Source organism: Vipera ursinii, assembly GCF_947247035.1.
Source record: "Vipera ursinii genome assembly, chromosome: 3".
In the NCBI taxonomy this organism is placed as follows: domain Eukaryota; kingdom Metazoa; phylum Chordata; class Lepidosauria; order Squamata; family Viperidae; genus Vipera; species Vipera ursinii.
In genome coordinates, this window is record NC_139516.1 from 119,428,558 (window position 1) to 119,713,801 (window position 285,244).

Here is a 285,244-nt window from a genome sequence, read left to right on the forward strand (position 1 = left end):
ACCCAAGTCCTGCAGCCATTCTTCTTATGTTTTTCTTCATATGCTCTCCTTTTTGGGAGCCACTGCAGGGACCCTATTCTGCTGCCTCCTCCTTCGCATTAATTCTTAATCTTGTGCCAATGTAAGTAAGAATGTCACCCTACCACCATCCCCATCCCATACTTATTTGGCACAAAGCGGAGATTTGTAACGCTGGCCGGCTTACGATACTCATGTAACAGTGTAACAAATGCTTATTTGTTTTACTGTTGATATCAAGTTCCGTATTTTATAAGAAAAGCGGATCGAAATGGATGAAAGTCTTTTCTCGGCCCGCCTTTTCCTCCAAACGCGGCCGTCGCCCCTCAAAGGATCGGCCGGCGACCTTCAAGTACGCAAGAGCCACCTGACCGGGAATGCCCCATTTCAGACGTATCTACCGTCACGGAGCGTCAGCGTCCTCCGAGTCGGACGGCAGGGCCACGCCCCCTCTCCTCCTCCTCCGGGAGCTCCGCCCACAGTCTGACAGGGCCGTCACGTCACAACGGACGACGGGAAATGGCCTGTGGGATAGCCTTTCTCCGGTCCAGGCAATCGCGCCGGGCGGAAGTGCGGTGATGGCGGACCTCTATGTCAAGCCCGGTGAGCTACGTGGCGGGGAAAAGGTGGCGTGTTCTTGTTGCGCGAGGGTGGCGGCTGATCGTCGGTTTCTTTTGCAGGGAACCAGCAGCGCGGCTGGAACGATCCCCCGCAGTTCTCCTACGGGCTGCAGCAGCGTCCGGCTCTTTCCAGCGGCTTGACCCGGAGAAGAGTGGCGGCGGCAAGAGAAGGAAAGGAGCCCGAAGCGGCGTCGCAACCCACCATTGCCTCTAGCCCAGGTTGGGAACGGTTTGAAAATTATTTTATTTTATTATTATTTTATTTTATTTTATTATTTTATTTTATTTTATTTTATTTTATTTTATTTTATTTTATTATTTTATTTTATTTTATTTTATTTTATTTTATTTTATTTTATTTTATTTTATTATTTTATTTTATTTTATTATCTCTCTCACTCTCTCTCCCTCCCTCCTTCTCTCTCTCTCTCTCCCTCTCCCTCTCCCTCTCCCTCTCCCTCTCCCTCTCCCTCTCCCTCTCCCTCTCCCTCTCTCTCTCTCTCTCTCTCTCTCTCCCTCTCTCCCTCTCTCTCTCTCTCTCTGTGCCTGGAAAGAGCAGATTGCTTTTTTCCATTCTCCTTATTTTGGTTCTGATTCTTGGTTTCGGACTGCTGGATCACGCTGGAAACTTAAGCCTTTGCAACTCCATGAACATGTTCATAGAGTTTTCTTGGCAGCAGTGCCTCTTCCGAGATTATTTTCTTATTTCCTAATCTAGTCTAACAGCCCTGATGTTTCCATTCCAATGTATTTATAATAATAATAATAAACCTTTATTGTCAAAGTACAACATGTGTACATTGAGATTAGCTGAGCCTCCCCCTGGGCTCTCTCTCCCCCCAACACACAGTGACAACAAACCCTCCATCCCACCACACTATGTGAACCAACTACACCACACACCGGCCTCCCAAGTCAATTCTGCATAAGATTATGTCTCATTTAAAAGCCTAACAGCCCACGGATAAAAGCTGTTCTTCAGCCTGTTGGTACGGCTGGCTATATTCCTATATCTCCTACCGGATGGTAGGAGAGTAAAGAGATACCGTCCAGGGTGTGAGTCATCCCTGAGAATCTTCCTCACTCTTCCAAGGCAACGAGCCCCATTTATGTGCAGTTCGCAAGAATAGCCAAAATTGGGGTAACTGGTTCTAAGGAGTTAGTATTTCCGAAGCAACTATGCTTAATTGATCTGCCAGATTTTTAATTTAAGGCCCAATTTTATCTCTGTGCACTAAAATGGATTAATGCTGTACACATCTTTCTCTTAACATGATCTGTGTCTGTTCCCTCAGTCGGATTGCTTGTCCCACAGTCTGTGAACCTGCCTCCTCCTGGACCACAAACCTCTTTTCAGAGAGAAGATGCCACAACACCATCTGTTGTAAAGGCTGACAAGGAATATGAAATAGAGGATGTGCTTTCTTCCTTGCATGAGGCTCTGAACAACTGTAGGAGCTGTGTGCAGGTGAGAGAGCTACCAGCTTTCCCAGGATTTTACTGTAGAATGAAATCGTGTCTCATCCTCATGTCTGACTTATTGTCTCTGTAACTGTTTTTAAAGCAGAGGTCTTCATGCCACCTCCATTTCATTCCCTGTCATTGGAGAGCTAATCTAAAGATGTCTCTAGTTGTTCTCCTATTCAAATAATGTTTTCCCTCTTCTTGTAACCCAAAGTTTGCAATATCAATGATGATGTTGTGAGTTTCATCTTTAAATGGGATTATTGCAATTCAGGCAAAACCAACATTCATTTATATAACCCTAGAGGAGGTTATATTGGAATATCAGTCTTCCAGAAAATTAGTATTTGCAGCTTGACAGAGAGCCTTTTTTATCTATTGTAACATAAAAAGTAATCTATTTGATTATGGAGTTGTCTATTTGGAGTTTACAGGTTCTGGAATAATATGCTAGCAAGAAACGGGCCATTTTCTATATAGAAGTCTACTACCTTGAGGAAAAGTAAGGTGTCAAGAGATGCTGTGGGAAGAAGTTTTTTGGATGTTTTTTTTGACTTGCTGCATGCATTCTGAGACTTTTACAAAAATCTAAAGAAACCCACATCTCCTCAAAACTTGGGACAGCAGGCTTAAAATATAGCATGCAATATAATTTTTTTTAGATCTTTAAAGGTAAAGGTAAAGGTTCCCCCACACATGCGTGCTAGTCGTTTCCAACTCTAGGGGCCAGTGCTCATCTCCGTTTCAAAGCCGAAGAGCCAGCGCTTGTCCAAGGACGTCTCTGTGGTCATGTGGCCGGCATGACTAGACGCCAAAGGCGCACGGAATGCTGTTACCATCCCACCGTAGTGGTCCCTATTTTTCTACTTGCATTTTTACGTGCTTTCGAACTGCTAGGTTGGCAGAAGCTGGGACGAGTAACAGGCGCTTACTCTGTTACACAGCACTCGGGATTCGACCCGCCAAACTGCCGACCTTCTGATCGACAAGCTCAGTGTCCTAACCCACTGAGCCACCGCGTCCCTATAGATCTTTACAATGTTTTAATTCAATTCTTGTCATAAAGTCTTTATAGATAAGCTTTAAGGACTGATTGTACATCAGGAGGATGCAATGGAATTAGCTGAGAGGATTAAAAAGTATGTAGGCAAATGATTCCAGGGTTTGTTGATTTGGTCTGACCATAGCATTATTGAATGCTTTGCTTTTCCCGCGTCTTAGGAAAGGACCACGAGAATGGCCTTCTGCTGTGGCTAGAATTTGTAAATATGATCCCCAAAAGAGATACCTGATAATAAGAATTGGCTTCTGTTTTCAGAAACAGGTTTGTGATGATATCCATAAACGCTTGGTAATTCTGCAGGAAATGTGGACACAAGGCAAATTGTCTTCCCCTGTAAGAAAAAGGATGGGAATTCTAACAGAAGGTAAGGAATACGTCTATGGCCTGCTGTATCACAGTGGTGGTTTCTTTTTGTAATCTTCATCCTCAGCTGTGTTATGTGCTAGAGGTAGCAGAAATACTGCTTTGATAGAATTGGCAAAATTCCATCTGAGGGAACTCGGATACTTAAACCAAAGCAGTTTTTTTTAGCAGCGTATAACGCTGCTAGAGAGTAGTTGACTAGGATCATTTTTCCTGTTGTATTTTTAGCTACTCTTGGATTATTCTGGAAGCAGAACCTATTTCATGGTTCTGCCTCAGGTTCTCTTTGGGGTTTTAGAGAGAATTTGGGGTTGTCCCTCAAGCTCTTTGACAACTTTTCACTATTTGGAATTGAAGGGCAACAGTACAATTGGCTCAGACTATATATCTCTTGTGGCTTCAGAAGGCCACTGAAGTGAATACAAGTGAAGTTGGGTAAGAGCCTTAGTTAGCCTTTTTGTGGCCAAAAAAGCAGGGAAATGTCACTATTTTTTTCTACTCTTATTCGGTCTCCGAGATAAGAGATCCTGTTTTAGTTGACCCAATCCTTTTGGGGGAGAGTGGCCAGGAAACACCTGCAGGGCAGGTATAAGAACTTGAGGGAATTGGCTGATCTTATCTAGTTATTTTGGAGGCATTTGAGCCAATTGATCTTTATGGTTATATTTTATAAATTGGAAGTAACTGTATAAGATTTGGGATGCTGTCTTATTTTTTTCAGAGCTCAAGAGTCAGCATTGGGATGTAGCTGATGAGATTCATCGCTCCCTAATGGTGGACCATGTTGCTGAAGTAAGCCAGTGGATGGTGGGAGTCAAAAGGCTTATTGCTGAAACAAAGAATTTGCCTGGAGAAGATCCACTGCAGTAGAACATAAGCAAGGAGTCAGCCTGTTTGGATCTGTATGCTTAAAAGATTTGCCTGAGCCCAGGAACTGGCCAATATGAAAATGGACCCTGTCTGCAAGGCAGCCTGGTCCAGGGAGATTTGATTTCCTAACCATCAGAGGAATAATTTTATTTCCTTAACAGCTGTCTAATTAAAGTTGCATTTTCCTACTTGATCATATCATCATGTGAATTTTTCTGATAAATTTAAAAAAACTTTTTGAAGATGACAAATTAAAAATAGCAATTTTGCAGATACTTTTAAATTGTATAGCGAATCCTAAGTGCCATACTGGTGTTAAATTTAAAGAGTTGTTAATATAGCTACTGTAAAGTCTTCCTGTTTATTTTTTCTTGACAAGTGTGTTCCATGTTTGCCTGCAGAATTCACTCCACCTCTGTTCTCTAAAGTGTGCCTGTTGTACAAAAGCTGTTTTCTGTTACTAAAATCAGGATCAGATGTTAAGATAAATTTTAAGAAAATTATTTTATTGCAAGACTTGATTCCTATTTGTTTTAAATGGTTGTAGTAAAACTGTATTTTTCATTTTATTCATTTAACTGGTTGCCTCTGATCTCTTCCTTTTGTAGCTGATAGGAACAGGAATAATTGCTGTTTGCCCTACTATTTTATAAAATATCTGGAAACAGGTTTTTAATGGAGGGATGCTGTTGACAGCTTTTTGCTCTGCCAGCGTTCAACATTTTTGAAGTTGTGATTTTTCCTGGATTTGGCATGTAGTTTTTAATATGTGGATAAAATAGTAGCATGTATCAATGTTTGTTACACTATGAAAGTTTCAGAGAAGTCAGTGTGCTTGGGTGTATGTGTGTATGTCTTGCATTTATGATCAAGATAATTTCTCAGCCTTCCATCCTTCCGAGGTAGGTAAAATGAGGACCCAGATTGTTGGGGGCAATAAGCTGACTTTGTAATAATGCCGCTTGGGGGGTGTATGAAAGCCCTAACAAGCAGGCATATACATAGAATGAAGGCTACTGCTAAGCTTGTAAGCCGCCCTGAGTCTTCGGAGAAGGGCGGGATATAAATGGAAAATAAATAAAATAAATAAATAATTAGGCTGTGTCATTGGAATTTTGAAAAGCTAGTTTGTTTGGGTTGTCATGGTGAATTTGTAATTGATCTGATTCAAAGAAGTTGTAAAGGAGATAGCTTTTATTGGCCTTATTGGCCTTTTATTGGCCTTTTTCGAAACACCCTCCTTCTTGGTTAATTAATTAGTTTTTTAAAAAACTTTTTTGGTGTAACGTAAAGTTGGAAACCAGATTCTTTTTAACCTTCAGATTCTTGTGCAGTTTGTTCCAATGTTTATAAATTTCAGTAATTTCTCTTTTCAGTCATGCGTAGACTGTGTGTCTATAAATGTAATTTTATGCCAATTATTTCAGTAAATGTACGGCTACTGTTGGTTTTTTTTGTTATAGCTGGTAGTATCTTTCATGTTCTTTGTAGCCAAGTGTTAATACTATGTTTTGTAGTTCAAATATATATCTGCGGTTGGAAGGTATGATAAATTTGTAATAATGAAAATGGATTTCTGCCATCCTTAAAGACGATTGATTTCTTGGATTCTTCTTGATTTATAGATACGTTTTTCAGCTATGCTTCTCTAGCAATACTCCAGTCTTGGCCTCCATTGGCTTGTCTCAAGTAATCTGTGCTCAACGACTTTCATGCAGTTATATACTCATGCTTGCCTAGGAGTTATAGTGCCCTTCAGAGTCAGATCATTGTTTATCTAGTCAGTTACTGTGGTCATTATTACTACTTGATCTAATTAACATTAACTGCCACCTGAGACCTCTGCACAATTTAGTTGTTAGGTGAGGGCACTTGGGGATTTTCCTAAACATCTAATAAGCAGTTTTTCCGAGGACATGGTAAGCCCTTGGCAACAGAAAGCGATTCAAACCCCTGACAGAATTGCCTCCATGTGGCTTCTTTGATTCCTGGGTGTCCTTCACTTAATGACATCCCAGGGTACAGAAAGAGCTGCCAATGGAACCTCTGAACAAAACCTTTCAGAGCTCCTGTAGCATGGGGGAACTGCCAGAGGTCTGGAAAAGAGCTGATGTAGTTCCAAGTCTTCAAGAAGGAAGGGGGGGAAAAAGTGGATCCAGGAAACTAGATACAATTTAGCCTGATATCAATACCTGGAAAAAATAATCAAGCAGATTTGTGAGCACCTAGAAATGGACAAAGCAATCACTAGAGCCCAGCATAGGTTTGTTAAAAATTGATCATGCCAGACAAACCAATATGGGGCCCTTATTTTCCAAAGCACCTCAGGGAATGACAAGAGGTAATGGGTGGAAATTCCTTAAAAGGAGATCCAATTTAGAACTAAAGAGAAATTTTCTGACAGCGAGAACAATTAACCGATGGAACAAATTGCTTCCTGGAGTTGTGTGGACACGATTGCTGGAGATTTTTAAGAAAAAAGACTGACAGCCATTTGCCCAGGATGGAATAAAGATACCTGGTTTGACCAGGCAATTGGAGTAGAAGAGGGGTCCCCAACCCCCGGTCTGTGGACAGGTACCGGGCCCTGGCATGCCAGCAACCGGGCCGCACAAACAAAGCCCCATTCGTGGGATGCAGGCAGCACACAAAACCAAGGCCCCTCCAGTCCGTGGAAAAACCTCTCTCCACGTAACCGGTCCCTGGTGTCCAAAAGGTTGGGGACCTCTGGACTAGAACGTCTGCAAGGTCCCTTCCAGCTCTGCGATTCTATAAGAACTATAAGTAGTTACCTGTCTAGATTTAGCTGAAGGGAGCTTATCCGAGGAGACACTGCTTGTAATAAGCATGTGCCTCTGATTTGTGATTGTGTTGAGAGCGGCTTTTCCATCACGGCACTTACAATATGGCACAGCCTATCTCTAAAAAGTAGGCTGGTTTTCTGTAAGATTTTAAAGACTGGGTTTTTGCGGAGGAGTCTTTGGGGCACGATTGCGATGGCCTAGTTTTATTGTTAGCCACAATAATTATTACATTTTAGTATTTTATTCTTCTCTGGATGTTTTTACTGTATTCTGGTGTGCTGTGAGCTGCCACAAGTTAATGAAGATTTGGCAACGTTCATCATCTGATATCACGATAAATGAAGGACTGAACGACAGGCTGACATTGGAGCCAATGCTGCAGCCACTTCTGATTGATAAAAGGCCTGGTATTGGAACCAACAGCGGTACCAGACCTGAAGTTGAGCAATGGCAATTTATGCTCCTCTTTTTGCTTTTTAGAATCTTTTGTTTCATGCTTGGAATTCTCCCTTGTTAGCCGATTCCCACTCCAGGGAAATCATCATGGGGTTGCTGGCAACTGGCAGTGCATTCAGGATCCCACTATGGACATTCAAGGAGAATGCCAGTTAGGGAAGGCAGTTTGTTGCCTCAGTTGGGGTACTTGTGAAATGGTAAGTGTTGCAGAATGGGTGAAGCCAATCTTTAGAGCTAAGGCTTGTCACGTAAGGTAACCTTACTGATGCAACTTACTTTCCATGCTGAACCTTCTGCATCACTGATTCAAACTGTTACATTGTTGTTCTAATATATACGTTAGGTTTTTTTTATCATCTCATTCTACCTTGCTCAATCTATTATTCCCTGGCTCATATTTGAAAGACAGAACTTCTATTGATGCAGGAATTCAAATTAAATTCAGTGACAGATGGCTTTCCAGCTTTTGCTTGAATAGCTGAATTGTACCCCATAATTGACTCCACTGTCAAAAAGAGTTGATTGGCAACAGCTAGCTCTGTACTGTTTCCAGTTATTGTAGAGCTATGAGCTCTCAAATCAGTCTAGATACTGATGTCGGATTGATTAGTCTGAAATTACCTAAGTTCTTTTTCTGGTGACGTTAAGACATTTACTGTCCTCAATCAGCTGGCATGTCACTCATTCACAAATTCTTAGCGTTAGTTCACATACAGAAAAGCCCATGACTTTTTTGAAAAAATGATTTAGTAGTGGCTGTAGCAGCACTACTGTTACTACACCGCAGTGCAGCGCATTGGTTTTCTTCTCCAGGTCTCCAGGATTTACTTTAACCATTTTTTTAATCAGTCCTCTTGTGCCAGCACTTTATCCAATTAACATGGTACGTTATTGGGACAATCCCAATCCCAAACATGCAGGTCCCTGGTTCTTCTATAAGCTGTTACTTGCTTATAAATATTTTTTGTGGTTTCTGATTTTAGTTCAGTTTCAGATTTCCTTCATGATTCACAGGAGTTATATATCTATTTAATTCACATATGACGGATATTCATCCTGAATGCAGATATTGTAGTGTAGTTTTTAGGATCTGATATAGTTCCTAGGTGATGTGAGACACATAGGCAAAAAGTTAGGTTAGAAAATGATTTTTAAAGGATCCAAATTTTAAATTGTTTTAAGCCTTTAAATATCCTTAAGCAGCATCAGCAGTCTGGGTGCACTATTTTCATTGTACATAGGCCATGTTACCATAATTTCACCTGAGGTAATTAGAAAATCAATAATGTTCAGAAACTGTTTTATCATGATACTCCCTTGCAACATATTATCACTTGTATCTCCAAGAAGAATGCTCAAGGGTAGCATATCTAATTCCCAAATCAAGCAATATTACCACCACCAATACTTTTACTCTACAAGAATTAAATTTGTTTGTTTTGCCCATCTAGTCTCTTTACAGCTGTGAGACAGTGATTTATTTCTGTCATGGATGAATGAACCCGTTCAGTATAAGTACTATAAATCCCCATGATTTATGGTTCTGAATGAAGCTGTGAGGTCCAGAATTGGCAGGGCTATACTTTCTCCAAGTACACGTAATTCATTAGGGCAAATCCAAGCACTTTTTATCTCCAAGCTGCTTTTATGGATTAAAAACCTACTGTTTCAGAATTAAAAACTAAGGAAGAGATCCTTATTTATAATTCTGCCCCTTAAGCATAGAAAATTTTCTAATTTTTACTGCAGTACAACAGTCATCAAATGACCTTGGTCTATCTTCTGGCATAAGCACCATTATTTTGAAATTAAAATTCTCAGCAGCTCTAAACAGCATGGCCAAGGGGGAACAATAAAGGACAATAAAGGATCCTAAAGTCAAAGACATGTTGGCCATTCTTATTCTGCAGCTATGAATGCACAGAAGAGTGCAGTTGTCTCCTTCCTGGACTTTGCTACTTATTCCATTTTTTTTGCATATGCATGTGCATGCCTTGACAACCTAGGAAAACCTTCAAGGTGGCTACATGAAATTTCAGAAGGACATAACCCCCATAATAGTTTGTGTGTGGCATTGTCATGATTAAAAAAGATTCTAATCAAAACATTTGCAGTCACACCCCACAGATTTTTTTTTGAACTGAATGGCAATGATCCATAGAAGGTACTGTTGCACAGTTTATACTGCCAGTTCAGATTAAAGTTTAGATTGATTCTGTTTCCCTGTGCAGGATCAGATGCTTTAGTTGTGTTTATCTTTTAAATTGTGTTACAACAATGTTTTTTTATTATCTTATTCTCGAAATCTAACAGTGTGGCTTTTTGCCATGGCAGTCTTGCAGCTACATGGAATTCACTGTAAAGTATAAACACTGTAATGGTCTACATGTAATAAAACTGTTTCAGCTTTTTAAAAAGATGAATATAAGAAATATTTTAAAATGATTATTTTACTTCATTTCAAAGGCACCTTAATCTGAAATTTTTCAATGTTCTCAGCACCTGTTTTATACATGCTCTTGAACAAACAGGAATGTCTGCATATATTTCACTCAGTTCAATTTGATGGCCCCATTTAGCAAGATCCAAGAATTGTAAATAGAATTAACAGTGATGAATTGAGGAAAACTTTTAAGAAATCTGCAGATATTATATTGACTTATCCAGGCAAAAGAGTAAAATGTTTTAATTCTCAGATTCAAATGCAATACCACTGGGCATAAGCATTAAAATTAATATATTATTAAGATTAGTAGACAAAATCTTGTAATGTTCATCTTTTTATTGAATATTCAGGTAAATATTTCACATTAATACAGGCTACATAAAGTAGAGCCACTATACGACATGAAATTTACTCAACATTTTTCCTTTTAAGTATGTAAACAATTATACATGTATTTACCACCCTAAAAGGTTGAAATCATGTAATCATCTAGTTCTCTGTTGCATACAAGGAGCATTCAGTAGTGTTTAGCCAAAAGCACTAGCTTTATCCGATTTGAGTTCAAAATGGCTAAACTAACTGGAGAACAGAATCAGCTGAATAGGTAACTCAATTTGTTCTTATAACAATGGGCTAACAAGTTTCTTGTAACAGCCCACAGTGGAAAAAATAGTTTAGTTAGGCACATTAAAAAAAAATCCCAAGTTCTTCCAAGGTCAGAGACTTCTCCAAACAAAGTTTTAAAAAAAGTAAAAGAAAAGGAAATATAGGCCCTCCTAGATTAGTTGACATATTTGAGGTGCATGTTTCCAATGTGAGGTGCCCAGGTACCAGGCCAAATCTACAATGGGAAAATAACATAAAACAGGGTATTAATTTCATGGAATACTTGGAACAAGACAGTAAAGATCTAAAGAAAATTACATTTAGAAGGTCCAAAACCTAAGCACCTAACTAATTAAGCTTGATTCCAATTCAAAATTCCAAGGAAATGCTATGAATACAGCATAGTTAAAATTTCAGTAAGACAGTTGAAAAAGAACACAGCCTACTTCTTGGCAAGATAGAACAATGTGGGATAGACAATACTACACTAAGATCTGCAGTTGGCTGATCAACTGCACTCAGCATGAGGTTCTCAAAAAAAAACAACAACAACCCAACAACAACCCACATCTGAATGTAGGGAAGCATGCGGTACGGATTCTCAAGGTTCTGTCAGGCCCAGTACTCTTCCCACATTTTCATAAATGATCCAGATGAAGGAACAGAAGGGGAAATTAATCAAGCTGCATATGACCCAAAGCTGGGGGAACTGTTAACACTTTGGAAGATCAACTCAAGATGCAGAAGGATCGTGACAGACTTGCGTATTGGGCCCTATCCAGCAAGATGCAATTCAGTGGCAAGGTAAGTAAGGTCTGAAGGGCACTATGCACAGGTACAGGATAAGGCAGTACCTGGCTCAACAGTAGAGCCTATGAGAGGGATCTATGTGTCCTGATGCAGCACTGCCTAAGTATGAATCAGCAGTGTGCTGCAGCTGTCAAAAAAGCTAACACACTTCTAGGCTGCATCAACAGAGGTCATCAAGAATACGGAAAGCGATAGTACCACTCTGTATCACATCTGAGGCCATATTGGAGTACTGCATCCAGATCTGGTCAGCACACTACAAAAAAGACATTGAGGCTGTAGGAAAAGTGCAGAGAAGTTCAAAAAAAAGACGATAAGGGGTCTGGAGGATAAATCCTATGAGAAATGAGTAAAGGAACTAGGTATTTTTAGCTTAATGAAGACAAGGCTGAGGAGAGCCATGATAACAGCCTTCCGATACTTGAACAGCTCAGCAGGAAAGAGGGTTGATTTATTCTCCACAGCACTTGAGAGTATGACAAGAAGCAATGGGTGAAAGTTTGCCGGGGAAGAACCAATTTGGAAATCTGAAGGAATTTCCTGACAGTAAGAACTATTAAGCAATGGAACAGTTTGCCTCCCGAAGTTGTGAGTGCTCAGTTGCTGGAGGCTTTCAAGAAAAAAATTGGACAACCATTTGTCCCAGATGGTTTGAGAACTCCTACCATGGGCAGGAGGTTGGACTAGAACAGGGATCCCCAACATATAATCCGTGGCCTGGGACCGGGCTGCGGAAATGGCTGGCCAGTGCGCGCATGCGTGGGTGCGCATTCTCCCCCACTTGTAGCACCCGAGGTCCCATTTACGCATGCGCACGGGGCAAACAGGGATGCTAGCGCGGGATAGGTGTCCGCAGCCCGTTCGTGCATGCGTGGCTAGCCCGGGTGGTTTGTGCGGCCTGTTCGCGCATGCACAAATGGTCTGCTAGCCGCCGTGGGGTGTGTGTGGCCGTTCGCACATGCGCATGGCACCAGCAATGCTGCATGTGCGAATGGGGCTACTAGTGCCGCACCAGCGTGCATGGGCCCAGGTTCATGTGCGTGCACACCAATTTTGAAGCTGCTCTCCTTCCCTCCGGTCCTCGAGCCGAAAGGTTGGAGACCTCTGGACTAGAAGACTTCCAAGGTTCCTTCAACCTCTACGATACTATAAAGAGTGACCAGATTTTAGAGACCTAAACATCATAAAAGTAATATTTCATTTTTACACTGAGGGAAAAAATTGATCAGCTGCTGATTTTGTACGTTTGCCCACTGACAAAGAAATGATCAGTCTATAATTGTAATGGTAGGTTTAACAGTGAGAGACAGAATAACAACAAAAAAATCCAGAAAAACGCGTTTCAAAGTTATAAATTGATTTGCATTTTAATAAGTGAAATAAGTATTTGACCCCTTTGCAAAACATGACTTAGTACTTGGTGGCAAACCCCTTGTTGGCAATCACAGAGGTCAGACGTTTCTTGTAGTTGGGCACCAGGTTTGCACACATCTCAGGAGGAATTTTGGCCCACTCCTCTTTGCGGATCCTCTCCAAGTCATTAAGGTTTTGAAGCTGACGTTTGGCAGCTTCAGCTCCTTTCACAATTTTCTATGGCTAGGCCACTCCAGGACCTTAATGTGCTTTTCCTTGAGCCACTCGTTTGTTGCCTTGGCTGTGTGTTTTGGGTCATTGTTATGCTGAAACAGCCATCCACGACCCATCTTCAATGCCGTGGCTGAGGGAAGGAGGTTCTCACCCAAGATTTGATGGTACATGGCCCCATCCATCGTCCCTTTGATGTGGTGAAGTTGTCCTGTCCCCTTAGCAGAAAAACACCCCCAAAGCATGTTTCTACCTCCATGTTTGATGATGGGGATGATGTTCTTGGGGTCATAGGCTGCATTCCTTCTCCTTCCAAACATGGTGAGTTGATGGCAAGGAGCTCAATTTTGGTCTCATCTGACCACAACACTTTCACCCAGTTCTCCTCTGAATCATTCAGATGTTCATTGGCAAACTTCAGACGGGCCTGTACGTGTGCTTTCTTGAGCAGGGGGACCTTGCGGGTACTGCAGGATTTCAGTCCTTCACAGCATAGTGTGTTACCAATTATTTTCTTGGTGACTATGGTCCCAGCTGACTTGAGATCACTGACTAGATCCTCCCGTGTAGTTTTGGGCTGATTCCTCACCATTCTCATGATCATTGAAAGTCCACGAGGTGAAATCTTGCATGGAGCCCCAGACCGAGAGAGACTGACAGTCATTTTGTGTTTCTTTCATTTGCAAATTATCGCACCGTTGTCACCTTCCTACCAAGCTGCTTGGTGAGTCTTGTAGCCCATTCCAGCTTTGTGTAGGTCTACAATCTTGTCTTTGACATCTTTGGTCTTGGCCATGGTGGAGAGTTTGGAATCTGATTGATTGCTTGCTTCTGTGGACAGGTGTCTTTTATACAGGTAACAAGCTGAGATTAGAAGCACTCACTAAGAGAGTACTCCTAATCTCAGCTCGCTACCTGTATAAAAGATACCTGGGAGCCAGAAATCTTGCTGACTGATAGGGGATCAAATACTTATTTCACTCATTGAAATGCAGATCAATTTATAACTTTTTTGAAATGCGTTTTTCTGGATTTTTTGGTTGTTATTCTGTCTCTCACTGTTAAAATAAACCTACCATTACAATTATAGACTGATCATTTCTTTGTCAGTAGGCAAACATACAAAACCAGCAAGGGATCAAATACTTTTTCTCCCCTCACTGTAAGTAGTTCCTACCAGCTGTTATCCTTCAGTGCGACTTCAAGAGGACATGGATTTCAATATATTTATCCAGAAATCTGATCTGAATAATCACACTGGAGGGATCTAAGCTCTCTCTCTCTCTTTCGTCAGGTGTGATTCTTAGTGACTGCCTGGACCAGTCCCTGTAGTTTTCTTGACAAGTTTTCAGAACCGGTTTGGCAATGCCTCCTTCCTTAGTGTGAGAGTGAAGGAGTGGCGCAAGGTCACCCAGCTGGCATTGTGTTTAAAGTAGGACTAGAACTCCCAGTTTCTTATCTGGGAGGCTTAACTCTCATAGGCTTTCTAAGTTCACATTAATTTATACTAATTTGCATGAGCTTGGAAAACAGAAATCATCTCTGCTCTCATGTTCAATGTTTATTATTTCAGACCAAAGTTTGAACTTAAAAGATGATTACTGCACCTGCTGAGCTTCAGTACATTCAGCTGAATTTTGAACAACCTTTATCATGGGATTCCATGCTGGATCTGGAGTATGGAGTCCATTGAAAAGAGGACCACCTGGTCCATCAGCAAGCTGAGGATGAGAGGGTATTATAGTGCCTCCGTACATGGAAATTGGTAGGCCCTGGAACAGGAAAGGGAGTATTAATTCACATTTAACAGGACAGAACCTGGCCTACTATTATTTAGAATAAGTAAAGATACAAAGATGGAAGTCTCTTCAAAGCATTTTCTATTTGTTGCAATACAACTAAATGAGACAATGGAAGAGGTCTATCACATTCTAAAAGGCTAGGAAACATACAAAAAGGCATTGTTAATTCCCAGATTTTCATACAATTTAAAGGTAAAATTTAAACCTATTTCAAATGGAGATGCCCTTTCCATATAGGGCCAGTTTATTTTCATTTATGTGAAAGTGGTAACTCAATAAAGTCCTATTTATTTGGCTTGTCCCCAAATTCCTTCCTCTAAACTAGGGCTCCAAAGCTTTCTTTGCAACTTAAAATTTTATTTCTAATAATAATTTAAAAAGATTCAGGAGAATTGCAGCACCTTTGGGGACAGGACAGCAAATGCTTGGTTATTCCCTGTCAATGCCCACCTATACCCACCTATTTTCCTGAGCATCCTTGCCTACTTTGGATTTGAATATTGCCCTTTCTTATAATTAACTCATATAACATTGACAACACCTAATTGCCCTTTTAAACTGGATTTACTAGCAACTATTCTGAGTGAAACAGGATGAGACTGTATTATCTCTGTAAGTGTAATGACTGGAGAAGAAGTTTAAAATTTATTTAGGTAACTGCAAGGATTTTGAAACTCATGTGTCTGAAATAGAAAAATTCACTGAAAATACTATGACTCACAGAAAGTATGGAAATGAAATGAAACTTATTAACTCTATTGTAGAAATTTTGTAGAAAATGCAGCATGTGAGAAAAGACACACTGAAATACATTGAAAAATACATGAAAATGTACTTTAGAGAAATCCACAAAACTGTTTGGCATAGGCTGCTGGAAAATATTGGAGGGAGCCACTATTCCAGAATCATCTCTCTCCATTGGTTGATGTTGGGAAAAAGTGCCTGGATCAGAGAGTTGCTGATGTACTGCATGATTTCCCATTACAGGCTGGGACCAACTGGACAGGCCTTCTAAAAAGACAAAAAAAAAGCACTTATTAAAAATTGGACAAAATCCTGGAATTCCTTTTGTGGTTTCCTCTGTAATCTTATTATAAAAACAGAAATGCCACTTCTTCCAGTCTCTTTAGTGAAAATGTTTGTAGCAGTAGTCAAGGAAGAAAAAACCCAGTTATCAGCAGACAGATCTTTCTTTATTGTACCTCAAAGAAACAAAAAGTCTTCCTTCTTTTCCTGTCTCTAAAAATTCAAATGTGGTTCTCCTTCCATCTCCCAGTCTTTCTCCTTGCGTCATCTTCTGCTGTGTGCTAATTTCTTAAAACAAGCTTACTTTCTTACACTTACAATTCTTCATCCATCTCATTTTTTCTGAGGAACACTCCTGTATTCTCTTATAGAATATTTTTTACCACCTCTTTATACTTGGAAAGAAATGGTGCAAATGCAATGATTTACTTAACAACCGTGGCAAGAAAGATAATAAAATGGGGGGAGGGGCGGGGGGGGGCAAAACTCACTGATCAAATGTTTCATTTAGCAACATAAATTTTGGCCTCCATTTTGATTGTAAGTCGAGGACTACTTGTGTTAATCTCCAAATTAGTTTTCTCTTCCTCTTAAATATGATCTCACCTGAAACATTGTTAACGCCAAACGACCAGATGCCACTGTGTCCTACAGGAGCCGTGAAATTGCTTCCCAGAGGTGTAGGGGTCACAGAACCTCCTTGCCTAATTCTAGCAAGTCGTTCCGTTCCAATAGGCGGTGGCACCTTTCGATCTTGACTGGTGCTCCCTGATTTTGGCTGCCCCAGATTAGAAGGCGCGGATACAGCTGAAAGAGGAGAAGATGATCCCGAGGAAACTGATGGAATAGGCGATTCACCTGATGGAAAAACAATTCTCTTGCTTTATTAAATACGAAGGCTTGTCTAGAATAGTTAAAAAAAGTTTCTCCTTCTGGGAAAGATATGTATTTTATAACTGTTGCTAGTACTGGAGGCATTTTCAAAGAAATGAAAAATGAAAACCCTTTCCATTCTAATTTAGCAGACATAAGGACAAGCTGTTTAATGGATGGAACGGGTCTCCACAATGCAATGCATTGTTAAAAACAGCTTTTATTAGGCTATTGCTAAGCACATTGATTTGTGCTTAGATTGAAAGCCACCCTGAGTCTTTGGAGAAGGGCGGGATATAAATGGGATTAAATAATAATAATAATAAAGACGTAAGAATTATTTCAGGGGTGGATTGTTTTTTCGTTGGAGCCCATGATTTGATTTAATTTCAGTGCCAGCAGCAGATGGGTCTATAGGCCAAGCTAGCACAGACACCCCTTCTCTTGTCAGCGTTCACATCAATTCTTCGTGATTGTGCCTGGTGACATCAGGTTTTAACTTCTCCTTTTCTTGTCATTGGTCAGTGATTAACAACTGAGCAAAAACGGGAGAATAAGAAGGAGGAGCCTGACAAGGCCGAGATTGCTTCAGATTCACCAATTATTATATCTCTGATTATACAGTTCTTCAGTGACAAGAATATTTGCAGAGTGCTGATACTTGAGGTTCAGTTCACTGTAGTTTGCTTCAGTAGTAAACTTATAAATTTGAAGGAAAAATCCATAGAATTGCACCTCGCTTTTAATTGTTAAAGTTTTAACTATCTTGCAAAAAGGACAATTTAAGTAAACATATCCTTTATTTTTTCAAAGACAATATCTGAATAAAGGACTTATGTTATTCAAATATTGCTTTGAAAGAATAAAGGGTATATTTACTTATTCTTTTTCTTTTTGCAGGATAATTAAAGCTTTTAAAAACTAAAAGTGATGTGCAATTCTATGGATTTTTCCTTCAAATTTATCGTTACTACTGGAGTAACCGGTATGAGAAAACTAATTCACCATCCCTTATTTTACTGCACAGAACGGTTTAGTACTTCAAATTGTACATGGCAGAAAATACTAAGGGGAAAAACTGAAACTATCCTTCATCTTAGTCCTTCATTGTCACGCAGTGTTCAGATTTAAGGATAACAGTTTAATTCTATTTAGTAGACTTCTCTCTTTTAGCTGCCAGTTTCCCGCATCAGTCAAACTAAACCATATAATAAGCAAAGAGGCTATATGAACAGGCTCGTAGGCTGAATTAGACAAACCGTTAAAGCTCCTACATGAATTTGTAGCACTTGTCCAAGGATGGGGAGAAAAATGTTGCCTGTTAAAACTGGGAGTCCCAACAGGTCCTTGAAGATAAACTCGTGCTCCTTGAATGTTTGCAGAAAAACCTGCCATAGGTGTTGAAGAGGAGCCTGAGGAACTGCTGGATGGATCTAGAGAAGGAAAAATCTAAAATTAGTTCAAGTATATCTGAGAAAATAAATCCAGGGAACAAGAATACGTTATCTGTTGTATAACTTACATGAAGTTCAGGAAAAAATATATATCCAGAGAACACAAAACAAATATTGAGAGAATGAGATGGGTGGCATATAAATTTAATCTCTCTCTCACTGAAATTTAATTATTTAAAGAGCTTTTAGAAAGATCATTAAGAAGCATCCTGCTCTGAATCGTTTATTACCAAAATACTATATCCCTCGTAGCTACAATTAAGATAGAAAAGGAAATATATGTATATAACAGAAAACTGTACATGGCAAGTTAAGATACAAAAAAAACCACAAACCCCTGGCATTATCAAGTTTGTAGTAAAAAATCTAAAAAAACCATTGATCTTGAGAAAACACAGATATATGCAACTTACAATTTAAAATTAATCTTCGTAGCGAGACAGCAATATTAGCCAGATCTAACTGCAAATACTTTGATGCAAACATTCACATTCTTCAGTCTATATATTAATAAGTTAACAGAAATAATAATCTTACAGACTGCATATGGAGAAAGATCAACTCAAAATTACATTTCTAGCTGTGGTACAGCAGACATTATCTTAGATTAGAAGCTAGGGGCTGCAACTCAACTTCCAATCTCACAAAGGATCACTAAAAGTAATCTAGTGAGCTTTGACATAATGCAAGGAATGTGTCATTATTGTTTGCCCTTTGGGAAAGGGGGATTAACCTCAAAAAGGACACCTTCTTGTCCCTGAACGGGCTAAATATAATAAATATGTGATTAATATATTTTGCTTGCATATTAAACCAGAAACAATCTCTAAACGGCTAATTTTCAGCACAGTTTGCTATTTGTTCTTTTTAATTTATGACCTGCAAATGAGCACAAGACGAATGTTAGAAAGATTTTGAATTCTGCAATTTTACTTTATATGAGTTACATCAAACTTAGTTGGGGAATGTTATGTACATAAGCCGTCTTTACTTTGATTCATACATGAATATGTTCACTTCATTATGTGAGCATTATAGAAGTACTCACTGTGATTCAAAAAGAAAGGGAATGAAATCATGAGAACTTTCTACAAAGTTTTTGATATGATGTACGCATTAATCCCTGTTTTCTTGTTGTCCTTTCTCAAGGGTTAGTTTGTGCCACTAAAATAACATGAGTTTATATAAGGTTTTTTGGCTGCACATACCAATAGTGAGGAATGTTTTAAGATTCTGGCAGGATATCCTATGGGATAGCAATTATTTCAGTTCTAATACTGATATATAGGGACACGGTGGCTCAGTGGGTTAGGACGCTGAGCTTGTCGACCAGATGGTCGGCAGTTTAGCGGGTCGAATCCCGAGTGCTGCGTAACAGAGCGAGCGCCTGTTACTCGTCCCAGCTTCTGCCAACCTAGCAGTTCGAAAGCACGTAAAAATGCAAGTAGAAAAATAGGGACCACTACGGTGGGAAGGTAACAGCATTCCGTGCGCCTTTGGCATCTAGTTATGCCGGCCACATGACCACGGAGACGTCCTCGGACAAGCGCTGGCTCTTCGGCTTTGAAACACAGATGAGCATCGGCCCCTAGAGTTGGAAACGACTAGCACGCGTGTGCGGGGGAACCTTTACCTTTACCTAATACTGATATGGTGGGATAAAGATAACAAATTGACCACTGCAACAAGGTTTGTGAGAACGCACAGACTGGTTGAAGAACCAGAATTATTGAAAAAATAACTTGCGATTATTTTTCATGATCTCTGAGGATCACAGATCCGAGGATAGCAAGCTTACGTAAGGGAATATATAACAAGATCAAGAACAAAGGTCTTTATGAAAGGAAACAGTAGTTCTTGTACGGACAGCTATAGTATAGTGATAAAGAAAAAAAGTGGAAAAGTCCATAGAGCTGCCTGGCAGATGTATTATGGAGATACACCTTTGGCAAAGGCAGCACGTATAATAGCTGCCCTTGAATGGCCCTTAAGCATAGACAGAAGGAACTAATGCACCAGAAGATAACCTACTGTTTTGTGTCCATAATCAAAGGGGAAAAAATAAGTAGAAATTAGTTTTCTAGTGTGGGAAAAAAACTTGATAAAAATGTTATGACGTGCAAAAAGATTTGATCTGACTAAAAAGGATATGATAAACATTTAAGTGGTAAAGCTTTTGCTGTACGTCATCTATATAATATGAGGATAATTTCTTGGATAGTATGCAAGAGGAATCCAGTTTCTGGAAAGAAAATTCAGTTCTGAGTCTTGATGATAAGAGTGAAAAAGTGGATCGAGCACAGGGTTCACTGATTTAGCAAATTGATTACTATCACCAAAAACACCTCATACCAAACAAACAGTGGTTATCACAGGCTAAAATAACTTAGCAGTCTGTAGAATAAATAAATTGAAAACTCTAAAATGTGTTTCACTTCAGAAATAAGGAATGCAACTTTCATGGTCCAGACATACTGTAACTGTCAAAAAAAACTTTGGAATAACATAGATCCATAGACGATTTTCACGCATCTATAATAATTTTGAAAATGGAGGGCAAGTTTTGTCTGCTTGTAGAGATTCAAGATTTGCCTATTTTTATAATGATCAAGTCATTACTGTCAAGTCATTTTATAATGATCAAGTCATTACTGATTCCCAGATCTTTACATCATTATTTTTTGCCAGAATTTCAAGAATATATAGTAATTGCTTTATATGTCCATTTTAAAGGATTATTGGACTTTTTCCTGACATCAGTGATTGGTTATTCTTCCTTTCTGAAAATTTCCTATTTGCATTTAGTGGTTTTCTTGACATTTCATCAAAATTTCTGAGGGCTTCCTGCAGCCTCGGCTCATCCAGGGCAATCCTAACTCTGTGTTTACTAGAATACATAATATGACTGCATGTAGTATGACATAATCTGGTGACCTCTTTTCCAACTATCAAATCTTATTAATTTAAGCTCATGAAGGCCTTTCAATAAACTTGTCAGTTAGAAAAGGCGCTACCAGACTCTTCCTGGTCACCGTAGACCAGACATGTCAAACACAAGGCCCAGGGGCCGGATCCGGCCCGTGAAGTGGTTTCATGCGGCCTGCGAAGCCATCCTGGAAACAGTGAGGGAACGGCCCCCACTACCTTGGCTCTGGCCCAGAGACCCTCCTCCTGCCAGAGACCCTCAGATCTGTCCCACTCCTGCCCAGGCCCCCATAGGCACCCTTGATGCGAACGATGTAGAGCTGGCCACGCCCACCCAGTAGGCCATACGCACTCTAGCCACGCCCACCCAGTAGGCCATGCCCACCCTGGCCACACCCACCTGGCCCCTTGAGGGCAACCGCAATGCTGATGCGGCCCTCAATGAAATTGAGTTTGACACCCCTGCCGTAGACCAATATGATTCTCCTATGAAAGTACTTAGAAAACTAATTTTATTTTCTTTTTTTGATGACAGTGTGGTAAAATATATGGTAAGTTTCTTCAAGATTTAAAACATCCAATTCCCACTTTAAAGCAAACCTGCACACTCATTAAAAAAGTAGCAATCTATTGGACCATACCTTCAGTGATATATCACTACCACTCTGTAGTCACTGAAGGATAAAAAACAAACAGACATTTGGACTCACTGTGAAATTCTATTTTCTGAGTCTCACAAAGGGCATTTCCCATTTTGGGCATCTTCTCCTGGAAGGAGTAGGCGTGGTCCACAACTGCCTCTTCAGTGGGAGGAACCATCCTGCCTCCCCATAATCAGACTGGAAAAGCATGACAATCCCTCAACTCCACTGTCAAATGTTCTAAAAATGATATCTCAAAATATGACTACATAGGGAGTTTGAAGATAGCTGGCTAAAGTTAAAAAAGAGTAGATGGGCTCATAGAAAAAAAAATCCAGGACAACTCCCAAATGTCCTATCTGTAGATGTATGACCATGGCAGAAACTCTCCACAAGTTTCTTGAAGCTGATCTTGGAAGAATACCGCCTGTGAAACTCAACACCACATTTTGGAACCAAGAAAGGACTCCCTAAATGTCTTAAAAAGGAAAATCACCTTGGAAGGCAGCTATAGTTGCCATTTCCCTAAATATAAAAGCAGTATTAACCACTGGTGGCTATTTGTCAATAAGACAGGACTACTAGGCATAATTAATTGCCTAGAAAAAAAACAGATGTGGGAATCTTAGTGTTTCCTGACTTTCTTGAAAAACTTATACACATTGCTTCAGATTTGCCAAACTCTGGTGGTGTCCTATCTAGAGTCTTCGGAGAAGGGCGGGATATAAATGTAATAAAAATAAAATAAATAAATAAATAAAATAAAATTCAATATATACAGTGAGGGAGAAAATTACTTGATCCCCTGCTGATTTTGTACATTTGCCCACTGACAAAGAAAGGATCAGTTTATAATTGTAATGGTAGCTTTATTTTAACAGTGAGAGACAGAAAAAACACACACCAGAAAAACGCATTTTAAAAAGCTATAAATTGATTTGCATTTGAATGAGTGAAATAAATATTTGACCCCTTTGCGAAACATTACTTAGTACGGTGTAGCGTGTTACCAATTGTTTCCTTGGTGGCTATGGTTCCAGCTGCCTTGAGATCACTGACAAGATCCTCCTGTGTAGTTCTGGACTGATTCCTCAAAGTTCTATGATCACTGAAACTCCAAGAGGTGAGATCTTGCATGGAGCCCCAGATTGAGGGAGATTGACAGTTATTTTGTGTTTCTTCCATTTGCAAATAATCGCACCAACTGTTGGCACCTTCTCACCAAGCTGCTTGGCGATAGATAGTCTTATAGCCCACTCCAGCCTTGTGTAGGTCTACAATCTTGTCCCTGACATCTTTGGACAACTCTTCACTACATTGTGAAAGACTGAAATCCTGCAGCACCCACAAGATCCCCCAGAGGGAGTTGAAGGTTTGAGCTGCCAAACGTCAGCCTCAAAACCTACTTGGAGAGGATCTGCAAAGAGGAGTGGGACAAAATCCCTCCTGAGATGTGTGCGAACCTGGTGGCCAAATACAAGAAATGTCTGACCTCTGTGATTGACAACAAGGATATTGCCACCAAGTAGTAAGTCATGTTTTGCGAAGGGGTAAAATACTTATTTCACTCATTAAAATGCAAATCAATTTATAACCTTTTTGAAATGCATGTCTGGATTTTTGTTGTTGTTATTATTCTGTCTCTCACTGTTAAAATAAACATACCGTTACAATTATAGCCTGATCATTTCTTTGTCAGTGGGCAAACGTACAAAATCAGCAGAGGATCAAATAATTTTTTTCCTCGCTTTAAGAAGAATACGGGAGATTATCACATATAGTACGCAACCAGTACTTGCCAGAATTTCTGGCAGCTCCTTTTGTTGCTGTAGGTCTCTTGGAAACCTCTTGAACCATTTTTATTCTTGTGTTTTCATCAGTTTTGGAGGGTCATCCAATTCTTGGTAATGTGCTATATCTTCTCTACTTGTTGATCGCTGTTTTTCCCCCCACTCTGTTCCATACTATATCCGATACTTGGAAATTATTTACACCTTTCTCCTGACTGATATCTTCCAACAATGAGGTCCCTTTGAATGTTTTGTAAGCTCTTTGCACACCACAATTTTTGCTGCAAGAAGCAACTGAGTAAATATCAGAAAAATCCTACTAGAACAGCTGAACTTTATATGGGCTTGATCAGTCACTTTAAATGATAGCAGGTATACACTGACTACTATTTAACATCAGTTTGAATGTGATTAGTCAATTTTGAACATAGCCACATTCCTACTTATAAGAGGGTGTGCAAATGTATGCAACCATGTTATTGAAAGTTTTTTATTTTTCCCCTTTAAGAATCTCAGATTGTTTTCAATTGAACTGTACAGCTTATAAATTTTATTAAAGGTGGAAAAAACTCTTGATTTATCTTGGTCTGATATTTTAACATCTCAAAACTTGACATTTTAACAGGTGTGTGTGTCCACTTTACGTGCTCCAAGAATCACACAACTATTCCGTGAAATGTTTTTGTAGTCTTGAACTTGATAATAGACAAATCTTTTAAACTGCTATTAAGCGTTTGTTTATTCATTCATTGGTAACTATGTAGGTTAGGTTTGCAAGCAGGTGCAGAATGTACAAATCCAGTGGAACAACCTGCCTCCAGAAGCAGTGAATGCTCCAACAGTGGAAGTTTTTAAGAAGAGACTGGACAGCCATTTGTCCGAAATGGTATAGGGTTTCCTGCCTGAGCAGGGGGTTGGACTAGATGACCACCAAGGTCCCTTACAACTTTTATTATTATTATTATTATTATTATTATTATTATTATTATTATTATTATTATTATTATTATTATTATTATTCCATGGGAAAAAGACCAAAAACAAGTAGAAGCAAACAAAGTCATAAATAGTAGCCAGTACGGGTTTGTTAAAAACAGATCATGTCAAACCAACTTTATTTCATTCTTTGATAAAGTGACTAAACTAATAGATCAGCGAAATGCAGTGGACGTAGTATACTTGATTTCAGTAAGGAATTTGATAAAGTAGACCACAACCTACTCCTTGGTAAGCTAGAAAAAGGTGAAATAGATATCACCACCACCAGATGGATTTGGAGCTGGCTGACTACTCAACAAGTAATCCTCAATGGTACTACATCCACATGGAGAGAAGTAAGCAGTGGGGTACCACAAGGCTCCATCTTAGGCCCAGTACTCTTCAATATCTTCATCAATGACTTAGATCATGAAACTGAAGGGGGGAACTCATTAGATTTGCAGATGACACCAAACTGACAGGAGTAGCCAACACCCCAGAAGACAAACTCAGAATTCAAAAAGATCTTGACAAACTTGAACAATGGGCCCTATCCAACAAAATGAGTTTCAATGTGGGGAAAAGCAGTTTTACATTGAGGCAGGAAACATCAAAGGTACAAGTACAGATTAGGCGAGATCTGGCCTAAAAACAGCAACTGCGAAAGGGACCTTGGAGTCCTAGTGGACAATCACTTTACTATGAGCCAGCAATGTGCAGCAGCAACCAAAAAAGCTAATACAATCCTGGGTTGTATAAACAGAGGCATAGAATCAAGAACATGCAAAGTATTCTTACCGCTTTATAAAACCCCAGTAAGACTACACCTGGAATACTGCAGCCAATTTTGGTCACCATATCACAAAAAAGATGTTGAGAGTTTGGAAAAAGTACAGAGAAGAGCAACGAAGATGATCAAAGGCCTCGAGACTAAAACATACAAAGAGCAGCTACAAAACTTGGGTTTCGCTAGTCTAAAGAAAAGAAGAAATAGGGGAGACGTGATAGTAAAATTCCAGTATGTAAGGGGCTGCCACTAGGAAGAGGTGGTCACATTATTCACCAGAGCACCAGAGGGAAGGACGAGAAATAATGGTTGGAAACTGATCAAAGAGAGGAGCAACCTGGAATTAAGGAGAAACTTCCTGACAGTGAGCAAAATTAATCAGTGGAACAGCTTGCTGCAGAAATCATGGGCGCTCCATCACTGGAGATTTTTAAGACAAGACTAGACAGTCTGAGATGGCATAGGTTCTCCTGCTTGAGCAGGGGGCTGGACAAAAAAAAACATTATACTATACTTTTAGGAAGTGCAGACACTAATTTTCAGAGTCAAAAAGTACTGTGATTGCTAGGGATACAGTTCTAAAGAATACTTCAAGGGCACATGCTTCCATTTCCAGTGCAACTAGCAAGAATGATAATTCTTCTCTGCAAGGGGACTGTTAACAACTGAGAGAACGTGTGTGTAAAATATGAAAAACCAAGCAGAAGAATGTAGTTCAGGTAGAGTATGGCTGAAGGATCGGTGAAGTGAATGAAAGCACTCTGTGTGCAGCAACATTTTCTTCCAGGTCTCAGATGACCATGATGTGTACGTTTTCCAGCAATCGTTCAACAGATTTGTATCCTTCCCCCTTTGTTTTTCCATTCTGAAACTTTTTAAAAAGGAAATCAGCCTCACAGCACCCTTCCCCATGCTAGACAAGCTGGACTGAAATAATTACTGCAACCACTGAGGGCTGTTTCCTAGGAATATACGGATAATTATTCAACAGCTGGACAGCTCTAGTTTGCAGCACTGTTAACAATAACAACATAACATGTAAACAGAAAATGAAAATCGGACTGAAGAGGCAAATAGCAAAGTTAGATACAAATCTAAAAAGTTTTAAGTAATTTCTGAAACAAGTCAAAATTTTCAGCAATTCCTGGGCTGATTTGACTATTAACATTTCAACTTAATTCCCACCCCCTTTTAATTAAATTAAATCACCTTAAATGACATCAACCAAATGGAAATAGCTAAAGATCCAGCATAATGCCTTCCCTATTTCTTTGGCTCAGGATAAGCGATACATTTTCTGCAAATGGTTTCAGTTACACCGCACAGACCCACAAACTCTCCTCTCCTCTTTTTCACAGGGAAACGTAGCAACTTACCTACAACAGGACTTGTTGAAACCCTCTGAGGAGGTGGTCGGAACCCTGGAGCCTTAGAGTTATCGGGATGTACGCTTTCCATGTGCCCCAATACAGAGTTACTCAAGAAAGTAGACTGGACCGTGAAAGATTGATCTGCTGCTCGTGTGGACAGTGGGCAATCTCCCCATCCTTGGTTAGCTGGCATCTGGTTACTCTCAAAAAGACTGCTAAAGTGATTAAAGAGTGTTGCTGGCCCAAAGGTAGGAGGCAAAGGTTTGTTTGATGGATTAATATGCATCTGAGAACCGTTCATAATGTTCATGGGCGACGACAAGTGAACGGTGGTAGATGGACCTTGAGACGGTGCTAAAGGTACGGCGTTTGTCACAAAAACAGACTGGGCTTCTTGATGGAGATTCGCATTTGGTACCATTGAATAAAAAGAACCTCTAGGCTGCATTCGGTGAGAAACTCTTGGTGCCGGTACAGCCAACTGAGGTAAGCTACCATTGTCCTGATTTTCCGAAGCAACCGATCTAGGCGACGATAGAGTTAATGGAGCAGATTCTGAACTCGAAGAAAAAGGCATAGTTATGGGAGGGCTTAATTCAGGCATATTAGCTGGCAGTGTTTCATTCGGGACGTTATCTGGAGGTGCAGGACTGCTGGAGGTGCAGGACTCTAGGACTCCTGGGCTGTTGCAAGAGATGATACTGCTGCTAGTAGCAACCGACGACGACACACACGCGATGCCAACAGATTGTTCTGGCGCTGATGCCTTTTCTTTGGGTACGGAAACAGGAGGAATAGCATCTGTTTTAAGTGCAGATTGCTGTGCCTGTGGAGCATTAGTGAGTAAAAATGTAGCGGGAACGTTCCCAGTATTTTCATGTGCAGGAGAGGTTGAAGGCAGTGTGCTACATGTTGTCGTCACAGTTGAGATTGCCGTCGTCATGGTACTCGTTTTAGGAATGCAAGCGAACAGCTGCTTCCTGACCGACGACGGAGTCCGATTGTTTGTCACACAAAGTGGCTGAGAGGATGGAACTGCTGAAGAGACGCCGCCAGGACTGCTAGAAGCTAAAACCGTAGATTCAGACTGCAAAATACTACCATTCTGGTTACCCATGCGATTTGAACTGTTATGCTTTGGAGAGCTGTTTGTGCTGCCCGGGTTGACTGGTCTCACGGGGAATGGTCCCCAGGTATTTGCAGAGGTGGAAAACGTTCCTCCAAACTGGGCCATCGGCAAACGAGGGTGTCGAATTTGTTGCATAGTTTGAGCAGCCAATAAAGCAAAGTGAGGATGGGAATAAGCTAAAGGTAAAGAGACAGGAAATGAAGAACGCACATTTGCTGGGACATTTTTGCTTAGTTTGTTAGCAGACTGGAAAGTGGATAGTGTGGATGACTGAGACGTGACAAGAGATGAAGCTCCAATAGAAAACGAGTTTTTGTTTGGAGCTGAAGCAGTACTGACGCCAGATGAAAAATTAGTATGGATTGATTTAGTACTGGAAACAGGTGTTCTTATATGAGTCTTAGGAATTAAATCTTCCAGTTCCTTAGCAGGATCTTGAATAAGGGCATTAATAAGTTGTACTGCGTATCTCGTTGATTCTGTTCCACCCCTGAAACAGAGAAAGCCATGTCATTTGTAAAACACAATTCTTGTTTGGTACGACTTAATCCAACTGAAAATCAAAGCAAAATCTTATGAACTCTACCTTATGGTGATCATTCTTTCTCCGTTTTTATCCTTTTGCTTGTCCACATCAATGTGAGCACCGGTAACATCCTGAATTGCTGTGATATTGCACCCACCTCTTCCCATTATTCGAGATACAACTGATGCCGGAACAGACAGCTTCTTTGACCTAAACATTAAAGTTTGCAATTATGTTTGTTGGCAGGCTTTATTATTAACAAATTTAAATAAATTCTGCACTATAGATAAATGCATAATGGGGGAGGGGTGGACAATCTGTTGAACTTTTCAATCTATTAAACTTACAGAACAAAACTCACAAGCACTGCCCTTTTTATTTAATAATTACTATCAAAGGTATTTTGAAACGAATCTTCAGTTAATTTGATCTTTTTTAGTGATTACTACCAAAGTTAACTCGTACTTAAAGTACTGAATTTTAGATGAGTAGCTCATGTCACTTCTCTTCCTTTATTCCCAGCCAGGAATCACTGTAGGTTTAAACCAAATCTAATAGTGATGTGCCATATAATTTGAAAGCCATACAGCTGTGAAATATTTACATACAGTGACTGCTTCTTAATATGATTACATAGGACAAGAACAGTGATCAAGGGACTGGAAGCCAAGAGGCTGCAAAAATACAAATGAAGAGGAATTTTATAGCACTCTTCAAGTAAGAGAATACCACAGCTTGGTCCTTAATGCCTGTAACTTATCATATCAATAAATATTTCAAAACTATAGGAAGGTAAATTTGGAGTGAATGCTAGATAACTCCTTCTAATAATAAGAGTGAATCCAACATGGAACTAGTTATCTAAAGAGAAAATAGGCTCCTTGTTATTGGATGTGTTCAGGATTAATATGGAAGGGGCAGGATAGATTCTCATCTGGGATGGTTTAGTCTATATTATGATACTGATGTTGGTTAGACTTCATAGCCTAAACCTTGTGATTCAAAAATTCTAAGAGACTGTCAAACGCTAATTTTGCCTCTATATTCTAGATCAGGGGTTGGCAACCTTGGCTCTTTTATGACTTGTGGACTTCAATTCCCAGAATTCCTGAGCCAGGAATTCTGGGAGTTGAAGTCCACGACTCATAAAAGAGCCAAGGTTGCCTACCCCTCTTCTAGATCAAGGTTCTTCTTATTCTCTGAAGTTTCTGACAGGTATCAAGGTTTATTACCAAACTGGAAACACACATTTTGAAACTGCAAATTATTTTAGATATACCTCAGAGAATTATTTGCACAATTACAATGCTACAAATAATTTTAATTACTTATTTACCTATTGATCACACTGCCAGCAGCAGGAATTTTTAAATTTCGCTTTCAAAACTAAAAAGCATTCGTATTACTTCCACTCATTTGTCAAAATGATATTTTCCTCTAATTATTTACTCATTTCAATTTTTTTTAAAAAAATGACATTAAAAGCTTCCATCAGTTATAAAAATTAAAATCCCCAATTATTCCTCATATGCATCACAAATTCTTACTCTCCTTAATTTTCATAGAAGGATATGAAAATATGATATCAGTCTCTTCACGTTCCTCACTGCAATAATTGCTAGGGCTCTAAACAGCTCTAAAATGTTCGATCAGAACTTTGCTTTTACTTATTCTTCACTCCAATACACAATTTTAAATTGAGTGTGCTCCAGTATACCTTTTTGCTCCTGAACAGCAGCGTCCTCCCCTTTGCAACTGAAATTGTTCAACTGGAGTTGACTGTAGAGGGTTGCTAGGTGATGTATCTTTCAAAACTCTGCCCACTTGCCTGTCAAGTAATGGGGAAAAAAAATGCAGTTTCACAGGCAACAAAGAAACAAGCTACAGCTTTTAATCAGAAAACCCAGATACAGGCATGACAGCCAGCTGGATGATTTTGGGCCAGTCACTATATGAACCTCGCAGGGTTGTTGATGTGGGGAAAATAAGAGGCAGCAAGCCAGATCCAAAAAAGGGCCCAGTTCCTCCCAAAATTCTTCAAAGCCACAGCATCATCTTCTCAGCAACCTTCATTAGAAAAGTAAGGTTCTTCTTACACAGAATTCACTGCTCCCAGGATGCAACTGAATTGTACCTTTTAGGAATACCTGGCTAGCCAGAAGCAATATAGAAGTGCTTGCATTTACACTTCTAAGCATATATTTTACATTTATCCACAAGCAGGACAAACTTATGAAATATGAAACCAACATGAAACGACATACTCGCATAAGACTTGCACTTCATGAAGCTGAAAACCTACCTTCTTACTACTTCTTTCCATCCTTCTTCTCTCTTTTGGCCTCTTTTTGGACTGGTCAGATTCAGCTTTATATTTGGAGATGTCAGAGGCAAGGATACCGATTTATAATTTGTTGCTAAGCTTGAGTTAGCTTCTCCTTCAACTCTAAACATAAAGATAATGCAGTAATTAACTATTTGTAACTAAAGCCTGGAAAACTTCTGTTGATGTGCCATAGAATTGTTTACTTTTACCTTCCTTCTTCAAATGATCATTTGTGCAGAGAGATTACCTCTCCGGTGAACAGCACCATTGTACAGGTAGTCCTCAACTTACAACAGTTCATTTAGTGACTGTTCGAAGCTGCAACAGCATTGAAAAACGCGACTTAACAGTTTTTTACACAACCGTTGCAGCATCCCCCATGGTCACATGATCAAATTTAAGATACTTGGCAACTGACTCATATTTATGACAGCTGCAGGGTCCCAGGGACGCGTCATCATCTTTTGTGACCTTCCGACAAACAAAATCAATGGGGATGCCAGATTCATGTAACAACTGTGTAACTAACTTAATAACTGCAGTGATTCACTTAACAACCGTGGCAAGAAAGGTCATAAAATGGGGCAAACTGACTTAATTAATGTTTCACTTAGCAACAGAGATTTTTGGGGAAACACGGCAAACGCAATCACCATTATTACGCTTTGTACAATTTACCGATGGGAAATAAGAAAGCAATAGCAAATCTATTCATGAAGATGAAGATGAACATTCAATGTGACTTGCACGAAGGCATTCAGATGCAACATGAACAACTGTTGCACAGCCAAATTTCAAAGATATTTTTTTTAAAAGAATGGTAACTTTTCAAGAATACCAAGACCATCACCTGTCCTAAAGGAAAAGTAAAAATAATCTTCAAACAGAAAAACATATCAGTACACAAATACTGACATACTAAGCAGATTGTAATATAATAAGACTGCTCTCAAAAATGAGACTTTGACAGTACAATTTTAACTAGATTAAGTAGCTATCAATTCAATTTGCTTAAGCATCAACCAGTGACACCCACGGATAGGCCAGATGATTAATACTGAGCAAATCACTAAAGCATTTTTGAATAATATGTCAAAATCATTATCAAATATATGCCATAGGGGAAAACTGTAAGATACCTCTCCTTAATACAATATAAAAATTGTAATATAATAAGACACCTTACGCTGTAGCTTTTACCCCTCTTCAAAATTTTGCAAATGGCCATGCCTGCAAGGTTTTCAGTATAGCTTGTTTTATAGAAATTCAGTGTTGGCTGAAAAATAAGATCTTTGGAGGGATTCTGAAGTATCTAAAAGAAAAAATTCTGCCAAGCAATTTTCCATTAAGAGTTCAATGGTCCCTTTGTGTAGGCGATCTGAAATATTTACATTAAGGGAATATAAAGGATTACTGAGACCGAAAATGCCCACTTGGGTTAATGCATGAGGTAGTCTCGTGAGAATACAAGGTGATGGATTTTCACCTAGTCTTTTCAAACAGGTATCAGGCGGAGCACAAAGAGGCAAGAATCAGATTGCCAAATGCTATTTTACTCCTATATACGGATTATAAAATCCCAGGCTACCATTAGATGGAAAATTTTTTTAAGAGCTTTCTACTTCTCTTTGCTGCCATTCAATGATTGTTTGGATTTCTGCAGCCCAGACACGCACCCCAAATAAGGCCATCAGAACATTGATCTAAGATGAAGAGCGTGAAGGACTCTAAATTTTGTAAAGATACCGGCGGTACTTTCTCCCAGATTCTTTAGCAACACACAGCAGGCTTTTTAAAAGTGGTATTAATATTCTACAGCTCTTAAAACTGTAGAAAATATGACACAATTGTTGAATCTCACAGGAAAATACAAAAAAACCCAGAATCTTAAGTAATCAAGTATTTTTCTAGCAAATACAGTGGTGAGACCTGTGATCAAATTACATTTATGTAATGTTTTAGGCTTTGATTGCAAATATATTTCAGACAGGAATGCAAGAAATCTTTAACCGGAAATGCATTTTTATATCAGGTAAAACCAACCAACCAAAAGGTTATCTGCAGATTTTTTTTTTTTAGTACATCAAAAATTATTAACAATGCAGTTCCTGGAGTTCTGGAGGAAGAAATGATGGATGACTCCATGAAAAGTGGAGCCGGTGCATGGTGAAGAATCTCTCTAGACAAAGAAGGAAGGGATGGGAGATCACCAACAAGGACTAAAGAGAAGTGCTTTTATGAGACCACCACAAGACAAGACGTTTTTTTTGAGCACTGGGAAACGAGGTAATAGCCATCTTGCCCAAACCACAGCCATCAACTTTAAAAGGACACTTAGGTTTGCATACTTCCTTTTCAAATCACATTAGGAAATTGATTTTATCGACTTATTAGAAATCTTTGGATTGACAACTGGGTGATGAAAGAATGAAAGAAAAAACTACAAGCTTAAATATTAGTAAAAAGTTGATTTCAGAAAGTTACAATTGGATTAAGGTTCCAGATAAAATATAGAATAAGATTTAGGAATCAATTATAAAGAATCCTTCCCATAGGAGAATCAACTTGTTTTGAATTTTTTCTAAGACATCAAAAAGATAAAACAATTTTAAAAATTGGGTACTAGAGACAACCGAAGATTTTAATTAAAAGAGAAAAAAGATAAAATTTGATTAACAACTACAGAATGATGCAAAATATTGTTAACACTGGAAATACTGAAGGATACTTTTGAAAAAAAAAAAAAGAATCAGAAATTAATGATAATAGCAAAGTTTGCTTTTATGGACAGAATGTATCCAAAAGATGTTTTGGAAGAAATGTCAGAATTGGAACAAATTTTATCTGAAAAAACAGAATAGTTGACACTGAAAGTGGATCTAAAATGACAAGCTACAAGAATGTAATTGGAAAAGATGTTTCACTGGATATACAAAAGAAATGGGTTGATGCTTTAAACATCAAAAAGAAATTACAAATAACAAACCAAGATAATGACCTGAATAATTCTTTTATACTGGATTTACAAAAGAGGTTTATTAAAGGTTTGATGAATCTTGTGAGAAGGGGTAAAAAATAAGTTCTATGACATTACTTGAATAGACTAAATATATTACAAACCGTCTGATACTTTCTTTCTGGAGACCCTTAGTGGACTTTTACTGACTGAAATGATGGAACACAGGTGTGATGAACGTTGGAAGTCCTTCCTTCCATTTTTCTCTTCCTTTGCACTTTTTCCCCCCTCTTTTCTCTTTCAGATTGCATTAGTTTTTACTATTGTAATTATAATCTTTTAATATTTTTTTTAAAGCACTGTGTTTCCCAAACTGTACTACAGCATCCTAGAAAAGTATACTGAACTCATGGTGGTGCCACAGGATATTTAAAATTTCAAGAGAAATTTCAAGGTAGTCCTCAGCTTATGGTCACAGTTGAGCCCAAAGTTTTTGTTGCCAAGCGAGACAGTTGTTAAGTGAGTTCTGCTCCATTTCATCATCCTTGCTACAGATGTTAAGTGAATCACTGCAGTTAAGTTAGTAACATGGTGGTTAAGTGAATCTGGTTTCCCCATGGACTTTGCTCATCAGGTTGCAAAAGGTAATCACGTGACCTTGGAACACACTAACCATCATTAACCAGTGGTTTGCCAAGTGCCTGAATTTTGATCACATGGCCATGGGGATGTTGCAAAGGTACAATTGTGGAAAATGGTCATAAGTCACTTTTTTGCAGTGCGGTTGTAACTTGAACAGTCACTTAATCAACTGTTGTAAGTCGAGGACTACATCTACTTCGCATTTATTGTACATTACACAAAACTACAAAGTGTGGCGAGACATTAACGGTGCTATGAATGAAGAATGTTTGGGAATCTCAGTATTACCATAATGCAGTAAAAATTATATGTAATGCTTACTAGGCAAATCCAACAAAAGTGTACTGCTGTCTTATATTAGAAGAGACGTAACATATTTTTCTTAATTGGTTCCTCAAGTGAAAAGATTGATTTGAAATGGAACAATACAAAATATAAGAAAAAGAAGCAGACAGCAAAAACCTAAGAATCAAGTAAAACCTTGGCTGAATTATTATCATTATCATCATCATCATCATTATAATATTTTCCTCTTTAAGTCAAAAATAGATATACTTGGCATATCTCGTCTTACTCAACAATAATTTCTGTGTTGTTTATAATCAGAAAAAATTGGCAAAGTGAAACTGCACCACCAACATTTTGGGATCTCTAATGTTTGAACTCTTTCACTTCTGGCACTCAAAATGTTAAGTTGTTGGGGTGCTGGTATGCATTGCAGGTTAGAGAGAAAGAGTCATTTTGCAGCATTAATAAAGTGACGGGAAGATAAGATTCATAACTCACCTGGTTTGAACTTTGGAAACTGCGGGGTTAGTCTTATCTTCCTGAGAAGGGAGCAGTACAGAGGCATATCGCTTATCACCTGAAGAATGTGTGTCCATAGTGAAGTTCAGTTCTTGGCTTTTACCACTGCTGCTTTCACTATTGCAATCCGTGCTGTCTAAGTTGTCAGAATCACTATTCCCACCAGCGCTGCCACCTCTTGGCTCACCATTAATCTTGTTTTTATCTGCTTTTTGCTGCGCTAGACTTATATGCTGATCTGGCAAAATTATCTGCACATTCTGAGGAGTGTCCTTCGTTTTATTCTTCTTATTTTTTCTATTTGTGCTCGGAGTTGTTATCACATTGGCTCTCTTCTTGCCAAAAGCATTTGTAAAAGTAGCCGAAGTTGCAGATATTCCAATAGTAGTTGTAGTAGTTGCGCTTGGAGGCTCTAAAGGAATTTCTGAATCAACTAAAACAAGCACATTACAAAAGTTTAGACATTTGCTAGTTAGAACAGTGATTTTTAGAAATATAATAGAGACTGCGTTGTTTTGTACCACAATGCCCAAAGTGGAATATTTTTCTCTAGCTTAAACCAGATTCTAAAGATCCTGGTACTTGATCCTGAAATAGTTCAACCAGACTGGACTTGGTTAATAACCGGATGGAGATCACCACAAACACTTAGGTGGTAATTTAGGTTGCTAATTTGAAAAAAACAAATACTTCAAAATATGGCAATGGCAAATCACTTCTATATTGTGAAGAAAGCTACATGGATGTATCCACTGAGAATTCAGTGGATTTGGGGGGGGGGGCTCTTCACTTTTTAATATCACCTTAAAAGGAAATGGAAGGCATAAAACTTATTTTTTTAAAAAAAATAACTTGTTACTTAAAAATGTGCTTCTTAGTTTTATATTTATCAAAGACCCAATATAGAGTAACAAACTGAAAACAAGGTGAAAGTTTACAATATGGAAACTAACCATTAAAATGCTATATATTACCTGAAATGAGAAATAAATATTTGAGTCAGAAAATTGAGGGCAAAAGGTACAGCTCATAACAGGGAGAAAAAAGCATTATCTGGATTTATTTTTTTAAACTTAGTCCAAAATGGAAAACAGCTCTGTCCTTAGAATTTCAGAAGAACCTGCAGCAAGGATTCACTGTATTCATACTATAGAAAGATAAGCTAGGGTGGTTTCCAGCCACTATGATCACATGAAAATTTTATCAGGTCACAGGTACCCTGAGAAAGCAGTATCACACAAATAGGGAAACAATTATTTAAGACAGCAAAACATCTCTATCTGAAAGACCTGGATAAACTGTTATGTAAGTAATACGAGAAATATACACCGTACAACTGATGACAATTTAGCAGAAGACTTGATTGGCTATTCTAATGAACTTGCCATTTACATTTTAGGGAGTATAGGTACATTTAAGAACACATAATTTAAACCAAGGGCTAAATGTTTGGTTCCCAAACAATGGAAAAACGCTTGGAAGTGCAGCCCGTCAATATCAGAATGCCATTTGTGATTTTAAAAGAGTATGAATTGAGTCCCTCACCATCATCATCATTTTCCTCTTCCTCTTCATCTTCTTGCAGCTCTAGTGTTTCCTTTGGTTTGTGTTCCTCGTCTTCCTCCTGTTTTCGCTTCTGTTCTTCTTTTTTCTTCTTTCTCTTCTCTTTTCTCTTCTCTCTTTTTGCGGCAAGAGCCTGCTTTCTACTCTCTTCTCTTGACTATAAAAACATTGACAATGTACATGTTGATATTAAGAATTGTTTCTCAAGGTTTTTAATGTAATGCAAACACAAACAGGCAAAGAATGTGGGATTGTTCTCATTTATTCCCCTTTGTTCAACAAATCACACTGCATGTAGTTAGCCTCTCAAGTACTAGTTACAAGTTATGTATTGGCTTAAGTATATTCCTCTCTTTCCCCACAAATTTCCACTGAGGTTTTTGGGTTTAGAGACAGCGATTGACCTAGAAACATTTGGTAAATATTCACGGCTAAGTGAGATTTGTATCTGAGTCTTCCTGACTGTTTCTTATGTCAGGTGTTCTCAGACCTTTTCTGTGACTTCCCCTTCATTAATAAAGACAATTTCATTGGAGTTAAGGCTGGGATATAAACAAATAAATAACTTCCTTTTAATAATTAAATGTTAATCTATATAAAACAAAACAGTGATAGAAACTTGCAATTTTATAACGTGAAACTTTTTCATTGGAAACAATACATCTAGTTTTTCATTACAAAGACAGATTTTCATTGTCCCACGCTGGCCTTGGAAGTCAAAATCCACAGATTTATAGTTGCTGAGTTGAGAGACACTGCTTTAATTCATATTTTCCCTTTAAAGCAGCAACTATGGAAAATTCTGATTTTGTTACTGGCTAGTTCAGGCTGTGCAGGAGAAAATTCTGTTAGCCTCCATACATAAACCTGGAGCCTATAATGGCTAACAAGGCTGTCCGCATTTTGAAGTACTGTATTTTCTGGCGTATAAGACTACTTTTTAACCCATAAAAATCTTCTCAAAAGTCAGGGGTCGTCTTATACGCCGGGTGCTGAAAATAGCCCAAACCCTATAATTTAACAGGAAATGTAGGGGGTCGTCTTATACGCCCAGTCGTCTTATACGCCGGAAAATACGGTAGAATGAACACAAGTACAATCAGAAATTCAAGTTGGTATGTGTGCAAGCCATCAAACTGTGCCCCAGGATTTACTTGGGCTTATTAGTACATGTTTATGATTCGGTTCAGATTTACCTTATTTTAATCAGCTTTTCTAAGACAGTCAAGTTTTGCTTAAACGTTTAAGTTAAATTTTTCAATTATACACTTAATTTTTTTTTGTAATGTAAGAAATTAAAGCTTAATTTTTTATTGCTGGACATTCACAAAAGTCCATCAAGGTACTGATAATATTAAAATTCAAGTTAACAAGTTAAATTTTAAATACAGAAATATTATTTCTTTCAATCCTGAATTTTTAAAAGGCCTTTTGATGTATTACAAATCTTATTAAACCTTAGTTCAGTTTTCTGCATTTCTATAAACGTGATTAGATAAACCTGTATAATTAGCAATTGTATACTTTTAAAAAAATTGTATTTTTAAAAAGTATACAATTATATTTTTACCTCGTTGTAAGGTTGTCAAGCACTTAGAATGTGTTTGTCACTGTGTGTGCGTGCGCGTGTGTGTAATGTTGTATGACGATCAGAAGTGTTTTACAGGCTGTAAAGCACCCTTTTCAAAGCCCTTTGTTAATTCAAATCATTGTTAAGCAAGCAGTCATACCTCAAGGACTATCTGTAAGCAGAATGTCATTTAAGAAAGGTGATGTAATTGTATATCTCACCTTTTCCAAATCTAGCTCTTTCAACAGGATGCTTGCATTCTTGTTTGCTTCAGCTGCTTGTTGGTCCTTAGCCTTCACAATGGTTTCAACACACTGGTGACACTTTTTCAACAGTTCCTTTTCATTTAAAAAAAGGTTTTGCAGTAATTTAAGACAGAGTACTCAAAATACATTCACAGTAGCTTGCACTACAATTTCATCTATGTTAGGAATACATAGCATTTTTGGTCTGAGGGTTCTACTTTTCTTTTGTTGGTATGCTGGCCTCACATTAAAACAACAACAAAACAAACCAAAGCCCAGCACACATTAGTAAAGAAACTAAAGTTCACTGTGAAATAATTAAATTAATTCAAATCAGTTAACAATACTCCACAATTCTCTATTAATTGGGAGCTGCCCAGAGTTTGGTATAAAATGGGTGGAGATATTTATTTTATGGGCAATTTTATTCTGTTGCTATTACATTTAATTACATTAACACGCCATTTTGTGCAGGATCTTGTTGTCCAGCTACCAAACTTAAACAGGGTATGGTCTCATCAGTACCAGTACAGGAGACGTTCTACAGCTGTAGAACAGGGAAATTCTACAGCTGTTGGCCAAGTTAACATCTCAAAAGAAAATAACAACAAATTCTGTATTGTTGTCGAGAAAACAACATGGACAGAACACAACAACAGAGGGAACCTTGGAGGTCTTCTAGACCAATCCCTGCACAAGCAGGAGACGCTTGTGGACAAATGGCTGTCTAATCTCTTCTTAAAAACTCCCAGTGGTAGAGCATCCACAACTTCTGAAAGCAAGTTGTCCCACTGGTTAATTGTTCTCACTGTTACGACATTTCTCTTTAGTTCTAGGTTACATCTCTCTTTGATTAGTTTCCATCCACTGTTTCTTGTCCTGCTTTGGCAAATAGGTTGACCCCGTTTTCTTTGTGGTAGCCCCTCACAGGAGGCAAGCATACTGTGAGAAAAGTAGAAATCTACACTTTGGTAAGGAAAAAAAACAAACAAATGCATAGGCACAGAATAGGGGGTGCCTGGCTCAATAGTAGTTAACTGTAAGAAGGATCTGGCAGTCCTAGTGGACAATCATTTAAATATGAGCCAGCAGCGTATTGTAGCTGCCAAAAAGCTAACACAGTCCTAGGCTGCAATAAAAGAGCTAGAGAATCAAGATCATTTGAAGTGATAAAACTACTTTACTAATTGGTGGCTCAGTGGGTTAGGACGCTGAGCTTGTCGATCAGAAGGTTGGCAGTTTGGCGGGTCAAATCCCGAGTGCCGCGTAACAGAGTGAGCGCCTGTTACTCGTCCCAGCTTCTGCCCACCTAGCAGTTCGAAAGCACGTAAAAAATGCAAGTAGAAAAATAGGGACCACTACGGTGGGAAGGTAACAGCGTTCCGTGCGCCTTTGGTGTCTAGTCATGCCGGCCACATGACCACGGAGACGTCCTCGGACAAGCGCTCGGCTTTGAAACGGATATGAGCACCGGCCCCTAGAGTCAGAAACGACTAGAATGCATGTGCGGGGGAACCTTTACCTTTAATCTAAATACCACCTATCGATAAGACCACACTTGGAATATTGCATCCAGTTTTGGTTGATTGGGGGACTGGAGGCTAAGACTTATGAAGAATGGTTGAAGGAATTGGGTATGTCTTATTTAATGAAAAGAAGGATAAGGGGTAACTTGGTGGAGCAGTGGGCTAATGCCTCCTTAAGTAACACCAGCTGCCTGCAATTAGTGCAGGTTGGAGTCCCACCAGGCTCAAGGTTGACTCAGCCTTCCATCCTTCCGAGGTAGGTAAAATGAGGACCCAGATTGTTGGGGGCAATAAGCTGACTTTGTAATAATGCCGCTTGGGGGGCGGCGAAAGCCCTAATAAGCAGGCATATACATAGAATGAAGGCTATTGCTAAGCACATTGGTTTGTGCTTTAGATTGTAAGCCGCCCTGAGTCTTCGGAGAAGGGCGGGATATAAATGGGATTAAAAACAAAACAAAACATGGCAGCAGTGTTCCAGTATCTAAAGGGCTGCCACAAAGAAGTGGAGGGTCAATCTATTCTCCAAAGCATCTGATGGCAGAACAAGAAGCGATGGATGGAACTAATCAAGGAGAACCAACTTAGAAATAAGGAGGAATCAGTGAGAACAATGAATCAATGGAACGACTTGCCTTCAGAAGTTGTGGGTGCTCCATCACTGGAAAGTTTTTAAGAAGAGATTGGCCAACCACTTGTCTGAAATGGAATAGGGTCTCCTGCTTGAGCAGGGGGTTGGACTGGAAGACTTCCAAGGTCCCTTCCAACTCTGTTCTTCTGTTATTTCATTTGAAAGAGATTTTATTTTTTATCTTAGCTAAAAAAAATAGCAGCAAAGATACATTTTGAGAAATATCACGACAAAAAATATGTATTTTACAGGTGAAGTCTCAAGTTATCCGAGTACAATTACCAGCTCCTTGGCACTCACCTTGTCTGCTATAGTTGCTATGTATCTCATGCATTCAATATCCGAAGGAAACTGGTTAACCTCTTTCACCAAAAATTGAACTACTCTCACGTGACCCTAAAAAAGAATAGTTTAATTACATGAAATTGGAAGCACTTCTTCTGTAACACTTATGTCATACTAGATTGTGCCAATTAGATATATTTCTTTTGAGCATTGTAATTAAATGCTTAGAAAACCTCATAATCCAGGCAATCTTTAACTAATCTAATTTAAATTGTTTTTCCATATGACTAGCTAAATACTAAATACTGTAAAACAGGGAAAACAAATGAAAATAAATGAGAGACAATAGAGGCATGAAAGAAAATGAGTTCAGAGTAATTCTATTTCTGTATGCTAATTTTCCCTCTTTAGAATTCTCTGCACAAAACATTAATTCCAAACTCTCAACAATATTGCAAATGAATGTTCCTGGAACGAATCTGTAAAAATAAAATCCCACTTTTCCTGGTACTTTATTATTAAAGCAGACCCGACTGGTATCAGAGAAGACTTGTTAGAATTTGCCAGCAAAAAAGGAAAAAAAACATTTTTGATTCCTGACTTTTTTCCTGAAAAGTAACGTATCAACTTTATAGAAAACTGAAGACTTTTGTTCTATACATGTGTAGAAATTTGAATAGGTAAAGGATGGGAATTATGCAAAATTATGGGTATTTGCATACATTATATATATATATATACTGGAGAATTGGATTATCAGGACATAACACTATAATGTGTTATAACAGACATTCTGAGTGAAAGACCCAGAGATGCATCAGGATTTTCTCAATAACTGGCACACTGGCACATAATACTTTCCAAAAGACAGCTTGTCTAATACTATTTATTTATTTAAATAAAGCTCCTGGGGTAATGTACAATAAACAAATAAAAGAAAAATAAATGCAGGTAGTCCTCAATTTAAAACCATTTGTTTAGTGACCTTTTGAAGTTACACTGGCACTGGAAAAAGTGACTTATGACAAGTTTTTTCACACTTACAACCACTGCAGAATTCCTGGTTACGTGATCAAAATTTGGACACTTGGCAACTGGCATGTATTTATGACAGTTGCAGTTAGTAACCATGTTACTAACTTAACAACTGCAGTTGATTCACTTAACAACTGTAGCAAGAAAGGTCGTAAAATGGGACAAAATTCACTTAACAACTTTCTTGCTCAGCAATGGAAATTTTGGGTTCAGTTGTAAGTCGAGGACTACCTATAGTACAATTCAAGTTAAACATACACAAACAAATGAAATAAAAATACAAAATAAAAACAATGTGTAAACATTTCAAATGAGAAGTGTTGTGAAATATCTTGAGAGTGAAACAGATCATTTTGATGCACTACAGCGATGATGTTACAGAATCTGTTAATGAAAACAACCAAGCTCAGAGAACCCCAAGGACCCCTAAGCTACAAATGTTCTCTTCGGTTGAGAATGTTTTGAGCTTGAAATGTACTGGAAATCCTGAGTCAGTCTGTTTCACAATTGAGCTACCAATTTTGCACGTGAATTTCAGCGTTTCATTCAAGTTCAAGCTCAAAATGAAATGTTCTGCATACCTTATTATAATAGTAATTTGAATCGAGATTTATCATCATAATCTGTTTAACTGGCAAGACCAAGACCAAGAGAATCAGTCAGTCTCTGAATACATAGAGAAACCTTGCAATACAGGTAGTCTTCAACTTACAAGAGTTCGCTTAGTGACTGTTAGAAGTTACAACAGCACTGGGAAAAAATGACCTATGACTTGTTTTTCATATTTATGACTGTTGCAGCATCCCCACGATCATGTGATCGAATTTCAGATGCTTGGCCACTGGTTCCTATTTATAACAGTCGCTATGTTCCTCTCAAAATGACTGTGGACCTACCTGAAGAGGAATCTTAATTGACTGCAATTCTTGGTAGGAGTAGCAGAGGGGAGGGTCTACACCATTTCCTCTCGGCTTTCTGATTTTTAAGCACGTCTTGGTTTTAACAGCACATTTTGATATTTCTTTTTTTTTTACTTTTTAAAATGTTAATTAGTGTGTGATTTAATGTATTAAGTAATAAATATATTTTTTATTTATATAATAAATATAAATGGTTGAATATGGCCTTAGTAAGACCACACTTGGAATACTGCATCCAGTTTTGATCACCATACTACAAAAAAATAATAATGCTGAGACTTTGGAAGACGCAAAGAAGAACAACTAAGATGATTTAAAGGCCTGGAGACAAAAACATATGAAGAATGGTTGCAAGAATTGGCTATGGGCAGTCTAGAGAACAAAAGGAACTAGGGGTGACACGATAGCACTATTCCAGTATTTGAGAGAAGAGGGGGTCAGTTATTTTCCAAAGCACCCGAGGGCAGGAGAAGAAACAATGGACTGAAACTAATCAAGGAATTAAGGAGAAACTTCCTAACAGTGAGGACAATTAACCAATGGAACTGCTTGCCTTCAGAAGTTGTGGGTGCTTCATCACGGATGAAGAAGAGATTGGACAGCCACTTGTCAGAAATGGTGTAGGGTCTCCTGCTTGACCAGGGGGTTGGATTAGAAGACCTCCAAGGTCTGTTCCAGCTCTTATTCTGAATTTAATTGAATGCTGAATTATTCTAACCCCTTGCGGCGTTTAAAGTAGATTTCCTATGCTTTCTCTTACCGCTTAATAACTGCAAATCATTTTAGTTTTGTCAGCATGGAAGCAATGGTATTTTTCTAGGGATCGGTAATGATTTGTGTTTCTACTGGACTTCCACTACAGGGATTTCGTATTTTATTTATTTCTAAAACTCGGATCTTTATTTAATTTTTGACTTTTCCTTCTATCTTTTTTATTATAGGGAGAACTTTTCAATGCTCTTTGAGATCTTTTGTTATAGTGCCTCCTGTCTCTGAGAATTACTTATGACTGGCTGTAAAAGTTTAGTGCAGTAGAGTCTTGAACTAAAACAAAATGCAAATAATAAATTATCTTAAAGAGAAAACTTTTGGGGAAGTTTTTGAAAACAAAATTCTTTTTAACTTGTAAGACCTATTTGAAATTTCAGTCAAAAAGTTTGGTAACACAACAATAGTTTTAAATCAACTTAAAGATGATAATCAGATGCAAGCAACAACTTTCAAATTAGGCTTATCATTGGATGGATTGGAACTTAATTTGTTGCTGGCACACCCAAAGCAGGAGTCTAGTTTGAAAGCAGGCTGCCTGGAGATAGCTGAAGGGGCTATGGATCTTAAAGACTCAAAGTTGACAGAACTGATAACTGATGAAATGGATTCTTTCAAGAAGACTTGATGGAGACTGGGGAACAGACTTATCATATTTAACTGGAAAACAAATGTTAAGAGACATTGTAATTTCAATTTATAGGAGAGCCTATGACGTTGGAAAGGGGAAAGCAATTTTTGGGAAAGATCCTAATTAAAACTTTCAGGAGATTATTATTATTGTTGTTGTTGTTGTTGTTGTTGTTATTATCTTCAATTCGATTCAGTCTGGGTCTGGTAAAAACCAAGGACCTAAGAGCTGTAAGGTAACATCTGAGTGTGCAGGCAGTTCCGAGTAAGGTGTGTGTGTGTGTGTGTGTGTGTGTGTGTGTGTGCGCGCGTGTGTGTCTACACACACACACACACACACACGGGAAGTCAGAATATTCAGGTCTAGTAAGTTTTAAAGTTTTAAATTTCCATGTATCTAGGCAACCTTTGGCATATTGCTCCAAGGGCTCCTATTATTACTGGTACAACCATTGATTTTTTTCCTCCACAATCACTCAACTTCAATTTGCAAATCATCATATTTCATTATTTTTTTCTACTGTTTCTCTTCTATTTGTGCACCACTGGTATTGCAATGTCAATGAACCAGACTCCTCCTCCTCCTCCTCCTCTTCCCTCCCTCCCAAACAAACATGGACAAAGGACCTAAGAGCTTATTATTACTGCAGTATTGTGATCAAAATGTGGATGCTTGGCAACTGGTTCAGATAAACTGTTTATATTTATGAGGTGTCTTGGGGTCACGTGATCACCTTTTGCGATCTTCTGACAAGCAAAGTCAATGGGGAAGTCAGAGTCACTTAACAACCGTGTTACTAAATTACCCACTGCAGTGATTCATTAACAATTGTGGCAAAAAATAAATAAATCATAAAAATGGGGCAAAACAACTATCTGACTTAGCAAAAGAAATTTTGGGCACAACTGCGGTCGTATGTTAAGGATTACCTGTACATTTAACAACCAATGAGATATGAAACAAAACAACCATTTCACGTGAAATAAAATGCGTGCAATGACTTAAAAAGTGTGCAATTGTAATTAAGATGCAGTAATTCAAATATTTGCAGCTCGCCTCAATTCCAGATATGCCAATCTGAAAACCGCCAAATAAAATTACCTTGCGAAATGCAGACATAAGGGGCGTGATTTTCCGATTATCTGCAGCATCCACATCAGCTCCTGCCTGCACAAGTAGCTGCACTACATCAAGGTGACCACCATTTGCTGCCAACCAGAGTGGTGTGTTTCCTTTCTTATTGCGAACATCAATATGTGCTCCCCTAAAAGGAAATCAGATTTTATTGGAACAAATAAATCAGAAAGCAGCTGAAATTAAATTTCACTTTGCAAAAAAAATAAAAATAAAAATCAATAGCACCTGGTTAAGAATTTCACATTACCTTTAATTATCAAGATATGCATGCCACGAGAGAAAACCAGAAATGAATATTCCATGCATTTGGTCTAATGCAGAGGTAGGCAACCTTGGCTTTTTTATGGCTCGTGGACTTCAACTCCCAGAATTCCTGAGCCAGAGTTGAAGTTCACGAGTCATAAAAGAGCCAAGGTTGCCTACCCCTGGTCTAATGGTTAAGGCACCAGGCTAGAAAGTGGGAGATGGTGAATTCAAATCCTGGCTTTGGGCCAGTCACTCTGTCTCTGCCCAACCCATCTCACAGGGTTGTTGTTGTAGGAAAAATAGGAGGATGACGGTGTGTTGGATATATTTGTTACCTTGAGTTATTTGTAAAAATAATAAAGGCAGAATACAAATAGCAATTCAGATTTGTCTCTAAACCACACTACAGAAAGTACTGGGGTATTAGAAATGTAAATGAAAAGTAAATTACGATCTTAAATTATCCAGATCTCATCGTGGAAGTGAAACTAATAAATGAAGAGTATGATTTAATGAGATTTTAATTTATGAGAATAGCCTCCTTCTCCTACAAGAACCACCCCTCATAATAAAATTCTCAGTATCCCCACTTAGTTATAAAACTTGTGTAGTAAAGGATTCTCTGCCTTACAGATCTCCACAATTGTGGGTATCCTCAATAGAAAATCAGGAATGTGAAACTGTGAATGGGCAATAGCTTATTTTCCCCACTTAGCAGTTCCCAACTTCCTAACTTGAGACCGTTAGTCTGAAGTGCAAAAACTGATTGTCCCTTCTGATACCATCTCTCAGTTTTAAATTAAATTGAGTAAGGGGACTGAGGAGATAAGGCAGGTCAATAAAGATGGAATAAATGAAGGAGGAATAAAGTGCCTAGGATGCATTGTACCTCTGGAAAACAAAAGAGACACAAAACCAATTACATTGAAAACAAAAACCTGGGAAAAGGTTAAATGGGAAGAAGCAACAGTTACAGTACAGAAACAAACCAAAATGTAGGCCAGCGGAGGCAAATTTCCTTAGTCTTATTACAAAGGGTTCATTTCTAAACCTGCCTGTATTTGCCCTACACAAATGGCCTTTTGCCCAATGGTGGCACAGAACATACTTACTGAAATAGGTTTTGCCTTGGCCAAGGTGCAAGGGCGCTCTGACACAGAAATCAAAGGACAAAAAACTAGAAAGGCAACAGCAGTAATTACAAAGATGTGAGGGCAAGGATAGAAAGCATAGAGGAGGACACCCAAAGAAATGCAGATCTGTCACTGAAGTTAAGCAGTAGAAGAGCAGGGCCAGGTCAGACTGGTGGGGGAATGGCAGGTAGTTCAAATTGTGCAATTCTAATAGAATAGAAAATACTATACCGATTAATCAGGAGCTCACAAAACTTGTAATGGCCTTTATCTGCAGCAATAGTTAAAGCAGTGTCTCTTGAAGAAGGCACAGGAGGAGCATTGACATCTGCTCCTTTATCAAGAAGAACTCTTCCAACTTCTGCGTAACCTCCTGATGCAGCTTCCATTAGAGGTGTGAGTCCAGTCTGTTTAAAAGAACTTGGTTGAAATTCAAACCTATATGAATAAATTACCACTAACCCTTTTCCCTTCCAAGTCCAAAGCCACTTGAGTCCAATCAACATTAAAAGAGGGCAGCTAGCGTATCACACACACAAATATTTAATGGGGAAAGAAACCTTGATGACTTTTAATTACTCAGGCATCTGGATCACATTAATTAAAATTCGAAGTTCTGTTTGAAGTCCAGTTTAACTACTTCACACTCCACCCAGATTCCATATTCACCACTCCTGTTAATATAATGATATAACACTGAATTCAGGAATTCTCATGGCATTTAATTCCTTTCTAAAATTCAAGACTGAAAAATTCTACAAATGTGATTTTGAATTCAGAAGAGACCACAGAAACAGATAGAGCCAAAGCATGAATCTATACACTGTATAGATTGTCTGAGATCTCTGCAGCATAATTTTGCACAAATGGATTTTACCATCAAAATTCACTGCTTTCTTTTACAACCAAGCTATGTGTACCTGGACAGTTTAGACTTTTTAAATAATTGATTTGCTGAGCATGCACAATTTTGTTTATAATTTGAGGCTTTTCCTTTTGGTCTCTTTCATAATGTAAAGTACTTTCTACTTGTTACCTGCATTATTTTTGTTTTGGAATATCTACAACACAGAACAGAAAACTCACTCTACCAAACAAAGTCTCTACAAAGCAAATTAAGGAAGAACTCTTTCTTCCTAGAGTTCAGTATATACCCGGACAATACTCCTAGGTGTATTGGAAATGCCAGAACCTTGATAGACCTTCCCAACCAAAAGCAATATTATGTAATTATCAGCCTTTTATTTAATGCTGGACCTTAACCCAGACGTTATCTCCTAGAAGAAAGTCTCATGGGAATTTGAATCAGTGGGTCAATTAAAAACCCTTTGCTTCTCAACCAATGTGGAGCTCTGAGCACTATGTTTGATTATGTACTCTAGCATTTCCAAATAATGTTTGCTGCTAAAACTGCATATATAATCTCCTTCCAAAAGTGGGCATGAATGTTGCTAGAGGGCAAAGGATGTACATATGTATTAGATTTGTGTGCCACCCATCTTGTCTAGAGGCGATAGAAGAATGTCTATGAAAAATGTGTATGTTGTGCATTGTCGGGTCTGCTGCAGACCTTGTCGGTCAAGGAATTCCAATTGGTGGGGTTCAGAATAGCCTTTTCTGCTGTGGTTCCTGGCCTTTGGAATATTGTGCGGCGAAATTTGCCCCCAGCCCCTCTGGATGGGCTTTAAACCTGGCTCAACCAATTGGCCTGAGTACTTATGGAGGGGGCATTCCATACTAGAGGTGGTAGGTGGATTAAGAAAAGACTCTACCTTCACCGTGTTATATATTGGTTCCTTTCTTAGCTACTTTTTTTTGGTAGTTTAAATATTAATGTTTATTGCTTTAGTATTTTATATCACGGGTTTTATCTTGTAAACTGCCTATGGGCCTCCCACCCACAGTCCTCTTTTTGTTTAAATCACTCCATGTCCCTGAGGTCGCTCAGGTGAACGTCTCAGGTAAAGTGACTAGCACCTTCCTTTAGACAACCCCAAATTTCAATTTTTCTTACACGATCAGGCTCACCAAGGTTCAACTGAGAAAGAAATCTATGGATTACTTACCTTTGCCCTATGTTCAACATTGGCTTTCCTGTCCAAAAGCAGACTGACTACCTCCGCTCTGCCCTGGAAGCAGGCTAAAGTAAGTGCAGTATTCCGATTGGTTTCAATCTGAGCATTAATATCAGAACCCATGTCAAGCAACAGTTTTACTGCAGGAACATGACCGTTCATAGCTGCCAGCATCAGAGGAGAAATGCCTAATTTACTCCCAGTCCTAAAAAACAGAAAACCGATGAACACAAATATTAGCAATGACACAATCTAGACCAATGGCAGAGGAGAATATTTTTGAGTATAATTATTTTAGGCAAAGCTGATCGTTGTGTAATAAAATACATCCTCATTTCACTGCTGGATAAGCGCACTATATAAAAATCAGCTAGACTTTAAAATATAAAGTAATAGAAAGGAAGAACAGAAAGTACTTAAAGTAGGCTAAGAATACTGGCAACGTACGAGTGCCGGATATGGAATTCTGAAAAATCTTGGCACAGCCCATCTAGAAATCACCAAGGGCTTCTGGGGAAGAAATAGCGACTGAAGTTGGCTCCATGGAAAGTGGAGTCAAGAAGAGCAGTGGAACGAAGAGCCAGTGACTGGCCAGGGGTTCTTCAAAAATACCTCTTTGAACAAGGAGAAAACACCCACAGGTAGTCAGGCACTTGCTTCATGTTGTTTAACCGTAATCCGTGTCTTGGAAAGCACACTGAGTTCAGATACTTTCTGTTTTAATCTCTTTGGAAATTACTTGCTAATTGTTTGGGTCAGCAGGTTTTACAGCAGTGGATGAATTTCCTTCCATTCTTCCTTAAAGAAGTTCTAAATATAAGTCTAAGGGACTCGGTAAAAAAAATTGAGAATAAATAGCAAAAGGGTGATTAAAACTTTGATTTTAGAAGGTTATGAATGGACTGAAGATTCAGATAAATTTGAAATAAGAAACTGCGATTAACTATGAAGAATCCTTTCTGTGGGAAATAATTTTTTTTTGAACTGGTCTTTTTCTAAAAAAAAAAATAGTAACGCTTTAAAAATTAGTCACTAGTGTAACGAATGATTACAAATTAAAGGAGAACATTCTCATTCAACTTGTCAATACAGAATGAAGCAAAACATTTTAATGTTGGACACTTTAAAGAATATTGTTGAACAACGGACTCAGAAATTATTTATAAGAGAGTCTGCGTCTATTGTCTGCATTAAAAGTTATTTATGGAAGAAGTTTTACCTGGCTGAGATTGATTTGAAAGTAGATTTGAAAATGGCAGGCTTCAAGAAAAAGATGTTGCACTGGACATAGAAAAGCAATTGGCTGAGGTCTTAATAATTTAAAAAGGATATACAAATAACAAACCAGGAGAATGATCTGGATAATTTTTCCTACGTTGGCTTTACAAAAGAGGCTTGTTAACACTTCAAAGAATTTTGTGAGATGAGGCAAAAAAAAGAAATGAAAAGAAATCAAGTTCTGGGACTTTATTTGAAGGGACTAAAGATCACTGGGAGCAAAAGAAAGGAACATAAAGTTGGTTTATTTGATAAAGGTTAAAATAAGTATGTTGTTATCTCTGGTAATTCTAATGGACTTTTGCCGACACTAGGATTAAAATGCAGAGGATTCAAGAATTTGCTTATAGATATGAGATGGCATATGGGAAGAAGAGATCATTTGTTGTATTTTCAGAGAAAGCGTTTAAGTTACTAAAATGCCTGTGATGAAGGGAAAACTCATTTCTTCATATATTTTTATTTTTTCTTTACTATATTTTTTTCCTTTTTGCAACTTCTATTTTTCCCCTTTCATATTCTTTTGTTTGTAGTTTGCATTATGTTATTACTATAATTGTAATTTTTTAAAAATAAAATTACTATTTTTAAAAAGCTCATCTACAGATCACTGAGTTTGTTCACTATGTCTGAATGGATAAAAGCAACAAATCTGTGGAATTTCAACCCCACTTTATATTATATTCATCAAAGAGAACTCAAAATCCTTCTAAACCAAATTATTACCTTGAATTAATTTCTGCTCCAGCATTGAGTAGTATCTTAATAATGTTAACATATCCACCAGATGCAGCAAGACTTAGAGGAGTATAATCAGACACATTTCTGTGTTCTTTGTTTGCTCCTCGTGCTAGAAGAAGATCTACCACCTGAAATATACAACATTATTAACACTATCAGAAGTTGACAATAGCAACAATGTGTTCAGGATAAATAAAGAATTTTAAATCTGGCAACAAGAAGCCATGGAGCATAACAAAAGTATGGAAAAGATCATAGAAAAATTATGATGGATATATAACATTAAATAGTAAATTAATGTCCTGCTTTAGCCATGAAAACCAGCTGGGTGACTTTGGGCCAGTCACTATCTCTCAGCCCAATCCTCCTCACAGGGTTGTTGTTGCGGGGGAAATAGGAGGAGGAAGGTGTGCTGGGTTTGTTTCCCGCCTTGAGTTATTTGTAACAATATTAAAGGCAGGATAGAAACAAAGAAAACAGATTAAAGTCAAATCTTCACTTCTCATACTACTGCCTTACTGAATTCCCATTCTATGAATAAAAGTTTTACATTTACATGATTATAGAATGGACTGCAGGACAGTCTGTTTTTTTTAAAATACTGCAAAAATATGTGCAGGAAATCAGTCCTAAAACATCTGAGAAATTACATGGAATGTACAATGCTCCTACATTTCATGTAATTTCAGAATTAAACGAGTTTCCCAATCTTCTTGGATTACTGGGCAGATCTGAAATTTTAAGAACTCGCTGTTGTAGTCTTGCAATAGGGAAGGGAGGCATTGCTAAATCATAAAATGGCTCCACAGAGTTCATTACAAAGCACTGAATAACCAGAATGCCACTTGCTGTTCCTTAGAAGAATCCCCAACCTCTTCAGCTCATTAACTTCCTCCATGAAATTTCAGGTTGTTCACCAATCCCCAAATGTTTATGATGTGAAAATAATTTAATAAACACTATTCACACTAACAGTACTATGAATAATAACATCAACCCCTTGGATAGTCCCCTGGGGCTGCTGCAAACTACTTTAGGGAACCCTAGATTAATCTCCTCCCTCAATCCCCTTCACGTGGAGGGAGGATGCAAGTGGAAACAATTGTAAGTTTAAACGTACAACTGGCATCCAGCATTTTTATATTCAAAGAACGTTTTTTTTGTTTGTAGCATGCCAGACTCCTATTTAAAAAAAAATAAAAATGGTTATAATAAAATTAAAAAAGTGAAATAGAGCAAAGAACTTGGAAGGCATTAAGGAAGCATCTGTAGACATGTTGTGGATACAGGAAACAGTGTTTACACTTGAAGCATCCAGCACATGTGGATATATTTTAAGATGATCATGTCCACCCAATTTGGGGTGGGTTTGGAGAATCAATACATGCTTTCATAATCTATGAAATGCAATAATTATAGTATGTAGTAAAATACTGTACCAAGTGAGGAGACATATCAGGATGCTAGATCCTGTTCTTCCAAACTATGATAATATTAGTTAAACAGAAACATATATAAACTTTTTTTTAAATGTTAACACTTACTTCTTGACGGCCACCAGAGCATGCTAATGAAAGTGGGGTGTCCTTAGTACGCTCAGACTGGGCTTCTATGTCTCCACCTTTATCTAGGAGTATTTCTACAACACCAACATGTCCAGCAGTTGCAGCTAAAATTAGTGGTGTAAACCCTAACAGAAATGATTCTATTATTAGAAGCCATTTGGAAAACAAGAATCAAAGTTAAGTTATGCTGACAGTAAAACCAGTGTGTTTCAAAATCAGTAATTCACAATACAGAGTAGCAATCGATATCACTATGTACAAAACCGAAATAAAAGTTCTGAGTTCACGATAGAACATTTGGGAGAAAAAGAAGCAGTGTGTTTTTGAGACACTAACTCCTCATTTAATTAAGGATAGGAAAAAAAAAAACACCATTTGCTGCCCAAATACTTATCACCAGCTAGGAAAAAACAACAACAACACAAACGCTGGGAGATCATCAGAAAGTTATGAAAAACCAATGGGATGCTTGACTAGATACGCATCATTTCCAAATCAAAGCAATGATAAATAGCGGCACTTCAATAGCTTACCCTTTTTGTCTCTATGTTCTATACTGGCACCTCGTGCTATCAACACAGAGACCAGTTCTTCATGCCCACCAGCACATGCAAGAGTCAGCGCAGTGTCATGATTACTCTCCGTCTTAAGATTGGAAAAAAATGCATTTCAATTTTATTAAATTGTATTGTTATTGCGTCATTTAACCAAAATAGTCTTCAAAAGAGATAGCTCTATCATTAGGGGGTTTTATTATACAGGGATAAATTTAATCTTTTTTAAACTTGGTTTTTAACTTTTGTATTTTTGGTTTTTAATTACCCTGTAAACCGCCCTGAGTCCTCCGGGAAAGGGCGGTATAGAAATGTAATAAAATAAATAAATTAATAAATAAATTAATCGACATTACTCACGTGGGCATCGATATCAACAGAAGGGTAGGTAGGAAGCACAGACTGAGAAGTCATACTGAGCGTTTGTGAACAGGACTCAGGTGTAGCCGAATCCATGACATGTGAGGAAGTGGAGCCGGTAGGCACTCTGCTATTGACAGCTGGGAAGGAAAAACAACATACTCAATATTTCTTGCCCAAAGGACATCTTTCCAAGAGACTGACATACTTTGTTAGTCTATAGATGAATCATGTTAAAAGAAAATATAAAATCATGCTCTTGTTCCTGAAACGTGTAAGAAGGAATCTTAATTTAATACTCTAAATCAAACGTTCAAATAAAAATGTCAGGCAAATCCTAAAAAGCGTGAACGGTATATGAAAAATCTGGACCGTGCCTGTTTATATTTAGTGATTGGGAAACTATCTTGTCCTCATTACAAACAGATAAGGAATGTATCTTATACATACACAACACTTTGGCCATCCACTTATTTTATTTCCCAACTCCTGGCTCACTTACTACAAATAATACAAAATTATTGATAATGCCAGGTGTGTTTCCAGTAAGACCTCTCATCATCACGACTTGATTGTGCATGTGCATTTATACTAAATTTAGTACCGTATTACTAAAACCAGGCTTGGTGAAAGCAATGATATCTCCCTCTTAGAGATCTATCTTTCCAGGTTTCAAATCCTTCATCAGATGCAACTGGGGAAGGGGAATGGAAATAAAAGCATCCTACTTGTAACTAGGGGCTTTATTCCAGAAATAGCAATGTGTGAATGTTTGGTTTACTGAGATCCTCCAGAAAATAACGCAGTAGAAAGACACACCTACAGTACTGCTAAGGGAACATGAATCCAGGAGCATATGGTACAGGCTGAAGTATGTGCTTACTCTGTGGTGGTAAGGAAGGAGAAGCATAACTACTTATCTTCTTTCATTGCACTCATAGGCCAACTACCTTGTTTAGATTGGCTAATTGGCTATTATGGGTTCTCTAATACTTTATGTGCTATAGCTATGCTGATGATACCCAATTATACACTGCTAGCCCAGGCAGTAATAGAGATGCCGTCAAGACCTTGATCCAGTTTCTGGAGTCTATGAAGTTTAAATGGGACCGAAAGAGGCTAAACCCAAGTAAAATGAAATTACTATTTCATTCACCAGTTTTATCTATTAGCAGTGTGACAATGCCCCTGAAGCAGGTTTTTATTTTAATTTTTAATTTTACTTTTAATTTTTAAATTAGAGTTTTCCTGGACTCCCAACTACTGCTAGATAGGCAGGCTAAGTCCTTTGCAGCCTTATATAGAATGAAATGATCTTGTTGGAGTGACTGATGCCCTCACCATCATCCATTTGGACTGCTGTTACATATGCTACATTAGGCTGTTTTTGAAGAACATTCAGAAGATTCAATCAGTCCACAGCGCAGCAGTACAAATGTTGGTAGCACTTGGTACTATGACCATGTGACACCAGTGTGTCAGCTGCATATCAGCTTTCATGTGCAATTCAAAGTTTCGTTTTTGACTGTTCAAGTCCTGCTTGTTGCTGAGTTATCTCCAGGATGGCTTTTCATCCAATCTTGACCTGCCTGGTATGAAGTTCCAAAGAGAATCTTCTAATAACTCCCTACTTTTGTGGAGTAAGCTCTTGAACATAGTTTCTCTGTCATAGCATTGGCACTTCCAATTGCTTTTCCTCCAAGATTCATGCTTTCAGATGTTATTAAAAACTGAAATGTTATAAATCCTGAATGTGCCATTGGGACTTGATGGTTCCAAAATATGTGGAAAGCACCAGATCGAGGAAGTTACACGTAATCCTTGACTCATGACCACAACTGGAACCAGAATATCAATAATGAGTGGTCATTAAGTGAGATGTCCTATGACTGCTCCACTTAACAAATGCAATTATGAACACCTGGTTGCAGGTCTTTAAGTGATCTCACATGTCATTGAGCCGAGTTTCAGATAAGGAGGGTGCAGTGCCTCAGGGGAGGGAGGGAGGCCCAGCAGTGGCCTTGTCAGAACTGCCATCATACGCTGCCAATCTGCCATGAACTATGGGGGGGGAGGGAGGAGCTGGTTGGGAGGGGAAAAGGCTAACTACTCATCATACCTTCCAGAGACAAGCCCTGGGAATGGAATGCAACGGTTCACCAACCAGCCTGCCATTGAAGAGACAGTTCCCCAAACAATTTATTCCAATATAATTGAACAATAAGGGACCAGCAAAGGGGGAAGAACTGGGGAGGAAGTGGCCGGGGAAAGTTAACCAGGGAAGTCTGGTGCACAAACTTCAGTTCTGTGTTTGCGATACTGTAAACCACTTGGCTTTTAGTAAAGTATACAGTTGCAAGAAAAAGTATGTGAACCCTTTGGGATTATGTGGTTTTTTGCATGAATTGGCCATAAAATGCGCTCTAAACGTCATGTAAGTCACAACAATAGAAAAACACAGTCTGCTTAAAATAATACTACACAAACATTAGCTGTTGTCAAGTTTTAATTGAAGATAAGATGGAAACATTTACAATGCAGGGTGGAAAAAGTATGTGAACCTTTGGACTTAATAACTGGTTGACCCTCCTTTGGCAGCAATAACCTCAACCAAACGTTTCCTGTAGTTGCAGATCAGACCTGCACAACGATCTGGAGTAATTTTGGACCACTCCTCTGCACAAAACTGTTTCAGTGTAGCAATATTCTTGGGATGTCTGGTGTGAATCGCTCTCTTAAGGTCATGCCACAGCATTTCAATCAGGTTGAGGTCAGGACTCTTGACTGGGCCACTCCAGAAGGCGTATTCTGTTCTGTTGAAGCCATTGTTTTGTTGAATTACTTGTATGCTTTGGTTCATTGTCCTGTTGCATCACCCATCCTCTGCGGAGCTTCAGTTAGCAGACAGATGGTCGTACGTTTTCCTGCAAAATATCCTGATAAACTCTGGAATTCATTTTCCCATCAATGACAACAATCCGTCCAGGCCCTGAGGCAGCAAAGCAGCCCCAAACCATGTTGCTCCCTCCGCCATGTTTTACAGTGGGGATGAGGTTTTGATGTTGGTGTGCTGTGCCATTTTTTCTCCACACATAGTGTTGTGTGTTTTTCCCAAACAACTCAATTTTGGTTCCATCTGTCCACAGAATATTTTGCCAGTAGTGCTGTGGAACATCCAGGTGCTCTTTTGCAAACTTCAAATGTGGGCAGATGGAACCAAAATTGAGTTGTTTGGGAAAAACACACAACACTATGTGTGGAGAAAAAATGGCACAGCACACCAACATCAAAACCTCATCCCCACTGTAAAACATGGCAGAGGGAGCATCATGGTTTGGGGCTGCTTTGCTGCCTCAGGGCCTGGACGGATTGTTGTCATTGATGGGAAAATGAATTCCAGAGTTTATTAGGACATTTTGCAGGAAAACGTACGACCATCTGTCCGCCAACTGAAGCTCCGCAGAGGATGGGTGATGCAACAGGACAATGAACCAAAGCATACAAGTAATTCAACAAAACAATGGCTTCAACAGAACAGAATACGCCTTCTGCAGTGGCCCAGTCAGAGTCCTGACCTCAACCCGATTGAAATGCTGTGGCATGACCTTAAGAGAGCGATTCACACCAGACATCCCAAGAATATTGCTACACTGAAACAGTTTTGTGCAGAGGAGTGGTCCAAAATTACTCCAGATCGTTGTGCAGGTCTGATCTGCAACTACAGGAAACGTTTGGTTGAGGTTATTGCTGCCAAAGGAGGGTCAACCAGTTATTAAGTCCAAAGGTTCACATACTTTTTCCACCCTGCACTGTGAATGTTTCCATCTTATCTTCAATTAAAACATGACAACAGCTAATGTTTGTGTAGTATTATTTTAAGCAGACTGTGTTTTTCTATTGTGGTGACTTACATGACGTTTAGAGGGCATTTTATGGCCAATTCATGCAAAAAACTACATAATCCCAAAGGGTTCACATACTTTTTCTTGCAACTGTACCTTTCACTACAAATGGAGCTGAACGTTTTACTTGCCTAAAGGATCAAGTCGGGACAGGCGAGTTGCGGGTGCTGCAGTGCGGTGCAAAGCCACAGCCGGCGACGGAAGCCTCACTTTGCCACCTGGCCTGCCAGTTCAAGCTGCTCAGGCTCATGAAGCAAAAGGCCCCACTTACCGTTGCCGTTTCGCTCACTTGCTGACAGGATTTCCAGCCCCAGAGTGGACAGACAGGCAAGCCCCTCTGCTCTTGGGCTGAAAAAGGTCCATGGCAAATTCTAAGCAGGAATTTCAGGAGGAAAGATTTTCAGGAGATTGTTTGGATTTTGACATGGAGCTTTTTCAGTCAGCCCCCAGAAATGAGACAATTGTCTCCTATCTCTGGGGGGGGGGGGTCTGACTTCAAACGGCCTGCAGAGATGGATTTCATGGAGCTTTTTCAGCCAGAGATGAGAGGGAGTCCTCTCGTCTCGGGGGTTGGCTGAAATCACTCCTGCCAGAAGTGCTGCTTGGATTTCAGCATGGAGCTTTTTTAGCCAGTCCCAAGGAATACGAGAAAGTTCTCTCAGCAAGCAGCAGCAGCTTGCAATCTTCCCTCCAACTTCTCCATTGACCTTTTGGGGGAAGCTGGCAGGGTAAACTACAAATGGTGATGACGTGGTCATGGGGCTGCAATCACATGGGTGCAAAGGAGCCATAACAATTATAACTTCGGGCACTAGTATTAAGTCCCTTTGTTCAGGACCACTGTGTAACTTTCAAACAGTTGCTTTAGTTTGTGGGACTGTGTTGTACTGACTGTGGGTGGGTGGCTGCCTTCAGGAAAGTCTGGGGTGGAGTTTTACTGGCTGTTGTAGGGCCATTTGTCTTGGGACAGTAGAGCAATAAAGGACTTTATTGAAGCCTGCATTTGCCTAGGCGACCTGGGTCATAGCAGGAAGAGTCGTAAATCAAAGACTACCTGTATTTAAATTAAAAATTTCTGCTTATATCTAAATGGTTATAAAGCCAGAGCAGATTTCCTCACAAAGTGTTTGCTTCATTTCTTAAATAATGTTCATTTAGGCAGACATTTTTATAGTTCACATTTTTGGATTTGAATTAGATGAAACTATTATCCTGAATTATTTTAACTTAGTATAATAATAATCACAATAAAGCAAAAGTGTTAATTGCTTATCCATTGCTTCCTCTCAAAAGTTATGAAAATATTCTTTCAAAATATGACACAAAATTCTGTATTACTAAAACACAACTGGAGTATGGTGGAATGCATGAGAAAAAAAGCAATAAATGTCACTGCAATTCAACTATAAACTCTCTACTAAAGACTTTTTATAGGTAATCTCTTGTGTCCAAGTCGGTATTAGAAATGTATTAAAATAGAGATCAAGAGCAAATCTTTTTAAGAAGTCAAAGACATTTTTTTCTTCAATCACTGATTAAAAGCATTACATTCTTGAATTAACAGAAGGAAGATCAGTTAGCTAATTAAAAGAGATAATTATTAATAAGTGCTATTAATTCTTATTCTTTATAGGTGGTCCTTGTTTAGCAGCCACAATTTGGACCAGCGATTCAGCGAAGCAGTTACTTCTATATACCACAACTATACTTATGACCTTACTTCAATTTATGACCTGCAAAAGTTGTAAATGTAAGGATTGGTCACAAAATTACCTTTTAATCACCATGATATCTGTGAATGTTCACTAAAAGAGGCAGTTCCTAAGTAAGAACTACCTTTATTATTTTCTGCCTTTTTTATTCGTAACTCAGTGTGGCAACCATACACAATACTCCTACTTTCTATTTTCCCCATAACAACTATGTGAAGTGGGTTTGGCTAAGAGAATTTATGCCTCAAGTCATGCACCTAGTGTGGAAAAATCAGGAGTCTGTTAGCACTTTTTCCAATTAATATTTTTTTATTAAAATTTATTCATTTGTTACTTGGAAAAGATGTTATCAGACTCCTGATTATTATTTTTTTACCACCACTGACAAACCAAGTTTTTCTTGTATAATGTGAAAAAAAATGCAGGTTAATATCTAGGTCCCACATTGTTTTATAACACAGCTTGTTTCGCAATGGCTTACTGAATTAAAGCATAATAGCTTAGTTTACATAAAATGCTAAATGATACACCTTTGTTTACAACACATATGACTGAACTCATTTAGTTTGTAGCAAAATGTTATTTATTAAATTTGCTGTTACAGCACACCTGATTTGTTATAAGAGTGTAACAGGAATGTCTTTTGTTTCTAATGCATATGCAAAGATTCAAATAAAGGTCATAATGTTGGCTGACAACAGTAGTAACAGGACAAACATAAAAGTGTAACTGATAGCTATTTGTGAGTTTTATGCCACTGAACTTAAGAATTCAGTAAGTTGAGTATCACATATTTGATTTCAAAATAAGTAAAAATATCTTAAAATTGAAATCCCTAAATCAAGTTATTTTTGAATACTCGTGTTTCTTAAGAAGACTTAAGAAACTGAGCTATTTTAACAAGGTTTTGAATAAAAATCTATTAAGAGAATTACGATTGTTAATATCTATCCATCCGAAAATTGAGTCACAAAAGACTGCTTGATACTTGCTTACGTACCACTAAAGCCTTCCATACTATTTTCCTTAATCTATTGTCTTATGAATTCTTCCCAACCCATCTTGTTCAAATAATGAGAATGCATATAGGCTATGTTACAACTGTTTTCCTAATAGTATGGTTTCATTGTATCATCTCTTTTATTTTCTTTCACTGCACTTCAGGAAATGGGAAATCTGCAGCCCTTTCCCAAACACTTTGGAGATGCCGGATGGATTTTACTCTTTCTTGTGGAATTATTTCCATATTCTCCATTAAGGAATATAGGTGACTGCATCTTATGTAGGTTGTCCCTCAAACTGAAGTCTGACAAGGGATTTGAACAAAGGGAATGGTAACAAACATATACTTTGGAAAAGTAAGAACCAGGTATAAAGCTGAATTATGTTAGTTAATTTAATATTGGCTTCCCAAATTGACACTAACATGAAAACAGTAAATATTAGGTGTAAAAATAAATTTGCTATTACATATTAAGTTTTGCAAACAAATGGGCTATTTCTGTTCACAAAACTGTTCCTGAACAGCTGTTACTATAAGGCTCTTATAACAATATCCCTGCTGACTCAACTATCTGGCGTATGGAGACAACTTTTTATTTCAATACTCCCAGATTAGGAGTATTGAAAGAAAAAGTAAAGGAGTTACATTTAGCAGCCATACTTTCAGCATTTAGAAAGCCTGAAAACTGCAATGGGGAGAGCAGGGAATGTGGTCACTAAGTGAGGTGATCACGTTAACTGTCACAACTTACAACTCTAATGGCCAGGCTCTGTAATGGTCATAAATTGAGGACTACCAGTAAAACTTTTAATTTTGTCACAGCATAACACCATGCAGCACATAACAGATCTCTAGCAATGTCCTTCCTGTTGTAATAAAGGCCCTGCAAATATCTTACATGCAGAGACCACAAAGGTGGCTATATCCAGTGAGAAATTTTGATACTCACCCCTTTATTGCTTTCTAGTATAATTAAAGAAAAAAAGTAGAAAAGGACTGAATAGCCTTGTGTGAATCACTAATCAGGGCCGATGCGGTGGGAGTCATTTTTCCTATTTCATAGACCAGTGACCCACTTTCATCATATTAAGGGGGCCACACTCCCAAAATGGGTAAACCTCAAAGTTGGCTCAACTATAATAGGCTGGAGATTTTAAATGAGCAAATTGTGTACTTTAAATCTTACAAGACTCATTTTGCCCTCAATATCCCTTTAAACTTTAAAATTGGGTCATTTACCATGTCTTCTCCTAGCATACAATTTGCCTTGCTAAATGAATACTCTAAGCAAAATCTACTATAAAAGTAAGCATGGATCTAAGACCTATTCTGCATATTATCCAGAATCTCGGGTGTTACGTCCCAACAAAGACAAGTTGTGAGACTTACAGAATATTACCGTCTCATGGAAGGAGGGCTTCATTTTGAGGAATTGGGATATGACATTCTGTAAGAAATGTATTTTGGGAAATGAAATTATAACTTTTTCCATCAATGGTATGCTTCCTAATGGGGGAGCTCCTCATTTGGAACATGACTCCACTTTCAGATGAGGAACTGGTGAACCCTGGAACTCCTCTCTTGAGAACTTTGCTTCCTACACAATTTCTCTGTGAAGAGACTGCAAATAGTGATTTCCAGATGTTTGACAACTCTGAAAACTGAGGGAAAATCATTGCCTAAGCTGCAGTTCGGCACCTTTAAAGAGACACTGGGTTCACCCTTCCCACCCTTAACTACTTTAGGAAGCTGCTTATTATGGTTTTTCTAGATGTTCAGAACTTTGGAAGGGCAAGGCTTGTTATACTGGAGAATCTCCTTGCGCCCCTTCTTGGACCGAGATGCCCTATGCACAGTTGCTCATGCCCTCATCACTTCCCGTCTGGATTACTGCAATGCTCTTTACATGGGGCTGCCCTTGGAAAGCACTTGGAAGCTTCAACTGGTACAAAATAAGCAGGCATATACATAGAATGAAGGCTATTGCTAAGCACATTGATTTGTGCTTAGATTGTAAGCCGCCCTGAGTCTTCGGAGAAGGGCGGGATATAAATGGGATTAAAAAAAATAAAAATAAAAATTTTAATTTAATTTAATTTATTGAGGTTTTTATACCGCCCTTCTCCCAAGGGGACTCAGGGCGGTTCACAGGGCATAAATATAAATAACAATACAAACATTAAAAAACAATTAAATCAATGCCCAAGTTAAAACCAATAATAAAACAAGCCTATATAAAAAACCCATGTACCCCCATCAGGCCAGACCCGCTAGTTCAAATAAATGGGTCTTCAACCCGCGACGGAAGGATCGGAGGTCTGGTGCGGCCGCTCGGGTGCTTATGGGAGCATTGGATTCCGGTTGCTCTCCGAGTGCGTTTTAAGGTGCTGGTAATAACCTTTTAAAGCCCTACATGGCTTAGGCCCGGGGTATTTGCGAGACCACCTGCTGCCATTGTCAACCTCCCATCGCCCCGTTCGCTCCCACACAATCGGCCTCCTCAATGCCGGCTGGCGGCTCCCAGGGGGAGAGCCTTCTCTGTGGTTGCACTTACCCTTTGGAACGAACTACCTCTGGAGCTGCGGACGGCCCCTGACCTTTGGTCCTTCCGCCGTGACCTGAAGACTTGGTTGTTTCAACAAGCGGGTCTGGACTGACTATGTATGTTAATTAGGTTTTACTGGGTTTTAAATTGTCATGTTATCATTGTATTTACTAGTTTAATTCTTTTTAAATTTTCATTCTATGTTTGTCCTTTTTTAATTCTTATTGTTGTGAGCCGCCCTGAGTCCTTAGGGAGAAGGGCGGCATATAAATTTAAGTAAATAAATAAATAAATAAATTTTATGTAGGTTTAAGGATTAAAAAAGAAAAAAAAACTTTTGGAAAACAGCAAAAGGGACGTTGATTCTGAGAATTTTGGTTCTGAGGCTAAAGGGACTTGATAGAACATTTCCTGTGGGTGTTTTAACCCTTTATAAAAAGTATCTGAAGATTTTAAAATTAAAACGGTCCTGGTTCCGGTGGGACATGTATATTTGCCTTCATTTTTACATTAATTGTAAGAAATCCTCTTGTGGGAAAACTTTGCTGATTGGAAGATAAACAGTTGGTAAGAGACCATGAAGGTAGACCAGTGGGAATCAGAGAGAGCTAAGAATTACATGAATTCAATGGGGCAATACTGTCTGACGACAGAAGAAATTAAGTCTGTTTGGGAACAATGTACTCAGAAATTACTTACAAGATTGTCTGATACTGTAACAGAGGATATAGAAAAACAACAGATTTTATTTCAATAAAAGAGAGTGAAGCTTATTTGAATGTGGATTTGTATGTTTTAAAAATGCCAGATAAATGGAAAAAGACGCTGTGAATCTGAGAATGGATTTTAAAATACTAGAATATAAGATTGGTGGAAAAAGATGACACAATGGATTTACAAACAAAACTGCTGATATCTTAATTAAATGGAATATAATTAAAGGGGACATATCAATAATAAAACAGAGGAGTGGATATTTTGGATTTACAGAGGGATGTGTTAAACTAATGAAGCTGCTTTGGAGAGGAGACAAAAACAGAAAGATAAAAAAAATCACTGGGGGACACTATTTGATGGGATTAAAAAAGCAAAAAAAATAAGCAAAGAATTTGATTCAATCAATCTTGGTTAATATGTTATATCTTCTCATAACTATTGAATTTCATTTTGACCGGGACTGAATGATGTTCGGTTTTAAAAAATCTGTTTATAAATGGAAAAATATTTCTTTTGCTTTATCTCTTAAATAAAGTGATAAATTGGATTACAAAATGGATTAATTTGATTAGGGTTAAAATATATACATCTCTCAAGTCCTTTTGGTGCTGGGACCTGGGAGCTCTTAGTAGACTTCTGCTGATTAGGACTGAATGATGAGTTTTTATGTCATTATTGACAACGAATGAGACATACTTTTTATTGAAATACTGGAGAAGGTGTTAAGTTGCTGCAGGGAAGAGGGAGTTACATTTTATATATCTGCTCTCACTGTTACTCTCCAGGACAAAGAGAAGAAATCTTTTTCTAACTAATAAATATTTTCAGCCCTTGCCCAAGAGGATGTAGTAATTCTATTTTCTGATGAGAACACTGTTTTAATGGTAAAAACTTGATGCTCCAATCCCTCAGTGTCTCCCAATTTATCAAGAAGAATGAAGAGTATCCTAGACTATGAGAAGCCATGCTGAATTTCATATGGGTAGGCACATATTCCATTTACAATGACAAGATAAAATCTCCTGCCTGCAGTTCATGATATTCGTTGGTCAGCAAACTCTCAAGAGCAATGATTCTGAATTTAATCTTTCATCTTCAACTTTTGACCAGTCAAAGTTGAATTATGTGGGATAAAAAATCTATATACTAATTTTGACTGGAGCACTCGAAGTGATACCTAACGGACTTTCTCGATATCTAGAAATATTGAATTTATCAGACTTGAACACCCTAGTTTTGGTCTCTCTTCAAAGTGACTACTCTGCTTGGAATTGCCTATATTTTTAGATGCCACCTTTATAATTCTTAAGCACTTGGTTAGGAGTTAAATTATTAACTTTCCATCACATTAACCCACACTTAATAATAACAAATAATTTACTGAATATTAAAGGAAGAAAAAGGGGTAAACCTTAAATAACATAGATAAAAAGAGAACTGTTTAAAATTCTTTTTGCTGGAAAGAAATAGAAAAGAAACCATTGCCCAAATCATTATTTTAAGGGAGGAAATCTGAACAGTTCTTGCAAAATTAATGACAACGGATAAGAGTTAGTTTTCTAATCTGTTCAATTAAAATTCATCTGAAATTTAATTGTTTTAGAATTGTTGAACATGTTATAATACTAAAAAGAGACCACTGGAAGTAGTTTAAAGATTTAAAGCTTGCTGAAGAAAAGCCAACATAGGTTTGGTAAATTAAATCTATCAAATTAAAGGTTTTCTAATTATTTGGAGAATTGCGATTTGATCTTTCCTATAGGTTTATGACAAGCAAAGTCAATGTGAAAACTGGCAAGTAGTGGCAAGTCAAGGTCACATGAGATGCTTGCTTAATGACCTATGCATTAAGCAAGAATCTCATGTGATCTTTACTTGTGATCCTCACTTAATGATGGCAATTGGAACTGCCAGAACTGCCATCACTAAGTGATGCAGTCATATGGTTTTTGCCTTACAACCATGCTGCTTAACGACAGAATTTCTGGTCCCAATCAGCATCATTAAGCAAGGACTGTCTGTGCTGGTTAGAAAAATAAAATTAGAACAGAATTCACTGAAAGCATTTTCATGTAAGGAATTATGACAAAAATCATCCATCTGTCAGTATAATACCTGATTTTTTTCCATGTTCCAAGATAATTCATTTATTTAATAAATTTTTAATTTCATTTTTCAGTTACAAAACCTCCCAAAATATGGAATATTGCTTATCATTAAAAAGCACGCCTGCAGAAATACCACTTAACAAATACAATAGTTTAAGAAAACCAATTGGAATAAACCCTATCATTAGGTGAAATCAATCAGACCAAAAATAAAAGCTAATCGAGGCTAAAAGCCAACCCTCCATCGCCCTCCTAATCCATCTCCTGAAACAGCTATTTTCATTTTCTTTAGGTCACAGTTTTCTAGAACGACTAGCCACCCATCAGCAAGAATGGCAGTGCCTCTACCAATGCATGAAAGTAAGCAGCTGGGGGCAGCCTTAATGAGTGAACAACAGACCATCTTCCTACCTCAGACAGCTGATTAAACTACTGCCAACCAAAGAAATAGGAATCAGCTCTTTCTAAAGTCATCCAGTGATAAAAGAATGATCAATTTAGTACAAATAAAATGACATTTCTCTTTGCATAGCACACAATGCACTACCATTCGATAGCATAATATGTAGTAATGACGACAAGTTGTGTCCTTTAAGACAGAGGTCCCCAACCTTTTAGGCACCAGGGATTGGTCCGTGGAGAGAGGTTTTTCCACGGACCAGAAAGTGCATGGTTTTGTGTGCTGCCTGCATCCCACGGATGGGGCTTTGCTTGTTTGTGTGGACCGGTTGCTGGCATGCCATGGCCTGGTACTGGTCCACGGCCCAGGGGTTGAGGACCCCTGCTTTAAGAGGATTAAACAATTTTATAGGGAACAAAACTATCAATTGCTAGCCAGATAAAACAGCTATCAACTATCAGTAATGGAAGCAATAAGTCTTGCAATACCCACTTTTGGATTGGGTTTACTCTTGCTTTGGAGTTTCACATTCATGTTAGTTGGCTACTATGAGAAAACATGCTAATCAAATAGTTATTTTGATTCTATTCAGCACAATTTGTGTGTGTGTGTGTGTGTGTGTGTGTGTGTGTGTGTGTGTGTAAGAAAGAGCATCTGCCTATTTACCTCTAGCAGCTGATCTATCATTTGTTTTCAAATACCCTAATTTGAGGTACTAGCTTGATGGGATAGCTATGATTGGGACAGCATTCAAATAGTGCAAAATGGATAAGTAAGTAAAGCCCAAATTTATTACCAAATATAACCGTTCTCACTCCTTGTTCCAAGTATCTTTGGTCTATATCTTTTAACTAGTGGAGAATACTTTTCAAAACTATTCCATCTTATGACTGATTAGAGGTTTATGACATTCTACAGCTACATAAAAATAAATAAGTCATTAGAGATTGAGTTCTATTGACATATAATTCAACTAAAAATTCCTCTGAATCAATGTCACCTTGAGAACGCTATCTAGAGATCATGAAGAGAGCCCCTACAGTCAGATTCACCAAAATACCATCGTCTCATAAATAAACTAAATATGTATTTGCACAATTCTATAAACTGACATCCTTTCTTGAAAAGATTCCCATAATAGTTATTGTATCAGAAATGAAACCCAAATGGATCAATGCAGTAAAAAAAAATCCAATAAAGCAAAACATTAGTATTTTGCTTTTGATTAAACAATCCAAAATGTTGGATGCAACTGAATGCCAACATTAAAACCAAGAAAAACTGTAAAAACAGTAAGGGAAAACTAGAAAACTTTGTGAAAGACAGTGGGAACAAAAGAAACTAATAGCACACATATTTATTGAAGAAAAGGTACATTTCTTAACCCACCTGCTATCAGGTCATCAAGAGTGTCGGTAAGCGTCTGTGCTGGCGAGGCAACCATTAATCCATCTGGTTCTTGAACTAACAGTCCCTGAACATGTCCAGCAATTGGTTGCTGCTGTCCTATAGTTTGCTGATTACCTAATACTTTCTGAAGTTCAAAAGAATCTGTCCCATTACAACCTATGTTACTTGAAAAATTACACTGTGGTGTTGCAAGAGGCTGAAGAGGGGCAAACTCAGTTTGCTCAGGAGATGAAGGAGAGTGTTGTTGCTCATCTTTACGCAGGACACTGTCAACCTGTGACAACTCTGAAAGGTTATCCCCAGGAAGGCCCTCATTTGCTTCCAGTTCTGGGAGGACACCTGTATGTGGACACTGCTGCTGCTGAGAAAGTGGAGCCTCTGTCTGACCTTTGGTCTCCAAATATTCTTTGGTAAATTGCTGCTGTGTTTTCATCTGCAACTGCCTTTCCACCTTCTGCAGCTCCTTCAGTATTTTCTTTTTCTTTTGTACTTGTTCTTCTCTGTTCTTTTTGAGCTCTTCAATTTTATCTTTATTCAAAGGTTCACCTTGAATTAACTCCAATGATTTAAGTTGTGCTTTTTCAATTGCACTAATTCTCTGTCCAAGTTCATTGAGTTTGCCTTCAGTTTCTTCTACTATACATTCCAAAGGCTGGTATGGGTGAAAAGGTGATAGTAGTTCCTGATCTGCTACCTGAAGGGAAGTTGACTTCTGCTTGGATGTACCTAAGCACACGAAAAACGTTTGAAAAAATGCCATGCTGCAGTGCACCCATATCTCCCACAAACCTTTCCCACCCAAATCTAACCATTTTAAGATAAAGTAGATAAAAGCCGTTACTCAGAAACAGAAAAGACATTAAAACATTGAATGGGAGCTTAAATATGGACCTGATTTAATTTTAACACTCAAAGGAAGATTCTGTCTGAAATGTAGGTTACCAGGAAATAATTTACTACACTTGGAAACTCAAACTGAACTCGCAAAACAGTTGCAACACTCAGATATTCACTCCCACCCACCTTTTTTAAAGAGATGTGCTAAACAAATGCAAGAACAATATACTATTTTTGAAAAGTTATGCAGATTTATAAATGCAATACAACCTAATCCAGGGCTCTTCAAACTTGGCCCTTTTATGACTTGTGGATTCCAGAATTCCTCAGCCAGAGTGCCTGGGCTGAGGAATTCTGGGAGTTGAAGTCCACTAGTCATAAAAGGGCCAAGTTTGAAGACCTCTGACCTAATCTAACAACAAATTACTGCCATTTCAACCTGGATGCAAATACAAGCCATTCTGGGACAGGAGCTTTATTGTGCAAAAGTCCAAATTCAAAAATATTTTTCACAAGTGAATACATTTGGTGTTAATATCCAAAATTTTAAAAAATATATTCATAATTGATCAAATATTTTGTAGGGTAAACAAAGAATTTTAGGAGGACCTTTATACATGTCCAAGAAATTATATTATTATATACAAGGTATTCCAAGACAAACATATGTATTTCATTTGATTTCACTGCTCCAAGGTTATATAAAATTGTATCAATGTCTAGCTACTGAATTCCATGTTTCAAAAAAAAACACAACACAATTCATATTAAAAAATAATACTAATTATACAATGCTAATAGAAACTTTGCCCATAGCCATGTTCTTACATGAGTTTTCCTTTAAGTGTAAATATCATAAACTAAACAATCTTAAAACCCTTATTATATTCAATTAAGACTATTAGGTACTTCTGAGGTTCTTCCTGTTTTTATGTGCTATTTTGTGGGGGAAATTATCTAGTTGTCTTTTATATGAATCTATTCTTTTTTTAATGTAATATTCTTGATTTAAAAAGTCTATTTCCTGATTTGCTGTACCACAATTAGACTGAACAACTGTGTTCTCAAACTATGGAATCTCACTAAATCAGGCTATTTTTATACATGTCGATTATCACTTTTAACTCTTAACTCTTTCTTCCGGCTAAGATCTTGGCAATGTAAAAAGATAAACTGAAATAGATGTTTGCCTAGAATGTAAATTATAGCTGAAGTTTCTGATATTAAAACTGTACTATATATCTTTATGTGCATTTGTTTACAGATTCAAAAGAAGAAAATAGTGACCAGAGCAATCAAAATAGTTTGGATATCCCACCACTCAAGTTCTTTTTAACAAACCCTCTTGCAGTAGTAAGGTGGTGCAGTGGCTCAGTGGTTAAGAGGCAGAGCTTGTCAGCTGTAAAGCCAACAGCCTAGGTTTGAGACCCGAGCATCATGCGACGCGGTGAGTTCCTGTCCTCACCCCAGCTCTTGCCAGCTTAGCAGTTCAAAAGCATGCAAATATGAATAAATAGGGATTACCTTCGGTGGGAAGGTAACAGCACTCTGTGACATCATGCTGGCCACATGTACATAGACATATCTTCGGAGAGCGCTGGCTCAATGGCCTTGAAATGGAGATGAGTACCACCCACTATAGTCAGCAACGACTAGTGGAGTAAACTCCATAGAGAGACCCCTTTACCTTTTTTTTACCTTGCAGTAGTAACAGATTCTAAACATATGCAAAACCATATACTCTGGTTTCTCTTCAGATTGTATAAATCTTTCACCTTTTAACATATCCTGTAGTTAGCTAAAACCCTTTTTATTCTTGCTTTTGGAATTTCTCTCTCTCTTCAGTTGCAGAAATCTTCTAGCTCAGAAATCTGAGCATTCTTAAGTCACCTTGCACATACTGCATGTTTTGGGATTTCCCCACAAACCTTCGATATTTTCAAGTTCCAGGACTGTGAAGATTATTTCAAAACTTTTTATCTTTTTTTCTTGTAAATGCCTCAAGGCTGGTTTCAGATTGTAGTCTTGAAGAAATATGCAGCCGATATACAGTTTAAGCTTTTTACCCACTGACTGTGGGACATTAACTTCTAGCCACCCTTAGCAATATTTCCCAAGCCACTGGTTGTTTCACATCCTCAAACCAAAATAGAGACATCCCCTTGTTTAAGTTATCATCCTTTTTTCTCTCCAAATGTATTGTGTATGCTTATAGCCGAGCAGTTCAATTTTGTTTCATACACTTTATCTGAAAATACTTCAGGAATATCATTGCTTTCTTTTGAAAACATTGGATTATTACTTTTATCACGAGGATAGAGCAAATGTATCCTGAAAATTCTCCCATACACATAAGAGTTGTATAAGAAAAGCCGCTTTGTGGACAGCAACTCCAATATCAACTAACCTTTCAAACACTTTGTTTATAACTGTCTATAGTTCTCTTTTGAAGATCTGAACAATTTTCAGGCAGCTCTAGCAGAGTTTTCTTTCAAATTGCGGTTTTGACTTTGATAATTCCGTATCACTTCTATGTCTTAACAAGGGGGAATTTATCTTCATTTCACACTTGCTTAGAGGAGATTTTGGTTCAGAGAATTTCTTCCTCTAATGGGTGAATTATCTTGTGGGATCTTATTAATAACTTTACAGCAGTTTAAAAGAAGTAGCACTGAATCAACTAAAAGGCTGCCAAAACTTCTGCAAAGTTCGTATTTACTGCTCCTTTACTCTGAATCTGCAAACAACTGCACATAAACCATAAGCATATATTCAAATTTGCAAAATAATCATTTTCTATCATGTAAATATTGTGCCATTTCTGTTCACTTAAGGATCAACCAAAAATACAATTTAACCAGGGCTGCCAAAACTCTTTTAATTCAACTGGATATTTCAAGTCAAAATTATGAACACAAAGTACACATTTTTCACAATCAGTATAATCTTTAGAAAAATCTATTGAAGCAAAACTAACTACTCAAGGGGAATCAAGATCTCTTCTTTGAGTCTACCTGCTAAAAAGGGAAAATCTTTACAATGACTAATGTCACTCACATCTCACCTTTTAAAAAGCTAATTTACAACAACAAAATCTAATAATGCTACCTAGAGAAACAATTCAGTTCCAACCACTTCAAGTTTAATCCTTTGTTTATGAAACTTGAAAATGGGTAAATATTTTTTCCCCTAAAATAGCAGTGGTTCACATGCATTAAATTTTCTTCCCCATGCAGCTTGTGTCTTCTTTCAGAATGCTGAAAAAGTGTCAGTGAGAAGAGTAAGGCGATGAGACTTCTTCTTTCCCTCCCACAACCTGACTTCCAAGAGACTAATTTCCTACTAATGAAATCAGATTGTGTACAGCTTGATTCCTCTCCTTTCCAGAGAACCTCTTGCAGAGGTTTCCTGATGCTCCATATAAAATACTGGGAAACTTAATACAGAAATAGTGGAACTTTAGTAATAATTTATTTAGTAATGCCTTCTCATTCACCAAGGAACTATTTTTTAAAAAAATCTCCAGCAAAGTTTCACAATACAGCATAATGAACTAATCCAAACAAAAAGGAAGGTACTTTTGCTAAAGTTGATTTCACACCTGAAATTATATATACTTCTAAAGAAATACCTCAAAACTCTATTCTTTCAATAATCCAGAAAAGTAATCAATACAGCTGATTATTGAATAAGCATCTAATTCTTCAATACAGATAAGGAGTACATGAGAAATTAACAAACAGAAAGAAGGTTTGCACAACTTGCAGAAAATTCAAATATAGTACTGTAGCAAAACTACAATCAACACCTGGCAGAAATCTAAAATAAAAGGTTACTATAGAAATCTTGCCAGCTATTTGTTGCAGACATTCTTGAATTACTAATCCAGTTATCTGGAATAGCCCAATGACGGTCAACCTTTTCAAAAACCAACCTTTAAAAATGTATTATTTTGTTCCACTGAAAACTTATGGTAAGGGATATTTCCATGTTTTTTGTATATATCTTTCTCTCATCATCATTTCATCTTCTATCCCATTACATTATTATTTATGATTAACATTTTATTTCTTTCAAATTTCTAATAAAATTAAAAAACCCAGGATAAAATTTTGGTTGGAACTGTGGAACATATACAATGTTCTATTATCCGTGGATGTCTTTCTGTTAGAGGTATATTAAATATTTCTATTACATAACTGATCATCATTTTTGAATATACCATAGTTGGCACCAGAAAAATTAATTAAATGTTAAGGGTCCTAGTTATCAATTCCTCTCATGCTTTAATCACTTAACAAAAAATGATTTTGAGTCTATCAACGTATTTTATTAGTTCCTGTTTCCAACAATGGTTATGTTTAAGATTGCATTATAATTAGACATTTTTGTTTTAAGATTCTGCTATCCTGTATTCTAATTCAGAGAGCAAAAACATATAGTCAAACTCCCCATTAGTAGTCTAAGCAAATTATTTCTTGTATTACAAATCTTATTAAGCATTATATCTTTATATTATGAGAATAGAATTAGCACTAATTAAAAAACTGCAAATTTTTTACAATTCATTGCAAAAATTGCATTTTGACTTCTTACTAGGCAACCAGTTAGCAAATACCATATCAGGCTGGTTTTCTGACGAGTTCTGATGGGGAATGCAAATGATTCATCAGACATATGTCTATGCAGTCGACCCATTCATATGGCACTAAATATCACAAAGGTAGCTTCTTCTATGACCTCCACTGCTTTCTCAGTTGTTGTTCAGCAGAATTGGTAATGACTTACAAAGCCCTACATGGCATGGGTCCGGATTACCTACGGCAACACCTGCGGCCAGCGTCAACCTCCCTCCGTCCAGTGCGCTCCCACAGAGAGGGCCTCCTCATGGTGCCTCCGATCAAAGAATGTCGATTGGTGGCCCCTAGGGGGAGGGCGTTCTCTGTGGCTGCGCCAGACCTGTGGAACCGCTTGCCGGTCGAGCTCCAGATGGCCCCCGACCTTCGCTCCTTCCGGCGGAATCTAAAAACTTATTTATTTGAGCAATCCGGCCTGGTTTGATGGGTTAAGGGCTGGGTTTTTAACATGGTTTTAATTACTGTTTATATCAGGCATAATATTTGTTTTTTAACTTTTGTACTTCGTTTTTAATATTTATTGCCCTGTACACCACCCTGAGTCCTTTGGGAGAAGGGTGGTATAAAAATTCAATAAATAAATAAATAAACTCTTCAGAATGGTCAAAAGCTTATGCTCTGCTCTGCATCTTGATCTCAGGATACTCAGCAACTGATATGACATAATTTAGAGGCATTTTAAAGTTTTTAAGAAGAGACTGGACAACCGTATGTCTGAAACCGTATAGGGCAGGGGTAGGCAACCTCGGCTCTTTTATGACTCATGGACTTCAACTCCCAGAATTCCTGAATCAGCTAACTCAGGAATTCTGGGAGTTGAAGTCCATGAGTCATAAAAAAGTCGAGGTTGCCTACCCCTGGTATAGGGTTTCCTGCCTTGAGCAAGGGGCCGGACTAGAAGATCTCCAAGGTCCCTTCTGTTATTGCTATTTTCTTGATGATATGGGCACTATTTTAAAGCAGTGCATACTAAGTTTTCAGTGAGCCATTCTAATTGCATGGAATCACTTTCAGTTTAGTAGGTTTGAGAACAAGGACCATAGACTCTCTTGATCTCTATCCATTTGGATTAATCAAAGTTAGCACAAGGGAATTCTCTGAGTAGATACAGAGAACAATGAATACATCTTTGTGCAACGCAGATACAAGTCTAGCTTTATCCAAGATTAGCCATACTCAATTAGGCAGGGCCACCTGCTGTGAACTTAATACACACACAAATAAGCTTTCTCAATGCTTGCAAGTGAAGATCTATGTTTTTAATAATAATAATAATAATATAAAGTTGGAAGGGACCTTGGAGGTCATCTAGTCCAACCCCCTGCTGAGGCAGGAAACCCTATACCATTTCAGGTAAATGGCTGTCCAGTCTCTTCTTAAAAGCCTCCAGTGTTGGAGCATTCACCACCTCTGGAGGCAGGTTGTTCCACTGGTTAATTGTTCCAACTGTCAGGAAGTTTCTCCTTAGTTCTAGATTGCTTCTCTCCTTGACTAGTTTCCATCCGTTGCTTCTTGTCCTGCTTTCAGGTGCTTTGGAGAATAGCTTGACTCCCTCTTCTTTGTGGTAGCCCCTGAGATATTGGAACACTGCTATCATGTCACCCCTCACCCTTCTCTTCATTAAACTACACATACCCAAATCCAGCAACCGTTCCCTATATGTTTTAGCCTCCAGCCCCCTAATCATCTTGGTTGCTCTTCTCTGTACCCTTTATTTATAGAAGTATCTAATACAATTTCAATAGGCTACTAATGTTAAGTAAGAATGAAATGTTCTCTCTTCAAAACAATAATTTTAACAATTTTAAGCTAAGAACAAAGCACTCAAAACTGGGTATTTAATTTCATGTCTTTTCCAATGTTCTAATATCTGCAACTGGGTTTTGTTTTTTAAACTTCTCCAAGCACTGAAAGTTTAGAAAATAAACTTAATAAAATGATACACAAAGATTTCATCTGTGCAACAATTGACTGCACACTGTAACTAACTGAGGAAATGGAAATGCATGGAGGATGATTAATCATATTCCAGAGATTAGAAACCATTATGGGCATAAGAAAAAAACTAGCAGTAATATGTCATCTTTGAATGTTCTGAGACAGGCTGTTCTTTTCAGGCAGATTTCAAAATAAATGAGCATTGCTCCAGTGCATTGTCCATACAGCTGCTATGCTGTTGAGTTTTCAGACAACCAAATGCAAAAATTATATTGTTTTGCCTGCTGTTTGAACTTTTAGCAGTCTTCCAAATATAAAATTGTGCACTGCCAGATGCATTAGGCAAAAGAATCAAGACAACAGGCAAAGAAGTGGGTTTATTTGCCACTGCTATCCTTGCTTCTTTTCAGGAACACAGATTTGTGGCTGTTCGTGTAAGCAGATGTTGAAAATCTGTGTTTAACTACGATTTATTTATCAAATTCCAATGGCTGTCCATCTCTTAATTGATTCTGGGTGGTATATAGCCAAAAATAGTGGAACAACAAATCCTATTAAAAGCAGACAAATTAAAATGCTAAAAAAATCCATAAAACATGCATTCCATTGCTAGCTAAAGAAATTTTGAATGTTTTTTTAAAATAATTCCCTTGGGCAATTTTTTAGTGGATTGCCTGGTTGCTAGCCTTTACCTTACTAATGAGATGAGGGGGGATATAAAATATATTGACACTGTTATTAACTACAGAAATATAAGAATGTATCTGCTTAAAACCAAATATTTAAAATCAAATTTGAAAGCCTATTATCTCCCCCAAAGAATATATTTATGGGTCATTTACCCATAATAAATCAAACAAAACCCTCTACCCTGTGGAAATCTAAGCCACGTAGAAGTGGATGTTCTTTTTTATTCCTTTTTCCTGTTATTTTTATATTTGTTTGTATATTTTTTGAAGTGTTAAGTGTTTTTTTTAATACTCTCAATGAAAATGGAAACCTTGGCTTAAATTTTATTATCAAACATTAATGCCAGCCAATATACTTATTACATACAGGGTAGGGCCAAGTGGGAAGAATTTTGCTTAAATAAAACATAAATGACCTTCAGATATAGGGACTGCTATCAACTGTAAGAGTATTAATTTCTTTAATCAAACTTTCCCAGCTTGTTGCTCTTCAGATATACTGAATTACAAATGTCATTATCTTTAAAATGGAAAGTATACCAGACTCTGGAAGTCAAACTCAGCCACTTATTTCCTGAATTAGAGACCTTATGCAGCACTTAAGATCTGAAAGGGGGGGGGAGTTGTGCAGCATGTGGTAATATAAATATAACACTTGCCTGGACCTCCTTAAACCAAATGCATGTTTGCCCATAGATGCTTTAAGATGCAGCAGGTAAGTGCTCATGTGACTTTACATGTCATTGCAGTGCTTTATATAGTACTATGTATCAATGCTGCAGGTAATCAATAGTGAATGAACAGTCCTCATTTGTCCAAATTATTAACACAATCTGCTAGAATGATTTTTTTTTAAAAATTCAGCAGCATAGTGATTGAAATAGAAGTCAAGCAGGAAGCTCATTTAATCTTCTTAAACCACTGCTCTTTCAATATTAATCGCTCCTGTAGGCCCAAACTAATCTGCAGATTGGCAACAACATCAGATGGTGTGTGAGTTATAAATTTACATACAGAATAGGGTATGCACTGGTTGCATTATTTCCATTTTAGGAAAGATCATATTTCTTCACTAATTTTCATTAGATTTCTAGAACTCACGTAAAAAAGTAGTATTTAGGATTATGAGTAGTACCTACTCATGTTTCTAAAGCTAAATATTCTTGTTATTAATTTATTACAACTGCCCACTCAGAGTCCATGTGATTGTTATTAATGCAAATACTCAAGTAATTAAGTAATGTCCCCCCTCCCAATTTGTATTCGTATTACAATAGGAAAAAGCATATAAAACTGATTTAATAAATAACTGAAATATGCTGGGTTTGCATAATCCAAATATATTTTTTCTTTGAAAAAATGATTGCAGAATTCAAGCATAGAATACACAGGGGTATGGCTATTTTGGCCAAATATTTAAGAAAAACATTATATGAATTTAAATTATAAAGAGAATTTTTCCATATTTTATTAACAGCTTTTACTTAAAATGCTTAAAATATACTTCCAGATTATTCAACCCTATCTATTCACTATTTGTCCTGTACTCTTAAACCCATATTTGCACATTGCATCACATTTTGTTTATTCATGTTAAACATTCTAGTTTAATTTACTGTTGTAGAAAGTGATTTTATGTATCATACCAGATCGCAGATTTCACTTCACTTTTTTATTAATACACTTCATTTGATGTATACTGGATTATTTTGATCATTATAGAGGGTAGAACAAATTCTTTAAACAAACCCGTAAATCCTCTAAAATCTAAATCTATTCAGTGAAATATAGATTAATTTACCAATGTCCCTAGCTAGTATAAAGTATGGATCCTGCCGTTATGTTTTCAATACATTCTATTATTAATGGTTAAGATATAGTGTAGATTCAAACAGACGTACATTCAACCCTTAAATGCCCAAATCAGAATGCTAACATGCCATAAATTGTAAGAAAGATAATTTACTAACCTTTTGGGAGAGTCAAAAGTGGAGGGGGATTTTCTTGAGGAGCTCTGTCGGGTTCCTGGGGAGGTACAACCATGGCAAGTGCATGCATTGGTACACGTGGAACCTGTAAAATCAACTCAAGAGAAAACCAAGATGTCAATGTTAAATTGTAATCTATACATTATTCCAACATGTTTAGAACAATCTTAATCTGCCTTAAAGTTCTGTGTTTACTTGTATTATTCATGTAACTCTTTAGCTGTTAGACTAAAATCATTCCATCACTTCACTTCTGTCATAAAAGTTGTTCCATTTATGTTTGTATAAGCTATCTCTATATTTTTTCTCATTCATTATTTCTTATAACACAATGCCTAACATACTGTGAGAGAAATAGGGTTTTTAAAAGGAAATTGTGAAGTAGCATTAAAATGCTTTGTATGTTTCTATCAACTGGGGAGGGAGAGTACAAACAATCATTGTTATATAAAATGATAACTTAAATAAAATGAAGATGGCCATCACAATCCTAAATACAAAGTGAAGATTAAGTCAATATATTTTAGATTAAGTCAATATATTTTATTCCTGTTTGATTGCCAAAGCATGGATATGTCCAAATCTTTTATTTTAATATAAGTATATATATATAAAAATTTTGGGGAAAGGAGCATTGAGTATTTGAAAGTTCATTATAGTGAAACTGGATTCTATATATTCATAAAAAGTCTTATGGGTGCATAAAATAGCATATAGATTTTGTCTGTTCAATCCTGTTCAAAACTGAACTGTGCTAAATTGGGATTTATGATTTAATACATATATAATGTATTTTTTTGTATTCCATTTGCATTTTTATATTTACATACCTATTCTACTTTTGCTTCTGTGTTGGCCTATAGTTAAAATACAGATTTTAAAGAAAATATGCAGATGCATATACAGTACCCTGGCTCAAATTCTTTCCAGTCAATAGATATAAGAAATTGCAGGAAATATCCAGGAATTAACCGAGTTCAATTTATTTAATTGATTTTTTTTACTTAAATGTATACTTTTATTAATCTCAATCTGTAAAGGGGAAAAGCTGTTTTCAACTGACAAAGTTAAAAACTGACCTGAGACTGATCCTGAGATGGTGGTGTAAGTTGTGTCATGTCTGTAGTTGGAACCGACAGAACATTATTTGGGTAATCCAATAAGTAGGAAACAACATTTGTGTGACCACCCTTGGCAGCTTCAATGAGCATAGTTGAGCCATCCTAAGATATAAATTTGAGAAGAAAATATAAAATAAGTAGTATTGAAGACTGTAGCATCAGGTTCTCAATATATTATCAAATCAGTGGTATAATTAAAATATTTTAGGATTCTTTACCTAGACAATTAATAATCTTTAATAAATTTAATAATAAACTGAGTTACTTGGAATACCTTAAGACGATGAGTGGGATCGGCACCATGAGCTAGTAGTAGCTCAACAACAGCAAGATGGCCGCCAGCGCATGCCAATGATACCACTGTATGATCGTTATTAGCTGTAGCCCGATTAACATTGGCACCTATGACAGAAGATACAATTAAATGAAAGTTCTAATTAATAATTAGTGCATGTAATCTCTAATTAGCATTCAGATTCAAAACTATTTTGTTTACAGGAAATCATTACTGAAGGAAGGAAGGAAGGAAGGAAGGAAGGAAGGAAGGAAGGAAGGAAGGAAGGAAGGAAGGAATTGATTTTGAAATAACATTTTAGTGGGAAAATTTTTGTTAGTTTTACATATGTCTTCTTTTTTGAATTTTTTTTTAAAATAAATCACTTTCTGATTTTGGCACCTTAGTTGACCTAATTCAGTAAATTCCTCTGACTCTGAAGTGTTTTCAGAGCTGTTTAGGAGAGAGCAAAGTTGTTGTATAATTACCAGATTAGAAATGGCTTCTTTCTAGGTTTAATCTAGGTGGGCATTTTGGAACAATTATTTCCAATTACAAAACTGTTAGATTTTCTCACTTATGGAAACTCCTGTAATAATATGCATTCAGCTAATCTATTGCCTTAGGGAAGTACTTTCTTTCAATTGCATACTACATTTATATACAGTGATTGTAAGACTATGTGTTACTGATTTGTTAAGAGAAATACTAAGGAAGCGCAGTTTAATATAATCAAATAACATTCACGAAATAGCAAATTAAACTTATTTCAAATAAACACCAAAATGAGACAGTAACCTCATCTTTAAATATAATAAATAAAAATTTACAAACTTTAAATATGTTAAGCAATCCCTCAGTTCATATTGCTACTAACCTTTACTAATAAGAAATTGTACAGTGCATAGATGACCAGCTCTTGCAGCCTTCATTAATGGTGTCCTTCCACCTTCAGATTCATGTTCCTGTTTTTTTTTTAAAAAAAATGAAAAAGTATAACCAGACTAACAAACATTATTGCATCCCACTATGTGCTTAAAATATTTACTGTTTTAATCACTTAATTCTGCCATAGAAAGTCTCATTCTAAACAAAAGACTTAATTCAACACAATGGTGTATGTAAACATTGGTTCATGACAGAACTTCTTTTCTAGGGAAAATTCCTAATTTTTCATTTTTCAACAGACAAAAGGAAACTGTCTACTCTATCCAGGAGACATCTTTTAAATAGGACAATAATCTTAAAGCTAGGTTTGTGGAGAAGCAAATTTTAGAAGAAGGAAGAAAAGCTACAATTGGACAAATAATCCTTATTTATCTATTTTATGCCTCGAACCCAGTAAGACCAATAATAATCTGAGTCTTCTTGAAGTACATGTTGCATTCAGATTTCCTCAGCTGTCATCTCAATGTTTCATTTTGTTTCAAGTGTTTTCAAAGAAACTGACCTAGCAAAAACTTATTTCCAAGTATTTGGAAACAGAAGAAAAGATAGCATCAAGAAGCAAAAGGGAAGCCTTCCAATCCCTATATATCTATATATATCTATATCTATCTATCTATCTATCTATCTATCTATCTATCTATCTATCTATCTATCTATATGTGTGTGTGTGTGTGTGTGTGTGTGTGTGTGTGTATTCTTGTCCTGAGCCACTTGATGGTATCAAGTACAGAGAACACTGCTATCTTGATTGAATCTTAACTATTGTTGAATCTACACCGACAAACAAAGTAACATCAAGGGAAAGTGGATTTATCTATACATGGATAAGAGGTGGAACAAGACAGCACTTTAGTCAATAAAAGATGTGCTGTTCATCTTTTTATGCAAAGCATGAGAAAATGAAAAAAACACCCTATAAATAGCACATGACTAAAGCAATACTATTCTGAAAATTGATGCAATGATTACAAAATGATAAAATATTTGGTGGAATATTGTGGGATAAATTAAGCCACCGCAAAATATAGGTTGCTAATCTATGGTTATATTACATTTGCTCTTCTAGATAACAATGTAATTTACACCGCATCTATTCTGCAAAAAAATGTGAGCAACAGCAAGGAATTAAACTAACTGAAAATATTTTAAAGACATGTTAAAATCTTACTAAATCTGCACCAGCTTGAAGTAGAACATCTGCAACATCAGTATGTCCATTTTCACAGGCATAAGTCAAAGCTGTGTCTCCTGTTGCAGTTGTAGCATGGACATTAGCACCTGATGAAAATCAATAAACTGCTATGAGAATGTATTTAGGAACTATAAATAAAAAAATGCTTGGCAATATGTTTTCATCTAGAATGTACTAAAATGATTCAGATACACATAAGAAGTTCCACTTGGAAAAAAAAACCCCATTTGTCAGATTATAAAAACATTTTTAGGCTATCACTAATAGCAGACTGCATATTAAACATTACTAGTGAATGTTCTTGTATTATATATGTATGATTTCTCAATCCCACTAAGTATTATTGTAGAATAAAAATTACCAGAAAAACTTTGGAAACATTAAGCAGATACGAAAACAGAAATACTTTCCAGTGGTGATCTTTATAAATGCTATGATCTAATAAAAATATTTGTTGTTATACTGGAAAACTGTCAAGACCAAAGGAAAAGTTATTCAATATTAGTTTATCTAAGCACCCTTGTAACATTTTGTTCCAATTCATCCATTGTGTATTGCTTTTCTTGGAAAAGTATTCTTCACAAGTATTACTTGGATGAAAAGCTTTTATGGTGCTGTACCAGTTTACCTGGTTGAAAACAACTTGATTATACATAGAGGTAATCCTTGATTTACAATCACAATTTGGACTGGAATTTATTTCAAGTCATTGCAGTCATACAATTGAGTCATCAGTGACCATACACAATTTTACAACAATTTTTACCATGATCGTAAGTTGGGCTGTGAGATTGTAAGTCTAATCATGTGGTCGTAAGTGTGAATCCAGTTTAACCAATGGCATTTTTTTGCCAGAAACTGGCAAGAGTTGCAAATTGTGATCACATGACTGCAGGATGCTACAATGGATTATAAATACTAGCCAGATGCCAAGTGCCCAAATTGTGACCACAGGATCATGGGAATGGGGTGACACTCTTAAGTTCTAATTTAAGGCCATAACTGACTTTTTTGTAGGCCATCGGTAAAGCATTGTTAAGTGAGTGTCCCTTTTGAATTCAAAGAGTCCTTTCCACAGAGCAGATCTTTTATTTGGCATTTTTAAAGGGTAAGATTAAAGAAAAATAAAAACCTTAAGATGAAAATGTCCACAATCACTTAAATTTTCACCACTCCCCATCAATAGATCCTAATCCAATTCTTCAGTAGTTTTACTGTGCAATCCTGAAGTAATTTCAAGCCAAAAAAATTTATATACTGTTGTTGCTGCCACCAGTTGATTTAATCAAGCCCAAATTCTTACTTCCATAATAGGACAGCTACTATTTAATTTTACTGTTTTATCTGATTTGTGTGCTGCCCATCTCATGCCCTGTTATGGATATATGCCAGTAATAGTGCTAACCATAAAACTGAACCAGGCCTTAAAGTCATTGTTCCTTAAGACTTTGAATTGTACCTACAAACATACCTGCTGCTAGTAAGTATTTCACCAGCTCTAAGTGGCCCTCTTGTGCTGCTTCCATCAAAGGTGTAGAACAACCAAGTTCTATGTCAGCTCCTGCCTTAATGAGAAAATCAGCTACTTCTGAAAATCCTCCACAGCATGCCAAAGTTAGAGCTGTTTCCTGTGTCTCTTCTGTCTGTGCATTTATATTAGCACCTATGAAACAACAATAATTATATAATTATTAAAAATAATTAATAAAAACACTTGCATTCCATTTCTTTATTTCTTTAGCAGGGGCTATAAGTATTAATTAGGCTGTGTAGTTTGTCTATGTGTATAATGTTTTAAACAAGGAGGTATACCAGAGAAGTTTTTAATCTTAAAGCAGGAGTCAGAGATATACTGCCAGAGACTGCTACCTCCTCCTGCTCCATTTTTCAGGTAGAAGGAGGGAAAGGGGCATGCAGAGATTATGAAGGGGGAACCTGGGTGGAGGTGGGTTGCTGACTTTTGCTTGGTTCCAACCCCTCAATCGACTTGTGCAATAAGAGTGACCACTGATGCAATTTCCCCTTCCTTCTCCACCTCAGAGCTCACACTCGTTAATCATAGCTAAAGGTCACTTTATAGGGAAATGGGAAACACAATTTTAATTTTAAAAAAACAAACAGATAAAGGACTTGTTGCCCTGTCGATGTTGAGGTGACTGCCCTTCATTTTTTAGGACCACAGTGGGCAAGGTGAATATATTTCTCTTTGGGACTACAACACAGATAACTTCAAATGGCAGGCCACATCCAGCCCACAAGCATCTCTCTATTTTAAATTGTTATCATCAACCTAGGTGCCAATTGCCTTACCATCCTTAAAAACTCAGTTACCAAAGCAAAGAACCCTCTAGAGACTCTTCTCTTTTGCTAACCCATAATTCCTTCAAACAGAACAGTGCATGCAGCACTGATCAGACATCCATTCAGTGTAAGGAAGGCACGAAAAGCAAGAATGGTATACACAATTTAATCAGAAGTGCATAGGTTTCTGGTGCATTTCCATTTCAACTGAATGAGTTCCGATGTTCTTCCTTCTGTATTTACTTTTTCTAGCCCACATTTATATAGAAACTGTTGCCACACAAATGTCTTTGCCCTCATATCTGACTATCTCTTATCTCTGTGCAAAGTTAATTGCCATTTTAATTCAAGCTTTCGGATGGCACTGCGATAAGGTATTAGGCTTCAAACTACAAATAAAAAGTATTTGTAAGGACCCGCCTCAATCAGTACTCCCAAGAAAGCAGAACTCTTGAAACGGCATCATTTCAAAAGGAACTTTTATTGGAAGATGTTGACAGCAGGAATAGAAGGCAGGATCTGAGGGTTTCCCATGCGAATCAGTGTCCATAGTAACCCCACCCCAACTGTCCATCTGGACAGTTCAAACAGGCCAATCCACAGCTGTGAAAGCACCATGGGAACAGAATGATAAGGCGCCGCTTCCAAGGCTGTAGGGTGTCTGCACCATTTCTTCTGCGACTGGAGATAAGGCAGATGGCCAGAGGCACATTCCATTCTCACACCGTTAGAGAAACATCGAAGGGGACAGAGCAGGAAATAAAGCAAAGGAAATACACATCAGCGCCCCAAGCTTTTCCCTCCCTCCCCAGAGTATGGCAGAACCCGAAAAGGATGAGAAAACCCATGCCGATAGATAGGGTTCTGACATACTGCCCCCCTTAAAAAAATGAGAGATCCATAAATCAACAATAGGGAGAGAAAATCACAACTAGATCAGTCAGGTTTGTCGGGGTACTAGCAGTGGAACATTTTTAATAAGCTAGGGGCTCTGACATGTCATTTATGGACCCACTCATTTTGAGAAGAGGGAAGATTCTTTCAGGCTATCAGGTATTGGGTGGACCCATGATGTTTCCTGGAATCTAGGATTTCTCTGATATAAAAATGCTGTTCTCCCTCTACCATAATAGGTGGGGGAGGAAGAACCGCAGCTGGCCTTAGAGGTGAGTTCAACTCACGTTTAAGCAGGCTACAATTGAAGACCGGGTGAACTTCGTCTCAATGTTTTTGGAAGGTCTAATTCTATGGTTACCGGGTTGATGATTTTTTTTATGAGGAACGGTCCTATAAATTTTGGTCCCAGTTTCTTTGATGGCTGCAATGATTTTAAGTATTTTGTGGACAAGTATACTTTCTCTCCCACTTTAAATCGCTTAGGTTCAACCCACTTCTTATCTGCTTGCACTTTTTATGCTTCCCTAATCTCGTCTAATGCTTTTCTCATTAGTGGCCATGTATTTTAAACTTGTGTGATCCACTCTTTAGGGAGGGGATGGTGGGTTCGTTGACTGGACGTTCAGGCATTGGGTTGAAACCTTGTCCTGTTGCTGCTTGGAATGGGGTGTAGCCGGTGCTGGAGTAAACGGCATTGTTGTAAGCCACTTCTGCGAAAGGAAGTAGATCGGTCCAATTTCTTGTTGATAATTAATAAAACATCTTAAGTAGTGTTCCAGTACTGGGTTCAAATGTTCTGTTCCATCATTTGCTTGCAGATGATGACTAGATGACAGGTCCTGGGCAGTCCCCAGGAGGTCCAAAAATGCCCTCCAGAACTCTGAAGTGAATTGCACCTCCCTGTCTGAGATTATGCATTGCGGAACCCCATGTAATCGGTAGATATGTTGTACAAACATCTTGGCTAGAGCACAGAATGAAATGCATCTGATTAGAGAAAAGGTCAGTTAACACCCAAATGACCATGTTCCCTGCACTCCCTGGCAACTCCACTATAAAGTCCATGGAAATTTCCCGCCAAGATGCTGATGGACTTGCTACCACCTGTAATAGTCCCAGTATTCTGCCCTGTCTCCGTTTTGTTACTGCACAGATGGGGCAGCTAGCCTCATAGCTTTCAATGTCTTTCTTTATGAACGGCCACCAAAATTGCCTCTTTACTATATGGAGTGCTTTTACAAACTCAAAATGTCCAGCCATCTTTGAGTTGTGACATAGTTGCATAAACTTCAGTCTCTGGGCTTTGGGCACATATAGTTTTCCCACCTAAGGCAACCCATCATTCATCAAGCAGAAATTTTTGTGACTCAGGAACCATTCATCTGTTTCCACAGCCTGTCTAAACTCCAGGGGTTTTGGTTTCTTTGCTTGCAACCGTGTGGTTACTGGGGCCACTAATTTTTTAGATGGCATGAAGGAATCTACTACTTCTGTTTGGGACTGTTATACTGTGGCAACCTTGACAAAATGTCCACTAAGAAATTCTTTCCCCCAGGTAAGTATTTGATGGTGAAGTTGAATTGGTGGAAATGTTGAGACCACCTCGCTTGTTTTGGTGACAATTTTCTTGGGGTTTTTAAGGCTTCAAGGTTCTTGTGGTCAGTCTATACCTGGAAGGGGATATGAGGAGGGCCCAGCATACTGCATAGGCTTCCACACTGCCCACCTCAGTTCCATCTCTGTGAGTTTTCTGGATGTATATGTACAAGGCTGCAGTTTGTACTCTTGGTATTCCTGATGCAGGACTGCACCTACTGCTACATCGCTCGCATCTGTTTGTATGACAAAAGGCTTCTTTGTATCTGGGTGTTTCAGGACAGGCTCAGCTGCGAAAAGTCTTTTCAGCTTTTCGAATGTGGTTTGACATTCCATGGTCCGTTTTAGTGGTTGGCTAGGTTTTGGTTTTTCCTCCGCTCTCGTTTTTAGCAAATTTGTAATGGGAAGCACGATCTGGGCAAAAAAGGGGATGAATTGACAGTAGAAATTAGCGAACCCCAGGAAACTTTATAATTGTTTCCTCGTGCGTGGCAGTGCCCATTCCAGCACTGCTGATTTTCTCTGGGTCCATTTCTATCCCATTATGAGTTATGCTGTATCCTAAATAGTTAATCTTTTCTTTATGGAATTTTCACTTTGACAGCTTGGCGTAGAGTTGAGCGACCTGCAATTTATTCAGCACCGCCCTGACTAGTTTTATATGCTCCTCGTCTCGGTGAAAATTAAGATGTCATCCAGGTAGACAAGGACCCCCTTGTAGAGATGTTCTTGAAGGACTTCATTAATCAGTTGCATGAAGACTGCTGGTGCTCCCTGTAGTTCAAACAGGAATACTCTAAACTGGAAGCAGCACATGGGGCCGTTAAATGCCGTCTTCCATTCGTCCCCTTTTTTAATCCTAACCCGGTAATACGCCTCCCTTAGGTCTAATTTTGAGAATATTTTCCCCTTTGCCAGATGGGCCAGCATATCCTTCATTAATGGCAGAGGGTAGATATTGTTTTCGCTCACTGGGTTTAAGGACCTGTAATCCACGCAGAGGCAAAGAGACCAGTCTTTCTTCTCCTGGAATAAAAGTGGAGCCGCCATTTTCGGTCTTGCCAGTTGTATGAATTTCTGCAGTTCTAGTGCAGGGGTGTCAAACTTCTGGCCTGTGGGTCAGACGCGTCAGCAGAAAACCATGCCCACCCCATTGCCGTCAATGGAGAAAAAGCTCTGATATGTCGCACGATGTCATGTGAGGTCACGAGTTTGACATGTCTGTTCTAGTTCCTTGGGTGTCATCGAATACATTTTTGGCTTAGGTAATTTGGCCCCTGGTAGGATTTCAATGGCGCAGTCTGTGGGCTGATTGGGGGGAGGTAGTTCGTTGGATTGCTCTTCGCTGAACACCTCAGCTAGATCACAATATTCCTCGGGTACTGCTTCCAACCCCCGATCCTTCACCACTACTACTACCTCTGGGGTCCCTTTTCTCTGTGTCTTTCTACCTCCTCCCTAGGTGGCAGGCTTTTGCTGTGGGAACCTCAACTTTCCAGTCCTCCAGTCCACCCTTGGGTTCCACTTCCTCAACCACGTCATCTGCAAGATTAGGGGCCATTCCATGCCGGGGTCACTATAAAAGTCATAGTCTCTGTGGATTCATCTTCCGAGTCACTGTCAGAGGATTCGGGTGGTTTTCCAGCTGGAGCCGGAGTTCCTTCCCGTGGGATTCCATAGGGTTGGATCTTGACGACCTCAGCACTCTTCATGGCGTCTCTTTGGGTCAATGCGGAGTCTTCCCTCCACTGGCTCGATCAGGTTTTCGCAAGGGAGTTGAGCGGCATTCCGCAGCTCAGTGCCCCTTCATAATGCACTTGAAGCAAGCCGTTTGAGCGTGGCGTTGTGGGGGGTGGCCTCGCTGCACTTCATTTTCCAGAGAGGGAGCGTCTCCAGGTTCTCCTCAGAAATCACGCCTTCGGGCTTGGTAGATCTCAGCTTCTTCAGCTAGGATATACCAGTCATGGAGTCAGTCTAGATCTCCTCTAGGAATACAGGCATGGTATAGGTCGTTCAGCCCATCTTTGAAATGGCCTACTAGGACATTCTCCAGCCAGTTGAGTCGGCTTGCCAGGTCTCTAAACTCCTCCATATACAAGGCTACCGGGCAACGACCTTGCTTCACTGTTTTGATGCGTTCCCTAGCCTTCCAGTCAGCTAAAGGATCCTTGAACCTCCTCCTCAGAGCAGCTATGAAGTGGTTGACGTTCCGCAGCTCAGGAGCGTCGGTGTTGTGTAGGGTCACCATCCACCTAGCGGCTGCTCCCTCCAGGGCCATGGTCACGATCCTCACCCATGCGTTGCCGCTGGGGATATCTCGGCCATATTCCTCCATGTAGTTCAGAAAACAGGCTAGGAAAATCCTCAGCTGTTGAAGCGTCCTGTCGTATTTCACTGCCAAGGGTGGGAATTTTTGGCCAGGATGGTGTGTTCTCCTCTGCCTGGCCCAGTGCCCGTCTCCCCTGGCTGGGATGGCTTGTGCTGGGGTGGCAGCCGCTGCCATGGCTTCCATAGCCTCTGACGTGCTGGTAGAGGGGCCTGGGTTTGCCAACTTGCTCTCCCAGTACTCCTCTTCCACCATCCTCGCGGCTATCAAGCCCTGGCATGGGTCTTCCTCCTCCTCTTTTAGGGACTTAAAAGCTTCCACCATCAGGTTGATGGCTTGCTTCAGGAAGTGGTCAGATCAGGCTGTTCTCTCATCCTCCTCCTCGCTGAGGCTGAGTGACCTCTCCATCTCTCACTTCCACCCCAGCTGGCGACTGCCATACTTAAGGGTTACCTTCCTGGCTTTTGCCTCCCTCTCCAAAAAGGATAAGAAAACCCATGGCCATAGAAAGATAGGGTTGACAGTATTTATAAGTTAATATTATTGGTGGAAGTTTGAACAGCTTAGAAATTAAATCACAGTAACATTGCTGTCAGCTTGAATTTATCAGACTCATTGGTTAAGCTTAACTATAATTAACAAAATGAATCAATCTCAAATAACTGTCCATGCAAATAGCTTATTCAGTTCTACCTGTATTCCAGTACTACTATACTACCTATAGTTGGATTCAGACTATGCATTGTTGTAATTTTACACTCACACACATACTAATGGCATTGGAAAATTTAGGAAGGAATATTATGTTCGCCACCTTAAGTTATTTGTAAATTGATAAAAGAAAATTTTAAAATATCATGCAAATTATATTTCAAGTGGAGCAAGTATCTTCCATACAGTATTAGCAACAAAAATATAGCTATATTTCTTCTTAAAAAACTGAAAATGAGATCCAGAAAAAATATTAACTATACCTGAGGTCATCTTCTCTTACCTTGTGCTAGTAATAGAGCCACCATCTCCTCATGACCTTCCCTTGCAGCTTCCATCAATGGCGTATACCCTTCATCATTAACTTCCTCAAGATTTGCTCCTCTTTCTATCAACAGAGCTGCTAATTCCACATGACCACCACAAGCAGCAAGTGTTAGTGGAGATTCAAATGAATCAGCAGGCATGTTCACTTGAGCACCACTGTCAAGCAATAGACGAGCTACTTCTACATGCCCATCCTATTAAAAAAAATTAAATGACATAAATAACCTTCCAAGGAACTGTTCTATATCATCTGAATGAAAAAAGACTATACTCAATCATAATTGCAAACACAATTTGTGAACTACTTCTCCAGTAAAACAGTAATGTATTTTTGCACGGGTCTTTAATGAAAATTTAAGACTTAGCAACAGAAACAAAACATTTTACTTCTTTTTTCCTATGACATTCTGCAATAACCTCCCTAACCTCCCTGCCTAGATGGCAACCTAGGCATTCACAATGTGCCAGAAACGTATCAGGAACTATTCAAGAAGTAACATTTCTGGAAAACAAATAAAAACAAAACCAACCCTCCACAACAAAGAAATCATATTTAGTTAATAATCATACATTTATTAATTTTTATGAGTAAAGAAAAACACTATTGCATAATTTAAAAATATAGATCAATGTTTTTACGTTAACTATTTTAAAGAGTATTTAGAATTGTTTCATAAGCTAAATTTTCCATTTAAAAAAATCCTCAAATACAGAAATACAATTTCTTCTATTTTTTCCATTCTCTCCCATCCCTGTGCTCCAGAAGCTATGACTGTCCCTAAGGACAATCCCCCCCCCCAAATATAGATTTCTTCTGATGTAGCCAATATCTGGATCCCTTCATGCCACCTCATGGGCTTGGTATCCAGGAGGTCAAAGTTTGAGGAGTGTTTTTCTTAAAGTAAAATTCTCTGATTTGTCCTTTGATGATATTGGACATTCTTCAACCCCATATCCCATCTATTGATTGGAAGGGAGAAAGGAGAACTTAAGTTTCAACTTTCATACAGTAAATGCTGGATTGAAGTTGTTACATTTATGCCGTTTCTTTTCATTCTCTTGGAACAGGAAGATGTGTTCACAGCCTTGCAAGTAAGAACAATCCTATTCACTGTGCCTGAAAATCACTGTTTATTGTGTGACAGCCTGCATAAGCTTTTCATGTATATATCATTCTCAGAAAAATAGGAATAGCTTCATAGTGCTTTACAGCCTTCTCTGAGCAGTTTCAGAGTCAGCATACTGCCACCAACAATCTGGGTCCTCATTTTACCAACCTCGGAAGGATGGAAGGTTGAGTCAAACTCCTGACTGAGAGTTGAATTAGCCTGCAATACTGACTGCTAACCACTGCACCACCATGGCTCCAATACGAAAGATAATACATTTAAATCTAAACATATGTGATAAATGAACAATTCGGAAGAATTATCCTGCATAACATCTTTTCTGATCAGATCTTCTTGGGTGGGGGGCAGAGAGGAAGAGATAGAGAATAGATCAACAAAATAAATTTGTTTCATTGGAGATTTACCATACAAGCCTCCATTAAAGCAGTGTGCATCTCATCTGTTTTGTGCTCTTGGTCAGCTCCTGCTTCAAGCAAAAAACGAACCATATCTAAGTGACCTTCAAAATGGAAAATAAAAAAAACAAATGAATCATTAGCTGTAGGATATAATGTCTTATAAACATTTTGCATGAATTTTGCTATTTTCTAATTTGAACCAAATCCTTGAAGATATTTTCCACAATGAATCCTGAAAAGTGCTTATCAGTAGTAGCATGATAGAGGCATTCTGTGTTATAAAACACGTTACATGAAATGATTTCCTAACTACAGTCTTCTTAATGAATATTAAACTATTATTATTATTATTTATTGAACTTATATACCGCCCTTCTCCCGTAGGACCCAGGGCGGTTCACAAGGCAATTAACATTACAATACAAAAAGTTAATAACAATTAAAATATATTAAATTATCGTTGATTAGAAATCTAAACCCCCTATAACTCTGATTTTAAAAACCCAATTACAATAAGTTAAAATTAAAAATTCTCAGTCCTGGCTGGAAAGCTCAAAGAGCCAGGTCTTCAGGTCCCGGCGGAACGAACGAAAATCAGGGGCAGTCCTGAGCTCTACGGGTAACTGGTTCCAAAGGGCAGGCACGCCCATAGAGAAGGCCCTCCCCCTGGGTGTTGCCCGCCGGCAATCCTTTGCCGGCAGCACCCTGAGAAGGCCCTCCCTGTGGGAGCGCACAGGACGAAGGGAACTTGATGCCGGCAGCAGGTGTTCTCTCAGATATCCCGGACCCAAGCCATTTAGGGCTTTATAGGTCATCACTAGCACATTGAATCTCACCCGGAGGGCAACCGGAAGCCAATGCAGCTCGCGGAGCAGAGGTATTACATGGGAGTATCGGGAAGCCCCCATCACAACTCGTGCAGCTGCATTTTGCACCAGCTAAAGCCTCCGAGTGGTCCTCAAGGGCAGCCCCATGTAGAGAGCGTTGCAGTTGTCTAACCGGGAAGTCACGAGCGCATGAGTGACTGTGCGCAAGGCATCTCGGTCCAGATAGGGCTGCAACTGGAGCACCAGGTGGACCTGGGCAAAAGCCCCCCTGGTCACGGCTCCTACATGATCTTCAAGACTGAGCCGCAAGTCCTGGAGGACACCCAAGTTGCGAGCCCTATCGACGGGGGGTAACACCTCACCCCCCCATCATTAAAGATGGAATAGAATGATTCACTCAAGATGCCAGTACGCACAGCCACTCAGTCTTGGCAGGATTGAGTCGGAGCCTGTTTCTACCCATCCAAACCCGAACCGCCTCCAGGCAACGGGACATCACGTCAAGGGCATCACTGAGTTGGTTTGGGGTGGAAAGAAAAAGTTGGGTATCATCAGCGTACTGATGATACCCCACCCCCAAACCACGAATGATCTCACCCAGCAGCTTCATATACATATTGAACAGGAGGGGAGAGAAGACCGACCCCTGAGGAACTCCACAAACAAGAGACCTCGGGGCGGACCTCTGCCCTCCCGTCAACACCGACTGCGAACGGCCCAAGAGGTAGGAGAACCACGTAAAACAGTGCCCCCACTCCCAACCCCCTGAGACGTCGCAGCAGGATACCATGGTCGATGGTATCAAAAGCCGCCGAGAGATCTAATAGCACTAGGACAGAGGAACAATCCCTGTCCCGAGCCCGCCAGAGATCATTCATCAGCATGACCAATGCCGTCTCTGTGCTGTACCCGGGCCTGAAGCCCGATTGGTACGGGTCAAGATAATCAGTTTCCTCCAGGAACAGAGGTAACTGATGCTATTACTTGTTTGGGTACTTTTCTGATCATAATACTGTCAAGTAGCCCAAACAGGGCTGTATTATTTCTGGAGGTCAACCCTACTGGTCTTCTGGATCCTAAAAGCATGCTTCCGCCATTGGGCCTGGTGATCCTATGGAAAAGTGCAGTCCATTAAGTAGTCGAATTGTGTTTAAGTTCAGAATGCACTCCCCCCTCCTTTTATTATAGTTTTGTTTTTAATTGTATTGTTTCATTTTTGGTCCTTTTAAATGTGTGCACTGCATAGAATCACAAGCATAAGATGGGCAGCTTATTAAACAAACAAGCAAAGTGTTTGTGCTATGACGTATGTTCAGGACTATGTATATCCTATAATAAATTCCATGCCAAAAAAATCCAATCATGCCATCTGAACAAATTCCTGAATCGCTAACCTGGTGCCTGTCATTTGTCATTTTTACTATTATTTTATTTTTATATGAAAAATAATGTCATTCATGATTTTTATTTCTCAAAATGCTTTTGGGATTTCCACATACTTACTGGCATTCCTAGAAAATATAAACAACAATAAGCTGCAGCTCAGAATTCTGTTTGATTATTTAAAAACCTAAATAAATAGCGGTGTAGAAAGTATCCCTAGATGAAACACTGCTAATTTCTTTTTTTGTAAATGATGAGGTGTTTTTTTTTACTGTGCTCATCATCGCAGTTCAATAACAGGCTCTCCAAATTCCTAATGTGCTGTTTCTTTATAAAGGTTGGAAATCTGTTATAGATTCAATTAATGTACATGTCCATATCATTGTAATATATACCGTTCTTCAAAATTTCATACCTTTATAACAAGCAAGTGTAAGGGCACTTTCTTTGAATTCATTAGAGTGAGTGTTGATTCCAGCACCATATTCCAGAAGTACTCTTGCAACCTCAACATGACCTGCACTGGCCGCCTCCATTAAGGGAGTATGTCCATTTTCATTATGATCTTCAATATTTGCTCCTGCTTTCAACAAGACTTTGACAATGTCAACAAATCCCCCAGCACAGGCATAAGTGAGTGCAGTGTTCCCTAAAAGAAAAAGAAAGACCCAAGAGTTATATCTTAACTTTTAATGTATTTTGTATACCTGCAATTTTAAAACATGTATATTTAGCAACATTTGCATTATTTCATTGCCATAAATTATGTTTAGGTTACAATTCTATATCCACTTGTTTGATAGTACTCTCCACATTAATATTAACAAAATATACTCCTGAGTTTATTTACTTCTAATGTTTGGAAACTTTATTTTTTAAATTTTTTAAATTTATATGCTGCCCATCTCGCTGTCCAAAGCAACTCTGGGCAGCTTACGATAAAATCATAAATAGAAAAACATATAAAATTACTAGCAATGTTATAGTGGCATTATGGTAACCAATTTTGGAATAATATTTCCAAAAGTTATGCTCTAAATGGTAGTTTGCAACTACATAGATAAAGTAGATTCAAAAGATGTCAAGCTATTAAATCAAGCTGAAGTTTGAGAATCTTGGACAATTAATTCCATAATAACCAGTCTCCCACCCAGTGCCTACACCTGCACAAGTTTTCTTCCAATGCCAAATATGCTATGACACTAGTTGAGCAATTTTCAAACAGAAAAATTGAGATACAAAGATCAAGCAGACAAGGCCTTTCAATCATAGAACTATGAATGTACAAAGTCTATTTTTTCACAGATCTTCAGAACACGATGTTTCTAGGTTGGTTTCTTTTGGGGGGAGGTGGGGTGAGATGAGGTATCCTGGGGTTTCTTTCCAAATTGGGAGGATGAACTTTCAGAACATACTGAAAGATCACTCAGGACAGCCAGATCAATATGTTCTGGACCAGAAAAAAACCACAATGTTACAGAATTCTTTGAAAGTTTCATTCCCAAAACAGAGGGTCCTGCACATAACCAATATGATGCAAGGCCAAACAACATGAATCTTTAGAGATTAGCATTTCCATAAGTCTGTAAATTGGAGGGAATGAAGAAGAATTCTGGCAACAGATAGAACTGACTGTTATAGGTATTATTGATATTTGAAAGGCAAGTCTTGCAACTGATAACAGGAGACTTATTCAATGATAAAAAACTGTCAAACAAAAATGGCATTTTGATAACTGAAAAAATAATTTAATTCAACTTTTATTAACTTGTAGAAGGAGGCAATGTAGGACGTAATGCCCTCTTGTTTGTGACCTTGGAGTCTAAAGTGTTGTGCTCCAACATTTTGAAAATCCTGCCTTTCATTAAGGAATGTTAGCAAGTTAGAAGGCATAAAGTGGTGAATTCTTTGTTTACACAAATGCAGGTGAGATTGAAAAATATTGTAAATGTTCTTATAGAAAAACGTATAGAAAATTTCCTTATGTAGAAAATGTGACTCTTAGTCAAAGTCAACATTGTACTCAAAGTCAATCACAAATAGGGATATGTATAATGTACAAACTCAAAATATTTTTATACTGTTATTTTTTTCTTTCTGCACATAGATCAAGAGAGAGCAAATAATATATATGCAGAATGAAGGACAGTATATTTGCCTGCTGATTCTTTCTAATACTATCAATAACTTAAATAAATCACCTTCTAGAAGGGTATTAAGTTGCTGGAAGTATTCCAACATTAGTTAGAAACAAAGGGCAATCTTGCTCCAAGTTCTACATGAAAAAAATTATGGAGTCTATTTAAATGTCCCAATAATAAAAAGTAGCTTGCTATGTTCTGAGAAATTATTTTCTATTTTTTCATTGATATACTGTCTTTCATTGAATTGGCAGAAAAATTAAAATGCAGTTAATGCATTTTAATATACATCTATATTCCTCAGTTCCAACCAAACGATGACCATTTCTACACTTAAAAATTCTTTCTTAGATCTGGCAATTATTCAAATGTTTCATAATTGGACCAATTTAAGATTGGATTTAACGAACCTCAATGGATCTATTTATCTTTTTCCAAATTGTGTGATGCTGTTTTTCAAATATTTTAGATCAGACATGTCAAACTTGTGATGTCACGTGACGTATTGGGACTGTTTTGCCATTGTTAGCAATGGGGTGGGCGTGGCTTCCGCATGACGCATCCAGCCCAGAGGCTGGCAGTTTGACACCCGTTTTAGATAATACTATCTCAATTTCTTCTTCAACTTTTATTGGAAGTTATTTTTTAAAACACTGATGACAAGTTATTTCTCATGTTTAGCATTACTTTTTAAAAATATGACTCTATTTGTAGCAGAAATCTGATACAAGCCTGCAAATAGGAAACTGGGACTTGCACCCAAAATTAAGTGTTTTTCATTGATTTTGTAATACTTTACCTGTAGATGACTGGGCATTAACATCAGCACAATGAACAAGGAGCAGTTTTACAATGTCCACATAACCTCCACTGGCTGCTGCCATGAGTGGAGTTATATCTCCTTTATTCCCTCTGTCTTCAACATTTGCATGCATGGCGAGCAGCACCTGTACAAATCAAACATGTTAGCCTTATTTCTTTCCTGCTATTCTTAAAGCTTTAGCTATTTCTAAATGATTCAAAAGAATCAGAAGTTTAACTAAAAAAACCACACACTTCTAAGACATCAGCTCTGTGCTGGTCATATGCAGAATAGTCTTTGTCTGCTCAGATATCAGGTTACCATTTATTTAACTACCTTACTTATAAGCTCATTCAATCCCCAAGGACACTGGACAAAATGAAACAAAACAAAAACAATGTAAAAATAACATCATGATCAAAATCTCCAACTAGATATCCTCAATCAGCAGGGGCTCAAGACTGAATGAAATATTACAGATTTTAACTTATTTTCAGATTGTAAGTACTTCTGGAGGAGGAGTATTCCACCAAGTGGAAGAGCCTATCCTCTCATCCATGCCCCATGTATCTCACAAGGAGGATAGCTCTGAATAAGTTTTCTCTAAATTCAGAGTGGACTGGCAGGCTCAATTCTAGCAGTCATTGTCCAATATATCTAAGAACTGCACTTGTATATAGCTTTAAAAGTAACCACTAGCTCTTTGTATTGGATTCAAAATCCTACTGGCAATCAATGCAGCAATTTTAATATAGATATTATTCTGCACTTCTGTGGCTGTCCCTCCAGCAACCTAGTTACATTTGCATCAAAAACTCTAAAAAAAACATGTTGCAAACTACTCACTTGTGCCAATTCATAATATCCAGCTGAACAAGCCAAGCAAAGTAAACTCTCTCCTTCTTCTGTATGTTCATTTACACTTCTTCCTTCATCAAGCAATTTCCGAACCGCATTTACATCCCCATCTGAACAAGCTTCTGCCAAACTGCGACTAGAAGATATATTTTAAATAAAATTGTAATAAAATTAGCCACTGTTAATCTTAATTTAAGAACAGCCGATACGTTTAAGAAACTGGTTAATGAAACACTTTTTAAAAAGGCTTAGTAACCTAGCAACTATTAGCTCAGACAATGTTTTCCCATCCAAAATAGAATTGTGCCTCATTTCATACTATTCCAGAAAAAAAACCCGAAGTGTTTAAATGGGGAAGAAAAGGAACTTGCCTGTTACTTAGACTATCCAAACAATCATATAGTGGGAGATTTATATTTCTACACAACATAATTCAGAATGTTCTAGTCCAGGGGTGTCAAACTCGCAACTCGCAATGGGGGAAGCGTGGTTTCGGCATGACGCATCCGGCCCGTGGGTTGGCAGTTTGACACCCCTGTTCTAGTCCAAAGTATTTGAACAAGAAGCTTTATTTCTGGCCCATTCTGTTAAGTTCATGAAAGTAATTTACTGTTTTTCCACTCTCCTCCTCTCAGGGGAAGATAACATCTTGCAATGGAAGGATAGTGCAAATGCACATAAGACAATTTAAAAAACAAATGTTACCGGTAAGCAGATTAAATAAAGGGTGTTGTTTATTAAATCCAAATTTTAAATTTACATGGTTTTCTTAAAATATTTTATAAAAACGTATAGAATATAAGAAATATACAGTTCTAAAGTACTTGCTAATTCCATTTTATTATGCTTCCTAAAACGGAGAGAACTTGACAGATTTGCTAACTGATCTCTTTCTAAAAGTGCAAAGTCAATTATGAAGAATTTGAGCTGTGAGAGCTGAAGTAGGTAAGGAAGAAGGGTTTTCTCAACCCACCCCTCCTCGCAGTTGTTGTTGTTGTGGGGAAAATAGAAGAAGATGGGTTGGATATGTTCGCAGATTTAATAAGATTACTTATTGTAATCAATGTTAATGTAATTCCAAAATCAAAGGAAATGATTATTCCATTTTAATCCGATTGGTCAGACCCCATTCCATGCACTTTATTCAATTCTTGCACAATTAAGACAAATTGCAACAGGTTCAGAGGAAGGCAATAAATCAGCGGACTAGAAACCAAGTCCTATGAGGAGAAACAGAAAGCATCTCGAATGTATAACTGTTTAAAAAAGGCTGAGAGAAATATTTTTGTTTGCCTTTTATAATAATCTCAAAATGATGTCATATGTTAATTAACGCCATCACTTCAAGTTGCAAGATATGGTTTAGTGGATTTGAATTATTGAAAGACATATTTCAATTAAATGTTAAAAAAGTTTTCTAACAGTAAGAGAAGGTCAGGAGCATAACCACAATTTCCTAAATGTGCTCAACCAGAAGCTAAATAACCACCTGCTATAACCTCACTTTTAGATAAATCTCTCAAATTACTGAAATTCTCATGTTTGAATGAAAGAAAGTTATAAGATTATAACTGCTTAATATAGTTAAACAAAGTCAGCAGATATTTAATCAGTGTATAGTCAGTAATAGTGAAAAAATATAGTAACTACATTGATTTCTTTTCCTAGGATCTAGGTGGAATTATCTTCAAAATACAAAATAGTGATGACTGTCCTCTTGCATAATTGTACTATCTACTATATAATTTCAAGAGCTTTCTAATAACAAGTGTTCCTGTCACATCGTTGCAAAAAGAAAAATAAAATTAAATGTTGTACGTTTATTTTAAAATTTATGTCAAAAACACATAAGCATTCAAAAAGCCCCAAAACAGTATATAGAAAAAAATAACAACTGAAGAGTTGGGATGAAATAAATTAGGTAAGTAAAAATGACGTCTTTTTTCATAATTGCCACTGTGGCAGTGTGAGAACCTGCAACTGTAATTATGAGATAAGGATAAGAGTTCTGGAATAAATATTCTGCATAGGCTGAAACCATAAACATAACCCAGACTCCTATGTCAGTTTATAATTCTAGTTATTCTTCTGAAATTCAAATCTAGATATCTGCATTCTAAGTTGCTGAACTCAAAACCAAAAGTTACAAGATATTCTAAACTTTGAGCTATTATATACTTTTCCATGCTGAACACATAAACAAACAAACATACTTGTCCACTTGTCCTGCATTGTGATTGTTCTCTGCTCTCATCCGGGTCAGTGCAGCAGCAGCTTCATCCAATGCACAGCTGACAGAAGAAGTCAATCTTCGGAGCACCTCAGGATCTGCGAAGGCTTTACCATCGGCAGTGGACAATTTACCAATCCCTTCAGCGCATGTGTGTTCATCAATCAGATTAGTACGAAAGCCACACAAAAAATGCAGAGACACTATTTTAGACTTCAACCACATGCATTATTAGTTAGCAACAGTAGCAAACATGCCAAAGAACTAAATGTTCAATTGTTTAAATATATTGTTTAAAATAAAAACACACCAAAGCTGGCTAAAACAACCTTCACTGCACATAATTCTAGTTGCTACATTTATAAAAAAACCTAATCCTGAAAAGTAAAATAAAGAAGAAAAAGGGCTCAGTGTCGTGGAATGCAAGACTTCAATTTTTTTTTTAACTACAGATTTCCCAAATTTTCAGATAGTACGAAGACTGGTGTAGATTCAAATTAAGTTGTTTGCACCTACATAAATTAATCAATTTCCTAGAAGTTTAAGATGATAAGAACTATTTTAGATCACTATGAGCTGGATGCAGAATTAGCTATACTTGCAGGGAATGGTAGAAATTAATGTGATTTTATGTAGAAACTAATTATTAATTTGGGATCCAATTTTTTTGCAGGACTACTACATATTAGCTATTTTCCTTTACCCTTTTCCCCTCTTAATTGCTACATTTATTTCATTCATACATGTACCACTGTAAAAAGTTTTCCATTGTAGTGAAATATAGATTGTATACCTTTCTAATGCAAATTTTATTTATTTTATAATTAAAAATAACAGCTTCTTTAAGATTTATTTAAAAATTAAATGTTTTTAATTTTCCCTTGGTCCCAGTAGGTCATCTCAAAATAAAAGGAACTTTTCGAGAAAGATACTACCATAGGAAAAGAATTCACTATGTAATCACTGGACCACTGAGATACCTTAACTAGAATCTATCTCTAACAAAGTCTATGGTAAGGAATGCATGCAAATGACTCATGAAATAAAATGGTTGGAGCCAAAGTTAGTATCCTTTTTATTTCACACCTCATTCAGCCAATTTGCAAGCAATGGCAACCTAAGCTGAATCCACTACCCCATATTTCTTTCTACTCCATATTGCTAGCGTGCTATCAGGTTGGCTATCAAATCTGGAAGTAATTCCAATGTATATACATAACACCAAATTGAGAAGTCTGAATTATTGTTGTCTCTTTTTCTAAGTTTACAGAATGTGCTAATCTTTAAAAATCAATTTTAAATGTCGTCTATAATTGTTAAGAGTACTAGGGAGCTATATATAACCCATGTTGACCATCCCTTCTCTCAGTCCTGGAAATATATCCAACCAAAAGAAAAAAAAGGAAATATTATTGTTGTTGTTAGTTGCGAAGTTGTGTCCGACCCATCGCGACCCCATGGACAACGTTCCTCCAGGCCTTCCTGTCCTCTACCATCTTCTGGAGTCCATTTAGGCTCACGTCTACTGCTTCAGTGACTCCATCCAGCCACCTCATTCTCTGTCGTCCCTTTCTTCTCTTGCCCTCAATCTTTCTCAGCATTAGGCTCTTCTCCAGTGAGTCCTTTCTTCTCATTAGGTGGCCAAAGTATTTGAGTTTCAAAATATTATTAATACACCAGAATTATTGTAATATATCAATAAGGTAGCATGAATCTGACGGAGCTTCCACCCCTTCCTCCTCAAGTTTTTTTTATAATTAACTCAAAATGTTAAACATACCTAATACTCCTTTTTCCTCCTCACAACCCTGTGAGATGGGTTTGGTTGAGAATGTGACTGTCTACAAGTCACCTCCTGTCTTTCCTGCCTAAGGTGAGACTAGAATTCACAATTTCCTGGTTTTTAGCCTGGTGCCTTAACACTAAGCCTCTTACCCAAAAAACCCATCTTTACTAATCCTTACTCGTCAGACTTCCATTGTATTCCTTTTATTTGGGGGTGGCGTTGTCTTAACTAAGAGTGTAACATATGTTACTGTAGTTTTATTTATTAAACCTTTATCTCACATTACTTTATAAGTAACTCAAGGCAGCAAACATATACCTAAACTACTTCCTGTTTTCTCCACGGCGACCCTGTGAGGTGGGTCGGGCTGAGACAGAGTAAGTGACTGGCTCAAGTTCACCCAACCAGCTTTCTTGCTTAAGGCAGATCTACAACTCACATTTTTCTGGTTTCTACACCAGCACCTTAACCAGTACACCAAACTGGCTTTTAATCTTTGTATACTGCTCAGTCAGAGCAATACAGAGCTGTGAGATGGGCAGCTCTATAAAACACATGTTTGTATGTATATAAAATCCTATTCTCTCTCACTGACTTAACACCTGATATATGCCCCCATTATTGGTAGTAGAAAGAAGTATTTTCCCAAAAGAATGCAATTTTTATAAATTATAGCAATATATCTTCTTTTCTCCATCCCTTCAGCCTAGATTGGTACTGGACTAAGGACCTAAGTGGTCAAGCTTTGTTTAAATTAAACTGATACTATATCATTTAATAAACTGTTTGTTAAATTAGTACAACAATGCTTTTCTAAAAATGTATATTTTTCCAAATAACGCTGCCATAATTTGCTATAATTTTAAAGGGAATAGTTATGTTCATCGCTTTTCAGGCATGCAAAAACTAGCATGCAGAGAGAGTTCAGAGACTTCAACCATTTCTTTGAGTACAAAGATAATGTATGCATTTAGGGGGCAAAACTCTATAAATAATTTGAATTTAACATTTTGAAGGTATTTAAACTGTTTGATGTGCTTTTAAACATATATATTATTTCAACAGTTCTTAAAATTTTAAATATTTTTGTTATTTCATTTAGATTTCAGCTTTTCATCTCTAAGCTACTCAAAACAATTAACAGTTAAACATGCATATCTAAAATATTTAAATACAGAAACATGAACTAAACAATCCATTAATTCTTCATCAGAGAAATTTTTGGAATTTGGAATCTTTGAAAAACTACAACAGGTGACATGATTTTCAAGAGGAAGGCTTATCAAAAACACAAGAGCATTTTACAAAGTGGCAAACTGACAAGGATTAAACAGAACATGTAGTACCTAAACAAGGCAATAGTGGAGTTTCAACCCAAATCACAACTCTATTTTTTTTAAATCATCTGAAACCAGCCCCCCCTCCCCATTTATTTCCCCTTCTCTTACAAGCAACTCTCATGAACAAAAAATGAACTATCTTAACCACTTCTCTTTCAGGTTCACATTCCTATTGTTTGCCAAAATCCACCTGTCCCTCGTGCTTATTGTGACTCACATTTACCACCTTATTTCCTTATCAGCCCCCCTCCCAATCCCTCTATGCATTTCCTTACTGCCATCATCCAGGTTGGCTTTTAATAGGCAGAGGCAGTAAAAACTTCCCTACGCACATCAGAACACTTCAAAGGTACTGACCAGATTTCTTAAAACCATTAAGTGTTAAAATGGATCTTAAAGCTTCTCTTTTCCAACTCCTTGCTTTGTGGCTCTAGCATCCTACTAGTACAAGATCTAGTACAATATTTTGGACAAATGTTTACTTAACACCTGTTGGAAGGTTTCTAGGGAAGGGGAACAGACCAGTTAAAAAGGCAGCCTCTAAAAGTTAAACTACCCTTAATCAACTTTCCTGTAGTTTTAACTGCTCTTGATTTGCAGTACCTTCACCATCTCAGCAAAGCTCCTCTTCCTACAAATATTTTAAGGGCCATGTGGGACACAGACTGCAGATTCAAAAAGATTCAAGTATCAGCAGGACATTACAATGGATCAGGATACATAGCTTTAACCACAATAACCCAAAGGTGCCTTTTCACAAGGCAACTGGACTTTCTTGTTTTTTCTTTGAAGGCATTTCGCTTCTCATTCAACAAGTTTCTTCAGCTCTGAGCTGAAGAAGCTTCTTGGATGAGAAGTGAAACATCTTCAAAGAAAAAAACAACAAGAAAGTCCAGTTGCCTCCTGAAAAAGCACCTTTGGGATAACTATGACCCAGAAAACTGAGAATCTCCACAGACATTTAACCACAATACTGCACACAGGCACCCCAAAGCCAATATTCATTATATAATATCTAAAATGCAACCAGGAAGCTCAGTTAATTTAAATTTACTGGTACCAGATTTAGATATTTTGAAAAATATCTTTAACAAGCAGGTATGCATGAGAAGGTTTAACCATTCTTACAGCCCCAAGCCTTTTAGAATCGTAAAAATAAAAACTACCAGTTATTTATTTAGTTATATTTATATAACTAAAATGACACTCCACTTTTTTTTAATCCGATTTATATCCTGCCCTTCTCCGAAGACTCAGGGCGGCTTACAATCTAAAGCACAAATCAATGTGCTTAGCAATAGCCTTCATTCTATGTATATGCCTGCTTATTAGGGCTTTCGCGCCCTGCCCCCCAAGCGGCATTATTACAAAGTCAGCTTATTGCCCCCAACAATCTGGGTCCTCATTTTACCTACCTCGGAAGGATGGAAGGCTGAGTCAACCTTGAGCCTGGTGGGACTCCAACCTGCACTAACTGCAGGCAGCTGGTGTTACTTAAGGAGGCATTAGCCCACTGCTCCACCAAGGCGCTTGCAGATGCTTCTTTAAAAAAGTCACATGTTGCAATAGTTGGTCCATTCAACAAGCAGATTATGGCATTCTAATCAAGTGAAACTTCCAGTGGGTGTGTATGACATTCTTGATATTATTGAACTACAATTCTCACCAGTTCCTATTAGTATGGTTAAATCTGAATAATTTTGGGAGGGGAAGTTCAACAGCATAGTAGAACGACAAGTTCCTCAATTCTTCACTAGTTTCCAGATACTTTTTAAAGGCAACTCATGTAAATAGCACTTCAATAGTACACTTTTGATATAATTAAAACATGACAACCACAAATGAAAATGAATACTCTATACCAGAGGTCCCCAATTCCCAGTCCATGGACTGGCACCAGGCTGCAGCATGCCAGCAACCGGGCCACGCAAACAAGCGAAGGCCCATCCGCGAGATGCAGGCAACATGCGAAACCCCACCCCCTCTGGTCTGCAGAAAAACCTCTCTCCACAGAACTGGTCCCTGGTGCCCAAAAGGTTGGGGGTGCAGCTCTATACGAATAGTAAACATATTAAGAATAGATGTACTGTACAGGTAGTACTCTCTTAATGACAACTGAAGTTGGAATTTCTATCGCTAATGAATGCTGTCATAAATGTGAGGTCATGAGACCCCACCACTTACTGACATTTCTGATGGTTCCCTGTTACCTACATTAAGCAAGGAACTCACATAATCGCAACTTCTGACTTGATGACTATGTTCATATTCTGTTATATTTTCTGAAATAGAATTGTCAGACTTGTCACTAAGTGGTGGCACCACACTTTATGGCAGCATAAATAAAATGGAATAAAGAATAAGAGTTGGAAAGGGATCTTGGAGGTCTTCTGATCCAACCCTTTTCTCAAGCAGGAGAGTCTATACCAGAGGTAGGCAACCTTGGCTCTTTTATGACTCGTGGACTTCAACTCCTAGAATTCCTGAGCCAGCCTACCCCTGCTCTATACCATTTCAGAAAAATGGTTGTCCAATCGTTTCTTTTAAAATCTCCAATGAATAGAATAGAGCTGGAAGGGACCTTGGAGGTCTTCTAGTCTAGCCCCCTGCTCAAGCAGGAGAACCTATATACCATTTCAGACAAGTGACTGTCCAGTCTCTTCTTAAAAACCTCCTGTGAAACCACCCACGATTTCTGGAGGCAAGCTGTTCCACTGGTTAATTGTCCTCATTGTTAGGAATTTTCTCCTTAATTCCAGGTTGCTTCTCTCTTTGGTCAGTTTCCAACCATTGTTCCAACCAATGATGGAGAAGGAACCTTCCAATTCCTCCCTTGCAATAGGAACAAATCCAGTATCCCCATTTTTCATTATATATATCTTTATGGGTGAAGCTGAACAACTGTTTCCTTATGTTATTTCTGTCTTTTAATCCTTCCCCTATTTTCCCACTTGATGTTTCCATACTTCAAACTTCAACAAGTTTGTCCACTTTGCTAACCAATACTAGTATCAAAAATCATCACTTTTTTCCTGCTACAAATCTGAGTCACAGTTTTTGTAGCCAGCACTTCCAAACACAACAAAAACATCAGCAAACAGTAGGATAGTAGCGTTTACTGTGGTTGTATCTGGCAGCCAGGCTGCTAACTTAACAGCTTACAACTAACCTAACGAAATATTATGATTATCTGTCTCTTAATTTTGCTAAGTAGATAAGGTCGTAAAACCTACATTTTAAAGGGTTTGGGAAATATTAACAAATCAATACAATTAGTTCTCGACTTATGACCATAAGGGACCTGCCTATTAAGATGTAAACATTGATTTGTGCTTAGATTGTAAGCCGCCCTGAGTCTTCGGAGAAGGGCGGGATATAAATGGGATTAAAAAAAAACTGTGGTGTTCATTAAGTGAACCATTTCATTCAACAACCCCAAAATCAACTGTGTTTGCTATCTGACTGTATGGATTGTTAAGTGAATGTCCCAGCGCAGGGTGCCTTGGGGAGGAGCGGACAGGGTGCTGCAATGTGGCATGAATGCAGGGAGGCTGGGAAAGAAGTTGCAGTCTGCCCTAGAATGGGAAGCCCCAGCTCAGCCTTACACTGGGATGGGAAGGCAGGAAGCAGGCAGGCCAGAGGGATGGAGAAGCCATTAAAGCTGCCCTGATCCGAGCCTTTCCCCACGCACGGCAACTGAACTGTCCTGCCAGTGGCTTCCTTCCTACTGGTAGGTTTCACTATTGTGGCAGTGCTTGCCCCAGCCTTTACCCATCCCTCCCCCACTGCCGGGTTGGGTTCAGCTCTCCCCCCCCCTACACCATTCAGAGCCCCATCCTATCGGTCAGCAGTTACCAGGGACTTTGGTTAGTGAGGAAGCTCCCTCTCTGCTGGGGAAGGGCTTTAAAGAGAGGGAAGGCTTCCTTCAAGTGTATGTCAACTCTTATTAGGAGGCAGAGTGTTTTCCTTTCTCCTTCTCGCTACGTTGGAGACATGTGCTTGACTCCCTCTTCCCCCTTTTCAAAGCACTGGAAGGAGAAGAGGAAGGCTTCTTTTTGGGGGGACACACAAACACGCCTCAAACACTGCAAGGAGGTGGAGTTCACCTTCCTCCTTCTCACCATACTTGAGACATGTCTGTACATTCCCCAAATGAACCTTTCTTGTCTCTTTCCGCTGCTTTATAGTTTTACGGACTTAAGCGATAGAAAGGTATTTTTCTAATGAAATCTTAGAAAGGTTCCCAGTACTTTTTAGAATTTAATAGGAGAACGGTATAAGGAGAGGTAATGAGCTTCCTTTCACTAGATATTTTCAACCAGATGCCAAACAGCCACCTGTCAATAATGTTTCCTTGCATTGTGAAAAGAATTTTATTGAATTCCCATAAATGTCTCTTCCAACTTTATGGTCTTAGAATTTCCCACTATTTGAATCTGTATCTTAATGGAGATAACCACGTCTTCTTTTTAGGAAAATCTTTTGTAAAAAGTTACGTTTGTTCCTACTTCTTGCATTCCTTAAAAACACTTGCTAAAAAAAAATAGCTTATTTCAATTCAACAGAAATTCAAATTCCGTTCTTAGCTTTAATTTCAAGTTGTTAAAAGTGCCAAGTATTATGATGGTTATTTCCTCAGGTTAAAACAATTAGTTCATCCTAAAAAAATACTGCCATTTTTTTAAAAAAAAATTACCTGCTGCTTCCAATAAAGCTTCTAATCTTGCTTGTGTTTCTGGATCCACTGTCCGTAGGTCTGCTCCTTCAGCAGCACTTGACAAAAATATCTCAGATGTTGTTTTAAGCACTGGGTTATCCAGATCTTCTTGGTCCAAAATAAACGATTCGACCTATTTGAGGAAAAATATAAAAGTTTATTCTAACACACAATAAAACTGGGAGATATGTTACCAGAATATACTATCATCTCTCATAAGTATTTTATTTTTCCAGACCAAATATTACGGAAGCATAGATAGAATACAGGTGATCCTCGACTTATGATCACAACTGAACTCAAAATTTATGTTGCTGAGATAGTTGTTAACTGATTCATTACAGCTATTAAGTTAGTAACATGGTTGTTAAGTGAATCGCTGCAGTTGTTGTGTTAGTAAGATGGTTGTTAAGTGAACCTGGCTGCTCCCTTGACTTTGTGTGTCCGAAGGTTGCAAAAGGTGATCACATAACCCTAGGGCAGGGGTCGGCAACCTCGGCTCTTTTATGACTCGTGGACTTCAACTCCCAGAATTCCTGAGCCAGCATAGCTGGCTCAGGAATTCTGGGAGTTGAAGTCCATGAGTCATAAAAGAGCCGAGGTTGCCTACCCCTGCCCTAGGGTACTGTAACCGTCATAAATATGAGTCATTTGCCAAGTGGCTGAATTTTGATCATGTGACCATGGGGCCATAAAGAGTGAAAAACGGTCATAAGTCACTTTTCCCAGTTTGTTGTAATATTGAACAGTCACTAAATGAACCGGGCTACCTGTAGTACTGCCTTAAGTATTCATGGCACACCACAATTTTTTAAAAAGTACAGATAAATGTAGGATTTCTGTTCTTCCTGAATTAGCCAACTCTGGTTCGCTATAAAACAATGGCAACTTTTTTAGACAGAGTGTGCCTAGAATATTAAAAAGTTAAAATGTTAACAATGGTCAACATATTGTTGCTGCTGAGGGCCAATCAGCCCAGAAAATCCAATAGCACTGCTTTTGTAAGGCAAGACCCACATGAGGACCCAGATTGTTGGGGGCAATTAAGCTGACTTTGTAATAATGCCGCTTGGGGTGTGTGTGAAAGCCCTAATAAGCAGGCATATACATAGAATGAAGGCTACTGCTAAGCTTGTAAGCCGCCCTGAGTCTTCGGAGAAGGGCGGGATATAAATGGAATTTTAAAAAAAAAATTTTTATGTATTTTGCCGATAATGTTCTTCTAATGCATATGAAATGTTTGAATGGCTTGTCTAAAACACATTTTGATGGACCTGATGCATTATTTATTACATAGGAGACCTGACAGAAACAGTATTTACTCCTGATCCTCCAAAATTATGAATAACATCAGCAGTATTACCCTTTGACCTGCTAGGAGGAAAATAATGTATCTAAACTGTACTTGGTCTTCTAAAGTGAAAAATTTGAAAGTGACTTTTAAAGCGAAAAATTGGTACATGGAGAACTAGTCTTTTGTTAGAAAAACTGAAGACTTCAGATAAAATATGCAATTCTACTGCTATTTTTGGACTTAAAAACAATTCCTAAATTCATTAGCATGTCTAAAAGTTTTCTATTTCTATATAAGTCACCTGGGAATATTTTTATTTTACAAATATAAATATAAATCCTTATCCCACCGAACTTCCATGTTGCCTATCAATACACCAACTCTTTAAAGGGAGTTAACGTACGACCACCTGTACATAAAACTACTGGGGCACTTCAGCTCCCTCTACCTGCCCACCTCCCACCCATCCATTTTGGCTTCCTGCCGCCCTTCAGCATCTTCTTGCTCTCGTTGCTGACCAGGGATGCCCAGCCTGACTGCTGGACCAGACTGGGCTGGGCTTTGGCTGAGGAACAAAAAAGCAGTCCCTTTGCACAGAGCTTCTGGCCAGGGCTAAGCTTTGGGTTCAAAAAAAAAAACAAAACCTTGCTCAGCCCACCTTTGCTCTTTGCAAAGGGAATGCTTTCAGCTTTGTTTTGGGAACCTGAAGCTCCTTGCAAAGAAGCTGCTTTTTTTCTCAGTCAAAAGCCAAGCCCAGCCCAGCACACGTGGACAGCAGCAGCAGAAAGAAGACGCCAAAGGTCAACTGAGGATGCCTGGGGGCTTAGAGTGTGCAGAGTTGCAAGGGCAATTGAGGCTGGGTCTGGGTTAGGGCTGCCTGTCAGAACTGCAAGGTAGGGTGCAGGGAACAAAGGAGCAGCCCTGGGGAGAAATGAGTAGGTAAGATGAGTTGGAAAATCTCTTACCATCCTGAGACTCAGGGCTGGAAGGGGCCAAGCCCCAGATGGCTTAGATGGGGTAGCTCTCAATTAATCACAGTAAACTGGGATTGTGGTCACTAAGTGATGCATCCATGTGACATTTCACTTTATGACTGCATCACCTTGTGACAGAAATTCTAGTCCCAATTGTGATAAGAAGTTGAGGATAACTTGTACTACTTAAAACAGCAATACCGCATAAAAATAGAAATGCATAAGCAATATTCAGGTTCCCTTCAGTGCTCTTAAATTATATACTTTAAACACATTTGTTTCCAAGAAGCAATAATGGTACAATTTCAGCTACTCAGAAAAAGTAGAGAAATATTTTTTTTTGAAATGTTAAAACCTTATGACATTTTTCTTTGCCAAAAAAAAAATCAATTCATTCATTTATAAAATCTGTTTAATCCAATCTAACAATTCAACTGAGCAATCTCAAAATACAATGAACCAGATATGATAAAATAAAAAGTAGTTAAGTTTTTAAATTCCTTTTTCACTAGTTATCTGAAACATCAAAGACCCTTTTAAAAAGAAAGGTCAAGAGACAGGGAGGGGTCCAAGTGTATCTCCATTGGCAGCATATGCCATTTTGATGGGGGATCTGTGAAGGCCATAAATGCAGGCATTAGTTACCAAATTACTTTTTCATCAATTTTGTTATTGTGCTGTCTGATTAGGACAAGACCCTTCTCAGCTATCTGATGGAAGGGAAGAAACATTTTCAACAAACTCATCCTTAAAATATCTTGCTGCCTAAGCTTGTAGAGCTTTACAGGTAATGACCAGTACCTTGAATCCAGTAATCACAAAACAGCAATTCTTTTGCAATGGAGGGGTTTGTTGGGACCTTGCCTGTTTCATTTGGTGCCAATTGTAACTTTTTAGTGTCATCAAAGGAATTGCCATGCAGAACAAGCTGCAACAATCCACCTACATACAGCTCTCCAACATCTCTCAGTTCTATAAGGGTCATAACTCCCACATTAGCTGGTTAGCCAAAAAAGAGGTGGTTGTACTGGATAATCAGACTTGTAAGATTCTGTTATAATAATCAATTTCAATAAATGTATTTTCAATGGTAGATTGAATTTGCAATCTGGTCCACTTAGTGGGGTTGACATCATTATATGGTAATTAAATGAATTAGAGCAGCATGAGCCTCTTCTGTATGTTATGTGGTTATTCTGGGCTTAAAAGAGTGCTCTAGCCCTTTGTGCCTAGGCAACAGTTCCTACATATTTCCATCAAGATCATCTTTTGTACTTCGCGCATCTGAGGATGCCTAACAGGGATTACCTCTGTCCTAGTGATTTAATGCATGGGAGTCAGGAAACACAGGCTCCATTGCTTTTCCTCCATTACTACCATCTGATAGTTGGCCACTAAGATAAAAGTGAACCTTCCCCTCAAAAAAAGAAACAGTGCTTCCAACCCCCCCAAACCGGTAGGAATTAATGGCTGATGGCATCAATCACAACTGAATAATATAGTCAGACCATACTCTCTCCATACATTTAGATTACCAATTTCCTCTTACGATTATTTGTAATTGATGTTTTGATTCAACTGTAGATTTTTCCTAGAGTAAGAAATATAGTCTTCCAGACCCTAAGAAGGAGAGGAAGAAAGCTTGAGGGATAAGATGCTATAAGAATTAAACCAGTCATGAGATTGTTACAAAAAAACAGCCGGGTGCAAATTCAAGACTTGTTCCTTGCAGGAACAAAGAAAGGCTGTTTTTTAAAAATAATTTTCTGTGCCCAAATGTAGAGATATCTACTAGCTTTAAATGAGAAATTCTTCATTTAGTGCCTGGAATTTCTGAACCACATCTCTTTCTTTTCAGTAAATATTACTAAAAACAATTCTGCGATAATCATGTTTGAAAGGAATCACTTTCAGTTCAGGGTAGTTGCAAGACTCTGTCAGTTAATTCTCCACCTTCTTAACAATTTACCTCAAAAACAAGGGATTCAAGACCAGGCAGACATCTGGGTAGATCAAGAGATAATCTCATTAAAATGTCTTTCAACACTAACATCAGGGCTTTTTTCCTCATAGAACGCTCAGAACGGAGTTCCGGCACCTTTTTTGGATGGAACCTTGTAGGGTAAGCAAGGCGGGTTGTACGACATGTGTGAGTTCCGGCACCTTTTTCTTTTACAAAAAAAGCACTAACATCAAATCACAGTATCTCAGACAGGCATTAAATACTTCTCATATCCAGCTAACTACACCAACCCTAGCCATAGGTCCAGTGCCTAGATGGCAGAGCTTTTGTAGTATAAGGATCTAATTTATTTATGCTACAAACTCAGAAGAATCCTGAGATTTCAAGATGCCACTCTATAAACTTCTAGTTATCCCCAAGTGATATCTAATCCTGAGCAGATGTAAGTGGTCATATCTGTAAAGTGGATACAAATGAGTATATCTACAAAGAGTCTGGGTCATCTGTAAAGGGCTATAGGGAAGAAATATAGGAGCATGCATACTGTGGAGCACACATATTTTGCTGCTCTTATCACTGTTTAAGCCCAAACTTTGTCATACACCACCACTGGCTGTTGTGAATTTTAATGTTATTACTTGAACAAAGCATGCATCACACAGCATATAGAATAATTTTATCTGGTTATTTACATCATTCGGGGTAATTATATAAAGATAAACTTAAACAAGCTTTTACAATAAAAAATTAAGACAGGTTATGCAAAATCATTCTATGTAAGCTTACACAAAAGACTAATTTGATGAAGCAATGCTTTTTGTCAGATAAGTATGTTTTGAATTTGGAAAAAAACTTATTTTGTGGAAACAAAATAGTTAATGTACAATAAAGTACATTACTTTATTAAAGTACTATTCTATGGGATTTTAAAAATATTTTGGCTTTTGCTATTGAAGAAATAAGGAAAAAATATTAAAGATCAAAATAGAAAACAAGTTTTATGATAAATTGGAATTGGGGAGGAGTCGAGTTAACTCATACAATTATAGGATCAAGATCAACAGCATATTTTAAGAATTAGGTTTATGATAATTCTTCATTAATATATATTCTAAAATAAAAAAAATATCAACCCACATTGACTGAACAAATCTTCATCTTTAAATGGCATTACACCATTCCATTTCTATAAATATATTGGGCTCCCCTTGAAAAGACCCTGGATATAGTGATGAGTCAGCAGCAACTGCATTTTTAAAAAACTATTGCTACAATATGTCTTATACATGAAAGCTCTAGTGTGAATCCTTTGAATTAATATACTATATTAATAAATGTTAAAAGAAAGATGAAGATCTTGTAATAAAACAAAAGAACTCTGTTGCAAAAGACTATTAATTCAGCATTCTGATTTTCATAATAGCTATTTAAAATATTACGGGAAGCTCATAAACTCATACAATGCCTATACTGGAAGAGTTGCACTAGTTGCCATTTGTTTACTTGGCACAAATTAAGGTTTTTTTGTTAACCTGTTAAACCCCAAATTGCTTAAGGCCTGTTTCTCTCAGGATGAACCTGTCTAGTTACTTAAGTCACCAAGAGAAACCTCTTTGAAGATTCCCCACTGCCAGAAATTTATCTACCTGACATATGGGGAAAAAAAACACCTTCTTACATGTAAGACATGAGGAACTGTACTCCCCAAGTATTCAGGAAAATGGTCAAAAGAAACATTTCACCAAACATTTAATTTTGAATTAAATTTATTTTAAGGTTTTTATTTTTTTATACAACCCAGTAATTCCATAAAATAAAATTCTAGCTGATATGAAACATAGCTGGGAAGATATTAGAATAATGTCCTACTTACGTCATTTTTCCAATGCATCTGGTTGGCCAGTATGGGAAAAAATGGCCTTTTGTCCTGTGTAGTACAACTTTTCAAGAATATTCCATCTGTGAATGTTAATCCAATTTTCCTTAGGGGAAAAAACCTATATACACATTCATCTTTCCCATTGATTTATGCCTCTAACAAATGTACAATAAATTATTGTAGAACAAGCCTTTACTCATGTCTGCTATTCCATGAGAATTTAATTGTACTTACTTTACAGGATTCTTCTGATAAGGATAAATATGGATTACCATATATACCATTTTGTGTTCTAGAGAGAACGGTAGGATATAAACCTACAGTAAATATACATACTTTGTGGTGTCCTAACTTCTTCTCTTGAAGTTAAAGTTATAAGAAACGTTCATGCCTTATGGCTGTGGATTATAAAAAAGTAAATTTTAAGTTGGTACTTGAGGGCGCCATGGTTATAAGGGCAAACTTTGTCACCTTATATGACAGCCCAAAGCCAGGTCCCTGTCAAGACAGATTTTAAGTGGGCTGCAAGCTGGGATAAAATTGCTTCATTAGTTCAAAAATCCAGAACACATATTAAGTATGCAAAAACCTTTTTTCATTACCCAACTTTCTAATAACTACAAATGTAAATACAAGTATTTACATTTTTATGAAGTACAGAATTCACTGTGAGTCCAGAAGAACTCTTATGTTCTAACAAGTTTGCTATCTCCCTTTACTTTTTCCTTGTTTTATCAATAAGAAAAAGGAAAATTAGATACTCATTATTTATGAGTTAATTAGTATTTGTTTGTGAATCACTTTAATAAAGAAATATTTGAACTGACATGGGAATAATTCTAGGTATCATTTTGTGCTAATATGGAAGTATTCTTGGTGCCTTTGGAGAACATATTTCATGTCCAAAACATGTATTGTTTTATAAAAGTAGTAATATGTACAATATAAGCATTTATTTCTTAGTTTCAAAGCAATAAATCTTTGTAGCTGCTATCCCATAGAACAGTTATTATATTTAATAAAAACACAAAGATATGATAAAATTAATGGCTTCTGCGTTTTTATTAAATACGTAAAAAGTGTTTTTAGTAGAGCATGTATGAAACAGGAAAAAAGCTGAGCTTACAATAAAACAGCCCTACTGGAACATTCCACTGGAATGTTTCATGTAGGTTGTCTTCACAGAACAAATATCAAAATACTCTGAGTGTTCTATATTCAAATCAAACAATAATTGAAATGGTTCAAGTGTTCCATTGTAGAGAACAATGGATTTCAAGTCAAGCTCTTGATAGAATAGAATAGAATGAACCTTTATTGTCAAAGTACAACCATGTATACATTGAGATTGGCTGAGCCCCATTTTATACAATATGGCCAATAAATTAAATAAATTTGTATGAACTATCAACCTATAAAAAGAGGCCAAGGAAATGAGTTTTATAAGTATTATAAACATTTTTCAAATTCCTATACCAAACAATTAAGTTTTCTAACACTAACAAATAGCACAAGATACAATCTGTGTTTGGTTATGTAGTGCATTCCAAGTCACCATGATGCAGAATTATTTAAAAAATGACTTTGGGATTAAGAACAGTTTATGTTGAAGAGAATTTCTCACTTTGTCCTGAGGTTAGAACATATCTTTGAACAACCTGTTTTGTTCCATGCTAGGAATGCTGAAAGGGCTAATCCAAGCTCAGAAAATTCTGCTAATCTCCATTATAATATTTTAATATTTAGAATCCCAGCATAAGTATTATTCAGGTTTGGATGGGAAGCAACTGTCTCCAACTGAGTCCTACCAAGAGTCAGTGACTGTGCATAGGCCATCCAGACCCGAGGATACATATAGTCCTCATATAATGATTGTTCTGCTTAACAACTGCTTAAATTACAACAGCTGTTACAACTGAAAAACTTTATGACCAGTCCTTGCACTTAATGATTGTCATGTCAGTGTCCCTGCAGTAACATGAGCGAAATTTGTGTGCTTTACCACTAGTGGCATTTACAACCAATGCAATGTTCCAGTTACATGGTTAATCTTTGTGCACTTGTCAGCTTCTGATAAGCAGTGTCAATGGAGAAGTCAGCAGTAAAATTGCAGTCACAGGATGTCTTGCTTAACAATCTCGGGTGATTTGCATAATGACAACCACTGAAGTGAGGTCGTAAGTCTGTTGTGGTCACGTGATGCCTTGTTATCATTTAGATGACCTGTAAAGAACCGGCTTTTCACTCAGGCCTTTGGAGAGGTGGACCCCTTTCATAATGCCTGGGAAGTTTTATTTTTGTCTTTTATTCTTTACTAATTTTTATTTCTTTGTTGGATTGTTGTGAGCCATCCAGATTCAATGTAAGGCAGCATACAAGTTTAATATATTATTACTATACTTCTGCCCTATTTTCCATTTGAACATTTTAGTTAAGTATTAATAAACTTTATACTGATACTGTCAAGCTATTTTAATCATAGTTTAAATTTTCAGCAACTAGCTGGAAAATACGTAATCTCATAGATTCATATATAAGGTGTAGTTTAAGTTTAAGAAAACTGGTTTGTTTTCATATCTGGAGAAAACCTAGAGGAAATTGGCATACCCTCCATAAAGAAAAACCTGCTAGTTACTAAGTGTAATTTTTAGAGCCAATGGAAGAAATTTGTCTAAAGCAATACCTACTCAAAAAAGAATAATGCATTTAATTTTTATACAATTGCATTGATCATACGTTTTGCTGATCTAGCAAAGTACATCCCTAAGCTTCCTGGCAGACTACAACACACCGTGGCATAGGATGATGTAATCCTCCAGAAAAATCTGTTGGCTTGAGAAAAAACTCCCTAGGTACTTGCCACCTAATGTAATTCTAAAGAACTATAAAAATCTAAAGTTTTGTTTTAAAAAATGGAAAAAGGATAGGAAATATATTAAGGATAAGATTACTGAAATACTTGGTGGTTGCCTTCTCAATCTCAACATCTGGGAAGATATATACAAAATACTCTGTAGGAGGTGCTCAGAAAGTGTTTGTTTTTGAACCATGTCAGTATTGTTTTTGAAGTAAAAACATGTCAGCTGCTTTACAGCATTTCCTTACGAATTATGTACATTAAAGAGCTGATTTAGTCCGATATTAATCTATGGTCTATCCTTGTGGTATAATTTCAGTTGAGATTTTGGTTCATTATCAATTCTTCACTAAAATTTATCTTTGCTCCAATATGATTTTTTTATTTTGTAAAAAGACACTGAAAAAGCAGCTTCTAGCTTTATCAGTTTTCCTCTGTATTGTTCTCTTTGCTTTTGCCTGAAAATGTTAAATAGAAATTGGTAATTGGGAACATCTGATTTCCAATCTCTCCTATGCAGAAATGCCTAAGGAGGTATCTCTCCCTAGCTCCTGAGTATTATAGAGCTGAAATCTAGGTGGGTCTTTACACTGGCCCAATTAAATAAATGTTTTTCTTTCAGTACTATTAACAAGCTAGTATAATAGGGTCCCTTTGCTGTACTGTATGTGTCTGCCCTTCTAAGTAAAGGTGGAATTGGCAGCTCATATTCTATTGCCCTGCCTCTTACCTTTAAATATTTATATAGCTGACTGCATCTTTGGTACGAGGCTTGCTAGGAACTTGATTTTGTTACTGATCAGAGCAATCCAAGCACCTCCAACGCTGAAGCTAAGTTTCATAATATCATTTCCTCTGCACACTTATATAAATATAAATTAACATGTTTTGATTAGTTTGGTAGTGAAATCTTTTTAGGATTTTAGAGACAAATCTTGAACAGTACAGATTTATTAAAACTCTTTACATTTTTGTAAGGAATTGTACTACTGGTATGCTCATCTTAAATTGATAAATTTTTATTTTACTGCATCTTAATAATTAAACCACTGGAAAGGAAATCAGAGTAAACATTTTTTTTAGAAATGCTAAGCATTTTATACCAAAAACAGGATAAACTACTTTCCAATCAAATGGAATATAATTACCTGGCTCACACATTAATCTAAATAATTATTTGCTCTACCAACACTAGTGTAAGAATATGTCTAAAGCTACTGAATCCTTAGCAAGTTAGTTATTTTTAATTGATAGTTAATTCATAATTACTTAATGGAAAAGTATATCCATAACTTATTTAATTCATAGTTAAATAACTAAGTTATGAAGATCCCTTTCCATTAAGTAATTAGTATATTTCAAGGAGATGGACTAAACAGTAAGAAATCCGCCACTTGATGCTAAAACTACTAAAGCATGACTGTAAAAATAGTAATCTCACTTTTCAAATCCCTGACTTGTATGTCTTGACTACAAAAAGAGCTAAAAATGATTTGGTAAACTCCAAATCCCAGTCTTATTAAATTACTGCCCAGGAATTCTGCAATTATTCTCATTTATGAACAGACACAACATATTGTGCTTTATTATGGGGGCAGATTTTAGGCTTATGAAACTCCACAATATGGAGTGCTTTCTTCCAGCTCCAATAATGGCCTTTGTTGACAAAGAATAACTTGACCACACTGATCCATTCAAAGCTCCAAGATTGGATCAAGCTATTCCAGAAGTTATAGCTTACACAAAATAAGCAAAGGCTCTCCTCACCAATACCATACCAGTCATGTGTTATACTAGTTCTAAAGGGTTTCCATGGGCTATTAGTTAGCCACTACTGTTATATAAATACAATATTTAGAAACCTTTGACGGGACTACCTGCTCATCACTTAAAAGATTTAATGATGATGCTTTCTTCAAAGAATCACATCTGAAAATCAGTTCACTGTTAGCAATATGAGAAAGATCTCAATAGGCATACCCAACTATGAAATCCCATTCTTATTCAATGTATCTGTTCACCTAAGCTTAATGGAAATTCTGCACTTTTTATTGACACTGTTGCCTTGTTTCAGATACTTAAGGAATGTATGGGTAAAGCATGTTTTAATGTTTTACTGGATTTGTTGAAGTGTAGCTTTTAAAACATTTTCTTTTTAAAAAGTGAACTATATCCTTGCATTGGAATGATTTGTAAGAATAATATAGCATATACATTAACAATAAAATCCATACTCTGAAGCTTGATTTAATAAAATATATAAGAATTCTGAACCAAGGAACTTGTTTTCTGTGATAAAACAGTTTTCTATGCAAAAAAAAAAGCTTCTGCTTATTCTAGTGCACTTTATTTTAATGGAGTGGTGGTGTTTTGTTGTTCATAAAGATGTGAAAGTCAGAAAACATTGCAAGCCACTTCATACTTTCATGCTGTTAAATTCAGGTCTTTGGCTCACCACTGCCTCATAAGTTTAATACTGATCACTTTTCCATCTCTATTGTCATAAAAAAGTAAAGTTCTCCAATTCTCAAGAGACTGCCTTTACAAGTTGCTGCAGTTTTCTTGCCAAGTTTGCCATTTCCTTCTTCCTAGGGCTGAGAGAAAATGACTGGCCAAAGGTTAACTAGCTGGATTCATGTCCAAGGCAGACTAGAACTCATGATCTTCAGGTTTCTAGTCTGGTGCCTTAGCCTGAGCCACCAAAATGGCTCAGGATGCAGCTACTACCAAAGTGCAAATGGAAATATGACTTATAACTAAACTATTATTTAAAAATAGGTACTAAGAAAAAATAAGGAACCAAATAAGTGAATTCAGATAAATGGTTTCTAAGTGCATTGAGAGAACATTTTTGGGGAGCTCAGCAGGATATTTTCCTTGACATAATCACTAAAGGCAGACCAGGGTTTACAAATGCCAGTTGCTAGTTTCATACTTTCAGTTACCAACAAGCAAACCACATTATGGATTAAAGTTACACCTCTGCTCCGCGAGCTGCATTGGCTGCTGGTTGCCCTCCGGGTGAGATTCAAGGTGCTGGTTATGACCTACAAAGCCCTACATGGCATGGGTCCGGATTACCTACGGCAGCACCTGCTGTCGGCATCAACTTCCCTCCGTCCAGTGCGCTCCCACAGAGAGGGCCTCCTCAGGGTGCCTCCGATCAAAGAATGTCGATTGGTGGCCCCCAGGGGGAGGGCGTTCTCTGTGGGCGCGCCAGACCTGTGGAACCGCCTTCCGGTTGAGCTCCGGATGGCCCCCGACCTGCGCTCCTTCCGGCGTGATTTAAAAACTTATCTATTTGAACAATCTGGCCTGGTCTGATGGGTTTGGGGTTGGATTTAAATAAGTTCTTAACACATTTTTAGTATTGTATTCTTGGGCATAATTTATTTAATTCTTTTTAATCTCTTTTTAACTTTTGTATTTACACTTTGATATTTATTGCCCTGTACACTGCCCTGAGTCCTTCGGGAGAAGGGCGGTATAAAAATTTAATAAATAATAATAAATAATAAAAAAGTTTTGTTTGAATCAAATCCTTGCTTTGATGAATAAACTGTTCCTGAAAGCTTTTAAGAATCTTCTATAATACAAATATGATGGCAGCAAACCTAGGATAGTGAAATTTAAACAATTGTGTACAATTACATATTTAGTAGTGGGTCAAATTCATAGCGACATGGTGAGTAAATCTGAGCCTCTCTCACATATGGCTCACTTGCCCAGTTTGTTTTCTAAGCTTTTCTTCCCAGCTGGAATCTAGCTCTGAAATCAGATGGGAGGGGGAAAAAGAGATGGAGAGAGAGAAGGTAGGTAATTGGAAGAAGAAAAGTTGATTTCTCCTTAGTGTTCTCTCTTTTTTAAAAAAAACTCTTATTTTGTGGGTGATATGGCAGATCAGGGAACTACCCCATGAAATGCAAGGTGATTTTAAAAATAAAAAGGGAACGGTAAGAATTCAAGTAACTTTTTCTGCAATTACCTACATCTCCCTCACTCATGTATTTTTTCCTCATCTTAGCACGAACAGCCATGTACTGCAGTTGCCAAAACAACATGCAGTTTTAGGCTGCACCAAGAGGTATAATGACAAAATCATGGGAAATGATAGTATGACTGTATGGTGCGCAGTCCTAGTCACTAGGATGAAGAGGATGCTGAGAAACTGGAGTGTGCAAAGAAAAGTAATAAAGATGGTAAGGGGCTCGGAGGCTAAATCCTACGAAAAATGGTTAAATGAATTTGATATGTTTAGCCTAAAAAAAGAGAAGGCTAATAGGGGATAAGACAACAATCTTCCAATACATGAAGGGATGACACAGGGAAGCGGGTATGGCTTTATTCTTCAGAGAACCCAAGCATACGATAAGAGCTTCTTATGGGTGGATCCAAACCTGAAATGAGGAATTTCTTAATTGTGAGAGCTATTAAGCAATGGAGCAGCCTCATATTGAAACTCTTGAGTGTTCCATCACTGGAGGTTTCAGGAAAAGACTGAATAGCCATTTGTCTGGGATGGTTAGAGTTCTGCACTGGGCAGGGGATTGGACCAGATTCATCTAAGGTCCCTTCCAATCCTAAGATTCTATGATTTCAGTGAGTGTACAATGTACAAGACCAACCCAAACTTTGATTCATTCATGCAACTATAAAGTGGTTACTGTATCATCTAACATAGCAAACTACAATCAGCCAGTTTACTAGTCACTCATTATGTTGACTGGTGAATCAGCCACCTCTGCATGGTGGTTTGTTACCATAGTAATTTAGTTTTGCACTATATTAAATTATGATTTGTAAACCCTGGTGTATCACAATAGCTGGGTTTGTACAAGAACAAGTCAAAACTGAATGTCTTATGGTTTAGCAGAGAGTGAACCAGCTTAAGTACCTGAAACGACGTAAATTAAGTTTATATTAATCTCAGATGTAAAATGTATCATCTAGGCCAGGGGTGTCAAACTGCCAGCCCGCGGCCTGGACACGTCACGAGGAAGCCGCGCCCACCCCATTGCTGGCAATGGCAAAATAGTCTCAATACGACACGCAACAGTACATGACATTGCGAGTTTGACATGTCTGATCTAGCGAGTAAATTTCTACAAAACGTATCTACAACTTGTGATTTTAAATTCTGACTTAGCCATAATTTTAACCAATAACCCATATTTAAATGTCTGACTAGCAAGCCTGAGTAGCTGCTTCCTTTTCCCTCATGTAAGGTAATACCGAAACCCCCAGACCCACCAAAGATCATGGACACTGTAAAACATCATTATTCAATATCCAAACTAATAATCTGAAGCAGTCATGCAGGAGATTATTCAAAGGCAAGCTGACAGAGGAAATAATATTTATAATTATTATAAATATAAATTATTTATAATAATTTAAAATATAAACAGGGCCATGACATAGCTTCTGATCCTAAGAAAACATGAATGCTAAGGGATAAATGTGGAAAAATGAAGGTAAGGGTCTGAAATAATTAATAAATGAAATCTACATTTTTGATATATAAACTAAAGTTGGGTTTCAATGCTTTTTCTGCAGACCGCTTCAAAATCTTACAGCTATAGCAGCTTACTACTTCCATATAAATTGAAGAACATATATTGCCTATATTTTAATAATAATTTCTCTTTAACAGTCATATCAAACTGTATATAATATATACAGACCCTACACCAGGCTACTGAGAAGATACCCTTCAAAAGACAAAGGCTTAAAGAAAATTGTTTGCAGTAGCCTCTTATAAAAATCAGAGAACTTAAATCAAGATCTGGTTAGCTTTAATAATCTGGCCCTGATCAAATTAGCATCTCCATCATATAAAAAAGATTCAACTGGAGAGCCATGTACCAATATTCTTGACAGTTCTATATCTTTTTCCTGTTTCACATGGATGGAATTGAGAATTTTTACTCAATTATACACCATGAGCATTGTGAGTATATGCACTGGAGAAAAATTCCTTGTGTCCAATCACAAGTGAATTTTGTCCCATTTTATGGCCTTTCTTGCCATAGTTAAGCGAATTACTGTACTTGTTAAGCAACTCGTTAAGTGGATTCCTCATTGACTTTGCTTGTCAGAAGGATTGCAAATGTCATAAATGTGAACCAGTTACCAAGCATCCAAATTTTGATCACGTGACCATGGTTGTTAAGTAAAAAACTGTTATAAGTTACTGTTTTCCGTGCCACTGTAAATTTTGAATGGTCACTAAATGAATGGTTGTAAATCAAGGACTACCTGTAATTTTTAAATTTATTAATGCTACCGTATCTAAATCCTTCTGGGAAAACAAATCTGAATTTTGCAACAAATATTTGCAATTAATTTTTAATTCTAATGGCATCCTTTATACTACACATAAATGCCTTCAAAATTCCCATTAAGACCACTATTAGTCTGTGGTCTTTTAAAAGATCTTGTAATATGTTCATATGATGTGAAGATACAAATAACAGGTAAATAATGCAACGAATTACAATAAAGGCATTACCCATTACCATAAACAACATGCCTCCTTAAAAAATGTTATCCTGCTTGTTTCCCCCCCCCCAGACACCTGAAAGCAATTATTCACGATTATGTGCAAACTACTTATAAACGATGCTCCTCCATGTCTAGCTAGGCACATTTAAGTTTGAACGTGAGAAGCCAGATGAATATCCAGATCAAACTATATCACCTATCTGAATTTTCCGGCCTTCTTAAAAATACATGCAGTTTAGACTCTCTTTTTTTTTTTTACCTACGAGATGAAGTTGAAGACTCACACACATTGAGAAGAATCCTCAGTCGAATCTAAAACACGCACCAATCTATCAGGCTAAAAATACAACGCCAGCCAAAGGGAATCTGAATTAAAATTTACACGTTTAAAACTAACAACCCCCCCCCCCCAAAAAAAGGTCCCTCCGCAGATCCTCTCGCCAGCCCCGAAAAAAAAGCAATGAGCCCAACTTTCCAGAGTGGGGGGAAAAAAAAAAAACCCTGGCAGGCGCGGGAAAAGGAAGATTCTGCGGAAAGCGAAGATCGCTTCCGCCATCATCGAGACCTGACCAGGTAAGGCGAGAGAGAGAGAGAGAGAGAGAGAGAGGCGCTAAGGAAAGAGCGTGCAAGGCTCGTCTCTTAAGCTGCTCTCCCTTACACAATGAATCGAGAAAGAAGAGCAGGCCTCGGCCCTCCTCGTATTAAAAACCGGAGAGGCAACCGGGGAGGCCCAATTTGGTTGCCGGGGCGGGTGGCTGGGTCTCCACCCTCCTTTATGCGACCAAGGCGGCCCTGCAGAAAGGATCCCGGAGCTTGACGGGCGGGGCCGGCCCCCGGCTCCGTTCGAGACGGCGACCATCCCCTTGGCGGATAGCCGGGCGGGAGCGAAGGCCTCTCTCACCTCAGACACTTCGTCCTCGTCGCTGCCGGATCCACCGCCGCCCCCACTTCTTAGGACAGCGGCCGCCAGTTTAAAGTCGAGGGCGGCGGCGGCGGCAGCCCCGGCCTCTCCCGAAGTTGTCGCCGTGCCTATCGGCCCACAGGGCCCAGCCTCCCCGAAGAGGCGCACGGCCCGCAACCCCAACGGGTTAGGCCCGGCCGTGGAGGCCTCAACGATGGCGGCCGGGGCAGCACGGGGCGTCACCGAGTCTATTTCCTCATCGCCGGTGGGAGTCGGGGCGGCTGTGCCGTCCGTAAGCATCGCGCGTTGATCCAAGCTTCAGCCGTGGGAGGGGGGGGGGGAACGCCGTCTCCGTCCCCTCACAGCAGCGGCGCCACTAACTTCTCACACCCTATCTAACCCACAGTCACCGCGCTGCCCTCGCCAACCCAGTTCGCTTTGTCCATTGGTCAAGTTAGCCCGATGCTCCTCGCCCCATTGGACACGAGCGTTGTCACTCTAGGAGCCTCGTCACGCGCTCCCTCACCCTCCTACCAGCAAGATACTTTGAGAGTGCACGCTGAGGCGGTTTAGACGGCCCGCCCACCACTTGAGTCCTGCAAAGCTCGCTTCCTGAAACTGCTTCGATGTCATTTGATGGCTGCTGTGTCCATCAATTGCTAGGCTCCCAATTTTGTTGTCTGAATGGCTAGGACAACGGCATTTCGAAATACCTTTGAGCTTGATTGAACAGAATAAACATCAATCACAGCCTACTCTTCTTGGCGGCGCGCGATTGGTGTGTGTTTTCTTTCTTTTCCAACTTCCTCTCTTTCCACTAAAATTTTCGACCGGAGAAATCGAACTCCCCCGCTTAAAATAAAAGCTTCAGGATGGGAAGGGACGTGTATCTGTTAATTGCTGTGTATACAAGTCTTGTCTTTCCGTTCCGCTTCAAACCATTCCTTAGCAAAAGCGATTGGGCAAAAGTGATTTGGAAAAGTAAATCCGAGGTCTGATTTGGTGCCTAATGTCCGAAACGCTGAACTTGTTTTTCTTAACGAGCTATAATTAAGCAGCCATGGTTTAATGTGATATGCCAATTCAATCAGTAACTCTTGTTAGCACAAAATTGTAAAGGATATCGTTTGACCTTTTCAAAGGTATAACCGTGCTCGCTTTAGTATGCTGTCCAACCTGGATTCATAAACCATATTGTGCCAAGGAAAATAACTTCAGATGGAAGAGCACAAGGCAGAGCTATTCCCTGAGCAATGTCTGCTTTTAGCTTTTTTTTTTAATCTCTTGCACGTGTCCAAGTACTTAAATTCTGTAAACAGAGGAGTTTAGTTGAGATTAGGAATTCCAAAAAAGTGAGCACTTCAACTGGATCCTGGGCACCTTGTGGTGTAAAGCAATATGTGAACCCGGTTGTAAAGGTGATGCACAGAACTGTACTGCTGCAAAAGCCAGGGAAAACACAGCTGCTTGTTTCCATTCACAAAGCATGGAGAAAGGAACAAAAAAAATTCTCAGGTGGAGAGGAAGGGCCCCCTGTATCCAAACGAACAAATGTAAATCAAAACAGGTCCTTCACTAGTTTCCCAGACATTTTTTTCCACCTGTATAAATTTATATTTTAATTGGCTATGGTTTTTAGTTTCATTGGTTTGGATTATATTTTAATCTGTTTAGAGAGTTCTTCAGAAACCTATACGAGGCCAAAAGCAGATATTAAAAATAAATAGATCAGTGTGGTAAATCTGGATTCTCTTAAATGCTACTTTTAGCTTTCTTACACTGATTTCTTTATTTCACCCAATACAGCCAGGTGTCACACTTAGTCCCTTAGCATCATTTCTATCTACCTTTACTTTTGTAACTGAAGTTTCAAGGTTGACATGTTCAAACCTGAAATGGTTATCTTTTTAGGTGCTTGCCCTTAACACAGGTTCTCTAATATAAACCATTGTGAGCAGAATTTGCTTTGACTCCTCCTATGTCATAACTTTCTAATGTGTTTCCATTGTGTTGGGCACTGATTGACTGCAAATTCATAATCCAGATATTCAGTAGGAGCAAAGAACAATTTCTTTTTAATTTCAAAGATGTCAATAGCACTGTTTGCAAACTTCCCCATCTTCATCTCTGGTGTCTGGATCCGCTTCCTTGCCAGAAAACTATGGAGTTTGCTGATGGAGTCCTGATTTGCAGATTCTAGCTAGGAAACAATATCCCATATCTCCTCAGGAATTCAGCACATTAAATGTTTCTGGTTGACAATTTTAAGAACAGATTTGCCCTTCCATCAGTCCATATATGCATATATTTTTCATATCCAGTAAAGATAATTCTTGAAGGCTGTTCATGACTATATACTTCTGAACTATATCAAGGATCACTATTCACTGCCTCTTATTTCAAATATGCTGACCATCTTCAGCAAATAGTTCCATGAAATTGCACTTGGCAGGAACCTACAATGTGTTGAAGGAAAAGTCTTCATCAGGGTTCAGTCCAAGGTGGGAATAAACCATGCAACTGCTTTAGAAAGAAATAATATAATATAATATAATATAAATATAAATAAAATAATATAATATAAAATATAATATTGATGAGGAGAGCCAGACAGAAGTATTGCTCTGGAAGAAAAAAGAGAGCACATGTAGGGAGTGGGTTTTTATACCCCCTGGGGCTGTTGAGGTTGTTTCCTGTTCCTGTTTGAGGCTTTGTATTTCCTGTGTCATGCACTTTGACCTGAGTCTGAATGTGACCCTTTGACATCTGTGGGTTAATCCTGTCTTAGAGTTTGGGTGGGCTATGTAGATTTTAGGTGTCTTTGTCTTCCTAATCTCATCAGTTTTTAGCTTCCTGGCTCCAACTTTCCTGAATAGATTATTACATCTGCATTTCTAAAAGCTGGTTTCTGCTGAGTTTTCTGGCTAGGGGGAGGGAGAGATTTCTGCCTTTTTAAAGATCTTCCCTATTATTCCTTTGGAGAAATATATTCTGTCTTTTTAATATTCCCCAAAATATTTCTTTCTCTGCTTGGGGGAGGGAAACTTGGGGCTATTAAGAAAAACTGGCCATGCTTTTCTGCCTCTTTAAGATCCTTTGAGGAAATATAATATTCTGCCCTTTTAATATTTCCTTCTCTGGTGGGGGTGGGGGGTTAGGGTTAGGGGGGGCTGACTTCCCACAGATGTGACCAGAATGAAACAGGGATGAATATTTAACCACCTCTGATAACAGTTGTGGCAAATTGAATGCAGACATGCCTTTTGATTGTGTTAATTGTGGCATGGTCTACTCCTGATTCATGAATGAAATATTTTCTGATATTTGGGATATGTTGTGATATACTGGGATGCTATATTGATCTTTTTAAGAGACCCATTATATTCAGGGTTCTTTGAGCAACTCTGCAAACATAAGCTTTTTGATAAAGTGCTCTCCCCAGTTGGATTATTTGGGTTACCAGATCTCTGCAAGAGGAATACAAATGGATCCCATAAAAGTGCAATCTGCATTCTTGTGGTGGGCATCTAGAAATATGAACAATAACTTGCATACACTGGGGTTTGCAAATTGTTTTACAGATCATTCATCCCTAGTTCTTCACAGTACAAAAGACCACTTTCCCAACTTCCAAAGAAAGGAAGTCTATGAATTTATATACTCCAGAGTAAGTAGCACACCAGAACTTGGAAAGCCTTTTTGTAGCTGCTACTCAGACATTCAGACCTCTCATCAGACTCAACATTAATTGTTTTTCTCTAGGGACTGAAAGTAGTGGGGTGAGGGGTGGAGTAGAGATTAGGAAAGTTCTGGAGTGCTGCTTACTCTTGAGTGGACTACATAAACTTACATGCTGTAAGCATGCGCATTCCATTCAGATAGTTTTGCCCCAGTTGAAATAAACTATGATATTTTCAATGAAGACCTGTTTGTGATAAAAGCAGTGTTTGAAGAAGAAACATTTCTTGGAGGTAACAATCTATCCACTATAGGAAGCTGAATCCTTCATGCCTCATTAGATTAGACTCTCTCAGGCTGGGAACAGAGAGACAACCAGGAAATCTGCTAGACTCAATTAGAATACAATAACATTCATTTGTCAGGTTTGGATGGATGACCTTTAGAGATCCTGCAGATTGTCCTTCAACTTTCTCTATGAATACTTCACAACCGGAATTGATCCTGCAACAGTACCAGGAAGTCTGTAGTTGTTTTGCATGGTGACATGAACAGGACATCTTTGTCTAAAGGACAGAACACTTGTGTCTGAGGGTGGGCAGTAAGGTGTAGAGAAGGCACAGATAACTTTGGAAAGGAATGCAAGAACCATTACAAGAAAAAAAAACAGTAAATGACATCTCAGCTCTGGGAATAATGGGAGAAACCCTCCTTCCCTCCCTAATCCTAACCACATGGTCCCTTTACACTCCTCCCATTATAATCATAGACATTGCCAACAATGCAGTTTATCTCCTTCCACATTTTTTTCCATTTCCTAAGGGTAGCAACAATAATAACTACCATACCACATAGTCCCATGCAAGGTTTTTGTCTGAATCAGATCCACCAGAGTTTTTAATTTTCTTTTTCTTCTTTCCCCTGCTGCCACTGTCCATCACTCATCTCCCTTCTCTAAATCTGTTCTCTTTTCCCATAGTCCATCCAGCAAAACTCAGACCTCTCTAAATTCAGTTTCTTTGAACCCCTTGACCTATTACCTCCTTTCCCCTGCATCCCTGAAATAGGTCCAAAACAAAAATAACTAGTTGCTAGCGGAATTACTAACAACCCTAATTAGGCAACCCTTTCTTTATATAGGTATAAACATATGTACAAGGGACGCTTTGGCGGGTCGAATCCTGAGTGCCGCATAACAGAGTGAGCGCCTGTTACTCGTCCCAGCTTCTGCCAACCTAGCAGTTTGAAAGCACGTAAAAAATGCAAGTAGAAAAATAGGGACCACTATGGTGGGAAGGTAACAGCGTTCCGTGCACCTTTGCCGTCTAGTCATGCCAGCCATATGACCACAGAGACGTCCTTGGACAAGCGCTGGCTCTTCGGCTTTGAAATGGAGATGAGTACCGGCCCCTAGAGTTGGAAACGACTAGCACGCATGTGCAGGGGAACCTTTACCTTACCTTTTATGTTCAGAGGCATACAGCACTTAGAGCCCCAAGGCAAATTTCTCAAAGGACTCATGTGCCACTCTCTACCTTCACATCTAAAAATGTGCAACAAAGTGGGAAGAGTCGATGTATTTGAACTGCAAAAAAAAAAGGAAGCTCCCTGGTTGACAATAGTTTTTTGTATCTTTTTGCCGTCTTCTCCTGGTCACCTGGATTTTTTTCAGGATGGATGATGGACTAGCCTAACAAAGATATCTCTCTGGGGCAATGATCCAGCTTAGTATTATAAAAGAATCCTAAGTTCAAGGAATACCTATCCTGGAAAAGCAAACACTTGAAGTAAATCCTTGCCAAGGATAGAAAAACCATTACTGAGACTATAGATGGCAGAATAGCTTATCAAAGAAAAGATATGTTTGCACAATATGCTGAGTGAAGTTTGATAGTAAGCATGAAGAAGCCATTTGCCCCTTTGGTTCATCACCAGACGATCCCATAAGCACTTTGATCACTATTCAAGAGTTGGAGTCTTTGCGAATCAATTGGAGGAATCCCCCCTTGTGCCAACCTACATGGACTACAATCTACATCTACATCGAAGTGTGGGAAGAATCCAGAGAAAGAAATATTTTGGGGAATATTAAAAAGACAGAATATATTTCTCCAAAGGAACAATGGAGAAGATCTTTAAAAAGGCAGAAACCTCTCCCCCTCCCAGCCAGAAAATAGCAGAAACCAGCTTTTAGAAATGCAGATGTTAATAATCCGTTCAGGAAGGTTGGAGCCAGGAAGCTAGAAGCTGATGAGATTAGGAAGACAAAGACCCCTAAAATCTACATCATCGTCATCATCATCATCATCATCATCATCATCATCATCATAATTTTATTCTCCCGAAGGACTCAGGGCGGTGAACAGGGCAAACATATAAAAGTACAAAGATACAAAAGTTAAAAAAGAATTAAATGAATGCCCAAGCTAAAACAATAGGTAAATATATTTACAACAACAATAAAATCCCAACCCATCCCCCATCAGGCCAGGCCGGCTTGTTCGAACAAATAAGTCTTCAGATCACGCCGGAAGGAGTGAAGGTCAGCCCACCCAAACTCTAAAAGACATGACCTTTGGGGACATAATAGGATTAACCCACCAATACCAAAAGGGCACACTCAGACTCAGGTACATGTGACAAATGCATGTCACAGGAAATACAGAGCCTCAAACAGGAACAGGAAAAAACCTCAAAAGCCCCAGAAGGAGTTGAAGTCCATGAGTCATAAAAGTGCCAAGGTTGCCTATCTCTGGTATAGGGTCTCCTGCTTGACCAGGGAGATGGATTAGAAGATCTCCAAGATCCCTTCCAGCTCTGTTATTCAAGGAGGGGGGATTCAAAGAAGAGAAGGGAGATGATATTGTGGCTGAGGCAGCCTTGCTTTTTGGTTGTCCCAGCTCTCCTTTGCAGCCACGGGTAGGAAATAGAATGAACTATAGATTAGTTTTCCAGGATGGATTTGGAATCTGTGAATAACTATAATTTTCAGTTATGGTTAAGATGCTCCCCTATAGCTACAGTAAATTTAAGCAGTAGCTTATACTGTATGTGTGCTACATATAGCTTTCCACAATATAGATGAATATGCGTTTAATTTTTAAAAATTAATACACCCACCCACATACACATACACACACAACCATATTTAATTACATTATCTAGGAAACTGGAACTGGGCAGTGGACAAATATTAGCAAATTTCCCAAATGTATTTGTAATTGTGATCCACTTTAAGAATGATCCTTTCATATAAATCTTCTGAATATCAAAGTCCTTCCATTGCACTACTTAAATATTGTTTACTTTCATCAACATAAAAGCTATGATGAAATGTAAAAGGCTCAAGGAGCTAAGAGTCCCATTTTTTCCAAATTTTGAACATACTCAGAGGAAATGAATTTTGAATATTTAATATTTTTGTAATATATTCCATCACTAATCAAATTGTTAAATCTTTTGACTTTATCAAACTAAGAATATTGATATGGCTAACTTCTTAATAAGATTTAATACTTGGCATTCCAAAAACCCCTTCACTACTGTTTTTATATATTCTTGCCTTTATGTAAACATTTACTAAGCTTTTCTGCCATTTTTTTTTACAGGTAAGGTGTAATATGTGTATTAGTACACACACACAACCCCTCTATATGAATTGTTTGGAAGTGATGTAAGAAGCAGAGAATTAATGACATTTTTACTGCAGCTATTTTACCATACCACAATAATGTTAATTTATAGTTAATAACTTGTGGCTTAATTGAAATTGTTCTAACAATATTTTTCAATTGTTTCAGGAATATAAACATGTAGATAGATGAAAGATTGTTTTCAGATTTTAGTTCCTGCTCAATTGCTTAATACATTTTCTATTGTCATAGGGATATTTATATTCCGATTTAGAAAAATTAATAATGTGCCAAAAATTTACAAAAGTTGATAATTCTAGGAAATATCCTAAAAGATTACATACAATCAATGCAATGTGATCAGCAAAAAGATTTTATTCAAGTCATAACAAATAAATGGTTTAGAAACTGGAAGCTGGGGGCTGTAAAGATAATAAGCAGAAGAAAAAAAATACAAGACTCATGTCAATTAATATTGGGACTTAAAGAATGAAATAAAATATTATACTTTCAGAAATATTAAAGATCTTTGAGGAATGGAACCAGGTATTCTCTGAAACATCTGTTCCCAGACCTACCTACCTCTCTTTGTCTCTTTCTCTCATCATGTTGCCTTTTCTCTTTTACCCAGTTAGCTGCTTTTTAAAAAATATATATCTAGAGATCAGCTTCATTTTTTTTCACTGACCACAAAACGTTCTCCACATGTAATACCATACAGCTATATAGGCATCTATCTCTTTTCTTTTAGGATTGGCAAAAGGTTTACTAAGTTCTAGATCAGGGGTCTTCAGACTAGGCCCTTTTATGACTTGTGGACTTCAACTCCCAGAATTCCTCAGCTAGGCACGCTGGCTGAGGAATTCTGGGAGTTGAAGTCCACAAGTCATAAAAGGGCCAAGTTTGAAAACCCCTGTTCTAGATCTTGGGCAAACAATGCTTTATACTTTTTGTTTCCCCTAGAGCTATGCTGAAGGGAATTGGCTTTATGTAAGGACTATGAACTCCCCAACCAGGCAGATTAGTGTATGTCAGTAGGTACAGCCTGGCTAGTATCATAATTCACTTTTACTGGGGAATCCTTGGAAGAAGGAGTTTATGAGAGTGATTTTTAATTATCCCTCTTCCAATTTGAAAGAGAAGCTTTCCTTGATTACATCATTCGTATTAGTGTTTTCTATGTATTAATTTCTAAAAGCTCATCCTTGATTTTTTTAGAGTCCATTTTTAATTACACACACCATAAATACAGTGCATATTTTTATTTTTTTATTTTATTTTAATTCCATTTTATATCCCGCCCTCCGAAGACTCAGGGCGGCTTACAAGCTTAGCAGTAGCCTTCATTCTATGTATATGCCTGCTTATTAGGGCTTTCACACACACCCCAAGCGGCATTATTACAAAGTCAGCTTAATTGCTCCCAACAATCTGGGTCCTCATTTTACCTACCTCGGAAGGATGGAAGGCTGAGTCAACCTTGAGCCTGGTGGGATGCGAACCTGCACTAATTGCAGGCAGCTGGTGTTACTTTATTTAAAGCATATTTAAAGAAATGTGAGCAGTTTTGATAGGCTACTGTACTGGTAATTAAAGTTCAAAGGGCAAGGCAGTATTCATCCTAAACAGACAAAGGCCACTGAGATAGGCTTCTGAGAACGCTTCACATCTTGGAAGAGAATATCTAGCACCACGCTGAACTGTGGAAATTTCCAGCTGCCTCCCAAGATTTTTCCTGGATTAGTGTGGAAGCCATAATGAAATCAAGGAAGTGTTTTAATTTCTGCAGTGAGAGAATGTTCTCTGTAATCTACCGTACTGCCTCTAAAATGGCCAAAAAGTTACTTTTTCACTTTAACTGAAAATAATAACCATATTATAGAGAGGAGGTATATATGAAAGATCAAAATTTAACAGGGAGAAGCCGGACTGTTGTACAAGCGTTTTGTGAGTTCTTGATGTACCTTAACTGCATAGCTAAGGAATAAAAGAACATAAAAACAGAATTATACTGCATATAAAATTACAGAAAGAGTTTAATTTTCTTTGGATCATGCTAGCCAATATGAGAAACAATCTATAACTAAACAGAAAAAGGGCTTACAACTGTTTATATAGTAGATATAATGAGCAGTGGGGATGTTATATATTGTTCAGTTTCTTTCTCTAAGTGTAAAAGTTTGTGTATTTAATTTTTCACTCAGAGTGAGGTAAATATAATTGATTTTTTGTTTGTTTTTCCGGACTTAGCTAAACAGATATGTAAATTGATATTTGAAAGATTCTTGGAAAAAGTCCTCAGTATATCTGCCGAACTGCAATGTCTTTTTAAAAATCTGTTAAACCACTTTGTGTGTAAAGATAACTTTGTGTTTTTGTCCTTATCTTTTTCAATGTTTTCTGTTTAACATATGGAAAGGATGAAAATGTATGCATTCCTACTTATTTGTTTTTGAATGGCAACACAGATGAGATTATATTTGTTTGTCATGATTTGGCACAAATGGGCCAGGAGTCACCAGGTTTCTTGGTTGTTTCTTTTCCTTCCCCTATCTATGCATACACCTTATAGTAATAAACCTTTTTGTACAGCAGGAGTGTCAAACTCAATTTTATTGAGGGCCACATCAGCATTGCGGTTGCCCTCAGGGGGCCAGGTGGGTGTGGCCAGGGTGGGTGTGGCCTACTGGGTGGGCGTGGCTGGAGTGCGTGTGGCCTACTGGGTGGGCTTGGCCAGCTCTACATCATTCGCATCAAGGGTACCTATGGGGGCCTGGGCAGGAGTGGGACAAATCTGAAGGTCTTTGGCAGAAGGAGATGGGACTGGGGCAAGTGCCAAGGCATAGTCCACTGGAGGAGCTTCACTGTTCCTCTCAGGCCATACCGGGGGGGGGCTGGATGGTGGCGCAGAGGTCAGATGCCCAGCCCAGCCCTCAAGCACCCACAGCACTAAGCCCAGCCCCACTTCCCCAAGGGGGTGCCCAGCTGCACTTACCTCCTCAAGGCTGCTGCTGCTGTGCTTACTCTCCTTAACCAGGTTGCTCATGATGGGTACGAGGGCAAAGTCAAGAGGGAGGCCCACTCCCTCTCCATGTGATGAGACCTGGCTTTGTATCCAAAGCTTCCTTAGCAATAGGATGGGAGACTCCCCAGGATAGGCCAGGAGGATGGGGCAAGGGGATGGTGAAGGGGAGCAGGGAAGGACCCTCTTGGACCCTCTCTCTCCTTCCTTCCTTCCTTCCTTCCTTCCTTCCTTTCTTCCTTCCTTCGAGTGGTGGGAAAATATTTGAGATGAGGAAGGGAGAAAACAAGCAAGAAACGCAGCTGGGGAACTGTCATCCTTCGTGAGGAATGAAGAAATGCACCATCGTCTGGAAGTGGCCAGCACATGGCCCTCACCTACTTCACATATCTGGCTTGGTGGGCTCTGGGGGAGGGGATGCCATGAGCAGCATGAGAGTCGATGTTACTTGCACAGTGCTGCCCAGCCCCCAGCCTGCCCGGTTTTGGCAGGCAGCGGGATGCTCTCCTCACAGTGCTGAGAGGCTGAGCCAGGTGGCATGAATCTGAAGAGAAGTGCAATGCTGCCCAGCCCTAGCCTGCCCGAAGTAGGGAGGGCCATGTGCTGGCCACTTCCAGGCAATGGTGCATTTCTTCATTCTTCACAAAAGGTGATACCTCCCCAGCGCATGCCCAGTGGGTGGGGCCGACACAGCAGGGGCTGGTCCCTCGCTGTTTCCAGACGGCCTTGTGGAGCTAAGACTGAATGCGTTTCAGCATAGATGGCCACCACGAAATTGTACATTGGCTCCTGGCCAGTCTGGGCCAGGGCCAAGGCAGCGGGGGCCGTTCCCTCACTGTTTCCAGGATGGGTTCGTGGGCCACATGAAACCACTTCGTGGGCTGCATCTGGCCCCCGGGCCTTGTGTTTGACATGTCTGTTGTACAGCATTAAAACTCATAAATTTTCTTGATGGATCATAGCCAACTATTCAAAATGTTTTTGCAGCAGACGCTGCCTGTAATTTTTAAAAGATGACTTCTTTTTTCTTCTGCCTCAAACTGAACTTCAGTTATCTCACTGGGATTTGTTGTTAATCTCCATAATGTTTATTTCAGTATTTATTCATTCCATCTCAAAATGAAAAGGGAGCATTCAACTTCACTCTTAGGAATACAAGGGGGGAAAAACAAGAATAGAGAACATAATCAGATTCATCAGTTGTTTTTGTTTAGAACTAATCAGTTATTTGCTCAAAACACTAATGGACAGAACTTCATCACTGCAAATGATCACTGCTACTGTATATATCATGCAAAATGTTCAGACCAGTGAAGGTCTAAAGGCAATGCATCTAGTACAGACACTGGAGAACACAAAATTTATAGATGTACATTTGGTTTTTACAGGGTTCAAAACTACTTTTTTTCAGGACCTCAACTCAGCCAGATTTCTGAAGTACACACACACACACACACACACACAGACACCCTTATACATTTTTATTTATTTATTTTAATTCCATTTATATCCCGCCCTTCTCCGAAGACTCAGGGCGGCTTACAAGCTTAGCAGTAGCCTTCATTCTATGTATATGCCTGCTTATTAGGGCTTTCACACACACACCCAAGCGGCATTATTACAAAGTCAGCTTAATTGCCCCCAACAATCTGGGTCCTCATTTTACCTACCTGAAGTTACCAGAAATCTTGTGTCAGGATTTCTATTTTGTTCTGTTTTGTATAGTGATGGCCCAGCTGAGACAAAAACTGGAGAAATTATCAGGAGCAAAAGATTCCGAGCGCCTTCGTCTGGGCATCCCTAATAATAAGGGAAGGAGCCTTCACTTATTTATTGACAGGGAACTTTTTCCAAGAAAGTAGATGCTTGCAATGCCACCAATTTCCTAGTAGAAGTTTAAAAGTGAGCCTTTGTGTTAGTTATTAGAGAGCGTAATAACAGTATGCATTTTGAAATAAAACTATCCTTATCCAGGCCATAGCATCCTTAGGACTATCCTATGCCCTTCCTTTATTTCTAGTCTCTTCTTTGATAACATGAAGAGGCATAATGTAAATCCACTTACTGGTCCAAACATATCCTTTATTTTCTTTGCCCTGCCCCATTTTGGGCATGATCCAACTTTTCTGAGTCTTGTCTAGAAGCTTATAATTACTTTGTGCAGCTGTTGTCTTTTCTTTTTTTTCTTTCTTTCTTTCTTTCTTTCTTTCTTTCTTTCTTTCTTTCTTTCTTTCTTTCTTTCTTTCTTTCTTTCTTTCTTTCTTTCTTGCAAGTCTTTCTTGTTAGATGTGTCACTGCCAACTTGCTTAAATCTGAAGCCTGTGGATTTAGCTGATAACATTTATTTCAAATGCTTCTATCAAGCATGTTAGTCACTTGCTTACATCAGTAATATAAATACAATTTCCACACAGTGTACATAAACCAGCATTAATAAACATCACTATTTATTAATTGTTCTAACTGTCAGGAAATTTCTCCTTAGTTCTAGGTTGCTTCTCTCTTTGGTTAGTTTCCATCCATTGCTTCTTGTCCTGCATTCAGGTGCTTTGGAGAATAGCTTTGACTCCCTCTTCTTTGTGGCAGCCCCTGAGATATTGGAAGACTGCTATCATGTCACTCCTTGTCCTTCTCTTCATTAGACTAGACATACCCAATTCCAGCAACTGTTTCTTATATGTTTTAGCCTCCAGTCCCCTGATCATCTTTGTTGCTCTTCTCTGTACTCTTTCTAGATTCTCAACATTTTTTTTACATCGTGGTGATCAAAACTGGATGCAGTATTCCAAGTGTGGCCTTACCAAGGCATTGTAAAGTGGTATTAACACTTCATGTGATCTTGATTCTATCCCTCTGTTAATGAGGCCTAGCACTGTGTTGGGTTTTTTTGGCAGCTGCAGCACACTGCTGGCTCATATTTAAGTGATTGTCCACTAGGACTCCAAGATCCCTCTCACAGTTGCTACTATTGAGCAAGGTTCTACCGTTCTATACTATACCTGTGCATTTGGTTTTTCTTGCCTAAACATAGAACCTTACTTTTTTCACCGTTGAATTTCATTTTGTTAGGTAGCGCCCAATGTTCAAGTCTTGCCAGTTTGAGATCATCCAGGTAAAGAAGGAGGGATAGCCTGGCAGATGTTTTTTGATGTTTGATAACCATGGCCTGAGTTATTCAGTATTGTTGATAGAGGAATCAGTGCAATGACAAACAGTAGTGGTGATAACGAGTCCTTGAAAAATTCCTTTCCTAGATGTTAACCTCTCCCAGTCTGTTATCTTGGATCTGCTACCATGTCTTCCATTGTGCCATTGATCTTTGTTTCAACTGTCTCCTAGCTACATTCAAGTTGATATTCCTTCTTTTGCCGTTTTACAGAATCTTCCTATTAATTAGGAGCTGATCTTTTCTTCTGCTCAGGTGGAAAGGGCTTGTTTGGACTGCATCAGCTATGAAACCAGCAGCAATTTGAAAATCATTGGTAAGCAGGTAATTAAATCTTTAACATAGTAAAAAAACAAGCAACTTAATTTGTTATACCCCTGTATGGGAATTTTATCCATATTGCATTGTTTCAATAATGTTAAAGGCTTTCTGTAAAGTAAAGAATACAGCTAAATTTCTTGAATAAGCAAACCAAGATTTCAAAACCAAAAGCTTTTTTAAAAGTCCATTGCTTAATAGCTATTCTACATTTATAGAAAACAAACTGTAATAAAGTTTTATGTATTGGAAATTAATTTTATTATAATCACTATGGATTATCTCCAGAGAATTTCTTTCAGCATTAATTTTACTTGGATTCAGTTTACACAAAAAGCCAATAATTTAACACATATTCTCCATTCCCAGTAGATCTGCTTAGACTTTAAAAGTATTCAATATTCGAAGTGTAGAATTGACCAAGTTCCAATTAAAGCCATTTAAAAGCATAATAGTTGAACCGTAAATATTTATTTAAATTTTTCATGTCTCTTGATTTATAAACTTTATACAATGCCACTGTAAATTAGATGGATTTTAAAAAATAAATCCATTATTCCTGTCAATTATTAATTTTTTCCTCATGTACATTTTTTTCCCATCAGGATATTTTTTCAGATTCCCTATCTACTCTATTCTTGGATATATATTTTTTGATGGTGGTGAGGCTCTATGTAAAAGTTCACAAGCTTAGCCTTTTCAAAATTAACCAATGTCAATAACCTGGATGCCAAAAGGACAGTTCTCACCTGGGTTTTTACTACGATGCATCCATTAACTTAATCCCCTAGTTGCAAATCCAAATCAAGTTTAGCAAAAAAATAATAATAATCTAATATCTTAGTTCCAAAATACAGCATGCTAACAACATGTTAAAACTACTTAAATGTTTTGCACCTGTCCCATATGCTGCTAAGGTAATGCTCAAGATTTTGCAAACTAGACTTCAGCAGTATGTGGAACAAGAACTGCCAGATGTACAAGCTGGACTCAAAAGAGGCGGGAGCAACTGAGATCCCACTGCTAAGATATCTTGAATGAAGTGAAATATAAGGGGTAATTATACATAATGCAAAAGGCAAAATGCATCTATCTTCACTTTGTTTTTTTATTGAAAAGTTTTACAATACATTTTATCTTTAACAATCCCTCCCCCCTCCCTCCACCCAACCCTTCCTAACCCTCCCTAGCCCTCCCCCCACCCCTTCCCCCCTCCCCCCTCCCCCCTCCCCCCTCCCCGACTTCCCAGAGCTAAATACAAGGTATAAAAGTAAAAACAATCATAAACAACCATATGTTAACAACAATAAACTATTAAGTCTATCGCACTCTAGCTCATATAAAATGACTACAAGCAATACTAATATCACATCAAAACTTATACAAATGCTAAATGAAACTTTTTAGTCCCATATTTGTTCTGGATATAATCAATCCACTTTTTCCACTCCATAATATAACGTTGTTGCGAATGGTCTTTCAAGTAAGCCGAGATCTTTGCCATTTCCGCCAGGTCAGAAACCTTTAGAGTCCATTCTTCTATAGTCGGCAGTTCCTCCTTCTTCCAATATTGACTTACTAAAAGTCTAGCTGCCGTAATTAAGTTCAACATCAACTTAGTTATCTTCACTTTGTTAAAGAGGGCAATATTGAAGGACTGTTTCATAAAGCATCTGAAAAATCAAGAATTATTTAGTCTTCAGAAAGCATCTCTTCTGTATCAGTACAGAGAGTAGAACAAAAAGTAATGGATTTACAGTGGTATCTCGGTACTCATCAATTGGTTCCGGGAGGTGTGATGAGTGCCAAAAACCATGAGCACCAAGCAATTTTCCCCCATAAGGAATAATTATAGTGAGCCGACACCAACGGAGACAAAAAATTTATGACAAAATGCGCTGAGTACCAAAATTTAAATGAGTTTCAAAGCAGTTGAGTACCAAGGTACCACTGTATGTTATAGGAAGGTCAATTCAAATTGCTTATTAAAATAAACAATAAAATCAAAAACACTTCATAACAGCAAGAATTCCTAATTTCACAGTGGGACCAGTTGTAGCAAGGCAAGCTTCCTTTCACAAAGAACATTATGTTTTGTTCTAGTCTCTGGTGTGAGGTGCTTCAGTCCGTGACCTAGAACAGGGGTCCCCAACCCCCGGTCTGTGGACCGGCACCGGTCCGTGGCATACCAGCAACTGGGCCGTGTAAACAAGTGAAGCCCCATCCGCTGGATGCAAGCAGCACACGAAACCACGCCCCCTGCTGGTCTGCGGAAAAAGTTTTCTCCACAGAACCAGTCTTTGGTGCCCAAAGGTTTGGGGGTCTCTGACCTAGAAAGTGGAATCTGAGCAGTTTGCTGTTTTGAGGTTGATTCAATTTGGATTCCTGAACTGATAAATGGAATTCAGACTCAATAACCACTTCCAATCCTATTATTTTCTAAAAGAGTATTTAAGGATTTTACCAGTAGTTGGCTTTTTCCTAATTTTGCTGTTATTATCAATAAAACGATCAGAGGGTCGTTCTATCTTCACACTTTCTTGGATTATTCACAAGGGTTTTTTAGGGTTTTTAGAACATAAATACGGATAGTCTTCGACTTAAAACCATTCATTTGGTGAATGTTTGAAGTTACAGTGGCACTGAAAAAATGACTTATGACTGTTTTTCACACTTATGACTATTGCAGCACACACACACCCCCAGGGTCATGTGACCACCTTTTGGAGCCCTCTGATAAGCAAAGTCAATGGGGAAGCAATATTCACTTAACAACCGTGTCACTAACTTAACAGCTGCAGTGATTCACTTAACAACTTATCTCTCACTTAGCAACAGGAATTTTGGGCTCAGCTGTGGTTGTAAGTTGAGGTCTACCTGTATAATCCTACAATCAGTGGCGTAGCGTGGGGGGTGCAGGGGGGGGCGGCCGCACCGGGCGCAACATCTGGGGGGGCGCGCTCACACTCGCAGCTCTCTGCCCCTGCCTGGCTCACTCACTCTCTCTCACTGCAGTGCTGGCTGTGCGAATCCGATCCGAGCCGCCAGGTCGCCGCCCACTGTGGAGGGGGGTTGCCAGGCGTGCGGTGCGGTGCGGAGAGAGAGCGAGGGACTATCTGGGGGAGGGACAGTGCAGACTTGAGTGCTAAAATCCACGGGTTAGGGGGCACAAATTACTTGCCTTGCCCCGGGTGCTGACAACCCACGCTACGCCACTGCCTACAATTAAGGTCTGTTGCTAAAATAATGATTCTGGCTATCGTTTTTTTGTTGTTTCTTGCAGTATTAACTAGATCCGGGTTTTGAAGAATAAAAGAACTGGGTTCAATGTATTATAATTGTTCATGAGAGATGACTCATTCAAAAAGTCAGTCATGCTGGGAGTGATCAGTGGAAAAAGAAAAAGGGGCTGTCCTAGGACCTGCTGGCTGGATGACACTGGGTGACCATGGAGAATCTGAAGGAGGCGGTGCAAGAGAGAGGGGCATAGAGAGTGCTGATTGCTAGAGTGGCTGAGGGTCAGAGACACGACTGAATAGCTGAGGACGACAACGAATTATCCATTAAAGTAAGCATCATCAACATGGTTTTTGTCAGAAGAACTTTCAAGAGCTTTCCCATTTTAGTTTTGTTTTTGCAAAGTCATTCTTAATATACTGCAAAGTAGAATTCACGCAGGCCTTTCCTACTCCACGCAAGAAACGTGTTGCTTGCATTTATCATCCACAGATGAAAAACGGTTTCTGAGAAATCAAAGCTAACACTTTAACTGGACAAATTTCTGAAGGGACAGAACAAGCATTTCTGATCATCACTGTAAATTTCTCCAACAGGAAAAAAAATAATGAGGAAAACTAGGAAGAACTAGAATTCAAAATATTTATTTATTTATTTATTTATTTATTTATTTATTTATTTATTTATTTACTTACTTACTTACTTACTTACTTACTTATTTATTCAATTTGTATACCGCCCTATTCCCGAAGGACTCAGGGTGGTTTACAGGGCAAAATTTAAAAACAATACAGTATAAAATTAAGTTAAAATAAAATAAAATTAAATATGGCCCCAAGAATTAAAATCCCAATTTAAAATCATTAAAACCCCTCAGTCCAGGCCCGATAGCTCAAAGAGCCAGGTTTTTAGGTCCCGGTGAAACGAACGAAGGTCGGGGCAATCCAGAGTTCCGTTGGCAATTGGTTCCACAGAGAATGCCCTCCCCCTGGGGATCGCCAGCCGACAATCCTTGACTGGCGGTACCCTGAGGAGGCCCTCCCTGTGGGAGCGCACAGGACGATGGGAAATTGACGCTGGCAGCAGGTGCTCCCTCAGATAATCCGGGCCCATGCCATTTAGGGCTTTATAGGTCATCACCAGCACCTTGAATCTTACTATACTAGGAAAACGCTAGGAAATTTTGCAACAATATTTCTTTTGACAAATTTTATTTAGCATAACTTTAGGAAGTTTTAAATAACGCAGGCAACCCCGAAATGACCACTGTGTCATGAATAAATAAAGGGTGATGTCACATATTATGATTTTCTAGCTTCCATGGTATTTAATGGAATTGGAAAGCATATTCAACATGGGTGTATCCATAGCACAGCAAAATACATCTGAGAGACATATATACATATATGTTCATCAGCAGATTAACTCAGGTTCTATAATAAGCCAGCAATAAATAAACAAACCATACTTAACTAACCCATGCTTACCTGACTGTACAAGCAATGTCACAGAATGGCTAAGCAATTTTCAGTTTATGCTTCAATTTCTCAAAACATTTAACTCTGCTTTACATCTTTATGAGACCCATCATACTGTATATCGTATAAATCAAAACATCTGAAAATGCTGCCTCCTTCCATTCTTCCAGCTACCCAGAAGGCAACAGCTTGAGGCTTTGTATGTAATGAAGAAAAGTGATTTGTTTCATTGCACATTCAATATTTGTTGCTTGTATTCTGTATATGACTCCCAAACTGCATATCAAGGACCCCACATTCTGTATTTGTGACACATGCTGTGAAGCAGTTAACAGTGAAAAATATCAAGGAACTAATATGCAATTGGATATGATTTCCTGAAAGTCATTTAATACTAAATGTACAGTGTAAGGGAGGAAATGCACATGCGTGCTGTCATTATTATCCTCTTCCGTAGTTATGAGATGACTTCCAGATCAAAGGTCTTCCAAGCAGCTTATAAAACAGATTAGGTAATACCCACAAGATGAAGGCACCTGTAAGAAGAACCAGCTTTGTGTAAATTTCTTCAACATGTCCCCTTAGTTGTCTCTTGTTGTGCTTGTTTAATTTATCGTTCTGCTCCTATCACAGCAGCTAATACCAGAGAGTGAAAGACATGTTTTCAGCCTACTGAGAAATCTTTATGAGATGCATACATATCCAAGCTTCAAAAAATGATGACCATCAATAGGAATTAGTTAACGATAATTGCTTGTACATGCACATGGAAAAATAAAAATAAAACAGTGATGTTCCTTATTCCTTGGGCCAGCAGTGGAGCTCTTCCAGATCAGAGACACACGGGCTGTATCTGCCTTGGGGTTGTCACTATGGCTAAGTTGCTAAGTGCCGCGGACAGACAAGCTTGGACGTTCTGTCCTCAGTCACAGTGATACAGTATTGCCAATGGCAACAGCATCTTTTTAGGTAAGAGTGAAACTGGCAAAACCTATGCCAGGAAGAGTAAAACGCAGAATGTTTGCTACCCTAATAAAACCAGGGTTTTTGAGGCAGCCAGGGTTTTTTTCCCCCCTCTTCACATGTATTTTCCCCTCACTTCCAATCTCTTACTTCATGCAATAGCAAGAAAGGGAACTCTTAAGGATTACATTCCCTCCACCTGGATACCGTAGTCCCACAGTTGATTGACTATCACACTCATAGTAAACATTTTATTCTCTGTTTAGTCTAAATTTCCCCATAGGCTTGTTTTTTTTAAAAAAATGTTGCTTACGTACCCTCCATGTTCATCTTTGGCTTGTCAACTGATAGATATCTCTTCATCTAGTTCACAGAGATATTGATTTCTGGCCCTTTTTCTTGGTACATAAGTTCAGACTAAAAAATGAGCATAAGTCAAAGAAACAGTTATTAGAAGGAGAGAAGTAATATACCTACTCACTCGTGCTTTTGATATATTTTCCCCCTCCCTCAGAAAATGATTTTATAACCTTTGAAGAGACAAAGATACAATGGAGAAAAAGTCACCTTACAGAGAGATCCTTGCTGCAGAGAGGATCTTTTATCCCTCATTCCATACCACTATCTGAAAATACTTAACCTCCATTCTAGACACTTGCTAGCTTTTCTCTAAGAATGATTTGCAACAGTCCTACTTTGCTGAAAACTACAGTCTGTGGGGGCATTGCTGGAAGAGAGACTGCTTCAGCAGAGGATTGGGTAGAAGACCTCCAAGGTCCACTTATGTTATTCTGTTATCTTGTCAATCGTAAAAAATAAAACAACAACAACATATCTTATGAGTTGCTTGTGGAGCAAACAGTGAAGAGTACCTAGGAGCTGAAGCTAGTTATCAGTGGCTAGTATTATCCAGAAAAAGGGCATGGCTATTACTCAGCTAAGTCAAAACAATATTGGCCCTGAAAGGAATGCTAATAAAAGTCAGGGTGATAAAGATTAAAAAATCACAATCTTGAAGCCAGGCTGATAATCAACTAACCGAGTATATTTTCTGATAGCTAAAACTGAAGCCTGCAGAGGCTAGCTACAAAGGTGCCACTATTTTATCCTCCCAATGGATGTGAGCCCAAGTGGTGAATGAGGGGATTTCTTATTCAGATGTGCATATGCTGCACATTACGTTCTTTTGAGTATTGTAAATGACAGCAAAAATTTAAAAGGAAATCTAGTCCCTGCAGTACCACAACTATATGTGGTTTAATGATTGCCAATATTGATCAACTAATTTTCTCAGACCCCAAAACTTGGATTGAGCTAATGTGCTGATTCCAAGCTAACCTGGATTACAGCTCCCCTTATTCTGAAAATGACTTCTGAAGGATTTGCCTGGTAGCGATAGGAAACAAGTCCATAAACAAGTCACACACATCTCACTTCTTCAGTATTTTACCCTGGGATTTTGAGATGGTGGTACAGAAAGAATTTCTAATTACTACCCAGTTTAGCACTTTCCCAACCTTGTTCATCCACCAAAATGTAACCATGCTCACTTCTTCACTGTCGCTCTCATCCTGATCTTGTATCCTCTTCAGCTTTTCTTCTTCCTCTTTTTTGTCCTTTTCTGGCATAGTATCATCTAACCAACTCAGGTGTTGTAGAGGGAAGATGTATTCCATTGCCTTCCGAATACCCACCAGACCCAGCAGCTAGAAGGTGAGATAACCATCACATAAAATTAGTCTGCTTGTAATTATTAATACTTTAAACAGCGTTATTACTGCGTATACAACATCACAGAAGAAGATAAAAATGTATTAACATGTCCAAGGAATTTACACTTTAAATGTTGAAAAAGAGAAGTGGAACCAAAGCAAAGATAAAGCTAATGAGGGATTAGTATGAGCAAATGTGGGCATTTGTTTTTACATTTTGGCTTGGTTTGGGGTGAGAACTAAAGGGTGATGCCCTTGACAAAAATGTGAGTTTGAAGAGGTGTTTGAATGAAGACAATAACTGCCATAAGGACATTTTGTTAGGGAATTCTAGGCATAGAGACATCCATCCCATGACCCTACATGAATAGGTCCTGGTTATAACGTGCCCTCGCGACTTTGACTTCATCCCATTCCCACAGCACAGCTGAACAACTTGAATGAGATGTATGCAATGAAATCCCTCTTCCCTGGAGTAAGAGTGTGATAGAGTACCATAAATTCTGGATCGTAGTGGGAAGTAATGTATCTGATGATGGCCCGCTTCTTTGGAACAGTTCCCCACCCCTCCGATACTCAGTCTCTGATCTGGATTTTGAAGACCCATAAAAATGCCTATGCAGGAAGTCTTTTAAGATGTGGAAGTTTAGCTTAACTTCATCCTGTTATAGGAAGTTGAACAGAATGATGTGATTTTTTTTTTTGCATCCTGCAGTTAGAATCTATGGGAATTAATAGCGTAGCATATCAGGTGATGATAAATAATAACAGTAGTCGTCCCAGCACTGAGTTTTGGGGCAAGCCCTAGGGAGTTGATGTGATATAGAAGAATATATTTCTATGGGGATGAGTCACAGGTGGCATGATGGACACATTGGGCAAGTTGTTGCAGGTCCCCACTTCTGGCACTTCTGCTCCCCTTTGACCAATAATAGGATGGCTAGGCGTTATTGATTCAGGATGCTTGTGGGGTGACATGATGGGTGTAGTGGTGGGATTCAGCCAGTTCGCACCACTTTGGCAGAACTGGTAGCTAATTTTTTGTTGCCCAGGCCCAGAATTGACTTCTGGAAGTGGCATCCACACAGAGAACCGGTTGTTCACATATTTGAATCCCACCACTGGACAGGTGGGTATATATTCTGTGGTTGGCATCACAGAAAGCTGATTGAGGGAGGCCAAGGATGTTGCCATATCTGAGATCATTCTAATAGACCTGGCTTTTGCCTCAATATGGATTCAAGATGAATTATATTAGTCTTCTGCCATGATCAGATTGCTTTTTAGTTTTATGCACATTGTTAGCATATTTGATATCTGTAGGGGTAGGATTTCTGAGACAATTTGGAGGATTTCCTAGCAATCCTATGAGCAGTTTTACTACATGCCTTAACATGAGGTTGCCTCCAACCATGGATCCGTAGAAGATAAAATGAATAAAGAGAACCTAGAATGGTATAAAATGAAGTCACTTTGACCAAATGCAGTTCCATACCCATATTTAAGAGCATGCTTAGCGTGCTTCATGTTTAGTGAATATGTAGATTCACATCCAGTGACTCTGCTTAAGATGACCTGTTCCTTTAGAAAAAAAGAGAGGTGACAATCCTCTTGCAGTTTGCCGTGACATTTGTGACCCATTTCACAGGTACAATTATTCAGTTTCACTCAGAGTTGGGTACTACTTGGGTGCGGGCCAGGCAACATCTTACTACTGTAGACTATCTAGCATTTATTTATTTGTTTGTTTTTTGAATTGGTGAAGGCCAAGAATGCAGTCAGTCTTTTAATGGCATGAACTCTGCCATCTGTGAGCAAAATGACAACCTGTTTTGGTCATATGGGTAGCCAGACAAGGGCCACGGTTAATCTTTTCTTGAGGGAAAGAATTGGGTTCTCCCTTGCAGAAGATGATCATATGCCCCATTCTGAAATGGCAATTGATCTAAGGGTGGCATGGTGGCTTAGTGGTTAAGATGCTGGGCTGGTTGGCTGGAAACTGACTGGAGACCCGAACGCAACACAACAGGATGCACTCCCATCCTCACCCCAGCGCCTGCCAACCTAGCAGTTCAAAAGCATGCAAATGCCAATAAATAGGTACCACTATGGTGGGAAAATAACAAAGCTCCGTGATGTCATGCTGGCCACATGACCACAGAAATGTCTTTGGATAGCGCTGGTTCAGTGGCTTTGAAAGAGAGATGAGCACCACCCCCTATAGTTGGCAATGACTAGTGGAGTAAAATCTGCAGGGACTCCTTTACTTTTACCTTTACTTCACCATGTCTTGGTCTAGCCCAGGGGTAGGCAACCTTGGCTCTTTTATGAGTCAGGGACTTCAACTCCCTGAATTCCTGAGCCAGCCATGCTGAGGGGAAAGAGAGAGGTTTCCAAGCTAAGCCATGCTGGCTCAGGAATTCTGGGAGTTGCAGTCCACGAGTCATTAAAGAGCCAAGGTTGCCTACCCCTGATCTAGCCCTTCTTGAGAACACCTTGCCTCCTGAGTTACACGATGCCCTTCAGAGTAAAAATATTTGTAAAATACTTTTAGAAAACTATTTAGGATCGTTTTGTTCCATAGGGTAAGTAACAAGACATAGAAAGGCTGCCTTAGGAATGGGGTTTATTCTGATTATTATTTGTATTTCTTGGAGGTTATTGGTTATACTTTTGTATTTTCTTCTTTTGTTATACAGTAAACTGCTTTGCATCCTTTGAAATAGGCAGTATATAAACATGTTTATATGTCTGTCTGTCTGTCTGTCTGTCTCTCTATCTCTATCTCTATCTCTCTATCTATCTCTCTATCATCTATCTATCTATCTATCTATCTATCTATCTATCTATCTATCTATCTATCTATCTATCATCTATGGCAGACATGTCAAACACAAGGCCTGGGGGGCGGATGTGGCCCACGAAGTGGTTTCATGTGGCCCACAAAGCCATCCTGGAAACAGTAAAAGGGAACGGCCCCCACTGTCTTGGCCTCGGCCCTGGCTGGCAAGGAGCCAATGTACAATTTTGTGGTGGTCATCTATGCTGAAATACATTCAGTCTCAGCTCCACAAGGCCATCTGAAAACAGCAAGGGACCAGCCCGTGCCGTGTCGGCACTGCCCGCTCTGCACATGCTGGGGAGGTATCACCCTTTGTGAGGAATGAAGAAATGCACCATTGCCTGGAAGTGGCCAGCACATGGCCCTGCCTACTTCAGTTGTGCTTCTCTTCAGATTCATGCCCCCCGGCTCAGCCTCTCGGCACTGTGAGTAGAGCACCCCGCTACCTGCCAAAACTGGGCAGGCTAGGGGCTGAGCAGCATTGCACAGGTAACATCGACTCTCACGCTGCTCATGGCATCCCCTCCCATAGAACCCACCAAGCCGGATATGTGAAGTAGGCGAGGGCCATGTGCTGGCCATTTCGAGGCAAAGGTGCATTTCTTCATTCGTCACGAAGGATGACACTTCCCCAGCTGTGTTTCTTGCCTGTTTTTCTCCCTCCCTCATCTCAAATATTTTCCCACCACTCTGTCCTTTGGAAGGAAGGAAGGAGAGGGAAGGTCTGAGGGAAGTCCTACCTTAGTCCTGCCCTGCTGCCCTTTCACCATCCCCTTGCCCTCTCCTCCTGGCCTATGCTGGGGAGTCTCCCTATTGCTAAGGAAGCTTTGGATACAAAGCCAGGTCTCCTCACATGGAGAGGGAATGGGCCTCCCTCTTGATTTTGCCCTCGTACCCATCATGAGCAACCTGGCTAAGGAGAGCAAGCACAGCCGCAGCAGCCTTGAGGAGGAGGTAAATGCAGCTGGGCACCCCCTTGGGGAAGTGGGGCTGGGCTTAGTGCTGTGGGTGCTTGAGGGCTGGGCTAGGCATTTGACCTCCGCGCCACTGTCCAGTCCCCCCCCCATGGCCTGAGAGGAACAGTGAGGCTCCTCTGGTGGACCATGCCTTGGCACTTCCCTGGTCCCATCTCCTTCTGCCAGAGACCCTCAGATCTGTCCCACTCCTGCCCAGGCCCCCATAGGCACCCTTGACACAAATGATGTAGAGCTGGCCATTCCCACCCAGTAGGCCATACGCACTGCAGCCACGCCCACCCAGTAGGCCAGGCCCAGCCTGGCCACACCCAGCCGGCCCCCCTGAGGGCAACTGCAATGCTGATGCGGCCCTCAATGAAATTGAGTTTGAGACCCCTGATCTATGGAGATTCTCAGTCATCCAGGTCATAGTTATCCCAAAGGTACTTTTTCACAAGGCAACTGGACTTTCTTGTTTTTTCTTTGAAAACATTTTGCTTCTCATCCAAGAAGCTTTTTCAGCACGCAGATACAAACTGAGCAACATGGTATATGCAGTACAATGCAGTGAGCCATGTGCAGATCTGTACAATGGGGAAACAAAACAACCACTTCATAAACGTATGGCACAGCATAGGAGAACAAATCCATCAGGACAAGATTCAGCAGTCCATCTGCATTTAAAAGACAAAGGCCACAGCCTACTGGGTGGGCGTGGCTGGAGTGCGTGTGGCCTACTGTGTGGGCTTGGCCACCTCTACATCATTTGTGTCAAGGGTGCCTATGGGGGCCTGGGCAGGAGTGGGACAGATCTGAGGGTCTCTGGCAGAAGGAGATAGGACCACCTGTGGTACATTGGCATCTGGCAGGTGGTACACCACCATCCTAGAAAAGTGGTAGCGGGGGAGGGGAATGGCAGCACCACACAAGCCTGAGCAAGAGATGGCTGGAGCTTCAGGGCTGTCAGGGCTCAGTGCAAGTACCAGGATCAGCGCCAGGCTCCAGCTGGAGCTTGGCACTGATCCTGGCGCTTCTGAGTCCAGAAGAAGCGCCAATCAGCTGGAATGTTGCAGCATCTCCAGGGTCTTGTGATTTACATTCAGATGCTTGGCAACTGATTCATATTTATGATGGTCACAGTGTCCCAGGGTCATGTGAAGTGACCAAAACCTGCTGAAAGCTCCCAGCAGGTGGGGGGAATAAAAACCAAACACCCCCCCACCCCACTCCCGCAGCCAATCCTCAAAAGAAATGCTCACAACAATGAAAACCTCGGACAGGAGGAAGAGTGCCGCCGGGCGGACAGGCAGGTGTCTTGCTTGGCTGTGGCTTGGGGGGCACTTTTTTCAGTGCCATTGTAACTTCGAACAGTCACTAAGCGAACTGTTGTAAGTCGAGGACTACCTGTACTTCATCACTTTTTTCCTTTTTTTTTTTGGCCATCAAGTTTTTGACATCTTGCTAGGCGACTGGTGGTACTTGGATATTGCCATATCCTAAAAGTGGTACAATGGGTGAAAAGGTTGAAAAGCCCTGTAATAGGAGGTAGAATGCTATGGATAACAAACAGCTTTTCTGTACATAGGAAAAGATCTTGGGCACTCATTCTCTGCATGATATATGGCTGTAGTACAAGAAATTCATGTCTAAGGCCTCTTACCATTAAAGGGAAGATGATGGCAGCTGCAGTTGACTTAATGAGCCACAGGACAGCAAGGCAGAAGATCTGAATGAAGGTGTAAAGATGCACTTGGCATAGTGGAACGTGGCGTAGATAAATGAAGTCTGGCTGGTGTTTAGCAGGCATCAACAAGAGTTGAAGTCTCTCCATGAACTGGAAGAAATGAAAGCAAGAAATATAGTGGGAGCTCCCCAGCAGAAATCAGTGTCTGCCCGCTTCTATCTCTGATATCAGATTGGCCCTGCCCAAGTTATTTCAGGAGGCTCCTGGGAGGTGAAGGATTCTTTTGAGTTTCTTTTGATGTGAATGCTTCGTCAGTATATGGGATTTTACTTATTACACATTGATTATTACTTATTATGCATTGTTATGTTTTAATGTTATTACCCTTTTGGGTGATCTGTAAGCCACTCAGAGTCAGACATGATTGCAGAGGCATAGGAAAATAAATGATTATTCCATCCCTGCCTGGAATTGGGTGAATTATATTAGCTCTAAGATGTAAAAAGAGAATTCCCAATACATTTCAGGGTTGCTTGGCTAAGTGTGACTTGCTTCCCATTTTACAACTGAAATTACAAATCTGGAATAGTAAATGAATCAAGGGCTGATCTAGCCTCTCTCCTTACACATTAAGAATGCTCTGTGCTCCAGCTTTACTTTTAAAACTACCTCTTGCATGCATTTATCTTCTGCTTTATTAGCACTGCGGACTTCTTTGTAGTGGTTAAGCCAGCAAGCTAGTAACCAGAGACTGTGATTCTAATCCGACCTTGGGCATGAAGCCATCTGTGTGACCTTGGGTTAGTCACTCTCTCTCAGCTGTAGAAAAAAGGCAGTGGCAAACTACTGTTGAAAATTTTGCCCAAAACACTATAGGGACTAATCCAGACAGTGCCCAGGAGTCAAGACTTGATTCAAAGGCACAAAACAAACAAGTAAAACTCCCACAACTTCTTGAAAAGGAGTACACAAACATCCATGAGACCTTAATTATAGACATTATTCAGACCATATGTCTTAGAAAATATTAGATACTCTGCTGATTGAATTAAACTTCATCAAAAGTCACACTACCGCCATCCCCAACCCTGCAGAATGTATTTCTACAACTTTTTTTTGCACTCACCTGAATACTGCTAAGTGCAGATATACCCATATAAAAGAAAATGCCATACAGCACAGGCATTGGGATAAACTTGGGATATGAAAGAAAGAAAATTAATCACATTTAAAGTATAAGTCACAAAAGACTGTCTTTAAGGTCAGTAAAACATTAATTGTCAATGTTTGCTTTACAATGAGTTGATTCAAGTCCTGCACTCTGGGATAATACACAACATTTCTGCCTTCTTTTATGTGACATCTCTTCAGGTATTTTTCCATTTCCTGTGGTCAACTTTCTCTATAAAAATTTGGCTATCAAAACCATCTATTCAGTCTACCTTCCCTTAACCTTTCCAAGTAGAGACGGATACAAAGGTTACATTATGTCATGGATTATGTAAAGGCTTTTACATGATTTCCAACCCACCTCCCCCCAGTGTACATTCTGTGTAGTATTTTCTGTTAATATTTGTAATATTTTGTTTCTAGGGTCCTGCTGATTTATGTTGCCCTTCTCTGTAGCTGTTGCAGTTTGTCTGAGTTTCTTAAATTGTGGCACCCAAAAGCACAATGCTTGAACAGGGTTCTGTTCAATGCAGCATATGTATAGTGGAACCGTTCCTTCAAAGAGAAATCATGTCAGAGCATGCACAGTCTTATTGAGCTGAGGTAACCCAGGAGTAAACAACAGTAAACAGTGGTCTATATTAAATGGTGGCTTATATTACACTATCTACAATATACACTAGGAACAAAATACATACACTTGGTAATACAGCAAACTCCAACATACAGCAGTTACAACAGGAAACGGACGAAAGAGAGAGATACTCCAGCAAAAGCCTTCCCTTTTATACTCAGGCTCTTAAAGGGATACAGACTCCTGCTGAGTCATTCCTGTCATTGCATCATCTACCCTATGTTACATTACATCATTACATAAGCTGTTTAGCTATTAAATTATTACCTTGACAAATCAAACAGTCACAATCACACATCTGTGAGGTCTGTATTTTTCACTCTAGTTCACAAAAATGAGAACAAATCCCATAGCCAGTCCCTTTCTGTTCCAATTCTTTCCAGCAATACGTTAGGCTGAAATTCAGACAACTGAATTCCATTTGCTACCAAAGTATTTTAGACAGCAAAATGAAAACTTCGCATAAACAGTGGGAGATGAAATAACAGATCTATGTATTAAATACTTATATGAATACTTTAAAAACTAAAGTCACCTTGAGCACAGGAGCAAGGAATACAGACAATCCTGTGAGAATAAAGACCACCAATCCTGTTACTCTCTGCTCCCTGTAAGAAGAGTGTTTCTAAGTTAGACCTTCATATTTCAATCATTTATTGATCCTCATAAGTCATAAATCGACCCCAATCTTCCTAAGCCAGTCATCTACCAATCCCACACAAAGCCTTCATTATGTTATCCAGCAAAACGGGGTGGACACCAATCAATTTACTTCCTATTATTTAATACGGTCTTCCCTAATTTGGTGTAATCCAAATGTGTTGTATTAAAACTACAAGTCCCAAAGTGAGCATAGCCTTCAGGAGTATTGTTTGTGAGTGTTGTATATATTTCCATGTTGGAGAAGGCTAGTGTAGATGAAAGAGACTCAGTGACAGATAATAACACCTCCATTTTAAATCCTTAAAAGTGCGGTCTGCTTCTAATACCTGATTCCAAGGAACTTTGGCTGTTCTCCTGGAGCACTAGTTGTGCTTTCTTTCTTAAGGCTGTCCATATGCGCCAGAGATATGACTGTGGCGGACACATACCAGGGCAAGCCCATAAACGATGTAACAATCATCAGTAGGGAAACACAGAGGAAATCCAGATGAAATCCTGCCCCTTTCTGCAAGAGAACATTGGAGATAGTGCTAGGAGAGGTGGGATGGGTTATACATGACAAAAGTTTTCTTTTTTAGACTATGAACCCTTTAATGCAGGGGTGTCAAACTCAATTTCATTGAGGGCCGCATCAGCACTGCGGTTGTCCTCAAGGGACCGGGTGGGTATGGCCAGGGTGGGCGTGGCTAGAGAGCATATGGCCTACTGGGTGGGCATGGCCAGCTCTACATCATTCGCATCAAGGGTGCCTATGGGGGCCTGGGCAGGAGTGGGACAGATCTGAGGGTCTCTGGCAGGAGGAGGGTCTCTGGGCCAGGGCCAAGGCAGTGGGGGCTGTTCCCTCACTGTTTCCAGGATGGCTTCATGGGCCACATGAAACCACTTTGCGGGCCGGATCCGGGCCCCGGGCCTTGTGTTTGACATGTCTGCTTTAATGGAATGGAACAGATAACATTTTCATAAGTTGTGTGGCTTGCATAATTGATTATGCTTCTAGAATTTCACCACCTGGGTTAGAGAATTTTATGTAAGATTTTGTACATCAACCCCATTTCCTTAGGAATATAAAAAAAGAAAATCTTAGGTTTTATGTTGCATATGGTACTAAGAAATTCTATATATTGTCTATTAAATTTGGAGAAATATTTATTTCTATTTCCAGCTTTTGGTAACTAATGCTTTGCCTTTTTCCTTTCTTCTGATATTCGTTTTTACAAATAAGGGAGCAGGGGTTTCTTCACACCAGAAACTGGTGAAAGATAACATAAAGAGAGCAAAATGAACAACCTGCAATATTTTATTTTATTTTTTATTTTAATTCCATTTATATCCCGCCCTTCTCCGAAGACTCAGGGCGGCTTACAAGCTTAGCAGTAGCCTTCATTCTATGTATATGCCTGCTTATTAGGGCTTTCACACACATCCCAAGCGGCATTATTACAAAGTCAGCTTAATTGCCCCCAACAATCTGGGTCCTCATTTTACCTACCTCGGAAGGATGGAAGGCTGAGTCAACCTTGAGCCTGGTGGGATGCGAACCTGCACTAATTGCAGGCAGCTGGTGTTACTTAAGGAGGCATTAGCCCACTGCTCCACCAAGGCTCTTTATGCTAAGTTTATGCCTTCTTTTTTAAATAAATAAGCCTGGAAGGCAGGATGAAGTATGTGCCCCCTTTTTTAAACCATTTCCAATAACTTCCCATCTTTTTTGGGGTAAACTTCAAAATGTTGTTTATGCCCTATAAAACCCTTTAAAGCTTGGGTCCAGATTATATGAAAATATGCCATAGAAGCTTACTTTTGCTTTAAAATCCTGTTTCTATAACATAATTGTCTTTGAAACACAAGCAATTGTTCTGGTGTTCCTCGATTCAGGGTTCAATATCCGTATGTTTAAGAGATATTTTCCAATAAAATAAAGCCTTACTGCATTCACAGCCCAGCCAACTACTGACCTGCAGTTTATATTCCTTGCGATTGAGAATGACAGCTGTTATCTGTTGATCCATGAAGATGAGGATGATAACTAGAATGGCAGGTACTGAAGACGCTAAGTATATCCACCAGGGATTTGCTCCAAATGGAAACACAAGCCAGCCTCGCTTGGGATTTGTAGGCTGCAGAGTGAATAATTGGAAAAGGTTAGCAAGACACAGGATGAGTTGGGAGTAGATAGCAGACATGTAAGCATTGCCTCTTAAAATATTTGGCAAATAATATCTGCACCTTAATTCTTGTCTAATCAAGAAAGAAATTATCAAGGCTGAATGACAGTTCCAGCTGATTAAATGGTAGAGAGATTGTTTCTATTTTATGGATAATTATTATAGTTATCTGATTTTTCAAAAATGGAATTGTTTCATAAATGCATTTTATGTCACCAATAAATAATTTTATATACTTTATAATTAAATGAGCATACTTTGTATATAATAATATGTATACCTAATAAGTGTGTGCATGAGAGTACCTTGTTTATAAAATATAAAGTATATACTTTACATGCAAAATACAATGATGTATCAACCATTTTGGTTCCAGAACTCAATGATTTAAACATTCTTATCAGAATTAGGAAATCTCGCTCTTAATTTTAAGAGGAAAAAGAAGAGTTACTTTTAAGATGTATTATATGCATTTGTATTATTATATTGCCAAAGAAAGTTTGATATTTAAAAAGGTTAAAAATCAGGTAATTACACATATTAAACTATAAAGTTAAAAGCAAGCAAGAGCAACAAGAGTCACAGCAGCATAAATTCAAGCAGAATTAAGGTTGGGTTAACAAATAATTGTTTAGCTGATATCAGTAGCTTATAAGGCTTAGCACAAAATATAATTATATGTAGGGCTACCACACTGGGTTGCTAAAATTCAGATGATCGCTAGATAGCAGCAGAGATTTTTATGAAACTAGTGGCTTTCTGGATTTTGCAGGCCAGATATGGTAGCCCAATTATTGACTTGTGACATTTTTACCATAGATACCTTCTTTCAGACTATGTCATGGCTTCATCTAATAAACATACCTGAGGACTAAATTGTTCAGGTGACTCTGGTCTCAAGACATTTACTTTCATATATACCGTAGTCCTCCAGTCCACATGAATAGCAACACTATCAGGTTAAATACCAGATTGCAAAGGGGAACCAATGGAGTGCCTTGGAAATGAAGGTCTATACCTCAGTTTTCCTTAAGTGTAAGAAGACCGAGGTATAGACCTTCATTTTGACTCTAATGTTAATGCCTTATTTACCCGATTTATGATCTTTCTCTGGAACCCCTTTAAACAGGGCAATCCAGTACTCATTAACTGTGAAAGGATTCCTAGATACAATGAGTTAACAAATGCAACTACTAAGTAATTACTAATCCAAGATGTCTTTAAAAAAGCTTTGAGCTCTAACCACATAGCACTTATAAGCAGCATCCTGAATACCAGGAAGCAAGCTTCCTATAATCTTCTCAGCTGTCCTTACCACTCTCTTTATGGACTTTCTATCTGAGGCACTGCTGCCACCAAACCAGACAGTGATGGAGCTTGTTAAAACACTCTCAGTTGTGCCTCTGTAAAAAGTGGACAGGACAGAAGGAGAAAGATGTGCTGTCCTCATCTGACGCAGGAAATGAAGATGCTGGTTTGCATGCTTCACTGATGACGTGTGGAGAGACCAATTCAGATTGTTAGTTATCTGCACCCTCAGATACTTAATATTGTTGACCACCTCTACAGCTGCATCCTTGATACTGAGTGGAGTATGACTATGCCGGCTCTTTCTAAAATCTACAATGATCTCCTTTGTTTTATCAACATTTAGAACCAGATTACTTTTATTGCACCAGTCCACCAGAGCCTTCACCTCTTCCCTATAAGTATCTTCATTGTCATCCTGGATAAGACCCACCACAGCTGTGTCATCTGCATACTTTACAATATGTTTCATAGCAGATTTGGCACAGCAGTCATGGGTCATCAAGGTGAACAGTAGCAGACTCAGGATTTAGCCCTGTGGAGAACCTGTATTCAGGGAGATGGAAATGGAACCTTTCTTTGCAACTCGCACAACGTGGGGCCTATCATGGATGTGTCAGTGAATGTGCTTGGAGAATATGCCCTAACAAAGTAGTTAGAAAGAGTTGCTTCCATTATTTGTTGAGGCAAACATCACTTATCTATGTTCTGAGAGAATAGAATAGAATAGAATAGAATAGAATAGAATAGAATAGAATAGAATAGAATAGAATAGAATAGGAGTTGGAAGGGTCCTTGGAGGTCTTCTAGTCCAGCCTACTGCTCAAGCAGGAGACTCTACACTATCTCAGACAGGTGAATGTTCAGTCTCCTCTTAAAAATCTCCAGTGATGGAGCCCCCACAATTTCTAGGGGTAAGCTGTTCCACTGATTGATTGTCCCCACTGTCAGAAAGTTTCTCCTTAGTTCCAGGTTGCTTCTCTCTTTGGTTAGTTTACAACCGTTGTTTCTCATCCTTCCCTCTGGTGCTTTGGTGAATAACCTGGCCCCCTCTGCCCTGTGGCAGCCCCTCATATACTGGAATACTGCTGTCATGTCTCCCCTATTTCTTCTTTTCTTTAGACTAGCCCAGGGGTAGGCAACCTCAGCTCTTTTATGACTCATGGACTTCAACTCCAGTCCATGAGTCATAAAAGAGCCGAGGTTGCCTACCCCTGGACTAGCCAAACCCAAGTCCCGTAGCTGTTCTTCAGGCCTTTGATCATTTTTTCCAAACTCTCAACATCTTTTTTGCGATATGGTAACCAAAATTGGCTGCAGTATTCCAGGTGTGGTCTTACTAGGGTTTTATAAAGTGTTACTAACACTTTGCATGATCTTGATTCTATGCCTCTGTTTATACAACCCAGGATTGTATTAGCTTTTTTGGTTGCTGCTGCACACTGCTGGCTCATAGTCAAGTGATCGTCCACTAGGACTCCAAGGTCCCTCTCACAGTTACTGTTTTTGGGCCAGGTCTCACCTAATCTGTATTTCTACCTTTAGTTTTTCCTGCCTAAATGTAAGACTTTGCTTTTCTCCACATTGAAACTCATTTTGTTGGATAGGGCCCATTGTTCAAGTTTGTCAAGTTCTTTTTGGATCCTGAGTTTGTCTCCTGGGGTGTTGGCTACTCCTATCCTTTAACAGAATTATCTGCCTGTTGAAGGTGAAATAACATGGAGAAAGCATGGAGTAAATGCTGAAGCTGGCCTCTGCACTGTGCTGAATGGTTACTTATCCAAAAATATTATCTACCAATAGGTTTAGGCCACCTGTCTTCGTTCCCATTATTCCATTCACTGCTCTGGTGCCTTGCACTACTTTGGAGTGTCGTATTGCAGCAAAAGTTGCCTACTGTTGGTGTTACTACTTCCAAGGATGCCCTTTGGGATTTTTTTTAAGAAACCCAATGTATTATTACTCTCAGTGTATTTGAAAGAGAAATTAGATAGCATCAATTTAACTCCTAATTAAAGAATAGTATAAGCACTGTCCTCATACCTTTTCCCTAACTAATAAACATAATATACTGTGTGTGTGACAGTGACACTCCAAGATTAGAGAGCTAAAATTCAGCAATAAAACCATGGGACATGATTAAGAATATTGGGAAAAATCCATCCTAAAAGGAACAAATGGAGGTCAGAGAAAATGGATCCCAAATTCCACCCTGCATATTATATAATATCCTTCAAGTGAAGACGTGACACCCCCCTCCCCCCTGAAAAGTATCCATTCTTTGCCTCTGGTTGAGCTAGTTTGGTCTAGTGCACAGGTAGACAATCTTGACTCTTTTATGACTCGTGGACTTCAACTCCCAGAATTCCTGAGCCAGCTGGCTCAGGAATTCTGAGAGTTGAGGTCCACGAGTCATAAAAGAGCCAAGGTTGCCTACCCCTGATCTAGTGGTTAAGGAACCAGACTAGAAATCAGGAGACCATGAATTCTAATCCAGCCTTAGCCAGGAAAGCTGGCTGGGTGACTTTGGGCCAGACACACTCTCTTAGCCCAGTTCACCTCACAAGGATGTTGTGGGAAAGATAATAGAAGAAAGGACTATTAGATATGTTCACCATCTTATTTATAAAAGTAATAAAGACAGGATGTGAATTAAAAAAAACAAATTAAAAACTCTATCTCTGCTGCAGAAGATACCTAAGCCTGAATTGAGTTTCTCATATAAGGAAATTGGGAATAACTAATGCAAAGTGGGATACCAAAAGGGGTTATATTAGGAGAGAGGTTTTCAAACATCATCAAGCTATAAAGCCTGTTAGTTAAAAAAGTAAATAAATTCTGGAACCCCCAACTAAGAGGCAAAGCCCTAAGTCAGTGGTTCCCAACCTTTTCTAAACCCCCCACCCCTAGAACTACTACTGCTAAGCTTGTAAGCCGCCCTGAGTCTTCGGAGAAGGGCGGGATATAAATGGAATTAAAATAAAAAATAAATAAATAGAACGCTTCTGATATATTCTTGCACCCCTTACAAAAGTTCAAAATTACGGCAACAAATTATGCATATACACTATAATTTTGAAAACCAAAGTTTTTGCATGCCCTGGAATATCTCTCGCACCCCCAGGGGGTGGGAGCAACCCTGGTTGGGAACCCCTGCCCTAAGTGATAAAAACGGCTGTGTTTAAGTTAACATTTCCCCCACCGCCCATATCAATTTGTCACGAACCTCATCAAGTTCTCAAAGAACCCTAGGGTTCCATACAACACAGTTTGAAAAATGCTGCTCTAGGATATCTTGAGAAACTGCACTCTTAAAAAAAAGTCACCTGGTCCTAACAGCATCCACTCTAGGATTCCTAAAGAATACAAATGTGAAATTGCTGACTTAGCAAGAAATAAGTTGGCACTCAAAGCAGGCTCAGTGCCAGCAATGTCAGTTGTGGAATGTAGTTAATGTGTCATGAATTTTAAAAGGGGGCCCAGGGGAGATATAGGAAATTGGAGACCAATCATTTTACTGTCTGTTCCAGTTAAATAGGTATAATAAAAAATAAAAAAGGCACATAAAGGGAATATTCTTGTTGAATGAAAATCAGCATGTATTCTACAAAGGTAGATCGTGCCTCACCAAGTTTTTTGAGAGCATTAACTGAAATGTAAACAAAGATGGCCCTGACAAAACAAGTACACTTGGATTTTCAAAAATTTTCTGACAAAGTTCTTCCTCAAAGGCTTTTGAGTAAACTTAGCAGTCACGGAATAAGAGGAACTGTCTTTTTATAGAATGCTGTTTTAAAAGATCAAAAAGCAAAGAACTGAAGAGTTTCTCAAGGAGGGAAGTAAATAGTGGAGAACTTCAAGGTTTAGTACTGAGACAAGTACTTTTTAATTTGTTTATAAATCATTTTGACATATGGCTAAGCACTGAGAAATTAGCCTTTCCACAGCTGCTATATAGTCAGTGAAGAGCAGTCAATATCTTCTCTGAGCTTCTCTTTCATGGTTAGTTATTTTAGACTCCAGTAATGGATTTGTTAATAAGGGTGGGTTACTTTACACTTACTTAAATTGAAGTGCCTTTTTTTTTACCAGGTTCCAATAAAATGTTCATACAGAGTTGCTTTGTTGGGATTACACAAGAAACAGCTGCATTGCCAACTGGTCTGTATGGACAACTGAACAAGTATGGAGCATCCAGGCAGATTGTTTACATTTTACAGTATATACTCACTGCAGAATACTATCTGCTTACATTTCTAATATTCCATAGAAACATGTAACCTGGAAGATCACAGAAAATCTCTGAGCTGTAGGTTAAACTGGAACATAAATAAATGCCTGACAAAAGTAGGAAGTATAAACCATTTCTGTAATGTTGCCTAAAAGGTAAAGGTAAAGGTTCCCCCACACATGCGTGCTAGTCGTTTCCAACTCTAGGGGCCGGTGCTGATCTCCATTTCAAAGCCGAAGAGCCAGCGCTTGTCCAAGGATGTCTCCGTGGTCATGTGGCCGGCATGACTAGACGCCAAAGGCGCACGGAGCGCTGTTACCTTCCCACCGTAGTGGTCCCTATTTTTCTACTTGCATTTTTATGTGCTTTCGAACTGCTAGGTGGGCAGAAGCTGAGATGAGTAACAGGCGCTCACTCTGTTACGTGGCACTCGGGATTCGACCCGTCAAACTGCCGATCTTCTGATTGACAAACTCAGCGTCCTAACCCACTGAGCCACTGCGTCCCTTAATGTTGCCTAGAAAGCTGCAATAATTGAAGTGACTATGAGGCCACCAGGAGTTGAGATTAGCTTGAAGGAGGCTATTCTAAGGCTGGGCTAAGAGCTCTTCTGTCTCATATTGACTAATCTTACCTGGAATGTGTTTGGCACAATAAGCTTTGGTGTCTCTAGTTCAAGAGCAGCATCAATTCCACAGAAGATGAGGATAGCCAGAATAATGGAGAAGTCACCCACGAGCTTCCTTACCTAAGAAGTGAAGTAACAGAATAGAATAACAGAGTTGGAAGGGACCTTGGATATCCAACTTTACTATTATGATTATGATTATTATAATCATCTAGTTCAATTCCCTGCCTATACCAATCTGAATAAATAGCTGTCCAATCTCTTAAAAAAGCTCCACTGATGGAGCACCCAACACTTTGGGAGGCAAGTCATTCCACTTATTAATTGTTCTCGCTGACAGGAAATTTCTCCTTAATTCTAGGTTGGATCTCTCCTTGATAAGTTTCCATCTGTTACTTCTTATCCTGCCCCCAGGTGCTTTGGAAAATAGGTTGACTCCCTCTTCTCTGTGACAGCCCCTGAAATATTGGAAGACTGCTATCAAGTCAACCTTAGTCCTTTTTTTTTCCGGTAGACTAGACACACCTAGTTCCCATAACACTTTTTTGTGTGCTCTAGCCTCCAGACCCCTTTATTATCTTTGTTGCTCTTCTCTGCACTCTTTCTAAAGTCTCCACTTCTTTTTTGTATCGTAGTGGCCAAAGCTGGACACAGTATTCCAAGTGGGGCCTTACCAGTGCAGTATAAAGCAATACAGGTTCTTCATGTGAACTTGATACTATCTCTCTGTTGACGAAGTCTAGGACTGCATTGTTGGTGTTTTTCTGGCAGCTGCAGCATGCTGGTGGCTCATACTTCAGTAATTATCCACCAGAACATCTAGATTTTTGCCAGAGTTACTGCTGTTGAGCCAGGTACTACCTATTCTATATCTGTACATTTGGTTTTTCTTGCCTTACTTTTCTCACCACTGAAGTGCATTTTGTTGGATAGGGTCCAGTGTTGAAGTCTGTCAAGATCCTTCTGGATCTTGAGCCTATCTTCTAAGATATCGACTATTTGCAGCAACTTGATGTCATTTGCAAATGTAAAAAAAATTCATTTCAAAAACAAATATAACAATTTAGAGTTCATCTCAAGTAACTACTAGACTTTCAAAAATGATGCAGGATTAAAATATTTTGTACTAAAAAAAGCCCCAATGTGAGACATATTTGGCTTTATGGAGCTAAAACAACAATCCTGAAATTAAGTCTTACTGAAGATAATTTTTTTCCTGATTAAATATATAGGAAGCTGCAATCTAAGGTGAGGGCGTGCAGGTCACACCTGACATCTGAATGCTTAGCCATTGTGATTACTACCAACGTGTTTCCCTGAAATTAAGACCCAACCGGAAAATAAGCCCTAGCATGATTTTTCAAGACACTCATAATATAAGTCCCACCCCCAAAATAAGCTTCAGTTAAGATCATCAGCCAGATGGACACATTTAGTACCGTATTTCCCCGAATATAAGCCCTAACCAAAAAATAAGCCCTAATGGGTCTTTTGGAGCAAAAATTAGTATAAGACCCGGTCTTATTTTCTGGTATTTTGTTTCTCCTATATGCTTTTCAACGACTGAATAGATGCATGACAGAAGAAGATGATGTTAAATTTGGTTTTGAATCTGAGATTCTTATTTGTATGAAAGTTCAAAAACAGAGCTCTGGATCCATTTTAAATCTATCTGCTTCTGGAAATAACAATAACATTAACTAGGATCCAATTGGTACTCCCAAATACTTGCTAGTTCACCATCTGCCCGTTTAGCGAGCTTGCTCCTGGGAATTGTCTGCCTTATGTATCTTCTATAGTCCCGGAGGAAACTCCTGCTTACCCAGTAGGAGGCAATCACAATCACCCACAATAGTCAGTCAAACAGCTCTTAGGGTAGAACATACTTCTGGGCAATCAGACGGGAATTCATCACATACACTTTTCAATTCGTAGGTTAGTACAGAACATACAACATTTTTCTTCACCCTTCTCCACTCTCTTTCTACCCAAAGGGAAAACCAAGATAGGTAAGAATGGAAAATTAAAGTAGAGATGAAAACTGATGAGATGGGATGGGGGCCTTGAGAAATAAAGAGAGAGTGAATGTGAATGAGGAAGAATTAGGGCACACCCATGATCGTTTCCTCTTGGTCCATTCTCTGTCTCGTCCCCATTTCCTGCAGGTTTCTACTTTTTTTACTATGCGGGTAGGCCATCGCTATCCTGGTATTTTCCAATAGGTTCAGCTGTAGCTCCCATCATATTGTAGGATAACTGGGGTAATATTTGAACATGTTGGGGTAGCCATTGACAGGAAGACAGAGTAGGTACATAAGCTTACTCGCAAGAAGGAAACATTTACTTCATAGATTCAATCCACATGTAATGGATAGGATAGGTTAGATAGGTACTTACACCAGTGGGAAAATAGCGACTTGATTTAAATTTTTTCAGGGTCGTAGCACAGAACAACGTTCCCAGAAAAAGAATGAAAGACATGAAAGTGATGTCAGGCACGTAGTTGCAACTGTTGCCCACTAGATGGCCTCCTAGTTGCATACACTGATCCTTGGTCAGGAAGGACCAGTTCCCAGATTCCACATCTGATTGCTGTGGGGAAAAAAAAGGATTGTGCCTCAGAGGAGCATAAAGGTATTGTCAAGGTATACATCACCACTCTTAAGAAAATATTTAGACTCTTTTTCCAGTGGCCTAAACAAGCTGGGAACTCAGGGAACTGTAATCCAACCAGTCTACAAGACTCCAGACTGGGTCAAGTTGTGGCTGAATTTGAGAGAAAATTATATTATTAGCTAAAAGTGGCCATGCACAGGTGCAATCCCCATTTGTTGTGGGTATGTGGTTTGTATTTTGTGTTACATCACAACTGATTTACATTTTTAAGAGATTTGAGTTTTGTATTGGATTATCGCTCTTTCTGTTTTTAAACTAGCCTCATTTTTTAAAAAATGTTCCCCATGTTTGGATTATTTTTTAAGCAAGCAAACAAACAAGCAAAGTGCATATCTGCCTAACCTACATAATATACAATATTATATTACAGTTAGTCCTTGACATATGACCACAAGTGAGGCCCAAATTTCCGGTGCTAAGTAAAACAGTTGTTGAGATTTGCACCACTTTACAACGTTTCTTGCCACAGTTGTTAAGTGAATCTGGCTTCCCGATTGATTTTGCTTGTTGAAAGATTGCAAAAAGGGATCACATGATCCCAGGACACTGCAACCCTCATAAATATGTGCCAGTTGCCAAATTTTGATCATGTGGCCACAGAAGTGCTGCGAAGTTATAAGTGTGAAAAAAAGTTGTAAGTCACTTTTTTCCCAGTGCCGTTGTAACTTCAAATGATTTCTAAATGAATAGTGAATAAATGAATGACTAAATGAACAGTCAAGGACTACCTGCATGGCCGATTTTTAAGGTTGGTTTTTAGGGTTTATCACGTGCTTATGTGTTTCGCACACATGCCACTAGAAACCATTTTCTGAAGCTGCCAGTAGATAAGACTGATATAATCATCAGAAGATGGGCCCAAGGAGGAAATGGGGCAGCAGCCTGCATGTCCTCCCATCCCTATGGCTTTCTTGAAGAGGAATTTAGTGCCTAGTGCAGTCTAACTTTTAGAATCTCCTACTCCTGGGCAAACCGGGTGGAAAGCACGAAAAGAGTCATAGGTCAGAGGAGCCACATGCACTGCACGCTCTGCTTCTTCAGTGCAGGAAGTATAGCTTGCAAAAAAGAGAGCTAAGCGTCTCTAGGCTACAACTGCAGGTTAACCCTGAGTCTATCTCACCTTCTGCATGATGGTCTCAGCATAGGATGAAAATGTACCTTCATTGATCATCTGGAATTTCACTTTTTATCAACCTACTGTTTTTTGTTTTTTAAAAAAAACTTTGTGTGCTCTTTGGCGTCTAACCTTGGTACATAGTCTTCTGATATTTGTGTGGTTGTGACTTTCTCTAATGATACAGAATCAGCAGCAGTGATGGTGGAGAAGTCCTCAGCAGCAAAACAGCAACAACAACAACAACCAAAAACCAAAAGGGCAACACATCCCAGTTATTAAGTGCAGAAAGATTGAAGTTCTCCAAGAGATACAGAATTCTGATCCCATGCTAATCACCGCATGCTACGCCCTACCTATATCTCACTTTCCATTCTTTTCTAGGGTAGTAGCCAAGTCTTGTATATTCCTTTGCTTCTGTTCTGTTCCAGCCTACGACCGGCCCTGTTTGTGTGACAGGGACAAACCCTTTTTCCTTTTGACAAATTAATAGGTTGGAAAAAACCCAACCCAAATTTATTTACAGTTCCAAAATGATAAAGTCTTTCAAACAAAAAAGCAGCAGAATATTTTCTTCAACCATAAGTACATGATTCAAAACATCCAACAAGAGTCAAACAAGAGTCAAACAGATTAGCAAGAACAGACCAGGATTCTCTTTGAATGTCTGTGAACGGTTGCCTCCAGCAACCAGCACTGCCCACACCTTCCCCTTTTATTATCTGTCCCAAGGCGTGGCTTCTCAATGCCTTCTCCTCCTTTCACTGAGTTGCCTCATTGATTTTCTCTGCTCTACTCTGCTGGATTGCCTTCTGCTTCTAGCGTCTCTGAACAGATTCAGCTGTGACTCCTCTGAGTCCAACACCTCCTCCTCACAGAGCTGAGCCTCATGAGGAACACAACTGGAGGGGCCAGGATGAGAGTCCTGCAGTGCATCAGAGCCTCCCTCCGACACTGAAGGCTCTCCAAACCCCTCCTCCTCCTCCTCCTCAGATTCCTCAGACTCAGCTGCTGGGAGCACAGGCTGACACTGAATCACAACAGCTTCCATCTAGCGGTTGCCTGGCCTTTTGCAATATGTATATGGTTTTTTGCCCCATCTTTCATTCCTATGTACAGTATTAAAGGTGAAAGTAAAGGTTTCCCCTGTCCAGTCGTATTAGCTAATGAAAATAATTTTGTTACCTGTTCAGAACTGTTGAGATTAGAAAACAGGGTCTGGTTCAGGACAGAGGAGTTGCCTGCAAGAAACAATCATCCAAAATATCAGCAGTCCATTCTTATTTGTGCAATGCAAGGACTGGAGACGATGAGAAAAGCGAGAACTTGACAGAATTTTTGGATGTCTGTTTGGTGGCATCTTAAATATCTCTTCACACAAACAGGTTGTTAACATAACAGAAATACATATTATTTCTTGTCATCACTCTAAAGGCAGATTTGCAGCATGGCCCCCTGTTAGGTGGACATTGTTATTTAAAGATTTTTTAAAAGGAACAATGCAAGACTAATCAGAAAAGCGGCAATATCAGAGAAACACAGGCTGGCTCAGAGAAGAGGGGAATGGCGCTGCAATGTATCTATATCCGCAAATGGCATCCTCCAGCCTCTACCCAGAATATCAAGGAAAGAAAATGGCTGACGGATGTAAAACAGAGGAACCTTTGCTTACGAAGCCAGGCACTATCTAAATGCAGGAGACTAACCTACTTGGACACAAGTAGATCAAACTATGCAGGTACCTCCTTTTTTGTGTTAATGATTTCAAGTCCAATTAGGCTGCTTAGGCCAATCAGAGCTTTCCTTTGAGGTACGGGAGATCACAAGTCACTATTTTCAGCACCATTTTTAACTTCGAACGGTCACTAAATGAACTGCTGTAAATTGAGGACCACTCGTATATTCTTATAAATATGCTAACAGTTACTTTTCTAGGTATTTGTCAAGAACGGCAAATCTTTCTTGATGACTTGCCATCCCAAGGCCGCTCTCCCGAGCCCATCCTCTCATCACCACATCCCTGGCTGCTCATCTTACCTGTCTCAGTCCCACTGCAGGTACAGCTATACAAGGTGATGTCATTGATTTTATACTCCCAATTGACAGGGTAATGTTCCACCAGGGACAGCATCTTCTTCACCGCATCGTAGATGAAAATGAAGCTGATGAGGGCACAGAAGCCTTCCTCAGTGAAGCGTGTGAAGTACTGCACCAGGTAACTGGCTTCAGTAGCCACCAGGATAAGCCCAAAGAAGGCCACCCATAAGCCGATCCAGAGGCGAAACTCTAAATAATCCAAGCTGTGGTCTCTGAGAGGAGGGAGGAACCACAACAGACATAGGTTCTAAGCAGGTAAGTTTTCTAAAATGAAGCCTGAGCTCAGACAGTTAATCCATTAACTGAGGACCCAGATTGTTGGGGGCAATTAAGCTGACTTTGTAATAATGCCGCTTGGGGTGTGTGTGAAAGCCCTAATAAGCAGGCATATACATAGAATGAAGGCTATTGCTAAGCACATTTGATTTGTGCTTAGATTGTAAGCAGCCCTGAGTCTTCGGAGAAGGGCGGGATATAAATGGAATTAAAATAAATAAATAAATAAATTTCTAGCAGGACTACCCCCAAATCTCAGGTTAAACTGAAGAATTTCCCTTAGAGTGGCTCTCTTTTGCCTGTTAGGAGACTGGCATCCGATCACCAATAATGAATTCCCATTAGTAACTGGCTTTTACTGCCTTGCAGTTTGACTCACCTACTTGAGTAGTTACCAGAAGAGGGTGAGATGAAGTGCCAGTATCAGGTTTTTTTTATAGCAATCATTAAATAATTTCAGGGAATAAATTGAGGGCAGTGGATTCATCCCTTAAAGAAGAACAGGCCCTTTTCTTCAGTGCTGGAGCTCAGGAGTCAGTAACTTCTTAGTTACCCTATCAGAATACATTGAATATACAGAACACGCTGTCAGGGTATACTGAAGATGTTTATACAAAAGCACCTTTTCCTACAAGCTTATCCTTCCAAAGTACTTGAATGCAACTCTCATTACACCCAATTAGCACGTTCTTGGTCTTGCTGGATAGGCAGGATGGGAATTATAGCCTACCACAATGGGCAGATTCTATTTAAGGGAAGAATGAGCTTGAAGGATGAGCTTTGCTGTCGTATTCGGTATCCTCCTTGCACTTGACTAGTTCAGAATTAATTTACACGATCATGTTGGAAAGAGAAATTTGGCTGATTTTCTTCCGCGAGCTGATTGGCTAAATCAGCCTTGTAAATGTTCCACCTAACACTCTTGCAGAACAGCCTGATTTGACATACTTGAATAAGATTTATCAAAGCAAGTTGACCTGGATGTATATCAAATCACTGAAACGTTGTGTCAGATATTAAATCTATTTTGACTTTTATCATACTGCAGTTGTGTTTTGTTCTAAACTACCAACCAGTAGCAGTGTTCAAGTCAGAGGAAGAAAGACAGAACGACAGACCCAAAGAGCAAGCACGAGTATTAGCTATTCAACAGGCACAGGCACTGCAAATCTTATATGGTCCCCAATCATCTTGATAAGGCTCATGGAAGGCTTGCTCCCAACATGCATACCGATAGGAAGCTCTACTTACTTGCTGAAGGAGAACAGAAGGCGCTCAAAGACAAGGACGGGCCCAGTGCTACTCAGGATGGTGAGAGGCTGCCCAGCAAACAGGCAGAAAAATGCACCAGCGAAGGCAGTACCCAGGAAGCTTTCCAGGACACCCTAGATCATATGAGGAAGCACATGGCTTTGCTTGGTTGAACATTAGCATAATAAGGTAAAGGTAAAGGTTCCCCCGTACATGCGTGCTAGTCGTTTCCGACTCTAGGGGCCGGTGCTCATCTCCATTTCAAAGCCGAAGAGCCAGCGTTTGTCCGAGGACGTCTCCATGGTCATGTGGCTGGCATGACTAGACGCCAAAGGCGCACGGAACGCTGTTACCTTCCCACCGTAGTGGTCCCTATTTTTCTACTTGCATTTTTTACGTGCTTTCGAACTGCTAGTTTGGCAGAAGCTGGGACGAGTAACAGGCGCTCCCTCTGTTACACGACACTCGGGATTCGACCCGCCAAACTGCCGACCTTCTGATCGACAAGCTCAGCATCCTAACCTACTGAGCCACCGCGTCCCTATTAGCATAATACCAGCTCTCAAATGATGGATACGAGTCCACCAAACTGCATAACCACACAGCAATACGAAACTCTTTGCCTACTGCCATCGGCAGGAATGTACATAAGACTAAAGAAAGGCAGACTGATGTGAGGAGGAAAAGCAATGGCAGTTACAGAAGGATCGTAGCTTTTTGCACAGACCTGCATGTTATCTGTGGCATCTCCCAGCATTCCTCCAAAGGTGATTGCATTGGTGACTGTAGCCAGGTAGATATAGAGGATGGCTGAGAGGCACTGGAAGCTGAGGCCATCAGAGAAGTCACTGCCATACCAAGAGGCTTTTCGTTGGATATCCTTTAACAACCCTCCAAATAGCCTGCAAGAAAAAGTCTTCTAATTTTAAAAAAATGCTATGCAGTACATGTGTATTTTGGATTGTATTTCTTTCTAAACTTGTACCCTTGGGAAAAAGGTAGAAGAGAATTCAATTTGGCTGTTTTCAGGGCAGTACAATTCTCCCCTGCAGCTGTACAGTGAAGAGAGAGATCTCCAGGGTTTAATTTCCCCAGCCAAGCCTCTGTGAGTTTCACCTTCCAGTCTTCTCCAGCTCTTCACTTATGTACGGGTGCCCGTGCGCCTGTCGGTCATCCACAGCCGATTTGTTTCCATTCGCCTGGGGACTCCAGTCACGGATGCGGATGGAGATCCTGAGGATGAAACATGGATAGTATGCAACATGTCCATTTTGTGTACACAAAAGCCATATTGTAATGACGGTGATTGATTTTGAGCTAAAGGTCATATTCTGGTTCTCACAACCAAACTCCAGCTATTTCCTGTTACTTCCATTGCAACTCAGTATGTAAGCAACACATCAGAACACCATATCCAGAGAAAGAGCCAATGTGGGATGCATATGTATTCTGAAGTGGTACCGTGGGGAGTTTTACTACTGACTTATCACAGTGTATACCATTTCAAAGCAAAACAGCAGAACCGCATGCTTCCTCATATGATCTTGCTTCTAAGAAATAATTAAACTGCATGAGAAAACAGATTTGTCATCTGGTTAAGTTGCAGATCAGTGAGTGACACAAAGATATTCTCTGGGAACGGAATCTGTGACATTTTCACAACTTCAGCCAACTAGGATTGCAGAGGTCATTGTGACAGCTGGAGGAACCGCACCTCTTTCAGCAAACGGTACAGAGCTGGGAAAACGAAGCATCTCAGCAAAACGTCAGTACAGATATTTATGGGAAATATATGGATTTATATCCAGATGAAGCAAGTAATAATACAATAAGGTAAAGGTTCCCCCGCACATGCGTGCTAGTCGTTTCCAACTCTAGGGGCCGGTGCTCATCTCCATTTCAAAGCCGAAGAGCCAGCACTTGTCCGAGGACATCTCCGTGGTCATGTGGCCGGCATGACTAGACACCAAAGGTGCACGGAACGCTGTTACCTTCCCACCGTAGTGGTCCCTATTTTTCTACTTGCATGTTTACGTGCTTTCGAACTGCTAGGTTGGCAGAAGCTGGGACGAGTAACAGGCGCTAACTCACACGGCACTCGGGATTCGACCCGCCAAACTGCCGACCTTGTGATTGACAAGTTCAGCGTCCTAACCCACTGAGTCACCGCGTCCCAATAATAATACAATACTTTCCCCCTAAATTTTAATTACATTTCCTTAGATCTGTCAAATGCGATACATATTTTTCTCCATTTGTATCTCTTTTTCAGTAAGATACCTTTTCTGTGGTGAGGGCAAACTTTTTGGGGGACAAATTCGAATGGTTGGATCCCATTTGCCTGGTGGCAAGACAGTCAGCTCATCCAGAAACTCGTCAGTTCCTGCAATGAGGTCTTCGGCATCTTTTGCTTTCCAAGCAATTTTCTGAAAAAGCTGGAAGGCAATATCATTACTTCTAAGTATTCTTTTTAGCAGGGATAGCAAAGTAACATGAAACAAGCTTTGTGAAGTGGCTTCCTTGAATTAGCAACTCAGCTTACATAACTTGGGAGAAACAGACTTGGACTGCCAACTTTTAATTTACAGAACTTATAAAACAAAGCAAACAAATATGGTAGGACGCCATTTGTTCATTCCTTCGTTCATTTGACTTGATCATTCCTTTTTCCTCTTTCAGCAATGAAAGAAACAAGAGCCCAATTCTGGTGCATTTGTGCGTTCAAATTATCTTTACATATCAGTAGGATCCACAAAAGATCTCATAACATTCAGTGGCAAAGACATGAAAAATTCAGAAAACCCAGAAGGGGTTGAATACTTTTTTTCACAGAACTAGTGAAAATGAATATATTTTGAATACCTGAAATTAAATACAAATTGCTATCTTAAGAAGATGATACACAGTATTACATTTCACTAAAATTCAAATAATAGAAGCAAGACTGATGTATCCCCTATATGTTTTAAGGCAGACATGTCAAACACAAGGCCCAGGGGCCAGATCCGGCCCGCAAAGTGATTTCATGTGGCCCACGAAGCCATCCTGGAAACAGTGAGGGAACGGCCCCCACTGCCTTGGCCCTGGCCCAGAGACCCTCCTTCTGCCAGAGACCCTCAGATCTGTCCCACTCCTGCCCAGGCCCCCATAGGCACCCTTGATGCGAACTATGCAGAGCTAGCCACGCCCACCCAGTAGGCCATACGCACTCTAGCCACGCCCACCCAGTAGGCCACGCCCATCCTGGCTATTCCTACCTGGCCCCTTGAGGGCAACCACAATGCTGATGCGGCCCTCAATGAAATTGAGTTTGACACCCCTGTTTTAAGGTATCTATGACATTTGAAATAATTGGGATTTTAATTGTTGTTAAATTATTTTAATGTTAGAAGAATAGTTATCTACAGGAAACTAACAATAAATTCATCTTTTTTAATCTCAGAAGAAAATCAATATAAACAGTTAAATGTCACTGAGTGTATAATCTATTTTTTCCTAAGTTGCAGTTATGGTAATGGAAACCTTTACTTGCTATTTTCATGCCTTTCACTTTTACCAGTAGATATACATGTTTATTTTAATTTCTTTAACGGAATGCAAGTGCTTAAGTAAAAATAGCACTATGGCTCCCATTATAAAGTTACTAAGTTTCATTTTCATATCATGACACGGGCGATTATATATTTTATTATAGCTCTACTGTATTTTCTGCATTAAAAGCTGCAAGTCATGTCTGGAAGTTATTAAGATGGCTATAAAACTGGGATCCTTCTTCACATGACATTTTTATATTATAGGATAATTTGAGTCTAAAAGTAGCAGGATTTTTTTTTTCTTTTGTGGAAGTAATGGGAAATTAGGGTTTTACATTGCCAATCAAATTTTTAAGCCATTTAAAGTTTTTAAAACTGTATTTATTTGTTTATACCTCACCTTTATTATTTTTACAAATAACTCAAGGCAGTGAAGACACCAACACAACTTCCTCCTCCACAACAGCAACCCTGTGAGGTATGTTGGGCTGAGAGAGAGAGAGAGTGACTGGCCCAAGGTCACCCAGATGGTTTTTATGGCAAAGGCGGGAGTAGAACTCACAGTCTTTGGCTTTCTAGCCTTATGCCCTAACCACTAGACCGAACTTTTGAATAGTTATTGCAAAAAGAATCTGGAGTGTCCAAATTTGCTAAATAGCAGTTGAAAACAGGACAGAGCAGCTGCGAACGATATTGAGTTGGCTAATTGCTTAAGCAACTGGCTTTGCCTGGATTATTGTGGCACATTCTATAATGGGGCTACCTTTGAAGAGCAATTGAAAATGGCAGCTGATACAATGGTTTGCATCATACGCTCGTATGCCCTTGATACTTCAAGAGGTACAAAGGGTTGCAGTTGGGCTTCTGGATACATTTCAAGATGCTGTTAGTTAGTGTTAAAGTCCTCTATAGCTCAGATCCTGAATATCTGCAAGAGCATCTACTCCTGGGAGTAGGTGCCCATCCAAGAAGACTGGGTTCATGCAAGTCTTGTGGGTAGTTATTGCAATGTTGCTCCTTTCTCAGGGATGACTCACACCCTGGACGGTATCTCTTTACTCTCCTACTATTGGGTAGGAGATATAGGAGTATAACCAGCCGTACCAACAGGCTCAAAAACAGCTTTTATCCGTGGGCTGTTAGGCTTTTGAATGGGATATAACCTCTGTGAACTTATGCAGAATTGACTTGGGAGGCCGGTGTGTGCTGTAGTTGGTTCACATGGTGTGGTAGGATGGAGGGTTTGTTGTCACTGTGTGTTGGGGGGAGGGAGCACGGGGAGAGGCTCACCTAATCTCAATGTACACATGTTGTGCTTTGACAATAAAGGTTTATTATTATTATTATTATTATTTGTTATTGGACATGAAGTGATGCTCTTCCTATTTATTTAGGTTGATATATGTTCAGATTTTGATTTTATACTTTTATGTTTATAACCTGATTTATAGATGCTCATAGCCATTAGCTCTTGGAATGACAGATGAAAACAATGGTTTTAATACCATGTGATACTAGACCCATAATTGGAAGACTATTCTATAAAATATATGAATTTAATGCTTTTCCTGCAAATGTTTTTTCCCCCACACAAAGCCTTTTATTTTTGCTATCAAACAACAGAGTGGGAGTTAGAAACTTTCAGATTTCTGAAAGGAGATTTAGATACAGCTTTTAACTCAAATTCATTAGCCTCCTAATAAGGTAAATTAGACAATTTTCTGAATGACTGTTCAAGCCAAATTTTGCATTTGTTACATTCCTCTATTAAAAGGATGTTTGCTATTGCTCTTCACTGCTTCTAGAATTTATTTTTTATTATACCGGTAGTAGAAACAGAATGGAGGCTGACTTGTGATTTACTAAATTATATTATTCTGCTTCCAGTGGAGAAGAAATCAGATTTTCTTCATACCACAGTTTGAATGAAAATCTAGCAATATAAGGAAGTATGAATGGAATATGAAAGAATAAATTAAAGCCAAGCCTTCTATGGCCAGATTTAGTCTACTTCTTGGCAACCCAGTGATGCCCTCTCCGTGATGTCCCGGTGCCTGGAGGCGGTTCAGGTCTGGATGGGGAGAAACAGGCTTCGTCTCAATCCCGCCAAGACTGAGTGGCTGTGCATATCGGCGTCTCGGGTTAACCAAGTTATTCCACCTTTAACGATGGGGGGTGAGGTGTTACCCCCCGTTGATAGGGCTCGCAACTTGGGCGTCCTCCTGGATTCACGGCTCAATTTTGAAGATCACATAGGAGCCGTGACCAGGGGGGCTTTTGCACAGGTTCGCCTGGTGCGCCAGTTGCGTCCCTATCTGGACCGAGACGCCCTACGCACAGTCACTCATGCGCTTGTGACCTCCCGTTTGGACTACTGTAACGCTCTCTACATGGGGCTGCCCTTGAAGACCACTCGGAGGCTTCAACTGGTGCAGAATGCGGCCGCGCGAGTTGTAATGGGGGTCTCCCGATACTCCCATGTAACACCTCTACTCCGCGAGCTGCATTGGCTTCCGGTTGCCCTCCGGGTGAAATTCAAGGTGCTGGTTATCACCTATAAAGCCCTACATGGCCTGGGTCCGGGTTATTTGAGGGAACACCTGCTGCCGGCATCAAACGCCCTTCGCCCAGTGCGCTCTCACAGGGAGGGTCTGCTCAGGGTTCCGCCGGTGAGAGATTGCCGGCGGGTGACACCCAGGGATAGGGCCTTCTCAGTGGGAGCGCCTGCCCTCTGGAACCAGCTGCCGGTAGAGTTGAGGACTGCTCCCGACCTCCGATCATTCCGCCGGGGCCTGAAGACCTGGCTCTTTGAGCTCTCGGGCCCAGGCTGAGGAGAAAATTTTAACTGGGGTTTTAATGTACAGGGTGATTTAATGCTTTTTAATTGGTTTTAACTTTTGTATGTTTTGATTTTTAATTCCCTGTAAACCGCCCTGAGTCCTCAGGGAAAGGGCGGTATACAAATGCAAATATTAACTAGGAGCTTGGTTTTGGACACATTGAACAGTTGCTGTCTTCTCTTCCAGGCATTAATGCCACCTTATTCTATCCTAACTGGACAAAGACAGTTCAGCAGCAACCAAACTTACTTCATCTGTTAAGAGAGTTGCCATCGCTCTCCCAATTTCATGGTAGGCCTTCAATCTGGCTCTGGGACCCAACAGAATAAAGAGGAATCTAAAAACAGGTACACAAAAGTCATAACTGGCACCGCTATATACAGAGCCTTTGGGAATATGCAGTGTACAAGAAAATAAGGAAGTACAAGAAAGTAAGGAAGTCAATTTAAAAAAAAAGCCCATGCTCATTTTCCTTGATCACTGAGACCAGAATCCTATACACAGCTAAACAGCCATGAAAAAGGGAGGCATTGGAAGACATGGAATGGAAAACAAGAGTTTAGATTCCTGCACTGATTAATCCATTCTTAATCTGGAGGAACCTAATCTTGAGAACATAATTTCCCTTCAGCCCAGCTAGAACAGAGAGCCTCAGATACCATAAATACTTGGCCTCTTTCCATAACTGTACGTAGTTGTAGGCTTGTTCCTCAATTTGGTGAGAAATTACGTCTAGTATTGGGCCTTATGGATTCTATCCACTGTAGTTCACAAATAATGGTTTGTTATTTACATTATGTCTGAACTCAGGCTTGTTCAATAAGTCTTGTGTTGTGAGCTCAGCCACTATCTGTTTGGTCTGGGATATGAACAGCAGCTTAGCTTGTGCTTCCATGCATAACATTTCAGAAAGACCAGAAATTGAAAAGGATCCCTTATATTATCAAAATCAAACCAAGTCCAATCCTTTGTACAAGGCAAGAATTCAAATTAAGCGTTCCCCATAGTTTCTTTCTGAACATATCCAACCACTCGGAGAATGCAAGACAAGGAAGCAGAGGTGCATTGATCCAGAGTCATTTTATCTGGCTGATATATTAATTAATTTAGGCAACATCCAACTGCTACAACTGAATATTAAGTGTACTGAGTGAGCAGCTGCAGTCCTGTAGTCAGTGCTTTTTTTGTGAAAGAAAAAGGTGCTGGAACTCACACGTCATACATCCAAAAAAGGTACCGGAACTCCGTTCTGAGCGTTCTATGAGAAAAAAAGCCCTGCCTGTAGTTATATAATCAGAAGACAGCTGGCTCTGTTAATTTCCAAAGATAGCTTGATCTGAGGCGCTTGATGCTAATAGCATACAGTATTGGCCTGAAATGTGCTATTCCACTACCAGTCTTTAACAAAGATCATCTGATCTCTTTTCTATTCTCTCTGATTACCTGCTAGGAAAGGCAACTTCAGTCAAGCTTCCAAGAAGCACTGAGTTTCGCAGGCGCACAAAAGCAATGAAGGGCTTTTCCAGGAAAGAGATTTCTCCTACAAGAATGTTGGCCACTTCGGTTCCAGCTGGAATTTTCTTTTTAAACCGATTGTTTAGCTGCAGTGAAAGAGTAAGAAACCACAAAATCAGTAGGAGACTAATTTTCAAACTAATTATATGAAAGATGCTAGGAGAGATCCTGAGAAATACTGTCACCCCCCACTGCCATTAACACAGCCTGATAATCATTCGTCACACTTCATTTATAACAGGACGCAGGAATGCATGCCTTGGGAACAGCATTTGAAAACATTTCCCTCAGAGAGAATTTTTATAAAATGATATACTGTTAATATACGGGTACTCCTTCACTTAGGACTATTCATTTAACTACAGCTTGAAGCTATGACAGCCTTTGCAAATGTAACCTGCAGCCTGTTCTCGAATTTACAACTACTGTGCCATCCTCACAGTCATGTGGTCATAATTCAGTTGCTTGGCGACTGGCTTGCATTTACGACGGTTGCAATAACTTGCCTTCATGGGATCGCCATTTATAATCTTCCCAGATGGCTTCCAAAAACAAAATCAGTTTTGGGAAGCTGGAACTGCCACTTGAACTGTGAGGTTTATATGGAATGTTTGAAGTATCCCCAATGTTACATTAACAGCACACGTGTCCTTTTCGTGATATGGCTTTCATGGTATGAAAATTATTTTCGTGATATGGTTACCTGATTTCTGTGCAAGCCCCTGTTCAGTTATTCCATTGTACCCATCCCTTCTTGTCTGGATTCTTCTCTTCTCCCAGATAAAGAATCTTACATGCCTGACATTAGAATGCCGATGCTACTCTTATAAAAATAAAATTATATGCTAGTCTGTGATCATAATAAAAATTGATAAAGTTATATTTTATAAAATAAAAGGGTGAGAGGTTTTTGTGGTTTCTTGAATGCCAGACAAAAGAAAGTATAATGCTTCAATTTTCTGAATGTGGTAGGAAGGCCTCAGACCAAATGGAACAGGTTGAGCAAACCGGGAGGAAATAGAAGTTTGGCAAGAGAGTTTGGAAGAGACAGAAGGATAGGAAGACCTCAAACTGATGGCTGCTACTCTGCTGACTGACAGCACAAGTCATCTTGAGAAACTAGAGACTGTTGTACTGGTGAATGATTCTGTCTTTATAGGACCTAAGGCAGATGTGCACAGATACAAAATAGTGCTGCAGAGTGCATGCTGCCTTCCAGGTGCTGATATCCAATACTTGGTAGAAAGTTAGTAAAATTATTCAAAGCCATCAGCTATTAACCTTTCCTAATCTGGGTAGGCAAAATAAAAGTGCAATGCATGTCTTTGTCAATTACAAGTTAAATATGAGACAGATTGTTTGAGTTGCTCAAAAAGAAAATGCTACCTTAAGTTCATTAATAGGACTAGTGAGTTCTGGATCATAGGAAGTAATTTTTCCACTCTGCTTTGCTTAGACCACACTTGGACCACTATGTCTAATTTTGCTGTTTGGGTGTTCTATATAGGAATATCCTTCACTTGAAAGCCCCACTTTTGTATCAACCCCCCCCCCAGCTTTTACATTTAACACTATTGCTTACCTGTTCCATTAATGGTACCTCTGAGACCTCACACTTTGCATCTGAATGTCTGTTAGTCCTATCTGCAACATTTAAAAAAACACAAAACAAGAGATCAATAATGCTTCATACAGTATATAGTGTAGCTTAAATATTATGAGTTACTTCCAATTTTTAATTACCATGAATTATAACCTTCAAGTCTTTTTAATTATTTTAATCCAACCTATAACTATTTTAACAACATACTGAAACCTTTGTACATGCCAATTGTTGCTGACTTCAATTTATACTGCTTTCTGCTTTACCACCTTCACATTTATCTGACTTCAGAATTTTTGCCTAACTTTGCAAAAGGTCCAGGTTGTACATTAGCATTGTAAGAATTATTTATTGCTCTCTCTCTTCTGATTGGAGAGTCCTACCCATTCCATTCTGTCAATGCTCTAGGGACATCTCTGTAATGCATGCTTATTTCCTGCTGTTGTAATTACAGGGACAAGAAAGTGGGAAGGATACTCTTTAGCAGGCTTTTATTAATGAGAGAAGTAAATCCCATTTATGTAGGATAACAGGTTAGGCCTTAGAGAGGCAACTGGGTGCATAGTTTAAAAATGTGCTGATAAAAGCTGGAGCAAATGCTATACTGCCATCATTAACAGGCAAACATCAGCGTTAAACTATGAAGTTTTTTCTGCTGCTTATGTCTGACACGAGACTGGGGTAGCTATATACTAGCATCTAAGCTTCATATTTGAATTGGCAATAAGAAAACAAATGCTAGTTACCTACCAACACAAAGGGACATGCCCATCTCAAACAGCATCTTCAGCTGAGATTTGGCTGCATGATGATGAGGTTTGAGGAGTAAGATATAGGTAAGTTTCTTCAAAGGTTCCGGCTTGAAGGCCTGTTTCTCTATCTGGACCTCAATCACTTTCTCTTGAACATAAAATAAAAACACTTGTTGAAGCTACTAAATCACTTCCTTTTCTGAAATCCTATCTACCTTTTGAAATTTATTGAAGGGCATTTTGTACCAATAACTCTATATTAATTAGCAATGGTTTTAATAAAATAGAAATAAATCCATATACTGATTCAACTGGAGGTAAGGTAATCCAACAATTTCAATAACAGTATTGATTCCCTTACTAAATTAAACCTGCAACCTTTAAGATTTAGTGTAATAGGAAAAATACACCCCAGTGAACACAGTAGGATAAGTCATGGATAGGATGGAGTGTATCTAACTTTCCTACACTGTTTGTTCTTCTGTTGACTCATTGCCTGATTTATAGGTGAAGCTCGAAAAATTAGAATATCGTGCAACAGTTCATTTATTTCAGTAATGCAACTTAAAAGGGGAAACTAATATATGAGATAGTCTCATTACATGCAAACCAAGATAGTTCAAGCCGTGATTTGTCGTAATTGTGATGATTATGGCGTACAGCTCATGAAAACCCCAAATCTACAATCTCAGAAAATTAGAATATTACATGCAATCAATAAAACAAGGAGTGTACACAGAACAATATCGGACCTCTGAAAAGTATAAGTATGCATATGTACTCAGTACTTGGTTTGGGCCCCTTTTGCACCAATTGCTGCCTCAGTGCAGCATGGCATGGAAGCTATCAGCCTGTGGCACTGCTGAGGTGTTATGGAAGACCAGGATGCTTCAATAGCGGCCTTCAGCTCTTCTGCACTGTTTGGTCTCATGTCTCTCATCTTTCTCTTGGCAATGCCCCATAGATTCTCTATGGGGTTCAGGTCAGGCGAGTTTGCTGGCCAATCAAGCACAGTAATCCCACGGTCATTGAACCAGGTTTTGGTGCTTTTGGCAGTGTGGGCAGGTGCCAAGTCCTGCTGGAAAATGAAGTCAGCATCCCCATAAAGCTCGTCTGCGGAAGGAAGCATGAAGTGCTCCAAAATCTCCTGGTAGATGGCTGCGTTGACCCTGGACTTAATAAAGCACAGTGGACCAACACCAGCAGATGACATGGCTCCCCAAATCAACACAGACTGTGGAAACTTCACACTGGACTTCAAGCATCTTGCAGTGTGTGCCTCTCCATTCTTCCTCCAGACTCTGGGTCCTTGGTTTCCACATGAGATGCAAAAGTTGCTCTCATCAGAAAAGAGGACTTTGGACCACTGAGCAACAGACCAGGTCTGTTTTTCTTTAGCCCAGGTAAGACGCTTCTGACATTGTTTGTTGTTCAGGAGCGGCTTGACAAGAGGAATACGACATTTGAAGCCCATGTCCAGGATCCGTCTCTGTGTGGTGGCTCTTGATGCACTGACTCCAGCCTCAGTCCACTCCTTGTGAAAGTCCCCAACACTTTTGAATGGCCTTTACCTGACAATCCTCTCCAGGCTGCGGTCATCCCTGCTGCTTGTGCACCTTTTTCTTCCACACTTTTCCCTTCCACATAACTTTCTATTAATGTGCTTTGATACAGCACTTTGGGAACATCCAACTTCTTTTGCAATTACCTTTTGAGGCTTTCCCTCCTTATGGAGGGTTTCAATGATGGTTTTCTGCACAACTGTCAGGTCAGCAGTCTTCCCCATGATTGAGATTCCTACTGAACCAGACTGAGAGACCATTTAAAGGCTCAGGAACCCTTTGCAGGTGTTATGGCTTAATTAGCTGATTAGAGTGGGACACTTTGAGCCTAGAATATTGCACCTTTTCACTATATTCTAATTTACTGAGATTGTGGATTTGGGGTTTTCATGAGCTGTAAGCCATAATCATCACAATTATGACAAATCACGGCTTGAACTATCTTGCTTTGCATGTAATGAGTCTATCTCATATATTAGTTTCCCCTTTTAAGTTGCATTACTGAAATAAATGAACTTTTCCATGACATTCTAATTTTTTGAGTTTCACCTGTACATTGAGAGAAACCCTTGCAAGCAGTAAAGCTCTATCATAAAGAGCTGGGAAGAGACCCTACTGAGACCCTCTCTCTCCTATTCAAATTTCACATAACTAATCAGAATAAATGACAGCATTCACTTATGGTTCATTGCATATAAACCTATATGAAATTAAGGAAAACATTTGGATTCTTTACTTCAGCAGAACTTCATCAGTGCAGAAGCCCAGAAATAAACCATGTTAAATCAGTATAAACCATGCAATGCCAAAGCTTAAACTGAGCCAAACGCTAATTAAGAAAGTAGTGTTTTCACTGAAGGAGTTGCTTTTGTTCAAGAATAGAAGATGTCTCACGAAGGAGATATAGATATATATATATATTTTACATACCAACTATTAGTTTAAAACTATGAGCTTCCAAGTCTAGAAGAACAGCTCCTTTTCTTATACAGGTCCTAAGTTCAAACAAACTATGAAGGGGCAGAGTTGTGACATGAGGTTTACTCCAACGTTCTCCTCCATCTTCTACTTTTTCTTCAAATTTTATCCACCTGCAATAAAATACCTCAATTAAAGAAGTAATTAAATCGCTTGTTCACAGGACAATTTACATTTCCATTTATGATTCATCAAATCACTAAGAAGTGATGGCACACAAGATCATGGATCATCAGAGCTTTACTTTTCAAATAAACATGCTACATATCATTTCCCCCTCTCTCAAGCTTAAGGAAGAGTAAGATTCTAAATTGAGCATGGGCATTTCTAGGCTCCCTTCTTGTAATTACCAAAACACTTTCGGTTCCAAAGCGATCTGTCAGGAGATTGCTAGTACAATTTTTTTCAGACTGTCCTCCCCACAAATATTTATTTATTTATTTATTTATTTATTTATTTAATTTATATACCGCCCTTCTCTCAAGAGACTCAGGGCGGTTAACAGGGCAATACGTAAAAGACAGATACAAAAGTTAAAATTAATTAAAACATGATTAAACAATGCCCATAGTACAGATTTAAAATTAACGTCATAATAACAAAACCCACCCCGTCCCATCAGGCCAGGCCCGCTTCCTTAAAAAGATGGGTTTTAAGGTCGCGCCGGAAGGAGCGGAGGTCGGGCGCCATCCGGAGCTCTACCGGAAGATGATTCCATAAGTCCGGTGCGCCCACAGAGAACGCTCTCCCCCTGGGGGCCACCAGTCGGCATTCTTTGACCGGCGGCACCCTGAGGAGGCCCTCTCTGTGGGAGCGTACTGGGCGGAGGGAAGTTGACGCCGGCTGCAGGTGCTCCCCAAGGTATTCTGGACCCATGCCATGGAGGGCTTTGTAGGTCATTACCAACACCTTGAACCTCACCCGGAAGACAACTGGCAACCAATGCAGCTCGCGGAGCAAAGGTGTAACACGGGAGTATCGGGAGACCCCCGACACAACTCTCGCGGCTGCATTCTGTGCCAGCTGGAGCCTCCGAGTGGTCTTCAAGGGTAGCCCCATGTAGAGAGCGTTGCAGTAATCAAGACGAGAGGTCACGAGCGCATGAGTGACCGTGTGCAAGGCATCCCGGTCTAGATAGGGCCGCAACTGGCGCACCAGGCGAACCTGGGCGAACGCCCCCCTAGTTACAGCTACAATATGGTCTTCTAAAGAGAGCTGTGAATCTAGGAGGACTCCCAAGTTGCGAGCCCTATCTACAGGAGGTAATGACTCACCCCCCATAATGAGGGGTGGAATATCCTGAATATCCCGGGATGCCGGTACGCACAGCCACTCCGTCTTGTCGGGGTTGAGACGAAGCCTGTTCCTCCCCATCCAGACCCGGACCGCCTCCAGGCACCGGGACATCACGTCGAGGGCATCACTGGGGTGGTTTGGGGTCGAAATGAAAAGTTGGGTATCATCAGCATACTGATGATACCCAACTCCAAAACCACGAATGATCTCACCCAGCGGTTTCATATAGATGTTGAACAGAAGGGGCGAGAGGACCGACCCCTGAGGGACTCCACAAGCGAGAGGCCTCGCGGTCGACCTCTGCCCCCCCGTCAACACCGACTGCGAACGTCCCAGGAGATAGGAGGAGAACCACTGAAGAACCGTGCCTCCCACTCCCAATCCCCTGAGACGCCGCAGCAAGATACCATGGTCGATGGTATTGAAAGCCGCTGAGAGGTCTAATAGGACTAGAACAGAGGAGTATCCTCTGTCCCGAGCCCTCCAGAGATCATTCACCAGCGCGACCAATGCCGTCTCCGTGCTGTACCCAGGCCTGAAGCCCGATTGGTACGGGTCTAGATAATCCGCTTCATCCAGGACCAGAGGGAGCTGATGCGCCACCACACTCTCGACAACCTTCGCAAGGAAGCGAAGGTTGGAGACCGGACGAAAGTTATTCAAAACAGCCGGATCCAAGGTAGGCTTCTTGAGGAGAGGTCTCACCACCGCCTCCTTCAAGGCGGCGGGAAAACTGCCCTCACTCAAAGAAGCAGCTATAACCGCCTGGAACCAGCCTCGTGTCCCCTCCCGGGCTGCATAAACCAGCCAGGAAGGGCACGGGTCCAATAAACATGTGGTGGAGCTCAGCCTCCCCATGATCCTGTCCACTTCCTCCGGAGTCACAGGATCGAACTCCTCCCAGATGACATCGACAAAATCACTCGTGTCCTGATCATCCGATACTGCCCAGTCGGAGTCCAAACCGGTCCGAATCCGAGCGATTTTGTCCGACAGATGTTGACTAAATTCCTCGGCACGCCCCTGCAAGGGATCCCCACTGACCTCCTGGTTGAGGAGGGAGCGGGTCACCCTAAACAGGGCGGCCGGGCGATTATCTGCGGACGCGATGAGGGCAGCGAAATAGTTAGATCTCGCTACCCTCATCGCAGCGAGATAAGACCTAATATGGGTTCTTAGTCGCAATCGGTCGGATTCAGATCGGGTGGACCTCCAGACGCTCTCTAGGCCCCGTCTCCGACGCTTCATCTCCCGGAGCTCCGCGGAAAACCATGGAGCCCATTGAGGCGTCAGGAATCTATTTTACCATTCATAAATCAGTGAAGAGTCAGGGGGGCAAAGATCTGCCCATTCCAAAGACGTGAGCAATAATAATAAGGTCCATCCTGCCCTGGGCAGGATGTGTTCTGGCTCTGGGAAGGATATTATCACTGAGAGTGGGATAGGATCAATAGGCCGTCTAACGTGGCTGAGTGCAAAATCTCTCGACGGACATCAAGTCTGAACCTTTGTCACAGAGCTCAGCTGAGATCACCAGCAGGCAGTTGATCTTCACTGAAACACACCAGTGGGCCATGCTGGTTTCTAAAAATAATGGCTGAGGTGCTGAACTGCCAATGCTTGGCTGAGGGAAGGGGCGTCTTGGAGTGCCTGGCTATGGACTTCGCAGATCAGTTGAAGCTCCTCAAGGGCTACTTGCTATTATGCAATTTATGTGAACCCAGACAATTTGCACCAAAGGCATAAAAAAACAAGCCAAGGCTTATTCTCACCAAAACCACTGAAATGTTTTCCAGTCAAAAACCTTCACTTATGCATTTACCATAGTGCTGTGCAGTTCTAGTTGTGTCCCACCAGTCACATGCTTCTCTACCTGTGCTATTGTTACTCTGGAGTCAAAATGGTCATTAATGTTTTGTTCACAACCTTATCTAAAAGGAAAAGGAAATATTTAATACTAAAAAGAAAGTTGGGTGTATTGCAGCACAACAAAGCTGATGAAGGATCTTCACATCTTGAATGAGTTTTTCACCTGGGTGAATCTATTGTATACAACATTAAAAAAATGCTAATAGAATACCATTTCTTTGTCTACTGTGATGACTTTCACATTAGAAATCCAGCTACACAAAAGATGGAGAAAATGATTTCACAGTACAGATAGTCCTCGACTTACAACAGTTCATTTAGTGACCATTCAAAGTTACAACGGCACTGAAAAATGTGACTTATGAGTCATAAATATGAGTCAGTTGTGACCGTTTTTCATACTTACGATCTTTGCAGCGTCCCCATAATCACATGACCAAAATTCTGGCGCTTGGCAGCTGACTCATATTTATGACAGTGGCAGTGTCCCAGGATCATGTGATCACCTTTTGTGATCTTCTGACAAGCAAAGTCAATGGAGAAGCCAGATTCGCTTAATAATCAGGTTACTAATGTTATGTACTGGGCTCTTGTGATACACCACGTGGGTTGCTGGAGCAACTAATGGCTCTCCAGCAACCCAGACTAACTGTCTCCTGACCTGCAATTGGCTAGCCCCAGACAGCAATGGTTGGTTCAAACCTATTGGCTGCTGCCTAGGGGCTAAACTATATATTGCGGCTGGTTGCAGCCCTTGCTTCAGTACAGTACCAGCAAGAAATAAAAGTATGAGTTATCCTGTACTCAGCCTCACGTCATCATTCTTGCACCTAAGAACCCACTATTTAACAGTGGCAACAAGGATGGGATCCTGCTTCGCTGATTAAGAGCTGAAGTACACAAGGGGGAAGGCAGCACATGCCAGAGGGAAGAGGCATTTCCCCCCCCCTCTCAAGGCTGGCTATCAAGCTACACTAGCGGCCTCGTGCTCAGTGGACGCATTCCCTGACCCTTGAAGCAGGATCTGAAGATTGCAGGAAACAGAGAGAAGAATGCCAAAGGTCAGCAAATTAAGAGAATTAGACGTGAAACACTCGGAGGAATGGCCATCTTATCTTTTGCAAGTAGAAAACTATCTCAGAGCCAATCAGATCATGGAAGAAGAACTGAAGGCCGCAACGCTGCTTTGCGTGTGCGGCCCAGCAACCTTTGATTTGGCCGAGAATCTTTTCGCGCCAACACCAATTGAAGCGGTCTCCTATGCAGATCTAAAAAAGAAGCTAACCAGGCACTTCCAGCCCAAGATGTCTGAGATAGCTTGGCGATTCAAATTCGACCAGAGTGCAGCTACCCGGGGAAACAGCTTCAGAGTTCATTGCAGGCCTAAGACAGGCCGCACACCTATGCAAGTTCTCAAATTTAGAAGAATGACTAAGAGACCGGCTCTTCTGTGGCCTACAGGACAGAACGCTTCAGCAGAGACTACTTGCTAGACCCAATTTAACGTTTTCTGAAGCACAGGATGAGGTGATGGCCGACAAAGCCGCCGGGGGCGCAGTGCAGACACTTCAGCCCATCAAACCTTCAAAAGTTGAAGAATCGGTCCATCTTGAGGTCGCCAAATGCACTGGAGAATCGTCAGAGGAAGAAGAACCTGAAATCAACTGACTCCAAAAGCAACCCAACGTGCAACACCGCAACAGCCACCAGTGAGAGGACGGTTACAAAGCAGTTCTCTTACCGAGATGTAAGGGGTGCGGCGGCAACCATCTTCGTGCCAATTGCAGATTTTGTTCAGACACGTGTAGAGCTTGAGGAAGAACAGGCCACATTGCGTTGGTTTGCAGAGCCCACCAGAGAGACCGGCCACCCAAACACCAGTCGGAAGAACCGACTAGGAGAGGTACTGGGGCCCAGTGTCCATTTAGTGTGGGATTCTTCAGAAGCCGTAGAAGCATATGCCACACCGGGGCTCAATGCCCTCTCAAACCCCAACTTAAGCTCTTGGTAGAGCTACAAGGAGTTCCATGTAAGATGGAATTGGACTCCAGCTCTGCAGTCTCAATCATTTCACAAGACACATTTAACTTCGTGTGTAGGCGCAGTAACAATTGGGCCAAACTAAGACCCTCAGATATCATTTTAATGGATTTTCAAAATGTTCACATTAAAGTTAAGGGAGAAGCCACTTTATTGGTAAAATTTAAAGGGGTTTTGGGGCACCTGGATGTAATAGTAGTAGGGGGCCACAGAACGAGTCTCATTGGACTTGATTGGTTTGTTGCCTTAGGTATTCAGATTACTGGCATAAACCGGACACAAACTGCAGACCTCATGTCAGTGTGCGAAGAATACGCAGATGTTTTTGATTCAACCCTAGGGACATACACAGGCCTGCCTATCTCTTTTAAGTTAGATCCCAACATTGTCCCAATCAGGGTTAAACCTCGCAGGGTCCCCTTTGCTTTAAAACATAAAATTGATTCCAAAATTGATAAGCTTGTAGAACAGGGTGTGTTACAGCCTGTTGATGGGGGGGAGTGGGAAACTCCTATTGTCACCCCACATAAAGCCAATGGGGAAATTTGCATTTGTGCTGACTATAAATGCACATTAAATAAGGACCTCAAGCAACACACTTATCCGGTCCCAGTGGTCAATCATATTTTAGCTTCCTTGCAAGGGGGGACTATTTTTGCTAAACTTGATTTAGCACAGGCCTATCAGCAATTGCCGGTTGATGAGGACACAGCCGCGGCTCAAATGATCGTGAATCACAGAGGGGCATTCAAGGTTAAATGCTTACAGTTTGGAGTCAGAGTTGCACCAGGTATTTTCCAAGGGATTATGGAACATACACTTAAGGGTATTCAGGGCATCTGCTCTTATTTTGATGATGTTCTTATTGCAGGGGAATCCCCTGAAGTATTGGCCAGTAGGCTCAGGGCTGTTTTGCAGAGGCTTTGCGAAGCAGGCCTCAAATTAAAAAAGAACAAGTGTGGTATTGGGGTTTCATCAACAGAATTCTTGGGTTTCCTCATTGATGCTAACGGCATTCACTCCGCAGATTCTAAAGTGAAGGCCATTAAAATGGCTCCTAGACCCAAATCAAAAGGAGAGCTTCAAGCATTTCTGGGTCTCCTAAACTTTTATCACACATTCCTACCTCATAAGGCAGCAATAGCAGAGCCCCTCCACAGGCTACTAGACAAAAAAGCTCCTTGGAAATGGACTAACTTACACGAAAAAAGTTTCCAGGACTTGAAAGCAATACTGTCAGAAAAGTCCACTGTAACTCATTGCATAGTGTCTAAACCTGTATGTCTTGCATGTGATGCATCTCTCTATGGGGTGGGGGCAGTTTTAAGCGACATAGAAAAAATGGGAAACAGGTTCCTATAGCATTTTACTCAAGGACCTTGTCCTCTGCTGAGCGCAACTATGCCCAAATTGACAAAGAGGCTCTGGCAATAGTTGCTGGAATTAAAAAAAATCATGATTATTTATATGGCAGGGATTTCACTGTCTACACTGACCACAAACCTCTGTTGGGACTGTTCACAACAGACAAACAAACCCCCCACATACTATCTCCAAGAATGTTGAGATGGTCTATTTTCCTGTCTGCATACAATTTTAAATTAATTCACAAACCGGGAAAGGAAATGGGCCATGCTGATGGCCTCAGCAGACTACCACTGCCACTAATGGATTTAGATCCAGCTCCTGCTGCTAGAATACTGTCTATACAGGACATACCTGAGTTTCCCCTCCATGCAGGGGACATTGCTGCTGAAACTGCCACAGATAAAATACTTAGTAGAGTGTTGTCATGGGTATACAAGGGCTGGTTGGAAAAAAGTCCAGGCTCTGAATTTCAAAGCTATTTTGTCAGGAGGCATGAGTTGTCTACACATAAAGGGTGCATTTTATGGGGAACAGAGTCATAATTCCCACTTCCCTAAGAGACAGGGTTTTACACTCATTACATGACGGCCATCCAGGTATTGTCAGAATGAAAGCTTTAGCTAGAAGCTACCTTTGGTGGCCTGGCCTTGATAAGGCCATTGAGGGTCAAGTCCATGGTTATTATACATGCCAGCAATCTAGGCCTGAAATGCCACAGGCCCCAGTTCACAGGTGGGAGGAAATGCACACTCCCTGGTTAGGATTCACATAGACTATGCTGGGCCTTCTCAGGGGCAGCTCTTCCTGATAGTAGTGGATAGCCACCCAAAATGGCTGGAAGTAATTCCAGTTCCTAACGTGACTACCGCTAGGAACATCCAGGTGCTGAGAAAACTCTTTGCAACACATGGGTTGCCTGATGTCTTAGTTTCTGACAATGGGGCCCAATTCACTGCTGCTGAATTTCAGGCTTTCCTTAGAGCTAATCTCATCAGACATGCAACGTCTGCACCTTTTCATCCATCTTCTAAAGGTCAAGCCGAACGCATGGTGAGGACAACGAAGGAGGCACTCAAGCGGATTGTCACAGGTGACTGGCATCACAGATTGGCAGATTTCTTACTCTGCCAGCATTCTATGCCCTGCACAGCCACAGGTAAAAGTCCTGCAGAACTAGGTTGGGGGAGGCGTTTGAATACTAAACTGGACAGGTTACATCCAGACAGAGTGGCAGCAGAAGCCTCTTGACCAAAACCCCCAAGGGGGCTGCACATGGGTGATTGGGTTTGGGCCAGGAACTATGGTCAGGGGAATTTGTGGGTTCCTGGTCAAGGCATCTGGACCCCTATCTTATGAAGTGGGATTGGAGGGAGGGCGAGTTGTCAGAAGACACATTGATCAGCTCAGGAAAACTTTTCCAGAATGGCCACTAAGCGAGGACTGCATCGTATGTCCCTCCCAAGGTCCTCAAACTTGCAGCCAAGCTAGCCCTCACATGGACTACCAGGACTTTTTCTTCTCAGTAGAGATGGAACCAGAGGGAGAACTGGGGAGCTCGGGAGTGCAACATGGACCCCCTGACGAAGTGAGCCAACCGAACTTCAGCAACCACTGTGCCTACTCTGCCAAACAGACTGACTCTGGGGTGGGCCAACCTGGTGAGGCCAGCCAGAGTGTTTCGAATCCCCTTGATTCAAGAGCACAAAGGGGACACAAATCTACCCAGCCCACTGGGTAAGCTGGTAGACTACAAAGTGATGGGAACTCCGAGACGTTCCTCTAGGGCACACAAGCCTCCTTCATACCTTACAGATTACACTGTAAAATAAAGAGATATATATTGTTGTAAAACCTGTTGCCACTAAACTATAGAAACTAGTGCTTTGTGTAACTGCCTATTAGTGCAAATGGAAGCCTGATCATTTAGACATTGTTTAATCTCATTGTATTCCACAGTGATTTTATTTATTTTTATTATTATAACTTTATTGTGTATGTGTTGATTAATAAGTCTTGACAACTGTCAAGACTAATTGTTGTTGTCATAGTCCGATCTAAGAGGGGAGGGGTGTTATGTACTGGGCTCTTGTGATACACCACGTGGGTTGCTGGAGCAGCTAACGACTCTCCAGCAACCCAGACTAACTGTCTCCTGTCCTGCAATTGGCTAGCCCCAGGCGGCAATGGTTGGTTCAAACCTACTGGCTGCCGCCTAGGGGCTGGACTATATATTGCAGCTGGTTGCAGCCCTTGCTTCAGTACAGTTCCAGCAAGAAATAAAAGTATGAGTTATCCTGTACTCAGCCTCGCATAGTCATTCCTGCACCTAAGAACTCACTATTTAACAACTAACTTATGAACTGCAGTGATCCAGTTAACAACTGTGGCAAGAAAGGTTGTAAAATGTAGCAAACTGCATTTAACAAATGTTTCACTTAACAACAGAAATTTTGGGCTTAATTTTGGTTGTAAGTCAAGGACTACCTGTACACAGAACACCAGTAAAGGAGGAAAACATATTACAATAACATAGCTTTAGAATAAAGCCCTAAAAGTTGATGGCATTTGTATGTATGCATTGGAATTCCAAAAATTGACACCATTCCCTGCAATTCCCCTTTTTCCATTGCTTTAGTGTCTCACTTCATTTGAATTTGCTTCATGTGAGATTTGGGGGGAATCTAAGTTTAGGGTAAAGTGAGGGAATCCTCATAGCTACTACTATGATTTGTGGATATTCCCTAACTGCCTAGTAGTGTTTCATAGGAAAACAAACAATTAGAGCAGCAGAAAGTATGTTTACATATCATGACATAAAAATCACAATTTACAGGTTAACACTTATTTCTTCAGTCTGGAAATCTTAAATTGTTAACAAGAGAAAGATAAACTCTCATCTCACAATGGTCTAGTTTACTTCAACCCGTTTCAGTGTTTCCAAGTAGGTGATGTAGCATGAAAAGAATTGCAAAAACTAAGGAAGACTTGATAAAATTTAAAAATCTTATAATGTGCAATTTTGAAAATTTATTGGTTTTGATTTATTAAACCATTAATGAAATATGATTCATCACAAGAAGAGATCAAAGATTGCATGATTGTAATTGTATGTAAAAATTGAATATAGTAACAGAAATGAAACAATGGGAATTTTATTGAAAGGGCAAAAAACAACCCAACCCACCCCTCTTCAAATAATACACATAGCGTAAATTGGTACAATATGTTCTATTACTGGTGCATTACTAAAATGAATTTGTTTGGAACTTTTTTATATATATTTGGTGGCAAAGGTGGCAAAACGCAACAATTTGGGAAAATAATTCCTATTAGAATGAAACAAAATTTGAAAGCTGAATTCCGTTTGCATTTTGTAATGTTCTGATTACATTTTATTAAACCAGGCATTCCTTCAAATTATACAGAATTACTTCTATAAATGTTAACCACAGCAATGGTTTTATACGCTACTTATTAATGTCTTCAGCAGAGTTTAAGGCATATCACTGTCCGTGCTCCTCTGTTTATAAAGGCTTCGTGTGGTCCAGAACATGGACACTGACATCCCTTAAACTCTGCTGAAAATGTTACTTAGTCTGGTAATGAAATATTTGGAAACCAACCCTCAAGCTTGGAGAACGAACCTTTCCCCTCAGTTAATGATATGTTGAAAACCATATTAACACCAAAATTTTAGATACATTTATACTTATCGGCTAATTGTGTTCTACTTTTAAATATTTTATAGGCGTTTCATCTTTCACGGTTTATATTCTTTTTAAAGGTGGTTTTAAAAAACGCTTAAGGGGAAGGATGGTTAAGAGGGGGATGGTTCATCTCAGGTTAGTTACAGACCTCAATACAGACCTTGTTAAGATCGGTTTGACACTGCAAGTTCCAAAAGGTGACAGATCCTGACTCAACTGACTTCCTCAGGTTCAGAAGCTAGATAAGTTCAGACCTTGAGAAGTTGATAAAAAACTTCCAGGAGGAAAGCAGTGGCAGGTCAGTTCCATAATCCTACCTCTTACTGGCCGCTTCACTGCTCTAAGGGGATATGTAGTGTTTCCCACCCATACCTTAGCTAGCAAATATCTAGCTCGACCTGTAATTGGGTTCCCCCTTGCCTATCCCTACCCCGCCAGTATTGCCTATGCCAGGGGGTTAGGGTTAGTGCACTCCAAGACAATGGGAGAGGCTGCCTTTGCAAAGACCTGCAATAAGGAGGAAATTATTACTTCAATCCGATATGCTTGAGGATGACTTCAAGGTGTTCCATTCATCGTTGGGATGAAATGAAATCAACTTATTGGCACATGGCAGAGGAGAGCTGCTGCCAGAGCACCTTTGCCCCATATTGAAGTGCAAGTGAGGAAAGGTCACATCTATGCATGAAAAGAGGGGGTGGGGGAAGCAAGGAAAAATGGAGGGAGGCAGCATAACTTTCCACCAGTGAAGGAGATAGGTAATTGTAGGTTCTGGACTAAATGGCCTTACTGGTGACCCTTTTGTGTGTGACTTTAAAGTGCAGTGAGTTAACTCAGTTCCTTAGGAATGGGCTTCTACTGTTCAGCTTCAGAGCCTTGTTCTGACAGTCCCGCTCGTTTTTAGCACCATTTCATTCTTGCTAGCTAAGGGCAACTAGGCAAGTGTCCTAGACTTAGACCCCAGTAAAAGAGGGGCTCCTGCATGTAAAGGATGGGTTTTATCCCTACTTTTGTCTCTGGGGACTCACCTGGCCGTTTGCCTCCATTCCTGTCTTTCAGCTGTACTGAAGAGTTCGGAGAGCTGTATAAATAGTGTGGGGCAGCTTGATTCTTCATTCTCCTCCTGTTTCAGGATCAGGCTAACCCTCTCAGCTGCTGAAGATGTGCTAGAGCTGAAGATACTTCTGCGAACGGCTTGGCAGATGACCACAGAATTTATGTTGGAGGGTGCCCGGTCTGCACTGCTGCAGTTGCTCTTCGTGTCAGACGGAGAAATCAAATCTCCTGTCATTTCCGTGAGACAGTCCTCAGTTGCATCCACTCTCGTTTCAGACATTTGGAGATTAGGGCAGACAGCTCTTCCTTCAGCACGCTTTTTCTGGGCCTCCGACTCCTCTCTTTGGCAAGCCCTTTGGCCCCAGTAGAGCAGAAGTTGAACTGAGCCAATAGGTCATCCTGCCTTTATAAGGGACTGGAGTTTGTTTAGACCAGACCCGCAAAAATAAATCGCAGCACCACCCCAAACAATATTGCAAGGGAGAGAAGTTCAGCCCTGAAGAGACTAGTCTGAACTCACTTAGACAGCTCCATTCTGCCCATTTGATCGGAGCCTGCTTACCTCACATAGAGGAGGCTCAGGCTTGTTTACAACGGTGCACTATTTGAAGCATTGCACGGAGCAAGCTATCCTGGGAAGCGGAGAAATTTGAGACAAGAAAAGTGTTAAGGTGGGCGTAGGAGAAAAGAGTAGAAACCTGACACATCTGATCCTGTAATACAGAGAAAGCCGAAAGGTTTCCAAAAAGGAGAGAAATTGAGGCTCTTTGAATAACAGTGAATTGCCCAGTGAGGAGGAGATGTAGGCAACTGCTTGGGAATGTTTAGCTGGCCTTAACTGTGTACATTTCTGGATGGATGAACTAAAACTAAACACAGATCCATTTCCTCTAAATCCATGTAATAAGGGCAACTGAGGCTCCCTGCTCAAATCAGGACCATGGAATTTAAGTAAATAAGCAATAAAATAGCTGTCCCATTAACACTGTTCATAGAGATCAGGATGATTCGTGCTATTTACAGGATTGTAGGAATTCTCCTAGGGGCAACTGTTTTGGTCATTCAGGTCAACCCTGGCTCCCAAGGACTGCCAGGAACAAACCCATGTTTTCTTGGCTCAACAGTATCTATTTTCTGGAGCAGAGCATGTATATCTGGTCCAAAGTCATCCAGCTGGCTTCTGTGCCTAAGACAGGACTACAACTAAAAATTTACCCGCTTCTAATCCAGCGTCTTTTATCACTACACCCAACAACTCTAGTTGTTACCAAACTTGCAAGAAGAGAAAACATACGTCTTCTGGCATCTGAGAATTATTTATTTAGCAGCTAGGGTAGGATCAAATTAGACTCAACTCATGTTGAATTACTCATTGCATTTGTTTGTTTGTATTTTATATTTTGTAACCTCTCTCCCTCCTTTTTAAGTTAATAAAAAGGGGAAGAATTATTTTAAGTTTTTCCTCTGTGCTATTGTTCTAATGAAGTAACCGACATTAGGCTGAAGTTTGTACTATGTAAGAAATCTCATCCTTCCCCATTTCTGAGTATTGCAGAGGATGGAGAGGATGAATGTTCTGGATTAAGCATGGGGAAGTTTGGAACCTGTGAAATGTTCTTGAAAATTACTATTTGGAGAATCATGATAGAGGACTGCTATATCAAACTCACCCCATCCCCACATCATACAAACAATCTTGACTGTTGCTTTCTTCACAAAACATGGGTACAAACAGTTTAGCTGTCAAGTTTAATAGCTCCACATTGAAGAATTTTGCCCAAATATGCTTATATGAGGAAAAGCACCTTTGAAGTTATTCATGCTGTATATGATATCAAAGAATGTTAAGATTCCATTAACAATATTTACTTGAAAATCATGCTTATATGAATACAAAAAACATAAAATGTAGAAAACACAAAACTGCAGTTGCACTGTGAAAAAATATGCCTATAACAATCTGCATTTTTTTCTTCTTAGTGTTTTTTTTTTTTTGCAAATGGAGGACTGGGTTCTTTTTTAATAAACCAAGTGTTGATCCATTGGTTGGGATAGGAATTAACCAACCTGCTTATCACCTGAGTTTGTCATTGTGGGCTGAGAAAGAGAGTAAATGTTTACTTTATTCTATTTTATTCTTCGTATCAGTTTTTATCTTTTTTTTAAACACACACACACACACACACACACACACACACACATTCACACATACACATACAAATAACTACTCCTACCTTTTCAGTTTATAATCAATCTTGTAAAGTAGAAAAATAATAATGATGAAATTACCTCATTAAAGGGTTGAGTGGCAATATTACGAGTAGAAATAAGTTTATGACCACCATTCTTGCAACTGAAGCAATAGCTCCCAGGTCAAAGCAAAAGGGGAAAATACCATCCTATTATTAACACGTGTTTGCTGAAATATGCTATTGAAGAGAATATATAGCAGTTTCAACACCTTTGTCCTGTAAGTTCAGAAGGAAACAAAAGTATATTAAGCTCTTGATGATGACTTTTATCTGAGTTGAAACATGCAAAGTGCTGCATTGGTGATTACTTCTGTTAAAGCATAGACTTAGACTAATGAGGAGTTTTGGATAATGGTAAACATCCTAATAAAAATCACAGCAGCCTTGGCAGATGCACAGGCAAGGACCAAACTGGAAACCTCCTGCCAGTTGAGCTCATAAAATTGAATTCGGTAGAGCAGACATGTCAAACACAAGGCCCAGGGGTTTCATGTGGCCCGCAAAGCCATCTTGGAAACAGTGAGGGAAGGGCCCCCACTGCCTTGGCCCTGGCCCAGAGACCCTCCTTCTGCCAGAGACCCTCAGATCTGTCCCACTCCTGCCCAGGCCCCCATAGGCACCCTTGATGCGAACGATGTAGAGCTGGCCACGCCCACCCAGTAGGCCATACGCACTCTAGCCACGCCCACCCAGTAGGCCACGCCCACCCAGGCCATACCCACCCGGCCCCCTGAGGGCAACCGCAATGCTGATGCGGCCCTCAGTGAAATTGAGTTTGACACCCCTGCGGTAGAGGAAATGCAAAGAAATTAACGGTAACTTAATCCTTGTGGGACCAGGGCTTTTTTTCTCATAGAACGCTCAGAACGGAGTTCCGGCACCTTTTTTGGATGGAACCTTGCAGAGTAGGCAAGGCGGGTTGTATGACATGTGTGAGTTCCGGCACCTTTTTCTTTTACAAAAAAAGCACCGTGTAGGACTAAATGAAAGCATATTAGACAAACTCTGTCGCTTGTCCAGACTGAGATATTGAGGAACAATATGTTGATTCACATACAGGATACAGTTGCATGAAATTGGTGAGATTAACGGACCCCGCCCCCTTCTCCGAATCACAAAACAGCATCTGCATTTATAATCACTTGTTGTACAGCCCTATGTTCATTTTTTCCTTCAAATCTATGCTAACTCACAGAAATGTACAATTTTCATGATTGTGCTCTGCCATTGGTTCATGCACACAAAAAAAGGAATGACTCAGAACCCAGCAATTGTTGCAAGCAAGACAAGCAGGTGGTGCTGCCCTGAAATCTCTTTTCTGCCTTCCAGTCCTTTATGCCCCAGATCTGGCAGATCTCCTGAACATTCCTTGGTTTGCACATGAATCCTGTCTAGCCTCCTTTGCTGCTTTAAATATGTTGCGGCAGTTTATCAACTGCACCTTTCCACAATCAGCCAGAAAGCTATTGCTATACGAAGTGCTTTTTTTTGTAAAAGAAAAAGGTGCCGGAACTCACACATGTCATACAACCCGCCTTGCCTACCCTACAAGGTTCCATCCAAAAAAGGTGCCGGAACTCCATTCTGAGCGTTCTATGAGAAAAAAAGCCCTGGCTATATGCTGTTGCCACAGATATATTTTATGTATCTTTGCATTTACTGTGCAGCTTTTTCAGAAGAGAAATGCCATCTCAGGATCGTGACATTTGGTGATTATTGGGCATCTAGAGAGCACAGTGGAGATACGTTCTCTTTTCCCCTCCTGCTGTAGTGCTGAGAAAAAATGTCTTCTTTGAGAGGGCAGCTGGAAACATTCCTCTATTTATTCTATCATATTTGCAAACCAGCCAAATCAACTGCAAATCTAGGTGGCAAACAAAAAAAGTAGAAAAAGAAATAATCTATAAAATAAAACAACACCATAGTCACTCAAGTGGAATATTAAGAATCAAACCATTCAAGCTGAAGGTACATTGGAATAATGGTGGCTTTAATGGCCTTGTGAAATGCAAAAAAGGAAAGAGGCGAAATGTGTCTCTGAGAGTGTGCTTGCAGCCTTGTGCATACTCATATACCACTTTTGGGGGAGGGCAATTTCCCCAAAGCACCTTGAGATGTTCAGACAAGATGAGCAGGTTCAAATCTGCCAAGGTGGTGCATGTTATAATCTGGTTCTACCTGATAAACCAGCACTTTGAATTAAGCCTGAGAGCCTCCTAGGATCCAAGACAGCAACCTAAGGATTAATATTATCCTGAAGTGGCAGGGCTGTCCAATCAGCAGTATGGCTGCTACATTCTGTACCAGCTGCAATTCAAGTCATCTCCAAGGGCAACCCTATTGTGAGAATCACTGAAGTAATGCAATATCACTAGCAATAGCACTTAGAACTTATATACCACCCATAGTGCTTTACAGAACTTTCTGGGTGATTTACAATGTCAGCATATTGCCTCCCAACAATCTGGGTCCTCAGTTTACCAACCTCAGAAGGCTGGAAGATTGAGTCAACCCTGAGCTGGTCAGGATCGAACTCCAGGCTGTGCTTAGAGTTAGCTTGCAATGCTACATTCTAACCACTGTGCCACCAGGACTCCAGCCAAGGGATCAGGGCATCAGTCACCATCATGGAGCCCTCAGTCACCATCATTAAGCCATCTGGGCTAGATAGGGTGTCAAGTGGCACACTAGCCAAAATCAGCAATATGAAGTTACAATATATGGTTTGAGTAAGAGGTGTGTGTCTTTTGTGCATAACTATGTAAAGGTCTGTTGATATATCTACAAGAAAGTAGAAGTATTCCTATGCACAGATGGCTCAAATGTTTCTTCCGAAATATTTTCATAAAATGAATTAAGTGATCAGTTGCACTTTGTATCAATGCTCTTCACATCCTGAGCCCTTCATACACATTTAGTTCATTATCTATTTCATTATCTTACAGTAAACAGGTTATGATTTATATTTCTAAAGTATTCGGGAGAGAGAGAGAGTTGTGGGGGGAGAAGAGAGAGATATTTATTTATTTTATTGGCTCTTCCTGATTATTCACATTTTTAAAAGCTTCTCACCTATCTTCAGACAAGCAGTCTGCTATAATATACAAAAAATAGCTACATTTTCTGTGCCAGGTTATACGATCCACTAAAAGATTCTTACAGATTTGCTTATTAAATAGGCTTTCTCTTCTGTAGCTGCATTTCATACATTTTATGTACTGAAAATGATGTTGCTGGTTTGGGACCAAAAATAAAATAACTTACTTCTGTGTGCAATTACAACACACCTACAAAGGCAGACATAACAAACAGCTCTGGGCTAGTGCTAAAGATTGCTACAAAGTGACAGTGTAAACAAACCATCATATGTGTATAGTTCAAATATGTTTGCATGCACCAAAATACGAGGTGTTTTTACTGTAAACAATGCACATCTCATGGAGTGGGGTGGGGTTAAGAATAAAGATGGAAAGTGTCCAACAAGGGCAACAAACATGTTTCACTGAGGGACATAACGGCATTATTACACGTCAAGCATGAGCACTTGAAAAAAAGTAAAATTAATAACCTACTAAGAACATTTCTGTTTGGTGTTGCAGCAGAATTATTAGTTTAGCTGACCATTTCAAAACACTCAAATCTCACAGAGCTAACAAAAACACATTCGAAGATGACCTTAAGCTGCTGATAAGTAATGTGCCATTTACATTGAATTCAGATAGCATGAAAGAAATCCTATTAAAAAACAGCGTGATTCTAATGTGAAGTGAGACAGGGTGGTTTGTAACCATTTGGGTTTGTTTGTTTATACTATAAGATACAAAAATTCGAAAGAAAATGGTAGGAAAGACAGGGGAGGAAAAGGGGAAGAGAAAAGTGTAGGGAAAGGGGAAAGAAAGAAAAGGCATTGACTTCCGATTCGCTTTGGTGCAGTAGAATAAGATAGTAACATCAAACCTCAACTATTTACTTTTACATAATAGTACAAACTAGCCATTTCTATAACAACAAACCTATCTAATCAAAGTTTCACTTTTTTTCCTCCTCGAGCACAAAGTCCAGAAGTGGCTTCCAAGTAGAAACAAAAGGAGTTGTGTTTTTAATCAAAACAGTTTAGCCATCTCTGCTAACTCCATCAACTTCTGCTGCCATTCGTCCATTGTGGGGATCAAAGTGTCCTTCCATTTTTATGCATAAAGTAATAATGCTGCTGTCAATTTATATAACATCAAAGTTCCAATTATTTTCCAAGTCTTTTTTTCCCATTAAACCCAAAATAAAAATTTCTAGTTTTATCTTTATATTCATTTTGAGAATCTTCTGTATTAAGATGTGAATCCTACTCCAATATTTCTTTGCTTTGTCACATGTTCACCATAAGTGATAAAAGGTCCCTTCTTTACATTTTCATTTCCAACATTCATTTTAAGTACCTTTATACATTCTTGACAACTTATCTGGTGTTAAATACCAGTGATACATGATCTTATAAAAACATTCTTTTAAATTATAATTTAAATTTTAAACCTTTCATCCACATATTTTCCCATTGTTCAAGCATGACATTATATCCAAAGTTCCTTGCCCATTGAATCATGCAGTGCTTTACATATTCATTCTCCAAATTCAAATTCAATAAGAGTTTATAAACTTTGGCAATAATATGTTCATAACTGTCACACAGTAGGATTTCCAAATCGTTTTTCCCAAAATCAAACCCATAACCCTTTTTGTCTGATTTAAATCTTTCTTTCAATTGTAAATACATAAATCAATGGCAGACACGTCCTTCTGATTCTAACTCCCCTTTAGACTTAAGATAGGATCACTAAAGTTAAAAAATATTATTTGGCCATAGGTCCACCAGTCTGGCTTCACCACGTTCTTTTCTAAAAAAAAAACATCTTCCTGGAGAGACACCCAAAGAGGCATCTTCATAGAAAACCTTATTTTATATTTATTACAAACTCTTAGAATGGCATGTCTAACAAAGTGATTATTAAAATCAACATTTACTTTAACCATGTTATACCATAAATAACCGTGCCATCCAAATCTTAATTCATGACCTTCTAAATCAAGAAGCCTGTGCTGGACCAGTATACATTCACCTGCTCCATTTTATATCTAGTTTAGGAATTAAGAACTGTGTTAGTGCAGGGCTTTTCAACCAGTGGTACTGGTACCACCTGTGGTACATTGGCACCTGGCATGTGGTACGCGACCATTCTAGAAAAGTGGTAGCGGGAGAGGGGAATGAGCTGAACCGGTGGCAGCACCGCACGAGCCTGAGCAAGAGAGGGCTGGAGCTGCAGGGCTGTCAGGGCTCAGCGGAAGTGCCAGGATCAGGGCTTCTTCAGGGCTTCAGGGCTCAGTGGAAGGGCCAGGATCAGCGCCAGGCTCCAGCTGGAGCTTGGTGCTTGGTGCTGATCCTGGTGCTTTGGCTGAGCCTAGAAGAAGCGCCGATCAGCATCTCCAGAGTCTTATGATTTACATTCAGATGCTTGGCAACTGATTCATATTTATGACGGTCATAGTGTCCCAGGGTCATGTGAAGTGACCAAAACCTGCTGCAACCACCCAGCAGATGGGGGGGATAAAAACCAAACACCCACCCCACCCCACCCCTGCTGTCAATCCTCAACACAAATACTCACAACAATGAAAACCTCGGACAGGAGGAAGAGCGCCGCCAGGCAGGCAGGCGTCTTGCTCGGCTGTGGCTTGGAGGGCACTTTTTTCAGTGCCATTGTAACTTCGAACAGTCACCAAGTGAACTGTTGTAAGTCGAGGACTACCTTTACTTCATCACTTTTTTCCTTTTTTTTTTTTGGTCATCAAATTTTTGACACCTTGCTAGGTGACTGGTGGTACTCGGATGTTGCCATATCCTAAAAGTGGTACAGTGGGTGAAAAAGTTGAAAAGCCCTGTGTTAGTGTATTCAGCGTTTACAGGGTTAAATGTTATTTCCTCAAGAGATGCCTTATGGGAATTATAGTCTGACTGTTTGGTGAATACCATGCTTACCTAGTTAACTGGGTGGAGTTGGAACACGAATTAAAATGCTTTATAATTAATGATCCACTTAGCATAAACTCTGCAGAATGGTGTTAAACAGACTTTTATTGGTCAGGCATCCTAGGCAGACTTATGTTTGCTGATAAGATCCTCCAACATGGCACATCTTTCCATCCCGACAGTGTAAAAGATTGAAGGTAAATTTACCCCATATTGTCTTGGAGAGAAGACGCGTCCTTGCATGAATTCGTCAAGAGAGATGTAGAACAAAGACAAAGCCCAGAAGTCCTCCCATAAAACTTAAAACTCCACCCACTTAACTAGGTAAGCATGGTATTCACCAAACAGTCAGACTACAATTCCCATAAGGCATCTCTTGAGGAAATAACGTTTAACCCTGTAAATGCTGTATACACTTACACAGTTCTTAATTCCTAAACTAGATATAAAATGGAGCAGCTGAATATATACTGGTCCAGCACAAAGCCTCTTATTTTGGAGGTTTACCCACTCTTTTAGGCAGACCAAATAGCAAGCATCAAAATACAATTTCAAATCTGGTAAACCCAAACCTCCTCTTTCCTTAAGAGTTATATTGAGAAATACAAACACAAAACTGTTTCAAAATAAATATGTGCCTCTTTGGAATGATATCAAAAAGGATTTATTAAAATGGGATAAGTTGCATTTATCATTATTGGGTAGAATTTCTGTAATTAAGATGAATATTTTACCAAAGATCTTTTTTTGTTGTTTCAGACGTTGCCAATACTTGCAATCAATTACTCCAGTTAAATAATGGCAGAGGGTTATTTCCAAGTTCATATGGCAAGGAAAAAAACCAAGAATTAGATACAAAGAGGTTTGTAACAATTGTTCAGTCTCTGTCTGGTAGTCTTGTGTCTTGGGCAATTCACAAATTAAACAATGCTCAATCTCCTTGATCTGTCTTTATTTTATTTATTAAATTTTTATCCCGCCTTTAGCTTTTTTTTTTATAAATAATTCACGGCAGCAAACACACATAATGCTCCTTACACCTATTTTCCCCACAACAACAACAAGAACAACAGCACAGTAAGGTGAGGTGAGTTGGACTGAGAGAGGATGACCAGCCCAAGGCTGGCTTTCATGGCTAATGCAGGACTAGGACTGTTTTCTAGCACCCAACCACTACAACTGGCTCTATCAGTCTAAAGATTCCCTCCTTCTGCCAAATGCTTTTGAGATACATTCTTCCTAGCCTTCACTGAGTGCATTTTGAATATATCAGCTACTTCCCATGTACATCACATAGAAGAGTTTTACTTCTTGGGCTTTGACCCATAAGAAGTTTTAAAGTCTTCCCCTGAAAAGTCTTGTACTGTCCTATGGCATTTTGCATATAAATAGGATTAAGTGACTATTTCACAATGTGGGCATATTCACGCCATGCTGAAGGAAAGAAGTCCGAATCAAATCAAACTTGTGCAGTTCTGAAGGCTTTCTTCTATCTGTCTTGAAGAGAGTAGCAAGTAAGTACATGAGTGTGAAAGGAAGGGGAGCATACAGGCACATTTTGGACTCTTATATTCCATTTTCTGGATCAATAGGAATGAAGCTATATCCTGTACTGTATCAGGAATAACGTAATTGGTCGGTACTCAACATATTTGGTTTAGATACAAAACATCTGACTGATATCCAAAAGACTTGGGGGCAGAGAGAGAATCAGAGGTGATACAAGTTCAAAGCCATTATTAATAGCAAGCCATGAACCTGATTAAAACTTCCCCATATTACTCAATTACACAGAGACGCTTTACCTCCATGTCCTCTATTATTTGGTTTACAAATTTGCACTGAGAATAATCAATGCTTATCCAAACCACTTCAGCTAAATTTGCACGACCCAAGTGAATCACATTATGGCTTAGCATATTTACCAACTCTGGGTTCACATATCGTGCAAAACTGTGATATACTTGGGCCTGAAATTAGTATGAAGTTTGATAGGTGAATTCCAAAGGCAAGTCTGGAATCAGCAGCACAGGGGAAGAAACAGTGATAATATAGCAATTAAAAACCACAAACATTTTATATCTACAATCCTGGGCAATAGCACAGATGGATTGTCCATCTTGTATGCATATAACCATTGTGAAGTATACACCCAGCACAACTTGTTTATTTTGCTTGTTGAAAAAAGATCGGAGTCATGAACACTGGAAAAATCGATATCGGCTTTCTAGACTTGATTAGAAGTTGGGCACCAACTTAAAAGACCTCCTATTCTGGCTGTCACCCTTAGCAACAGCTGGCTGATCTGGAGGAGAGATGGAAGTTGCAGTCTATTCATTCTTTTTCTATATCCTGATTAGATTTTACAGTTTCTGGAAACTGCTGTTCATATATGCTCATGGAATACAGCTTTATCTTCTATCTTAGAGAGACCTGCAAGAGATCACCAGAGACTTTCATGCCTGTGTGCCCAGGATAGCCCCCCACTGCTGCCTCTTACCAGTTGCATAGTCTACAATATATAGGCAATATCCCTCGTGCCACACCCTGAACGTCACAGGAACATTTTGTTGCTGTTGTCTTCTTTTGTTATTATACTGGTCATGAAAAGCTGACAGGTTGCTGCAGGTCTTTGGGGAAGAATTATCTTCAATTTTTTTGTTCTGTTAACTAAAGAAGACCAGCCCTTTTAGCAAAGGAAAAATGTGTGCTAAGCTAGGAACCACAAGATGGCAGGACAATGCCACACACTTGTACATCAGTGTTATTCTCCCCCCACCCCCCCCCCCACCCCGCTACCTTTTTACAAGTATTACTATCTTTTCAGAAATGGCTTCTGTCATTTCTAAGAATTTTTCATATTTTCAGCTTAGAGCTATTCCAAGTACATTTCAAACCGGTAGAGTATGAAAATCCAAGTGATATTTTGTGACAAATATATATCTATAGATATTTACTCAACATCCAATTGCCTTTCAGGGTTAGAGGAGTTATGCATTAAGACTTCCCATTATGCAGTGGAGACAGAGTAAGAAATAGTAAGCTAAAGGAGGATATGAAATAAGTTTATGCCAGCAACATTACGCCTCTCCATATCTTTCTGTCTTTGCAGCACATTCTTATCACCACCATCTTCATACATAGTGTTATTTGTTACATATGTATAACAAGTGGTCTTACCTGTCACTTCTCTGACTTTCTCCATCTTCCATTTTCTCTCTCACTTCCTACTGTATTTTTGTTTTGTGAGTCTGTTCTTTCATTGTGACCAAGGTACCTTTTTTACACCTGTCTTTCACTTTTGTTTTCAATCCACATTTCTCATCACCTATTCATTCTTGACGCTGTTGCTTGTTTTGTCAGATGCATTATCTTATTCCCACTGTATTCAAATTATTTTTATATTTCTCTCATTAACTCTCATTCCTCTGTAACCGAGTGGGCAGAAGCATTTATCTTAGCCATTTGTGCTACTTTCAATATCCATTCCTCACAACAAACTACATAGTTCCAACCCCTTTCCTAACATCACTTGTACAGCCTAATATATCATATCAATATTGTCTCACCTGTTTAACTATTGCCAACATATCAAATATTGTCAAGGTAGACAAATCTGTTCACTTTAGCTTTTATGTCTAGATCAGGAGTTTCCAACCTTGGCAACTTTAAGACTTGTGGATTTCAACTCTCAGAATTCCCCAGCATGGAATTCTGGGAGTTGAACTCCACAAGTCTTAAAGTTGCCAAGGTTGGAAACTCCTGCTCTAGATAGAGCTTTCAATCATTCACACCCTTTTCTGTCATTCAACATTTCCCTTTCCCTACAAGAGTTCTGCAAGTCTTTGAATTCATGACTGTTTTCCCAATCTGGATTAGGTTGGTTACTGAGACTGTGGTGAATTCATTGTGTGTTATGTGTTTTCATCTATCCTTTAACACTTTTTCCTACTTTCTCTTCCTGCAATTTGTTCACTCCCATTCCTTTCACATTTTTTCCCCCTGGGTCCATTTCCCTCCAAAATACAGTCTTGATATTACCATTCAGAACCTCTTCTCACTGATTCTGTCAGTCTGTCCTCATAAAACATCACTGACTTATGCTTAGAATAAGGAATATAGAATAATAGGATTGAAAGAGACTATGGAGGTCTTCTAGCCCAGGGCTTTTCAACCTTTTCACCCATTGTACCACTTTTAAGGTAAAGGTAAAGGTTCCCCCGCACATGCGTACTAGTCGTTTCCAACTCTAGGGGCCGGTGCTCATCTCCGTTTCAAAGCCGAAGAGCCAGCGCTCGTCCAAGGACGTCTCCGTGGTCATGTGGCCGGCATGACTAGACGCCAAAGGCACATTGAACGCTGTTACCTTCCCACCGTAGTGGTCCCTATTTTTCTACTTGCATTTTTACATGCTTTCGAAGTGCTAGGTTGGCAGAAGCTGGGACGAGTAACAGGCGCTCACTCTGTTACGCAGCACTCAGGATTCGACCCGCCAAACTGCCAACCATCTGATCGACAAGCTCAGCGTCCTAACCCACTGAGCCACCGTGTCCCACTTTTAGGATTAGGCAATATCTGAGTACTACCAGTCACCCAGCAAGGTGTCAAAAACTTGACAAAAAAAGGAAAAAAATGATAAAGTACAAGTAGTCCTCAACTTACAATTTGCTTAGTGACTGTTTGAAGTTACAATGGCACTGAAAAGTGAATTATGACCATTTTTCACACTTATGACTGTTGCAGCATCCCCAGGGTCCTGTGATTTACATTTGGATGCTTGGCAACTGATTCATACTTATAACATTCAGTGTCCCAGGGTCATGTGATCAATGGCCAGGTCATCACTCAGATTGTGGGGTGCCTGTGGGGGGGATCCATGGGTCTCTGGTGGAGGGAAGTGGGACTGGGATGGGTGACTTCCCTCTCTCCCTTTGTCCCTTCCTTCCTTCTTTCCTTTCCTTCTCTCCCTCTTTGGCCCTTCCTTCCTTCCTTCCTTCCTTCCTTCCTTCCTTCCTTCCTTCCTTCCTTCCTTCCTTCCCTCCCTCCCTCCCTCCCTCCCTCCCATTTTCCTGTGCTACGCCGCCCAGATCCCAGCCTGGTTTTGGCAGGTAGCGGAGCATTCTCATCCACACAGAGCAGCCGGGCAAAGTAAAACCACTGACATCATGGCCCTGCCTGTGCATGCAACAAAGGTAGAGGAGAGCACATGCGCCTCAGCCTCTGCGGGCGCACACAGGCAGGTTGGGGATGTCACTGGTTCACCTCCTGTTTTCAGGCAGTACATTATGAACCGGCTACTTCTCCCAGTCATTTTTCCCCTGCTGGAGCCCAGCATTTGAGCCAGATTCCCCAATCCTCTCCGTGTACATCGTTCTTCCCATAGCTTTCCCCAGCACTGTCAAGAGATACCCATTTCTGGCCGCATTTCTCCTGTTCTTAAGCTACATTTGCACCCGCCCGAAGGAAGAGTGACACTTTTCTCCCTCCTCCAAAGGAAACAAATCCGCATCGCCACCAAGTCACACTTCCTTCAGGCCAAGTAATCTCTGGGCCCAACTTTGAGACTGTTTTAGCCTGAAGCAGAGAGTCGGAGAGCTGCGTCACTCTCACCATTTGGATTCTACTTTTATGCCCCGGGAGCAGCTTGCCTTTCAAACCTCCGATATATAACAGAAGGGGAAACGGTCTGCAAAGGCGCGTCTCGCAGTCTTTCCCAAGCGATGCCTGCACTCCACCACTGCAGAAAAAAAAGTGCTGTGTTTCCCACCAGTGCAGGCAGCCTGGGTCCTGTGAGAGGACGAGTGGGAACGAAGTAGCCCTTGGGTCTGTGCTGCAGAAAAGCCGCAAGCGCCGCTGTCGCCTGGGCTCCTGCCCGGTTCACTTGCTTGTGGAAAAGAGGCTGCTTGCTAAATGAGCTGGGCAGCAGCCCGGGATCAGTGTTTCTGAACGCAATTTCTAAGCGTGACTCAGCTGATCCCAGGCTCCTGCCTGGCTCACTTGTTTGCAGAAAAGACACTGCTTGCTAAATGAGCTGGGCAGCAGCCTGGGATCAGTGTTTCTGAGCGCAATTTCTAAGCGTGACTCAGCTGATCCTGGGCTCCTGCCTGGCTCACTTGGCTGCAAAAAAGAGGCTGCTTGCTAAGTGAGCCCGGGATCAGCTGAGTCACGCTCAGAAATCGCACTCAGAAATGCTGATCGGGGCTCCTGCCTGGCTTACTTGCTTGCGGAAAATAAGCTGCTTCCTAAGTGAGCTGCGCAGCAGCCTGGGAACAGCGTTCTGAGCGTGGCTTCTGAGCGTGACTCTGCTGATCCTGGGCTCACTTAGCAAGCAGACTCTTTTCCGCAAGCAAGTGAGCCAGGCAGGAGCCCAAGATCAGCTGAGTCATGCTTAGAAATCCCATTCAGAAATGCTGATCCCAGGCTGCTGCCTGCTGAGACTCTGGATTTGAGCTGCAGACCAGAGGAGAACACTGCTGAGCAGGTGGGAGGCTGGAAGTCCGGATCCGATGCTGCTGGCCAGCTGGAAGTCCCGGTGGGCGGCCCCGCTGCCACCGAACAGCCGGGAGCATCGGCAACCTTCTCTCATGGCTGCCAGTCACCTGGGAGTGCTGGTGCTTTTGAGCAGGAGCGACTGTCTCCATAACCGGCAGACACACGTGCAGACACTGTGAGTCGATACTGTCTTTTGACCTTGGAAATATCGTGTGTTATCATCTAATTCACCTCATCTGCTGTAATCTACTCTGCATGCAAATAAAGGTATTTCTGGAAGATAAAAGATATTTTCATGAGTTCTGCTATCTGGCAAGAGCTGTTATCAGTGGTAATATCCGCCTATACAGACCAGCAAAGGGATTTTAGCAAGGGGAAAAATCATTATACGACAGCTTGATCCAGAATAGTCAAAAGACAGTTTGAATTCCTTGTCTGCCTGCAATAAAAAAGGAGATGATTTAATTTGCCATTCTCCAGCTGATTCTGCAAGAGACAGAGTCGTGCTTCTAGGATTTGTGCTTCTGTGAACTATTGTCTCTTCCTGTCTTCCTGAGACCAGCCAAAAGACCTGTTAAAATCTTACTGCCTCTTTTGTCATTGAATTTCTAGCCAGCGTCTTAAAGTAATTTGGAGAGACATTGAAATGCAAGTGGGTTTCTGCTCAGATCTACTTTGAATGTTTACAAATGTTCCTTATTGCAAAGAGAGACTGTTTGTTTGCAATCTCCAAGCCTTTGTGAAATCAAAATTTCCCTGTCTGTCTTCTCCAAAGGGAAACTGCCTTTCCCCCAAATTTGACTGGGAAGATCACAGATATCCTGTGTTGCAAACCCAATATGTGTTTAAAGCTAAATTTTACTCAAAAAGGAGAAAAGTTTGTTAGTTTGCAAAACCCTTCCTCTCTGGGTCAGCCATAAAGTAAGCAAAAAAAGATCAATAAAACCATAAATTGTCATGGAAACCAGGCATGTGGTGGAAGGAAGCCACTGCTAGTCTCTACCCCTCCCTTCGGAATTAATGAATGGAATGTGGAGGCACATGCTGAATTCGTTGCCTTTCCTGGTTGGATCCTGACTTCAAGAAGAAAAGTGATTTGAACTTTAATTTAGACTATTTTAGGCCTGTAATGGCAGTTCTTATTATTGCAATATGTATGCATGTTTATTTCTTATATCTCTCAGGTTTTATGTCTTATATATCTCAGGTTTATTTCTTATATCTCTCAGGTTTTTAAGACAACAAGCAAATCACAACCATTTATTTGTATTTGCATACCTACCGGTATCAAGTTTATAGTGGTATTATGAAATACCAGATGGGGAGTGTGCTGCCACCACGTGGTTGTTTGGGGAAATTATAATATGCTATCTTGACCTGGTCAGCCAACTCCTCCTTCCATATGACATATTTCCTCCTTCTCCTGACCATGTGCCTTACACCCCTCCCCTTTCTGGGATGGAGTTCCTCCTTCTTCTCCCTGGGGACTCTCCTTCTCCATAACCAGCAGATACACGTGCCCCTCCATAACCGGCACACACACGTGCAGACACTGTGAGTCGATACTGTCTTTTGACCTTGGAAATATCGTGTGTTATCATCTAATTCACCTCATCTGCTGTAATCTACTCTGCATGCAAATAAAGGTATTTCTGGATGATAAAAGATATTTTCATGAGTTCTGCTATCTGGCAAGAGCTGTTATCAGTGATAATATCCGCCTATACAGACCAGCAAAGGGATCTTAGCAAGGGGAAAAATCATTATACAACAGCTTGATCCAGAATAGTTCAGTTAAGCAAACATTTTAATAAAATGCAACAGTCTTGTGAATGAAGATTGTATAATTCGCCATAGTTTAGAACTTTGAAGAGTGATACTAATTATGCAGAGAGTCATTTAAAATAAATAGTATGTTGGATTTCTGTAGATTTCTCCATGTTTAAAGTTAATTAAATAGGCATTAATATTGACGTGGTTGATACAAAGTAGAATTTTAAATTGTCTTAAATGCTGTAAGAGAATAAAGAAACAAAAATACCAAGTGATTTGTAAACTGTTCCAAGAATTATCATCAAACAACAATCCTATAAGTAAATCACAAATTAAATAAACCAATCCCATGTTTCAGATATAACATTTTGACTATTAAAGCAAAAGAGATATTTTTGTTTGTTTGTTTGTTTATATCCATTATCTTATTGCACAGAAGCCTTATATGAAAGAGATGTATGACTAATTTCCATTTATAGTGGTTTATCCTTGAAATAAGTGCTTTCTGTAAAACAGAGTAGAGAATGAATAAAGGACATATATGGACAATATAGTGGTTCTTTTTTATAATAATAATAATAATAATAATAATAATAATAATAATAATAATAATAATAATAATAATAATAGAAACCTAGACTTTGAAAGAGGTACAATCAGAGATCTAGAGATTTTTAACTAGACATGTAAAAAAATAAAAAAGCATTAGACTGGATAACCAAAGCAGCTACAGATTCAAGTATGCTCAGATAGAAAGGGGGATATTATTGATTACAAGTGTTGTATAAAAGATGTACAAATCATATGAGCTTAATGAGATATCTGTTTAATGCTTCATATGATTAACATTTAATGTGTTGCCTATTAAAAAAAATTAAATTTGAGAGAGAGGCTGCTTGTAGCCCAATTTGCACAGTCTTTACATTTACTGTATAGTTTATTTGTATTTTTAATCACTATTTTATATGAACAATGGCCATTAACTATAAAATATAACTGTGGGGAAAGAAAGTAGCATTGTGACTTTTTGCAATAGGATGGGAAGAAGTTGTTGGATATCCTGTTGTGAATATTTATACATTGAATTTCCTTTATGATTGCTTCTTATCATACCAGTTTCCCTTTAAAACTAAATGTTTTGTATCCTTGACAATTTATCTCTCTTAGCACACTTCTTCTGTGTGCTATTGGTGCATCCTGGGTTACGTTATATATTGGCATGTTTGTTTTTCCATAACCACAGAACATAACCAACACTGAAAAAGAGGGAAAAAATTGTCTTAACCTTTGAATCCTTGTGAGGTAACATTACTCAAACAATAGCAGCAGCAAACATTACGGGTGCAGTTCTGAATGAAATGGTCTGGAGTGAAGAGATTAAACAGAATATTGTGCTTTTCAGAAAGCACAAAATAACACCGAATGATAATGTATGTAAAATGGAAAGAACTATGGAAGAATGGTACTGAGAAATATATCTCCAAAGAATGGGAAACAAATCTAACTACACTCAAATTATAAACCCTCTGCCTGCAGTATATTTAAAGACGTCAGCCTTGGAGAAATTACCATGGGGTGTGGAGAACTGAAAAATCAGTGATCAAATAAGAAGTCTGTTATGTATTGGTGTAAAATACTTGGAAACCGTTATTGTTAGTTAACTACTGTGTCTGTTTAAACTCCAGACTGCTTGTCTCCAGAGTTGTTACTTGTGTTTTGATGGGAAAGACTGCTTTAATTCCATTGGCTGCCGCCTAGCGGTGGTCCATACAAATGGAAGCTTAGCGGCAGTTCCTGCTGCTTCTGTGTTAACTTAATAAATGTGCTGTTGCTTTTCACCACCGCCTCGTCAATGCCTCACGGATCCCAATACATAACAAAGTCCTTATTTCAAAGCTCTGTGACCAATTACAACATCACAGGTTGCCCAACCTTGAAAAAGACAGGGAACCTATAAAAGCATAATGAGACTCTTCCTGCTTTTGGTACACAATACACTAATTGTTTAGGAATGGAGACAGTATATCTGTATGTTTGTGTGTTAGCTGTAAAACTCCTCCACAATTTTATTGTGATTATTTCATAAATTGTTTAAGAAAACTCTCTTCACTCCCAAAAGTGACTATTTATAGGATTTTTTTAAAATAAATAGTTTACTACCTTGTTTGGAAATTTTGTTGACTTCAAGAATTAGCTTCAGGTAAGCTCATTGCAGTGGAATTTCTATTTGCAAAATTCAAGACTCTTCCTGAACAAAAGTTTATTCTTACTGAGGGAAACTATACGTTCTTGGGTGATACTCACTAAAATACCAATTCTCAGAGAACCTGAAAATCTCTAGGGATTTTCTAGTGGGCTGGGTGAAAAGTTAAATTGTGTAGCTATCATATTACTCTAGCTGAAATGATTGTGTGCAGTAAGGGACAGATATTTTACTTATCTGAAAGAAACATATAACACTGATTTCAAAATGGTAGCCCCAAGAAAAGAGTTTAAAAATTTAAAACCAATTTTATAAATCAATTTTAAACAAAAGTTTATTTTTTAAAAAAAAAACTATAATCTGCATAAATCTCAGACAATCCCCCACTTTTAAAGATATTGGCAAAAACAAATTAACAAAAACCCCTTATTTTTCACCAAATAAATACAATATCTTTAAAACTGGTTAATTACAGAGAACAATGATTATCCTATCAAGGTGCAGAATAAAGTGACTTATTTTAAATGAAAATGTGTTGCAGTTGACATTTCAGAACAAACCTCTTTTATGAACACCACCATAAAAGGAACTTCAATTTTCCTGAATACACTAATAATATCAATTTACCCTAAAAACATATTATTTAACATGAGACTATTTTAAATTTGCAGATTTGCAGATGAAACCAAACTGGCAGGAGTAGCCAACACCCCAGAAGACAAACTCAGGATCCAAAAAGATCATGACAAACTTGAACAATGGGTCCTATCCAACAAAATGAATTTCACTGTGGAGAAAAACCTAGGACTGCATTTGGCTTTTTTGGCAGCTGTTGCACACTGCTGGCTCATACTTAAGTGGTTATCCACTACGGCATTTTGATTTGTAAGGTCCTGCCTCAGCTAGTTCTCCGAAGAAAACAGAACTCTTGCAACTGGCATTGTTTCAAAAGGAACCTTTATTGGAAGATAATGAAAGCAGAGTGACAAGGCAAGATCTGAATATTCCTGCATGAAAACATTACATTAAACCCCTCTCTTCAAAACCCTCCCAACTGCCCAGTCCATTTCCAGCCAATCCAAAAGTGCAAAATTGTTGTGGGAACTGGAGGCTGAGAGACCAATAAAGCACTGTTCCAAGGTGTTACATCCTCTTCTCACTGGAGTAGATATAAGGCAGATGGCCCCAGGCACATCTCTCCCCTTTTCACACCCAAGAGATATATCAAAGTGCAGAAGAACAAAGTGAAAGAAACACATCACAGAGAACTCAAAGATTCCCCCCTCCCAACAGAATGACAATGATAAGGATCTGAGGAGCCTGACATACCGCCCCCCTTAAAAGAAGGAGGTATCCACCTGGAGAAACAAAAAATAATAAAGTGGAGGGGAAAAATCCTTTGATAAATCAAGTTTATCTGGGTAACGTGTATGAAATCGTTTGAGCAACTTAGGGCTCTAACATGTTTCTTGTGAACCCATTCATTTTGGGATGCTGGCAGATCTTTCCAAGCCACCAAATACTGAGTGGCTCCATGGTGTTTGTGTGAGTCCAGGATTTCTTTAATTTCAAAGTGTTGTTCCCTTTCTACCATGATGGGTTGTGGTGCTGGGGGTTCTGCTGGCTGTAAAGGCGAAGTTATATCAGGCTTTAGGAGACTGCAGTGGAATGCAGGGTGGATTTGTCTTAAGGTTTTGTAGAGTTCTAATTCCACTGTGACTGTATTTATAATGTGTTTGACTGGGAAGGGTCCCACAAATTTTGGGCCCAGTTTTTTTGAGGGTTGCAAGGATTAAAGGAATCAAGTGGATAGGTATACTCTATCTCCAATGTGGAATGGTTTGGGTTCCATTCTTTTTTTATCTGCCTGGGTCTTGTAGGCTGCTCTGGCCTCATCTAAAGACTTTCTGACAACTGGCTACGTATTCTGCAGCTGATTCATCCATTCCTTAAGGGAAGGGATTGTGGGTTCGTTGGTTGGCAGCTCAGGCACTGGGTTGAATTCTTGTCCTGTGGCCACTTGGAAAGCGGTAAACCCAGTGCTGGAGTGAACAGCATTGTTACAAGCTGCTTCAGTGAATGGCAGGAGGTCAGTCCAGTTGTTTTGCTGGTAGATGATAAAGCATCTTAGGTACTGTTCCAGAACTGAGTTCGTTCATTCTTTCCCACCATTTGTTTGAAGATGGTGACTAGAACTCAGGCCCTGGTCCATTCCCAAGAGGTCCAAAAATGCCCTCCAGACCTTTGAAGTGAATTGGACCCCTCTGTCTGAAATTATGTGATGTGGGGCTCCATGTAGGCGATAGAGATCGTGGAAGAAAAGTTTTGCTAGAGTCTTTGCAGTTGGGATCTTTTGGCAAGGAATGGAATGGACCTGCTTTGAAAACAGGTCTGTCACCACCCAAATAATGGTGTTTCCCACCCTTTCTGGAAGCTCTACAATAAAATCCATAGAAATCACTCTCCAGGGTGCTGAAGAGTCTGCAACTGGCTGCAGAAAGCTAGGGTTTCCCCCGTCTCCATTTTGCTACTGCACGTGGGGCAGTTAGCCACATAGCCCTCAATGTCCTTTTTGATAGATAGCCACCAAAATTGTCTTTTTAACAGGTGTAGGGTTTTTACAAACCCAAAATGTCCCACCAGTTTTGAATCGTGGCAGCTCTGCATAGTTTTTAGCCTTCGGCTGGCCGAGACATATAGCTTCCCTTCTACCCGTGCTAGTCCCTTCCACATGAAACTAAGGTTTTTATGACTGAGAAACCATTCATCTTTTTCCAAGGCTTGTTTAAAAGCTAGGGTAGCAGTGTTGTCTAGTGGTGGGGCACCTTTTCTTTGTGCCCTTGTAATTACTGGAGCTGCAAATTGCTGCACTGGAAGTAAAGGCTTGATTATTTCTGCCTGTAATATTGTGACAGCTTTGATAAAGCATCCGCTAGGAAGTTTTTCCCTCCTGGTAAATAGCAGAGTGTAAAATTGAAACATTGGAAGTGTTGGGCCCACCATGCTTGCTTGGGAGACAGCTTCCTACGGGTTTTCCATGCGTCTAGGTTTTTGTGATCAGTCCAAACTTGGAAAGGAATTTTGCTCCCTTCCAGGAAGTGTCTCCAAGTGAGGAGGGCCCACCTCACTGCATATGCTTTTTTTTCTCACACCGCCCAGCACTGCTCAGTCTCTGTCAATTTTTTTGAAGTGTATGCGCAGGGATGCTGTTGGCCCTTTTCATTTTCCTGAAGCAGTACCGCACTTACGGCCATATTGCTGGCATCAGCCTGAATAACAAATGGTTTTTCTGGATCTAAGTGTCTCAGTACTGACTCATCATAGTTGCTATCAAACATCCCTGGAACTTCCCCTGATGGGATCAAGGTTTCCCCTCCCAGTATTGAGGATGACGTCAGCATTCTTCAGGGCCATGTCTTTGGGGTGTTGCAAAGACTTTGTTGGCTTCCTCCCAATGGCCAATCTCCTTTCTTAGTGGGGGTCTTCGTGCGGCACTCCACAGCCCAGTGGCCTTTCTTCCCACATTTGAAGCTAGCAGTTGAGCGGTGCCAACAAGGGTCTTGCTGCCTCCCTTTTCCTCTCTGGTGGGGTTTGCCTCCACACTCTGCCTGGTTCCGTGCCTGGTCGATTTCCGCTTCTTCAGCCCAGATGCACCAGTTGTGGAGGCAAGCAGGGGCTCCTTGGGCGATGCAGGCATGGCACAGGTCACTGTTAAGCCCATCTTTAAAACAGCTCACCAGGATGTCTTCCAGCCAGTTGAGGTGGCACTCCAGGTCCCAGAACTCTTTGGTGTATTTGACTACCGGGCGGCAGCCTTGCCACACCATTTTAATGCAGTCTCGTGCCTTATGATCGACCAGGGGGGGGTCTTCGAAACACCACCTTAGCACTGTCATGAAGTGGTTGAAGTTTTGGAGCTGCAGCACATCGGTGTTATGCAGAATCAACATCCATCTTTTTTTTTTATTGAAAAGTTTTAACATACAATTTTTCTTTAAAACCCCCCTCCCCCTCCCTTCTCCCTCCCCCCTACCTCTCCCTCCCTCCCCCCTCCCCCCCCGACTTCCCAGAGCTAAATACAAGGTATATATAAAAAAACAATCATAAACAATCATATACTAACAACTATAAACTCTAAAATCCATCACTCTCTAGCTTATATAGGATAAAACAAGCCTTAGTAATTGGTATATAAAAAAAACTAAAAGAAAAAAAGAAAAAAAAAGGAAAGAAGACTTATTCAAATGCTACGTAAAACTTCTTAACCCTATACTTATTCTGGATAAACTCAATCCATTTTCTCCATTCCATAATATAGCGTTCTTGCGAGTGATCTTTCAAATAAGCCGAAATCTTCGCCATCTCTGCCAGGTCGGAAACCTTTAATGTCCACTCTTCTATGGTCGGCAGTTCCTCTTTCTTCCAATACTGACCTATCAAGAGTCTTGCTGCCGTAATTAAATTCAACATCAACTTGGTGTCCACAACTGTAGCATCTGTAATTATTCCCAACAGAAAAAGTTGCGGACAAAACTTTATCCTCTGTTTAAAAATCTTCTGCATGTTCCACCAGACTTTTATCCAAAAAGCCTTGACCTTTTTACATGTCCACCATATGTGAAAATATGTTGCATCTTCATCACCGCACCTCCAACATTTAGGCTGATAATTCGGATACATACTTGCAAGTTTTTTAGGATCTAAATGCCATCTATAAAACATTTTGTAAAAATTTTCTCTTAGATTTTGAGCTTGTGTAAATTTTACGTTCCTCACCCAAATCTTTTCCCACGTGTCCATTGTAATAACTTCCTGGATGTTTTGGGCCCATTTTATCATACAATCCTTAACAAGTTCTGTTTCTGAATCAATCTCTATCAACGCAAGATATATCCGTTTAATATGTGCTGGACCCTGATTTCTAATTTGCTTTATCAAATTTTCATCAGTCATTGTAAAACCATTTTTCTGGTCTTCTTTCCACCTGGCCCGTAACTGAGTATATTGAAACCAGTTTTGAACAACCTTCTCTTCTCGCAAGAGGCTATATGATTTCAAACACCAGACATTTCTTTCCAAACTTAGGATCTCCTTGTACGTAGTCACATCATGTTTGAAACCAGCATGTATATTTTCTATTGCGTGTTTTGGAATTGCCCACAGTGGTATCTTGCAATCTAACTTATGTCTATACTTCTTCCAAACTCTCAGCAATGCCTGTCTTAAAATATGCACTCTAAACACATTGTCTACCTTCTTGTCATATAACAAATATGCATGCCAGCCAAACAACAAGTCGTGGCCCTCAAGATTTAATAATCTCCCTTGTGTCAAATTAATCCAATCACTTATTCCTACTAATGCAGCAGCTTCATAATATAGTTTAAAATTGGGCAATTTAAGACCACCTCTCTCACGAGTATCCTGCATAATCTTAAGTTTAACTCGTGGCTTTTTCCCTGCCCACACAAATTTATTGATACCTCACTGCCATTCCTCCAAATTAGAATCTTTCTTAAGAATCGGTATCATTTGAAATAAAAATAAAAATTTAGGCAGGACATTCATTTTCACTGCTGCAATCCGTCCCAACAAAGACAATTGCAATTTTTCCAAACTCTCCAATTCTTTTTGAATTTTCCCCCATAGTTTTTGATAATTATTTTTATATAACTTTGTATTAGAGGGCGACAAAAGCACCCCCAAATATTTAACCCTTTTAACAATCTCAAATCCAGTTAGTCCCTCTAAGAGAGCCTTTTGCGAAACTGTCATATTTCTGGCCAAAATTTTGGTTTTCTGTGTATTAACTTTAAATCCAGAAACCTTCCCATATTGTGTTATTATCTCCATCAGGTCCACAACAGAGTTCTCTGGCTGGGTCACTGTAACAACCAGATCATCTGCGAATGCTCTCAATCTATAATCCTGATCTCTAATTTGTATCCCCTTAATTTTTTCCGAATTCCGTATTTTAACCAATAATATCTCTAATGTTAACACAAATAACAAGGGCGATAACGGACACCCTTGCCTTGTGCCCTTCTCAATATTACATATTTCTGTCAGGCTATTATTAACTATAATTCAGGCAGTTTGTTTTTGGTATAATGCCCTAATCGGTTGTAAAAAATTTTCCCCAAAATCCATTTTGTCTAAAACTTTCAACAAAAATTGCCAATTCAATTGATCAAAAGCTTTTTCAGCATCTAAAAAAATTAGCACCGCACAGATCTGGTTGTTCCTTTCCAAAAACTCTAACACATCAACTATATGCCTCACATTATTTTTCATTTGCCTACCACTAATAAACCCTGTTTGGTCCCCATGAATCACCTGTTGCAGAACCCTCATCAGTCTATTAGCCAAAACCTTAGCAAATATCTTGTAATCTGTATTTAAAAGCGATATCGGTCTGTAATTTTTAACTTGAGTAGCATCTTGGTCTTCCTTCAGAATCAAGGAAATAAAAGCTGTTCTCCAAGACGGTGGCACCTTTCCCCCCCTCTGGATTGTCTGAAACAGTTCCTTTAACGGTTTTATCATCTCTAATTGTAAATTTTTGTAATAGGCCGCAGTCAAACCATCCGTACCTGGTGCTTTATCCACCTTCAGTTCCTTAATTGCTGTAAAAATTTCTTCTTCTGTAATCAATTGATTAATCCTCTCTTTTTGTACTTGCGTAAGAACCGGGATGCTAGCATTCTCCAAATATATATCAATGTCTTTTTCATTAATTTTCTCCTTAGCATATAATTTAGAATAAAAATCCACAAAAGCGTCTTTAATAAGTTCCTGTTGAAACACAACCCTTCCTTTATACTCAATCTTATCTATATTAGAAGCCCTTTGTTTTTTCCTCAATCTATAAGCTAACCATCTACCTGGTTTATTAGAATTGCAAAAAGTATTATGCCTGGCAAACCGCAGATTGGTTGCCACTTGGTCAGCCATTAATTTATCAAATTGTCCTCTTAACAGTTTAATAGCCTCCTTAGTCTTCACATCCTCTGAGTTCAAAATCAAAGCCTTTTCTTTTTCCTTTATTTCATTCTCCAGTTCTTTCCTTCTAGCTTCCACAGCACGTCTATGTTTATTGTTCATATATATCAACACCCCTCTCATATAGGCCTTGCTAGCATCCCAAACCATATCCGTAGAGGTACCCTTATTCATATTAATTTCAAAAAAATCCTTCATCCGCTGTTTGCATTCTTCCACATTTCTCTGATTTCTAAACAAATTCTCATTTACGCGCCACGAGCGCCTGTCTCTTTTCTCCTTATCAATCTCTAACCAAACTGGACTATGATCAGAGATAGTTCTTGCACAAATCTTCACCTTTTTAGTCCTCAAAAAAAAAAATCATTAGTCAACAAAATAAAATCAATCCTCGAAAAAGATTGATGTCTATCAGAATAAAAAGTGTAATCCTTTTCCTGCAAGTGTCTCTCACGCCAAATATCTCGCAGTTCCAAGTCATCCTTCATTTCAAAAAAAGATTTAGGCAGTCTAGCATGACTTGGAATGCGCTTAAAAGCTCCAGCCTTGTCCATCTGTACATCCAAAACGCCATTCCAATCCCCCATAAAAATAAAAGATTTATAATCCAACTGGGTAAGCTTTGTGTGAAGTAAACTAAAAAAGTCAGCTTGTTGTTGATTAGGTGCATATAATCCAACTAAAACGTCTTTTTACCTTCTAACAGCAGCTCTATCATAACGTATCTTCCATGCTTATCTGCTTCAATTAAGTCTGCTGTTAAGGCACTTTTAACATAAACAACCACTCCATTTTTCTTATTCATTGCAGAGGCAACAAATTGCGTACCCAACCTTGAGTTTGATAAATACTTTTGATCCAGAACTCTAATATGCGTTTCTTGCAAACATATAACATCTATCTTGAATTGTTTTAAATATTGAAAAACTTTCTTCCTCTTCTGTGGTGAATTTAGTCCATTAACGTTCCAAGTTAAAAATTTAGTTGCCATGCATATCCTCCCAAAGCTCTTGGAGCACTGCTTTGATAGGACTATCTTCTTTAGGCTCCTCCCACTGCTTGGCTGTAAGTACGTTGTGGAAGTTCCAAAGACTTTTGCTGGTCTTGTTCTTTTATTTTCTTTGCTCGTTTTAAAGCAGCACGCGTTACCCTTTGCTCTCTAGGATCATCCAAAGAAGTTATAGCTTGATCTCCTCCAGCACCACTCTCCTCTGCTTCATCCTCTTGATGTTCTCCTTCTCCAGATCCCTTTGCAGCTTCCAGAAGTGTTAATGGGGTTGCTTTTAAAACGTTATTGTAGAAATCACGCGCTTGCTTCACAGTAATCAGCCGGTACCTTTTACCTTCATGCATCACCATCAACCCATCTGGAATCTCCCATCTGAACCTTATATCTCGTTGCTTGAGCTCTTGCACAAGAAATGTAAAGTCCTTCCTTCTCCTTAAAATCTTTGGAGGAATTTCTTTTAAAACCAAAACTTCTTGATCAGCAATCACAACTTTAGCATCATAGGCAGCTTGTATAACTTCATCTCTAATTTCTCTTTTTGCAAAGTAAACCACCACATCTCTAGGCAACTTTCTCTGTCTAGCAATCCATGAATTCACACGGAACACTTTATCCATAGCTTGTCTTATTTCAGATGCTGGCTGGTTCAATACCACTTCGAGAGCCTCAGAAACCAGCTGCTTTAAATCTTCCTTAATATTCTCTTTTAAGCCTCTGATTCTAACAGCAAACTGCATCTGGTAATATTGGGCAAGGCTTAATTCTCTTTCCATTTTGTCTCTTAAATCTTCATTCTCCCGTACTTTTGCTTCTAATATGGCATTCTTTTGAGTCAAATCATCCACTTTTTCATCCAAATCTTCCACACATTCCGCCACTTTATGCACTGAAGACAAAATGTCTACCTTCATCACGCTGAACTTCTGTTCCATCCTCTCTTTCATTCTCTCCTCCAGTTTCTCCAATTTCTCCTCCATCTGTGCAAATTTATCACCCATTGATTCCAAAATTACCTGGGCATGTTTTTCAAGAGCATCTCGTAAGTCCTTCGGTGTCAATACATCAGGAGGGTGCAACGCGTGTAATGATGATTGTTGCACCGGAGAAGATCCACCACTCCGAAGAGTTTTAGGGGGAGGTTTAGCCGCCATCTTTTACTTTCAATTGTGACGCACTTTCACTTAAAGTTTAAAAAGTCCATCAAGCTCGAGAGTAAAATAAAATAATCCTCTTCACCTTTTCCTCTTGTACCGCTCTGCCTGCTCCTTTTAATCCATAGTCCTTCCTTCAGGCAGGGGTGGTCGCAGACGCCTGGCTCTGCTCCAAGAAGTCCGGAGCAGAGACGCTGGCCAGCTGGGAGCAACCCAGGCTTCGGGGGAGTTCAATCCTTCAGCCGCCCGAGCTCCAAGCTCAGGCGGCCCCGGAGAACTCGACCCCTACCTGGGACCTCACCCCCTCCTCTTCTCCCGAGGAGGGGGCTTCGAATTCGCCCGAACAGCTGATCGGCGCTGTTTCGGGCGAAAATCACTCAGCTGAGCCGCGGGCAGCCCGGGAAGGCTGTCTCCGGCGCCGCGCAGCCACCGGAAGTCCAAGAATCAACATCCATCTTGCTGTGGCACCTTACAGGACCAGAGTGACGACCCTGACCCCAGATCCTTCACTGGAGATGCCTTGCCCATATTCTTGCATGTATGTGAGGATGTGCGCAAGGAAAAACCCCAGCGGTTGAGGGTCCCCATCAAATTTCAAACCGAGGGGGATGTTTTCTTTTCCAGCTGGGCTGCCCTTCTGCTGGCTCTTTGGGCATTGACCCCAGCTGAGGCGACTCGAGTTGGGGTACCTGATGCAGTTGTCACCTGCTCTGCAGAACCAACAGCACCTGCCGTTGTCTCTGGGGCAGGGGACTTCCATGGCGGCAGTTTCCTCCATCTATTCAGGGGAGAAGAACTCTTGCAACTGGCATTATTTCAACCGGAACTTTTATTGAAAGATATTGAAAGCAGAGAGACAAGGCAAGATCTGAATATTCCCCCACAAAAACATTACATTAAACCCCTCTCTTCAAACCCCTCCCAACTGCCCAGTCCATTTCCAGCCAATCCAAAAGTGCAAAGTTGTTAAGGGAACTGGAGGCCGAGAGGCCAATAAAGCACTGTTCCAAGGCATTACATCCTCTTCTCACCAGAGTAGAGATAACGCAGATGGCCCCAGGCACATCCCTCCCCCCTTTAACACCAAAGAGATATATCAAAGTGCAGAAGAACAAAGTGAAAGAAACACATGACAGAGAACTCAAAGATTCCCCCCTCCCAACAGAACAGCAGTGTCCCAATAAGCATCTGAGGGGCCTGACAAGATCCCTCTCAAAGTTACTGCTGTTGAGGCAAGGACCACCTATTCTATACCTGTGCATTTGTTTTTCTTGTCTATGTGTAGAGCCTTACTTTTCTCATTCCTGAATATCTAGTGAAGATGTCTATCCCACATTCTTTTATCTTACCAAGAAGTAGCCTGTTGTTTATTTTGTCAAATGCCTTACTTAAATCTACGTAGACTCTATTCACACTATATCCACATCATGATCTTGGAGTGGTTATTAAAAGAGGTTTTATAGACTTATTAATAGGAAACTTTCTCTGGCTTTTTGATAGTTGCTTGTTGCAGAACCAGACTCCCAGTGGCAGGGGGATTCAGGTAAAATTTTTTGAAAGTGATCTTAATTCTTTGCTTGCTCAACATTCCTCAAGTTAAGTGAATCTACAGGAAGGAAGGAATTCCAGAAAGCTGGGAAAACCTCCAGCCTGCCCTGCTTGTCCACCTATATCTCTGACACACAATGAAGGGAACGATTGGTGGTAACCCAGGTTAGGAAAGGAAAGGATGGCAAGTAAACCCCAATTGCTACCCTGAAACTAGCCAGTCTTATATTCTGTGAGAGCTGCAGGACTGATCAGCTCAAAGGTAGGGAGCTCTCATATTTTATACCAACATTCTTTTTTAAGGATGGGAGAAAATATTATTGGGTGCTTAGATACCGAGGAGAAATGAGGCAGGTTCTTACAAATAGATTTAACGTTTATGTTCTCTTCCTAATACAATAATTGTTTATTGCCTAATTAGGAACTTCAAAATGTTTACCTCTTGATGTATGTCTCAGTTTTGACTTTTTTTTAAAAAAAGCAAGGAAATCCTTGTTGCAGAAAGAAAGTGGATATCAGAAATTATTAGTGGATCAAGAGACACATTTTGTTTAACTTGGCATTTAAAATGCTCTCTTTTTCTGTGTTATCTGCTGTGGTTAAACATTTCTTCAAAGGCTGTTATGTGGACTTGACTGATCAGAAGGTTTTCATCCAGCTTCTCTAGATTAGAAAGTGTGAGTAAGCCATTGTAGCCTGTACACAGCTCATCCGCATAAAAAGAATTATTTGTATATAAGTGCTATGTTGGTGCCGCCTGCTTTATTCACTGGAGAAAACCTGTGTGAAGGGATTTATGTGTGTGAACAACAAAGCTGATCAGATCAAATTAAATAATTGTGTTATAGCCGTATGGCCATAAAAAGCAATATAAAACCTAAAAAGAAAATGAATATAAATATACATCTATATTCTGCTGGGTTCATTGTTCGTCCAGGCGTGATGACTTATAAACCTGCAAAAATATGAGAATAGGGGAAAGGAAAAGAGTAGGTCTAGTTCCTTTCTGGCGGTAAGGTTGAGATCACCAACAACAGTTTTGAAGATTGTTTTCCAGGATCTGAAGTCTTCTGGATGGTCATTAAACTTTGAGAGTCTATTGGCGGTGAGCTCTCGACGAGTCGCGTGTTTGGCGTACTCAGGAAGGTCTGGTCTCTCACTCTTTGATGCTGAAGAAACTTGTGGGACCTTTTGGGTGTGGGAGTTCTCTGGTGGATAAGGATCAGGTACACCAGGATAGAATGATGTTGCAGGAGCAATTAGCTGTGGTGTAATCTCTAAAATTTGTGCTGGTTGTTGATTCAACTGTTGATCATTGCTTGTGGTTACGTAGTCATTGGCAAGAGGTAATGCAATTTGAGGTGTTGGCGCACCTGTTTCTGGGCGTTGAAGAGGTGCTGGCCTTGGCAGGCTTGGGGCTTCAGTGCTGTCTGTAGGAAGCACGGTTGATGCACCTGTGCTGCTTTGTTGAAGAGGTGTAGGCCCTTGCAGGCGCGGGACTTCTGTGCTCTTTGTGGGAAGCACGGTTGACGCACCTGTGTTGCTTTGAAGAAGAGGTGTAGGCTCTGTCAGGCACAGAGCTTCTGTGCTGTTTGGAGGGAGCATAGCTGATGCACCTGTGTTGTTTGGTTGAAGAGGTGTAGGCTCTTGCAGGCTCAGGACTTCTACGGTGGTTGTGGGAAGCACAGCTGATGCACCTGTGTTGTTTTGGAGGAGAGGTGTAGGCTCTGTCAGGCGCGGAGCTTCTGTGCTGTTTGGAGGAAGCATAGCTGACGCACCTGTGGCGTTTTGAAGAAGAGGTGTAGGTCCTGGCAGGCGCGGAACTTCTGTGCTGTTTGGAGGGAGCACAGCTGCTGCACCTGTGTTGTTTTGGAGGAGAGGCGTAGGCCCTGGTTGTTCTGTGGTCTTTGACTGGTGAGTGGGGAGTGCCGAAGATGCACTTGGGCTGCGGTGTTGAAGGAGTGCAGTCCCTTGCGGTTCTGGGATATCTATGATTTTTGTAGGCAGTGTGGAAGATGGCTCTGCGTCGTAGCAAACATTTTGCTTTAACACATATTGACTGGTGCGTTCCATCGGATCTTCCACTTCTATTGGAATGGAACCCTGTACATCAGTATCTTCCTGTGTCGCTTGTTCGAAGGGCTTCAGCTTTGCTAGGGCAATGGCTTCTTTCCCTTCAATTCGCACAATCTTTATTTTGGCTGCCATCTCTGCTTGATGGGCTTTCTCCTGTGCTTCCATCGCTGCTTGACGGGCTTTCTCCTTTGCTCGACGGGCTTTCTCCTGTGCTTCCATCTCTGCTTGACGGGCTTTCTCCTGTGCTTCCATCTCTGCTTGACGGGCTTTCTCCTGTGCTTCCTCCTTTGCTTGGAGGATTTTTCTTTGGGCTTCCTCCTTTGCTTGGCGGACCTTTCTTTGGACTTCTATTTCAGCTTCCTTTCTGGTTAAGGAAAGAAGCACGTCCTTTTCTTCTACAAGCGCACGAGCCTCTAGTAGCTTGTCATGTATCGTTGAAGCTCTGGAGCGAGAGGATCTAGCAGAGCATGCTGTGCGTCTGCTTGAGGTAGACCTATGAGATCTAGTTTCTTGCAGGTCAGCAATACGCTTTTTTGCCTTATACTTTGCCCCTTGCACCAGGAGATCTCTTTGCTGGTTCAGATCCTCAATTTTAATTAGTTCTGCTGAGGAATCATCTTCATTAGAGTCCTTTAAGAAAAATGTGTATTTTGCAGATAGCCGCTGGTAACGTTCATAAGCTGCAGATAAGTGATCTATAGAGTCTCTTAATACAGCAGGATTACCATCAACACTGAGCAAAATTCTCATGGCGTATGCCGTTCTGTCCCATCGTTCTGACAGATTAGTGGAAAATTCATCTTTCATTGTCTCATAAATTTCTCTGAGTATCTGGGTTAGGTTTATTGTGCACTTGGTTCTTCCAACTTCTTGATGCAATTCAGGGTTGTTTGGCTGAACCGGTTCTTCAAAATCAAAGAGACATTCCGCCATGGCTAAGACAGGTACAGAAACTTTCTAGATATTTTCTGATTAAATTCGGTGAACTTTGCTCTTCGACCACTAGGGGGCGCCTTCTGTGCGGTCAGAGACTTCAGGGAAGTTCACCTGTTGGCCACTAGGGGCACCTTCTGCGTGGTTAGGGACTTCAAGAAAGTTCACCCTTTGACCACTAGGGGCACTCTACACGTGCCTGAGGACAAGCCTTTTAATGCTGAGCCGCCACTGGAATGCTGCTTGTGTAGGTGAGTACTTCAATGAACTTCACCTCTTGACCACTAGGGTCGCTGTTTGGATGCAAGCCTGGTATCTTCCCTAGCTTAAGTTAGGACATTAAGTGAAGCAACTCTTCTTCCCTATGAGCACAAGTTGTGAGCCGGTTTGAAACCCTTGGAGGAACTGTCTCTCCGTGTTGAGAGCTAAACCGTAGGCTGTAACTTGTCACTGACAGAGGTTAATTGCACCCTCGTTCCTTTGTTTAAGCTAGTGGGCTGGGTAGGCTTTGCTTGCTTGCTGAATGATCTCCTTTTTGGAGATTTAGAACACCTATTTTAGGATTTTAGATCATTTTCCTATCATATAAAAATGCTTGCATAGCTTGCTATAAGTGTGAGTCAAAGTCTCTCTCTGTATACAAGCTTTTAGATGCGTTTCAATTTGCAGACAGTTTAAGCGTTTTAGATTGGCCACCAGGAGTCGCTGCTTGTTACTAGGCAACTAATGGCTTAATGACTCTTTTATAGTTGTTTCTCAGCAATCTTTATTGCAAAAGAGAGAGAGAGAAAAATTGCTAGCTGGCAAAAAATTGTAAACTTGATTGAGGTAAACACATGCAGGCAGTAAGGATTAATTGCTGATTTTTTTTTTCACTTAAGCTTTGCTGATAACATGCATACACAATGGATTGCAGGCAGTAAAAATTAATACTTGTCTTTTGACTGAGCAAGGATGCAGAGAGAAGGAATTCAAATTACTTTAAACTTGATTGCAGAAACATTTTCTAACTTTTTGTTTGTTGAGCAACATGCAGACAAGAGGAATTTAAAATCATCTTCTAACTATTCTGGAACGATGATGTTGTGCTTTAATTAATCTCTTGTAAGACTTCTATGGTCTGTGTAAGCAGATATAATTAACTTTAATAGGTCTCTCCAGATAGTTTAAACTCGTAGAAACACCTTTTATATAGAAATACCTTTATTGCAATTCAGATGACGTTGTACAGCATTTCCAAGATATTCCCGAGGTGTCTCCAAGGTTAGAAGATGATAACGCTCCCAGGGTCTGCATATTGGGACCCCATGTTTTCTGCTAATGAAGCATGGCTCACTAGGGAAGAGGGAGGAGGAAGTCCATCCCAGAAAGGGGAGGGGAAAGGAAATACGTCATATGGTAGGAGGGTCTGACTGCCCACATTGTGATTTCTCCACCCAGCCACGTGGTGGCAGCACAATCTATGTCAATTTAGAATGTATAGATCTAAGGTATATAACAAAGAATAAGAATGAAAGAGAACCTTCAACTTCAAGTAAGATGAATAACACTAGAGACACAACACTGGGCAATGTGGGAAGATCTACTTAGGTTCTTATCAGGTAAGAGGAGTAACAAATAGAAGAGGTACTCCAAATTGAAGGATAAATCTGAATATTCTGTTATTTCCATAATGTCTTTTACAAATAATGTGCATGGTATGTGACCAAAACATAGCAAACTTTTCTCTTTAGAGTCCAGTTTTTCCCCCCACAAATAAAAAAGCAGAAAAAACACTTGGGTATTGTCACAGAGACAACTCTGCTTATGGTGGAATAAATACAGCCTAATCAAAATATAACAATGTTTTCAAACCAGTTTCACTAGGAATTATGGCGCTCTCTCTCTCTCTCTCTCTCTCTCTCTCTCTCTCTCTCTCTCTCTCTCTCTCTCTCTCTCTCTCTCTCTCTCTTTGCAGAGGAAATGATGCACTATTTGCCCTAGGGATTTCTCCTGGTCTGAAGATGTGGCTTGTGGTGCTTGCGCTTCTTGCTTCTGTAGCTGAAGCTTGACACCAGATAAGCTTGGTAGAGAGGTAACAGGTATTGGCTTCAGAAATAGACTGAAACTGAGGGAACAGCCAGATAGCCAGAACGAGTACATTTCAGCATAAAATTTTCCACCCCAAAGGCCGAGCCTGACTCTACTCCATTAATGAGGCCAGAGTGAGCTGCTGCAGGGGGAAAAGCACTGGCCGCTTTGCTTAATGTGTGTTGAGTGGGTGTAGGCTGGTGATTTCGAAAGCAGAATTAGCCATCTGTCAAATCCCAGTAACACACCTGTGACTTGTCAGTTGGACTATTTCTGAACATAGGTCTAGTGCTCATTTGAAAGAGAACTAAGCCCCTGTCCAGAAATAGCCAGGCTAACAGTTTGCAGGCATAAAGGAGAAGCATGGAATGAAGTGTGAGGGAAGCAAATGTTCCTGGCTAGCGCTACAAAGCACTGGCAGTGCTGGCATCACAGGGTTGTGGCCAGCAGCAGCACTGGTCTGTAGAGAGGGGAAATGGTGTTGGAGTGAGAAAAATGGGGCCACACCACCCTATGAAAATAATAAAGGCAGGAAAAAGTACCCCCCCCCCAAAAAAAACCTCGTCAAAAACAGCAAAAACCTCTGTAATACACATCTTGGTGACAGAAACAGTGACACACAGCTGGCAGGAGCTATCCGTTTCCCATTTTAGATTGACCTTTTATGCCCCTTAGCCTTGGCACTCTTTCCACAAAGGGATTAAAGTTGTGTGAATAAGGAGCCCAAGAAAAACCTTACTGGGAATTAGGTGGGCAGATGCCTCTCTGCCAAAGCTAGGCATCTAATCTCTCCTGCAGCCCAGGAGAGGGCAGTGCTTCGCAAATAAAGGCAGGAGGGCCTGTTTGCAGCCACCCAGCGTGACCAAAGGGAGCTGGGCAGAGTTCTGGGCCTGTCTCCATCAGCAGCAGCAGCAATGAAACATGTTGGATTACATTCACCTTGTGCAGGAAAAAGAGGGAGAATGCCGTTTTTGGAGCGGCTAAGGTGACTTGAAGCTGCCTCAGATTTGGCATAGGGATGAGATCAAAGCAATGTCATGAGGTAATGTCACATAGAAATCACTGTCCCAATGGTGCTTTTTCATGAGGCAACTGACCTGGATGTCTGAGAATCTAAACAGACATAAAAACACTGGGACTTATCCATTGTGAAGTTAGGAGGATGCAAGGATGAATCCTGAGAGAAGCAAATGTTTTCCGTGAAGGCCAGGATTCTATTGCTGTTTTAAAGAGTGGCTAATTTTGAAAAAAAAAAAGTTTTATTAGTTTATTTTGTAATTAGAGAAACATGATTTAATGCCCAACCCTGATAATTCAATAGGAATACATTGAACAATGTTGTTTTTTATTATATAGCTGCTTGATTGGAGATGCCAAATTTGTAATTTCTAATTTGGTTTATTGCCTGTATTTACATATGGTACTTCACTAAGTTTCAGCATATTGGCAAGATGCTGAAATCAGATCGTTTGTAATAGAAATAAAGCTGGAAGAAGGCCATCAATATATAGCCTGAAATTGTTGCTGAACTGTGGTAGTTACTATATATTCTATTCATCTTTTTCCATAGTGGAAATCTTTTCTATGAAATAGAATAGTTTTTTCCCCCATTTACAGTATCTGCCAGAGCTGATGTTCATTCTTCTTTTGCTCAATGTTTTCGTATCTTTCATTATAACTATCTGATTGAGAAGTTAATAAAATTGATGTTGCTCTTCAAAAAGTTCATTCATTGGTATTCTTCATTTTCACTGTCGCCTATATTATTAGCACTCTCAGGTGTTTTTCTAATTCTTGCAATTCAAGGATTGAGCAATGAATGAGCAATTCGTTATGGAATTTTTCTTGTGTGTGTTCACTATTAAAAATGGATTGTGTTAAGACTATACTTTCTGGTCTCTCCTCCAAGACCTGACTGGCATGGTTGAACCTGTTAGTAGCTAAACTACCACCAGCATAGTTCCTGGTGAGGGGGATTATGATGATTGTATTATCCATGATAATTATGGCTTGGTATTGCTCAGGGCTGTTTTTGAAACCTCAATTCTTTTAAAATGCATAAAGCCACTGCGAGAAATTAAGAAGAATGTGGGCTGAGCTATTAGTAACATGCAGATGATACCTGGCTTTACCTGTTCTTCATTTAATAAAGGAGAGGGAGTCAGCATTTTAAATCAGCATTTTAAATCAGTGCCTGGGCAGTGTAATGGGTTGAATAAGGGACAAGAGATTCAGTCCAGACAAGACAGTCAGATATACTGTTTGTGAGTGGTTCATCTCTCTAGTCAAATGGGGAATAACCCTGGAAAGAACAGCACCTTCTCCAAAAGGTTAAAATGACCACGTAGCCTCTATGGTTTATTATTATTTATTAAATTTGCCAAGCCACCTCAGCCCCTTGCGGAAGGGCAGGAAGGTGGGAGCCAATCTCACCTCAGGAGGCAAGAAGTTTCAAAAGGCCAGGAGCCTCGGCAGAGAAGGCTGTTCTCTTGGACCTGACCAGCCAGAATTCCCTGACCAACAGGGTCTGCAGCATGCTTCCTCTGCCGGAATGGTTGGAGCAGGCCGGATTGATTAGGGTGGGGTGATTTCTCAGGTAACCTGGATCTGTGCCGTGTACGGCTTTAAAGATGATAGCAAACACCTTGAATTGCACCTGGAAGCAAATTGGCAACCAATGCAGCTGACAGAACAGTGGTATAACAGGGGCCACTCTCGGGGAAGGGGGTGTGTGGAACTGCCTGCACTGCCACATTCTGCAGCAGTTGTAGCTTCCAAAGGCTCTTCAAGGGTAATCCCATGTAGAGCGCATTGCAGTAGTCCAGAATGTCTTTTATCAGTTTTGACGAATACTCTGATTGGATATACACAATCTTTCAACCTTTATCTGTTCAATATTTTGGGTGTTTGGGATCTTAGGTTGCTGCAAGGAATGGGAATTTTAAGTAGCTGTTCTCTTTTCTATGTAAATTATATACAATTTTTATGCTTTTATATTGTTTCTATATTGTTTTATATTTTATCAATAAATAGAAATACAATGCTAGCAATATTAACAGTAACTCTAAATTGTTTATGTTATATCAAAAAATATGACACACAGGAAGAGTACTGTTTTATTAATGTGTTCTCAAAAGCACTTCAAATATATTTTATTTCCTGAGGTATATTTAGTCGATAGAAAAAGGACTTTCCCACACCTTCTTGTTATCTGTGTGTCAATACCTGTTAAGTGTGACAGAACATTATTTTAGGGTTGGTATTGGGTGGAGCTTGCCAAGAACTTTCCCCAGATTTGGAAATAGAAATGTTTTATAGCTATTCCTTTGTTCCTTGCTGCAAGTAATTTTAAGATGGCCATTAGCCAAGTCGGTGATAAGCTTCGATCCCAGCAGTCATCTCAATCTTATTGTCTGAAAATCCAGCTGGAAGCAAAGAAGCATTTCTGGATCTGGCAAATAGGGGTTAAGAATTTATGAGTTTCTTTCATTCATGCTATTGATTTAAAAACACCACTGAAAGAAGTAAGGAATAGTATGAATCCCAAAATATTAAACTTCAAACATCATAACTTTAGGACATTGCAAAAATATGTTTTTTTTTAAACGAAGCATCATTCTGGTTGCATCTTCAACACAATGACTGTGTTCATTCCTTTTTTGTACAAACAAAATGGGTTCCAATAATTCTAAATACTGTTTTCATTGTATAAACCTTACTCTAAGATCTTTTGAGGTTTTTGATGATAGTATTTAAACATTTTTTTATTGTTTTGATAAAACTTAGACAACCCATGACTCCTTGGGTCATCGTTTCAGAGATATTTCCTTACCAGATTCCTCAGTGCCTTCAACAATGCGCCTGAAGGCAGGACTAGAAGCAACGGATGGAAACTAACCAAAGAGAGAAGCAACCTAGAATTAAGGAGAAACTTCCTGACAGTTAGAACAACTAACCAGTGGAACAACCTGCCTCCAGAAGTGGTGAATTCTCCAACACTGGAAGTTTTTAAGAAGAGACTGGACAGCCATTTGTCTGAAATGGTATAGGGTTTCCTGCCTGAGCGAGGGGTTGGACTAGATGACCTCCAAGGTCCCTTCCAACTTTATTATTATTATTTATAATGGGAAACCTTCTGATGTGCTTGAAAAGTCCTTAAAAATTCAGGGAGACATGCCGAGATGCATCTGCCTTGAAAGTAGCCTGTGTTGAACTGTATAGCAATCAAACATCAGCAGCTGACCACAGGAAATGTTTTATGACTACTGGTATTATGTCATAACATGCTTCATGATAATTTTTATTTCATAAAATGTTTTATAAAAGTTGCCAAATTTCAATTCTATGAGAGTCATGGGTTCCCAATGTTGGACACATTCTGTAAGTTAGTCCATTTGAGGTACCTTGGTTCAAAACATTTTGCCTTATAATGCACTATTTTACCCAGTTAAAGGTTACAGGTAATAATCTTTTAATAGTATATAGAAGTTGGGGATCTCCAGGGCTTTATTCCATTTGGTCTTTAAAATCTGCATATCAGATTGTAGTAAAGGAGCTACGGCAGCTCTATTACATTTTGAAGTAAAACCTGTCCAATTAACTAAGATGCTTTATAGAAACATTCCAACCTTTTGGAATATGTTGATAAAGTGATGTTCGCGTCATGAAAGCTTATGCCTTTAATAAAATTGGTTAGTGGGGAAAGGAGCTACTCAACTCTTGATTTTTTGTCAGGTCTGATAAAGAAATCGTGGAAATAAGAAATCTTGTAACAATCTGATAGGTTAAATAAATATTTTACCTCAGTATGGATAAAAAGTAAACCCTGTTATGTTGGTTCATGAGGGGGGGGGAAACTGAAAACCCAGAGCAGGGCAAGACCATCATGCCTAAATGCCACAAAGATGTGTGAGTGTGAAGGTTCTCCAGTGCTTTAATTAGGCTTGTTGCTATCAGAATAAATGTTTTTAATAAAGATGAAAGGAACAAGTATTAGAAGAATGCAAAGGAAACAAAACCATGTCAGCACAGAAACAAGGCTGACCACATTTTTTCTGAATGACTCAGAGCTGGCAATTGGTTAAATGTTAGTAAAAGTTGCTTTTTCCAATTACTACCACTTAGGCATGCAAATAAAAAGAAATGAATCCAGAACATACCCATGTGACATATCAGCCCTTTTTCTTTTTGAGAAGTGGTGCCTTATCCAATTACCTTTTAGATGGGTCAACGTGGTATGTGGATATCTCCAATCTGTCAGGATGTCCCCCTTCCATTCCTAGATTGCCTCAGACAGTAGTTAATCACTTCCCTTACTGTTTTAGGCTTGGGAGAGGTAGTGTGTCATCCACAGACTGATGAGCTAACAGTCCAAAACTCCAGATGAAATCATCCATGGTTTCATGGAGATGGTAAAGAATTCCTCAGTCACCTTTCAGGTCAAAAGTCATCAGGTGAAACTGAGGCTCCCAGCAATGCCTTTTGAGAATGAGAAGGAATATCTACATACCATGATCTCCCACTTAAAGTAAGAAAGGTCTGGTGCATAATGGCAATTATTAGCATCATTTAATTCAATAATAACTGACTTTAAAAGGACCTCACTGTGACCTTCTTATGAAGTGTAGAAACTACCATTTCTTTGAAAGAGGTGTTGAATTACTTCCTCGAGAAATCCAACCAGGGCTTTTTTTCTCGTAGAACGCTCAGAACGGAGTTCCAGCACCTTTTTTGGATGGAACCTTGTAGGGTAGGCAAGCCGGGTTGTATGACATGTGTGAGTTCCGGCAACTTTTTCTATTACAAAAAAAGCACTGAATCCAACTACACTGCCTCATATGGCTGCATTAAGGAGCTATGCTGGACAAGAATCACGTAAGCCTGGGTTGCTAAGTCCCTGAGTCTACTAAGCAAATAGTTGCTCAGAGGAATAGAAGCATCCCACCCTATGCTGTACTTGTGTTACAAAGTTGGGAGTACAAGCAGAGTATGCTTGTCTGTGTGCATTTGTTGGGTATGTAGTTATGAAACCTGTTATATAATGCCAAGACACTTAAGTATCCAAGATGAACTGAACAGAGGGACATTCTTCTACATCCTTGGCTTGCTAAAATCATGCTGTGGAGAAGGAACAGGAAGATGTGTGATGACCCCCCACGGGGGCAAGTGGATTGTATCTTAAGCGAAAGGAAGGGGGGAAAAATGCCCTATGTTTTCAAGCTCCTACATTTTTCCCTGTTCCAAGAACTGGCTTTATCTTATAGTAATGAATTCTGATCCTGCTCAGCCCCACAACTCCACCATTACCAGAATGGGCAGAGGAGGTGGCAGCAGAAGCCCGCTACCCTATCTCTGATACAGGCCCTGCCCTATAAGATTGCAGTAAAAGGGTATTACTTTTTTGACTCATTTCATGCTGGCTTAGCCGTTTAAGTCAGTACAAAATTATCAGTACAAAATACTCGAGAGTCGGTAGTCAGCATTTTATGATTTCACTATTCTGAAAAACATCCCCATAAGGTAGGCCGTGACAGCTCCAGGTTTGGTAGATGACGTCGTTCGAGAGCACCGTATACATTTACACTAGGCAAATCTACGCGTGGTATCGCCAGCCCGAAAAAGGGGATACGAGCACCCGCGAGGGAATTGAACGGCGTGGTTTCTTGAATCCGATAAAGTTCTCAGAACGCGAGCGGGCGCGGACCGTGCCACCTGTGGCACCTACTATTCGGAGGATCGCTGTCCCAAACAGCGAGGGATGGAACCTGGCCCTCCCCAAAGCGGCCCAAAGTCGGGGGAAGCGCCATTTTCCACGACGAAATGGAACCGGCTGAGGAAGCAGCCGCGCCCGAGGGCAGGGCGAGGGACTCCTTCCCGGCGACCGCACCGCAGGAGGGCCCGCGCTCTCGCCCGGGGAGTGGGCGTGACGTCTACTGACGAGCCCTGCCTTGGTCTGGCCCGGCCCCTCCAGTTGGGAGCTGCCCTACCAGGGCCACTGGGTGGGTGGCTGGCTGGCTGTACGCCGAATCAGCCAGGCAGTAGGCAGTAGGCAGTAGGCGCTCCGCGGGACTGTTTTGTCCTGGTCTCGGGAACGGTCGCCGCGACATCCGGACCAGCCCGCCCCGGCCACTTCGCGCGCTCCGCTTTAAGAAGCGAATCCGGGGGGTGGGAAAGCCCGCCTTTAAAGCCCCCTACCTACGTCGGGCCCGATAGGAGAGAAGCCTTGCCGGTAGCGGTGATGATCTCGAGCGTTCTTCTAGCGGCAGGTAAGCTGGGGAACGGGAAGACCTGGCGCCCGAATGGACGCAACCACAAATCCTGGGCATGAATGTTGGGAGAGGCGCGCCTCGTCCTGGAAAAGAGGGCGAGGGAGGGGGTCGCTGGGTGGACGAAATAGCTGGGGGGTCTCTTCAGTTATGAAGCCGCGTTGGTCGCGGTACACGCTCTCGTCTCGCCTAAGGCCAATACGAGACTTATTTCTGCCTGGCAATGGTACCTAAAATAAAATAAAACATGATTGGTAGTCCATTCACACAGTTGCTTGGCGGTTTTCTGAGAGGCTGCCTGGCAGGTCAGGGCTTCTTTGCGCTACTGCCAAATTTAGCTTGTTTTGATAGCTAATATGGGGGCTATACGATAGCACGGAATCGCTGGGGGGAATGTATTATTTATATAGTAAAGGGATGCATTTTGAGTCCCCTTACCGAATCCCCCTGGAACATTTGAGAGACTGTATCCTGCAAATGTAGTTTTTTAAAAAAAAAAAATTACAGGAAGTTTATAACAACCTCGATTCTAGGTTGGCTAAATTTCTCCTAATTTTTTTTTTAGAAAAAAGGTGCTTGGAAGTATTTTCGGATCAGATTCCACTAGTTGCTATGTCCCTGAGTTTATTAGGCAAATAGTTGCCCAGAAGAATAGAAGCATCCCAATCTATGCTGTACTTGTGTTACAAAGGTGGAGTAAGGAGCAGAGTATGCTTGTCTATGTGTGTTTGCTGGGCATGTGGTTTTGAAAATATGAGAACCTACTATACTTAGTGCTTTTGTGTGCCATTCACATGTGAGTCTGGCCTTCGTTTATATCTTGTTTTGTTCATGCCTTTGTTTTTGTGTGGTTCTATAAATAACTTCGCCCCTCCTGCAGTGTAAGTTGATTTGTGCTGCTCTGTGAGAAAATTACATGACAAACTCCAGCTTTCTTTAAATCATTTTGGATTTCAACTCCAACATTTGGTAATATTAGAATGTCTAGATTTTTTTTCCCCTGTCTTTTTCGAGAAAGTACTGCAATGTTGTTATTTCTACTTGTAGTTTGCGCCATCCTGGTGAACGGGGAGGAGACTGGCATACTCTGGAATGAAAATCCCAGGAGAGAAAACAGAGACGACTTGACAAATTTCCATCTCCGCCCATCCCCAAAAGTTTTGGAACATGTAGGACAGAGAGATCTTTTGTTATCCAAAGGAGATACCTTAAGCGATCTCCCTCAAGGTATGGCTCAGAATGCTACTATTTCTCTTCTTCCCTGTTACTGGACAAACTGTTGTAGCTGTAAGAGGCATATATATATGAGAGCATGGAAGATCACTGAGAGCAATCATTAGTGGAGACTGTTACCATGCATGCTCTCTGGAAAAGGAACATACCCATTATTTCTAGAGATCACTGATTTTACTTACATTAGCTGGCAGCTAATCATGCCCAGGGCTTTTTTTGTCATAGAACGCTCAGAACGGAGTTCTGGCACCTTTTTGGGATGGAACCTTGTAGGATAGGCAAGGCGGGTTGTATGACATGTGTGAGTTCCGGCACCTTTTTCTTTTACAAAAAAAGCACTGATCATGCCTACTTTTGAACTCTTGTGGTTTTTGAATGACAGAAATTGAGATTGCTGATGCTGGTTGGTGAATATCCTCAAAGACTTGGGATATCATTTCAATTTATGGAATACAATTTTCCTATAAAGGACTCCTAATAATCCCATTCACTTTTAAAGAGATGAAAAAGGAAGGCCAGACAGGATCTCAACACAGGCTTCCTGAAATTTATAAATACATTTTAAGGATATATAAATTCAATAAATAAGTGAAATAGGTCACTGTGTTATTATTTGTGCATGATGTCTTTGGACCTATCTCTCTTAAAAGAACTGGAAAAAAGCCCAAGAAATTCTGGGGAATGTTTAAATTGTAAACATAAATAAATGTATATTTACAAAGGTAAATACCGGTATATTTTGTGATGAACTATATAACAAGAAAGGGATGTGGTGGCTCAGTGGGTTAGGACGCTGAGCTTGTCGATCAGAAGGTTGGCAGTTTGGCGGGTCAAATCCCGAGTGCCATGTAACAGAGTGAGCGCCTGTTACTCGTCCCAGCTTCTGCCAACCTAGCAGTTCGAAAGCACGTAAAAATGCAAGTAGAAAAATAAGGACCACTACGGTGGGAAGGTAACAGCGTTCCGTGCGCCTTTGGCATCTAGTCATGCCGGCCACATGACCACGGAGACGTCCTCGGACAAGCACTGGCTCTTCGGCTTTGAAATGGAGATGAGCACCGCCCCCTAGAGTTGGAAACGACTAGCACGCATGTGCGGGGGAACCTTTAACTTTACCTTTATATAACAAGACCATATGTTGTACTTTTATAATAGGATAATAGAAATTAAAGCACCTACATTTCAATGATAGCCATGCCACATGTTTGTTGTATTGCTTTAAATGTGTGTAAATTTAGCAGCAGGAATGATTCCTAAGAACAAGCAAGGGAACTACAGTGAAATATTCCATGGAAATTCTTGTCATATTTGCTTGATGTCAGAAAGGATTGATATTTTAGCCATTTTTCATTTATATGTTCCAAGCTGTTACCCTAGAGACCCTAGTTTGAATCAGTCACACATTTCAATTCTTATTTGTTATTAGAACTGTTATTTCTGCCACCCACAGCTTTAAATCCTCTAGTGAAATATTGCCACTTGTTTTCCACAAACCCTGTCACTTGTAGTATATATGCTGTTTGAATAGCATAGCAATGTTGAACAGCTACATAATCCATTGCTAGCTGGTGCTCTCTCACTTTTATAGAGATGTAATATTGCTCTCAGTGGGTTAGGACGCTGAGCTTGTCAATCAGAAGATCGGCAGTTTAGCGGGTCGAATCCCGAGTGCCGCGTAGCAGAGTGAGCGCCTGTTACTCGTCCCAGCTTCTGCCAACCTAGCAGTTCGAAAGCACGTAAAAAGGCAAGTAGAAAAATAGGGACCGCTACAGTGGGAAGGTAACAGCGTTCCGTGTGCCTTTGGCGTCTAGTCATGCCGGCACATGACCACGGAGACATCCTCGGACAAGCGCTGGCTCTTCGGCTTTGAAACGGAGATGAGCACCGGCCCCTAGAGTCGGAAACGACTAGCACGCATGTGCGGGGGAACCTTTACCTTTACCTTTTTAATATTGCTCTGGTGCTTTTTTTTTCTCCTTCACTAATTTTCCTCTAAGGATCTGCAAACTTGGTGACATCAGTATTTCCCTCCCTTTCCCCCCTCCTCATTCCATTGACAAAACCTCCTTCATCTTAGGGAAACATTTTCTAGCACTAATATTCCATGGCAACAAGTATTCTTAAATATAACAAAATATGTAAGCCTAGTTGGCATTTTCATGACTGTATAAAATTAAAGTCCCTGGGAGATTTGAGACAGGGTTAGCTGGTGAATGATGGTCCTGGCCATATAGGATCTATTGCTTATTATCCCTACATGTTAATTATTTAAAGTGTGGGTCTATCCAGACAGAAGCCTTAATTTTCCAGTCTGTAAATGCTGTCAATTGATGAGAGGATCCACAAATGACTCACAGTTTCTGTCCCACACAGTGTGGCTCTTCTTACCTTACTGGGTTTAGTCACTAGGGCGAAGCTGTACCATCTGGGGGCGTTTAGCTTGGGTTTCCATTTCATCCTCTTTGCCTATTTATGTCTTGAGACCCTAGCATGCTTTCTGCCAAATACTGATGCCCATGAAATAGTCATAGCAAATGTGTGGGAAGAACACTGAGCTGCTCTTCTTAACTGGTTGACCATTCAGCATATCTTTGGATCCAGACTTTCCGTATAGCTAAGACTGTCTACTCAGCTGACCTGTTTGTTTTAATCATTGAGAATCCTTAATTGCTGGTGTGTCTATGTCTGTGTACAGAGATAAGAAATCACTTAAAGTGCTCCTGCTTTCCTTCTGATTTCTGAGGACTGTGCTATATAATATATTTCATTTACATTTTTGAAGATCTAATAGATTTATAGTGGATAATAGTTCAATATATCCACCTTTCCTTACCACTTCCTAGTAGTTGAACTAGGCGAGGATCTGTAGCTGGGGTCTACAATGATAAGCAGTGATCTATACGAGGGGTCCCCAACCTGCGGGCCACGGCCAGGTAGTAGGCCGTGGGCTGCTGGCCACCGGGTCGTGGGACAGGATAGGAGGCTAGTGCTAGTGCTACGTCCATGGTGAGAGAAAATGGGATACTGCCGCACCGCGGGGCGCAAAAACAGGACGCCACCGTGCCTCAGGATGCGAAAATGGGCTGACACCGTGCCTCCAGGTGCAAATATGGGATGCTGCTGTGCTGGGGGCGCGAAGATGGGCTAACACCGCAGGGCACGAAAACGGGACAACACCGTGCCACAAAAATGGGACGCTGCCATGCCACGGGTTACAAAAACGGCATGCCCCACTGTTGCGATGCACGAAAACAAGCCAATGCTACGCCTCAGGGCACAAAAATGGGATACTGCCATGCCTTAGGGCGTAAAAGGGGCCGATGTCATGCCTCGGGGCACTGTGCACAAGAACGGGGCAGGACTAGGAAGTATCATGCAAGTGCTAGCCCTGCCCCGTTTGCGTCATGTATATGCTTGCAGCCCCCTTTGCACGTGTGCATGCGCACATGCACGCATGCGTAAAATGCTTCCCCCTCACTTTTCTTCCAGTCCACCAACCAAGAAAGGTTGGTGACCTCTGATCTATACTGTAAAGACTTCCTCAAGTGAAGCCCATCTCCCCTTGATAACCCTATGGAAATGCTTTGCTGTTGCTTTCTTCCTTGTTTTTTCAACTCCCTCCTCTGATTTACGATCCTAGAGCTTCCTGGTTGTCTCTCATCCAAATACAAACCAGGTCTGTATTTTTGAGATTAGGTAATCATGCCTCCTAACATTATTACCTAATGGGAGTTATGAGCAACTGCAGGTTTGCTCAATAGGAATGATGCCTTTTTTGTTGTAGTAAACATCTTAGTTGTTTACTTTGCCAATTATGCTGCTGAATGTGTTATGCCTGTTCCACCTCAAGCTTGGTTTCATGGAACTACCAAAGCACAACCATTACACAAGAAGATCAACACACTTTAACTGTAATTTTACACAATGGTATGTTCTCTTTTGTTGTTGCAGAAGGAACAATATAAATAGGACTCTTTTTTTCCTAGTAATTATTTTCCCTTAGATCTTGTCCTGCCATCTTCTTGATGCATGTTGTCCTTTTTTGATAACATGTTGCATGGCAAAAGCAACTTAACCTTATGTATGACCCTACTGTAAATTTAGCATGCCATAAGTCAGCCATTGGTTAACTGGGGCAGACCTACTTTAGGAGGACTATCGACGGCATTAGGAAAAAACCCAAAAAGGTTAAAGGCAAAGAGCAGTACAATCTTTTGCTTTTCTGCATTGTGGTGACCAGCATGAACAAAGTAAACCTTGGCATATGTAATATCATATGCCTGTTCTGAATGTGTGTATGAATCCTAAGTTTATAACTGAAAAGTGCAATAGAATGCAGCCGCGCGAGTTGTGCTGGGGGTTTCCCGATACTCCCATGCTACACCTTTGCTCCGCGAGCTGCATTGGCTGCCGGTTGCCCTCCGGGTGAGGTTCAAGGTGTTAGTGATGACTTACAAAGCCCTACATGGCATGGGTCCGGATTACCTACGGCAACACCTGCGGCCGGCGTCAACTTCCCTCCGTCCAGTGCGCTCCCACAGAGGGCCTCCTCAGGGTGCCTCCGATCAGAGAATGTTGGCTGGTGGCCCCCAGGGGGAGGGCCTTCTCTGTGGGTGCGCCAGACCTATGGAACCGCTTGCCGGTTGAGCTCCGGACGGCCCCCGACCTTCGCTCCTTCCGGCGCGATCTCAAAACCTTCCTTTTTGAACAATCCGGCCTGGCCTGATGGGATGGGGTTGTGTTTTTATAAATCTATTTTAACTTTTAATGTGTATTATTTTACGGGCATTGCTATTTAATTACTTTTTAATTTTTGTATCTTGTTTTTATTATGTATTGCCCTGTTCACCGCCCTGAGTCCTTCGGGAGAAGGGCGGTATACAAATTAAATTATTAAATCAAATTAAATTAAATAATGCCAGAAAGCTCTTGAGCTTGCATTGAGATTAGATAGGATAGGAATAAATGTGCTTATGTGAGTCTCAAATGGCTCCTACTTGAATTCTTCAGCTATCATTCAGGCAATGTAGGCTGAATCCAAATGACAACATAGACCTTGGTCATTTTGCAAAATGCGTTTGGGGAGAACACAAGGTTATAGCTTGTCCATCTTACCATGAATTTTTAGATTAAACTCCATTTTTAGGGGGAGAGGTACGTTTATTAAAACCCATTTGTAGGGGGAGAGGTACATTATAACAGAACCTAATTTTCTAGAAAGAAAAATGCAAGGGCTAATATTCCTAAGCCAATTTGAGCTATAATGCCTGGGATATGCTTTAATATTCTAATACATAATGTGAAATTAGTGTTTTTCCTTCTTTCTTTCTCCAGCAGCTTTCATGTCCAAGCCACAAGAACCTGTAACTCCAAATAATGGAGGGAAGAAAAGGAGAAAAGGAAAAGGAAAGAAAAGAGATCCCTGCTTGGGAAAATACAAGGATTATTGTATTCATGGAAAATGCAAATATATTAAGAAACTTAAATCTCCATCTTGTATGTAAGTTACTTGTACTATTTATATCCTGTAGTAGTTAATTGCATACAGGGAAAACTATAGCTGTATTGCAGATTTATTTTCCAGTTAAATGAATTAGAAGTTCATACCGACAATAGAGATGAGAGTTGTATACTGAAACTCTCATTAAAAAAAATTAAGAGTAGCAGGATATTACATAATGTAGCTTACAGTATCGTCTAGTACTTAAAGTTTTACTGAGAAAAAGCAAAGGAAGTGCTTTTTTTTGTACTCTTCTTTGCAAAGTCATATTCTTTGGGAACATCATATTCTTTGGTAACTGAGAACATCTAGCTTAAAGAAGAGAAGGACTAGGGATGGCATGAAAGCAGTCTTTTAATATTTGAGGGGCTGTGACAGAGAAGAGGGGGGACCTATTCTACAGGACACCTGAAGGCAGGGTTAGAGCTTATCAAAGAGAGATCCAACTTGAATTAAGGAGAAATTTTCTGTCAGTGAGAACAATTAATCAGTGGGACGGCTTGCCTCCAAGAAGTTATGGGTGCTCCATTATTGGAGGTTTTTAAGAAGAGACTGGACAGCCATTTGTCTGGAATGGTATAGGGCAGGGGTCGGCAACCTCGGCTCTTTTATGACTCGTGGACTTCAACTCCCAGAATTCCTGAGCCAGCTATGCTGGCTCAGGAATTCTGGGAGTTGAAGTCCACGAGTCATAAAAGAGCCGAGGTTGCCGACCCCTGGTATAGGGTGTCCTACTTGAGCAGGGGGGTTGAACTAGAAGACCGCCAAGGCCCCTTACAACTCTTATTAATCTGTCATTCTATAATGACAGTTGATTTAGGTTGCCAGATGACATGAAGATAGATGGTTTGGTGCAACAAACATGATGGACAATGTGATGCCTGGAGCTCTATAGTGCTTGACTATGTCAGAGAAAGTTGCCTGATTCACATGCAACTCTAAGCCACATATGCATCGCATACACCCATAGAAGGGACTGATCTTGTGGGTATGAAACTGTGATGCTGCTTTAAGTAGCATTATCATTCCATATGTTGCTGGAATATCTGAAAAGCTCAAGGGGATTTTCAACTAACACCACATACCTGTACATTTTAAGCCCAAGAATACATTGAGGCAGAAACATGTCCACCCCAAGGATAAAACACAGAGACACAAACTGAACAATGTGTTATATGCAATATAATGCAGTGAGACATCTGCAGATCTATACATTGGTGAAACAAAGCAACCACTTCACAAGTGCATAGCACAACATAGGAGATCTAACCCATCAGGACAAGATTCAGAGGTCCCTCTGCGCTTGAAATAAAAGAGTCACTCTTTTTAAGATAGCAATTTTGGATAGAGAGGATCATTATTTGAAAGAGGGGTAAAAAGGGCCATTTATGTTAAGATTGAGCAGCCCTCTCTCAACAGATAAAGAGGGATAAGACACCATCTTTCCCCAATTTACAATGTAGTCCTTTTGGCTGTTCCAAGATTCCACACCTCTCATTCAGGTGGCCCTGAGGTCACAGATTAAACCTCAAGTAACCACAACGGCACCGAGAGAGTGTTAAGATCACTTGATTGTAAAAGAAAAAACCCAACCCCACAAACTTTCCTTTTCCATTTCCGCCCCCACCATCCAGTCAGCCCCTATCATTTCCCCCCCCCCCCACACACACACAAACTAATCTCAATGGTCAATAACTGTCTTTCCATCTCCCACAGTATCCAATACAACTGATGAAGCTTCCAGGATAGGAAGCGAAATGTCTTCTTTTTCCTCAAAAATCAGTCCAGTCACTTTTTCAAAATAAAAACCACTTTTGATATTCTCATCAAAGTTTTTTTAATTTATTTATCTAATTAATGTATAAAGGAACTTTAGATGGTTATAAAGACTTGACTCGGAAAAGAGAGAGGGAAATGCTAAACCATTGCAGAAAACACATCCAAGTTCTGAGAATAGAAAGCATGAGAACGAATCTTAAAACAACCCTCACCTTGATTGTGTCAGGTATAAGTTGAAGTAGAAAAAGCTTTGACAGCTTTCAGGTTTCTATTGCAAAACGGGTGTCAAAACTCGATCATGTTACATGACATATTGTGATGTATCGTGATGTTTTTTGCCTTTGTGGAGCCAGGATGGGTGTGGCCTGTGTGTGACTCATCCGGCCTGTAGGCTGCCAGTTTGACACCGCTGTATTACAATATCCTAACCACTATCCAAGACTCTTAATAGCTCCTGTTTCCTGACCTTGCCTACCTGAAGGGGTGGTAAGAATACATACAGTAAAATTAGAAGAAAAACTTCTGCAAAGCTCTGTATATAAATTAGGGCACAGGTCTGCAACCTGTGGCTCCGGAGCCGCATGCGGCTCTTTCAGCCGCCTCCTGCGGCTCCCAGTCCTCTGCCATGTGCAGTCCCACCCCCAAAAAAGTGGGACTAAAAAAGTTCAACCAATCAATCCAAATATGCAGGATAGGTGCATATCTCGCCTTGGCTCCACTCTTCAGTCAAACCCTGTTCTGCGCATGTGCGCATGTACGCGCATGCACACACATTTTTTGCGGCTCCCAGTTTTTCCTTTTGTGAGGGAACCAGTTCTGAGTGGCTCTTTCACTGTTTCAGGTTGCTGACCCCCAAATTAGGGCAAACAATGCTATAAAACTCACCAAGCAGTATTATGAATCATCCTATTACTGCTATTGGGTTACAGTATGTAAGTGCAAACTCATATTCCAGTTGCAAATGTGGATGTGTCTGCTTATGTATGCAGGCACATTTCCATAAAAAATATAATTTAAAATGTTACAGGTATTTTACACACATACAATTTGCAACTTGAAAACTAAGTCTACTCTCTATGGTTAAGCATGTCATGCAAATACATTCTTTTTAGGAAGCATATTTCTGTCTGAAAGAAATACTTTTAACTTTTCTTACTATGGAAAGCAATAATGTGAGAAATAATCAGTTCGAAAGTATGAATCAGTGAGTGAGAACTGGGAACGTATGAAGACCTTGCTAAGCCCATTCTTTAATAATTGGAGAATAAACATTTAGGTCTTAAAGGAGGGATATGCAATAGGTACAGTTGAACTCCTAAGGTGGCCAAGTCCCAGAGAGACAGGCTTCTGAGGAAACCACGCGTGGCCAACCATGCAGAAAAAAGGCATTGGCTGGAAGGTGAATTAGCTTCTTGGGATGCTATCTCCCAAGATACTAGAGGCAAATGCTTTATTTTGTTACATGCCTGCATGATATTTTTCATATTAAAGTCATATTTTTAAAAGATTGGGAAGCAACGGGGTGTCGAGGCACGTTAATGTTCATGGGCATCATATTGTCTACCTCTGCCTTAAAAAGATTTAGATACTTCCTGTCCCTTGTAGTGGGGCTGCAAGTTGGTATTTGTTACATGTAATTTTATAAATTCCTTGTTCTACAGAATGATAGATGCCACACATTAAATATATAAAACAATAACAATTCTAAATAACAATAATGACAAATTGCTTCTGTTTATAAGCGTAGTCTCTGCAGCTTGGCCCGGTAAAACCCTAAATAGATTTTCAGAAATCTTCTGAAAAAAACTTTGTGGAATTATTTTTTGTGTGTGTGACTGTAAATATTTTTTTTTACTCTTGAATGAATTAATATGTATGCTTAGGATGTCAGTATATAAAACATTCTGTATAGGGTGTGCTTTACAGTCAGTACTGGAAATCTCAACAAGAGAGCAGTGGAGAAGAGACTTGATGGTTTGTAAATTGGGAACAAAGCTTTTTTTTAAAAAATAAACGTAGATGGAAGTAGCCAAATGTATGAAATAAGCTTCATGTATTGATTTTTAAAATCCTTAATTCCTAGATGCCAGGAACACTACCATGGGGAGAGGTGCCATGCTATTAGCCTTCCAGTGGAAAATCGTTTTGATGGTTATGATCGTACAACTATCCTGGCAGTTACAGCAGTGATTCTGTCATCCCTGTGTCTTATCATCATTGCAGTATTATTGATGCTGAGGTACGTAGTTTAATAGGATTGAGAAGGGTGGAGACATAGAACTGCCTTCAGCTTATGATGATTTGGAAGTATGGTCTTATGAAGGAAAAATGTATGCATTTCTTTGTATAATCTCTATTTTTCCAGGGCTCTCTGAGAGGTTTATATTTTATTTAGGTTTATATTTTATCTAGGTTTATAGTTTATCTAGATTTATTTTTAGTGGAGTGCCCCAGGGCTCTGTTCTGGGCCCAGTGGTCTTCAACATCTTCATCAACGATTTGGACGAGGGGATAGATGGGGAACTCATCAAATTTGCAGACGACACCAAGCTGGCAGAAATAGCCAACACTCCAGAAAATAGGCTTAAGATACAGGAGGATCTTGACAGACTTGAACATTGGGTGCTATCTAATAAAATGAAATCCAATGGTGAAAAAAGTAAGGTTCCACATTTAGGCAAGAAAAACGAAATGCACAGGTATAGTATACAGTAGTGGCCAAAACTGTGGAAACCTTTTGGGAAAAGTATACAGTAGAAATGCCACCTTTGGTTAAGTTTCCACCAATTTTTCTTCTAATTTTTTTTATAACTGTAGCGTTGTTCACTTAATAATACTATTTTACATCTCTTTCTGGCCAACCAGTTAATTCTTTGTACCATTACTTTATTTTATTACATTTTACAAGCTCACTAAATGAAAGAACACAAAAAACCCCAACCAACATGATAGCTATCACATAACACACTGACAAATGTCCTCCTCTCAGCTTCAATACATGACATCAATAAATGAATCCAACTGTGATCTGATTGGCTCATTGCCAAAATAAGATAACACCTGATTGGCTCCCTAAACACACATGCTCATTGGCTACAATTAGATGAAGGAAAGCTACCTGATACCAACCTAAGCAAGTTGTGCTTCCTTTTTCTGGTTATTTGGCTATAACATTTCATAGATTCATTGCATTACAATCTTGATTAAATTATCTTTCCATTGATATATAATTTTATGGTACTACTCCAAAAAAACTGGTGTTATTAGCCATCAAACCTCAAAAATACATTTTTTCCAAAAGGTTTCCACAATTTTGGCCACTACTATACGTGATACCTTGCTCAATAGTAGTAACTGTGAGAGAGATCTTGGAGTCCTAGTGGACAATCACTTAAATATGAGCCAGCAGTGTGCTACAGCTGCCAAAAAAGCCAACACAGTGCTAGGCTGCATTAAAAGAGGGATAGAATCAAGATCACGTGAAGTGTTAATACCACTTTACAATGTCTTGGTAAGGCTACACTTGGAATACTGCATCCAGTTTTGGTCACCACAATGTAAAAAAGATGTTGAGACTTTAGAAAGAGTACAGAGAAGAGCAACAAAGGTGATCAGGGGACTGGAGGCTAAAACATATAAAGAACAGTTGCTGGAATTGGGTATGTCTAGTCTAGTGAAGAGAAGGACGAGGGGTGACATGATAGCAGTGTTCCAATATCTCAGGGGCTGCCACAAAGAAGAGGGAGTCAAGCTATTCTCCAAAGCACCTGAAGGCAGGACAAGAAGCAACAGATGGAAACTAGTCAAGGAGAGAAGCAACCTAGAACTAAGGAGAATTTTTTTGACAGTTAGAACAATTAATCAGTGGAACAACCTGCCTCCAGAAGCTGTGAATGGTCCAACACTGGAAGTTTTTAAGAAGAGACTGGACAGCAGGGGGTTGGACTAGATGACTTCTAAATTCTCTTCTTCTTCTTTATTATATTATATTATATTATATTATATTATATTATATTATATTATATTATATTATATTATATTATATTATATTATATTATATTATATTATATTATTATATTACATTACATTACATTACATTACATTACATTATATTATATTATATTATATTATATTATATTATTATTGTTATTATCATCATCATCATCATCATCTATAGCCTGTTATCCCAAACAGCTTATAGGACACTTTGATGATAGAAATATGGCATGTGCTTTGTGACCATTTTCTGAATATCTCTAAAGCAAATTAATTTTAGGATTTCTATGGAATGGCTGAGCGTGGTGGCTGAGTGGTTAAGACACTGGGCTTGTGGCTTGGCAGTTTGAGACCAAGTACTGCAAGACGGAATGAGCTTCCATTACTTGCCCCAGCTACTGCCAACTAGCTGTTTGAAAGCATGTATAGTAAATGCAAATAGATAAATCGATACCACTTTGGTGGGAAGGTAACAGCACTCTGTGCGCCTTCGGCATATAATCATGCTGGCCACATAACACTGGAAATGTCACTGGAATGTCACATGACACTGGAAACGTCTTTGGACAGTGCTGGCTCTTTGGCTGTAAATCAGAAATGAGCACTGCCCCTTAAGTTGGAGCTAACTACCTTTATCTTCTGGAATCTGAGCTTCAGAAAAGATTGGCAGATCCAATAAGTTACATTAAATATGCACAGTTCTTGCCTGCTTCAGCTTCCCATCAGCCTTAGGGATCTTTCCCAAATGGAAACTTAAACTGATTTGTTTGCCCAAGCCTTTCTACAGAGTATACCAGAGTTTAACTGATTTTTGTTTTATTCAGTTTCGCTTTAATTTGATTTCAGTACAGCCTCTGAGACAGATTGTATATTTATGACACATAGCTGATAAAACATGCAGTGAATTTGAATCCTATTTTTGTTCTCCTGCTTTGACCATATGACTCTTTTCATTACTGAGTGGCAATCAGGACACCTCACATCTACCAGATGGTAAAGGACTAAAGTCCAATTTTAGTGCAAAGAATTTTGTATTTTGTGGTGGTTCTATCCCAAAAGTGCAGGATGGGATTTCCCATATTAGATCTCCAATGTTAGTAATGGAACAACATTAGGACCTCTCTGAATAACTGTATAAGTTTAGAATTGGTCTTAATCTTGGCTCCTCTTTTTCCAATTTTCTAGATGTCACAAAAAAGGTGTATATGATGTAGAGAATGAAGAGAAGGTTAAATTGGGCATCACTGTCAATCAATGAACTGTCCAAGAACTGCAAGGTAATCCTTTCAGCACGTAACTGTGTAAACTTGGCCTTCTGTTTGTTGGTATGAGGAGAGACTATTTAATGGGTTGGTTCTTTCCTCTCATGTGGCAGAATCAACATAATCAACAGCATCATGACCCTGTTTCTAAAGAAATTCTTATGATTAACCCAGTATCATAAGAATTTCTTTAGAAACATCTTTGAGAATCCAGAGTAAATGTTACTGATTGTTTTGGCTGCCGCATCTTTGTCTCCCTGGGATCTACCTAGTTGTGATGAACTAGTTGTCAGGCATGGGAGAGAAAACAGAACTGTTACAAAAGAGACATCTCAGCCCAAGGGAAGGAAAAGTGTAAGAGTAAATCTGCCTTAATTATGCCATGTCCAAGTTTATCTGGAGAGTTGCTTTAGCAGGCTTTCTACTTTCTGTGCTTTACCAACAACATAGGTCTTTCCAGAAATCTAAGTAGTCTTGATTTCTGAGTTTGTTGGCCTCGCAAGGCTTGACACCAGTCAACCCCTTTGCTGTCGCAATCCAGGCACTTGTTACTTTTTTTTTCTTGCAAGTTTCTGCAGCCAAGGCACATTTTGTTTTACGTATACATTATTTACTCCTCTTTGCCATTCTATGGCAGCTACTGTTTCCTATTTCTGTTGCATTTCTTCAGCTACTGTAGACCATACTTATCAAAAATAAGTATTCTGTTTTTCCTTGGAGACCATTTCCTTTAAGATGATCTTGTATTTTGAAGATAAACATAATCCTCTTATGGCATTTCCCTAATCAAATTAAATCCTTTGAGAGACTATAACTGGATCTGTTGTAGGAGGTTAGCAGGTCGAATGTCATTAGTTCTGTTGAACTCCATGAGAATGCATTGATATAAGCCTCCAGCCAATTAGTCAGCATTAATCCTGAAGCAGCTCTAGTTTATCGTAATTCTGTTTGGAGATGGCTGCCAACATTATGATAGTGTAAGGTCATTAAAAATTTTATATTATAAATCAACTGTTGTGTAAATGATTTATTTTAACCTGAGGCATCCTTTTATTACAAATTCAGGTTTTAGCAGTGAAACAAGTTCTACATTCACAATTGAATGGATAATACTCTTTCCAGGAGACGCTTAAAGAGGAACTTATACAAATGAGAACAGCTTTGTTTTCAAGGAGATAATGCTTTGTTAAAGAAGCAAATCATATCTCTAAATTGGAAGAACTCTCTGGGAGACAGAGAACCACATTTATTCACAGAGGACTTGTTCACCATGTGGAGCTACAGCCCAAGAAGATTTGAAATTTGTCTTCTCACCAATGGGAAATGACATTGGTATGAACCAAGCAACTGAATTCTTCACAAAACTGTTGCTGAATACTGCTTTGAAAAACTGTGAAAAACTCTCCTGAAGAGATCTAGTTCTTGAACTTTTATTTAATCTGAAAAATATTTAACAAGATGCTTAATTTTAAGTTATATATTTATTTTAGATACAATGTACATGTTATTTATTTAAGACTTAATCCTGTAATCCTGAAACCAACGGAAAAGACAGGAGTATCGTGCAGTGTACCCCTCTAATAAATAACCTTTCTTATGCTTGCTGGCACTTGAATCCTGATTTTGAGATTAAAAGTGAAAAGTAACTATTCTTACTCATACAATTTTATAATATCGAACTATTGGCAAAATACATGCAGTCTGGACTAAAATTCTTATGGCAAATCTTTGATTCTTTAGTAAATTTGGCATTCTGAAAACCTCAGAACATTTCCTCTAGAGCAGTTTTAAAAATGTTATCTAATCCTGACCCTACTGTACAGAGGGTGTTCGGATTTCAGTGTATTACTGATGGTTTTACAATGCTGAATTCTGCATAGTGCTTTTTCTAAAGACATTTTGGGTCAGCATGCAAAGTGTGTGAACCTCAAAGCGGATGTTTTGCTTTCTTTGCTTTATTCTTATGTTTTTATATGCTGTTGTGTGTTCTTGTTAGCTGCCAAGAGTCCTGTGATTGTGGCAGCATAAAATTGGATGGATAGATGGATGGATGGAGGGATGGATGGATGGATGGATGGATGGAAGGAAGTTAGACATTCTGGAAGTGTTCAAAACATCTGTATGTTGAGCTTGGAGCAAGTGCTTCAAGTTCCAGATGAGAGGGAAGGAAACCTGAACATTTCCAGAATTAACCCCAAACCATAAATGTGTTAAGCACAACTGTATTCTTTTGCAAATGGCAAACAATATACATTGCTCATTGCTAAGGAGTTAAAGCTGTGTTTTGCCCATTCATTTCTGACCCCAGGTAAGAATCAAATGAGTAAGAATAACACAGAGGCTAGGGGGAAAGTTTTAGTTTAAGCTCCTTTCAGACATGCTTATTTTATATATTGCTGAAAATTATACTTTGGGGTGTTTTTTGTGTTGGTGTTTTTTTGCATGGATGTATACAATTTAGATACAACATTATTAAATCATCAAGAAATCTGCCTTTTATCTCATGTAATCTAACTAATTGGTATCTTACATGCTAAACTATAATTAAGTTAGATTAGCATGAAACCACCTGCTGTGATATGTAAACCATGCTTTATGGGTTAGCATATAGTATAGTTTTGCTTTTTTATAATTTATGCTTAAGCTTTACGCTAAAGCATTGAACTGAATGTTTACATAGCGGAGTGAAACATTTTTGTATCATACATTTTGTATAATGGCACATTAAAAAGGAAACCTTAAATTTATGTGTATTCTTTTCCAGATAACGTATAGTAGCAGTTGACAGACAGCAGATAAGGTGGCAGAAGGGTAAAAAAGAAACACAAATATTTCAGGAGATAGCTTTTGTTTTCCATTCCCATGTAGTACAGTGTACCTAACTTAGCTTTTGTGTATTCCTTAAGTCGATCAACCAATAGGAGTTAATCATCTAAACTCATTTGAATTACATAATAAAAGATTCTCCTATATTTTTTATGTAGTTAATATTTGCATAGGGTGATCTCTTCAGGATATCACAAATCTCTGCATAGTTATCATCCTACTCATCCTGTTCAGCAAATTGACTAAAGTGTACCACTAACATGGCTCAATATTCTTTCTCCATCTATATCAGTTCCAGAGTGTAGAAGCCCAGCTGTGCCCCTTTTTTATCTTCTAGCCCAGGGGTCAGCAACCTGAAACAGTGAAAGAGCCGCTCGGAACCGGTTCCCTCACAAAAGGAAAAACTGGGAGCCGCAAAAAATGTGTGTGCATGCATGTATATGTGCGCATGCGCAGAACAAAGTTTGACTGAAGAGTGGAGCCAAGGCGAGATATGCACCTACCCTGCATATTTGAATTGATTGGTTGAACTTTTTCAGTCTCACTTTTTTTTTTGAAGTACACATAGCAGAGGACTAGGAGCCGCAGGAGACAGCTGAAAGAGCCGCATGCGGCTCCGGAGCCACGGGCTGCAGACCTGTGTTCTAGGGAATTCAAATGCTTTCAGTTGGCAGGATAATTATCTTGTTGAATATTCTTCATCCAGGATGCATTTGTTCTCTTTCTTCAGAGAGGATCACTCAGGATCCTATTGACAAAGGGTTGCAAGCTAGGAAGGCATTAGTGTGACTTAGCATCACACACAGGCTAAATGCAAATCATCCTGGGATCAGGAATATTCCATTCCCAGGACAGGGAGGGCTGCCCTTCTCGCTCATAAACCTCCATTATAATGGGTTTAAATTACTTTTTCTGTTTGTTGTCTTTTTTACTTTCTGTATTATAAAACTGCATCCAGAAAAGTTGCATACTGTTTGCTTCTCTGTTTGTTTTTTTGTTCTTCCTAGTGTCTTTTTCAAATATTTTGATTGTGCTAGTTGTATTGTGGGAAGCATTGAAGCTGGACATCTGTCTCTGCTTTTCCCATTTCCAAAGGGCTTTGACTGAATGTTCATTTGATGCATCTATTTTCTTTGTGTGATTGATTGCTTCCCTCCCCCCTCCCCATTATTCTTAATACAAGCACTTCATAGCATTTAACTATTTTGGAATTAAACATTCATTAGTGTTACTATTAAACTTCTTATTCTACAAGTTTTCTCAAGTCTGAAACCTAGGACATTTCACAATTACAGGATATTAATGGCATTTCTCTATGTACTACATTTCAAAAATTCTAGTATTTTCTGCTTTACTGTTAACCCTATCCCACAAATAAATCCTTCAGTATATAATTTTCTAGAATCATGATCAGTTAATCAAATGTTACTATGTAACTAAAAACACTGCTCCACACCTATGTCACTGTACCTTTACAGTAATTATTTCTCTAGTTCTTTGTATGTCATTTTGCTTTCAATATTGAATTTGTTTCTTTCAATATCTGGCTTTCTTAGATTTAAAACGATTTTTGTCTTTGTTTTTTATTCTGATTGTAATTTCCTCTCAGCTTCCTTTCCTTATTGAAACCCATTTCCCTTTCCTTAAGAAACACTATTGTTAAGTCTGCTTGGGGAATTTGCTTCTAACACATTCATAAAGGTACTGCGTATTTCAGAATAGCCACTGAGAAGCCAACCTTATACATGATTACTTTTTTTCTTAGCATTTATTTGTTCCTACATCTCTTTGCTATTCTAAAACTTCATCTATATTTTTTCAGGAAAAGAACCCTTGCTATTGAATTTTTTCCTTCATACAGCTTCTGTGAAGCTTCCAAATAATAATAATAATAATAATAATAATTAATAATAATAATAATAATAATAATAATAATAATAATAATAATAATAATAATAATAATAATAATAATAATTTTATTTATATACCGCCCTTCTCCGGAAGGACTCAGGGCGGTGAACAGGGCAAGAATAAAAAATACAAAGTTACAAAAGTTAAAAAAGAATTAAATATATGCCCACTAAAAACAGTAAGTACAAATATTAAAATAACAATAAAAAACCCCACCAATCCCCCATCAGGCCAGGCCGGCTTGTTCAAATAAGAATGTCTTTAGATTGCGATGGAAGGAGCGAAGATCGGGTGCCATCCGGAGCTCAACCGGTAACTGATTCCATAGCTCCGGGGTGCCCACAGAGAAGGATCTCCCCCTGGGGGCCACCAATCGACATTCTCTGATCGGTGGCACCCTGAGGAGGCCCTCTCTGTGGGAACGCACAGGGCGAAGGGAAGTTGATGCCGGCAGCAGGTGTTCCCTAAGGTACTCCGGACCCCTGCCATGTAGGGCCTTAAACACCATTACTAGTACTCTTTGCTCTGTTCTCATTTGTTTTTATTTACATCTTTAGCTAATAAATTTAACAGTAGTCTTGGCCCGACATTCAGCGGGGGATGGTGCGCCGAGGCTGGGGGCCCCTCCCCCACCCACGCGCCCTTCCCGGACTTCTCAACGGATGCCCGACAGCCCAGCACAGCTGGTTCGAGCACAATCCCATTTTTCGGAATTTTCTAATAAGCTTTTGTTTAGTATCCCTTAAATTATCATTGGATAGAAGCGTGTAACAGATTTCCTTCACTTTCTGCTAAGATTATGTTCTCCCCAAACCTCACATAAAGTGAGACACTGATGTTTTAGATAAGGGATTTAGTCAAGCTGATGGTTGCTTTGGTTCCATAGTAACAATGGTAATTATTGCAGGTATGGAAATAAGTGGAAAACGGAATACGCAATTAAAGGAACACACAATACAACAGTAAATGTGTGAATGGGAGAGAAAGGAGTTTGGGATGAAAAATATTCAAGTAGCTTTGGACAGGAATAAATCCTGGCATATTTCCACATTTTGGGGACTAATTGACTATGTTGGCACAAATCACATAATAGTGATTTTTAGTTTTGTATAAAACAGATTTTTGGATGAAAATGATCAAGCACATAATAGCAAAATTGCACAAGGCAAGGGAAAACTCTATACCTCACATTTCCACAGTTGTTAATATTGATTTATTTATCTCTGCAGTTGCAAAATCTGTTCTACTGGTCATAGTTGCTCCTTTAAAAAGTTCTAACATAAAATAACTCTGCTGAATGTTCATATTTTACATACGTGTTTCATCCAGTCAACTTTTAATCATCAAAATAAATTCTCAGATAATCTGGGCTTGTTATATCTACTGCAGTGTTTTCATTCCAGAATAACAGGGTTGGAAGGGACCTTTGGAGGTCTTGGTCCAACCGCCTGCTCAAGCAGGAAACTCTATACCAGACATGTCAAACACAAGGCCCGGAGGCCAGATCTGGCCCACAAAGTGGTTTCATGTGGCCTGCGAAGCCATCCTGGAAACAGTGAGGGAACGTCCCCCACCGCCTTGGCCCTGGCCCAGAGACCCTCCTTCTGCCAGAGACCCTCAGATCTGTCCCACTCCTGCCCAGGCCCCCATAGGCACCCTTGATGCGAACGATGTAGAGCTGGCCACGCCCACCCAGTAGGCCATATGCACTCTAGCCACGCCCACCCAGTAGGCCACGCCCACCCAGGCCATACCCACCCGGCCCCCTGAGGGCAACCGCAATGCTGATGCGGCCCTCAATGAAATTGAGTTTGACGCCCCTGCTCTATACCATTTCAGACAAATTGTTGTCTGAAATGAAAAGATTTTCACTAATGAAATGTATGCTTTATGAAAAGGATGGGCAACCCCACCGTTAGATGCTTGTATTTGATCCACCATTATTCAGAGACTGAGTTGCTGAATTTCAGTGGCACTTTTCTTCATTTCTTTCTTCAAAATGAAAAAAAGAGACTAGGAATGGGAGGATTATAGGAGGCAAGTCTCTCCCATTCTTGCTCTTATACCTATAGATATCTTCCAAAATAAGCCCGGAATACATTGTTTCATCTCTATTACTACAGTATAGTAACTGATTTCCAGCAATAATAATTCAAAAAAAAAAGGCAGTAAGAATGGCGAGTTATATAAAGTATTACATAGAAAATCACAAAATTCCATATCTCTATCACACCAGAATGAAATTTCACTGCCAACTGTGTCTATTGCCTATGTTAAACAATGTCAACCAAGCTAGTTGATGCTGATTCATATCTTAAGATGATGTAATGAACCTCGTGGCATCTAAACTAAATGGATACAGGGGTGTCAAACTGCCGGCCCATGGGCCGGAGCATCATGGAGAAACTGCGCCCATCCCATTTTCAGCAATGGGAAAAAGTTCCGATACGTTGCGCAACGTCACGTGACGTCGCGAGTTTGACGTGCCTGAGTTAGGACAAGCAAATGATTCCTCATATAACAAGAACCAAAACAATTTAGCTTGATAAACCAAGATCAGCACTTCATATTTGAGCCCAGAAACCAATGAATCATAATTATATCTATAGTGATGCCAACCTTGATGAATGGCAGAAGGGTATTAATAAATTTATCTGGGCGGGGAAAAAACCAAGAGTTAAATTTAAGATTTTACAAGATGCTAGGGAAAGAGGGGGACTCAAGGCGCCAAATTTGAAACTGTATTATGATGCGGTGGTCTTGACATGGGTTAGCGATTGGCTTAATTTAACTAATAAGAGAATACTTCACCTTGAGGGTTGGGATTTGGTATATGGATGGCATGCATATTTGCTTTATGATAAAAAGATGGATAGGGCTTTTAAATCTCATATTCTTAGAAGTGCCTTGTTGCATGTCTGGAAAAAGTATTATTATAAGTTAAATTATAAAATACCGATTTGGGGAATTCCTGGACACGCGATAGAAGGTGTATCTATGAGAGTGAGTTTGGATATGTTTTCCTATAAGGAATTACTTAGATTGGAAGGGAATGATTGGCAACTTAAATCATTAGATGAGTTAAGACAAGAAAACATAAGTTACTCTTGGTTTCAATATACCCAATTGAAAGCTAGGTGGAAGTTGGATCAGAAGGTTGGCATCACAATTACAGATGAAAATTTAGTAAAACAAATTAGAGATTTAAATTGTGCACATATAAAGAGGATATATAATGTTTTAATTGAATTGGATTTGGAAACGGAATTAGTTAAAGATTGTATGATAAAGTGGGCACAAAATATCCAGGAACCAATTCTGTTGGATACTTGGGAGGTAATTTCGGTTAGAAATGTTAAATTTACTCAGGCTCAAAATTTAAGAGAAAATTTTTATAAAATGTTTTATAGATGGCATCTGGATCCCAAAAAGTTGTCTAACATGTATCCTAACTTACAGTCTAAATGCTGGAGATGTGGTAGTTTAGAAGCCACCTATTTTCATATGTGGTGGACTTGCAGAAATATAAAAGCTTTTTGTGTTAAAATTTGCTGGAACATTAAAAAGATTTTTAAGAGAAAGATAAAGTTCTCTCCACAATTGTTTTTATTGGGCATTGTTGTAGATTGTGATGTTAAAGAAACCAATTTGATGTTGAATTTGATAGCAGCACGGTTACTGGTGGGACAATACTGGAAGAAGGATAGTTTGCCTACTATAGAAGAATGGGTGTTTAAAGTATCGAATCTTGCAGAAATGTCTAAGATTTCTGCTTATTTGAAGGATCATTCACAAGAAAGATATATTTCAGTTTGGAGGAGATGGATAGATTATATTCAGAATAAATATGGGACTAAAAAGTTCCATTTAGCTTATGAGTAGAGTTTAGAGGGATATTGTTGTTAATTTTAGTGTTAGTACTTTGTATGTACTGTATCTATGTTAAAGGGGAGTTAAAGCACATTATGAATTTGGTTAATTTTATATTATGGATAATTTTTAGTTAGAATATGATTATTATATCTATAACCCTGTATTTAGCTCTGGGAAGTGGGGGGGAAGGGGGGTGGTTTGGGGTGGGTGGGTTTTGGGGATATGTATTGTAAAATCTTTTTTTGTAAAACTCTTTAATAAAAATAATAATAATAATTATATCTATAGTACCTGTCCTTAAAGCCACAAAGTGGATGGTTCCAAACTCTGAACTAGTTGAAGCTTGTGAACTATGTTTGCCAATCTCACAGAATGGTCCAGGAATCTCTGAAATTTGCTGACATCCTATATCAGGGGTAGGCAACCTTGGCTCTTTTATGACTGGTGGACAACTCCCAGAATTCCTGAGCCAGCATGGCTGGCTCAGGAATTCTGGGAGTTGAGGTCCACCAGTCATAAAAGAGTCGAGGTTGCCTACACCTGTCCCATACTATTTAAAGACACTGGGCAGATCACAAATTCAGAATAAGGGGATAGGATGGATTAACATGGGATGAATACCTCTAATTGCTCAGTTTCCTGTTCATATACTCCAGCAGAGGTATATAAATAGTACGTGGGAAGAGCAATTTTTTGAGACGAAAGCTATCATCCCATTATATTACAATACTACTCACTTCACAAACTGTGTATCAAGGCAAAGCAGCCCAATCTGAAAATGGAAATCAATTTTTTAACTTCTCCAAAGAAGTCAGATTCTGGTATTCAGAGTAAATAATAGATGCCAATTCAATAATATAAATATAAAAGTAAAATATAAAGTAAATAATAGTAAATTAGCAGGTTTATGGCTTTGGCTGAATCAAGTTCAGCTCAGGTCTTTCATGCACATGTCCATATAATCTTGGCAGAAGTGCTTTGAAAGTTCCCAGTCTAGACTATAATCTGGTATTCCTTGAAGGGATCCTGTTCCAAGTTCTCACTAAGCTTGATCATACTTAACTTCTGAGGTGAGGCAAGAGCAGCAAGGTATAGAGGAAGACAGGAATATAATGTCATAAATCATTTAAAAACAAATAAGACTGAAGCAATAGGAAGGTCCCAGGCAGACTTACATAAAACTTCTTTAAAGCTGCAAAATAGACTGGCTGTGGGCAATAATACACTTAACCAATCCAGTTAAGCATCTGATCAATACATTCAGAAATCACTAAATTTGGCTAGTGTTAACATTTGTCTGTTTATGTTTTTGCAAACTCAGTCTCTTTGATTAATATATGGTTCAGGATTTTTTTGTGCAGCCAGAAAATGGGTAAATTTATTGACCATATTAAGTGTGTCATGAGAATGCAGTAATTGTCTCAAAGTCTCTGGAAATTGGAAGTGCAATGCAAACACAAATTTGCTGGGAGAGGGAGGGTGAGGGAAATCCAAGACTGGCTTCAACTGGTATTGGCTATCTTATTCTAAGCTGACTTTAAAAGCAGCCCATATAATCATTAAGCAGTAGCACTTAGACTTATATACTGCTTCACAGTGCTTTACAGCCTTCTCTAAGTGGTTTACAGAGTCAGCATCTTGCCCTCAACAATCTGGGTCCTCCTTTTACCGACCTTGGAAGGATGGAAGGCTGAGTCAACAACCTTGAGCTGGTGAGAATCGAACTGCTGAACTGCTGGAGGCCGGTAGTCAGCAGAAGTAGCCTGAAGTACTGCACCACCACAGCTAACCACCTGCACCACCACGGCTCTTTTTAAAGTCCTATAACTTGTATAAGTGCATTTTTCAAGAGAAATTGGTAAGAGATTCAGGTTAATTAAAAAAAAGCATTTCTAGTAACTACTGCCCTTAGTTCTAGCCACCTGGGTGTACAGTTACAAGGGCTTGGGGACATGACAGGAGATGACAGGAGCTATTTCCATCTTTATGCCACTCTGCCATCTGAGACAAAGGTTTGCATTCCACTAATGATTTTTGCTTCCACATTGTCTAGTGGACTATGTCAACTGAGAAATACACTTGGGGATGAGCCCAGGTAGTATGCTAAACCATAATGTGTTTTTGCTAATCATGATATCATGAACTCAAACACTGTGGCTTGTTGAGTATGGTTTAGCATGTTGTACGTGGACCAGTCCATTATGGTTTGTTCAACAAACTGGTTCAGTACAAACTATTGCCTTGACATTGCGAATACAGCTAGTCAATTATTAGGAGAAACACTGTACTGAAACCAGAATTATTAGCAGGGAGACTTGTAATCATCTTCATTTGAAATATTTAGAGGAGTAAAAGCATGACATTTGCTTCTCATAAGAAAATATCCCAGAAATATCAGTTGAGGTGTCACTAGTATCTCTAATCTTACTCACTCACAGATATCAATGTATTTTCCTCCTGTCCCTGAGATAGGAGGAAGGTACGTTGTTTTGAAAACCAACATAGTTCCCACTGTGCCTTTTTACTGCATCAAGTCAATAAGCAATAGCACTTAGAGTCTTAGACTTATATACTGCTTCACAGTGCTTTACAGCCCTCTCTAAGCGGTTTACAGAGTCAGCGTATTTTCCCCAACAAACTGGCTCCTCATTTTACTGACCTCAGAAGGATGGAAGGCTGACTCAACCTCGAGCCAGTGAGAATCGAACTGCTGAACTGCTGGCAGATAGGAGTCAGCAGAAGTAGCCTGCAGTACTGCATTCTAACCACTGCACCACCATGTCTCATTGGTGGTAATAAGGCTGGTAATATAACTGCCCACATGGAAAATAACACAGGTTACTTTGTGGGTAGCAGCTGATTAACCAACTTTCCCACTTACTTTCCCTCTCCCTTGCATCATGGCTATGTGCTCTAATCTGGCTTAGAGGCAGCCCTTCCCAATCTTCCCTTGGTTACTTGCTGCTGTTGCCCAGATATTTCCAAGCAGCCAGCATTTTTGACAATGCACTTCCAAGTAGCTGGATGGCAAAACATCTGGCTGTTTAATGGCAGGAGAACTGAGGAACAGAATCGATCTGCCTGCATCACAGAAGGGGTGTGTGTGTCTGTGTCTGTGTGTCTCTCTCTGTGTGTGTCTCTCTCTGTGTGTGTAGTGTTTGTCTAAATTCCTCTTTCAACCCTAACCTCAGCTTGAGCAAGCAAACAAGCAGTTCTCTAGAGGCTAGTTCCACACACAGCACATTAAATCTTATCAGAATAGAAATCCAATTCTATAAGTTGACGTGCAGAAGGGAACACCAGCCTCATGGAATATTAGCTTCATGGAACACCTAGGTGTTGATATTCTGGTGACCAAAATAAGAAAGCTGTGAATAAAGTTCTGTACTCTCTAGCAGCAAAAGAAAAATGGTTAGAGGCATGGAATCTCATAGCCAAATAATAATAATAATATGAGATGGGGCAGTCCTACAGTGAGCCAGTTGGAGCCCTGCTGGACAACAAGCCTTTGAAAATTTCCATGTGATATAGAGTGCTTGCATGGGGGAAGTTTTCTTGTGTTTTCCAGTAGAAAACATACTTTTCCAGATAGACCACCTTGATCCATATCCATCCTGCTTTAGTAGCTGGATCTGATGCCAAGATATAGGCTCCATTGTCAGGAAATGTCCTCAATAACTAGTAGGTGGGCTATCAGTTTTAAGTGCCCTTAAAAGAAAATGAAATGACTTGACTACAAGTAAATTAAACAATTGAATCCATACATTATGTTATCATTCAACTGAAAGTTGGTTTGGAGAGCAAATTAAATCTGAGCTGACAAGAACTGTGGGAGGAGCTATTACTAGAAGTTCACTTTGTGGAACAGATCAGCCAAAAAAACATGGAAGTGAAAAGAAATACAGAGCAGAAAAGTCAAGTCTTGAAAGGGTTTGAATTTAACATCTGGTGAATTCCCACCAGAGAGACCTGGGCTAGAGTTCAGGTGAGACAATACAAAGTAACTTGCAGTTTAGCAGTTAAATTATTAAATCTGTGTAAACCTGTTCTACTGTTCCCGTGAAGTAGTAGTCCTATTAAGAAGCCCGAATGTAGTTTATCAACCTTTGGTAGTAAGGTAATGTGGGGAAAAAAGTTACAAAGAAACAATTTATATTTGAAATTTGATGAGAAAAAAATTCTATAGACTTTAGGAGAGGAATGTAGGATTGGCCAATGCCCAACTATGTCTTTCACACTGCCAATACTCTTTAACAGTACTTAAGTAAGCATTACTGACATTTTAATTTATCTTTTATTTATCTTGTAATTCAAGTTCTTTGTCAAATCTTTGTTCAATAACACATTATCTAAATTAAAAGTCTGTGTGTGTGTGTGGGAGGGAAGAAATTCATTACTTTTATTAGGTTCGTTTATAAATTTAATTTTTAAAGATTAAAAATTAAACTTTTCAGATTGTGTTTTAATTTCATTCTGGTTGATCTTCTGCTTCACTTCAGCATTTTGTTAACATCTAATCTGACAAAGAACTCAGAAAATTGCTTGCTGCTAAGTGACCTTTTTGTTGGTAACAACATTGCAGTGCTCATTTAGCCTTTTTCCCCTTTGTGTGCCCTTAACCATCATCACTAAGACCTTCTTTTCCTCCAGTGTCTGCCACAAATTCCTTACTTAATGGCTTGGTGATATCATTCTTTTAGCTAATGGTGAACTTTTTTTGAAATCATGTCATATTTTTTTTTCATTAATGTTGGTGGTGGGTGATTAACAATGACCACCAGATAAGTAATAGGCCATGAAACTTTCCCCTGTTCCTAACCAGTGAAGATAACAATAGTCAAACTGTTTATAAGCCAGAGCTTTTTCATAAGCATGTGGGAAAATATGATAATAATTTCAATCCAACAAGTAGCGGTACTGAATTCACATCACTGTTCTCTCCCAGGCATTGTCAGCATCAGCACAAAGAGCCTTTTCCTACTCTGCTTCCTCCACATGGTGAAATGGAAGACGGCTTCAAACATGCATGTACAAATAACTTGGATCAGGCATGAACCCAAGATAATTTTTCCAATTTCAGAGAGATCTGTGTTTCTTCAGGTCAGTGTCTGATTCTGGCCTCATGTAATCCAGGGCTAAGCAGGCTGGGTTTGAAGCTATGGACCAACTCTGAAAGGTTCTTTTATTTTTCTAGGCCTAGCTTGATTTATTCTTGTCCCTCCCATCATCTCTCTGTTAAAGGGTGGGAAGGTGGAGAGACAAAAGAGAAGGCATTTGGTTTCCAAGCTGAACACTTGCTCTTTATGATCATAGTACTTTTCAAGAGGAACAAAGCCATTCATTCCTTTATATTTGATCAGTGTGGATTGTTGATGAGTAATAGTAGCCACAACTGCCATGTCAATGTAACATCTATAAACAAGGACTACAACTAAATAGGAAATGGATTACCTGGTGTGGGTGGCTGATTACATTGACAACTGTGCAGAGTTTCATGCTCTTTTCCCCTGACTTCACAGTAGAGGGAAGGCAGCACAGCTAAGCTGATTCATGTGTCACAGTGAGACAGGTTGTTGATAAGAAGAGACGAATTTATAAGAATATTTGGCAAAATGGCAGATTTCACACGTTGTGCTCATCCATAATTTGTGTAACTGTGTCTTATTGGCTGATGTCACAATGCTAAACCATAAATCATATTTTACAAAATACAATAGCTGCACTCATAGAATACACTAAACCAAAACAACAACAAAGAACCAAACAGGCATTATACATTAAGTTTTTACACAATTTCTAGGTTGTATTGAATTCTACTTCCAGTTTGACTTCTATTTTAAAAAAAATTAAATGTGAAACTGCTTAAGTACAATTTATCTCTAAACTCTAACTACTATACAAGAGGACTAGAAAAAAATACCAATGTTTTTTTTAAAAGAATTGCATCATTAGGAAATTATTTACCACTTTGTATAACATTACACCATATATCTATAGATCTCATCATGACCAGCTGTAAGCTGAAGACATGATTTTTTTAATATAAACAATGCTGCACTTCAATGGTTAGATGGCCTAGACATTGATATTTGAACATAGATCTTTTTGACATTTATATTTTATTGGGTTCTACTAATATAGTTGAAATGTTAATTTATATTGCTAGTCCATGTATAATGTGCCATACACTAAATAAATATGACGTATACTTCCAGAGCAAATACTGTACTTTTATATCAGAAATTGTGAAGGATGCACCATTTTAAGAGATTCTATCGGTTATTTCAGAGGTGGGTACTTTGTAGATTAATTGCTGCAACACCTCAGATCACATTATCCATTTTCAACACCAAACTAGCCTATTTTCAGCAGAGGTATGGTTTATTTGAAGGCTTTTAGGAGATAAACTACCGGTAGTTCTATCCTACCATTAAGCCTCTTCCCCAAATTGTGAACATCAGCCTGAAATTACAACATCAGGTGGCCATAATGAAAGAATTTTGACAGTTCTTTTCTCATTTTTGTCTGACTCTTATCCTTAATGTGTGAAGACCTGTATACAGTATTTCACTGAAAATAAGAACCACCCAGAAAATAAGCCCTAGCCTGATTTTTTGGTATGCACCTAATATAAGCCCTACCCCCAAAATAAGCCCTAGTTAAGAGCCTGTCCATTCTGTCCCACATCTAGTTGCTCCCTGTTGCAATGGAGCAGGAGAGCACATGTCGCACCAGTTCCACTGCCTTGAGGTGAGGCAAGGCAGGTGGGGGGGTGGAACTGCCCCATGCGTCCTGCACCCATTTACTTCAGGTCCCCACAGCAAAGCCACTCCCCGCTCAGTGACCTCCCCCCCATTCAATGACCCGGCTGCCTGCCCACCTCATCTCTTTCACTCCCCTCCTGAGCCAGACTGCTATCCTACAGAGGATGGGCGGGGGAGGCTCGGTTGCCTTACCCAGTCCCCCTCCATTTTGGAGCCAGGAGGGAGTGATGGTGAAAGGCTCTGCCCTTGCTACACAACAGCTGCATCTGCCACTGGAGGGGCTTTCTTCAGTCCCAGCCACCCCCACTTTGCCCTGCAGATCACCTGCCTGGCAGCAGCCACCTCCTCCTTCTCCTCTGCTAACTCTCCCATGGCTTGTGCTGTATCTGGCAGGCGGAGAGAGGTGGCAGGGGAGGCTTGTGCCACCCAATCTTTCGGCTGCCCCTGCCTGTCCTCATCGCTCTCCTCCTTACCTGAAGGAATGTTCTGCCAGAACTGCCCTCGCCTCCCAAGCGTCTGCCCTGGGAAGCCCTGTAAGCTGTTGTGGCCATGGACAAACAGACAGTGCGAAGCAGGTGGGCGTCTTTGGCGGGTGTCTGGCAGGGGGAGGGAGGCAGCAGAAGAGCTTGCACCACTGCTCACAGTGCAAGCCATGGGAGAGTTGGTGGAGGAGAAGGAAGAGGAGGTTGCTGCCAGGCAGGTGATCTGCGGGGTGAAGTCGGGGTGACTGGGATTAAAGAAAGCTCCACCAGGGCGGACAGGGCTGTTGCACAGCAGTGGTGGAGCCTTTCTCCATCACTCCCCCCTGGCTCTGAAATAGCAGACAGGGACCGGGTAAGGCGACCGAGCCTCCCTCGCCCATCCTCCATAGCATGGCAGTCTGGCTTGGGAGTGAAAGGGAAGAGGTGGGCAGGTAGCTGGGACATTGAACAAGTGGGGGGAGATCGCTGAGCAGGGAGTGGCCTGGCTGCGGAGGCCCTGAGGTAAACTGGGGCAGGGTGCATGGGGCAGCTCCACCACCCACCTGCCTTGCCTCACCTCATGGTAGCGGCACCGGTGAGATGCACGCTCTCCTGCCCTGTTGCAGCCATGAGCAACCAGACAGTGAGATGGAGTGGGCAGGCGGCCACAAAGTCAGACACCTCCCTGAAAATAAGCCCTAATGGATCTTTTGGTCCAAAAAATATATATAAGACCGGGTCTTATTTTCGGGGAAACACAGGTAAAAGCTTTACCAGCCTGGTGATACCAGACTTTTTTTTGCCAAAAAAGGTCAAATACAGGTAGCCCTCGACTTACAACTGTAATAAAGTCTGCTCATTATGGCTGTAAGTCATGGTGGTACTTTAGCGAGGCACCCATTTGATAGCCTTGCTTAATGACCTCAGTTCATTGAGGCTGCCCTGAAATGGTGCAGGCTTCTGGGATGGCACCACGTGGCTGTTGTATTGTATAGAGAGGCTGAGGGGTGGATCAGTTACTTCCCAAAGAAGATCTACAGACAAGATGAGTGAACCAAGCCATGACAGGGATTGAAAAGAAGCATGTGGACCCTCTGAGGAAGGAAGCAGGCCCAATATTTTCCCTCTGTCTTCAATTTCTGCTATGCTGCCTCTTCATGGTGGTGAGGACTTGAGAGAGATGAGCCAAGAACACCAGGAATATACACCAAGAAGATACTGTATACTCCAATAAGGTTACCCAAGGCACGGCAGTCATCCCAGCTGCCCAGCTAAAGCAAGCAGGCATCTATATTAGGTAGTAGCAATATAAGAAGATGTTGGAATTAGATGATCATGTTAGTGACAAATGGTATGACATATTGCATGGGAGAAGGTAATAATAGTTACATTCTTGTATTTTACCCTGAAAATCACATGGATAGATAAGATTACATGATTGACAATAGAGTGCCAGATTGTATGGCACTCAACATGATACTGAAGAAGGATCATTTGCAGTTCCAATGGTGTTTATGTTATAGATATGTTGAAGCCTTTTGAATGTCTATTTGTTGATATATCATACAAGAAAAGAAAATCTGAAGCTGCAAAGAATTATAGTGGGGACATGGAAGGTAAGAGACTGATATGAGAAAATTTACTATTTAAAGGTTACATGACTACACTTTAACACCTTAGGCATCAGCAAATAGAAATGGGAATGAATTAGATACTTTTAGTCAAAAATATGCTGCTACAGATTAATGACAGTAATGAAGGTAGTGAATTGCTGGAAGAATAAAAACTGATCTCAAAAAAAAGGAGTGACTTTGAGAAAGTTGAAGAGAATTTGAAATGTTTCTACACAATAAATGATTTATTGGGATACATTTATTAATTCCTATTGAATATAACCTGGAGATGGAACAAATTCAGAATTTCATGATGCAAAATTTCTAAGAAGCAATTACAGAGGAACAATGCAAAGAGCTAGAGGAAACAAATCAGTAAAATTCCCTCCAAGCTATATTGGTGTAAAATTGTTATAAAATATTTATAGATGGTGTATAACTCCATTAATGATAATCAAGATGGATCAAATCAGATAACAATAAAAAGTTGAAGATGCTGCAACAAAAAAGGTACAAAAAAAGCAACCTATATGCTAGAAAAGTGGACTATCACTTAAATATGAGCCAGCAGTGTGTGGCAGCAGCCAAAACAGGTAATATAATGCTTGGTTGTATAAACAGAGACATAGAATCAAAATCTCATGAAGTATTCGTACCGCTTTATAAAACGTTAGTAAGACCACACCTGGAATACTGCATCCAGTTTTGGTCACCACAGTTCAGAAAAGATGTTGAGACTTTGAAAAAAAATGCAGAGAAGAGTAACTGAGATGATTAAAGACTTGGAGATAAAACATATGAAGAACGGTTGCAGGGTTTTGGTATGGCTAGAGAAGGACTAGGGTGACATGATAGTGGTGTTCCAGTATTTGGGGGACTGCCACAAAGAAGAGGGGGTCAATTTATTTTCCAAAGCACCAGAGGGCAGGATAAGAAACTAGTTATGCGACCCCCGAGCTGGGAATAATTGTTGATGCTACAGTGGTGGACTCTAAGTTGATGCTGAATTTAGTTACGGCAGCAAGACTTTTGATAGGACAATATTGGAAGAAAGAGGAGCTGCCGACCATAGAAGAATGGACTTTAAAGGTTTCCGACCTGGCAGAGATGGCGAAGATATCGGCATATTTGAAAGATCACTCGCAAGAACGTTATATTATGGAATGGAGAAAGTGGATTGAGTTTATCCAGAATAAGTATAGGGTTAAGAAGTTTTATCTAGCATTCGAATAAGTCTTCTTTCGTGTTTTTTCTTTTCTTTTCCTATTTTTTTTTATATATTTAATAATGTTAAGTTTTGTTTGTTCTTATATAAGTTAGAGAGTGATGGATTTTAGAATTTATGGTTGTTAGTATATGGTTGCTTATGATTGCTTTTATATATATATACCTTGTATTTAGCTCTGGGAAGTCCGGGGGGGGAGGGGGGTGGGGGGGAGGTAGGGGAGGGAAGAGGGAGGGGGGAAGGGGGGAGGTAAGGGGGGAGGGAAGAGGTAGGGGGGAGGTAGGGAGGGGAGGGTGGAGGGGGATGGGGGTTTTTAATGGAAAATTGTATTGTAAAACTTTTCAATAAAAAAAAAAAAGAAACTATGGGTGGAAACTAATCAAGGAGAGAAGCAACTTGGAAATTAAGGAGAAACTTCCTAACAGTGAAGACAATTAACCAGTGGAACAGCTTGCCTCCAGAAGTTGTGGGAGCTTCATTACTTGAAATGTAATGAAATGGTATAGGGTCTCCTGCTTTAGCAGGGGGCCGGACTAGAAGACCTCCGAGGTTCCTTCCAACTTTATTCTGAATTTAAATTATATGAAAAAAAGATGGTGAAATTAACAAAAAGAGATGTCTGTCTTCAAAGACGTAAACAAATACAGAAAAACAAGGAAAAACTTCAAAAATATTTCTGCTCAGAAAAAAAAATCCTATTCTAAAAGACACTAGTGGATAGAAAATATCTGTTTCAAAGAGGATCATGAAGACATGGAAAGGGTATACTGATATTCTGAACAATAATATCAAAATCCAAAATATTTTAGAAGTAATAAAAAGATCTTAGAAGATACTAGATCAGCACTTTGGCCATTATCAGATTGGAAGTTTATTGGAATTGAGAAGAATATCCAAATGGCAAACAACAGAAAAAAATACTGGACTGGAATAAGTCAGTCTGTATGAATACTAAAGAAAGGAGACTTAATAATATTGTATTAAAATTATCACACATATAGTTAATTTAAATGCCAGAAAAATAATGCTTAGGATTATCCAACATCCGTACGTGGAAAAGGAAATGCCAAATATTCAAGGTTTTGGGCAGACCTCAGTATGCACATATATTACTTCTCCTGCGGGAGCTGCATTGGTTGCTAATTTGCTTCCGGATGCAATTCAAGGTGCTGTTTGTCACCTTTAAAGCCCTTGATGTCTTGGGATCAGGTTATCTGAGGGACCGTGTTGCCAGTCACATCTACCCGACCCACTAGAGTGGGCAGGCAAGGAACATTGAGGGCCCCGTCCCTTAAGGAGTTACATCTGGCAGAACCAGAAGAAGAGCCTTCTCCGTGGTGGCTCCCTCCCTTTGGAACATCATCCATCCAGAAATTAGACTGGCCGCCACTCTAACTCTCTCTCGGCAGAACCTCTCTTGGTTCTGCTAGTGGGCCTGGGGAACCCAGAGTGGGATGGAGCCCATTAAATGTCTGGTATGAATGTGTGTTGTCACCAGGGTGAGGGATTGTGGGGGTTATTATTTTATTATTTTCATTTCTTTTATATTGTGTTTTTATCTCTTGTAAGCCGCCTTGACTTGCTTTGTGTGATTAGGCGGCAATATAAACTTTCTAAATAAATAAGTTAGAATTATAAAAGGCCAAGAAGCAAGAGAATTGTTGATACATTCTGGATAATTGAAAAATCAAGGAATACCAAAAAGAGCCAATATATGCTTCTTTATTTAGGGAATCAGTCAATGAATTAAACTGAAATTCATGAATGTGAATATAGATTTGACTGGTTTTGGGGTTTTCCATTAGAATCAAGGAAATTATGTGATTTCAGAAACATCTCTATAACATTGCATGAATGTTCAGAGTCTTAAAAACACACTCCGCTTCCAAAATAGATGACCGAGACAACTGCAGTAAACAGTCTGAAAGAATGACAGGCACTGGTCTTGCTGCTATCCATCCCTGTCACACATAGAATCTCATTTCTGAGGTAATGCCTATGAACATACTTAATTATAAATTGCTGAAACTCCACAAACATTATCCCCTTTCCAAGACAAGAAAATGAACAGGTCCTTGAAAATAGTGGACCATGTGATTAAACAGCAATGCCAGTGAACAGTGTGTTGTCAAGGTATGCAAATATTAAAATATAATAATCATCACATTCATAATAATCTTATCAAAATACAATCATATACTAGGAAATAGCAATCAAAATATTGAAAATAGTATTACCCACATTAACATTAGTTATATAACAATCAAAGTATTTTCTAATCCATTATAAATCTTGCTCACATAATCCACATATTCTCATATTTCCAACTTTCCAACCTCTGTTTTTATCAGCTAACCATTAGTAAAATAAGTCCCATGTCATATAATATTCTGTTTCTTCTTTTTCTCTAATTTTTAACATTAATCTATCCATTTCTGCACATTCCAGTATTTTTAAAATTATATTCTCCTTTGAAGGAATTTCTTCATTTTTCCAAAATTGTGCATATACTATCCTAGCTGCTGTTAAAATATGTAAAACTAAATAAGTATTACCTTTATTGTAATTTCCTCATAACACGCCCATAAGAATATCTCTGGTTTTAGATGTATATGTTGTTCTGTCATTGCTTCCAACCATACATTTATTTTATTCCAATTTTTTTTGCTTTGGGACATGTCCACCACATGTGGTAATACGAAACTGGTAGTTGATTGCATTTCCAGCATTTAGCAGATTTATCTTTATATATATTCACTAGTCTAGCAGGTGAAAGGTGCCATCTGTAGAACATTTTATAAATATTTTCTTTATACACAGTTGACATTATAAGTTTATAGTTTCTGTCCCACAGTTTCTGCTGTTTATCTAATTCTATTGTATAGCCAAAAATTTTAGCCCATATTACCATTACCATTACCATCTTTTACTTGTTCTTCTTCCAATTTAGTACTCGGGGCTTTTTTTCTCATAGAACGCTCAGAACGGTGTTCCGGCACCTTTTTTTTTTTTTTGCAAAAAAAAAAAGCTCCCTCTATTGGCTTTAGGAGTAGGCAATCTTGGCCCTTTTTTATGACTCATGGACTTCAAGGTTGCCTACCGTGCACTAGAGGAGGACATGAAAATTATTTACAAGTTTACTTCTTTAGGAACTAAACTTTTAGAATCTAAAACAACTAATTCAAAAAAGCCAACAGGAAAGAACCTCACATTTTTCATCTGCTTCTGTCTTTTGGAAGGTAAAATTAGATAACAAAATAATCTATTTCCTATGTTAACATCTCTGCAATAAAATCAATAAAGGTAACAGGAAAGAAATGAGAAACATTTTTCTCAATGTAATATGTCTAATTTAGCTAATGCTAGAAAAAATAGTATCTTTTGTACACTCTTGAAAACTATTTTGAATCTATAACCATCTATTACAATTAAATCACTTTAAATTAAACAAGTCTTAAGAATGAAATATTCTTAATTTGGACTTTACTATTACTGTTTGGACTGTTGTGTGTTTTGAAAAATAGATTATTTAGAATCTAGTTATGTTGCACTTCAGTCTTTAAATAATTAGCATAGTATATACATAACAATATATGATGTTTTCCATGGTGAGCTTAACATCAATAACAACATTTATTAAAAAGACTAAAATAATTTCTGGTGGTATTATTTGTGCATTAAAATTTTGTTTAGTCACAATCTTTCACTTTTCACATTCTGGACAAGCAGTGGTCATGTATCCTAACAAAAGATGTTATATATGTGCATAAGTGTAGTCAGTAGTATATACCTTTTTAAAAATATCAAACATGCAAAGAAACAAAAATAAGTCCAAAATATCTGTATTACATCCAGAAATGCCAACTTTGCAAACAATATTTCTCACCCATAACTATGGCACCCTAAGGATACCTGCATACATGCAAATGCTTCTCTGGGATCAGTAATGCAGCAGGGATTGCTTTTTCCTTCCAGTAACAGATTGCTGGGAAATACCAAACATGGCCTTGAGAATTCCAATGTTTGTTAGAAATTTTTCTGGATGTGGTTGGAAAGAGGCTGTTTGGCACCAGAGACCACTGCCACGAGGAACACAGCTCTGGGTTGGGCTTTGGAGCAGCTCCGGGTGGGGGCTCAGCACAAGCCACGGTGTGGCAACTGCGGGGAGGGGAATCCCCACAGCGGCTGTGGGGAGGGGAATCCCCACGGCATGTGGCTCCGAGCCGCAAGGGTGGGGGTGCAAAGGATGGGCGGCGACGCCGTAGCAAGACACGGGCATCGCTCCCAGTGACAGCACCTCTGAATTCCAGCACCTTCTTTTTTTTTAGAAAAAAAGCACTGTTAGTACTTAATAAATAATTGTATATCCTTTTAATTAATTTCTCATCTATCCCCATTAGAATCTGATCCAGTTCAGATGGTTCTTTATAAGAGCCCTATAACTTTCTGTCTTTTTCATATCTGGATTGTATCTGTAACTGTGGCCACGAACTTGGTAGCAATTTTCTATCTCGCTTGTGTGTATGTGTGTCACTGTGCAAGAAATAACAAAATGCTCCAGATTTTTACATGCAACTACATTCAACACTGCTTCCTCCCCACCCATTTTTGCATCCTCTCCCTACTTACCATTGAATATTGTTATGGTTTTAGTAAATGGCCTAGATGAGAATGTACAAAAAATTAAATCCAGGCTAGTTCAGGGTGTTCAAAAGATTAGTCTCAGGGACTGGGATTCAACTTGTTTTAGATGAAGTTGAATTCTGCCAACACAGGACCACCTCCATTTCAGATTCAAGCTATTGAAATAGAGCAGTTTCTTAACCAGAACAATTTTAAAATATGTGAATTTCAATTCCCATAATTCCACAGCTAGGAAATCCATGCAAAGTCACCAAGTTTGATAAACATTGAGTTAGAATCTTTAAATTATTCATGCTTCTTGGATTTACCAGCTAAACGATGGCAAAGCATAATTACTTTTAGGGGAATTAGCATTATTTTCTGTATGTCTACAAATTATTTTGAAATGACAACCTATCACACAGGAAGTTTGTGTCACTAGGACCCTCTTAACACTGAGGACACACAGCTCTCATAGCATAACACTTCTTTTCTATTCTGTCCTTGTAAATGTCTATATTATATTTATATGTATAATGTATACATATAAATATACATTTATACAGTATGTATAATGTTGGCTTGACTTCTGTAGCAGAACTAAAATAGGGAGAAACCATGTACTTAAAAAAGCTATTGTTGTTGCCATTTCTTTTAATATATTTATTAAAGCAAGACATGTTTTTTTTAAATACACTAAAGCAGGGGTCCCCAACCCCTGATCCGTGGACCAGTACTGTGCCGTGACATGCCAGCAACCGTGCTGCACAAGCAAAGCCCCATTCACAATATGCAGGCAGCACACAAAACCACATACCCTCCGGTCTGCGGAAAAACCTCTCTCCAAGGAACTGGTCCCTGGTGCCCAAAAGGTTGGGGACCTCTGCTTTAGTGAGAGAGAGCCTTTGAATTTTGGGGATCCTCCTTGCATCCTTTTATCACAATTCTAGTCAGAAAGCTAATATTTGAATGTCTAATTAAAATAATTTACTAAAAGTTAATAAGATTCTATCTGAACTGGAAGTAACAATTTCTTGGATAAAATCATGTAGTAAGTGGTTTAAAATAGTTATACAAATATCAAGAAGAACTCTTCTTCCAGTACTAAGCCAAGGTCATTTCAGTTCTTTCAAAGAAGGTATTTTGTAAGTTGTTGGGGTTTTTTCAGCTTAAATCTTAAAAAGCTATTACCACTGTGAAGACCTTAGCAGATCTCACAATTTAAAACCACAGATAATTCTGGGATGAGGACATTACAATGAAAATTCTTCTACGTATTGTAGGAAATTAGTGCAAGTGATTCATTTGTTGGCAGCAATCCCTTTTAGTCATTGTTAAATTGAAACTCTTCATTGCAGCTCTTAATGGTTCCAGCTTTCAGAGGATATCAAAGTAAGATGCTGGCTTTTACTATCTAGATAATAACTGGAGAAAAAATACATCAGGAAATCACATCGTCTGACTTTTCAAATACCTTCTATGTTATAAATGTGTGTTCAATAAGAAAACAAAAACAGTCAAACAGCTTCTAACTAGACTTAGTCTTGATTCTCTGAGCCAAATTCCTTTCAATGTATTTGTCCCCTCCATGTTCAGCTTATATTTGAAGAAGCCCTGAAAGGTCAAGCTCTGACAAGCATTCCTTTCAGAGAACTGAATATATAGATGGATCCACTATTCAAAACCCTCCTACATGGCTTTTCTGGCACATAGAAAATAATTGTCACTTGATGTCTCCAACTGTAATAGCTTACAGGAGTTTTATAGGTCAAAACACGCATCATCAATTACATTCTTTATACACTGGTGAGTGGAGAAGTTGGCAAATTTCTGCCAGCTAAAGACTATCCTACTTTTCCTCCCAATTTTTATATAGCTCTGTTTGCAGCAAGGAGGCCAATGCTAATAAGCTAGCTGCTGGGGTCATACTTCATACTAAATTACAACGTGTTTTGGTTGCCTTTGGAACACCAGGGTACATGAACCAAGGAAATGGAAAGTATTCAACAAACTATGGACAAACAAATTATGACGTAGGGCAGTAGCTGGGTTCTGTGAACCCAGTTGCAGAACATTCATTGCAAAGGTATGAAACACTAAGCAATATATGATGCTAATCATAGCAAAAGATTATTTGGTATGGCTGCTGTTCCAGATGACATACCAAATTCTAGACTAATGTGTTTATTGGTTGTCTTCAGGATCAGTCAGTGTCTTAGATACCCTTGTGATAGCTAGCTGGTTCTCACTTGAAGTTGTAGCTGGAGAGCAAACTGAATTTAGGGATAAATGATAAATCATCAGTACACTGTGATTATGTATTAAATACATAAAGTAACCAAGGAAACTTGGCCAAACCAAAATTTACCTTATGGTGCTGATTCAGATGATTTGCTATTCTTAGACACATTATGGCTTAGTACAGAGGCCCCCAACCTTTTGGGCACCAGGGACCGGTTCTGTGGAGAAATATTTTTCCACGGACCAGAGGGGGCGAAGTTTTGTGTGCTGCCTGCATCCAGCAGATGGGGCTTCACTTGTTTGCGCGGCCCGGTTGCTGGTATGCTGCGGCCTGGTGCCAGTCCACAGACCTGGGTTTGGGGACCAATGGCTTAGTACATCATGTAAATCACTTTATAATAGTTTAGAAGTTTTTATAATACATATTTTTATTATATAGTCATATAATACATATATGAATAATATAGTATGGTATATAATGACATCTCAATATACTAGACTTTAATATACTGGTTATTGTTTATTCATTTACATTCATGAGCCTTGGTGGAGCAGTGGGCTAATGCCTCCTTAAGTAACACCAGCTGCCTGCAATTAGTGCAGGTTCGCATCCCACCAGGCTCAAGGTTGACTCAGCCTTCCATCCTTCCGAGGTAGGTAAAATGAGGACCCAGATTGTGAGGGGCAATAAGCTGACTTTGTAATAATGCCGCTTGGGGTGTGTGTGAAAGCCCTAATAAGCAGGCATATACATAGAATGAAGGCTACTGCTAAGCTTGTAAGCCGCCCTGAGTCTTCGGAGAAGGGTGGGATATAAATGGAAATAAAATAAATAAATAAATTTAGCGTCTGGCATATTATACATGGAGTAGCAGTATAAATAAATTCAATTAGATCAGTAGAATCCAATAAAATATAAATGTCAAAAAGACCTATGTTCAAATACCAATGTCTAACCAATGAAGCGCATCATTGTATATATTAAAAAAATCAGATACTTGACCAGTATATCTTACAGCCAATCATGATGCAATCTACATGATATGAGACCTTGCAGTCACACTGAGGGAAAGATATTATGTCCCGGTTGTAAAGACAGTCCCAGCAGAAGCTGTGTGAGGTATGAATCCTATTCAGGATTGTCCATGTCCATTGCTGACATGGTAGTTCAAAGCCTGATACCATTTTTATGTGGTCGTTTATATGTTTTCCTATAACTGAGCAATCCATTTGGCTTTTCATTAGGAATTGATGTTAAGGTTGTTGGGCAGATGTTATGCAAGTGCCAGGATGGGCTTCCTCGATTTGAGGAGGCTGTCAGCCACCTCCATGTGTTTTTCTTGTACAGCTATGGTGAAATCATCAGCGTATCCAAATTTGTGTCTCCTTGTCACTGGCATATCTGATATGTATAAGCTGAATAGTGTAGATGCCATAATAAAGCCTTGTGGGAAGCCATTATTTAACCTTCTAACCTTACTTATATTGTTTCCCATTATTATCTGAAAGGACCCATCACTCAGCATGTTAATTAGCCGACAGAGATTTTTGCAGGGGATAATATGGCATAGTTTGTATAACAACCTGTCCTTCCAAACTGTGCAGTATGCCGCAGTTAGGTTTACAAACACAGCCATGTTTTCACGCCTCATTGGAATCCTGCTTCAGTATAGCCTGCTAGGCTTAGCACCTGGTCTACACAGCTCGAGTCTTGTTCTATAGGCAGATGTTCATCTATTTTGGGACCTATCCTATTTATAATTAATTTTTCCAGGAGTTTGTAGCAGGATCTCAAAAGGGCAATTGGGTGGTAGCTTTCAACTCTGTGTTGTGGTTTGCCAGGAGTGATATTATTTTAGCGTTTTTTGAATTCTGGTGGGAGGCAACCATTAGAAACTATGTCTGAGAGGAATTTACCAATCCAATTCTATATGCGCCTCCCAGAGTTTATCAGGAATTCTGGATGAATGCCATCAAAACCTGGTGCCTTATCAGACTATCAATGGCAGTGTCAATTTCCTTTATAAAGAAGAGACAAGAGTACTCAGAAAGCATTTGGCTTGACCAGCGAAAAGTTGAAAGTGCTTTCTTAAAGTGGAGTGTCCTCTCACCCTTGGAGCTATACATATGATATATACAATAGACTTCACAGACAACAGATTAGATTCCATACAATTTATATCATTTGCATGACATCATTAACTGAATAACTTCATTTGCATAATGACAGTACACAAATGATAATCAACATCTTATAACTGATACAAAATAACTGAGAACGTTTTCTCCAAATAAATGGAGATTCATGAAAAAATAGCATCCCCGCTTCCACTTAGTCTATTAATATTAAGTTTAATTGTATTTTGCTTACTTGCTCTTAGTTTAATAGTCTCTGTGCCTTCCTGGTGTTTCTTCTGTCTTTGTGTGCACTGCAGGATATCTGGCCTTTTTGCTCCATAGATTATTTTAGGACTTCCCTTTTTCTGTGTCTCTAAGTGAATGTCATATTTCTACTTTATTAACAACAGATGTTTATTAGGACGAAAAGCTTTTTTCTATATTTAAAAATGTACATTAAAATGCCTCTTTAACTTTCTCAGTTTCACTCATATGGTACAGAACAAAAAGTTCTGCACTGCTGGCCAAGGCAAGAGTTTCTTGGCTTATGACTGTCACAGCCCAGGATTCAGACTCAAGTCTCTAAATAAGTCTCCAGCTGAACCTATGGAGTATTAGCCTCAGAAGACATCAAGCCAGAAATCATTTGATCAAACACAGACACCATTAGAACAGTTGAAGCAGTCAAGATAATGAGGAATGGCTGCCAAGCCCTCAGACTCGGTGAATGGAGCAGAGAGTAGAACAAAGATGCTCAATGAGGCCCTTTGCCAAGCAAGGGAGAAACTATTTTAATTGAAGATAGCTGGCTCCAGCATGATTTAAGTAAGAGGCAGCCTGATCCCTGTTTCTCCATTGGAAACAACTGTCTGATTTCCTGCTTGGTGTGTCATTTGGTGAAATCTGATGTTTGGACTGACAAACCAGCCTTGACTCCTGAACTTCAGACTGGGTCCAGACTTCTCTTCCGTGAACTCTGCTTCTTGCTATTCAGCATCGCTAGATGCTTGTGCAGTAGTTAAAAATAGCTATCAGACAGTCAGTAGTGATCTAAAGCTTCCTACCAGAAGTTGCTTCCTCTCCCAAAACCAAAGCCCAAAGCCTTGGCAATGCTCTTTCTCTAATTTGCTCTATAACTTGCTTATTCATTTTTTTAAAAAATGGGACAGGATGTACTTTGAAGAACTTAGAAGCTAGCTAGTCTTAAATTGAATGGGAAGGGATGGGGTGAAACCTAAAAGAAAACCTCTTTTTAAAACAGAAAAAGAGCTCTATTATTTAATATCTGTCTGTCTGAATACATGTCTACCAAGCAAGCAGTAGTGCTATTAATGCCAGTTCTTCCAAAACAAATTGGAAGAATTAGGTCCCCCATTTGGGGAAGGGGTTTGTTTGAGAGGAAGGAAATATTCTTTTGAACATTTAAAAGAGGATTGATTTGCAAGGGAATACGAACAGGGAACTAATCCTTCTTTTATTCAAGCCGTCACACTGAGTCATATCTGAAAGTATAGCGGTTGTCTCAAAAGGAGACAAGAAAATCAAGGACCACAACCACTCCAGCATGGAATCTTATAGTCCCTTACATTAAATTTGTTCTTCTGATAGCTGTCAGAAAATGCGTATCATCACACTCTACATCTACAAAGTGACATTGACAGGTTGTACCTGCCAAGAAGAATAGGGGGCAGGGCTTCCGGTGGCGGCGCGGCGCCGGAGACAGCCTTTTCGGGCTGCCCGCGGCTCAGCTGTGTTGTTTCCACCCGAAACAGCGCCGATCAGCTGTTCGGGTGGATTTGAAGCCCCCTCCTCGGGAGAAGAGGAGGGGGTGAGGCCCCAGGTAGGGGTTGAGTTCTCCGGGGCCGCCTGAGCTTATAGCTTGGGCGGCTGAAGGATTGAACTCCCCCGTAGCCTGGGTTGCTCCCAGCTGTTCAGCGTCTCTGCTCCGTGATTTTTGGAGCGGAGCCAGGCGTTTGCGACCACCCCTGCCAGAAGGAAAGACCATGGAATAAAAGGAGCAGGCAGAGCGGTACAGGAGGAAAAGGTGAAGAGGACTTTTATTACTGCTTTCTAGCTTAATGGACTTTATAAATTTAAAAGTGAAAGTGCGTAGTAAGTGAAAGTAAAGATGGCGGCTAAACCTCCCCCAAAAACTCTTCGGAGTGCTGGAACTTCTCCGGTGCAACAGTCATCATTGCAAGCGTTGCTTCCTTCTGATGTATTGACACCGAAGGATCTACAAGATGCTCTTGAAAAACATGCCCAGGTAATTCTGGAATCAATGGGTGATAAATTTGCAAAGATGGAGGAGAAATTGGAGAATTTGGAGGAGAGAATAGAAGAGAGGATGGAAGAGAAGTTTAGTGTGATGAAGGTAGACATTTTGTCTTCAGTGCATAAAGTGGCTGAATGTGTGGAAGATTTGGATGAGAAAGTGGAAGATTTGACTCAAAAGAATGCCATATTAGAAGCAAAAGTACTGGAGAATGAAGATTTAAGAGACAAAATGGACAGAGAACTGAGTCTTGCTCAATATTACCAGATGCAGTATGCTGTTAGAATCAGAGGCTTAAAAGAGAATATTAAGGAAGACCTAAAGCAGCTGATTTCGGAGGCTTTGGAAGTAGTATTGAGTCAGCCAGCATCTGAAATAAAGGGAGGCATGGATAAAGTGTTTCGTGTGAATTCATGGATTGCTAGACAGAGAAAGCTACCTAGAGATGTGGTGGTTTATTTTGCAAAGAGGGAAATTAGAGATGAAGTCATTCAAGCTGCCTATGATACTAAAGTTGTGATTGCTGATCAAGAAGTTTTGGTTCTAAAAGAAATTCCTCCAAAGATTTTAAGGAGAAGGAAGGATTTTACATTTCTTGTGCAAGAGCTCAAGCAATGAGATATAAGGTTTAGATGGGAGATTCCAGTTGGGTTGATGGTGATGCATGAAGGTAAAAGGTACCGTCTGGCCACTGTGATGCAGGCGCGTGATTTTTATAATAACGTTTTAAAAGCAACCCCACTATCACTTCTGGAAGCTGCAAAGGGATCTGGAGAAGGAGAACATCAAGAGGCTGAAGATGGACAGACAGAGGAGAATGGTGCTGGAGGAGACCAAGCTACAACTTCTTTGGATGATCCTAGAGAGCAGAGGGTGACGCGTGCTGCTTTAAAACGATCAAAAAAAAAAATAAAAGAACAAGATCAGCAGAAGTCTATGGAACTTCCAAAACGTACTTACAGCCAAGCAGTGGGAGGAGCACGGCCTAAAAAAGATAGTCCTATTAAAGCAGTGCTCCAAGAGCTTTGGGATGATATGCATGGCAACTAAATTTTTAACTTGGAACGTTAATGGACTAAATTCACCACAGAAGAGGAAGAAAGTTTTTCAATATTTAAAACAATTCAAGATAGATGTTATATGTTTGCAAGAAACGCATATTAGGGTTGTGGACCAAAAGTATTTATTGAACTCAAGGTTGGGCACGCAATTTGTTGCTTCTGCAATGAATAAGAAAAATGGAGTGGTTGTTTATGTTAAAAGTGCTTTAACAGCGGACTTAATTGAAGCAGATAAGCATGGAAGATACGTTATGATAGAGTTGCTGCTAGAAGGTAAAAAGACGCTTTTAGTTGGATTATATGCTCCTAATCAACAACAAGCTGACTTTTTTAGTTTACTTCATACAAAGCTTACCCAGTTGGATTATAAATCTTTTATTTTTATGGGGGATTGGAATGGTGTTTTGGATGTACAGATGGACAAGGCTGGAGCTTTTAAGCGCGTCCCAAGTCATGCTAGACTGCCTAAATCCTTTTTTGAAATGAAGGATGACTTGGAACTGCGAGATATTTGGCGTGAAAGACATTCGTATGAAAAGGATTATACTTTTATTTTCTGACAGACATCAATCTTTTTCCAGGATCGATTTTATTTTGTTGACTAATGACTTTTTTTCAAGGATTAAGAAGGTGAAGATATGTGCAAGAACTATTTCTGATCATAGCCCAGTCTGGCTAGAGATTAATAAGGAAAATAGAGATAGGCGCTCGTGGCGCGTAAATGAGAATTTGTTTAGAAATCAGAGAAATGTGGAAGAATATAAACAGCGGATGAAGGATTTTTTTGAAATTAATATGAATAAGGGCACCTCTATGGACATGGTGTGGGATGCTAGCAAGGCCTATATGAGAGGGGTGTTGATATATATGAACAATAAACATAGACGTGCTGTGGAAGCTAGGAGGAAAGAATTGGAGAATGAAATAAAGGAAAAAGAAAAGGCTTTGATTTTGAATCCAGAGGATGTGAAGACTAAGGAGGCTATTAAACTGTTAAGAGGACAATTTGATAAATTAATGGCTGACCAAGTGGCAACCAATTTGCGGTTTGCCAAGCATAATACCTTTTGCAACGCTAACAAACCAGGTAGATGGTTAGCTTATAGACTGAGGAAAAAGCAAAGGGCTTCTAATATAGACAAAATTGAGAATAAAGGAAGGGTTGTGTTTCAACAGGACCTTATTAAGGATGCTTTTGTGGATTTTTATTCTAAATTATATTCTAAGGAGAAGATTAATGAAAAAGACATTGATATATATTTGGAGAATGCTAGCATCCCGGTTCTTACGCAAGTACAAAAAGAGGGGATTAATCAATTGATTTCAGAAGAAGAAATTTTTACAGCAATTAAGGAATTGAAGGTGGATAAAGCACCAGGTACGGATGGTTTGACTGCGGCTTATTACAAAAATTTACAATTAGAGATGATAAAACCGTTAAAGGAACTGTTCCAGACAATCCAGAGGGGGGGAAAGGTGCCACCGTCTTGGAGAACAGCTTTTATTTCCTTGATTCCGAAGGAAGACCAAGATGCTACTCAAGTTAAAAATTATAGACCGATATCGCTTTTAAATACAGATTACAAGATATTTGCTAAGGTGTTGGCTAATAGACTGATGAGGGTTCTGCAACAGGTGATTCATGGGGACCAAATGGGGTTTATTAGTGGTAGGCAAATGAAAAACAATGTGAGGCATATAGTTGATGTGTTAGAGTTTTTGGAAAGGAACAACCAGATCCCTGCGGCGCTAATCTTTTTAGATGCTGAAAAAGCTTTTGATCAACTGAATTGGCAATTTTTGATGAAAGTTTTAGATAAAATGGATTTTGGGGAAAATTTTTTACAACCGATTAGGGCATTATATCAAAAACAAACTGCCCGAATTATAGTTAATAATAGCCTGACAGAAACATGTAATATTGAGAAGGGCACAAGGCAAGGGTGTCCGTTATCGCCCTTGTTATTTGTGTTAACATTAGAGATATTATTGGTTAAAATACGGAATTCGGAAAAAATTAAGGGGATACAAATTAGAGATCAGGATTATAGACTGAGAGCATTCGCAGATGATCTGGTTGTTACAGTGACCCAGTCAGAGAACTCTGTTGTGGACCTGATGGAGATAATAACACAATATGGGAAGGTTTCTGGATTTAAAGTTAATATACAGAAAACCAAAATTCTGGCCAAAAATATGACAGTTTCGCAAAAGGCTCTCTTAGAAGGATCAACTGGATTTGAGATTGTTAAAAGGGTTAAATATCTGGGGGTGTTTTTGTCGCCCTCTAATACAAAGTTATATAAAAATAATTATGAAAAACTATGGGGGAAAATTCAAAAAGAAATGGAGAGTTGGGAAAAATTGCAATTGTCTTTGTTGGGACGGATCGCAGCAGTGAAAATGAACGTCCTGCCTAAATTTTTATTTTTATTTCAAATGATACCGATTCTTAAGAAAGATTCTAATTTGGAGGAATGGCAGCGAGGTATCAATAAATTTGTCTGGGCAGGGAAAAGGCCACAAGTTAAACTTAAGATTATGCAGGATACTCGTGAGAGAGGTGGTCTTAAAATGCCCAATCTTAAACTATATTATGAAGCTGCTGCGTTAGTAGGAATAAGTGATTGGATTAATTTGACACAAGAGAGATTATTAAATCTTGAGGGCCACGACTTGTTGTTTGGCTGGCATGCATATTTGTTGTATGACAAGAAGGTAGACAATGTGTTTAGAGTGCATATTTTAAGACAGGCATTGTTGAGAGTTTGGAAGAAGTATAGACATAAGCTAGATTGCAAGATACCATTGTGGGCAATTCCAAAACACGCAATAGAAAATATACATGCTGGTTTCAAACATGATGTGACTACGTATAAGGAGATTTTAAGTTTGGAAAGAAATGTCTGGTGTCTGAAATCATATAGCCTCTTGCGAGATGAGAAGATTGTTCAAACTTGGTTTCAATATATTCAGTTACGGGCCAGGTGGAAAGAAGATCAGAAAATTGGTTTTACAATGACTGATGAAAATCTGATAAAGCAAATTAGAAATCAGGGTCCAGCACATATCAAACGGATATATCTTGCATTGATAGAAATTGACTCAGAAACAGAGCTTGTTAAAGATTGTATGATTAAATGGGCCCAAAATATTCAAGAAGTTATTACAATGGACACGTGGGAAAGGATTTGGGTGAGGAACGTAAAATTCACACAAGCTCAAAATCTAAGAGAGAATTTTTATAAAATGTTTTATAGATGGCATTTAGATCCTAAAAAACTTGCAAGTATGTATCCGAATTATCAGCCTAAATGTTGGAGGTGCGGTGACGAAGACGCAACATATTTTCACATATGGTGGACTTGTAAAAAGGTTAAGGCTTTTTGGATAAAAATCTGGTGGAATATGCAGAAGATTTTTAAGCAAAGGATAAAGTTTTGTCCGCAACTTTTTTTGTTGGGAATAATTACAGATGCTACAGTTGTGGACACTAAGTTGATGTTGAATTTAATTACGGCAGCAAGACTCTTAATAGGTCAGTATTGGAAGAAGGAGGAACTGCCGACTATAGAAGAATGGACTTTAAAGGTTTCTGACCTGGCAGAGATGGCAAAGATATCGGCTTATTTGAAAGATCATTCGCAAGAACGCTATATTATGGAGTGGAGAAAATGGATTGAGTATATCCAGAACAAATATGGGACTAAGAAGTTTCATGTAGCATTTGAATAAGTCTTCCTTTCTTTTTTTTCTGTTTTTTTTATATATATATTCTATATTAATAGTGTTTGTAGTTATCCTATATGAGCTAGAGAGCGATAGATTTTAGAGTTTACGGTTATTAGCATGTGGTTGTTTATGATTTTTTTTTTGTTTTTTATACCTTGTACTTAGCTCTGGGAAGTCGGGGGTGGGGTGGGGAGGGGGGGAGGGGTAAGGAGGGAGGGATAGGGGAGGGGTAGGGGGGACTGTTAAAGATAAAATGTATGATAAAACTTTTCAATAAAAAAAAAGAATAGGGGGCAGAGGGCTACTACAAATCCACCAAACTGTAGAAGAAGAAAAACAAAGTTTGAATGACTATGTGAATCAAAGTACAGAAAAAATGCTGCAGGCTGTGAAAACAGAGCATTATAAAAATAACAGAATCAAAGGCAGAATATAAGGAAAAACGGCTGGATGACAGATTAAATAGATGGAAAACCAAAGCTTTGCATGGACAGCATTTGAAAAACATTGAAGGAAAATGTGATAACAACTTGACATAGGCATGGCTTAAGATGGGAAACATCAAGAAAGAAACAGAAGGCTTAATACTGGCTGCTCAAGAACAAGCACTACAAACTAATGCTATGAAAGCAAAGGTACAAAAATCTACTGACAATCCAAATTGCTGACTTTGCAACGACAAAGTTGAAACTGTTTCACATTTAATGTGAGTGCAGCAAAATCGCGCAAACTGATTACAAAGCTAGACATGACCGAATTGCTAAACTAATCCACTGGGTATTGTGTAAAAATATGACTTGCCTGTGTCTGAAAAGTCGTGGGAAAATAGGGTGGAAAATGTTGTTGAGAATGAGAGGGTGAAGATCTTGTGGGACTTCCGAATACAGACAGATCGCCATTTGGAACACAACACACCAGATATTGCAACTGTAGAGAACTGAAGCATACAGTTGATTGATATTGCTGTATGAGGAGATGCCAGAGTTGAAGAAAAAGAACTGAAAAAAATTACAAAATACCATGACCTGGCCATTGAAACTGCGCGATTATGGATGAAACATGTAACAATGATACCCATTGTCATTGGGGCACTGGGAACTATGTCCAAAAACTTTGCAAAATACATCAAGAAATTGTAGCTTCCTGCAATAACTCCAGCAAAGCTACAAAAAACTGCGCCACTCAGAATGTCTTACATTTTAAGGAGATACCTGGTTGATACCTAGGATGCTAGCAGCAACCCGTGTCAACCATTAGTGCCAGTCAATTTGAGTGTTCAGTTGACTAAGGTTCATGTTTAATGAATATAATAATAACAATAACAACAATAACAATAACAATAATAATAATAATCCCCCAGTGAGGCACTACCTTGACATGGTTGTGGGGTCTCATCAGAGGAATCAGACAAAGAGTGTCTCTCCCATAAAAAATATGGTGAGACGTAAATTTCAGAATGCCATACCGGTTCGGATGTTGCCTGGGTTAACAAGGTCTGTGCTAGATGTTGGAGTTCCTGGATATCTGGTAAAAAATGGGTTACAGGACTCAGCACTGCTGGCTGAGCAACCAAGGCCAGCAGTTGCAGAACTACTGGAAGAAAAGGTGTTTACCTGTCACAAATACACAGAGACTGAAAACAAAGAAATAATGATCTGTTATTACGGATCAAGTCTAACAAGAAGAGGATATCTAAAATGAATGCACCAATTCTGGAAAGAACAAAATCCAGAATCAGAAATAACAGAGCAGAGACTAGCAGATCAACGCCGATTTATAATATGAAATAAAGAAACAGAATTGGACAAACTACAAAGGTTTACCCAAGGCAAAGAAATCAAAATGCCAGAAGTAATTCAGAATGTAGAGAAAAGCCAGGAGTAGTTGGCAGTGAAGGAATCCAGCAGAGATTTTATTTATTTATTTATTTGTTTGTTTGTTTTTATAAACCGCCCTTCTCCCGAGGGACTCGGGGCGGTGTACAGAATAAGGAAGGTATACAGAATGAACAATAGTGAAAAAAACAATAGTAAAAAACAAACTGGGACCCTAATTCGAGCTATCAGGCCAGGCCGGACTGCTGGAACAGGTAAGTTTTTAAGTCGCGCCGGAACGTGCGGAGGTCGGGGGCCATCCGGATTTCGGTTGGTAAGCTGTTCCAGAGGGCTGGCGCACCCACTGAGAATGCCCTCCCCCTGGGGGCCACCAGCCGACATTCCTTGAGCGGTGGCACCCTGAGGAGGCCCTCTCTGTGGGAGCGCACAGGACGGTGGGGTGCTGACATTGGCAGAAGGTGCTCCCGTAGGTAGTCCGGACCCATGCCATGTAGGGCTTTGTATGTCATTGTTAGCACCTTGAACTTCACACGGAAGGCAACTGGAAGCCAGTGCAGCGCACGGAGGAGAGGTGTGATATGGGAGTATCGGGAGGCTCCCAAGAGTGTCCGTGCCGCTGCACTTTGCACCAGTTGAAGCTTCCGAGTGGATCTCAAGGGCAGCCCCATGTAGAGAGCAACTCATATACAACTCATTTGGAAACCAGGTACCTCTTCCTCAGGAAGAACAAAGCCCCCTAACTAAAGAAATAAAAGAATTGAACCAAAGAATAACTGAGCATCTAGAAGAGCACAAGAACAACAGAATAAGGCTGCCTGCATTGAAGCTTGTTCCAAAGAAACAGCTAGCACTAGCATTAAAAGATGCAAATACTGCAATATCAAGTATAAGCACCAATTCACTGCAAGAAACAAACCAACTAATGTACAGCACAGCTGCAGTTATAACTGAATACTTGGGATGCAAAATCAACAAAGAAGAAAAACAAACGAACAGTGCTCCACAAAAATGGAAGGTTAGACTAGAAAATAAGATCAGCAAGTTAAGATCACATGAAGGCAAGCTAGAACAGATGAAAGAAAAGAAGCTGAAGAACAAGAAGACCAAAGAATACCTAATCAAGAAATACCACTTAGAAACA

The 285,244-nt window shown here is 39.6% G+C and overlaps 4 protein-coding genes across 11 annotated transcripts; 2 read left to right on the plus strand and 2 right to left on the minus strand.

Annotated features, from left to right (window-relative positions):
- The first annotated feature begins 353 nt into the window (after positions 1–353).
- On the plus strand, positions 354–10,080 carry SRA1 (steroid receptor RNA activator 1). The gene is made up of 5 exons (XM_083358349.1): positions 354–621; positions 699–857; positions 1,934–2,106; positions 3,421–3,529; positions 4,250–10,080. The coding sequence occupies exons 1-5, from the start codon at positions 396–398 to the stop codon at positions 4,396–4,398; spliced, it is 816 nt and encodes a 271-aa protein (XP_083214475.1). The 5' UTR covers positions 354–395; the 3' UTR covers positions 4,399–10,080.
- Positions 10,081–10,422: 342 nt separating this feature from the next.
- On the minus strand, positions 10,423–123,306 carry LOC310637781 (ankyrin repeat and KH domain-containing protein 1-like). 7 transcript variants are annotated; one of them, XM_083358324.1, is made up of 35 exons: positions 122,963–123,306; positions 106,570–106,723; positions 98,731–98,887; positions 96,506–96,653; positions 95,657–95,804; positions 93,132–93,365; positions 90,513–90,607; positions 88,935–89,172; positions 82,292–82,483; positions 80,797–80,906; positions 79,558–79,645; positions 78,681–78,808; positions 78,365–78,508; positions 77,268–77,382; positions 67,176–67,922; positions 53,400–53,539; positions 53,019–53,130; positions 52,465–52,610; positions 50,906–51,048; positions 48,893–49,106; positions 47,058–47,233; positions 45,412–45,574; positions 40,972–41,067; positions 38,491–38,607; positions 36,682–36,856; positions 35,116–35,569; positions 30,708–30,851; positions 30,123–30,233; positions 28,466–28,615; positions 26,757–28,369; positions 18,080–18,238; positions 16,539–16,739; positions 15,742–15,917; positions 14,712–14,876; positions 10,423–10,945 (listed from the first exon to the last, which is right to left on the minus strand). In XM_083358324.1, exons 1-35 carry the CDS (start codon positions 123,260–123,262, stop codon positions 10,886–10,888), a joined length of 7,713 nt encoding a protein of 2,570 aa, XP_083214450.1. In that variant the 5' UTR covers positions 123,263–123,306; the 3' UTR covers positions 10,423–10,885. The 7 variants fall into 7 exon arrangements, with proteins under 7 accessions (XP_083214450.1, XP_083214449.1, XP_083214446.1 ...); XM_083358323.1 differs by having other exon boundaries at positions 18,065–18,238; XM_083358320.1 differs by having other exon boundaries at positions 16,539–16,790; positions 18,065–18,238.
- Positions 123,307–141,968: 18,662 nt separating this feature from the next.
- Positions 141,969–192,262, minus strand: SLC4A9 (solute carrier family 4 member 9; the record flags this gene model as incomplete). The annotated part of the gene is made up of 22 exons (XM_083358332.1): positions 141,969–142,029; positions 142,774–142,873; positions 144,007–144,162; positions 149,627–149,800; positions 150,777–150,845; positions 151,990–152,062; positions 152,444–152,622; positions 154,073–154,234; positions 160,456–160,569; positions 162,847–163,041; positions 165,425–165,480; positions 166,277–166,548; positions 167,864–167,997; positions 168,591–168,765; positions 168,980–169,096; positions 170,144–170,298; positions 174,486–174,573; positions 175,680–175,837; positions 177,334–177,395; positions 178,105–178,254; positions 180,599–180,759; positions 191,955–192,262. The coding sequence occupies 21 exons, from the start codon at positions 192,260–192,262 to the stop codon at positions 142,820–142,822; spliced, it is 3,012 nt and encodes a 1,003-aa protein (XP_083214458.1). The 3' UTR covers positions 141,969–142,029; positions 142,774–142,819.
- Positions 192,263–233,682: 41,420 nt separating this feature from the next.
- Positions 233,683–249,219, plus strand: HBEGF (heparin binding EGF like growth factor). Of its 2 annotated transcripts, none has more exons than XM_083357339.1 (6): positions 233,683–233,775; positions 234,823–235,002; positions 240,343–240,508; positions 244,371–244,526; positions 247,469–247,560; positions 248,611–249,219. In XM_083357339.1, exons 1-5 carry the CDS (start codon positions 233,748–233,750, stop codon positions 247,539–247,541), a joined length of 603 nt encoding a protein of 200 aa, XP_083213465.1. In that variant the 5' UTR covers positions 233,683–233,747; the 3' UTR covers positions 247,542–247,560; positions 248,611–249,219. The 2 variants fall into 2 exon arrangements, with proteins under 2 accessions (XP_083213465.1, XP_083213466.1); XM_083357340.1 differs by having other exon boundaries at positions 240,346–240,508.
- The last annotated feature ends 36,025 nt before the right edge of the window (positions 249,220–285,244 follow it).

Excerpts from the sequence above, each read along its gene's own strand:
- SRA1 (XM_083358349.1), top strand. The coding sequence starts at position 396 with ATGCCCCATTTCAGACGTATCTACCGTCACGGAGCGTCAGCGTCCTCC. Across the intron at positions 622-698 it reads GGACCTCTATGTCAAGCCCG|GGAACCAGCAGCGCGGCTGG; the intron begins GTGAGCTACGTG and ends TTTCTTTTGCAG. Across the intron at positions 3,530-4,249 it reads GATGGGAATTCTAACAGAAG|AGCTCAAGAGTCAGCATTGG; the intron begins GTAAGGAATACG and ends TATTTTTTTCAG.
- LOC310637781 (XM_083358320.1), bottom strand. The coding sequence starts at position 123,262 with ATGCTTACGGACGGCACAGCCGCCCCGACTCCCACCGGCGATGAGGAA. Across the intron at positions 80,907-82,291 it reads GAAATACTTACTAGCAGCAG|GTGCTAATGTCCATGCTACA; the intron begins GTATGTTTGTAG and ends GATTTTCATCAG. Across the intron at positions 77,383-78,364 it reads CATCTCAGGATCAGTCTCAG|TTGATTTTACAGGTTCCACG; the intron begins GTCAGTTTTTAA and ends TTTTCTCTTGAG.
- HBEGF (XM_083357339.1), top strand. The coding sequence starts at position 233,748 with ATGATCTCGAGCGTTCTTCTAGCGGCAG. Across the intron at positions 233,776-234,822 it reads GAGCGTTCTTCTAGCGGCAG|TTTGCGCCATCCTGGTGAAC; the intron begins GTAAGCTGGGGA and ends TTCTACTTGTAG. Across the intron at positions 235,003-240,342 it reads CTTAAGCGATCTCCCTCAAG|CAGCTTTCATGTCCAAGCCA; the intron begins GTATGGCTCAGA and ends TTCTTTCTCCAG.